The sequence below is a fragment of the Diabrotica undecimpunctata genome, chromosome 8 (assembly GCF_040954645.1).
Source record: "Diabrotica undecimpunctata isolate CICGRU chromosome 8, icDiaUnde3, whole genome shotgun sequence".
In the NCBI taxonomy this organism is placed as follows: domain Eukaryota; kingdom Metazoa; phylum Arthropoda; class Insecta; order Coleoptera; family Chrysomelidae; genus Diabrotica; species Diabrotica undecimpunctata.
In genome coordinates, this window is record NC_092810.1 from 23,640,481 (window position 1) to 23,880,989 (window position 240,509).

The 240,509-nt window shown below is 33.4% G+C and overlaps 9 protein-coding genes across 10 annotated transcripts; 5 read left to right on the plus strand and 4 right to left on the minus strand.

Annotated features, from left to right (window-relative positions):
* Window positions 1-18,191: 18,191 nt before the first annotated feature.
* Window positions 18,192-42,503, minus strand: papi (tudor and KH domain containing protein papi). The gene is made up of 7 exons (XM_072539854.1): window positions 42,361-42,503; window positions 34,961-35,285; window positions 28,264-28,444; window positions 27,433-27,615; window positions 22,358-22,574; window positions 20,006-20,181; window positions 18,192-19,161 (listed from the first exon to the last, which is right to left on the minus strand). Exons 1-7 carry the CDS (start codon window positions 42,363-42,365, stop codon window positions 18,860-18,862), a joined length of 1,389 nt encoding a protein of 462 aa, XP_072395955.1. The 5' UTR covers window positions 42,366-42,503; the 3' UTR covers window positions 18,192-18,859.
* A 548-nt stretch (window positions 42,504-43,051) lies between these two features.
* Window positions 43,052-80,272, plus strand: mts (protein phosphatase 2 catalytic subunit mts). The gene is made up of 5 exons (XM_072539861.1): window positions 43,052-43,334; window positions 54,136-54,350; window positions 62,407-62,653; window positions 72,313-72,605; window positions 75,231-80,272. The coding sequence occupies exons 1-5, from the start codon at window positions 43,233-43,235 to the stop codon at window positions 75,301-75,303; spliced, it is 930 nt and encodes a 309-aa protein (XP_072395962.1). The 5' UTR covers window positions 43,052-43,232; the 3' UTR covers window positions 75,304-80,272.
* On the minus strand, window positions 75,492-97,878 carry Cluap1 (clusterin associated protein 1). Its single transcript, XM_072539858.1, has 7 exons — window positions 97,783-97,878; window positions 90,019-90,215; window positions 86,182-86,367; window positions 84,001-84,096; window positions 83,710-83,927; window positions 81,733-82,016; window positions 75,492-81,317 (listed from the first exon to the last, which is right to left on the minus strand). Exons 1-7 carry the CDS (start codon window positions 97,802-97,804, stop codon window positions 81,058-81,060), a joined length of 1,263 nt encoding a protein of 420 aa, XP_072395959.1. The 5' UTR covers window positions 97,805-97,878; the 3' UTR covers window positions 75,492-81,057.
* On the plus strand, window positions 97,824-143,071 carry LOC140447286 (galactokinase-like). 2 transcript variants are annotated; one of them, XM_072539860.1, is made up of 8 exons: window positions 97,824-97,965; window positions 125,771-125,937; window positions 134,509-134,680; window positions 135,525-135,678; window positions 135,742-135,867; window positions 136,842-137,023; window positions 141,722-141,996; window positions 142,850-143,071. In XM_072539860.1, the coding sequence occupies exons 2-8, from the start codon at window positions 125,776-125,778 to the stop codon at window positions 142,958-142,960; spliced, it is 1,182 nt and encodes a 393-aa protein (XP_072395961.1). In that variant the 5' UTR covers window positions 97,824-97,965; window positions 125,771-125,775; the 3' UTR covers window positions 142,961-143,071. The 2 variants fall into 2 exon arrangements, with proteins under 2 accessions (XP_072395961.1, XP_072395960.1); XM_072539859.1 differs by lacking the exon at window positions 97,824-97,965 and adding an exon at window positions 107,132-107,289.
* On the minus strand, window positions 143,019-213,948 carry hgo (homogentisate 1,2-dioxygenase). The gene is made up of 6 exons (XM_072539857.1): window positions 213,789-213,948; window positions 212,779-213,045; window positions 201,919-202,102; window positions 192,979-193,382; window positions 145,199-145,507; window positions 143,019-143,255 (listed from the first exon to the last, which is right to left on the minus strand). The coding sequence occupies exons 1-6, from the start codon at window positions 213,801-213,803 to the stop codon at window positions 143,124-143,126; spliced, it is 1,311 nt and encodes a 436-aa protein (XP_072395958.1). The 5' UTR covers window positions 213,804-213,948; the 3' UTR covers window positions 143,019-143,123.
* LOC140447282 (protein obstructor-E-like) lies at window positions 167,026-178,277 on the plus strand. Its single transcript, XM_072539856.1, has 2 exons — window positions 167,026-167,431; window positions 172,879-178,277. Exons 1-2 carry the CDS (start codon window positions 167,074-167,076, stop codon window positions 173,376-173,378), a joined length of 858 nt encoding a protein of 285 aa, XP_072395957.1. The 5' UTR covers window positions 167,026-167,073; the 3' UTR covers window positions 173,379-178,277.
* On the plus strand, window positions 205,184-211,627 carry LOC140448331 (uncharacterized). The gene is made up of 4 exons (XM_072541415.1): window positions 205,184-205,617; window positions 205,731-205,953; window positions 210,175-210,605; window positions 211,297-211,627. Exons 1-4 carry the CDS (start codon window positions 205,273-205,275, stop codon window positions 211,549-211,551), a joined length of 1,254 nt encoding a protein of 417 aa, XP_072397516.1. The 5' UTR covers window positions 205,184-205,272; the 3' UTR covers window positions 211,552-211,627.
* An 8,680-nt stretch (window positions 213,949-222,628) lies between the features above and the next one.
* On the minus strand, window positions 222,629-226,273 carry Rack1 (Receptor of activated protein kinase C 1). Its single transcript, XM_072539863.1, has 5 exons — window positions 226,094-226,273; window positions 225,731-225,939; window positions 225,053-225,184; window positions 223,168-223,451; window positions 222,629-222,903 (listed from the first exon to the last, which is right to left on the minus strand). Exons 1-5 carry the CDS (start codon window positions 226,200-226,202, stop codon window positions 222,684-222,686), a joined length of 954 nt encoding a protein of 317 aa, XP_072395964.1. The 5' UTR covers window positions 226,203-226,273; the 3' UTR covers window positions 222,629-222,683.
* Window positions 226,274-227,174: 901 nt separating this feature from the next.
* On the plus strand, window positions 227,175-228,085 carry LOC140447291 (large ribosomal subunit protein eL34-like). Its single transcript, XM_072539874.1, has 3 exons — window positions 227,175-227,263; window positions 227,413-227,483; window positions 227,773-228,085. The coding sequence occupies exons 2-3, from the start codon at window positions 227,419-227,421 to the stop codon at window positions 228,059-228,061; spliced, it is 354 nt and encodes a 117-aa protein (XP_072395975.1). The 5' UTR covers window positions 227,175-227,263; window positions 227,413-227,418; the 3' UTR covers window positions 228,062-228,085.
* Window positions 228,086-240,509: the final 12,424 nt, after the last annotated feature.

Sequence of the window (240,509 nt, forward strand, 5' to 3'; positions counted from 1 at the left end):
TTTCAGTTTGTAGGATAAGAGAACCTGATTCCCGTGACTTGGTTTACCGTATCGTTCATACAGGGTTAGAAATTCAAGAAGTGAAGATATATCTTTCAACGATGTAATTTATTCGATTTATCTCTGTGCCACAATCTATTGTCAGAAAGCTAGAATAGACTAAAAGTATATAGTTTTCGAGTAGGTAATTGAACAGTATGACAATTTTGTTTTGATAAATAGAGGTTTTTGAGACCAGAGGTTAGTCAGGCATTAAACTCAATCAAAACCAATAAATCTGCTGGTCCAGATGAATTACCAAGCGAGCTATTAAAGTTGGTCAACGAGAAAAACCTGGACATAATAGTAGAACTGTTCAACGCTATCTATACTACGGGAATCATCCATAGAGAAATGTTTGCGTGTTTTCCAAAGAGTGCAGTGACTATCGAACCATAAGCTTAATGTCACACCCTGAAAATTCTGTTGAAAAATTATCCACGCCAGAATTCACTCTAAACTGGAGCTGGATATTAGTGACACACAATATGGGTTCCGCAATGGTATGGGTACCAGAGAGGTACTATTCTCCTTCAACGTGCTGACGCAGAGATGTTAACCGTCCTCTTTACGTCTGTTTTATAGACTACAATAAAGCGTTCAATGACTACAATGACCGACTCATGGAAATTCTAAAAAATAAAAACCTAGATGAAAGAGATTTAAGGCTAATAATAAACCTTTATTACAATCAGCGAGCAATAGTACGAAATGAAAAAGAGACATCTGAAAAAATGGAAATAAAGAGAGGAGTCAGGCAAGGCTGCATACTATCACCTCTATTATTTAACGCTTATTCTGAAGAGGTAATTCGAGAAACTCTGGAAGATGAAACAGTCGGCATAAGAGTAAATGAAGTCTTAGTTAACAACATGAGATATGCAGATGATACAGTAATAATAGCCGATAGTTTACAAGACCTGGAAAGACTCATAAGTAAAATAGTAATGTGTAGTAGGGAGTACGGACTCTCGCTCAATATCAAAAAGACGGAGTTTATGAAAATTTGTAAAAACAACCATAACACTAACGAAATCTTGATAGTAGAGGGCCAGCAGATCGAAAGAGTAAAAAAGTACACTTACCTAGGAACACTTATAACAGAAAATAATGACTACACTGCAGAAATTAAAGTCAGAATCGAAAAAGCACGTTCTAACTTTATGAAATCCTATGAGGTCCTATGTGACAAAGATTTAACATTAGCTCTTAAAGTACGCCTAACAAAATGTTACGTATACAGTGTACTATACTATGGAGTGGAATCATGGACGTTAAATCTAGACACAATGGGACGACTTAACGCCTTTGAAATTTGGACTTATAGAAGAATTATTAGAGTTTCCTGGGTAGATAGAGTTACGAACAATGAAGTACTGAGTAGAATAGGTAAAGAGAAGGAAGTTGAACTTACAATTAAATAAAGAAAGCTACAGTATCTCGGACATGTGATGCGGGGCGAGAAGTATGGCATCCTGCGACTCATAATGCAAGGAAAGATAGATGGCAGAAGAAGCATCGGAAGAAGACAAATTTCATGGCTTAAGAACCTGAGAGAATGGTTTGGATGCAGCTCAAAACAACTATTTAAAGCTACTGCCTCAAAAATTAAAATAGCTATGATGATTGCCAACCTCCGTAGCGGAGATGACACCTGAAGAAGAAGTTTTTGAGCTATGTACTTTTAAATTTTAATATCTTTTACCTTAATATTCAATGAAACATAAAATAATAGGCAGGATCATATTTTATTGGGTTTCAACTTTGGCCACATGTTTTCAAAATTTATTTTCAAAAATTGAGTAATTGTAGTGGTATTTTATGCTATCGAGATCGTCAGGACTGTTTGATATTGTAACACCACACAGAACTATATGCTTCTTACATACTATGCTTCTTCGGATGACGTCTCCTTTTAACAGCACACGCATTTGTGTAAAGATTTCTTTACATTACATCTTCTATTGAATAGCGCGACTATTTGTTGTTTCTACTGTGATAACAAAAAGCTAAGAAAATATAACAACTTTTTCATTATAGTATTGTATAACATATTAACCCCTTAATAAGACAACAAGAACATATTTCCCACTTTACTTTGCCGCCAAATTTCAATTGTCGCTGTCAATACACAGAATGTTGAACTTTGTGATATTAAGTATTCGTTTCATGGATACATACACCAACTGTTCTGACAGTTATTCGACGGATCTGATTTTTAGTTGACAATCGACAATTAGATGTTGATAGGTTATGATATTTCTAGCCGCTAAAAATTTGATTTTTATAACAACTTCGCAAATTATTTGGTGAATCGGCTCCAAAAATTCTGGTAAGTACAAAGTAATTGTATATCTTGTCTGGGCAAGCTAAATACATTGTAATTTGTTATAAAAATTGATGAAGAGATAGTGATTTTTGTCTTTGAAGTTAGTGGGAAAATTATTCCCCTTGTTCAATTCAAAAGTCATGCGTCAGAAACATTAAAATTTCTGTTACATTTTAGCATTATGAATTCAAGAAGGGGATTATCAGAACGTGACCGCCTTAGAAGAAAATTGGTCTGATGTTGATCTCGACTTTGATGATGATGATATTTTTATACCAACCCCATCTACTTCTGTTTGCGGGAACTCCGATGGAGATGTTATTGATAGCAGAATTGGACACTTGCTTGATGAAGCTGTTACTTCTACATACGTTGATGTAAATTCCACAACTAAAAGAACATCTGAGAATGACCCACAAGAAAATCAAAGTGTTTTGGAAGAACAGAGTTCAGTGGTTACGCTAACTAATTTGACTGGACAATGGACCTCTGAAACAGATGTTCCAGAAATACCAAAATTTGAGTCTGTTTTACAGTCAAATGTTCACCCATAAAAGCCAACCAATATTTTATTTTGAGAATTTCTTCCCTTGTGATCTAATAGAACAAATTGTTGATCTAGCGCTAGGGCATTGCTAGGTGTTTTTATTTTAATAGGACTGCACCCTTTAGCAGACAAAGATCTATATTGGTCAAGCGATCCTTTTTATAATAAACCTGTTATCTCCAACGCTTTTACAATAACCAGGTTCAAAAAATTTATGGAAAATATCTATCTAAATGCCAATTCAGCAGCTGCAGAGAGAGGTTCACCTAAGTTTGACATACTGTATAAGACAAGATACCATTTATAGATAGACTAAACGAAATTTTCAAAGAACAAGCCAATTCTGGAAGTCGATTTTCTATTGATGAATGTATGGTGAAATTTAAAGGACGTAGTTCTATCAAATAGTATATGCCCAAGAAGACAATTAAGCATGGTTATAAAATTTGAACAAAGTGTGATGCTATTACTGGGTACCAGTTTATTATCTACACTGGAAAAACTAAAGGCATTGAAAATGATGGCTTGGGATACAAGGTTATAACTGTATTATGCCAAGATATACCACACAAACCTTTGGCTGTTTTTGATGACTATTTTACAAGCTGCAATAAAGTGGTTGGGTACCAAAGAATTCATGGTTAGTACAACTGCCAATCAACCACATAAAGTAACCATGATAAAACGTACACAAAGAGATGGCACAAAGAAAGATATAATATGCTCAAAAGTTATTGCAGATTATACACTAAACATGGGAGGTGTTGATCACTTTGACCACTTTAGGGTATCATATCCCATTAAGTAGGAATTCTAGAAAATTGTGGATGAGATTGTTCTTCTCTTTTAGATGCAAGTGTGATTAATGCATATACACTCGCGATCATAAAATCCGGGTCACCTTGAAAATCACCGATATTTCATTTTTAACGAGCTTTATCGTAAATAATAATAACACAAATACAAACTAATGCATGTTTCTGAGAATTGTTGCGGTTTCCTTTGTAACAAAGAATTCCAATAGTGCCAATTTCGCGGTAAAGTGCACACTTCCCAAAATGGACGCTACCTGTAACTCCGCTTGTTTTAAATGTCTCGTTTGTGCTTCGACTTTCTGTTCAAATGCAACGGACAAACGCTTATTATTGCCACCATTAATAGTGTTTATTAGTGCCATTATTAGTGTTTATTTTTTGACAAAAATGCCTTTGACTGTTGAAATGGCACAAATTGTTGCACTTGTGGAAGACGGTCACACTCAACGGCAAGTCGCAAGAACTGTTGGCGTAAGCCTTTCTACGGTTCAACGAGTGCTTCAACGCTTTCAGGAGGCAAGTTTGCTAACCAGGCGACCTGGCTCTAGACGAAGAACAACGACCACGGCACTAGATGACCGTTTCCTTGTTTTCAGTCTTTACGAAACCGGACCTCAACAGCGGTTATGCATCAAAATCGTCTAGAGGAAGTACGAAATCGCAATTAAAATGTTGCAACAGTCAGAAGAAGACTCCGTTCTTCTTGACTATCTTCTTGGGTAATGGCTAGAAGACCGCCACTTCGCCGGGTGCCTCGAGTTGCACGACCAGCTTTTGCTCGACAATACGCGCGTTGGGGAATTAACGATTGTAGCAAAGTGTTATTCTCAGATGAATCCCGTTTCTGCCTAACTGGATCCGATAGACGTGTAAGAGTTTGGAGGAGAACCGGTGAACGATTTTCACAAGCTTGCATTGCTCCTAGAATGCCGTTTGGTGGAGGCTCGGTCATGGCTTGGGGAGGTATATCTTCCGACTTCCACACAGAATTACCCTTCATCGAAAATGGGTCCCTAACTGCACGAAGGTACATTACGGAGATTCCGGAAGAACATGTTATGCCCAACATGGCAGGGCTTGGAGAAAACGCCGTTTTTATGCAGGACAACGTGCGATCGCACGTTGCCAGGATCAGTATGTAATGCTTGGACGAAGTAGGAATTACGAGGGTAGCCTGGCCAGCTAGGTCTCCGGACCTGAATCCCATCGAACATATCTGGGACCATTTGAAAAAACGTATTCAAACCCATACACCTCCTCCTAACAACGCACAGGAGCTTAAGGATCTGTTAGTGAGTGAGTGGAATAACATACCACAACATGTAATCCGGAGAAAAATTGAGAGTATGCCCCGTCGTATGCAAGAGGTTATTAGAGCAAGGGGAGGCAATACACGATATTGGTCATTGAAATTTCACTGATTTTTTACCACGTTCTGTATTTTCCATATTTTTTCGTATGTCTGTTTTATCAATAATTTGATTTGATATTCAATAAAAACAATAAAAAACCATTTTTTTTCTTTCAAAACAAACATTGATGACAAATAAAAAATACATTAGCCAAAAAAAGGTTATTACTGCACCAGAGGCAAAAATATTGAAGAAACTTGAAATTTTCAAGATGACCCGGATTTTATGATCGCGAGTGTATTATGTATACAAGAATTCATGATCACAAAAAAATACTTCCCACGAGGATTTTAAGCTTCGGGTTGGAAGTGTTCTCATAGGTGACTTTACAGTAAAGGCATCTCCACCTGTGATATTTAAAAATAAAAAAAAGGGAAACTTTGGTGTTTGAGACGAAATTCGGCTGAGAAATGTAGGACCATATTTACCAGATGTTCACAAAAAAATGCAAGATGCAGATTTTGTATAAGAAGAAAAACGAACTAACATTACATATATGTAGTTATTGTCAGTAGCTTTATGCCAAAAAAAAATGTTTTAAATCATTTCACACTGCTGTAGTTGAGACCTAAATTAATTTTGTCACCCATATATGCACTTTTGTATTTTTTTGTTAAATAATTTTACAAACTGTACAAGGGTAATTAATTTCCCACCTAAAAACAAGTTTTAAGGAACAACGAGAAAATAGTTCCCACCACTTTTTTTCATAACTTTTTCAAATTATTTTTCATTTCAACAAAATATGTTTTATTTGCCTCCTTTAGATACCAAAAGTATATAAACAAACGAATTAATTCTCCTTATATCCCATGTCTTATTAAGGGTTAAAATCAATGTGTACGTCGATCATGATTTTTTCTGCAAAAATGGGATGTACTTTTGTGTACCTCGTTTTCACTTAAAAACAATTTAACTTATATATCTAAACCCATTTAAATTCAATAAACATCGAATCATTTATCGCAATATACTACATATATACAATTCTTAAGTACAAATAAAAAATCAGCATTGAAACTATTCGATAGAGTTATTGATAGCAGAATTGGACACTTGCTTGATGAAGCTGTTACTTCTACATACGTTGATGTAAATTCCACAACTAAAAGAACATCTGAGAATGACCCACAAGAAAATCAAAGTGTTTTGGAAGAACAGAGTTCAGTGGTTACGCTAACTAATTTGACTGGACAATGGACCTCTGAAACAGATGTTCCAGAAATACCAAAATTTGAGTCTGTTTTACAGTCAAATGTTCACCCATAAAAGCCAACCAATATTTTATTTTGAGAATTTCTTCCCTTGTGATCTAATAGAACAAATTGTTGATCTAGCGCTAGGGCATTGCTAGGTGTTTTTATTTTAATAGGACTGCACCCTTTAGCAGACAAAGATCTATATTGGTCAAGCGATCCTTTTTATAATAAACCTGTTATCTCCAACGCTTTTACAATAACCAGGTTCAAAAAATTTATGGAAAATATCTATCTAAATGCCAATTCAGCAGCTGCAGAGAGAGGTTCACCTAAGTTTGACATACTGTATAAGACAAGATACCATTTATAGATAGACTAAACGAAATTTTCAAAGAACAAGCCAATTCTGGAAGTCGATTTTCTATTGATGAATGTATGGTGAAATTTAAAGGACGTAGTTCTATCAAATAGTATATGCCCAAGAAGACAATTAAGCATGGTTATAAAATTTGAACAAAGTGTGATGCTATTACTGGGTACCAGTTTATTATCTACACTGGAAAAACTAAAGGCATTGAAAATGATGGCTTGGGATACAAGGTTATAACTGTATTATGCCAAGATATACCACACAAACCTTTGGCTGTTTTTGATGACTATTTTACAAGCTGCAATAAAGTGGTTGGGTACCAAAGAATTCATGGTTAGTACAACTGCCAATCAACCACATAAAGTAACCATGATAAAACGTACACAAAGAGATGGCACAAAGAAAGATATAATATGCTCAAAAGTTATTGCAGATTATACACTAAACATGGGAGGTGTTGATCACTTTGACCACTTTAGGGTATCATATCCCATTAAGTAGGAATTCTAGAAAATTGTGGATGAGATTGTTCTTCTCTTTTAGATGCAAGTGTGATTAATGCATATACACTCGCGATCATAAAATCCGGGTCACCTTGAAAATCACCGATATTTCATTTTTAACGAGCTTTATCGTAAATAATAATAACACAAATACAAACTAATGCATGTTTCTGAGAATTGTTGCGGTTTCCTTTGTAACAAAGAATTCCAATAGTGCCAATTTCGCGGTAAAGTGCACACTTCCCAAAATGGACGCTACCTGTAACTCCGCTTGTTTTAAATGTCTCGTTTGTGCTTCGACTTTCTGTTCAAATGCAACGGACAAACGCTTATTATTGCCACCATTAATAGTGTTTATTAGTGCCATTATTAGTGTTTATTTTTTGACAAAAATGCCTTTGACTGTTGAAATGGCACAAATTGTTGCACTTGTGGAAGACGGTCACACTCAACGGCAAGTCGCAAGAACTGTTGGCGTAAGCCTTTCTACGGTTCAACGAGTGCTTCAACGCTTTCAGGAGGCAAGTTTGCTAACCAGGCGACCTGGCTCTAGACGAAGAACAACGACCACGGCACTAGATGACCGTTTCCTTGTTTTCAGTCTTTACGAAACCGGACCTCAACAGCGGTTATGCATCAAAATCGTCTAGAGGAAGTACGAAATCGCAATTAAAATGTTGCAACAGTCAGAAGAAGACTCCGTTCTTCTTGACTATCTTCTTGGGTAATGGCTAGAAGACCGCCACTTCGCCGGGTGCCTCGAGTTGCACGACCAGCTTTTGCTCGACAATACGCGCGTTGGGGAATTAACGATTGTAGCAAAGTGTTATTCTCAGATGAATCCCGTTTCTGCCTAACTGGATCCGATAGACGTGTAAGAGTTTGGAGGAGAACCGGTGAACGATTTTCACAAGCTTGCATTGCTCCTAGAATGCCGTTTGGTGGAGGCTCGGTCATGGCTTGGGGAGGTATATCTTCCGACTTCCACACAGAATTACCCTTCATCGAAAATGGGTCCCTAACTGCACGAAGGTACATTACGGAGATTCCGGAAGAACATGTTATGCCCAACATGGCAGGGCTTGGAGAAAACGCCGTTTTTATGCAGGACAACGTGCGATCGCACGTTGCCAGGATCAGTATGTAATGCTTGGACGAAGTAGGAATTACGAGGGTAGCCTGGCCAGCTAGGTCTCCGGACCTGAATCCCATCGAACATATCTGGGACCATTTGAAAAAACGTATTCAAACCCATACACCTCCTCCTAACAACGCACAGGAGCTTAAGGATCTGTTAGTGAGTGAGTGGAATAACATACCACAACATGTAATCCGGAGAAAAATTGAGAGTATGCCCCGTCGTATGCAAGAGGTTATTAGAGCAAGGGGAGGCAATACACGATATTGGTCATTGAAATTTCACTGATTTTTTACCACGTTCTGTATTTTCCATATTTTTTCGTATGTCTGTTTTATCAATAATTTGATTTGATATTCAATAAAAACAATAAAAAACCATTTTTTTTCTTTCAAAACAAACATTGATGACAAATAAAAAATACATTAGCCAAAAAAAGGTTATTACTGCACCAGAGGCAAAAATATTGAAGAAACTTGAAATTTTCAAGATGACCCGGATTTTATGATCGCGAGTGTATTATGTATACAAGAATTCATGATCACAAAAAAATACTTCCCACGAGGATTTTAAGCTTCGGGTTGGAAGTGTTCTCATAGGTGACTTTACAGTAAAGGCATCTCCACCTGTGATATTTAAAAATAAAAAAAAGGGAAACTTTGGTGTTTGAGACGAAATTCGGCTGAGAAATGTAGGACCATATTTACCAGATGTTCACAAAAAAATGCAAGATGCAGATTTTGTATAAGAAGAAAAACGAACTAACATTACATATATGTAGTTATTGTCAGTAGCTTTATGCCAAAAAAAAATGTTTTAAATCATTTCACACTGCTGTAGTTGAGACCTAAATTAATTTTGTCACCCATATATGCACTTTTGTATTTTTTTGTTAAATAATTTTACAAACTGTACAAGGGTAATTAATTTCCCACCTAAAAACAAGTTTTAAGGAACAACGAGAAAATAGTTCCCACCACTTTTTTTCATAACTTTTTCAAATTATTTTTCATTTCAACAAAATATGTTTTATTTGCCTCCTTTAGATACCAAAAGTATATAAACAAACGAATTAATTCTCCTTATATCCCATGTCTTATTAAGGGTTAAAATCAATGTGTACGTCGATCATGATTTTTTCTGCAAAAATGGGATGTACTTTTGTGTACCTCGTTTTCACTTAAAAACAATTTAACTTATATATCTAAACCCATTTAAATTCAATAAACATCGAATCATTTATCGCAATATACTACATATATACAATTCTTAAGTACAAATAAAAAATCAGCATTGAAACTATTCGATAGATTTGTACAATGTACTAGCTAGAACAGCAAATGTCAATTACGATGAAGTTTCGCCTCCAGTCGCCGTCACTCTCGGATTCCAGCGGCGAAACGATTGAAAGCTCGACATTGATTCAGTAGCATGGTACAATGAATACACAAGGTATGATACATAATGTTCCAAAATCGGTTCGCTTTCGCGCATGACGTAGTCAAGAACGCTTATTCCCGCAACATTTGAATGTAGTTGTATAGGAAAGACTTTTAATTTTAAGTTTTTTTTTTATATAATTTGGGTAATTTAATTATAGTAATTATAAAGAGAAGATAAAATTATGTTAAAACATTTTAATCATAAATAAAATGTTGAAGCTAATTTAAATTTATTGATTGCTGGTACAGTTATTTTGTTAACATAGATATCCTTTATAAAACAAGTTTTAATTATCTTTTATTACACGTAGGGACAGGTTAATTAACTTATACTCCAGAGACGATATTTCAGATGTTTAAAAAGATAGAAAAAACTGGTAATGGAGGAACCCAAAATTTGTACGTATATATACCTACGGAACAAAACACAAAATCAAAATAAATAATGATAAAGTCAACTTTATTTAGATCGGATGAGCTAGCTGGCCATCGAATATGAGTGTAGTAAGGTCACACAATATTGCACAACATTTTAAATGACATCTTTTTTAATATTCAAACATAAAATAATCTTGGTATTGTTTATAATAATGATAACCTTACATATTTTAATAATTATAACATGATTTAACAAAGACAAATATCTTATTTTGGAAGATGCTAAATTGATTTCTTCCGAAACAGTTCTTATTGCAAATTGCATAGGAGGCTGAGGCTAGTTTCTTACTTAAAAAATCGAAATGAAAGAGCCATTTAAGGTTGCTGTCTAAAAAAATAACAACAATTTTACAGTAACATGTTAAAAAGATTTAAACTGATATATTCATATGAATTCTGGGTCTTCGTTAATCTACAAAATGTAAGATATTATAATGGAGTTTTTTCTAGTTGCATAACTAGCACATCACTCAGTTTATCCAAATGTATTTAAAATCACCTATTTTTAACACATAACAAACATTCAAAAATAGCGATGGTTCATGAAGAATAAAAATGAATTAATGCAGAGCTGGATGCATTACTGCAGAGCGCAGATATCGTTACATTAGTAAAGTCACAAAGACTAAACTGGCTTGGTCACTTAAAAAGAATGCCAGATAATCGAGCTGTACAAGTAATCTAGAGATTAAACCCCAAGTAAATAGGACAAGAGGTAGGCCCAATAAAACCCATCAAATTTTTTAAGCCCTTGCGAAATGTATATTTGTATAAAGTAAGCATATATCTAAATTATTTTTCTATTATAAAATAGATGACTCAGTCAGTATTGAGTTACTTTAAAATATATTTATTATCTCATAACTTGCAATTTGCAATAGTCACCATTGATAATCGATATTATTTTTGAACTTTTGTTTTTATACAAGCCTTCTGTCTTGCCGGTGTAAAGTCGTCTGAAGTCGATATTTATCGTGTTTTGCGTTTGAACTTATTTGTGCCTTATTTTAAAATGCCTGTAAATGAGTGACAGTGAAACAAAATAAGCAAATCTTACTATACCTATTCACAATATTTCCTCTGCAGAAAATTTTTAAATTTCAAAGGATTTGCAAACAAAAAGAGTGCTTATATTATTAGTATATGTATGAAAACAAAAATAAATATTTCGCCTGAATCCCTAAGAAAAGTAAAGGTTTTATGCTACTGAAAATATATTTTTTATTCAATTATAACCAAAACAAAACATTAAAAAAAATTAGATCATTTTTTGACCGTAATTTCAAAATTAATGTGTACGTTAAGCTGTAATAATGGGTTCGAGCGGTCTTGACTACGTCACACTCCTGGGCCAGCTGTCAAATGTCATGCGCAATATCATACCTTGTGTATTCATTGTATCATGATTCAGTAGCGTTAGTCGGCATTGATCTGCGACGTGTTAGTCACGTTGGCGTAGCATGAAACTTCACTACGTAATTGGGTTTGCTAACTATGTAACCCATAATTAAAAACAAAATGACAATTATTCAAGTGTAAAAAGGCATAGTTTCAAGTAACCATGCTAAAATCTGTTGATCTTATTCATCTGCTTCATCGAGTATTTTTGGCGCCACCGTCACGTGCACGTGTTTGATACAAAGTTGCGACGTGTTGGGCAGCCACAAGTCGTTAGATCTTTGCACAAACATAAGTGTAAGAATGAGGAAATGCCCATTCAGAGGCTAGAAAATATTTCTTCTCAATATTATAAATATTAGCTTGTAAATACATAAATACTGACTTCAAACAATCAAATACATACTCAAGTAGAGTAAATCGTTTTTCTAGGAAATTCATGAATTCAAGGCACGAAAATATATTAAAATACGAAAAATCCTTTGTCGCTTGTCAGTTACACAACTCGAAATTCATAGTGGGCGAATCAACCCCCCTTTATCGTTTATTTCATGTATTCTGTTTACTTGTGCAAGGATCCAACAAACATAATATCTTAAAAGTAACAAGCAGTCATTAAAACATTTTCCTATCTATGACATATCTTCACACTGAACCATTCTAAACAATTTGGAACTGTGCAATTATTATTATTATTGACACATTTTTTAATATCTCACTATTGTGATAGATCTGTTAAATAAGCGCCAATGCGATAAAATTTGATCAATATTAACAAATTAAAATTGTGATAGAAAATAGTTCAGCAGGTAAACTACGCCTGTCAAGATGGCGGCTCTGGCGTCATACGCCAGCTATCATGTCGTGACAGCTGACATCTAGTCGTTTTCCCAGGTTAAATTTAGAGTTATACAGTAAATAAATGTTTTAAATCTCAAACTTATAAATGCAATAAAAAAAACTTCGAGGCATTTTTTGAATATAATAAATAAGATGTGATTGTCTTTGCGGAATAATAAATATATTAGAACAAACACAATTCTGTATAAAGTGTAGTCCGAATGTTTAAAATATACAAGATTCGACTACCGATTGGAATTGCAGATATTGTTGTTGAGTTACGCAATCAACAAGTTGTACATTACACCGGCAAAATTTGCCGATGACGGCCAAATCCTTAGTATTGAACCGATATACATAAGCCGTACTAGAGAAAGTTATATTATTTCATATTTAATTGAAATACCACCCGTATTGTGATCAATTTATGTTGTGTATTTCGATCCTAGCAAATATGCATAAGAGGATTTTTATTTGAATAACACTGAAATACGATATAACGATGTATATTTTGTTTTACGAATATTTTAAAAAAGAATATTCTTTGTATAACTCACATCAATTTTGTTATTAGACAATGTAGACCAGAATAAGTAAGCAAGAATTTAAAGACTAGGTCTTTTTCAGTAGGTTACTCGGCGTATATAAAATTAGTAACCTGGATAAAATCGTATTTTCGTTTTGGGTTACCGAACTCTTCCGACCGGCTAAATAGTCGTCATTAATTCAGTGGCGCGAATAATAATTGCAAACAGGTGTTATCATGGTTTATCAAAGTACTTAGCTAACAAACGTCTGTCTCAAAAAAATCGTATAAGGCTGTATAGAACACTGATAGTCCCCGTTCTCACATATGGATCAGAGGCATGGACGCTAACGAAAACAGATGAATCCGCTCTATCCATTTTTGAAAGAAAGGTCCTACGCAAGATATTCGGAGCGGTCTGTGAGAACTGAGTATGGAGGCGTAGATATAACTTTGAACTGCAGAATATCTACAAGCATACGTTTGGTGGTAAAGATATTACCACTATAATTAAGCGAAACCGCCTGCAGTGGGCAGGACATGTAGCCCGGGCCCCTGAGTCAAACATGATAAAAAAGATTCTAACAGCGCAACCCGTAGGAATGAGAAGACGGGGTAGACCAAAGCTAAGGTGGATGGACGGGGTAACACAAGATGCCGAGAAGATCGGAGTCGGCAACTGGAAAATGCAAGCGAGGGACAGAATAGAATGGCGTAGAAAGCTTGAGAAGGTCGAGGCCCTCTAGGGCTGTAGCACCAAGATGATGATGATGATAATTCAGTGGCGGATCTGCGAAGTATTTTTATTCTTTTTTGGAAGTCGTCTGAACCGATCGTCGTGAAGCCAATTGGTTTATCGTACATCTTCCATTTATTAACGATATCCATTCCAGAATTCTATATCCTTCTGTCAGCTTGTATAGGTCACGTGGATGAGTATTCTTTGGACTTGGAGTCGTTGGTAATCTTCAAAAAGTAACTGGTTGGCTGTTTCATAGGTTTTCTGCTACAGAGTCTGCAGCATGTCCAGTAAGGAAGCCTCTTGAGTTGATTTCTGCTTGTTTTACGCAGTATTTCAGTCCAATATACATTTTCCTTGTGCCTAACCGTGTTAGTCCAGTCGTCAGAGATTTGACCCTTAAAAATAATACGAACAAGCTGAATTTTGCTAAGAATACCAATTTTGGGACCCTAAAAAAAGATGCAAAAAAGTTAACCACTTTAACCTCCGGGCTTCCCCCTAAAACCCTCCTCGTAGGGGGTAAAAACGCAAAAAAATCGATTTACCAATAATCTGTACGCCCCGTAGAAAAAATGTTTCGAATAAAAAATGTAGCTGAGATCATTTTGAACAAAGTAATAACATAATTTTGATACGCATTTTTTTCGTAGAATAAACCGTTCTCTCAGAAACAACGCTTGAAGCAACCGGCGATTTTGAATGTGAGTTCCGCGCTCAAAATCAATGTTAAATAAAATTTGTATCAACTCAACGGTAAAAAATCGATATGTTTTGATCAGAGTGCCCTATCGACAAAAATCAAAATGCGTTTTAAAGGAAATGCAGCTTTTGTATGCAATTTTTGTATTTTGCCGCAAATGAAGTCAGTTTATATAAAGCTGTTCAATAAATAAACTAAACTTTCTATTGTTGGAACCAAACGTAAACGTGAAAAACGTACTAGCATAATTAACAAAGTGCAGTTTTAAACGTTTTAGATCGTTTGTAATATGAAAGTTTAAATTCAGCGTTTTTTAAGCATATTTCAAATGCCTCTCATTTGTTGCCAAAACTCAAAATTTCATTCTAAAGGTTTTGAAGATTAGGTTTTAGTTATGGAAACTTTATAGTGGCCGGTCAATAAAAGGGATACATTGCATTGATCTCATGAGAATTATAAAAAAATGACAAAAATCGCGCCACGTTTATTTATTTAACACCTTTATAAAAACTGAGTTCATTTTCGGCAAAATCCAAAAAACTGTACGAAAGCTGCACTTTTTACCTTTAACACGTAAAGTGCCGCAATGGAAATCATATTAAACTGTCCATATTGGCCGGCTTAAGTTTTTTAATTTATTTGAAACTTATTTTATTTATAAACTAATATTTTTTAAACAAAAAAATATTTTTTTTTTGTCTGACAGCACTTTTTTTTTCAGAACGTCCGTCGGGGACATCCGTGTCCGACACATGAAGCACGCTCGTTTGACGCGTTTTCGTGTTTAGACTGGTAGTATCGTGGAAACTGCAGTCTGGCGAGGTTATTCGCCAATAACAAATTTTGAATGGGGCAGGGTAACAGGAAATTTTTTGAAAAATATTCCTGTAGCTATAAATGATTCAGGAATCAAGGCAACTGTTTACGAACAATATGAACAGACTCCATATTTTTTTTTACAAAATGATGATAACAGATGAAATTATTCAATTATTTGTTCGGGAAACCAATATCTATGCACATCAACAAAAAGCTAAAAATACCTCTAAACACTCCCGAGTTTGGGAGTGTTTAGAGAACCAAACTTGGAAAGACACCACGGAGAATGAAATGGAAGCATTACTGGGATGCCTTATATGGATGGGATTAGTTCAGCTTCCTTCCCTTTCTGCCTACTGGTCAAAAAAAAGTTTGTATCAAAATTCACTAAAACATGTTTTGTCTAGAAACCGCTTTAAAGTTTTGTTAAAAATGTGGCATTTTACGAACAAAGAACAAGCTAATATGGACGACAGGCTACATAAAATCGGTCCCTTACTATCAAAGTTACAGAAAACTTTTCAAGCTTCCATAGTACCTGGTGAATATATTGTTATAGATGAGATACTTGTTCCTTTCAAAGGAAAGCTAAGGTTTAAGCAATATATCTCGAATAAACGATTTAAATTTGGAATTAACCTTTTTAAACTGTGTTTGGAGGGGGGTTATTTATACGACCCAAAGGTGTACTGTGGAAGAGAAAAAGAGGTTTCAGAAGAGCATTCTGTTTCATCTCAGGTTGTTCCGAACTTAACCAGAGACTTACTAAACAGCGAAAGAACCATTGTAGTGGACAATTATTACACATTAGTAGAATTGGTACATAAATTGCTAGAGAATAATACCCATATAATTAGAACTCTTCGTAGCAACAGAAAATTAAACTCAAAAACTGTTTTGCAAGCCTAATTAAAACGTGGAGAAGTTATTACAGAAGAAAGCAATACTGGCATTTTTGTAAAAAGTCCTTATGCTAAACACAAATTTTTTACCGGAAATGGTGGTGGTCAACAGACGTTCAGGTGAATTATTGAAGCCCAAAAGTGTGCTGGAATACAACAAACATAAGGCCTATATGATTTATCAGGTAACTTTATTATTTAAAAACATTTTTTTTTGTTACTGTAAAATTGTTTTTAGATCAGATGAAATCATATAATTCATCTCTAAGTAGAGGAGTCAAATGGTATAGGAAGTTGACAATCGAGCTTGTTATTGGCGCTGCTATGATGAATTCCTATTTATTACATCAAAAAGTAACCAATAACAAAATGACCATCACAGAATTACGTGAGGAAGTCATAAAGGGTAAAATGTGTATTTAAAAAAAAAAATGATAATATTATAAGTATATATGTACGTTTTAGGACTTGCAAAACTTGATACCTGTCCGACTGTCGACGATTCAAGCCAAACAGATCAACACAAGCTTATAGAAACCGAAAAAAGTGGATCCTGTTCCGTGTGTTACGCAGAACTCTCAATAAAATCGGGAAGAACAGTTGCAAAAACAAACTGTATTGCAATAAGTGTTCGAAATCTTATTGTTTAACTTGTTATTTTAAAAAACATGGATCTACCTCAAAATAAAGATTTCTGAAATGCTAAAATATTTACTTTTTGAATTGTAGAAAATCCTTCTTCAAACTTATCGTAAAATTCTCTGACACTCAAACCAATTAATGGTCCATATTGTCCAATAAATGCTTTCACCGCTTACATATATCTTAAACGGATCTGGCTAACAAACGCAGTGACACGCGGCTAGAAGTGTGAACTGACCTGTCGGACAGCATGTGTCCCCCACGGCCACATGCATGGAAAACAATATATGCAAATGGGGGACAACGTTTGTCCCCCATGGCACTTAACGTGTTAAAACCCATCTTGAATTTTTGTCGATAGGACACTCGGATCAAAAGATATTGAATTTTTAACGTCGACACATTTTATTGAGCATTGATTTCGCGCGCTGACTTTCGCGATAACTGATATTCAAAATTACCGATCGCTTCAATCGTTTTTTCTGAGAGAATGGTTCATTCTACACAAAAAATGCTGATAAACGTTTTTTTTTCAAAATTATCTTCGCTACATATTTTATCTTTATCCCACACCTTCTGTGAGATATTGGTTACTGTTGTTAGTTAACGTTATCTGCTATTCAGAAGAACTTGTGCCCGCCACTATTTTATTGCTACGACTTGCTTAACCAACGCCACTAAAATGAATCGTTTTAAAGCCTACGCAACACAACCTCACTATAATGAAAGTTTGCTACCATCTCTTAAAGCTTTTAAGTTGAATTGGTGGTAGTAAGAACGCATTTATTATTACCAACTGCAACATAACATCAAACTTACGTTTTTGTTTAATTAACAGATCCATCAAATACATAAAAGTTCTTTGTCTCAAATTGATAAAATTCTTCTACCGCGACAATAAACATCAGTCTCATCACAACGATTAAGCTCAACAAAATTCTATCTACATTTGATTGGCACTTAAATCGTTCCTGAAATAATTGAGATGACTTGTATATTTTCATATTAAAACGTTTAAATGCATGTGTTAAAATCCGACACGTAGAAACGAAATGAAAAATCGAAGAAAATATTAACAAAAAGAGAAATCAAACGATTTCTGCCTAGCGAAACCGAATTCAAATTTTTACCACTGTGTTTCCTAAAATTTGCGAAACAAACAGCTGGATAAATTACTCGGCAAGGGAATTTAAAATTCCATTCCACATGCCGTTCATCCTGGTCAAAATTCATAGTGAATTCAGTTTCTTGTACTCCAAACGAAGTAAGTAATAAAACATAATGACAGTATTAGATTTTTGTTTGATACAGGGCAGCGACAACCGCTGATACGTATTTCGACCTCTTTAGGTCTCGTCAGAACGGTCAGAACCGTTCTGACGAGACCTAAAGAGGTCGAAATACGTATCAGCGGTTGTCGCTGCCCTGTATCAAAATACAAATCTAATACCGTCATTATGTGCGAAAATATTAACTTTGATAAAAGTGGATGAAGTGAGATAAGTTATATGAAGAAGTTAAAAATATATGTACATACGAAGAACAATATTTTTTTCCTATATACTATTCTGTATACTTTTTCTTCCTATATACTATTTTAATGACTTCATTTTTACTCCCGCATATATTTTAACGGCGAATCACAACTGTTCATAATTTTTTTTTGTATTTATTGCGGTTTTGGCTAAAATAATTCTTGTATAGATAGAAGAACCGCAAAAAAAATTATGTATTGTGACGTCTTAAAAATTCAACCATCTAAATAAAGTATTAAAATATTATTTTTGTTAATCAGATTGTTCCACTTTCCCATAAATTCAACCAATCTAAGTATAAACAAAAGTTGTAGTCCAGCAATGGCAAAAGTGGAAAAACTTTTAAAGTTTCGAGTTCCAGCTCGGAAAAATTTGAAACCTGTGGTCCGCTCTACACGTGTGTATACCATAAATAAGAAACTGAGCAATCTTTCTTTTGAACGAACCATCTCAAAAATTCCAAGCACGATCAGCCTCATTAAAGAGTTTTCTAATAGTCTATCTACCGCTTCATTTTCGATAGCTATGAGCTACTAGCCACACTAATATTACTATTACTAGTAGCTCTACTACTCGACAGCAAATTCGCATCTTTCTTAAACACCGCGAAGCCGGCTTTGACCAGTTCTTCGGCGATGTCGATGTCGTGTTCTTCGATTTCGTATAGATCCACTCCGGGAACAGGCGATCCCTCGCGTTTAGCTCTCGTTTTTTCCCTGGCGCTGTAACCGTTCATTTTGGCGGAGAGTTTCTTCCATTGGGCGACGTGGGTCCATTCCTCGAAACGATCGACGGCTTCTACTGACCAGGATTCTCCATTTGGCTCTAAACAATCATTTAAAAATCATAAAAAACTACAATTACTGATGCAATATATAATTTTTTTAAAGCTTTGAATGTTAGCTTTGGCGATGAGGGAGGAAAAATCCGAACATAAAACAGATATAACCGTTTTTGTCAGACGGCAATGCAAATCATGAGGGCAATGCCGGTTTGATGGAGGTTAACGGTGTTACAGAAAAGATCTGTGGAATCATTCAAAGTTTATTATGAATATTACATTGGTGATAATACCACTAAAACTTTTAAACAGTGCCTCAAGACCCGCATGCATCAAAGTACAAAAGAAGCTAAGAGTACATACAGTATTTATCTCATTTATAAGTAAGAAAGACAAAATATGAAAAACGCTCTTGAGAAATAGACTACTTCCTTAAGGGAAATCAGACATTACACACTTATACGTTTTTTCCTCTTCTTTCACACTCATTATACCGTATAATAGTGACGCACATTTCATTCATTTGTTGCAATGTTGCAATTTTTATCTTAATTCCGATTTCCTGGATTTGTTTTGACGAATTGAGGAAAGCACATAAAACAAATGCTTCATGGTGAATATCCTTTCCTTTGACTCAAAATAACTGGAATGAGAGGGCTACAGAGTATCGCGGGAATAAAAGGGGAGTAAAAAAGCTTCATGGTTAGACAACAGATAAATAAAAAATACTGAGCAGAATACGACATAATGCTTGCTAGGGTGAGAATGGTATTATAGTTTTATCACGCAAGAATCGTAATAGCTAATAATTTTTGGCTACAATTCAGCTAACTGTTAAATACATAAAAGAATAAAACTGTAACTATAGTTACTTCAATATTTACTTACCGACGCGGGCTAGAAAGCATTCTATTGCTTGAAAATGCAGCCTAAGGAAATCTGTCCTCAGTTCGAACAATTCTTTGCAGGGTAAGATATCGGTATCTCCATAATCAAGGTAGAACAGCTCGGCTTGTTTACCTGCATTAGGATTTTCAGTAATCTTCAAAACTTCTGCTCTATACCTAAAAAGATAACAATATAGTTGGTTACTCCAATGAAAATTGAAATAATAAAACTGGCAGTCGTTCAGTGTGTTTAGGCTAGTAAAAATGCCCCTTGTAAAATAAACTTAGATAATCAGAATAACCGAAAACTAGGAACAATATAAAATAAAAAGGAAGAAAGATAAAGATCACATAACTGAAAGAAGCAGAAAGATAAAATTTGGCGAAAATATGGAGAGATCGACAATCTAAAATTCTTTTATGGAACACACATGATGTAAATCGAATGAAAACACACGGAAACGCTTGACATGATGGAAACACATGACATACATCGAATAAAAAATGAAATCCTTTACACCATCTTCTGTGCTGGTGTTTGTAGCGTTTTAAATTTTTCTTTTAACTACGAAATATTGATATGTTAAAAATTTCTAAAGACGCCCTGTTTTGTCTGTTTGCAACGACGTTAAAATAATCGATAAAAGGCCTATTTTGTTTATCTCGTAGTAAAGAGGTGTTAGCACTTTTTTATTTACATTTAAAATTCCCCATTTCGTACATGTTATTTCTAACCATAATATTTCAACATTTTTTTGTTGTCGAACAACGATTTGTTTACATTCAGGCCCCAAATATCCCGGTTGAGAAGAGGTTCTTAGCAAAAATATTGCAAGTATTGTGCTTTTCCTCTCTGAGACGCATTAACTCCGGAAGAGATTCAAGGTTAATTTTCACAATTTGAAGTCGTAAGGAATTTATGTGAGAAGCGTGGAGGGAGGTATTTTGTGTCTAGTTTAAAAAGACCGGCCGGCGAGGGACAGTTGAGTTAAGGGAGTTGGTGAAGCGAGAGATGTCAGAGTAGAAAGATGTTTCGGTAATTAGGAATCGCGAGTCGATTCAATTTTTTTGTGTTATGTCCTAAGACCGGTTAAGGTGATAGTACTCTTTGCAATATGGCAGTTTAAAACAGAGTAATCACCATAAGATTTGTGCAATACACCGGCACTGATGAAATTTGGAAAATTATTATATAGGATGTCCCCGTCGTCAGCTTGCTTCCTCCACCGAACCTAATTCTACATATTTTGATTGTTCGTTCCTGAGCATAGAAATGGTTGTTTTGTCCCTGTTGGAGAATATGTCCAGATAGATGTTCCATATATGTTAACAAGTTTTTTTTGAAAGTTAAGTGCTAAACAGTGAAATCAAGGTAACATTTAACATATTAATTTTAAAGTAAAGACAGACTTTTTTTGCTAAAAGTAATAATTGCTTTCATTTAAATTTAAGAATTGGCAATAATTAGAATTATTTTGTAAACTAAGTGTGGTTGCTGTCAATCTTTTGTTTATTTTGTCATCAAAATTAAATGTGACATCTGACAGCTAACTCTAATTTGTTTTTGTTGTGACAATTTTTAATTTGCTTGTATAGAAAGATGTTTTATAGAAAAAGTTAAATCTTATATATTTTCATGAACAAGGATATCATTCAATTTTAATTTAGCCATATTAATAAGATAACCTAGGAACCATTTCGAAGAATTTTGTAGCAATCTCCTTTGTTAACAGGCAACACATGTAAGTTTTTTTTTTGTAATTTTGTAATTTGCAACTTTTAATAATTTTTGTGCAATCTGTATGTTTGATAACTGTTTGTATGAGACAAAAATAAACGTTTTGATTTGTTTCTCTGATCCATTTTTTTATTTATTTTAGAAAAATCTCCTAACCTGTTTGTGTTTCTTTATTTAAGGAAGGAAGAAACTTTCTTTATTTAAGGAAGGAAGAAACTTTCTTTCTTCCAGCAGGAAGTTTTCTTCGAAGCGGCGTCCCCATTTAAATAGCTAGAGGTATTTCTTCTTGTCTTTGTTTCGTTTTTGTTCCAGGAGATTTACGTAAGTAACCCCTTTATTCCATTTTTTTTAGCTGCCTAAATCGGAACCCTTGTCGTTCACTTATTCACGACCCCAGCTCTCCAACTAACCCCTGAGTGCCCGTTCGCATAGTAGCGTTTATTTTGCTTGCCCTATCTTGACCCCCATTAGTTTCTTTCCCCAATTTTATAAGTACCCCTATTTTCTTACCCTATGGTAAGCAAAATATTATCGTTACATGTTAACCAACAATCATAATAATGAAAAAAATCTTAGGCTAAGTATATTGAATTTAAATTCTGGTTAGTCTCTTACCATTTACTGTCATACATGAACGTCGCAGCTACTAAATCGCCTTGTTTAACTTCGTCGAGTATATGCATGTTTCTATTTTCGATTTTTCCGTAGTATTCAGTCATTTCTTCAACGAGGCAATCCAATTCTGTCGCTTTTGGACCAACGATCTGCAACCAAAAACGGGAAGGATCCACCATAGCGGAGATGTAGACTTCAAACGGTGCTTCAGGTTGACCTAATAAGAGTAAAACAGAAAATTATACAGGTTTTATACAGGGGATTAGAGGAAGACTCATGCTGAGAACCGTGAAACATTATATGAGATGACAGAAATGACTGAACTATGGAACAAGGCCTCGTTATACCCTGAATAACTGAAGCCACTACTGAAGAGTAGTCAGCAAAAGTGCGATGACGCTCAACAACGACCGAAACAGACTAACAGGCGAGCATGAGCGGCGTAAGAAAGATGTTTGGATGCCTATTGCAGTAAAGATTCACTCAAATAAAAAAAGACTGAATACGAGGTGTTAAAACCTATCCAACAGCCACAAATATTGATGTAACGTGTACACATAAGACCAGTTTACCTACACCTTCTGAAATACATTTTAACCTTGGCTTTTTATTTCAAACAAAAGTTTATTATTTAAATTAAATCACTCTTCTACTTCCCAAGTCTTCTCCTTGGACCATGATCACTCCTAAATTTATCACTCACAATGTGGGTAATGACGTCAGGTAAACTAAAACGTACAAATATATATCAGCAAATTAGTTTGAATCATAAAAACTAAATTCCGTAAGTGTTGAATAGTGGAGAAAGAAAAAGGTTTAGAGAAAAGATTTTTCAGTTAGTATATTGTATGCTTGGTTGCCTATGTATAGGAACTGTTGTTAATGTATGTGAAGGGGGTTTAGATAGGGTAAATTGAAATTCTGAGTGTAAAATACATGTACTCAAATGTGAACAAACCACACAAAGGTCCATATAGGCAGGTGTATCGGAATGTAGTTGGTTAGGTGTAGTCCCATTATAGGTGAATAGTAATGTAAGAATGAAATAAGGAAGGGAGGCTAACGTGGGTCCTTTGGCTAATGGAACATTAGTTTAAATGTGAAGCTCCAATTATTGAAACTGTTATGAATATTTGGGATAGTAGACTGTGTGGACGAGTTAAGAGAGAGTGTGGGTATGTAAATAAATAAATATAGTTAGTGTCTGTACACATGTGTAAATGTATATTAGAAAGAGATGAAAACAAAATTAAATCCCATTTAAATTGATGCCAATACAAAGTAAAACAAGAATAAAAACAGTATGATTTAACAAAAAGAAAGGCTCACATGTGCTATTGTGGCTAAAATCAAGAGTGTTAAATTAAGATGACTGGATCACTGAACCGAAAGTAAAACCCATAAATGGAAAGACCGATGACTTAGATGACAACCACCAACAAAATGACTAGATGGCATAGAGGATGACTTCATTAACTCAACAAAGAGCTCTTCAGTAACTCTACAATAACAAGCTAAACGATGTGTAAAGTAGGTACTGGGTGATTACCATATTTGCAGTTAACGGTTGACAAAATTAAAGAAACACTTTTACTAATAAAGTTATCAGACAAAATATCCCATTAGGATAAATAATAAAGTATGATAAATAAGTCTTCGACGGTACTTCTGCCAAATGAGTTCCAACTAGAGTGAAATGAATGCAGTGTAAACGAAAACACACCTTTGGGAACAAAAGTTAGCTAGTCTTGCTTTCTGTTGACTTATTCAAGATGTCAACATACAGTACTTCTCAAAACTGTTGGATACAAGTTGATTTACAGATAATACATAGGGACCTAAACATATTTTACTATTAGAATAAATATTAAAACAGGTTGATTGACAGAGTTCAATAAGTGCTGCATGCCACGGCGGTCGTATACGACCGATTTGATACGGTCTGTGATATAGTTCCTGTTTTGCTAGAGATCGTGTAGAGAAGCAAAATTATTGCAGTATTCGACCATTGTGCCATACAGTCGTCGTATATACATATCAGTTTTCATTTTGGCTGAATAAGGGAGACTAAAATGATATCGAAATTTTGACATATCTTTATTTCGAGTAAAAAATATAAAACTATAAAAAATATCCATTACAAACTGAAATACATACAAAAGTTAAATAAGAACACAAAAGAAATTAAAAATTATCGGTTATTTGTTATATCGGTTTGTTGAAACAATCTAAACAAATGTGTGGTTGACCTTCACAAGTGTCACAGTAAGTTACTACTTTTTTGACCTGATTTTTTGTTATGTTTCCCCGAATCTTCTCTTTATAACAACCTTTACAGTATTTCTTTATTTTATCATATTATGGTCCTTCTTTTTTCACCAAAGTATGAGTTTGCATCGATCTCCTTGTAGTTCGTATTTGTTGTTGTTCCCTTTCGGAATCATTCTGTGACTCAATGTTGTCTTCATAACTTAAGAGCGACTTTATTACATGCTCTCTAAATTCAGTTATTTTCATCTTTTTATCGGCTAGTTGGTTGAAAATAATGTGAGAATTTACGAGGGATGTACCAAGAAGAAATTCTATAGCGAGCTTCCTGTACCATTTCAGTGACTTTCGTAGAGGTGAATTATAACTTGCCATCTGGTCTGACTGGTCAATTGAGGACTTTTCCTCATTGTATTCCATTACAGCCTGAGGTTTATGAACAACACCACTTCGTCGCTCGAGTTTCGGTAGTGTGTTTAGTAGATAGTAATAAGACATCTCTTTTATCCTTCCACTTCAAAACGCAAATGCCTCTCTCGTTTTCCAACCCAAACGTTTCCCCTTTTTTCAATTTTTTATTTATTACTTCTTTTGGGTTTCCACGACGATTTGCTCTTAGCGTCCCAATATAGTGAGTTTCCTTGTCAAGTAAAATGTTAGCTAACTCTAGGCTTGTATAGTAGTTATCGGCTACTATCTTACGTCCCGAATTCAAAAGGTTTTTTGATAGGTTAATCACTACATGTGTTGGTACAGAAGCGTTACCTTCATTTTTCTCCTTACCTGCATAAATCCTTATATTCCACGTGTAGCCATTGTCACTACAAAGCTTAACTCCATACTTATGCGTCTTTTGCGGTATGTACTGTTTCATTACTAGCCGACCTTGGAAAGGAATAACAGACTCATCAATACAGAATATACGCCCTGGTGTATAAACTGCTTGAAAGTTTTTAATAAGTTTATCTAGCAATGGTTTGACTTTGTGCAGGCGGTCACCATCTGGACACGAGGTATTATCGGATAAGTGCCACATTCTTAGAAGGAGCTGAAATTGGTTTCTAGGCATACTTTTCGGAACCATACAATTTTTGTAGAAATTGTCAGTGCTCCAGTATTTGTCAATAGAAGGCAGCCTCACAAGTCCCTAATAACCTACAAGCCCAATAAATTGTATCAATTCTTTTCTGGTGGTTGGAACCCATCGATGTAGTCTAGATTCGTTACTGATATTATCATATCGCACAAAATCTGGGTGGCATACAAGTTAGTTTGATTAACCATCTCATCTATAATTTCATCGTCTACGAAAATTCGAAAACAATTATAGGGGGACAATTTTTTTATAAGAGCTGCAGCGTAATTTGCCTGTAATCCAGAATAGTTGGAAATTTTGTGATTGCCAATAGGTTTTTTCCATGAGAGTTGTTCGTATCCATCAGCAGAATTTTCCTGACTTTGGTGATCTGCATTTTGCTCAAATGATAATATGTTTTGTTGGTTTTGTTGATCGATTGTAACTTGAAAAAAGTCATCTAATTCTTCCGAGGAAATAGCGCTGTTCAATTCCAATGGCTGTAGTTGGACAATATTTTTTGAATTTTCACCCAAAGAGTGTATTTCTTTGTGAATGTTATCCAGGCTGGAAAGTGACTTAGAACGGCATGGCTCATTACCAATTTCCCCTTTTTTAACAAGAGTGTTTAGCTTTCTACGTTGATTTTTCAAATTTATTTCTTCTTCCGCTTCTGACCCATCGGAGCTATATAGAATTTCTTCATCGCTGGACGGTAAGAACAAAGGGTCTAGGTCAGAATCAAAGGAAAAATCGTTAGGTTCGTCATCTGAAAAAAAAACAAAATTTTTAACCGTGAAACTGTCAAAAAAAACTTAAATTATTTGCAACTTATTTAAATTTTGCAATAAATTGGTTTTGTTTTACTTCATTATTTTTTATTTATATTAACGATTTGTATGATTTTAGTAAATGGTATTAGCTATTGTTAATTTCTGACTCTTTGTAAACTTTTGCTATAAATCTTTCGATATCTATATTGTCTATATAGCTTTCAATGACAATAAAGCATATTTCTATGCTATTCTACTAATAAATAAACGTGTATTTTTCAGAATATTATCTTGCTTATTGTGTAGGTACGTACTTCAAACAGTAATCCTATGCAATGATTTACATCTGAAAATATAATAGGAATATATGATATGAAAATATGAAAATTATATCTTACCTGAACGTTCATTGCTTTCCAAAACCATACCAACCATCATTTTACCCCGACTTAACATTTTATTTCGAGAAGTAATAATTGTTTTTACTATTATCTAACTCTAAAAATAACACGAGCACAATTAACTTACTTGTCTTACTAACAATCAAACCTCTACTGATAAAATATTGGTCAAAACAACCACTCAACAAAATAATACTCGACAAGTCTCATCATGAACAGAACGACGGCCCGACCGACCGCTTGGCACCATGGGAATAAGTATGCCGCCTACGCCCCGGCGGTCGTATTTGACCGCTGACCTATTTTTTTCCAAAATTGGGACTAATAAATGAAATTGGTGAAATATTAGTAATGGAAGTATTTCAGTTGGTTGCCAGATGCACTTTTTTCAACTTGGCACCATGGACTTTTTTAAACATTTTTATGTGGCAGTCAACCTGTTAAGCCTTAAGATTTATCATAATAATTAAAAAATAATGATATAATTGTGATTAAGCTTAACTATAAAACATGATACAATTAAACAGCTATATTATAATATTATTCTAGTAAACGTACCAGGTATTGGAGACATTCTTTCACCTCGGGGACTTTCAATTCGTTTATTAGATTCGGGAGATTTTGGAGGTAGTCGCGGTTCCCTTTTAGCCAAAGACGCCTCTAACCGTTGTTGCTGTTCTAGTACTTGTTCCACTATGTCTTCGACGAGAGATTTGGCTACGTTTATTTGTTCTTTTGTACCTGTTTTAAAAATTAAAAGAAAAATATTTTATTATACAGTGACAGAAAAAAGAGCATCACTTATACTGAATTTATTACTACAATTTTTTGTAAACATGTGTGTCAGGGTTAGGTAAATAATTAATCAAAATTTCAAAAAAATCCAACCGTTGGAAAAATTGTAAAACATTTATAATGGTTACTTGCACCTCGTGCTGAAGTGCCGCTAGAGTCCGTGAAGGATGAGATTAGCAGAGTAATTTTCTTCCCAGTAATGTCCCAGGCATGTTTAAGGGTGAAAGATTGGGAGATCTAGGGATAGAATGCATCAAATGGACTTCACACTCTTAAAAATAAGCCAACGTAATTCTGATTGTACGTGGCCTCGCATTATTACTGCAAAATTGGGTTGGGGAGCGTTCGTATATAAGGAAGAACATGCGTGTCTAAAACCTTCTGGATGTAGCCCCCATACCATACCATAATTCCAATAGTGTCGGAAAGGGCATAGTAATACAAACGTTCTATATGAAAATGTTTAATATTTCTGGTTTCATATACTTAAATATCAGTTTTTTCTCGGAAACTTACAACATCGAAAGTTAATGGGATAATACCCTAAAAGCACAAGCCACTCAGTTAAATAATAAGTGAAAATATGTAGCGTACCTTTCATCGTTACTCTCTTAGTATTCAACGCTTTGTCATCATCGGTTACAGTCACTTTAGCTCCAGAAAGACTTTGTATTTCTCGAATTTTGTCGCCATTTCTTCCAATGACTTTACCTACGGATGCAAAAGGTATCCACATATCATGACTTTCCAAAATTGGCTGGTTGGTGATAAAATCCTAAAAAGAACTTGCATATATATATATATATATATATATATATATATATATATATATATATATATATATATATATTGATTAAATCAAGCAAAGAAATACCAAAAATTCCTATTATTAGAATACAATAGTTCATATTTATATTACCACAATTGGTGCAAAAAATAGTCTGCACATGCCATTTGCTGTAGTAGATGTATGAAAATAATAAAATAATACTTCAGGAAAAGTCTGTTAAAAAGCAATCGAAAAAGTACTTGATAGTTTATTAAATGAAGAATTTGACAGAAACCCAGTTGAACTAATTAACAATAACAGCAATGGTCATCAAAATAACAAATGACGAAGTTGTTCAAAAAATAAAGATAGATAAAGGAGTTGGACCAGATGATATTCATGAGGAAGTGTGGACAGCTTTAGGAGAGACAGGAAAAGTTGGCTAACAGGTTTATTTAATAGAATTCAGCCTACCGACAAATGCCAGACGAACAGAGAAGCAGCATATTAGTACCTGTTTACGAAAACAAGGGAGATATACAACAATGTACAAACTAAGGAGCCTTAAAACTACTTAGTAATACCATGGAAATTTGGTAGACAGTAATTAATAGACAGATATGTGAAAAAACCGAAATATCCGATAATCAGTTTTTCTTTATGCAAGGCAGATCAACAACAGATGCAATTTTCATTATTTATAAGACAGCTGATGGAAAAATATAGGAATATAGAAATACAAATTCAAATGGTATTCATTGATCTTGAGAAGGCCTATGATACGATTTGCCCGAGAGCTTCTGTGATAAGCTATCAATAACAAAGGAGTCGTCAGTGAGTATGTAAATAATGTGAGAAATATTTATACGGGAGTGACAGCCTGACAGCTAGTGTTAGAGGAGATATGGAAGAGACTGATCAATTTCGTGTGAAGGTAGAAGGGCTTGGTTCTTATTTATTCTCATGTTGGATACGATAACTGGGAAACTACAGGGTAACATTCCTTGATGCTTAAGTGTTAGCAGAAAATACTGAAACGGATTTACAACAAAGACTGCAACCGTGAAAGCAAGCTCTTAAATAAGAAGGCTTAAAACTTATTGGGATGAAAATCATAGATGTATGCGGTGGAGTTGCGGATTGGGTTGTGACAAAACAAATAATACTAAGAATGAGCAAGCCTAAAGGTGACACCAATTAATATGAGACACTAGTCACTTATTCCGAAGAATTACTAATTTGCTGGAAGGAGAAAAAGACTAAAGAAGGCTTATGACAGCTGCTTAGACAAGATGTCACATAGACTTAGCAAAAATAGCACGAGATAAATCATCAAACGGTAAATCAAGAAGTCGGAGGAACAATGGAAACGGGATATTTAAATAAAAAGAAGAGGGACAAAGAGACAAAGTGGTCCAAAAGTAAGAAAAGATTTCGTTAAAGCTCGCTATTAGCATTTATTGGTACATTATTTTACTAATAATAGTCACCTGGATGTTAGGCGTCGGTTTAATTCAGTCCTCTCACAAATACTTATTAAAAAAAGATACTTTCATTAATAACCAGTTCATCGGATTATATACTGCTAGTCGAAGAACCAAGTGGTGACACATTGATGATCACGGCTACTGAATGATTGAATGTCAACCCCAGTAAAAAATAACTCTAGAAAGATAAGAACAAGCTTTCTATATTTTATGTTTGAACGGGAGTGACAAAGAATTTCAACTTACCACAAAAAAAAATGTGGGTTCTCGATCACATAACCATATTTTAATTTAGAGTAATATAGACATTTTTATTAGGTACTTGGGAGAAAGAAAGTGCAGCTGCGTCCATAATACACAGTGATTTTTGTGGTAAAAATTACATACTTTTAACACAATCACACCCAGACAAAATTAATGACATGGGAACTCAAGTGCGGTGTACTTACACGTAATAAAAAACAGTCTACGAGATAGCGTAGTCACATTTTGGTACAAACATTTTAAGGGCTAGAAAAATGAGAACCTACCAGTTACCGGTCCGAAATATGGACAATGAAACCGGTCGTTTGGCAAAGAATTAACGACCTGGAGATGTGCGTTTAGAGAAATAAAAAGGAACACTGGCAGAGATTTTCAAAACAGATGGAACACGACTTCTACGGAATACAAAAAGAAATATGGAGAATGATCAGAGGATAAAGAAAAAAAATGAACGAACTCATAAAAACGAAACACATTCAGAAGGAAACATGGGTAGACTAGTTTCGATCCCTATTTGCTAAAGCTGACGATAATGAACCACCAACACCAGAGGTGACGACAAACGAAGACATGAATATTGAGGAGAATAAGGAAGCATTAAGGATATTAAAAAATAGAAAATCACCAGGAGAGGACAGAATACCGAACGAACTCTTAAAGTACTAAGGACCAGATCTGACCAAACAAAAATTAAAACTAATCCAAAAAATAATAGAACAAAATAGAATTCCTCAAGAATGGAGATCAAGCATCCTAAATACCCCTCTTCAAAAAGGGAGATAAATCGAACCCGGAAAATTACAGAGGATTGATTTATTAAACACAACATTAAAATTAACAACCGAAGTGATAACAAATAAACTGAATAAAATTATAACACTAGCAAAAGAACAACAAGGTTTTAGGTCGGGAAGATCATTCAACGACGCTATATTTATAATGAGGCAAGTGCAAGAGACATCATCAGAATACAATAAACCGGCATATCTATGTTTCGTCGACCTTACGAAGGCATTTGACCGGGGCAAATTAAAAGACGTTATCCACTTACTACACGCAAGAGAAGATACCTCTAGGAATAATCAAAACGATCGAAAATATCTACCAAAACAACACAATAAAAGAAAAAGTAGAAGTAGAACTAACCGACCCTATTAAAGCTTGTAATGGGATAATACAGGGAGATTCCCTGACTCCTCTATTGTTCAACCTGATTATGGATGAAATAATAAAAAAAGTAAGAACTAAAAAAGGATAGCAAATGGGAGAAAAACAACTTAAAATAATCTGCTATGCAGACGACGGAATACTACTCTCTCAAAGTGAAGATGATTTACAACGTATGCTGTACCAATTTAATATAACCGCCAGAAAATTTAACATGTTAATTTTCCCAAAAATGACAAAATGCATGGTTACAATAGCAAATTTACCAATTTAAAGTGGAGCTGGAAGGTCAGATAATGGAACAAGTGATGGAGTTTAAATATCTAGACATCACATTATGTAGCTACGGGAAGCTCGAAACTGAAGTGGAAGATAAAGCGAATAGAGCAAACAGAGCCACAGGCTGCCTAAATGAAACAATATAGAGAAATAAAAATATCGGGAAAGAAACGAAAGGCAGAATTTACAAAACAGTCATCAGACCAATAATAACATAAGCGGCAGAAACAAAACCTGACACAGAGAAGACAAAAAGGATGTTAGAAACAGCAGAGATGAAAACACTTAGGAAAATTGATGGTAAGACACTATGGGACAGAGCTAAAAGTACATATATACGACGTAGATGCAAGGTAGAGAACATCAAGAACTGAACGATCTAGAATGGAACGATCATATAAGCCGAATGACAACAAATAGAGTAGTAAAGACGGCAAGAGAAGGTTCACCAATAGGAAGACGATCAGTAGGAAGACCACGAAAACGATGAAACGACAACTTACTGGAGGCACATTGAAAAACAGACAGTCATATCTATATAAAAAGAAGAAGAAGAAGAGATGTGGGCTAGAGGCGAATGCTTCGGATCTTATGGACAGAGCACAGAACAAATCATTCAGACTGGACTCTCGTCTATTTGTCTAGCAGGCGGCTTAAAGCTTTTTGGACAGATTTCAAGAAGTAATTATAATCTTGAGACACTGATAATTTTGGGAAACGTTGAAGATTGCTCACCCACTCGATAGACAGATCAAGTGCAGAAAACACTGGCAAGACATTCTCTGAATTCATGAGAGCAGTCCAGGATAGAAGCCGATGGAAAGAAATACTTGCTAATACATACGAAGGAGAGATAATAAACAGTCTAATGACAAAAAATCACTTAGAAAATCTTGTTTTATTGTTATATTAATAAAATTACACAAAAAATCAATATTTACAATTATATAAATACTAAAGTTATATACTTCACGAACTTACACGAATTCCCCCTGAAACAAAATTATCTTTTAAAATGTTTTAGTTTTCAGTTTTTCAGAGTAAATAAATAAAATCTAATTTCTTCGTATAATCAAATAATACTTCAACATGTCTCTCAGTATTAATAAAACGTCTACCAAAGTTAAAAGAACTCAAATCTAGATGACTAAAGAATTGTACAAGGAATACAAGAAGTGAACTATTCAGTCGATGGAAGGATACAAAAAATTTAATATCACGTAGACAAATGAATGTAAGAAGAAAATGTAAGAGCACACCGAATAAATATGTAATATCTAAAACGTGGAGGTCTCTCGCCACACTTATCCCTTTCATAGGCAGTGGGAAGTATAATTCCCACCATATAATATCACATCTACAGGCAGTGTACATCGATTTTCCCACCGTTTAAGGCTGCTGCCATCTAGTAGTGATATCAGTAAACCTATAAAAAATTACTTTAAAGCTAAGGTACAGATATTTAGATTACCATTCATTACCATAAAAACAACGATAATAAAACGTATTTGACGTATGCTTAATCTATATTTGTAAGTGGATTATATCCTTCCCACCGCCCATCCTCGTTGTCCATTTTTATTATTTTATTTTAGAAATGGGGGATCTAGATAACCCCAGAGATGCTGAGGCTGCATTAGCTTATTTATATTCTTTACCTGATAATGAGGAACATTCAGAAGAAGAAGCAGATGAAGGTGCTTTCGAAGAAATTAAAAATATGGAAGACAACTATTCATATGCTTCTGGTTTGAATACAGCCTGTTTGGAATCTTCACATGCTCAATATTCACGTAATTTTTCTCTCCCTACATCTCCGTTACATTTTCAACCATCTGTATCAGAAGATAGTGAAGATGAAGAAAATGATAAGAAATGGGATCAAAACAAAGATTTCTTTGAAAACCTGATTTTTCCAAAGATGCTCTTGGAAAATTAAGTAGTGATGCTGGATACATCTCCCGATATGGAGTGAGCATTTCGCAACAATCGTAATGGCAATTCGTCTAAAAGGAACAGTCGAAGCCTAATACAGATCGATAGATTGCATGCTGAGGAACCGCGTGATATTCACAATGTTAGTTGAAGATACAATGGCGGCACAGTTAGCCAGAGGTTCTCCGCTTAGCTAATCTCTTGCAGAATCTTTTTATGGACGGGTGAATAGCTGGACAGCAACAACAGATATCATGTGCTGGACTATACGGATAATCTTAGTCCACGGCAAATTTACTAGCAAGGGCAGACATACACTGCAATAGGTTCTGGGTGTAGTTACAGAATGGACTCCAAATATAGATCTTAACGGAAGCCGAAAATCACCACAATTACTTGAAGTAAAACTTTGGAGGGATTAGATCCTCAACCGGCTTGCCCAATCGATTTTCTATCTTGCACTTCAAAATTAAAGATTGTACTTTTTCATTCTTGATTGATAACTCAACATTACATCATAACCAGGGTCATTTCGATAGCGTAAACAAGAGACAGTGTCTAAACTACGAACAATAATAATATGGTAAAACCAAAAGTGTTTTTTACAATCAATTTATTAATGTTTGTAGTGTGAGAACGATTTTCGAAGTGGAAATTGAAACGTCAATAAACTTATTTTAACCTGCAATTGTGGCTTATTCCCATTAAAACCACAAGAAAATAACTTCAGAACAATATTATGACATATAGAAACCTGACCCAGAAACACGTGTTAGGGAGTGGTAAGAAACTCAAATTAAATCGAAACGCAACCATTTTCGTATATTTATCGTCCTTACTCGACGCAATGAGTACAAGAAAGATGGTAATTTATATGGGTAAATTGTTGATGCATAGTGGAATATAAATATTCCCAGCATCGCTCTTAATGGCTTGATTAAGCGTGAGTATACAATTTACTTTAATTGCTATCGACACATTTAACTTCATCTTTCATCACTAGATGTCTCTAATAGCAGACTCTGGTAATTATTTTTTCTATAATTGCCAGAGTAGTCGGTGCGTTTTGGTTTGGTTTGAGTTTTCTTACAAACTCTCTCTGATGACGGGTAGACCCAGAAACACGTGTTAGGGCGTGGTAAGAAGCTCAAATTAAATCGAAACGCAACCATTTTCGTATATTATGACATATAATTTCTGCTGACTCTACAGGGTTGCGCAAGAGATTTTTCTACTGGCAACTCACGTATTATTTATTTGAAACTAAACTGAATCACGCATTGTTTTTGGCTATACGATATTATTCTTATATAACTTATATTGTAATAATTAAATGTAATTAAAAAAAAATCCGTGTGGGATATTGAACAAGATAATTAAAATGTCTAACCTGAATTAAATTTTCAGCAATATGACAAGCCTCTACAGATCCTCTGATGATACAAATCTTATCGTCACTGCCCTGTGCTTCTCTAAAATTAATTCTAGTGCTTGATTGTTCTTGAATTTTCTTAATATTACTGCCATTTCTGCCTATCAAAGAGCTGACCACGTCCTTAGGAACTTTAATTTCGTGCGTTTTAAATTTTGAAGCTTTGGCAAAGGTATCTGTATAATCATCGTCTTCATCTTTACGAAGAAGAAGATATAAAAAATACCCAGACAGTCCACAAGCTGTTAGACCAAGGACCACTGTCAGCGACTTGGTGACAACACTGGAATAAAAAAATGTAAGGATTAAAACTATAGATTTTCTAATACAGTAAAACCTCTATAAGCGACCACTCCTATAAAGTGACCATCTGCGTATAACGATTTTAAATTCCCGATCATTAATAATGGAAATCCCCGTTCTTTTATACCTCTATACCGAACATTTTCTTAAACGACCACAGGCACCTATCTGTCAGTGATAAAAACAATCTAAATAAAAGGAAATAAAATTCGACTATTTCTTTTTGTCTACATTTTATTTACAATCTGTTCTTAACATACGAAAAATAAGAAATTTTTTGACGAATATTGTTTAGGACATTTCTTCAAGCGATAAAATATCTTTAAATTAGTTTACAATACTATTATTAAACATTATAACGTTGTAAGGTTGTAGCATCTTATGCAATTTTTTGCATAAACATGCAAAATCCCCAGATATTTGTAAAATATGCAATATAGGAATTTTACATATTTGCTTAAGTCTATTTATAATATTCTAAAGTCGCGGTTTACTAGGGTACTCCGTCAGCGGAAACCTAAAGCAACCATTTTCGGAATCGCACCTTAAAGGTACACTCACGGGCAAATTTCGACGGAAACCGACATACTCTATTTTAAAAATTACCACAAAGAGTTCGTGCTTACGTTTAAAATTCAACAGAGATTAGTAAAAAATGTTCATGTGTCCAAAATGAGCTGTTAATTGACTTGGTCAAAAGGTATTCTGCGATGTAAAGCATTACTTTGTAACTGCAATTTTCTGTGATCGGTATATATCAATTTATAACTTAAATTTCGATTTAAAAATTTATCTTATACCTTATAGTTTTTTTTTGTTTTAAATTCCCAACATTTTTCAATATCTATCATTACGAAACATAGTATTAAGAACAATAAGAATCATCATGAAATAGAGCACACCTAAGAGAGCGGCGCACCAATACAAACAAAAATCGGAGTCGAAGGACTAAGTACCGAATCACGAAAACGATAACATCAAAGAAAGCAAAAAAATTTGGGCTCGTTTCTAGATTCCTAATGGGCTTTATTTTGTTTTTTGACGTGACAACGTCTTAAATTAGGTTGTGGCTCGGAGTCATTTAAGAAAAAGTGTAACGCCCGCTCACGTCTGTTACAGTGAGTCGCCGAACGAGAGAGAGGCCCGCCGGACCGGCGAATGCCTTGCGTCTCTCTCCCACTCAAACATGATCGGTCCGCTGCGCACGGCACTAGAGAATTAGGCGCGTTGAATCGCTAAAGTTGAAAATCGTTGAAAGTATCGTCAGCTGTGTCTGTAGTGAAAATGTGGAGTGCTTAGATTCGTCATTTACAACAACTACAACAATAAAGGTAAATAATTGTACACTAATATTTCATTATCGTAAACTATGATTGATTGATTAATTGTTAGATTGACACAAAAGTTGAGAAACTGAGTTTATAGGTTATGTCATACTATTGACAAATGTTGATAGTGTTAAGTAAATTATTAGTTTAAATCACTCTGCAATCAATCGTAATTCAGTCGATTGAGAAGAAACAGCGCGTATTGCTAGTCAAACATTTAAAATAACAAATTATAACTTCTAACCTGTCAAAACAGGGCGACCAAACAAACGAACTAAACCGACCAATCACCACGCGCGGAGTTAGAATTTAACTGTGTTTAGCAAGAATTTCAAATTCCAATTTTAGTAAATGTTTTAATTTTCAACTTTACCATTTACATTTACAAATTTTAATTAATTTCAAATTTATTTAGCAAAAATTTGAACCTTCGATCTGAATAAGTGTTTTGATTTTCAAATTGATTCTTTAAAATTAAAAATATTAAAATATATATAATCAGAAGTGAACGTCACATAACATTATCTGTACTTATTATTATTTAATATGTAGGCAAATACATGTGACCATACTTGGTAGACACAATTGGAAATAGTAATTTTTTATAACTGAAAAAAATAAATATATAAAATACTGGTAGCAAACAATAACTTCAATGATCGATATCTCCGCAACTAATTGATATATCGAAAAAATTTTCAAATAAATTTTGTAGAAAATAATAAGATCAATAATATAATATAAAATAAATAATATATAAAATAATATATAAAAATATAATATATAAAATATAAATAATATATAAAATACCTAATAAATCGGTAATGCTATTCTTATTTTCATTCAATTCCTTGTTCCTATTGTGCAATTTAATAATATTCATATCAATAAATATTCTACCGAGAAAAAGACGTTGTCGCGTAAAATCTTCGCCCGTAAAACCGACTTTACAGGCAACCGATTTTTTTTTTAAACCCTTAAGTTATACAGTTCTTTACATAGAATTCTGTAGTAGGGGTTGGATTTTTTCCAAATATGATATTTCTTGATAAATGGAGCAATTTGAAGGGAATATCATGTTCATTGCTACACACAATGTGTCTGATAATAACTCGAGACTTGTAACGAAATATTTTGCCTACCACATAGGGTATTACTACGGGGGAATGAAAATTGGGGACAGAAATTATTGGAGCAGAGATAGGGCAAGCAAAATAAATCGCAACTTATGCGAACGGCTCTCAGGATTTATTTGGAGTAGCTGGGTCGTGGATAAGAGAATGGCAAGGGGGTTGGATTGGGGCAACTACAAAAATGAAACAAAGGGGTACTTACATGAATCCCCTGGAACAAATGGACAAACAAAACAACAAGAAAGGACCTCTAGCTATTTAAAATAAGGACGCCGCTTCGAGGTGCCAAATTATAACGATTACAACAACTAGTTGTAACTATTGAAATAATTATTAGAAATTAAAAATATATCTTTTTAAATGAAACTCAAAAAAGGGGTTAGAGAGTAAGTTAAGAGAAATAAACAAAATGGTTTAGGAAAAAAAATTAAACATTCATTGTTGTCTCACCACAAACAGTTACAAAAATAGACAATACAAAAATACAATATTAATGGTCACAAAAGTAAATACAAAAATAACAAAGAGAAACAGTTACTACATCCTATCCGTTTACAAACTCTAGGAGTTGGAGGCACTACAAAACTTACTATTGTAATTTATAGCCGAAATAAATTATTACAAATAAAAAATTATCTTTACAAACTCTTATGAAAGCAATTATTAAAAAAAAGTTTATTCTTATTTTTCCTTTAAAATTTAAACACAAAAGTTACCTTGATTTCACTAAATTATTTTTGGGGATGGAAACTAGACTTCACTGGAATTTCTGGGGGCAGAACTGGGCTTACACTTTCTGCCACACGAACAAATTCACCTCCATACTATGAAAAGGTATTCCGAAACGGCTTCTAAGGGACATACACATTTGAGGTTGAAATTGGGCCACTAGATACAAACTTTAAACTGGGCTTCTTAAAAAACAGGAAACTGGAACGTGGATAACTTTCAAAACCTCACTTTAACTGTAACTATTAACTGCCACAATACACTACATATTTTCCATGAAAGGGGACGAAAAACAAGAAAACATTACAAATTTGACGTGAAATTTTGACAGATGCTGAAGCAAACCGCTCTTGACAACGCCTCAGCGAGAGTGTAGCAATTATCTTTCCGGCAAAACCTTCTCAGCGATCTAAATGGATGTTTATTTGAAACGCAGTATCGAGCGGCTTTCGATCAAAGAAAATGTGTGTCCGTGGTATATAAACAAACTATAAAAATGTGTTTATATCAACTCGGCGACGCAAAGAGGAATTGAATGAACATTCTTCGGTGTATACGAGGGGATTTCAATACATACGAAGGAATTTAAAAATGCTAAAGACTAATCATATGTAGGTAATGTTTCACTATTTTTTCTTAATTTAGTCATTCTGTTATAACGAAAAATATCAAATTTGGAAAAATATAGGTATCTTATAAAACTATATAAATGTTTTTTTAAGTCAGAGAATAAGTGAAACCAACCCCCTTGGTACCTAGAGCAACAAAAAATACATTTCGCCTGGTTAGTAAACTGAAGAACACTAGGAAATTTTTGGATTTTGACATCTTTAGTTTATTAAAAAAAAGGAGCATAGAATTGTGCAAATCATAAGTCTCTTATGCCTACAGTAATAATACCGCTACACTGTAAATACAAGGAATATATTAAGCAGCCCGTTTAAAATATATAAAGAATAAAGAATTTGTTGATACTAACTAGGGAAAAAATAAACCTCAAAACCTTAAATATTTATTTATTTATATACGGCATCCATTTACTTACAATTTTTACAAAGTTACATCTTACAATCAATAAATTATTAAAATAACAATCACAAGTTTTACAAAGTTACACCTTAACAACAATAAATTATTAAAATAACAAACACCTCAGAATAATACAAACATATAAGAATAATACAGATGTACAACAAACTTATTGTAAGATACTTTTTAGTTGTTTTTTAAACAAACTAATTTTGGAGTCAAAAATATCCATTTGTCTTGGTAGGCTATTAGCACTCCGGACCAATCGTGTAGTTGGTTCATTGATACCATAATTAGTGTGGTGAAATGGCACTGAAAAGATTGCTGATTGTCTGTTGCTTCTACTAGGAACTTTAAGACCAACAAGCGATAAGAGTTGAGGACAATCTATAAAAGCATTGATAACTTTGTGTAAGAAACATAAATCTAACAATGTCCTCCTTGACTCAAGTGTTGGTAAGTTAAGACTATCTCTTACCCACTGATAGTTGTATTCCTCTCTCCTGTATCCACTCTTATAGGCTGCTACCCTCAGAAATTTATTCTGGACTCTTTCAATCTGTTGAATGTAACAGTGGTATGATGGGGACCATACAACTGATCGAAACTCCAGAATGGGTCTAACGAGACCACAATAAAGTTTTCTAAATGTAAACAAAGACAGGTCCACTGATGTGCGTTGGATAAATCCCAGCACTTTCATATATTTCTTATTCTTTTTATTTATGACTACATCTAAATTAGGACCAATCTGAGAATATGCCTGCAGGTCCTCCAACTTTTTTCATTTTTTTAAAAAAAGACAGCTCAATTTTAGCCCGTCACTCCCCTGCCCTACCCCAAAAAATATCGTTTTTTGTTTTTATTTATTTTTTGTTGGTTGCAGTCAATTTACAAAATAGGATGGCTGCGTTGGATAGGACATGTAGAAAGAATGGAAGAAGGCGAAATACCAAACAAAATATTCAAACAGATGCCAGTAGGAAAAAGAACAAGAGGAAGGCCGAAACTGAGATACTTAGAACAAATAAAAAATGATAACAACCTTAAAAATAAAAAACTGGAGAAAAAAAGCATGAAACAGATCAGAATGGAGAAGAATCCTGGAACAGACCAAGACCCAAAAAGAGTTGTCGAGCCAGTGATGATGATGATGATGAGTCAATTTACAAATTTAAAAAAATTCACATGCATAGTTAAGACTTTTAGAAAACTTATTTTTGATAGGCCTGTAGATTACGTGAAAGTAACCTAAAAATGCATTTTTAAAGACCTCATAACTTTTTTTGGAGATGGCCTTAAGTCCATTTTTTTTTTATTTTGTATACTTGATCAAAAATTCAATCTCTAATTTTTTTCAGATTATTTTATGGAAGGTGCGCCATCTCTAAAAACCTGAAAAACTGTTTTTAGGGGTTTTAGGCGATTTTCTCCATTTATAGACTATAATATAATAGAATATATCAAATCCCAAAAAAAAACATACAGAAAAACCTGAAAACAAAAGATTTTCATCAAACACACAAAATAAAAAAAATCGAACCTGTAGCCACTTCGAAAAAAAAAGTTATAAGCTTTTTTGAAAAAGAAAATGCAATTTTAGGGTAGGTTTTTAGGTACACTCAACCTAAGCATCTATAAAAAAAATAGACAAGTTTAAAAAGGAAAAATTGACGTTTTTGGTGTTAGGGGTAGGTAGTTGGGGGTTTAAAATTACACTGAGCTTATTTTTTAATCACATATAACATACAAAATGAAAAAAAAATGAATTCAACTAGTGAGGGTATTTTGCCTATCTTAAGGGGGTAGGGGTACCTTTTACAATATACAAATAAAAAACAATATTCAAATTTAAAAACTCAAATTTATGTCAACAATTTAGGAAAAAAATTTGAACTACTTACTCCTTTTAACATATTATTTAATTTCCTATATCTCTCATATTACTGAAGCTATCTTCTAAATATATGTTACTTCTAAAATTACTTAAAGTGAATTTTCCTTAAAAATAACAGAAAACCCTAATCTTACAATCTTCTAAGATAATAGTCAAGTCATTAAATGTTAAAAAAATTAAAACCAAAAAGACATCCCAGTAGGGACACATATTTTTGCTATGAAATAGTTCAATGAAAGTAACACTGAATAAATCATTGTTCCAGAATTAAAATAAAATTCAATATAATATATAAACAATTTAACAATAAAGTAAAAGTCTACAACATCCTTGATCTATGGATTAGGTTTTCTTGAGCTTGTTTGTATTACTTTATAATGTAAAAAACTATTACATTTGAACTATTTTTAGGAGGCCTACAAATTTGAACTATATTAATTATAATAGAAAGAACGTTACTGATCTGTGACAATTTCAAACAGGTGTTAATTTATCAAAAAAGCAATATACTGTGTCAAAGCTCTGTTTTCTCAAGTTATATAAAAAGACCTTCACACATCAATAATAGATGATGATCTCATGCAGAACAATTAAAATGTAAGTGTATGGTAAGATTTATAATATAATATATCTTACAAAACAAAAATATTAAACTGATAAACAAATCTGTAATCACTATAAAATATGCCAAATTAAGGAAACACATTTTTTTCAGAATTCCCCAAATTCGTAAATTAATGCTACTTAACTTTAAAAAGGTATAAAATAATTATAGTTAATTACTTCATTATATACCTACTTAACATAATAATTTATATTAACATAAAAATAAAAAAGAATCGAGAGGAAAATTAACAATTACAAAAAGCAGGTATATAGGGTTATGTTTCCCTACATATTTCTTTTATAGTATATTATCCACTAAGATTATATACTCACCCCATAATTGGCAAATATTACTTAATTTATCACAAACAATCAACACTTTCTTCCAAAGAAATTTAAGTAAAATAAAACTTTCTGCACTCCTAAATTCACTACCTTCACCTGTGCTACTATTATTACTACATCAACATCAAATATCAAATGATACCAACCAAGGAAAATGTTCTATGAAAACTGACATATACGTAATATTGGTTGCATATCTTTAAAGTGCATTTTCGCTTTCATAAAATAAGTTAAGAAATTAAACAATTTAAATGTTAGCTACAAATTAAACAACTACAATCATAAAAGTATTATGCTTTACAACATCTAGTAAAACCATCTAGCATTTAAAAAGTAAGTATGAGAAGTTATTTTTTAAATAAATTTTTTTGCATGACGTCACAAAGTTCACGATTAGCTGTTTGCGTAAAATTCCCTCAAAATTTAAAATGCCTTAATTCTGTTATTATAACTGTCAAAATTCCTTTTAGAATTTGAAAAACTAATCAAAATAATAAAACAATGAAAAACACAAATGTGTCTAAACCTGAAAAAATGCCACCTCAAAAAGTATCTACTGCTGCTGAACCGGTGGAGAAAATTGAGAAGAATACGGTAAGAATAAATTAGTATGTTTTATTCGAATTTGGCGCCCGAATGCATGTCACCCCTCTCCAATTCTCAGTTCACCCATTTTATCAGTTCTATGATCTTCTATGCTAAGATATCGCCATTTTGGTGTGTTGTATTTGTGATTAGAGAAAGATTTACCAAATGATAGTGCTAGCGAGGAATATAAATAATTGAGTTGGTGTTCAGTTTGTGCGTTCATCTGTTAGTAATTTAATTATTTTATTTTAAAGATAAAAAACATAGTAATAATGGACGATAAGGCGTCGTGTAAGGAACTGGATGGATGGATAGAACAGCTAAATGATTGCAAGCAATTAACCGAAAATCAAGTTAAAACACTATGTGATAAGGTAAGTAACCTTGTTTTAAACCTCTTTTTTGCTTTTCATGTTTAACAAGAACTGTGGTCATTTTGTCAGGAATAGATTACTCATCAATGTAATTATGAGGTATCCACAACCTAGTTCCTACCGTTGTGTTCCATAATTTTAGATTATAGATTATTTTTAGATCAATTTTTATCCGGCTTCCAATTTTATTGTGGTTTTTGCATGTTTTAAGAAAGATATTATGATTAAATAACACAAACAACGTGTTTTTTTTTGAGTGGGCAGCTCCTACAGGGGTGTTTCCTTGTTTTGAATATTAACCAGTATTACTTTTACTTTCCATAACGATTAATGTTTTAAAATAAAAACGCTTTAAAGTCAAGTAACACAAGTTGAAATTGTAATAACGGATTGTATTGGGTGTTCCAAAAATACGTAACATCTATCTTTAATTACCGTTTTTAATCATGCATCCTATTAGTTTAATGGACCTTTGAAGTCAAAAAACGCGTAAATATGTTTCAAAAGAAATATATAAATAGAATACCATAAATCTCACGTGTTTTGTTTTCATTTTTATATAACCCTTACCATAAATAAATAATAATTGGTAGTGAAATTGTGTTTTATGAAAGCAATAAACTATAATACAATAAATATGTAGTTAACATATATTTGTTATTTCGGAGTAGGTTTTTAGAAGAATTATATTTAATTTTTCTAGGGTATTGCATACTGATCAATAGTTCAATATTGCTTAATATTTAAGAATTCCAATACATTTTAGTAATTGTTAATTTAATGTGTATGAAAGATACAGTCAGATGAGCTAAAATTTTTGATTGCATTGCTTTTAGTGCTTAGTACTCAAGTCATTTTTAGTTGTCATCAAGGGGTTGTGTGGCCAAATTTTGATGTGATAGAATTTTTTTTTTTTCGAACAAAACAGAATCTCATTTATGGATAGGACAAACTAGTACATAATATAATAAAAATTACAAAAATAGGAACAATAAGATAACTATAACCTTCCATTAGTGTCCAAATTCCATACATATTTTGGTATTTTTATATGATGCTTGTCACACAAGGACAATGCACATGTACACTTGTAAAAGTTAGTAGATTCCATGTGTTTCTTTACCGTGGGGCATAAACTGCAGAAGCTTGTCTCCCTTTCCCTTGGGAACCACAGCAGTCTTCTGCAACAGGTGCTAAATGTAAGAGTATGGAGATACTTTCATTTAGACTTCTGTTATGTGATTATTCTGTCATCATTAAGAGTTTGAATGTAGGCACTGATAAAAGTGATTCGAAATCATAAGCATGGGTGTTCGCTATGGAAACTGTCATAATGCACATTGCTACTGGCATATACTGGAGGAATAAGCTTTTGATGAACTGTCAAACTATTTAGTGAAAGTCAACAGTCAACTCAATAAATCGTTTCATGGCAAAAACAAAAGTTTTCATTTCTGATGTAATATGCTAGTATACTTGCTGCAGCAGACTAGGATTCCCTGTTTTATATGTACTGGGAACAATGTTATTTATACTTACTACATATTTAGATTATTTACATAAACATCCAGACATAGTCAAACTGTTTTGAAAAGTGAACATATACCTGTGTATCTTGAAGAGTCAGCGATACATTGGGCCTTGCTGACAATAGTTGTTGGTGTGCTCGATTTTTGATATGTAGCTAAAAATATGTAATTCTTCTGACCAGTTATATTGTATTATTATTATTATATAATATTACATTTTGGCAGTAAATTTACTGGTGTAAAATAACTAAGGATTGTTGCTGTCTTCTTCATGGCCTTCACTCTGTCTTAACCCTCTTATAACACCATTCTCACATTCTGTACATTTTTCTTGATTTTTTAGTTTTTTTTAGCCTTTTTCCAAATTTCGTTGGCTTTTTTTTTGTGCACAGTTGGCAGCTCAGTATGAGAGCTTTTATAGACCAAGAACAGCTGATGATTCAAATCTCCCTCTTTTGATGACATTATAGTATGAATTCACTTTACCAACACTGACCACAAAAATGCGTTTCTATGTATTACATGTTTAAAACACTAAGTAATACTAACAATCAAAACAAAATACAATATAGTCAAGGAATTCCCTTAGGCATTGTTTAAACCCTCGCCTACCCCTGTAAAGCACCAAATGTTTAATAAGGCCCCTCCCACTCCCAAATTGTGTACCTAATACTTGAACACCCATAAAACTGATTAGAATAAGCAAGTCATTGTCAAGTGTATCAAATAATGACAATGACATACCATGTAGAAGATCTATAAGTTAATAAAGTTTGATGTATTTATCACAATTCAGAGATTAAGACTACCTAAACATTTAACTACCTAACAGATATTTTAACTTAAAAATAGTTGTTTTGAATATTTGGGAAAATACAAATTTATTTAAATATACACAAAAATACCCAGTTGAATAATTCTTTAATTTCCAATAATATTGCAAGCAGTTAATTAATATATCAATCTTTTACTACCATCAATACTAGCCTTGAGAGAAAATAACTTTCATTTGTGTTTGTGGTGATTAATTTTTAGATTGCAAAACAAGATCTAATTATTTCCACACTGGGAAAATTAAAGTAAACACATGTGATTAAGGAATAGTGTAATTAGATGCTAACAACATTTTTAGTTAAAACTGGTTCAATGTAAACAAACAGTAAAAAAGGGAATTTAATTTACATTGTAAATACTTTGTGAAACATTTGACTAGTTTTTGTATTTGTCTGAATTAGATAATTGATAAAGTGCTGGTATGATGCTATTATAGCAAGCTGCAGCTCTTTAGTTCCATATGTAAGTATTATTTATTTTATCAAAAATAAAACATTTAAAAAGAATTATATAATGAGGATTAGGCACCAATTTGATCTCTCAACGACTTACTTATACTTGCTTCTTCTTCATAATGAAGTGAGATGGCTTTCCAAAGCTAAGGTGTTGAAACATTTTGCTTTGTGCTTGAATGAAATAGATACATTCCTAAATGAAAAAGGCATTAATCAAACTGAATTACGAAAATGACAAATGATTGCAAAAAATTTACTTTATGGTGGATATTGCAGCAATATTAAATCAGATGAATTTAAAACTGCAAGGAAAGGGAAACCCAGCCTATGTTCTAGTAGAAGAATTGGTTTGTTTTGAAGAAATATTAATTCGCTATAAAACCAGTGAAGCATATTAAACTTGATTAAATTTTAAATGAAAAACTGAAACTTCATTGACCAACTACCCAAATTTCAGCTCTTAAAGTTTAAAAATAATTTAGGGCTGTTGCTGTAGATTAGAAAAAATTCTCCAGTTCTATGGGTCTACAAATTTCTTGTTTTTTTCTTACCATGTGTTTTTTCGTAATCTTTCAGATGCTGTATTTTGTTTTTTTTTTTGAAAATTTGTGTGAAAACTTCAGGCCTTATTTCTGTTCCTGAAACCTATTCCTCAGAAAAGGCGATGTTGTCCTCATTCCGATATATCTGTTTCAATGAACAAAAAAAAAGCATTGGCAGTTTGCGATTCCATTTTACAACAGATTAGGGCTCGATTTACTCGATTTTTACAGGACATCTGGTGCTACTGCATTATTTATGAAAGAACATTTTAACGAATATCAAAAAACTAGAGACAAATTGCTCTCTGATACTGTTGACATATATCCATTTCTAGAAAAAAAAAATGTTTAAAAACAGAACTGCAAGTACGAATGAAAGAAAAGAACTGCAAACTATTTCTGAAGCTGTTCCTCTTTTATCATTACTTTCAAAGGAAGAAATGATGTTTACTTTCCAAGAAACTGTTCAGCCACTGGAAATTTTAGTGACTATGCCTATGTGAACATCTGCAGATGCTTCTCTATGTTGAAGAGGATAAAAATTTTGTTACGCAACTTGATGAAGGAAGAAAGACTAAATGCATTGGGAATGTTATCAGCTGAAAAGGTGTTTCTCAACAACATTGAAGACTTTAATAAACGAGTTATTGACTGTTTTGCTAGTCACTAGAACAGAATGAAGAGTAGATTTCAAATATGTTTCACCAGTGTAAATTTTTATTTTAATAAAAACTTTTGAGGTACCGTAGATTACTGCTTGATGCGAATTCTGGTTAGGTTTAATTATTCTTTATGATTTAAAAATACTGAGTGCGCATGTTCCCTTAAAATTTTTAATAGTTTGTTAGTGTTGTTCTTGTTGGTTTGTTATGACATAATATCGTTATTTCTTGCCTTATTTTCATAATTCTTTATCCATGCGGTCATATAATTATACATAAATGTTAATTTTAATGAAAGTGTGCTCAGTTGCCAGTAAATTTAACTACTTATGCACCACCTCCTTTAGTAGTCACTAGCCGCCATTGCCTTTAAAGCAGCACCTGTACAGCCAATTGAAAATGACCTTTTTTTATCAAATGGGATAAACAAATACAATTCTTTAAAAACTAATCAGCCAATCAGACCCATCTTAATCATATAGTAACTACATAAAAACGCACTTTGTGAAATATGTTTTCAATATTTTTATTGTATATTTTAATAATAATTATAAAGAATTGAAAATAATAATAATATAATAAAGGTCTTTATTTTTCCTTCAAATTCATACAATACACAAAATATATAAATTGTATATGCATAAAATACAATAAGAAAGAAAAAATGCCGAAGATCAGTTGGTGCTGATTTCAAGAAATCAGTACCACTGCTTTTCATCTTAAGCAAGAGAAAAAAAATATGTAATATATTTTTTTGCATGTTCTGTAACAATCAATTAAAAACCATAACCAATAGAGACATTCTCAATTAAATATTGTCTAAAAACTATCACACAGTTTATACATACTTCATAACAGGTCATCAAATAGTTGCACATGTGTTACTCACTTAGCAATTTAGATTTAAGAGATTTCTTAAAAGATATCGATTTTAATTTTAATTCTTTAGCTAATCCATTATATACTTTTGATATTTGATATGTAAATCAATTTTTGAATTGTTCTGTACGATGTGACGGAGCTGTAATTGTATTTTTGTATCTTGTATTGACATTATGTATGTCAGTTCTGTATATAATTTTTTTAAAAAGATATGCTGGTAGAGAGTTTTTGATAATTTTGTGGAAAAGACAAGCAGCATGTAGAAATCTTCTCTTTTCTATGCTCAACCATTTTACATGTTTTAATTTGTGAGAAATAGGCTGGTGTCTTCTTACACCACAGATCAGACGCAGACACGAATTTTGAACCACCTGAATTCTTCTCCTGCCATCTGAACTAATACAAGGCCCATACACAACATCTCCATAGTTAAATTTTGATAATACTAAACTTTCCCACAATATTCTTTTACTTCATATGACAGACAGCAGCGATTATAATAAATTGTTCTTAGACTGAGAAATGCTTTACTCACACAGCTTATTTTCGGGTTTAATTTGCAATAAATTTTTTGTTTATAAACTTTTTTAATTTAGAAAATTTATTTTTAAAGAGCAAGTATTTTCAAGAAAGTCATCTGTTAAACGTTTTCATCTACAATGCATAGTTTTGTCACAATATTGAAATTAATGAAAAAAGTCACTTTTTTTACTTAAATATTAATAAAAACACCATGACACAGTAAAACTTTCAATACCCACGAGACTTCCCAGAGTAGGTTTTCGATTTTTAAATGCTTTGTTTCCTGAGGTATATTGTTCCTACTTAAAAACTATAACTTTAACTAAGGATAATAGAACTAAACCAACATTTACTGATTAGGTGAATATTACTTTGTTATTAGTGTTATGCAGATAACATAATTTGACTTACTATTCTTAGCTCAAAGTTAACAATATCATGTTAGAATTTATCTCTAGTGTACATAGATGATTCATTGTTATCTTACATCACTTACTGTATGTATATATTTTTTGTCTGTATCTAAAAATGAAATAACTATTAATTCTTAAAGCTACACATTAATGAGACTTTGTTGTGTTCATAATAATTAGTAAAGTTGACGATAACAACAAGGCAAAAAATGACAATGAATCAAGAAACAAACAAGCTAGAAACGTTTTGAAAGAGCATTACATATGTGAAGTTTGAAATGTCGAAAAACAGAAGTCTTACATTAAAACAAAGATTTTTCTACAGTGAAAACATAAATTCATCTACAAAAATGATTTATTTCTTTAAAGATTGCTTTGGCGTTCCTTATTTGTGGCTATTTCTGTTAAATGTACCAATAAAGCTTTAAATATCAATACTCAATACTGTTTATTCATGTTAAACATAGAGAATCTTACACACAAACAAAAACTTTAATGATTTTTTAGAATTTAATGATTTGTTGTAGGCATATCTGTGATGATATCAACCATCATATGGGAATGTATTGCATAAAAAGTGCATTATTTAACTTTTCGCGTTAACTTTAGCATGGGTCGATAGAATAAGACGAAATTTTTGGCCGATATCTCGTTTTTTCCGGGGGTGTCTTTTGAGCTAGTGGATGATGGGTTAGTTTTTGGGATTGGTTAATATACCAATCAACATAGGGCCCATGTTGCTGACAGACTGCTAGTCTTTCTCTTGGTGTATTTTCGATCTTTCTCAATAATAAATTCATTAAATTGAAATGATCTCATACAAAATACACGTAAAAATTTTCTTCGTCATCAACTAGGTGCATGAATAAAGTCCAGTATTCTCCTTCGACTCTTCCTTTTTTTAAAGCGGCGGGAACCCAGTAACGTCGCGTTCGACTGATATTATTGTTTTATCTTTCTTCTTCGTCTAAAACAGTGGTTATCATTCATAGTTGTGCCCTGGGACAGGTACAGGAAATTATTTTAACAAAAATATTCACCCGCTTTTCCTGACGTCTGTCTCACGCGAAAACACAAGTAGAAAGAGCTACTATAACTGAGAGAACGAGAACCATACAGATATGTTACGCGGATGCCACGGTCAGTATATCTATTATAGATGGGTATTATATGCTGTGTATACGTTCTAGTATCTAGAACTAAAAAGTCATCATCATCATAAGTGACTCGACAATCCGTTGTGGATTTTGGCCTGCTTACAAAGAAGTCGCCACTCCTGTCGATTCCTGGCAACTTCCCTCCATCTTCTGACCCTTAGAAACTGTAGGTCTTCTTCCACTTCATCAATCCATCTCATTCGTGGTCGTCCTCAGCTTCTTGTGCCCTCTGGTTTTGAAAATGTTAATCTCTTCGTGTATTCGTGATCTGACATCCTAGCAATGTGTCCAGCCCATCTAAGTCTCTGCACTTTAACGAATTTCACAATATCTGGATCGGTGTATAACTGATATAGTTCAAAGTTGTATCTTCGACGCCGTAGCCCATTTTCATTTACGGCCCCAAAAGTCTTTCATCATTTTGAGATAAGGTCCACGTTTCAGCCCCATATATCAAAACCGGTCTTATTAAGGTCTTCTATTGAGCTTTACTGCACGTTTTATATTTTTATTTTTTAAATGTTACTGGAAACCGTGACCATCTTTTTATTTCCTCGCTTGTCGTGTTTGTTGCGTTTACTAGCGATCCAAGATATGTGAATTCTTTGACTTGCTTAAAGGTATGGTTGTTAATTTGAATTCTCTCTTGTATATTTCGGGGGTTTTTAGAAACCAACATATATTTGGTTTTTTTCCTCGTTTACCACAAGTCCTAATTCACTTGCCGCGTCCGCAAGCCTTGTAAAACACTGCACCATGTCTCTCATACTTGTGCCCCCTATAAATATATCGTCAGTGAATGCGAGAATTTTGCGTCGATCTATTAAAAATAGTTCCATTCATTCTAATATTTAATTGTCTGATTACCTTTTCCAAGGCAATATTAAAGAGGAGACACGCCAGCGCTTCCCCTGTCTTAGACCATTATTAATGTCAAAGAACGTAGAATTTTCTCCTTCAATTCTAACGCATGAGCTTACGTTTTGCATTGTTAGTTGGGTCAACTAAACTAACCTACGTGGGTTCCCAAAGTCTTTCATTGCATTATATAATGCAGTTCTTTTCACACTGTCATAGGCTGCTTTGAAGTCAACGTACAGATGGTGTGTATCATATGTTATATTCTAGGACTTTTCTAGAATATGCCTATGTGCTTGAATTTGATGTGTAGTTGATTTTCCAGCAGTAAATCAGTATTAATATTGACCAACAATATCCTTTGTAAAATGTTTAAGTCTTTCAAAAAATACATTGCCGAAGATTTTATACGCAGATGCTAACAGAGTAATGCCTCTATAGTTCTTACACTCCAGTTGATCACCCTTTTATGCAACGGACATATTATTCCCTTTAGCCACTCTTCTGGTACCAATTCATTCTGCCATATAAATACTATTAGTTTATGGATTGCTGCAAAAAGTTGATCACCACCTTTTTTATACATTTCCGAACAGATTTGATCGATTCCTGGGGCTTTATTGTCTTTGAGTTTTAGGATGGCATTTGACACACTTCTTTTCTTGTTGAGTCTTCACTGTGTAGTTGACGTTGTAGATTTTGGTGATTGTCTATGTTGGAACCTCCTTCAATATCTTTTATATTTAGACGTTCGCTGAAATGTGCCCATCTGTTAAGAACTGAGCTTTTATCATGTAGAATTTTACCATTAGTGTCTTTACAAATTTTTAATCGTGATTTAAATTCTCGACGGTTATTATTTAAGGATTTGTAATATTTCCTCGTTTCATTTTTATCGGATAAACTTTCTATCGAACTAAAAAGTATCTAGTACTAAAAATCAAGATATTTTTTCGTTAAAATGTTAGGCTAAGTACCTAGGTAGGTCATCTAGTGCTGTTTGAGCAGAATTCTCTAGCACCAATTTTGCAATAAAATGATTATTGTATTAATATGTGTAAAGAGTAGACAATAATGGACCCACACATTTTGTACTACTCTCAAATGCGTAAACAGTGAACTTGGGTATTTGGATATTTAAATACCTATTTAAAATTCAAAATACTTATTTCATTTATGATAAGTTAGTTTTATTTTGAGAAATACGTGAAAAATTTTGCTTCATTGATAAAATTAGATGCGGGCCGCCCGCGTGCGATGCACTTTCTGCACACCTGCTAGGATCGGCTCTGTGTTTTGCATTCATCCCTGTTATGCTTTGTTTATTATCTTAGTAAACAAAACAATATATAAAATAACATAAATTGTTCATAATAAACAAAAATTAATAATTTTTTGTTCATAAATCTAATTAGCGAAACGTTATCTTAATTATTAGATAAATGATTTAAACGGTCGGTAAATATTTATTTAAATGACAATCATAGATATATAAACAAATATTGCAATCTGGATATTTAAACCGGTCTAGATAAACAGTAGGAATAAGTTTTAGTGCATCGTAGATATATAATCAAATATTTCCCTTAATTATTTAGGGTCAGCCAATAGATCGAGAATTCGTAAATAAGCTTTCTTCTTACTCAAAAAATTATCCTAATAAATATCATCATCATCATCAACCTGTATGCATCTACTGCTGGACATAGATCTCCCTCAGTTCTTTCCATCTGTCTCTGCCTTGTGCAGGTCGTCAGTTCATCTAGTTGGTGGGTGTCCTCTGCTCCGTATTGCTTCTTGTCTTGATCTCCACTCGACAAGTCGACAATACGTTTTGTCCATGCAAAGTGGTATTGCTTGGCCTGTCGTTCGCCAGACATACTTGGCTTGTGGTGTTGGCGTGAGTTGAGTCTTCCAAATCTCTCGTGGGCTTCCTTCAGTTATATTTGCTTCTGGGTGAACGTCGTGTTTCACCTTACCACAAAAATCGTCCTAGTACAAACCTCCTCGTTGGATCAGAAATACGGGCACTTTTTAGAGCACATACTCTGATTTGGCGAATAGTGATTGCTGATTATGCAGGGTGTACCTGATTGGAAGTGTATGCCATATTCGAGCATTTGTTCCTAACTTCGGAACTCTTGAGTCGTACACTAGTGCAGTTACTATCCTTTCAGGTTTCGAACTCTTACAAGACTGTACACATTTCCAGTTTCCTGGGAGCTTAGCTTTTAGAATTAGCGTAAATCCCAAAATTTCAAAGTGGTGAGTAAATTATTGTTTCCGACTCATCAAGCTAATTCCACTACGATCAAACGAGATGGTCATCTGCGTCTGTGGTACTAACTTCGCCACGCAAGCCGGTATACCTTACCAACCGGTTACGGCTCGTTACGTAGCCCTCGGCATCAGTAAAATATTGTTTTCGAATATACTGAACGGAAACGTTAAGTGTCTGAAACGCTATGTTCCGGACAGTGTGCGTTGTTCATATTTAAAACCATTTAAATTATATTTTTCGGAAACGCTATGTGCTGGAAACGCATCGTGCACGATAATATGCCACGACCTTAATTATAAATTCATAAAATACGTTTGATGATAGTGATGCTGAGTAAATTAGTAACCAATTTGAATTAACTGTTTCATACTCAATTTTTAAAGTAGGTATAAGTAATACCTACGCCACTGTTCAGAGTAATAATTCATTTGTTGTTTGTAACATTGTTGACAAATTGGTTAGTATCTCGACTAATATATCTTTAGAAAAGACAGACAGTGAAAACCAAAAACAGATAACAGATTTATTGATATAAATCTTTTGGCAATCTCAACTGTGGATTTAGAAATAAAATTGAAAAGAACTTTTTGTTGTTAATAACTTTATTCTGATATATTAACAATATCCTATTAACACAGTTTTTACATAATATTAACTTTGTTACAGGCTAAAGAAATATTGTCAAAAGAATCAAATGTACAAGAAGTGAAATGCCCAGTAACAGTATGTGGAGATGTCCATGGACAATTCCACGATCTGATGGAACTGTTTAGGATAGGAGGTAGGAGCCCAGATACTAATTACCTGTTCATGGGAGATTATGTAGATCGTGGATACTATTCTGTTGAGACTGTCACCTTACTGGTAGCCCTGAAAGTCAGGTATGTACATAAGTTGTTTTCATTATGTTTTTTTGTCATTACATAAGAATTATAATATGAAAAAAGTGATAACTACAAACTCCAGAAACAATATAAAATTGTTAGTCTTTATTATATCACGGATATGTTAAACTAAGCAGTCAAATTATCTAACTTGTGGTACTTATTTGTTGGTCCTGAAGACTCACTGAACAAAACACTTACGCTAAAGGCAGACAGAAACTACCTTAGCAGTTCTGAAGAATGGAAAGCAGTTATTGGGTAGACCAGGATATACAGAGGGCTATGGAGCCAGAAAAGGAGAAGAAGATAGAAGCACAATTACAGATGCGTTTGATAATGACACGTAGCAATAACGCATACACTGTTGTAATTAGAGAAGTTGGGCCGTGCCCAAGAAAACATGTCACTTCAATCTCTTCTGTTGATTGTTGATGAAGTTGACTGTCGAGAATTTTGGAGTTAGCCTGTTTTGGTTTATTGTTTTTTTTGTGTCCTTCCAAGACACTTAGCCCCTGTGTGTAATATATCATTCGGAACATGGGTGATTTCTCTTTAACATTTTAGATATAAATATTTAGATTCTCATGACCGTTTTTATTATTGCTTGATATATGTATACCTAGCATATCTATAGATAATAGTTTTTGTCCAGCATCCAGTACAGTTTTTTGTAAATAAAACGAAATTGTAGTGTCATTGTTAATATATGTTTGGGCTGTCTTAATCTTTTATAGAAAAGAATCGAATAGAAATATGCTTTATTGTCACTGAAAATTGTACAATTCTATGGAAAAGCTTACGAAAAGTCAAAAAATAACAACAATTAAAATTTACTAAAATTACATAAAACGTCAATATCACAAAATAAAACGTAATAAAATATACAATCCATTGCAAAATTTCACTAAATTGCAAATTGCATAATAAAATCTTATGAACTAGTTTACGAATAAGTAAACTGCTGCTGCATGTGATACTCAAATTTATATAAAAATACTTCGTTCGTTAAGAAACTCGTCCACTGAATAATACGGTCTTTCAGATAGATAGGCCTTTGTCAATTTACGGAACCAGGGAACGATGGTTTTTCATTTAATTTAATCTTTTATTTTATTTCGATTCGACTCGATTCAATATTTGGTTCGATTCAATTCGATCCGAATCGATTTTATTTTACAGGTGGATCATTTATTGAGCTGTCAAGGTCGCTGTAGAATGTCTCGATTGATTTTGTTGTTTGGGTTTTGATATTTCGAAGTTGTTATTTTTTTATGAATATTATGTTCCTCTTTTTCTTTGTCTTATAGGAGAATAACAACTATACTAATACTGGCGATGATTTACTTAACTGTTTTATTTATTTTCGCCTTTTCTGTACACGATCTTGTACGAAATGTTACGCATATGCCAAAAGTCTGTATTTTGATTATTAATTGGACATATTTTATTACTAGGCACTACATCTAATGCTGACAAATTTTGAGATAACCTCAATCCAACGAAAAGTCCTAAAAAATTAGGAACTATATAATAAGTTTATTATGTATATTGTTGTGCAGATAAAAAATAATTATCTCGAAATTTAAATAAAAACGTCCAATTATAAATAAGTTCATGAATAAGATACTGAATTTCAAAAACAAACAACGCAAATTGGATATAAATGTATATAAGTAGTAACATTTTGATAAAGGTGTTTCAACCAGTAACCTCTTACCAGAATTATGAAACAAAAAAAAAATTAAGTACATACTACGATTAATAGATCAGTTAAAATGTAAACACTTTAAAACAGTTACTATTGTATAGTATTGTTTATCGCTAATATGTTTATGTTTCCTCATCCTTATGAAATGAAGAAATGATAAGAACTACTGCGATCAAAAAACCGATACGCAACCGAAACAGAAAAATAATAACAGAAACACAACAGATGATTAAGGATAGAAGCTACATGGTTCGAAATCCATTAGAATATAAGAAACTTAATAAGAGAAAAAGAATTCCCATGCGTGTTTACATATTTGAGATTTATCAAAAATGAACATGATAAGGTGCTTTATACCGATGCATCCCGAAACGCGGATGGACTTGGCTGTTCTGTCACTATAGTTGATACAGTATTAGGACAATACCGAATATCCAACGCGTGTAGCGTGTTTTCAGGAGAACTCTTCAGCTCTCGAGTTCCCCTTTGACAATCATCAAAGTTTAACAATTCCGTGTAGTGTGCACCGATTCCTTATCCGCAATTCATTCGTTAGAAAATATTTTCAATCAACATCACCTAGTGCAAAAAGTACCAGAATCGATCTATGTCCACACTTCTCGAGGGACTTCAATACCAATATTATGGATGCCTTCTCATATCGACATCCAAGGAAATTAGATGGCTGACAGCGCTGCAAAGAAACATCTACATCCAACTTACCCATCTGCAACATACGGCTTCAAGAAGATATAAAATCAAAGTTCAAAAGGAATATCCAAGGCAAGTGGCAGGAATTTTTTATCACCAAAGCCACGAAGCTCAGGGCACACACGGCCATCTTATGTCCTTTACAGACCAACAATTATGCTCCCACTGCAACGATATTCCTATTACCGTCAAGTACATCCTCACAGAATGTCAACACTACCAGGCCACTCGCATTTCCCACAATGTTAACAATATAACCCACAGCTTAAAAGAACTTCTGAACTGTAGACTTCTTAAAGACTAAACACACAGTTGTTTAACAAAATATAATCTGTGACAGCCGTAGCTCAGTGGATATGTTACTGGCTTACTCTTGTAACGGGCGCTTGTCCATTAGTCATAACTACGTGCGCTTGTCCATTAGTCATAACTACGTGCGCGGTGTATTCTGTACACCAACGACTAAAAACGCAAATAAAAGCCACAACTAAGTATTTTCAATACATAAATTGTACAAAATAAATGTAGGTACATATTTAAAAAATTGTGTTGACGTAAAAAATAGTACATAACAAAAATATAAAGATTAGCAACAAATGCAATAACAAAAATTCAAGCACTTCTTATTCTCTACAAATAACCTCGAGATTCTTGTATATTAGCTTAACATTAAAAACTAATATATAAAACTAAGGAGTAAACATCCATTCATGAGACATATTTGAGAATAGCTTTCCTATTCACTTTCGTTTTCTTCCTCGTTTGTGTCTACTAAATTACAATTTGCACAAATTGTAACAGAATGCTCTTTACAAATCATTCTATTACATTTGCAACAATATATTGTAACTCTATTTTTTTTCCTTTCACAACAATGGCAGTTCCCCCGTTTTTTTTGCTGGTGGTTTTTCATCGTGGTCGTCTTGTACGGTTTTGTATTTCTTCAAGAATATTTTTAAATCTACAGGTAAACTCTGTATTTCAGCAAAGTCTTGTAAATGCCAATGATTCTTTGAGAAAATGTTTTCTATATTTTTGAGGATTGTGTTTAAATTACACCCTCGCAGATTGTACACTTGGACTTCACCACAACACAATGAAAACAGAGTAATCCGTAACCAAATAGATTACATATTGGTCAACAAAAGATATCACAATGCAATCATCAGTGCAAAAACATATCCTGGAACTGACATCAATTCCGATCATAATCCTGTTGTTGCAAAAGTTCGCGCAAGATGGAAACTAATAAAGAAACAAAAACCTCAACACCAACTATTAGACATCCAATTATTGAAAAACGACACCATATATCAGACAGTAAATAAAAAATTAAACAAAAACTTAGGAAATATCGACCACAATAGAATTAGCGAGTACGATGACATAAACGTTCTGTGGAAAACTATTAAAGAACAAATGAACAATGTAACGGAAAAACATCTAAAAGTAACACCTAGAAATAACAAACAGGAATGGATGACAGAAGAGATTTTACAATTAATGAACAAACGAAGAGAATCCAAAGGAAAAAATGACAAGGACGGAGAATACAAAAGACTAAATAGAATAATTCGAAAAAAAATAACCGAAGCAAAAGAGAAATGGCTGGAAACAAAGTGCGTGGAAATAGAAGAACTACAACAAAGGCACGATTTTTTTAATTTACATAAAAAGGTAAAAGAGTTTACATCGACTACCAAGAGAACGACTTTTCACACCATGCTGAACACGGATGGCAAACTGCTAGAATCAACGGAAGACAAACTGAAAGAATGGGAAAACTATATTAAAATTCTTTTTCACGACATACGAGAAGAACCAAGATTGGAAAATAACAACGAAGGGCCAACAATTCTGAAATCTGAAATCATAAATGCAATTAATCATCTTAAAACAAATAAAAGCCCAGGTCCAGACGGAATATACCCAGAAACGTTAAAATTAATCAGCGAAGAAAATATCGAAATATTTGTCCTTTTATTCAATCGCATTTATGATACAGGTAAAATACCCCAAGATTGGCTGGAGTCAATATTCATCCCACTACCAAAAAAGCCAAACCCACAACACTGCAATGAGTTCCGTCTGATAAGCCTTATGAGTCATGCAGTAAAAGTCCTACTAAAAATCGTACATAATCGTATCTATAGAAAGTGCGAAACAATCATCGGAGACGATCAGTTTGGATTCAGAGCCGGCATGGGAACGAGAGAAGCCCTGTTCAGTTTACTAGTTCTCGCACAAAAATGCTACGACCAACAGAAAGATATATTTATATGCTTTATAGACTTCGAAAAAGCATTTGATAGAGTAAGACACGACCTACTATTAGAACGTTTGCAAGAAGTCGGTTTAGATGGAAAAGACATCAAATTCTTAAAAAACTTGTACTGGAACCAAAACGCCAGAGTTAGGATCGAAGGTTCCACATCCGCAGAAGTAGAAATTAGGAGGGGAGTTAGACAAGGATGTGTTCTGTCGCCTCTGCTGTTTAATCTTTACTCCGAGTTTCTATTTAAAGAAGCATTGGAGGATTCCAAGGATGGAGTCAATGTGAATGGCGTAAATATCAACAGTATCAGATACGCCGATGATACAGTGTTAATTGCGGATTTTGACTTAGGTCTACAACGACTCATCGACAAGACCAACTCGACCTGTGAGCAATTTGGTATGAAAATAAACATTAAAAAAACCAAAGTGATGTCAATCCGAAAAAATCAAAACGTACCTCAACCTTGCACAATAAATGGGCACATTTTAGAACAGGTCAATAGATTTAAGTACCTGGGATGTTGGATCGATAGCAGCCTAAATCCTGATCTAGAAATAAGATCGAGAATAGAACAGGCCAGAAAATCTTTCGAAAAAATAAAAAAACTGCTTTGTGATTCTCGAATAAAACTCGAAATTCGACTACGTTTATCAAAATGCTACGTCTGGTCGACTCTTCTATATGCAGTTGAAACGTGGACCCTAAAAACATCAACCGTAAATAAATTGGAGGCCTTTGAAATGTGGATCTACCGGAGAATGCTCAAAATTTCATGGACATCGCATACCTCAAACGAAGAAGTGCTGCATAGAATAGGCAAGGAAAGAGAACTTTTTAACACAGTAAAAGTTAGAAAAACATCATACCTAGGCCACATACTGAGAAATAATAAGTACCAATATGCCCAACTTATAGTGAAAGGAAAAATCGAGGGAAAGAGAGGCCTAGGAAGGAAAAGACTATCGTGGCTCAGAAACATCCGACAATGGACAGGGCTAAATTTTGAACAGCTAATAAGAACAGCTGAAGATAGAGAAGATTTTAAAATTGTAGTAGCCAACCTCCATTGAGGAGAGGGCACTTTAAGAAGAAGAAGAGGATTGTGAATGTTTCCATCATTGTATAGGATCTGGCTGATGATTTTGGCAATGTTCAGGAGTTGAAAAAGCAATTACATAACTTGGTACTTGGGGTACTACATACACCACTGGTAAAACTTCTTATGAATTTTTCCAACCGTCAGTCTATCTTTGCAGTAATCAATTTACAACCTGTCGAAGCTTCTAGCTGACACATCAGAGATAAGTTAGGTAGAGGGGTGCGTGCGCAAGCATGACTTATCAGACATAGCGGCCAATATAGTGCGACTGGTGTACTGAATACACCGTAGCCTATAGTTAAAGGTTAACAACCTAGATGGCCCGGGTTCGAATCCCAGCACTGACAAAATTTTCAATTTCTAATTTAACTGAGCTGCCACCGTGCTTCGGATTGCACGTAAAGCCGTCGGTCCCGGCTACGAAAGTAGTCGTTAAGTCATGTTAGAGGCGCTTGCGCGACTTAAGAACCCTAACACTAGACCTTAGTCAGAAGGTTACACGCACTTTACTTTTTTTTTACAAAATATAATTTACATAATATTGTTATTATTTACTATTGTAAACTCTATGTCATAACTATGTACATACTATTGTAAACCTTTGCTCCCATGTCAATGACCAAAGATGTCGAAGACACGTTAATTCGAAATAAAAAAAAATGAACATAAGGTTCAATGGAACGATTCAAGTATTGTCCTCAAAGAAACAGATGGTAAAAAGAGAAAAATTAAAGTGGCTCTACTTATGCAAAATGAGACCAATTGCATCGCAAATTCGTCGGCAGAATGCAGTAGGATCTGGTTACCCATATTAAAAGAGGAAATCAATAAAAAGAAAATACCACTATTAGTAAGTCAATAGCACATCGAAGATAGATCATTTATGCTTTTAAATAACACATAATATATAAAATCAGAGTTTTATGTTTATTGAGAGGAAACTAAATGTAAGACCAAATATTTACTATTTTTCTGCCAGGAGATTATCTTCCTATAATCTTCAAAAAACCACTCTCACAAAATTCCATGTAAATATCACGAGAGACAAGTAAAATTTAATTTTGTCTCTCTTAATTTAAATTTTTTTTGCCCCCTTATTTGTGGACACCAAGCGGACAACAGTCAACTGTAAAAAAATCGGATTTACTTATATTCCTCGAGTTCTAATCTAGTTTATTATTACTACATCTATGGTTCTGAGCATCACTCGTAATGCAAAACGTTACCTGAGCGTAGCAGCAGTCCTAAGTCCCTAGCGTTTATATACGACTCGCTTACTGAGGGTCCGAAAAAAAATTGCGAATATACCAGGCTAACTTGCGCAATAAAAAGGTCAAACGAAGTTTAAAAAGCACGTGTCGTCTATTTGAAAGTGTACGATTTTTTTTATTGCTATGGATTTAAGTTACTACGTTGTGGACACGCTCTATGCAGACTGGAGAATACACACAGAGAATCGAGCATAGTCACAAAAACAAAGTGATTTCAAATAAAATTGATCTTTTGTTCTTTCTGCTTTACATACTCTGTGGTAATAGAAACCTGTTAAATTATATAAGAATCAAGATTTTATTTTGTTAGAGCTTACCATGAATCCGCTCTGAGGACGCCAAAAAGCAGAAATATGCATATCAGGGAAAGGTGAAACGCTGTAATTAAATCAAACCTCAACTGTCATATTTTAATTTTGTTTTACATTTTGCTCTAGTACGGAGTATTAGGAAATCGTTTTCATGGAGGGTTTTCTGTCTAGACGAAGTGGTATGACGTGGATACAAATTATAAGTCTCCATTGCCATTGCAGAGCATTTAGATGCATTCGTCGTCTGTTTTGTTTTACGTTTTGAAAACACAGATTTGGGCCGTACATTGATTCGATTTCCGATTTATATTCTCGATATTATAAGAGTCGTAAAATAATTTGACTTGTTCTACCATCGTTCCTCCATTATTGTTAGTACAAACTGTTCGGAAACGATTCAAAGAACATTTATGTTGATTCAAGCCACTGCCAGTGCAAGGAAACATACATTACACCTTTATATAATGCTGCTTGGTTAAAGTCATTTTGGTCTTATAGGAGACTTATTTTAAACTTACCGCTATGTTTAACTACTTATAAATGGAAATAATATAACGCCAAAAAATCTTTTGCTTCAATTGAAAGAAGAAAGTGAGTAATTACTCGTCGTTCTAGATTTTGGTACTATTTATTTTTTGGCGGACACCTTGTTAACATTTTATTTATTTGTTTCAGGTACAAAGAGAGAATTACAATTTTGAGAGGCAACCACGAATCAAGACAAATCACACAAGTTTACGGATTTTACGATGAATGTCTAAGGAAATACGGTAACGCAAATGTTTGGAAATTCTTCACCGATCTGTTCGATTATTTGCCCTTAACAGCACTCGTCGATAGTCAAATTTTCTGCCTGCACGGTGGATTGAGTCCTAGCATTGATACCTTGGATCACATTAGGGCACTAGATCGTTTACAAGAGGTAAGTTTGAAGTTTGGTATTATTGATTACTGTACAGGTTGTTGCAACGTTTAATGTACGGAATGTCTGACTTTTCGGAAAAAGAAGTTACTGAATTTTCGCAGAACAGTTTACGAATGAAATTTGCCGAGATTCTTTAATACTGTATGTACCGGGCAACCGGCTAGATGTTTAGATCGTACATGAGAGTATCTTATGAAAAACTGTTTTACTTTTTAAATACAAAATCATTAGTTTATTGTTAAATCCGAAGCGAATTTATAAATCTGAACAAATAGATCAATGCAACTTGAAAACATACATTGTTTCCACAGATGCCTATAAAAAGCTGCAAATTTACAAAAATATCAATAACATTTTGTTTATTAAATAAATTTTATAGAATTGGAAAAATCGATCTTTGTTTTGGTGATGTGGCAGCGCTTCGATACGCTTTTCCAAACAAGCTAGCTATTTTATACAGAACTAACCTTTCCAGGGTTTATTTTTAGCTATAAAATAACTTCCTCATTAAAATAAACCATTAGAGGCGAAAATACTGCCACATCCAAGGACTATATCTCATGCGTGCAACGTGGAGGAAACTACAGCATTATGCCATTTTCTCTACAGTATTCTATAGCTTAGGCAGACGTGTGGCTTAAATGACCGTCAAGCAATAATAGAACCTGATTGTCAATTGAACACTGTGTAAGTGAAAATGCTTTAAGAACATATTGAAAGTGTCAGATTTCATGGATCCAGATTCGTTGTAAAAGTGTTCGATATGGAGCGCCTTGAAATAATAATTTATTCCTTCTTTTGCGAGGGAGTATTATTGCTGGAAGAATTAATTGAAACGCAGCATTTACACAGAAAACAACCGATACATTTTGTCCCCTTTCTGCGATTGTTAGGAAACCAACCCGTTTCCCCCCATATTTGCTAAAATTTTAGGCATCTGGCTGAGGACCGTCTGGATACCAGACTTATCCATATTATATATTCTCACAGGATTGATGTTATTTTTATTTTGATAGATGTTATTTCATCTAAAAGGGAAAAAAGAGTGATTCCCTTTTTATTAAAGCCTCTCGCTGTGACAGTTAAAGTAGCCTCAGGAGTTCTAAAAGATGTTCTATGGATGTCTCTTTAGAAAATCTCTAAACCAAGTTGTTCCAGCCAAATTATTGTTTTTAGAAAACTTGTGTTTATTACTTTTCTGTTTCTATCCGCAAGCTCGTAGGCCATTTCACATATTATGTTTTGTTCGTCATGTCTTCCATCTCTAAAATATACTCCTTTCAGTAAGGCTCCAATTTTTTGGGCAATGTTATAGTGAATCTAGTAAGGCTTTTCGAATAACCTGTGGCCTTAAAGAAAGTACTGATAATTTTCTGACATCTTTTACGAATAAAGCAAACTACTTTTAGTTCACTTACAAATACCTTTTGATTTGTGGCTCTTCTTTTTAAAGTACTCAAGGGCAGCTTATAAAGCCTAGCAACTCTTTTAAAAAGCATGTCATGAGACATATTTTTCAGGGCAAGTCTCATTGAATTTGAATCCCATTGCTGTTTTGTCGTCTTCTAAATATAAGTACATACTAACGATTATTTCTCTAAAGATGATATACCTTGCATTTGATTGTTAGAAAAAATATTCCGCTACAACTGTAAACTTTATGTGATACGCAAGCAAAGGTAAAATTGTCCCCGGTATAATTTTGCCTTAACGTGGAGGGACCATTTTACCTCAAAATCTAATCAAATTTACAAATTAAAAATTCAAAAGAGTGGCTTCTGATAATTAGAAAAATTACAACAGATATGAAATAAACGGAAAAAAATATCTTTTTCCATAAAAAAATGTACTTACTTTAATTAAAACGCCTATAAACACAACTTTTGTGGGCACGAAATTATTTAGCAATATGTGTTTTTATGGGTTATAAAGTAGCCTATTATGCTTCGCACATCTTCACAGTTTTAGCAAAATTATAAAAAATATGTAGGGGACCATTTTACCGGATTTGTCCCTAAGTATTCAACTAGTTTTGACCAAAAAGTGGAAATGCCGGATTTTGTGACATCTATGATTAGACCCCTCACATGAAAACCCCCCGTATGTAAACTGTTTCTGAAAAGTTTTAACATGGACACTATTATTCACAGATCACGTCACAGATCGCGACGTTATACTGATGTATTGCTTTGAAGCTTAAAAATATAATAAACTTTTCAAGACTAATCATAAAAAAAAAGAAAAAAAAATAGTTGATGTTTATTATCATTTATTAAATTTATAGTATTCATTAGCAGTCGGTGTGTAAAGGTTATACATATTAGAATTCGACTACCGATGACAAAAATTATTATTGTAAACATTTTACACAATTTGTGATAATCACACTGATTCTAATAATACAAAGTATTGTTCCTCGTGTTTTTGTTCTATTTGACAAAAGATAAATCATATATTTATTCGAATGATTCATTAGAAATGACGCACCTTTCATTAAAGAGGTTTCGTGGTGATATCGTTATCTCGCACGAAATCAAACAACTTGATTCTAGTTTTTTTTTATGCTAAAGGTCAGTCGATTTCCAGTAATTACGACTTATTTCGGGAAAGCCTTTGAAAATTCTGTCGGCAAATTGAATACACGAGCTTTAAAAACAAACATCCGATTTTTCCGAATATAAATATTTTTTGATGGAAATGTAAATATTCTCAAATTTAAAAATATGTGATGGTTGTCAGAAACACGTGGTTCCGATTATTGTATATTTTAATATTATCGCTACAAACACAAATGGATTTATGCATAAAACTATATGTACAGGGTGTTTCAATTTTTTTATTCTGCAAATGAAGAACTACTACTCTGCTATAGTACATTTGAAAATGATTGATAGCACAAATTTTATAGCAAAGGTCTAAATACAGGGTTGATCAATGCAGAAAAAACGTAATAATTGAATTATCGTCACAAGTATTTCTGGAACTCTTCAATTAGGCTCTCCAAATGGTTTGATATTTGGATTTTCAAACTTGATCCTTCATAAATGTCCTTATTTCTTTTGAGATTGACTCTACTTTAGGGAAACTCGAATAATTGCAGAGGTATGAGTAACGTCTCCACCTTGCAGTTTTAGGTTAAGGCTGTTCAACGAGACAAAGATGTCTGACAAATAAGACAATATTATTTGGGTACAATGTTTTTTGAAGGCCATGCTTAGTTCATTTTGCTTTTGCTGATCCAAGAAGGTGATAATTTCATCTCAACAAAGAGTTTTAAATAGTCGAGTATTCAACGCACTGTTTTTTTATGTAATTCACTACTTTACTACACATCTATAAAACAGCATTCAGTTCGTTTGAAAGAGTTTTTGCTGCCAAGGCTTGTCGATTTTTTTCAAGGCTTTTCTCTCTTACTAATTGTACAAATCCTGAGCGAGAACCAAGTATTGAAGGCGCGCCATCCGTACATACACCGATCAGTTTTTTCCAAGAGAGTTCATGGTTGTCAAAAAAGTCTGAGACTACTTTCATATCATCAATAGCTTTTGTCGTGGTCTCCAACTCTGTAGAAAAGATTAGCTCGTCTTTCATTCTTTCGTTTTCAATATACCGAACATAAACAATTAACTGAAAGCATTGTGCTATGTCTGTACTCTCGTTTTGTATGTCTTCGGTCATATCATCAATGCGACGTTTCACAGTATTGTCAGAAAGAGGTATTTGAGATAACTTTTGCTAACTTTGCGTTCCAAGAATAATATCAGCTGCCTTTAACAAACACGGTGTAACAAGCGTCTTTCCAATAATATGGCTCTTCTTTTCTTTAGAAATCAGAAGTGATAGCTCATATGAAGCTTCAAGCACTATTTCAGAAGACTGAGCCGCAAAACCAGTACTATTCAACTTAATGCGTTTTCAATTTTCAGATTTGGTAGCAAAAAATTCCTTTGGTTTGTCCTTAAAAGAGCTATGTTTGGATGACAAATAGCAAATTACACACTGAGGATGTTCGACATTATCTTTACGCATACAAATAAACCCATATTTGATATAATCATCATTATACTTTCGTCTCTCTGCTGAGCTCAGCTTGACTACAATAACTTCTCTCACTCAAATGAACGAAATCAATGAAAGTAAATTACGACAATTAAAATTTCACAACACGTACGCTTTTATAATGCAAAAATACCTGCAGGCTAGGCCTAGGTATCTCAAACACTTGAATCACAATTGATAAGCTGCGGTTAGCTGGCCTGCGTCTGGTGGTGGGACGGAAGGAGGGAAGCAGTGCTTGGAAACGCTCGGTTGTCAAATGCGCGCTATTGCCACATTGTACGGCTCACATTCCATTCTTTCAAGCATTCAATTTCAAATTTATGTGTAAAGTCAGATGTTACAGTGGTTTGTTTTAATTTGCTAAATACCATGGTTAATTTAGAATTTTAGAAATAATACCTAAATTTAATTTATTTTTCGAATTGTCTCCCCCCCCCCGGCATGTCCTCACGCCTCTCAGTTTGGGAACCTCTGGTTTAGGACATTTCCTTACAATTTAGTAATAAATATATTTCGGGTACTAGCGTCATATAAACGTATAATTAATAATATAAATATATAATTACATACCTAAACACATAAGTTGTCTTCTTCCAAAAAGGAGACATCATCATCATCATTAGTTTCTTTATTTCCCAAAGAAATATTGATATTGACCTATTGACATATCGAGTTTCCAGAATGTTTCTTCCTGTGCTATGACACGTCTTAGCGAGAGCGCCCACCAAACTGGCGTGACATGTAACATGGCCGTGACATATCACGGCACTAGCATGGCAGGTAGCGCACACTAAAGTAGCATGACATTAAAAAGGCCAGTTAAATTCAAAATATCGCCCTCTGAAGAAAACTCGTCCGCAACGTCTGTTTTGGGTACACCCTTATTGGAAAGAGATGCAAGGGCATAGTAAATTTAGTGTATTTAAAGAATTAAAAAATTCCGGACTTGTGTTGTCATAGATACCTGGAAATTTCTCAATTAATGAGACAAAAACAAATATTAAATTCTAGACTGTATTCCATATTTAAATTTTTTAACGACGTGTCATAGCAAGCTGCATGACGCCACTGTCACTGTCATTTTGGTGTGCGCTGAATCATTCGTTTGCATTGGTTACATTTTAAGTAACATACTAGACGCGCGCTACTTACTACTTGCCAGTTTGGTGGTGTTCTCCCTTAAGGCTTTTTGCCAATTGTCTGATGAAATTTTTGACATGGAGTCAGATAATAGTTGACGAACATCTTGAAGTTTAAATGTTCTATTCTTTCTCGCGACATATACCTTCATTTGAGCCCAGATTAGTTCTATGGATGTAAATTCACAATAATAAGGTGGTAATCGCAACACTTTAACTCCACGTTCATTTGCTATTTCATCTACACTATACTTAAATTTTGTTGAATATTGTTTGCCTAGCTGCAATAACTCTTTTTTGAGTAAAACTTCTGCTGGCATTACTATTTCTTTGGTTATTAGCCAATCCAAGAGTTCTTGCATTCTTTAATATGCAGTTCAATGTACATTCGCAAATTTTATTGACAATGAGCCTCTAAAATTCTCCACAATTTTTCCCCCAAAAAATCCATCCATTTCAGCTTATAAAAATTCCCCCAGACGCTTTCAAATTTCCCCAAAAATGAAGGAGGGGAAATACCCCAATCTGGCAACTCTGCATTTCCAGCGCCTAGAAATTAAAAATTCAACACATGCAATTTTTGTATAAATTTCGACTGAACTATCTTCGTCAGCTTTTCTATCTTCTATGTTTATTATAAAAAAAATAAATGTTTTTGTTAACTATAGAAATATATGCTTTATTTTAATTATTGCATTAATGCAAACATCATTAAAAACTATTATCAGACTATAAATAAATATCTTGGATCATTTACAATGTACAATAAGATTATTGTTTTATTTTGATTCATGGATGACCGAATGTATATAATAAAGAAATATCAATTTAAAACATTTGGTTGTTGCTGTAACCCGAAGATTATTTTCATTAGATAAATTCGAGAAAATGACAAATGCATACGTGCAGCGTTAATTATTTAAAAATATTTTCTTTATTTTTTACCATACAACGCATTCGGTGACCATTAGTTAAAACACTTTCAGACTTAATTTTTTTTCTGCCAAAAAATTGTTTTACTTAATTGTTTCCAACTTCCTGTAATAATTGTCCGGAAGTCATGACATGCGCCACCAGCATACATAATACAAGTTCAAAAATCGTTTCTAATTCTCGAAAACATTTATGTTTCGTGACATATTTTAAAACAAGTTTAAAATTCACTTAAACAAAGTAAGACCTGGGATTTTTCACACTTACTTTTTGAACTTTTTGTATAACTGTTTAGAATTGTCTAGAACTTAAAATTAACGATTGGAGTCTGCCTCGTTTTGGAATATTTATAGGACACCCAGAACACGCCAAACTGTCTGCATGGTAAAGTGCAGTGAATCTATATGGGATTGTTGACTTTTCTGAACGATATCACGTCAATATTCTTACCTCGAAAAGTCAATTTTTGTAATCGAATGAAGGTGCAATTAAAAAATTGGTTTCACTCAACCCATGGACACTTATCTTTCTCTGTCGTTGCCCCATTTCTGTGGATCGTGATTTTCCCTAATACATTCAACTAGATGGTTACATTGGTTCGTATCTTCAACTGTTTTTAAGTGTTTCGTAGAATGAGCGGCCTGTTTAATGCCAGATTTAATCAGTACACCGAGTCGGTGATTGCCCCCTTGCTCTCCTTCCTAGAATGTTTCCAGCGGTTGTTCTAAATTATTTTTGTTTTTGCTTACGAATTTCCAAAAAAAAAACAGGTTATAAAAGACAGGTTATAGTTGCTTTAATATGCACATATAATTGATGGGCGTTTAACCAGTACACAGTTTCTTTGTTCTAACTCATTTTCTGGGTCTATTCCAAAAAAGTTGTCATACCAATGAACAGAAATGATTTTATTGTCACTAGTGACGAACGAGTCACAGATACAATGACGGGTTTTTTGTAACTCACGTTTCAGCTTCAGTGGACACTCTTTGAGTCTGATATTTTAGTTGGATCCAGAAAAATACCGCGTTTTAGAAGTTACCGCAGTAGTAATAGCTGCATAACGTAGTTATCTCAAAATAGTTACTGTGTTGATCAACAAATAGATCATTAATCCATTGGAACTGCATATTTTCCTGAATATTACTAGGAAGGGAAGAGTAGTTTAGCCTTTATACACAATGGAGGGATATATAATGCAAAAAACACGACAAAGCATAAATATTTTTTCTTTGCAAAACACATTGAAACCAAAATAGGAGACTATCAGCAGCGATTTAAGGAGCGAAGCTCAACAATAGATGCAATACACATAATCACACAGTTAATTGAGAAAAAGTATGAACATGATATTGACTTACACATCCTCTTCATAGATTTCAAGCAAGCATTTGGCAGCCTAATAAGACCATACCTAATAGAAGAAAAATCTTAGAGATCCCAATGAAACTTTTAAAGCTTATTAAAATGACAATGGAGGGATCGACAGCAGTAATCAAATCGTGACCTTCACTTGTGTGTCTCCAGAATCTCTCCATCTCATTTCTGTTGTTCACATGACTTAAATATCCATTCTCGTCATCTCCTGTATTCCATTGTTGATTTTTCCTGCTTTGTATAAGGTGCAGATTTTATATTCTTTCTGCATTTTAATTTATTATCTTTTGGTGAACTTAAAACTGTCCTCCTGGGAGAACTGATCGGAAGACTTACTCCGGAATTGGTTGTAGTATTGAGCATTGCCGTGATAGATTGACTAGGGCGTAACGCTGTGGATCTTTTGTGGGATATTTGCGCTACTTGTGCTTCTCATCCTTAATCGTTTGACCGAATCTGTGGTTTATTCACCTTCGGGATCGATTTCTCAACCCCAGGACAAACGGGTGCGCTACCTCTTACCAACTCATCTGTCCGAAGCTGTTGGCCATTCGTTAGTAGTAGGATTGTGGGCGTGGGTAGAAGCGTAAGGTAGATTTAAAGCAACAATTTCCGGAGTTATGCATCCAAGCCTTAACGAAGCACCCAAGGGGGTTTGGCAAAAAATCAAAATAAACTTAAACAAAATACCTAATATGCTCCAGGAAAAATTTAGTTAATGGAACTAATGACAGAAGCATGGTAATCAGGGAACGAATTCTGGCAGGAAACAGATACAATATATTTCTAAAAAGAAAGAAGCTTACTCAGAATACTAAACTAAAATTTTACAGGGCAGCAATTGCAACAGTAATCGCATTTGTGCCGGGCACAGAAAGATGAAAAAAGATTAAGGATACTCTAGAGAAAACTAATTCGGACAATCGCAGGCCCACTAAACTTAGATAAATTTAGAAAATTGATGAACCACGAAATTAGATAATGTTTGAAAGGAGAAGACGTCGTTAGATTTATCAATACACAAAGACACATGAATGGTGTATCTAGAAAGGAGAGATGCAGATGCGATTATCAAGAAAATCTTAAACAGGAAACCAGTAATAGAGGATCTTAGGAAGATAAGTTAGAAAATAAAAATCCATACGCAGAAAGAATGGAAAAAAAAAATCGGTTGCCTGTAAAGTCGGTTTTACGGGCGAAGATTTTACGTGACAACGTCTTTTTCTCGGTAGAATATTTATTGATATAAATATTATTAAATTGCACAATAGGAACAAGGAATTGAATAAAAATAAGAATTGCACAAATTTTAACTATAGAAATATATTTTGTTTACTAAAACATTGTACATGTAAACTTAAACTTAACTAATTTCTATTTGAGTGATTTTGTTGAGGATAGGACGATGATAGGAGAAATAGCATCGCACCAGCGGACCGATCATGTTTGAGTGGGAGAGAGACGCAAGGCATTCGCCGGTCCGGCGGGCCTCTCTCTCGTTCGGTGACTCATCGTAACAGACGTGAGCGGGCGTTACACTTTTTCATGAGTGACTCCGAGCCACAACCTAATTTAAGACGTTGTCACGTCAATATCATGGAGTAAGCCAGTCACACAACCTATTGTAAACCAAAAAAAGTAATCCGGACTGATCCTCTGCGACAAATGAATCAAAAGAGTGTAGATGCCATTATGTTGATGGTATTGTTGTACCACAAGGTGACCTTTGAACTGAATTATTGATTCTTCAGTACATAAATTTTCTTTCAGTTGTAATTACGCACACCGATTTTTAAAGGAACTGACTATAGGACGTAATTTCCAAAGGTTATCATTGTTATCATGCTCGCCATTTACATTAATAATATGAAGGTTATTTCTAAGACATTCAAGTCTATTTATTAGCAGTTCAATGTCATTTACAAATTTTATTTTTTTAAGCAGGTGTCCAATAAATTCTCAATCTCAGCAAACTAACCATTACGATCTGTACTACATCTTATGGCGACTATATTTTAGTTGTACTGTCAGTATATCATCAACATGTATGGTACATTTTAGCAACTAACTTGTATTGTAACATTTTACGGATATGAAAACTTTTTGCCGATATAAATAGCATTGTACTTTACGATAACTTCATTCCAGGTACCTCATGAAGGTCCAATGTGCGATCTTCTATGGTCTGACCCGGACGACCGCGGAGGCTGGGGCATCTCTCCCCGTGGAGCCGGCTACACCTTCGGACAGGACATTTCAGAAACGTTCAACCATACCAACGGTCTGTCTTTAGTATCTAGAGCGCATCAGCTCGTCATGGAGGGTTACAATTGGTGTCACGAAAGAAACGTAGTGACTATTTTCAGCGCCCCCAATTATTGCTACCGATGCGGTAACCAGGCGGCCATTATGGAATTAGATGATGCCCTTAAATATTCATTGTAAGTATAGTTTTATCTTATGTATATTTTTGTAAATATTTGGATTGACAGAGCTCTAATCGAACCACTCTATATAATATTATGTGAAAATGTAAATTTCGGTCATTTCTGTAAGCCGAGATAAAAGTTTCAACATCCACGAAGAGATTTGAAAGCTTTGTAAAAAAATTCTGAAGTTACACATTATACGTTGACAATCTGCAGAAAACAACAAAATAATCGAGAAAGTTTCGCAGTTTAAATAATTAGGTCTTACTACAAATGAGACTGTGACAGTGGGATTAAAATATTTGGATCGGTATGGTCAAAACGTTTGCTAAAAGTGAAATTCTGCAACAAAACATGTGCTTCATCTTCAATAAAAATCAGATCAGTAAGATCTTCCATTTGTTTAACTGCTAATACGATTAGCAAACCTCCGCTATGACTATGAGGGAATTTAATGAAGATTCCATAAATCTTTTACCTATTCTTTTGCACACGCTTGCCATCTGGAAATACTTACAAAGAATACAAAATTTATTGTTTAGTTAATTCCTTTCGCTTTAAACGTGTTTGAGACTGAACAAAAATATTAATTAAAATCAAATAAGAAGAATGAAGTATGTTGTTTATAAACAAGATTTTGCCACAGTAAGATACTGTAAATGTAAACGTTTTGCCACTGGATATTTAAGCAGCCCAGAAAAACCATAACACGATTTTCGTTACAATAATAATCATTTATAACTAAGAATAAGGTAACATGCGATACAGTGTGCTAATGATTGGAAAACTTTGGACCAGACAAAATAGAAGTATATGTAATAAAACTAATAGATGATAACAACATAAAACTACACATAAAAACACATCTCTTTAACAACATCTATGATGTAATGCCAAATGGTGTAATACCAACTATGAAAGTTGCAAGATTTTGCATTTATAATCAAACGTCGGGCTACATACAGTGGCATCTGTCTTGCATATCTCTGCAATTTCTGCCATTTTATTGTATAACTTCTTTGCACGTCTTTTATGTACAGATAATGCCGCAACGGCCACGCGCTTCGCTGTCTCGTTTAAAAGTGAACTACTCTTAATTTTTATTGCTAACTGTTCACATTCACAGCAAGTGTCTACCTGTGGACGTCAAATGATAGAGAAAAATGTTCCTGGAAAATCTTTAAATAAAATTCATATTTCACTGAATTATTATTATCAGGAAATTTGGCACAAAATAGGTCATACATAATTCGCACATTCATTTTTTTTTTGTCTAAGTAATGCTTCCCTTTCCCCGTGTAATGTGAAATCTTAGTGGGAAAACTCCCAATATGAGTCTTAATCTGTTCTATTAAATTTTCAGACTTAGCATTTCCTAAAATATTTTTTCCACGTTTATCTATTATAGTGGTGCTTTTCCTTGTACAAGAAACTTAGAAATTCTTCGAATTCTTTCATGGCTCACAGTCTGAATTCCCATGAAAGCTTTTTTGCAAACAATAATTTTGCTCCCGAGCCTGTCACGGAGTAACTAATGTTATATCTTCTATTATTTGGATTTTCATTTCGAGGTCGTCTCTTTTTGACTTTAACTTTTCCATAAGCCCTTATAAGTATGAATCTTGTACATTCTTGGTAAGCATGCTTCTGAATTTGGCAAGTATTTCAGCCCTTACATCGGCATTAACTTTTTCAAAGCACTTCAACTGACAACTACAAAAACTATGTAATAATTTTATGTTTTAAAACTATCTTAACTTTAAAACTCACCAACAGTCTCCTCTTGGTTTTCTTTCAGGTACAATATTACTTTTATAATTATCATATTCTTCGCCACACAGTCTCGCTTTCTTAATAATTTCTGACTTATAATTGTCTTTTTACCTCATTTTACTTTTTTCCAAATTCAGATCATTATCGTGCCATTTATTGCAGCCATCTTGATCGTTTTGTTTACAAATGACAATTCCGCGCCGAAACAAAATCGGTCGATGACTCATGTGGTTTTCGAATCGAGACTGATGTCGTTTCTGATTAGAATGGTGAAAAGACCGATTAAAATACTACATTTGGTATTTTACAGCTACAGGAACTTAGGTTCCTTGTGGACATTGGTCAGTCCTTCTGTATGGAGTTGAAGCCTGGACATTAAAATTAAATATCATGAGATAGGTAGCTAAAAGCTACTGAAATACGGCTTTATGGCAGAATGTTTGGAATATTATGGACAGAACATATAACGAACAGTAATACAAACTATAAACTTTTAACAACGATTAAGAAAAACAAGACTTCGTACCTGGGCCAAAAAATGACAAATGCCAAACGGCTACGAATAATAATTGAAGGGAAGTTATGAGGCCAACGTGGAGTAGGTAGAAGAACAGTGTCATGACTTCGCAATATCAGAGCTTGAACGATCAACAATTACTAAGAACGACGCAGAATATAGAAGATTTTGATGTAGTGATTGCAAACTCCTAATAATGGAGTGTTCTGAAGGTTAATTTGGGTTGTTTTCTTACGTAAATCATTTTAAAAACTGAATTATTATAATTTGTTTTAAATTTTATTTTTTTTTTTTTATTTTTTATAAAAATTCTTTTTAAAATCCTCACCTTATTCTTTTGTTTTCAGCTTACAGTTTGATCCAGCACCAAGACGTGGCGAACCTCATGTTACGCGTAGAACTCCAGACTATTTCCTTTAAACATTCTTATTGATACGTTTTTTTTTTCAACTGCAATATATCATACAAAAAAATACAAAGAAGAAAGCTTAGTATAAATAATTGTATTTGTAAAACAAAATATCATATAGTCTATTGCGATGACGCGGGCGAACACCACATCCCATTCTATACTAGTACGATTATTATTATTCTTAATATTTTTATTATATTGATTCCTTTTTGATAACGATAAATAAATTGTAAGTATGTTATTGGTGTACTATTTAATTCTCGAGACTCGTCTAGCTGTGTAATTACAATTATTTACCCTTTAGAATTACGTAGGGCCCCCTTTCGATCGTTATCAAGAGGGTTTTCATTGAGACAATGGGTATGTTGCGTCGATCGCTGCGATTCTGGTTTATTTTTTTCATTTTTCATCCCCCAGTACTACTAGATTTGTATAAAAGACCAAGGGAAATGCATCCAAAACGTATTTTGCTTGTATTTGTATATATTGAAAGAATACGTGGACTGTCTACACTCCTAATTTTGCATTTAGAAATACTTTTTGTCTAACAAGCTAGAAATATATTATTCAAGCGGTAAGGGCAAATTATCAAAGGTACTTTTGAGGTCTAGACTTCTGAAACACTAGCGGCCTATTATTTGATACTGAGGATGTTATATGTGAAACACGATGCAATTATAGCAAAAACTATTATGGTTTCTTTTGTTTTTCATGATCCACATATTTGGAAGAGTTAATCAAGTTTCCGATTGTTAAATCAGTAGGTTTTAAACAACTATTTAATCCACTTAATTTAATGTATGTTTTTGATCCTTACCCCATTCTACGGCACTGTTATATCCATTACCCTATCATCAGGACTTTAGAACACCATAGTTGCAATGTTACTTAATTTCCATATCTGAAATTGCCATCCAAATGATGTTTGCCCATATAGTGGTAGACCGCCACTATGCTGCAATCAAATGCCAATGCAAGTTGCTTGTCGCAAACGAGTACTTCAATCTTTTCCTCGGTTCACCGCTCATGCCCGCTCGCTGCACGATTTTCGGTTCTTGTTGAGTTTCATCGAGGTTTTTTGACTACTTTTTCAACGTTTTAAACTCATCTTCGGAATTATGGTCTTTAACGGATAGTTAAGTCTCTAACTATGACAACTACCATAGTTACCGGATGTCAGAGATTAAATTTTTATGAGAGAAGGCAACCAGTTTAACATAGCAACCAAGAGTCGTTCATGCTGGTTGTCGAATGTACAGAGATCCTTATTCATCTCTTATCATACTGATCACATATGCTACACCAGTTTCTTATGTCTCTTAACCATGAATGTTGCTTTAACCCTGGAGCTCTTTAACCTTAACTGTACCCGTCAGAATGATGTTTAGATTATATTTGTTATTTCGTAAAATATGCCGTAAGTATGAAATCTTTCGCTGCTTAAAGAGATCTATAATTATCTTTGGACATTAGCTCTTAGGACTTTATCATTTGTTACATGGTCCGCTCATGTAATTCTAAGCAGCCTTCTGAGACACCGCATTTCGAAAGCCTCCACACGATTTAAATATCTCACTTCCGTACTTTAGGAGTGGTCATATCTAGCATTTCAAGACCCGGATTCTAAGAGTGAAGGGAAACTTCACGGCGAAGGAGGTATTTCAAATTCAATAACTGAGCTTCCATATGGGATTGTCTGCTGATTTTCATATATTTGGTTTTTGTTATACATGTTGTTCCAAGCCTGAAACAGTTCTCCAGTTACTACAGAATTTACCTGTACACAACACTTGGTAAGGTGACCTGTTCAGAAACCTTGGTCTCCATCCAAACCACTATTGACTTAGAACTATGCACTTGCCGATTATGCAAGGTTAAGAGATTTATAGGGATTACAGCTGTAAAAAGATTTAAAATCGAAAGACATAAAGCAGTATATCTGGACTTGCACTATACCTTTCCAGATACAAGTTTTCACCACACAGTGCAGAATCTTATTCAGCGCTGTGTTGTCACGTTGACTCTTTTATAAACATTGCTGATGACAAAAAAAAGTGTTGGTCGTCATACTTGACAGAAAATGGCAAATTAAGCACTAGATTAAATCAAATATTTAGTTTAGCATTCAGTAAAATCAGTTAAGCAATTTTTTAATTAATGCCGCTTCTTCAAACTGGAACTGAGTGTACTTGGATTCTTTTTATTAATAGAATCAGTTCCTGACTCGAGAAACCTCTATTAAACAAACTGGAAACAGAGAAGAACAACTTTCTATTTAAAAGGGGCTCCAAAAATAAATTTCAGCAGTTCTCTGAATGTTTTTTCTCATTCTATAGTATACTATTCCATAGAGTTGCCTTCTATTTCTTAGAAACAGGAAAATTTCCATATCGCGTAAGTCTAAAGAAGAATTACATTTTTATTTCTGTATCACCAACTATGACAGCAAAGTCACTGTGTATTAGCTACAAAAATTCGCTGTTCGTTCATTTTCATAGTTTCCTGTCCTTCATGTGTAATGAGGACATTATAATTTTCAATATAATCTGTTGACTCTAGTAATGAATACAAAATTAGGAGCAGTAGCAGAAAAACTATTTCAACTGACTCAATTTATTTTAATAATAAATCCTGGTATTTATTACGTTTGAAAACTGAACATTTTGGATGCTTTTTATCTTCGATCTTTGTAAAGAAAACGTGGAATAAAGTAAAACAATGTTAAATATTACCTAGGTATTTTAATGCATTAAATTATATACTCAATGCTTGAAGGATAATATAAAGAAGCATTTGTTTTTTTTTAATATTTTTTCTCTTCAAACTCTTTTGTGTGCGGCACATTTTTGTAGGTATCTTCGTTTGGTGGAAAAATAGAGGTGGAAATTAATAATAGGTCTATAACTCAAAGTACACTTTTTATTATAATTATTTCGTTTTTTAGTATTTAATCATATTTATCTATTTAACAGCTCTAATATTTTAATAAGGTTTTTTTATCAAATGAAGGTATCAAGTTGTAAAAAGAACCTAAAATTGTACAAATATTTCGACATTCTTGGTTGTTTTCCAAAAAAAATGTAGATGTCATTAAGATTTTATTGATCTTTGTTCCCCATATAGTTAAATTCTGGAATAATCACCTCGCCTAATTATTCCGAAAAGCTTATTTTTATTAACGTCACATTTTATTTTAAATTTCCTACTGTAAGTCTAAAACAATTATTTTTCTGTTACAAAAATTTCACAATTACAATAAAATTTAGTGAGTTAACTGCTTTTATTTTTGTAATAGTCAGAACTCGTTTCTTGTAGTTGTCATATTTCAAATATGTCAAGTGTCATTTGTCAAATGTCAGTGTGTAGGTAGTAGCAATATGAAAAACATTAATATGAATAAGGAGTGAAAGGTTAAAATAGTAATATAAAAGTATATGGGGCTTATAATATTCTAGTTATTTGCATAGTATATTCCCAACTATAGACAAAAGCACACGAAGCAATGAAACAATTGCCGACGCAAATCTGCCTGAACTTCAGATAATAAAAACTTTTCGCAGATACGCCGCTGAGTGAATGCCGCGCTTGTAACCGTTTTGCCGGAGTATATTTATGAATAGTGGAGCATACTGTGTAGGTAAAGAACAAATAAATATGATGACTGAAATCGAACTGATAAAAATAAGTAAATACATGGCTGAGTAATGGATCAGAATAGTAGAAGATGCGTGCAAGAAATATATCAACTTGCATGTGTTTCTTAAAGTTACATTTTAGTATAAGGAAATACATTTTATCATTATTACACTCATTGTCCATTTTATACGTATATCATAACCATATTTTATCGTGTATTTACGATAAATCAAAGTTGATCAGAAGAAAATTGGTACCGTTTGTATTATTTTTAATATTTTCATGCAAATTAATAAAAATTGTTACTTTTTTTACGAGAAAAAATTAAGAATGTCGATGTTGTTTTTCGTGTTGCCATTGTTTAAGTACTCGGTGTCCCTAATATTTTGTGGTATATTGTAAAACTTGTTATTAAGACACCTAATACAACGGGATAATGATAACGTTCCAATTTGTGCCAAGAGCGCTGAAATTCAAAATAAAAATTTAAACATCCTTATAACAATTTTCTGTGGCAAAAAGATTCTTTATCGAATGCCACTTACTAATTTGATACAGATCAGTAAACGATAATTTTGATTTTATTGAGTAACAATTTTTTTTCTACCTGATAAGTTAATAAATTTCTACGTCTTCGATTACGTATATAAAATTCTCAAAATATAGTGAAATATGATAAACATTTAATCATAGTATCAGATAATGGCAACGGCGCCTTTTAAAATGCGTTCTTGGCACAAATTGTGACGTTATTAATATAACAAATTGGTATGTGCGTGCAATGACAGTTGGACTTGAAAGCGAAAAGCAGCGTTGTCGGTACTTGCGGGAGTTCTTGGATTGAAAGACTTTTACACATTTTTACAGTTTCAATTCCAGCTGTCACTGTATTCACATTTATTTCTAACGTACGCTATGAGAATTATTTAAACGTATGTCGTGTATGTTTTTTACGGATTATTTCCACATCAAACTGGAGGTTAGTTGTCGGTATTTGAGTGTCAGTGTATAGCGACATTGATGGTTCTGACAAAGGAAGCAAAGGAAGAAAATTAACTTGAGACAATAGCGATTGGTGACTTTAATGTAGCTGACGTAGCTTGTTAATAAAAGACAAAAAAAACAGTTAATGCCGCTATATGGAGAGTGTAGGTGTAATCTGCATTATTTGTAAATTGTAGTCATTTGTAAAGGAGAGGGGATGTTTCAGTTGACTCTCAAAAATTGACAAACCGTTACTGGCAGAGTTGACGTCGTAGACATGCAATCTCTTTCATTTATTTCAAATTTTTTAAAGACTGCTCATTTGGCCGTTCAGTAAATAAAAAGTATTTCTAATTTTGAGAGTTTATTTTTTACACCTTTTCCTTTTCTCCCCACGCATTACCAAAATGCTTGGTTTTCATGAAGATTATAATAGGCAAAACATTAGTACGCATCTTTATGAAGTACAGTTGAACGTGGATTATTGGAAGCTAAAGACACAAAAAAAATGATTTTTCCAAACTACGGACCTCAGGTAAGCCTAATATGAGGATGTTGAATCCAATGGTGCTAAACATTTTTACAGATTATGTTCTAATTTTACATAGAAGATAAACAGGAGTCTCAAAAACTGACATGTCAAAATTGTGGCATGTTTGTTTGTATGTGAAAGTTTAAATTCAGCGTTTTTTAGACATATTTCAAATGCCTCATATTTATTGCCAAAACTCGAAATCGACATTTTTTATTATAGTTTTTGAAGATTATCGTGATTTTGACATAAATCATTTTCTCTTAATCTGTGTTCTTGTTTGTGATATTTTTAAGTTACATTTTATATATATTACATATGTATTTGTGACTTGTTACAAACAATATTTGTTAAATAAAACTCTGAAACTCTAACGCTGAAACAAATGTATGAGTTTTTGGAATGAATATTGCCCAGAAAAATGAAATAAAATATCCCATTTTTAGTATTTTAAAGTAATCGTCTAATACAATCTGATAATATTAATATATTATACATACATATTATGTATTGATACATAACAAACACAATTTGGTTGATAAGATCAATCTAGTACATTAATTGTGCCCTACGGGAACAACATATCGTCAGTTGATAATATTGTCAATTTTTAAAAGTCATCGTCGCTATCCTGTGGTTTGCTACTAGCCAGTCTACCAGAGGGCGCCCTACGCTCACCAGTAGGAGCCAATTCTAAAGCCAAAGACTCGTCGGATTGCATTAACTCTGGTTCATCTTTGTCCAAGAATATATCATCTGATTCTGAGTCAGAACTGAAGTCGAGCGAAGATTGGCTGCCTATTAGAGGAGGTTGCATGCTTCCGTATGCTTTGGTGGATTCTTTATCTTGCGTTGTCTTGTGAGGTCGAGCTAAAAGGAGAAAAGATATTAAAATCCTTTTTAATTTTTTTTAGTGTTAGCTTTTTGGGAATTTCTAGATGAGGTTTAAATGGTAATGGCAATTACTTGAGAAGTAGTAAGTGCCAATATCTTAAATGACAACGAATGAAAGTGTCTATATAGTATGAGTAAAGCAAAGAATAGAAATGTATTGGCGGGCGATGACTAATCAAAAATTCGGGAAACCATCTGCTCGAGTTTATGTCATAGGTACGGTGTTACAATATCAAGTAGGTATTATTATACTATATAAAAATATACAAAATAAAAGCGTAGTAGAAATACAAAATTAGGAATAATAAACTTGCCCAATGGTATAAAAATAAATGAAAGTTAATCAGATATTAAGTTAAATTTTGTTTGAAAGTGAAGAACAAGTACTTACTAGTAGTTGTAGCACGTGGCTGCTTCTCATGTCTGTTACTAGCACCATTTCTCTCCAAGGCAGGATCAGCCTTTTCTAGGAAAATGTCGTCCTCATCCATTTTCTCCAACGGGATTGTTTGTATATGTGGTAGTGACAAGTTGACTTGTTTTTCTATTTGCGCCATTTCGGATTCCGTGAATTGCTTTTCCAACAAATTGAGGCATCGAAGGCGTAGAGAATATTGGATGAAAAGTTCTTCCAGTTCTTTTTCTAATGCAGTAAATTCTTCCAAAAATGCTGGTCTAAAAGAAGAATAGTAAAAATATAAAATAAAGCAGGCTTTATGAATGGAATACATATTTTATGCAGAATATATATTTAATCGAGTAGGTAGTTTTATAATACTCATATAATGGGTAATATTCCACATAATTGGCTTCTCTCCCTCTCGCTCCTTCTCTCTCTCTCTCTATTTATAATGTAGTGCTGGTATCTCTTGCTAATTTTGTAAAATTAACCATAAGTTTTTTGCGTATCCTATATACGAGGATAGATTGATATTAAACTAGCCTTTGATAGATGGCGCTACTTGATACCGAATTGGTTTCGGTGTTGACATTTGCCATTCATGACATGACTTCTGTCAAAATTTTAAGTTTTAAAAACAATTAACCACGCCGGAAATGATCAATAAACTCGATGACATGAATATGGCAGATCGTCGAATTAAGCTCCGCGAGTTAATAGAGGTCCTAAACATTTCCTACGAACGCGTACACATCATTCACCATCATTTGGACATAAAAAAGCTATCCGCGCGATGGGTGCCGCGTTTGCTGACAATCGATCAAATGCAAAAACGTGTGACCACTTCGGAGACGCTTTTGGCGATGATAAGGCGCGATCCGAAGGGTTTTTTTCACCGATTTATCACCGTTGATAAAACCTGGGTGCATTATTACACACCGGAAACCAAAGAACAGTCGAAACAGTGGCGCCAACGCGGCGAAGGGCCGCCGAAGAAGGCAAAGAGTGCACATTCGACCGGCAAAGTGATGGCGACTGTTTTCTGGGATGCGAAGGGCATCATCCACATCGACTACTTGGAGAAAGGAAAAACAATCAATGGTGAGTACTACGCAGCATTATTGGTTGAACATCCACCGTATTCCCCAGATCTTGCCGCCAGCGATTTTTTTCTGTTTCCAAACCTAAAAATATGGCTCGGAGGACGCCGTTTCGCAACAAATGATGAAGTCGTCGCTGAAACTTCGACCTATTTTGAAGAGCTCGAGCAAAAGTACTATTCGGATGGGATAAAAAAATTGGAACATCGTCTTACTAAGTATATCGAGTAAAAACTTGTTTTTTCTATCAAAGGCTAGTTTTATATCAATCTACCCTCGTATATAAATATATATATATATATATATATATATATATATATATATATATATATATATATATATATATATATATATATAGAAAAGAAAAGAAATTTAATCTTTGCAGATTAGTTAAATAGTAAACTCTTAAATATTGGGGAAATCTGCAAGAAATACTCTAATGTGTATCAATTGTTTCGCCGAACGTTTTCGCCAAAGAGAATTAATTTGGCTTCTTCAGGGCTGAAATATATATATATATATATATATATATATATATATATATATATATAATATAATGTGAAGACCACTTGGAATGGATTAAAACTACTTGAGTCCTTTTGTGAATATAAATGCGCGCATTTTAAACATAAATTTAAATGACAGGGAGATTCATACAAGTCTTGCTTAGGCACAAAACACCCTGTATAGTTTAACTATGCCCACGTCATGGGCGCCAATGTGTAACCTTCGAATGACCCTTCAGAAACGGTGGCTGCCAATGGGTAATAACATAAATACCTCTGAAAGTTGGAAACCGATGTATAACAATAAAACTCACAACATTCTTTGAGACACTGAGCTAGACAAACAACAAAGGGTTACCTACCTTACTTTTTTCAAAGCTTGTAGTCTTTTCTCGTATCTTCCGATTTCTACATTTCGTTTCTCAATTTTCGTATCAAGACTGGCTTCTGTAGCAGCAACATTTTCGATGAGCTGCTTCGTGTCCAAAATTTCTTGGTTTATTGATTTTATTGCTTCTTTTATGCCGGCTTCTACCTCTGACAGCTCGAATTGGCGTGCGATGCTTTTATGTCGTGCAATCTGTACAAAAACAAATCATTTTTGTGTATAAAATTTAAAGTTCGACAGAAAAAAATATGGTTTGCGGTTTTACCTTTAAGTCTATTTCCTTTCCTAACAAGTCGTACAAACTGGCTCCAGATGTGGTTATTTCTCCAGCTAGTTGTCTCGAAAATTTAAGTTCACTAATCTTAAACATAAAACTAGTGAATGAACATGAATACTACTGAATAAATTCGTATATTGTATAGTATAACATGCAGTGTAAATATACGAATAATCCGAAAATATGTTAATAAATATTATCTGGACTACTTCTTCGGAAACAACGGTTAACAGCTGGTATGCTGCCTTTAAACCCAGTCGTGCAGACCGAAAAGCTGCTGAATACTTTGGTCGTAAAAATTTGACAGTTTATTGGAATTTTATACTTTGCAACACTGGTTCACAATGTTAGTAGTGATTCCGGGTGTCAACTGTCATCGTAATCTTAATAATGTAGCACATGTTTAGTTTAAATTATTACTGTAGAATAAAATATTTAACTAATTAAATGCAACCTCTTAGTTACAATAACTGGTGAACAAATTTTAACATGTTATGGGTGTGAAATATAAAATAAAATGACTAATGCAATTATTGTGAATGTTCCTCAGCTGACAAATGCTACAAATTTTAACAATTGGAAATTCAGAGTAACGATATCTACTACTGGAAGAAAGGCAATTGTCAGATGTATTGAAGAAAACAAAGCAAGGTAAAAGCATCATAGTGCAATGTTTAACAAACAAACACTTGGATTTAGTTAAGGATGCAAAAACTGCAGAAGAAATGATTAAAACTCTGGAAAATGTATTCGAGAGAAAAAGTCTATTTGCAAAATTAACATTAAAACGTAAATTAACATTGAAGTTGAAAAGAAATGAAAAATTAAAAGATCTCTTTCTGTTTTTCGATAGCCGTATAAGAAATTTATAAAATGCTGGTTCAAAACTAGAAGACAACAGTATGCTATTTATTACTAACATTAGCACCATACCTCAATAGCACCTTTGCAACATTTTTTGCTTTTCTGGCTACATGCATAGTTTTAAGCTGTGCCACAAGAAGCAAAATTAGGATCCATTTTACTCTTTTTTAAAACCTTTTGAAAAAATCCGCACGAGGTATCACTCTTACAGGCATTGTGGATAAAGTGCTGTAAAAGTTCAGGACTATTGGTGAAACATGTGAAACAAGATGAATGCAATTTTAATGACTTACAGTAGATCTTTCAATAATCATAATATAATATGTGTAATAATAATAATTCATCAGTAGGAAAAATTATCCACCAAGAACTAGCTGACAAACTGGGACTTCTCCAAAACCGACCATCTTCCTTATTATCAATACGTCGCTGACAGAATGCTTGAAAACCACAATTACAATCTATACTGGAACCGCACTGTGTTCACAGACCAACCAGTGGCACATAATAGACCGGATCTCATACTAGTTAATAAACTTACTAATCAAACAACACTTATTAATGTGGTGATACCTAACACCAATAATTTGCGTGTTAAATACAACGAAAAGATCGCCAAGTACAGAGATCTAGAAATACAAATTAGGAGACAATGGAGAATGGAAAGTACCCAGACAATACCTATTATTCTATCTACTACTGGTGTTATTCCCAAAAACCTCCTAGAGAACATAAAATAACTGGGTCTAAATGAACATCTCTATAAGACCATGCAGTACTCCTTGCGATGCCCAGATGTGTATGAAAATTTTTGGGAGATACTCCAGCATACCAAGTCACCTAGGGCTCGATAACACGGAAAGAGTCCCATCAGAGCTCAATCTTTTTGTTACCGAAGGTATCTGGGATGAGTGAATTTTCCCCTTAGAGGGAATGTGAGCCGTATGGCTAAATCTGAAATGTATGTGTTAGAATAATTATAGTTAGAAGAACACTATTAAATATCAAAGAAGAGATAAACACTATGAGAATCTGCGGTATAACAGTTGAAGGAAACTCAGAAGAATACATTTCATATGGAATTGACCATATAGCAATTAAAGAATTTATGGAGGTGATCATGGATATGGAGCAATAAATTTGGACAAAAGAAAGAAAAAGACAAAAATAAACACATATTTCTTGTCGTTAAATCTGTTATTGTCCCAATGGCCGTATTACTTAATCAGCAACATAAAACTGAGCTATATATTTCTAAAGTTGTTTTATTTTAATTTTTAAAAATTAAATTATCGTGTTACTTACCTTATCCGATATATCAAAATCTCTTAAATCCAGAGTAATATCGTCAATGTTTTCATCGTCACCTTGTTCCAAGTTACTGAGCAGAGCTTCGTGTAGTATTTTCGTTATTTTGAGAAGTTCCTTAATGGCGTATCCATCGGCTTGGTAGAGTCTTTTAGTATTTAAACGAATATTGCCTTTTACTGCCTAAAACACATCTTTATATATAGCTAGATCGATTAGATGTACAAACATCTCTTGTACAATTTTATCTGTAATTGTATTGCTCTAAAAGTTAAATCTATAAATAACCAAATTAGTTTTTTGAGTTGATAAATTTAACAAAAACCTATAACTTGGCAAAAAATGAAAAATAGAGTGAGAAAAACCAAAATTTTTCAAATACTATACCAGTCTTCTTCTTCTTTAAGTTCCGTCTCTGTTCCGAAGGTTGGCAATCATCAGAGACAATCAGCACTAAGGTATCGTCGACATAATGTAATATTGTTTACGGTTACTCCATTCACAATAATACCTTCCGTCGTCTTCATTAAGGCTTCCTTAAATATGTGCTCTAAATGCAAGTTAAAGAGAAAAGGCGATACTATACAGCCTTGTCTCACTCCTCTTTTTATATTTATTTAATCCGACATTTCTTGTTCAACTTTTATTCTTGCCACGATAGATTTTGCCGGTATAGATTTGTAATTATTCGTAAATCTTTATCGTCCAATCCAGCTGATTGCAATATTTCTAACATTTTGTTAGGTCCGATCTTGTCAAAAGCCTTTTCAAAATCGATTGCACAGATGGATACTATACTTGGGTATTAAACAAGGCTTCGCTCGTACCCAAGCCATTCCTAAAGTCGAATTGAGTATTGCTAATTACATCTTCATCTTCAAAACGTGACTCATCAGACGATATTTCTTTGGTACTGTGATAAATGTCGACTTAAGTCAATTAGTTGGTACTATCCCAGCGTCATCAATTCTATTAAACAGAACACACGCAGCTGTAATTCCATTTTCTCCCAAAACTTTAGTATTTCAACACTCACTTCGTCGGGGCCAAGTGTTTTCCATTTTTTGTCGTTTGTATTTTCCATGCAATCTTACTTTCTGTTATAGATGAACCTGTTATCGTTATATGGCGTTTCACTCTTTTATGTTTAAAGAACTCAGACATGTAGTTTGTCCATTAATTTAAATATTTATTGATATATAATGTTCCGTGTCCCTTTTTGTCCTCTAAACTTTGGGATAGTTGTTTCCGACAACCTCTTTTAATTTTTTGTGCAGCTGAAATATTTATATCGTGTTTCTTTTCATAAATTCTTTTTATTAAATTATTTTCTATGAAACTGTGTTTTTTGTGATGTCTTATCTTCTGTCTGATTATTGCGTGGATCCTCTGGTATTCGTTTTTATCTTTATTTTGATTTCTTCTGTCCATCCGAGAGATATGTCAGTATGGGTATTATGATGCTATTTATTTTGTTTCTATAAGTCTATAATTCTCACTTGGACAGCTACTGCTTTGTGTATAGTGGTCTTTTACATTGTGATTTATTAGGTAAATTACTTCATTTTTCCACTCAGTGAATTTGTTGAGCATTTTATAGATGACTTTCTGATATTTCTGATCTTGTTTTTATACATTACTGCATTAGTGTTTTTTTTTGGATCTACAGTTATTTTACATTGAATGGAATTACTACTATATTCTGCTGCTTCTATTTGACCGCCATGGAGGTGCCATGAGCATAGAGACTGATTAAAGTTGTCTGCTATGTATGTTGTGAGTGTTGTCTGCTATGTATAGGTTGTACAATAGAGATAATAATACGGCTACCTGCGACACTGCTGTCTCCGTGTCACCATGTTCGGATAAGACTTGTCCTATCATAAACCTGAACTTTCTGCCCGCTAGCTACGCGGAAACCGGTCTTTTATGATTCCACTGTATCCGTAGTCTTTCTGAGTATTTGTAGCGCACTTGAGTATTGAGCTCTGAATCCAAATTTAAGCTTCGAGAATTATTTCTAATCTTTTCTTTAGGTATTTCTTCGTAGGAATCTGACTTCTTTAGTAAAATCAGTTTTTTCTAGCTGGTGGTAGAATTCTTTAGGCTGTCATATATTCTGCATGTTGGACCTTGTTCTTCCAATTTATTTACACGATTTTCCTACGAATGTTATCTGTGGTTTTGGAGTTCTTGTTTGAGGGTTGATTTAGTCGATTTGCTCTGTTTTTGTCTTTCTAGTTTCTGGTTGTTCTGTATCTTTTTTGGCTCTTTTTGTTTTTTAATTAGTCTCTTTTATTCCTTGGCCAATTTCTCTAAAGCCACCCTTTTTGATATTGGGTTTTTCTTGTGTTGTGCTGTTTGTTAGAAGTGCATCTTTTGAAGTGATATTCGGGAAGTTATCTACCCCTTCGTTGATTAGCCCTTTGAATGAAAGCCACATAGTCGTCTTCTTTTTATATATTGCACGCTGATCTTCTTTCCAAGTGCCTATTTCTAGGAGTACTAAAATCTAAATTTTTCTAGTTAGATTTGTCTTAATTGTCATTAGAGGTCACTATTTAATTACGTTACAATTAAAATGTATGTCATTGTGGGCCACGCAGAATTTCTATCGTCCATTTTTGGATATAGGCCTCTTCCAACTCCTTGGATGTCATCTACCGATCTTATCCGTGGTCTTTCTCTTGGTTGTCTACCTTTGCCAGGTTCCCAATGTTGTATTGTGGCGTTCCAATGTTTGTCTTTTTGCCAAGGAGTGTGGCCTGCGAAGCAACATTTGAGTTTGGCAATTTTGGTTATGATATTCTAGACTTTTGTTTTTAATCTCATCTAGTTGTTTCTCTTTCTATCCAACAGTTATATTGCTAACATTGCTCTTTCTCTTGTGGCTAGTTTACTCATATATGACTTGGATAGGGTCCAGGTTTCCCATCCATATATCATGTACGCGTTAAGGTCTAGAAAAATCTTTCAGTTACTATAAATAAATGTTTCTCCGAAATTGGTTGACCATTCACACTGATTCTTTCAATTTGCTGTTCCTTTTTAGAGATCATCATACATTTTGTTTTCTTAATGTTGAGTAAAAGTCCATAACTCCTAAAGGGTTTCATAACTGTCAGCGAATACCACCGTGTCATCCGCGTATCTGATGTTAATGATACATTCTCCATTAATTCGAATTCCGGCTTCAATATCTTCTACTGCTTCTTGAAAGATTTCCTCAGAGTATATGTTAAACAGCAAGAGTGACAGTATGCATCCCTGTCGGACCGCATGTTTGATTTTGATATCATCGGATTCTCCTGCCTCTGTACGGATAGACGATGTTTGATTCCAGTAAAGATTGCTAATAATTCTTAGATATATCTCCATCAGCTTGTCGTGTTTTACTGTATCAAATGCTTTTTGATAATCAATTAAGTATGCATAAATATCGCAATTCACATCTTTACATCGTTGAAATAGCACTTGTATGCTAAAGAGAGCCTCGCTCGTACCCACTGCGTTCCGAAAACCAAACTGTGTACGGCTGATTTTTTCTTCGCATAGTCTATATATCCTTTGATGTATGACTTTTAGAAATAACTTTAAAATGTGGCTCATTAAGCTGATGGTCCGGAAATCATTGCAGGATACGGATTTTTTTCTTTGGTTGAGCAATAAACGTTGACTTCAGCCATGATCTTGGTATTACTCCGTTTAAAAATATGTTATTGAATATTTTTGTTAGTCGTTGAGTACTGACATAAGCTACGACATTAAATTTATGGGTTACTTATATAATAAAGTAGTAAAATTGTATCCCATTTGAATTCCAAACATACATACCATAAATTCTGCTACATTCCGTATTAATTTGACTCGGTCTTGTTCATCTTCAATTTCCAGAGGAATTTCTACATCAGGATCAAATCTTTTAGATAGCCACGTTAGAAGATCAGCTACTAATGGGAAATTGGCCGATCTAAAACTTTCCATGGATACTAAATTCGGATAACCCAGTACTCGAAGAGTTTCTATTAGATCTATAAAAATATAATAAATGTTCTGTTTAAATTTGTATATCCAATTTAGTCTAAATTATCCGTTTAAGAAGTTAGCGAAAAGTTGAGATATAACGAGAAACGGGCCATCCAAAAAAGACACAGTCTAAAGGTCGTGGCATATTATCATGCACGTTGCGTTTCCAGCCCGTAGCGTTTAGTTTCCGAAAAATATAATTTAAATGGTTTTAAATATGAACAATTCACACTGTCCGGAACGTATCGTATCAGACACCTAACGTTTCCGTTCAGTATATTCGAAAACAATATTTTACGGATGCCGACGGCTACGGAAGGGGTCGAAACCTGTTGGTACGGATAACGTGAATTAGGGGTCCGTCGTTCTCTCCTTATTGTTTATTTAGGTATTTGTTTGATTTTGATAGAGAATATTATAAGAAATAATTTTCGAGGCATGTTTTGTCATTTATGCATGCGTTTTCATTGCTTTGTGACAATTAATCACGGAAGTGATAAACAATTAGGACTTTTGCACGGAAGTGATACCTCTTTTTTGTTTAAAATACTCTGTGGTTTGATATGTTTGGCTTTGTTAAATGTAGTATTTTGTTTTTAACTAAAGGTGTAATTAAATTTAAAATATATTCAAACTGATTCCTATTCATTCTAAAATATCCATAATATTTTTCTGTCATCAATTAATTCTTTGTATAAAGTCCAGTATTAACCTTCCTTTTTCCTTTCTCTTAGCATTGGATGTACTTAAAACATTCATCGTTAAGTAGAAGAGGAATTGCACATAATTTTTGTCGCGAAAAGCGAGATCATATCAAATCTTCACCGAACCAAACTGAAACGTTCTATGTATGAAAATGGGAACGCGCAGTCCGACTGCTGGACTGGAAACGCTACGTGCCGGAAACTATACGTGCATGATAATATGCCGCGACCTTAAACCCAAACAACGAGTGATTGTATTAAGGGTAGAACTTTCGCGTCAGAGAGAATACTGTACGACAAATGGCGCAATATAACTCTAATGGCACATTACCGTGACGTATATTTTCGTCGTAAATCTTGCCTTATGCAGGATATTATGACGATAAACTATAATCTAACATTCTGATTTTGACATCACGTTACCAAGAATAACAAGTATATAAAGTTATCATTTTAATCATATTTTGAACTTTAGTAGTGGATTCTAGTAGTTTGTCCAGTCTCGAAATATTTGAGACTGGACAAACATGACTGTAGACGAATTATTCCACGTTGCAAAAGACAGAGAAGCTTTTAAAAATGTGGTCGCCAACCTCCGTTAATGGGGACGGCATAGGAAGAAGAAGAAGTGGATTCTAGCACTGCGTTATGCGGTAATATTGACTGACGTTATTTAGTTGTACAGTTGCACTTATCAGTTGCACAATATTATCATATTTTTACTTATTTTGATGATTTTATTATTAATTATTCTAGTTGTATTATTTTTAATATTTTAACCACTTCTTGTATTTATTTTTTTTTAGTAGACATAATTTAGTGCCAAATAACTTTGTGCCAAAGAAAAATCAGCCAGTGAAGGATAGCAATGACAGTAGTGAAGACTCTGATTCGGAATGTATTCATTGCAATGAACCTTATAGTCAGAACAAGAAGGAAGAGGGCTTCATAAAGTGTCAGCAATGCAATAAATGGGTACATGATGTATTTGCTGGTGTGAAATAAGACGAAAATATGTTTCTATGCGAATTTTGTAAATACTAACTCATAGTCCCATTTGTCCCGCACACTGCACCGGACGCCATTTTCACATTCATTTGTAGTTTTTTTTTTAAACGTGTTACTTTCTTTTGTATTTTTTTAAGCATTATAATAAAAAATATTCCAAACCATGGTTAGGGTGTTGTTTTCATTACCTATTAAGGTTTTACAGATGAAAATAAAAAAGTTTTAGGTGGTCCTTTTTGCCCCTGTCGCCCCTACTTTTGAGTAAACATTTATTCGGTATTTTAATAATAACTATTGTCAGACGTTTCCTGATGTACCTACTAGCAGTATAAATATGCTTTGAATATCAAATTGTATTGTTTTTTTACAGTGGCGCCAATAATGGAACTTCAGCTAAACTAAATATGGAAATAAGTTGAAAATTGGGTTCGTCTACTCAACGTTTCTTAAACTGTGTTTTGCGGAACCGCAGGGTTCCGTGAGGATAATTCAGGGTAACTAGTCACTTGCCAATGTGTCTTATAAATAAATTGATTGAAAGTTACTGATAGTGATTTTGTTTATTGATAAACTTTATTGGTTCGAAATTCTTTATTCGAAAGTATGACGAACTTTCAAAAATAAAAACAGTTATGGTTCAAACCACAAAAACGGTGAACGAAAAAGCAACTGAAGCTTCTTTCTTAGTGAGCTATTTGATAGCTAAGCGTGTGAAGCATACTCAATTGCGAAAAATTTTATTAAACCTTCATGTATGGTTAGGTGAAAAATCTTCAAAAGAAATGGCTAAGATTCCACTTCGCCTCAAATCATGCAAATCTTTATTACAAATGGATGAATCATCCGATGTAGCTGGACTCGCAATATTAATTGTAATCGTTAAAAATCAGCACGAAAACGAATTATTGGAAGATCTTCTTTTATGTAAATCTCTACCAACACGTACTGCTGGAGTCGAAATATTTGGTCTTTTAAATTCTTTTCTTGAAGAGAATAAAATACCATGGGAAAACTGTGTTGATATCTGTACCGATGGAGCAAAGGCCATGACTCAAGGACACTAAACCGTTCTTGGCCATGACTGACGTAATTAATGGGGCTGTACAGCTTATTAAAAATATAAATAAAAACTGTTCTAGTAGCCACTGCAAAATCCATAGGCAGGTACTTGCTGCTAAAAAATTATCCCCCCGTTATAAGAGTGCTCTTGATGAGATTATAAAAATTATTAACCTCGGCCGCTAAATAATCGTTTATTTAAAATATGTTGCGAGGAGATTGAAAGTGTACATACATTTCTTTTTTTACACACTGAAGTCAGATGGCTATCTCGAGGAATGATAGTAACCCGTCTTCTTGAGTTAAGGGACGAGGTGCGTGCTTTTTTTAGAACACAATTTTGAACTGAAATGTCGATTATTCGATACTAATTGGTTACTTCAAATTACTTATTTAAGCGACATTTTTGCAAAAATAAATGAACTAATTTAATCCTCCAGGGCAAACAAGTAAATTTATTTATTGCCCACGAAAAATTCTTGCTTTCAAGAAAACAAAATGACTTTTGGACAATATGTATGCGCTCTAACGAGTTCGATTGTTTCCCAACAATAAAATGCTTTTTAGAAGAAGAAGAAGGGGTTGAAATGTCAGAGGCATTTATTGAAGAAATTATTCAACATCTGAAAGGATTGATTTAAGCTTTTGACAAGTATTTTCCAAAAGAACAGCAGATTAAATATCAAACTGAATTGTGGATAAAAAAACCATTTTTATTTTTAATGCACGACCTTCCACCATGTCGACAGGAGAATACGACACTTTTATTGAAATGACATCTGATTCATCATTGCAAAATAAATTTAAATTATGCCATTAACGGAATTGTGGTGCAGTATAAAAGATGAATATCCTCAATTATCGCAAAAGGCAGTGTTGGTGCTTTTACCATTTGTAACCACATTTTGTGCGAAACGGGATTTTCAGTTTATTTGTCAACAAAAACTACATACCGGAAGAGACTTGATGCCGAACCTGACATGAGAATGCAACTTTCATCAATTAAGCCTAATATTAAGTATATTTGTGGTAATAAAAAGCAATATCACTCATCCCATTAAAATTAAATTTTAAAATTTAATTTAAGTGGGATTTAAGTTAAGTTCTTTTAAGAAATTTTATGTAAATTAATTACTTTTTGAAGAATCACTTTTAATTACTTTTTTTGTCATTTTTGTTGAAAATAATTAATCTAGAGATGAGGTTGATCAACTGCTTAATATTCCCAATACTGACCTACGGATGAGAATCCTGGACCTTGAGACAAACGTAAAGAAGAAAGATAGACGCCCCTGAAATGTTCGGTGGGAGACGAATATTAGGAACTCCTTGGATTGGACCGACCGTAGAACAAATAATTTAATTTTAAGAGAGCTAAAAGTTAGCCAACGACTTTCCAGTAAAGTACATCTCCAACAATTAAAGTACTTTGTACATGTTTGAGAGCAAACACAGAAAACATGGAAGGACTCATTATACAAGGAAAGGTAGAAAGCCGAAGATCACGAGGAAGATCCTCAACTAGATGGATGCAAAAGACACTACGCATGAGTTAAAAGAAATGACCAGAGACAGAGATCTTTGGAGACGGACAATACACGACATCACGTCAACCACTACACTCCCTCCGGGAGATCAGGATTGGATTGAAGAGAGAGATTGAGACAAACCAGGGGTTCCACAATAAAAGTCACTACTAAAAAAGGTTCCATTTATCAAAAAGATTAAGAAATCCTGGTCTAATCTATAGAATCAACAATACATGTCTACGAAAACAGACAAACAGTCGCAGGAACTTTTGACGATGATACCGTCATATTAAATAAACATTAATGATGCCAACGTCCGACTTAACTTCACTCTGTGATTTAATGAGAATCCTAAAGAGAAATAAATAGAATTTAAAAGAGACATTACCAGTGGTTGGCTGTATACCAAAAGCCATGGTAATGCCAAAGTTGGCAAAGGACAAAGTGGAAATTTAGTGGGATCCTTTGGTCTAGGGGAACGAAATGAACGCGGAGACCGTTTGATTGAATTTGCAACTGAAGAACAGCTCGTAGTGACAAACACCTTTTATGATCTTCCTCCAAGACGACTATATACGTGGAAATCTCCCCAGGATACTCCAGATCACACAGTACGAAATCAAATAGACTATATTCTTATTAACAAGCGATTTAGAAACTCTATAACATCTGTTAAAGCGTACCCGGGATCCGACATAAATTCGGACCACAGTCCACTTATCGCCAAAATGAAACTTAGTTTAAAGAAAGTTCAAAGACCAAAAATTATGAAGTACGATATTAACCAACTGAAAAATAAAACAGTAAAGGAAAAGGTACAAAAACGCCTAAAAGAAAAAACGTGGGCTCGTACAGAAAAACCATGGGCCCGTACAGAAACAGATAACACAGATGTAGAACTAGAAAATTTGCACAAAGTAAGTCAAGAAATAACAGAGAAATACTTAAAACCTGAAAGAACAAATAAAAAGGAATGGATGACGGAGGAGATTCTATGTATGATGGAAGACAGAAGAAACGCTAAAGATAATAAGAATTACTACAACAACATAAATAACGAAATAAAAAGGGCTATTAAAATAGCAAAAGAAAATTGGTTTAGCTCGAAGTGTATAGAGATTGAGTCATTACAACAAAAACATGATTCATTTAACCTCCATAAAAAGATTAAAGAAGCGGCAGGCTTATATAAACACAAGAACACTGGATTCCTCACAGATAATCAGGGAAACATAGTACTGGAAATAGAGCATAAAAGAGATATTTGGATTAAATACGTAGAAAAAACTTTTTAAGATATACGAAGTAACACTGGTATTACAACAAACACCAATTGCGAATCTGGACCACCATTTACAGTCGAAGAAGTAAAATATGCCATCAAAAGCACCAAAGATGGTAAAGCAGTAGGCCCTGATAATTTTCACTCAGAATTCTTAAAACTTATGGACTATGATGGCATAAAATGGTTGACAAATATATTTAACAGTATATATGATACGGGCGTGGTTCCCCAAGAGTGGTTAGTGTCAACTTTTATAAATCTTCCAAAAAAACCCAATTCGAGAAAGTGCGAAGACTATAGAATTATAAGCCTTATGAGCCATTTACTTAAAACATTTCTAAAGGTCATTCACAAAAGAATATATACAAAATGTGAGGAACAACTAACAAGAACACAATTCGGATTTCGTGATGCTCTGGGAACACGGGAGGCCCTTTTTGCTGTACAGGTGCTATTTCAGAGATGCAGGGATGTGAATTGTGACATATACGTATGCTTTATAGATTACCAGAAGGCATTTGACAGAGTAAAACATGACAAATTAATGACTCTAATGCAAGAAATTGGAATTGACAACAAAGATCTTAGAATTATCAGAAACATTTACTACAATCAAACGGCCAAAATCAAAATAGAAGACCAGTTAACTGATAAAATTGTAATAGAACGTGGAGTACGACAGGGCTGTATTTTGTCTCCATTGTTGTTCAACATTTATTCTGAATGGGTATTTAAGGAAGCTTTAGACGGTTGTGCGAAAGGAATACTAATAAACGGTGAATGGTTGAATAACATTAGATATGCAGATGACACTATAGTTTTTGCCGATAATCTGAATGACTTACAGATATTAACAAATCGCATAACAGAAGTCAGCAACAGATACGGACTAGATCTTAACATAAAGAAAACCAAATTTATGACAATTAGTAAAAAACCAATACTAAACGCTCAACTTACAATCAACCAACAGAATATCGAAAGAGTCGAGCAATATACATATCTAGGCACCAATTTAAATAGCCAATGGGACCACTCAACAGAAATTAAACAGCGAATAATAAAAGCAAAAGCAGCATTCGTTAGAATGAGAACCATTTTCAACAGTCGAGACATATCATTAAAAACAAAATGCCGTCTATTGAACTGCTACATATTCACAGTTCTGCTCTACGGAATGGAAGCATGGACACTGACTGTTGCATCTATGAATCGGCTCGAAGCTTTCGAAATGTGGTGTTATAGGCGCATCTTACGTATATCCTGGGTTGACAGAGTTACTAATGTGGAGGTCCTGCGTAGAATGGGGAAAGAATGTGAAATTCTCATGACCGTCAAAACTAAAAAGTTGGAATATCTAGGACATGTAATGAGAAATCAAGAACGTTACGGCCTTCTCCAGCTGATTCTCCAAGGGAAAGTAAATGGTAAGAGAGGACCGGGAAGAAGACGCATTTCCTGGCTTCAAAATTTACGAAAGTGGTATAACACGACTACCACTGAACTGTTCCGCGCTGCAATAAATAAAGTAAAGATAGCCGTGATGATCGCCAACATCCGGAACGGATAGGCAAGAAGAAGAAGGCTGTATACCATAGTTCAAAAAAACATTACAATAAAGTAAAAACTTCTCTTGTATAATGATATAAAAATTTTTTTTATAAAATTATCCAAAATGGATTTAAAACATTTTCAGAATGTTTTCAATCCTATCAGATTATCCTCAGTGAAAAACATCTATATTATGGTATTTAAAACTAGCCACGTGATGAGACCAGATGACTCTAAATTACATAATTTGAGTAACTAACATTGTAATTAATAAGACACTAGGCGACTAGGTCGATGATAATCACCTTAATAAAGCCGACTTAAATGGAATAAAAATGTGTGAACTACGCCTATGGTAAAGGTTCATTAAAATTAATTGAAACCCACTAAAACCTTATGATAACAATTTAAAGAACGCTATTTAATGAAAACTTACTGCGAATATCTCGGAACGACATTTTTATTGTTTATAAGTGTAAAATAACCCAAACCACAATGTGAGACGTGTCACTTGCAATGTATTTACTGTTTCAAAGATAGTTTACATACAAACATTGGTTGCTCAGCAACGTTCCCAGTTGACAGTGTCGCATTTGGATAATTCAAAACACATAAATTTGTAAGTTTTCTTTTGCTTATATACGTTTATTGAGCAAGGCTCAAATTTTGTAAAACTTGCTCTTTAAAAATACAACTTAAAGTAATATTAAGGGAATAGAATTGCCGATTGATAGAATAGAACTTAAACTTAGTGAAGTAATTTGTCTTAGAACGTTAGAAGTTCTACTGCTTTTCGTAGTTCGCATACTGAGCTGTATCATATTTCACAAATTTGTTCCTGGAATTGTTCAAATCCTGCTTGAATAATCTGTTGTATTTGTTTTAAATATGACTTCGTTATTTTGGGGCAAATAATTACATCAATACCAGGTTAATTGTCAAAATATTGATATTCAGTTAACTATTTTTTATCTTCTATTATATATTACTATATAATGCAGTTTTAAATCTGTTTTTAATATGAATAAAAACTAACATTGTATTGTAGAACATATGCATTGTACCTAGAGCAGCCATGACTTAAAATATTTTTCTTGGTAGGGGAAGGGTGGGCATAGTGGCCACTGCAAGCATAATGGTCACTGGTTGTTACTGCATTGCACGTCAACTCTTTCATTTGAACGTCATCTTAGTCTGTTCATTTGTTTAAAAGTTATTGAAAATGTTCGTGTTTTTCAACATCCTGATATAAGGTAAGTGTATTTAATTAATTATTACAACCAAACTTTCATTCATATTACAGGCAAATGATAGTAACGTCTTAAAAGAGGTGTATTTAGGCTACAAAACGATGTGTCTGTGCAACGACTTGCTCGATTCGTTTAGCCGGTAGTGTGGCATTTATATAATGGCGGCGAAAAGGGCAAACTGTGGCCACTATGCCCTACATAAAGTAAAATATATTTTCATTGAAAAATAATAATATTGTATGTTGTTTACAAAACTATTGTATTATAGACTAGTCATTATATTCCAAGATCACTTATTGTACTAACATTACTGTATTCGATTACTGTAGCTTTATTTAAGGTGAAAACGCCGTGTTACTTTCATATTTTAATGCAATTTAACATGTAATCAGTTGCATGTATCAAACGGCTGCTAAAACTTACAATGTGCCTAGGAACACACTAAAAATCAAGACGCCACTGACAATAAAAAAGTATTAGGCCAATTTCGAGCTGTTTTCAACGAAGAACAAGAACAGCAGTTGGTAAATTATCTATTGGAGATGGAGGTATGGAGGTCTTTTTTAAAATTACTGTAGCTGCATTGCGCAGCCTTGTTTACCAAGTGGCTGAACGGAATAACATCCCCCATGGTTTCAATGTGCTGAGAGGCGAAAGATATGAATTACTTCAAGTTATACTGGAAGGAAAAGTACAGGGCAAAAGATCAGTAGGAAGACGCCAGAACTCGTGGCTGAAAGACCTGAGGAGATGGTTCGACCGCTCATCCGCAGAGATCTTTCGCGCAGCAGTTTCCAAAACTACAATTGCCATTTGGATCGCCAACCTTCGAAAGGAGACGGCGCAATGAGAAGAAGAAGATGGTTTCAATAAAGAAACGAAATTAGCAGGAAAAGATTGAGGCGAGGAAAAGAAAACCTGAGGCGACTTCAGCAGCAAGGGTGCAAGCATTTACCAAAACGAATGTAACCAAGTTTTTTGACATTTTGGATGATGTTCAAAAACATCACTTGTATCCTTCTCATAGGGTTTACAATGTTGATGAAACTGGACTTATGACGGTTTTTTTTGGTCTAAAAGGGCGACGGCAAGTTGGATCTCATATTTGATTCCACCCATACAAAAAATCTAGATTTCATTGAAAGGGCTAGAGAAAATCACACAACTGTAGTTTGCATCCCCCCCCCTGTAGTCATAAGCTGCAGCCACTCGACGTTTCTTTCATGGGGCCCTTCAATACTTATTATGTCCAAGCGATCGAGAGATTTTTGCGTAATAATCCTGGTAGATTAGTGACACAGTATCAGGTATCTAAACTTCTTGGAGAGGCATTTCCATTTGCAGCTACTCCAACTATTGCGGTAAAGTGGTTTGGAAAATGTGGCATAGTTCCTATAAACAGACAGAAGCGGAAAATTAATAACTGGGTGTTGAATACCAAGAGGAAACTTCTGCTGTGGTGCCAGGAAAAAATTTGGTAGATTCGCAACAAGATATTCCTCGACGTCAAGAGACACCACTTGCAAGTAAAGAGAATCGGTCTTCTGGAGAGATAGATTTCCAACCAGCAACCTCTGCATCCAACGCTTCAGTTCCTATGTTTTTCAATGACCACAGACAAAAGACTAAAGACTCGCCAAAGCCAAGTACTTCAACATTTCAGCCCGGTCCACTGCCTTATTTTAGTACTTTATGTGATTTAATCAGCAACTCCAAGGGTAAGGGGCACTATACTTTTGCTGTAAGCCCACATAATATTGTTCCAATCCCTAAAGCAAATATTATCAAACGAGAAAATAAGCGAAAAAAAGGAACAGCTGCAGTTTTGACCTCAAGCTCTTTCAAGATGGAACTAGTAGCCGTAAAAGCAGAAAAAAAGAAAAGGAAAGGCTTAAGAAAATAAAGCTGGAACTGAAAAAAGGAAAACAGAGTAACAAGAGGAATGAAGGAAGCAAAGAAAAATTTAAAGGAAAGCAGAAAACGAAATCAAAATCAGCGAAGTGTGCTTTATTTAATGACTCGAACAGTGACGTGAGTGATACTGATTGCCTTTTCTGCGGGGACTTATATTCCAAGTCAAGGGAAAATGAAGGATGGATTAAGTGTTCGGGCTGTTAACGATGGGCACATGAAGCTTGTGCTGGTGAGAAGAAGAAGACAATGACTTTATTTGTGACGTTTGTAAAGAAACTCGGTGTGAAACTTTCTTTTTCTACGATGGCAATAATGTTTTTATTTTAAAAATACACTTTCATTTAGTATACATATTCAGTTTAAATTTTGTATTTTAGATCGGACAAAGTGGCCACCTCATGGCCATTTCTACCTCCGGTCATTGTTTTTCCTCGTAAAAAGTTTAACACGATTATGCTAAATGGTGCTCCGCCAGGACCATTATGACTAGCTAATCCAAGTGGATGGATGACCGCCGAATTATTCAGGCAAATATTAGATCATTTTATTAAGCTTACTGATGCTAGAAAAGAAAACCCATGTTTATTAATATATGACAATCACGAATCCCATGTTTATGTATCTGGAAATAGCAGAAAAAGCAAAAGCTAATGGGATAATAATTTTAACCTTACCCCAAAATACAAGCCATAAGATACAGCCTTTGAACAAATCAGTTTTTTTTTTTCGTTCAAAAACTATTACAATAGTACGATTGATTCATGGCTTTTTAACCACCAAATGGCACCAAATGTACCAAATGCTGGTATTGTCTACTCAAAATCAATGAGACCTCAAAATATCATGAATGACTTTAAATCCACAGGTATCTACCCTTTTAGTAAACATATTTTTAATAAAACTGATTTTCTATTATTGTCGGTTACTGATAGACAGATTGATGATTTTGAAAACTATAACGGACACAAAGCTATGGTTGTACTAAGATATTCTACCAATCACGAAGAAAATGTATCTGTATCTTCATCTTCAGTTAATATAGCTTCTACTTCATCTAATATAACCCAAGAATCTGAACCGAACTCCACTCTTGAAATACCTTCGACATCAAAAAGTCCTTTTATTACCCCATTCGACATACGCAGTTTTCCTAAGGCTGCACCCAGAAAAAATTCAAATCGTAGACGGAAATCAAGGAAAAGTGTCATTTTAACTAGTACACCAGAAATGAAAGATCTTTCTTATAAAACGGAAGATAAGAAAACCCCCACAACTAAGAGTAGGTGTAAGAAATATTTGTAAAGCTTTAAGTACAAAAGGCTGTAAAAAGGACCCTCCCAGAAAAAAGACCAAGCCAGGTGAAAGTGTTTCAGAGACGGATACCGGAAGTTTAGAGTTAGCAGACTCTTCAGATAATGAATTAAGTTCTCCTATGATGCAGAAACAAAAGGATGACAGAATCTTACGCAATTGCTGAAAATACTGATATTTTAAAAGACTCTTTTGTGTTAGTGAAATTTGAGTAGAACATCCATTACCAATCCGTTTCCAATTCATTTTACTTTCCAGATGTTCCTGATATTCATATGGGTTGGAAATCTGTTTTTGTTATGTTATTGCCAGCACCTATATATATACAGAAAACAAGCGACTATCTTGCGATTTGGTTTGAAGTTTAACAATTTTATTGTACGATAACTTGAAGAAATAATAAATATTATTTGTATTTAATCCTTGTTTTTAATACGTTTCATTGTGTAGTACTAAAACAAATTCAGTATTGCATATTTTTGAAAATTTTTAAGTTACTATTTTTACTTTACTCATACTACCAGTGGCGCACCTATAATTTTCCAGTGGGTGGGCTTTTGGTTGGGCACCGAATTTTTTTTATTCTACCTACCTCCATTTTGAGTGCTTAAAATTTGTGAGTAACAGTGTCGGAATGGTACCCTAGGGAGGGGGGTTTAACCCCCAAACCCCCCGAGTGCGCCACTGTTACTTACTATCAAATTTTATAGACAAAAGCATTTCCTAAAAAATGTGTCATTGTGTACGAGTCTTCCCTACTTACCTCTTATCTCTCCACAAAACAATACCAACTTAATTCCTTTTGGTCTAATATAAAACTAATTTATACAACTCCGTTTTTGTTTATTTTAGTTTTATATATTTTGTAGTCAAATTTTCCAGTTGTTTTAATATAATATATTTCTTATAAAATTATCTAGACATTCCTTAGAGCAGTTTTATTCATTTTGATCGCGGAACAACAAGAAATTGATCAGCGGAGGAGATATGTCGCAGCCAGATGGTTAAATTAGCCGTTCGATAGAACAGCTAGCCCTTTGTTTGAACAACGCCATTCAATCACATGTCTGAATGTCGATTAGCCGAGTGGCTGACGACCACGAAGATAACGTTTAACGACAGGTCAGCTCGACGATGGTCAGTCGTTTAAGCAAATAGCTAATTTAAATAATCATCTAGTTGCACATCTAACCCTTTCATTTAATTGAACAACGGTTATAATGTCTTACTTATGAAATAATGTTATACTTACTTCACAGATGAGGTTATTAATTGTTTGTAAATATATTGGAGTATCTAAAATTTCATCATCACAGCTTTCCGTTGATGAGTGTAATTCTTGTCTCACAAACCAATTTTTAATAGTTCCTGTTTTTGTGCCGATTCCATAAACTCCATTTCTAAAATCCACAATTTTTCCTTTGATATTTTTGGTGTCCAAAGGTTCACGATCAACTTTCGGTAGATTTATCGGGACACTACTGCCATTAAGTAGAGGTGTCAGTTTTTTTGCTGTGTTCTCAAACATTTTTTCAGCTGCACGTTTTAAACTTTTGTGGGTCTCATTTCTCTGAAATAGTATGTTTTCTTCCATTTTGCATCTAAAACGCAGTACTGTGGAACCAAAACCTATCTCTCCTACTACAAACAACCTACATGTGACATGAACAGGATTATTGCAAGACTTACAGCTATGGGTACTAGTGGTAGGATTCTGACATGTAACACAAATTAGTTCAATCTACTTTAACTGACTAGATTTTTCATCAATGTTATTAGCATCAACATTTGTAGAGTAATTGTCACCTAGATTTGAGGAACTACTAGCTTCCTATCAGTCTTAAATACTTCACAATTCTCAGGATTTTCAGGTTGTTCGACTAATGTCTCTGTGATTTGAGTTTCATCATTCTATGCTACGTTCGATCTCTCGGTGTTAAACTCTGATGCTGTATCTCAGTACTATCGTCACATTTCCCATTTTTTTATTTTTGTAACTGTTCTTCTGTTTCAATGTTCATCAAGAATTGGGAGGGTATATTAGTACCTTTTAAACTAGCTTTAGGATTACTACCAAACAATGCTTTATAAGGAGACCTCCCGATGATTCGATGAAATGAAGAATTTTTTTGATAAACTCATAAAACGGTCGTAAACCATAGGCGTTCCTGAGGTGTTTATTCGATAAATAATAATATAATATTTTTTTTATACTGTTATATATATATATATATATATATATATATATATATATATATATATATATATATAATATTAATAATATTTTAATACTAATATATTTAGCAAAAAAACAATTAAAACTTTTACGGCTAATGTTATGTAATTATATTATATTAATAAAAATAAGAATTTAACCATTAACAATTTTGTAAATAAGAATACCTTATCTCTTTGGATATTTCAATACTAATCTTCGCGCTTAATCACTTTACTAGAAAACCTGGAATTCATATCCGAAGGTACTATTCGTTGCAAGATAATTAGGATGGAATTCCCCAGATTTTTAATAATATAATGGGTATGCTTTGGCCACGTGCCTCGTTTGTTCAGTTTATATTTGAAACTTAACTTAAAAGGGTGAAGTTATTACGAACGAAAACAATTTTTTTGTTTAGTACGTTTTTGATCGCATGTAATTTACGGCTCGTCGGTGTGTCCGCGTCTACGGCAGTAATTAGCGTCTCGAATATTTCTTTTGCGAATTATATGCAGTGCGTGAGTGATTTTTTATTCCATATACCTACGAACATATACGTACCTTTCGCTCGTGCTTGTTTTGTTGGATTGTTTGTGATGGCTTCATCATCAACATCATCAAGTTTTACACCGGTACTGTTGCGTACAGTCAGTAAGTCTGTCTATTTACCAAGAGAGAAGACTATTGTCCTGAATGTTCACGATGCTCTGGTTTCTCAGAATCCCACAAACACTGTTCGCAACATAGTCGAAAGTTGTGCCAACATGACTGGCGTAGGAGAGTCAACTATATATAGGTTCCTATCAGAAAGAAAAAAACACGGTATAGCTAACCCAAACACAAACGAACACTTAAAGAGAGGGAAAAAGCCTATTGAAATTGATGAATTTGCCAAAAATGGTATTCGAAGGAAAATTCATGGATTTTTTTTCAAAAAAGAAATACCAAACCTAAACAAAATTTTACAAGAAGTTAGAGACGACCCGGATTTGCCTCATATCGGACGAACTAAATTGTGGCAAGTTTTAAAAGAATTAAATTTCCGGTGGGAGAAATCAGACCGAAAATCACTTTTGATTGACCGGGAGGAGATAATATGTTGGAGAAGAAATTATCTAAGATCCATACGAAAATTCCGGGCTGAAGGAAGGCCCATATTCTACCAGGGATGAAACGTGGGTAAACTCAGGTCATACTCTAAAAAAAATTTGGTCAGATAAAAATATATTAAACTCCAGGCAAGCCTTTATGGAAGGTTGGTCTACTGGTATCCCCCCACCTTCTGGTAAAGGCAGTAGATTAATAATATCTCACATTGGCAGTGAAAAAGGATTTGTTAAGCATGGTTTGTTGGAATTTCAGTCCAAAAGCACAAAAGACTATCACGAGGAGATGACAGCTGATGTTTTCGAAGGGTATTTTGAGCAGATGATTGAACACATACCACCAAATTCAATTATAGTATTAGATAATGCACCTTATCATTCACGACTAGTAGAAAGACTTCCAACGACTGCGTGGAAGAAACAGGATATTCTTGACTGGCTGCGGAATAAGTATCTGCGTTACGAAGATGGAATGGTAAAAGCAGAACTTCTAAAAATTGCCTGGCAACACAAATCTAAGATCAAGGAATACGTAGTTGACAAAATGGCGGAAAGGCGAAACATTACAGTCCTTAGACTTCCACCCTACCACTGCGAAATAAATCCAATTGAACTCATTTGGGCACAAATGAAAAGTTATGTGGCTAGAAAAAATACGTCATATAAAATACTTGTTATACGAGTCTTTACAACATATTACAGAACAAAACTGGAAAGATGCAGTAAGGCATGTAATAGAAGAAGAACAAAAAATGTGGGATCTTGATAACATAATTGATGCGACCGTAGAGACACAACCGCTAATTATTAACCCTCAAGATGACTCGGATTCCGAAGTTGATCCTATTTATTTTGAATTTGAATAGTTTTCTAATCGTAATTATATAAGGTAAGTAATAATAGTTGTAATCGTAAGGTATTAAAGGGGAAAGGCGCAAAATGTCGCCTGTCAAAATGTTCAATGTGTTTTAAATGTATCCATTTTTTTTTCAAATCCTGAGAAAACTAAACAGCATTTTTGAAAAATTTAAAGGCAGAATGAAATATTTATTAGAATAAATAAAAAGTTTCTTTTGCATGCAATATTTTCAATTAAAAATTATACTATATTTTCTCTTTTATTTTCACCCCTGTTACATAACATATTAAAATAAATATTGTAGAAGTTTTCAGGGACTTTCTGCCCTCAGTAATAATGTAATCTTTCATTCTGCGTTTAAATTTTTCAAAAATATTTATTAGTTTTCTACGGATTCCAAAAATAATGGATACATTTAAAACACATTGGAAATTATGCCAGGCGACATTTGGCGCCTTTCCCCTTAATTAAATAAATGTATCTTTTACAAATGGCAAGAAACTTTTTATTTTTGAATAAAATAAAGAAGTTTTATTAAAAAATACAATTTACATAAGTACAATTTAAAAAATATATTTATTTAGTTCAAAACAATGTTTCAATCATATACTCTACGACACTGGTGTAACACATCTGTAACCATTCAAAATACCCTCGTAATAGGATTATAAGGTATTGTATTCCTTCAGATACAAGGTGGGTTAGTCGAAAACATCTTAAACTGTCAGTTTCAAGTTGATTTTTACTATTATATCGTATTACCTATCCTCTCTGTATTTCAGTTTTCTAATTAGCGTTAAACTTGTAGTGAGCTATCGACAAATTGTGAACCGGGTATAGTCGTGTGATTGAATGGCGTTATTCAATAAAAGGGCTAGCTGTTAAATCGGACGGCTAATTTAACCATCTGACTGCGACATTATACATCACCTGAAAAATATTTCGTTACAAAATGATTAATCTGATTATGACGTATTTCAATGAACTCCATTTTCGCGTTTCTAAATTTATTTTCAAAAAAATAACTTTTCATATGTAAACAAAAATTATTGATAATACAACTTGTAAGGTACCTTATCATAATGCTAATTATTTGTATCGTGCAGGTCATGTACTGACATTTCTTATCAATGATAAAAATGCTAGCAGTTATCAGACGCGTTAAACGAATATGAGAACGTGCTGGTTAAAGATATATACATCAGTTAACAAACAGCATCCGCGTTAAATAGATCTTAAGTGGTCTCCGTAAGTCTGTGTGTAGTTTCAAGTGTATGGTATTATTGTAAGTGATTTTTATAATTTGGTATTTATATTAAAAGTTAGAAAAATATCATATTTGCTCAAAATTTATTGCAATAGGATTTTTTTTGTAAAACCGTGTGTATTTTCTGAAGAACTTTTGTTTCAGTGTATTATTTAGCGCTAAAATAATGAAATGATAAAGTTATATAACCTAAAATGATAAAATTCTTTGCCACTCAAGTTTTTCTACAATTATGGTTATTTTTTACACATTTATGCAGGGCCGGACTAGCTAAAAAAGGCGCCAACCTTAACCCTATACGGCAGGCGCTCGGCCCCCCATCCTTATTAGCATTTTAAATCAAACTTTTTTGAAACCCTAATGCATGTAAAGTAAATCAATATTATTGTCGAATTTTTTTAACTTTAATTTTAATTTAAATCCATAAACTTTTATCAGCCAAGGCTAGGATTCCTTTATACTCTCTATATTACCGTAGCCTAAGCGTCGCTACATTTTCTTCGAATTGGTTTCACTTTACAATACTCCAAAATAGTTGTACATTTTTTTTAAAGTGTACGGTGCAAACGTCTTAATTTTTTCACACGTTTCTTCTCCACAAAATACACATTTCCCGCTTACATTACTGATTATTGTAATGCATATAAAACTTGTTGCATTAAATTCACAAAATTGTTTTAAGACACAACGAACAAAAATATGCCACGCCACAAGACGCCGCGTGGGGAATACAGTTCTCGGCAGCTGTACGCTCCACACTTTATTTACTGTTTTAGCGACATCGCCCCATGAAAATCGTCAGATTATATTTTTTTCATAATCCTTAAAGGATTTCCTTCAAAATACAAAAAATTAAACGTGGTTGAGTATTTTAAGATGACGTTTTTTTTTTAAACTTTGTGATTCGTCCATTTCCTTACGCCTCGCTTAAATCGTCAGTTTATTGAATATACACTGTTTTTCATATACTTAACTTAAACTTGTCTTAATCAGACGCGCTCGAGTTTTTCTGAGGATCGATTTTTGTTTACTAATCTGGTGGACTGCCCTGGAAGGTTTCATATATGGTATAGGGGTACATTACAGAATACCACAAGGTTTCTCCCCATATGATTTTCTGACGCGCTCGAGTAACACGCAAAATCCTCGCTTGGGCTCTCCTAATATTGATACCTCCCATACTTTTAAGACACGCGCCAGTTTATACGCTGCAAGCCGACTTTTCACAAGAAGCTCGTAAGCTAGCTTAGTCCCAGTGTACTTAAGGCTATTGATTATGTACTGTAGAAAGGAAATACAACGTTAAAGGGATTTTATTGCTTTATATGGTCAGTGGATCTCCAAATATGAGAAAACCACAGAGTGCCATCATTTAGAGGGGTGCGTTTTTGACAAAAGTGGTGAATTTGTCCCTATGGTGCATTTGGGTAGATTCTATGTCACCTTTTAAAGGTAAAAATTTTTTTTTTTGACAAAAATATTTTAAAAAAACCAAGCAAAAAAACAGGAACACACGTGATTTTTCGTTTATGTTTTTCATTATATTTCGATAGCCCATAAAAGTCGAAAGCTTACAGGATGACTCCACATCCTATTCCAAAAAAGAATAACCGAAAAAAACAGAAACACATATATCACAGAAAGTGATGGTCAAAGAGTCAAAGAAAGCTGGGCAAAAATTAATTCTAATATCTTAGCCTCGGCCAAGGAAATTCTTGGTGAAAGAAATATAAATAAAAATAAATCGTTCCCAAGGCGAAGAACTCCATGGTTTTGTAGAAAAGTGAAGAAAAAATGTAAAGAAAATAAAAAAGCTTACTTGAAATATATTTCAACCAAAACAAAAGAGGCATACCTTAATTACAAAACAATTAGAAACGAAACACATGCACTGGTAAAAAATATAAAAATGATCACTGGAAAAGCTTTTCCAAAGAAATGGAACATGATTCTTACGGTCTGCAAAAGGAAATATGGCGCATTATAAGAGGTCAAAGAATATAGGTAAAGCAACTAATAGAACCAAAACACATAGAAAAGGGTACTTGGATTGACTACCTAAAACAGCTATATGCAGAGAAAGAACAAACGGCTCTAGAACCGGAAACACCAGAGATACCCACAAATGAAGAACTTAATATAAATTTACAATAAGTTCGAAAAATACCTTCGGAAAATTGAAAACCTGAAGAACAAAAAAAGCAGCAGGTAAAGACGAGATACCAAACGAAATACTGAAATATTTTGGAGCAGCAATGACAGGACAATTAACAAAATCAATTAATAAAATTATAAAACACAATAAAATACCGGAAGAATGGAGAACGAGCGAACTAATTCTACTATTAAAAAAAGAAGATAAAAACAGCCAGAAAACTACAGAGGTATAAACATGTTAAATACTACGCTAAAACGCTAAAAGTTACAACTAAAATTTTACACGTGCCAAAAATCAGAGGATAAGTTTAGCAGATGAACAACAGGGTTTTCGTAGTGGAAGATCGTGTACAGATGCAATATTCGTTATGAAACAAATTACGGAGAAATCACTAGAGTATAACAGACCAGCATTTCTGTGTCTGATTGACCTAAAGAATGCGTTTGACAGAGTAAGACTCAAAGATTTAATCCATCTTCTGTATAATAGAGAAGTTCCCATAAATATTGCAAAAACTATCGAAAACATCTAACAAAACAACAAAATGGAAGTCAGAATAGATGGGCAACTTACAGAACCTATAGAAATAGGTAGCGGAATAAGACAAGGGGATTCACTGAGCCCCATGCTCTTCAAATTGATCATGGATGAAATCATCAAAAGCGTTAACGAAGGAGGAGGATACGGAATGGGAAACAAGGAAATAAAAATATTAAATATAGGAAAATAGAAATAAACATAAGAGCAAAAAAATTTAATATGACAATCTCATCTCAGAAAACTAAAAAATAGTAGCCATCAAAGAACCAACCAAGTGTAAAATAGAAATTGATGGCATCAGTATTGAACAAGTAATGGAAATAAAATATCTGGTAATTACACTCTCTAGTTTTAGGTATATTCAATGGTTTAATGGTATAATAAATTAAAAGGAAAAATAATTACCTTTAAAATGGTCTACTGTAGAAGGCTCTAGGACTAATTTTAAGCAAGATATGGTTCTTTAAACTTTTGTACTTTTAACGACTTTTGCTATTTACAGCAAAATGTGGAAGTTGCGTACGAAAGCTGCACTCTTCATCTTTAAAAACCATTTTAATTTTCATCGAGGACACTCTGATCAAAGGCTATCGAATTTTTACCGTCGAGTTATAAATTTTATTTAAACAATTGATTATATATAAAATCGCCGGTCGCTTGAAGCGCTGTTTCTGAGGGAACGGTTCATTCTACAGAAAAAGTGCTAATAAACATTTTTATCCGATATTATCTCAGCTATATTTCTTGTTTTTGTAACATTTTTTTCTACAGAGCACAGATTCTGGTAAATAGATGTCCCCCCCTCCCCAGTTGCAAAACTGTTTTTGGGGTCTCAAAATTGACATTCTTAGCAAAATTCAGCTTATTTGTATAATTTTTAGAAGTTTACTTGTGGTTTCCTGATTGGAGTATTCTTTCCTTGTACATTTAGGTATACAGGTATAGAAAAAAATTATCTGACTATAGGGCATTAAGAAAACGCAGCGAACTGAGAAAAAATATTATATAGACTTTTATATCCGAGAAAATAACATGTAACCACATGTCTGTGTTTGGGGGTCCATCGACCATATGAAACAATAAAACCCCTTTAACGTTGTAACTCCTTTTAGCCCTATTTTTTTGAACATAATCAATAGCCTCTTAATGCATTTGCTCCGTTACCTGCTTATAAAACACTCTGGAAAAAGTTGAACTGCTGGCGACTTTGCACGCCAGTAACCGGCTTTTGAGCGAGCTAGCTTGTAAACTATACATTAGCTTCTGCACAAGTAGCTATAATACTTGGCTACAATCAATATATTCACGATATACCCACCCAATGTATTATATTATATTAGCTTTGTTCTTTAAGTTTTTTTCACACGTCAGGTAGTTGGCTACTAGGCTACTGAGCAAATGCAACATTTTGTGTGTGCAAGACTACTAATAGAGCACTTACCGGCTTTTTACAAGCCGGCATTTACTGTTAATTACAAGCTTATTAGTTTTTTAGCTCGCCTAAGCATTTACTGTAATCGCCGTTTACTAAATTATTATTTGAGGGTCTGCACGTTGGTTATATAGATATCACTTTTCATTATCTTCATGGCAGTACTTCTTTATCTCCGGCGTGGGAAATATTAGCAAATATAACTGAACAACTTAATTATCTAAACACCACAATAAAAACATCAACTGAAACGATGATTTTATGTGCGTTTCTAGTACAACGCGATGATTAGTATTATATACGAAAGACTAAAGTTCAATGAAATAGGTTTTTTTTAAAAACAATATTATTAAATAATCTACTTCAGTCTGCGTGTTTTTATTTAAATAATCAGATAAAATTAGCGAAAACAGATTAGGCGTAAGGAATATTTGATCAAGTTGACAATTGTTTATGAATGTAAAGATTTCAATTATGTACAAAAATGATAAAATGTACTTTATAAAAGTGAATTTGAAAATTATCACAAGAATATTGTATTTTTATGGGACATTGTCTGAATTAATATGAACAGAAACAGATTTATTGACACAAAAAAGAAACACAAACCATACTGGTATATAAATATTTTAGTATTCTCAATAGTAATATAGTAAGGTATGTCCTTTAAGCCTTCTAGGCTTTACAATAAGTAGACAAAATACTCGTATCCAATTCCAAGACGTAATAGTACATGCAGACCTGTCATACAGAAGTGACCATTATTTTCAGAAGGCAAAAATAATAACGTCAATAACTAGGAAACAATGGAAAACATAAGTACCTGACAAATAATACAGCACAAAAGAGCTGGCCGACAAAATAAAATTTAAAGAAGCCTAGAGTCAGGAGATACAAGAATTCAATCGTTTAAAGAGACACTTCACGACAGATGAAATCAAAATGCTATTAAAAACTCTAAAGATAATAAGACAACTGAATTAGACGAAAAAGCTGTAGAACTGTTAAAATTAGTGAAAGAGGATAACTTGGAAGTTTTGGCAGATTGGTATTTTTTAGATATTGCAGATATTTTTCTTCATTTGTATTTCTGTATTTTCGTTTTTCTTCTATAAGCTTTATAATATCTGGTGGCATCCAGTCTTTTTTGGAACTTGGTTCTTTTTTACCCACAAACGTTTCACCAGCGTTAGGTACTGCCTCCTTCATTTCGTTCCAGACACTGTTAATATCTTTTTTTGAAGCTTCTGTGAATTCTGGTGCAATTGCTTCATATATTTGCTGTTGAAACTTTTCTCCCTCAAGTTTTGACAAATTTGGTCTTAATTTGACTTTTTTTTCTGTTGTTTTCTCAGTTTAAAGTTAACGTTGGCAAAAAGTCAATTAGAGTCTACATCAGCACTAGGATATGTTTTCACTCTTTTAAGTCCATTTCTGAATCTTTTGTTAACAAGAATGTAATCGATTTGGCTTCTTATGAGATTATTTTCATTGTCTCCTGGTGCGCTCCATATATAAAGTCTCCTTGGTGGTAATTGATAACAGGTGTTTGTGATGACTAGTTTTTTCTCTTGATAATATTGTCCTAATCGGTCTCCTCTTTCTAATCGTTTCTTATTCCTAGATCATCATTTCCTATAATATCTTCTACTCTCCCTTTACCGACTTGGTTTTAAAGTCGCCCATTATTATGTTGACTTCATGTTTTTTATGTTTCTTTAGATGTTGTAAACCTGAATAGTATAAATCTATGTCATTATCGGTGCTGCTGTATGTTGGGGCATAAATTTGAATTATAAATATGTTTATTGGGTGGATTTTCAACTGTAACATTATTATTCTTTCATTATAGGATATAAAGTTGGAGACATAAGGTTGTAGTGTTTTTTTAATCATGATTCCTGCACCATTTTTGTGCTCATCAGTACTGCCACCCGAGTAATAAAGAACAATGTCGTTATGATAGCATTGTCCAGCACTGGGCCATCTTGCTTCGCTAAGGTCAAGTTCTCTATTTTAAGTCTGCTCATTTCTAGTGCTACCGTTGCGAGTTGTCCAGTTTTATATAATGGTCGTACATTCCACGTTGCAATACGATTTATATTTTTTTTTTTTCCACCCGGAGATTATTCGCACCCCTGCCCCATTTAAGGAACGCCTGGTACTCGGAGCCGTTTTGTTTTTGTTTCTCCATTAGTGATTTTTTTTTAGATATCCTTAGGTATCTTTAATGCAGTGGTTTCTCCTTATCTCCTGCATCCTTATGCCGTTGACCACTCATGGTTCATCCGGGGTTGAGGCCACTTTGTCAATCTCAGGGCAAAAGAGTACCCTTCCACTTAGCAGTTCATTCGCCCAAAGCCGTTGACCAGTAAGCTCCCTCTCTAGTCAGCCCTAACCCTACCTTCCATTAGGGTTGATTACCCAATCTCCAGTAGGGTTGCTCAGGTTACCAGGGTTCACCCGTGTGACCATGATCATACTTCTTGGAGGTGAGGATAGAAATTCGGTAGGAGGGGTTAGAGAAGAAATATAGATATGTAGACGAGTTAGACAGGGATGCGTTTTATCGCCACTTTTGTTTAACTTTTTTCAATTTTCAAAATACTTTCAATAATATTAAAGCGGGAGGTACCATTAACGGACAATTATTCATTAATAACTTACGATGTAAAGATGACAATATGATCATTGCAAGATGCATAGAATTCGAACTAGAAAAGTAGGAAAGAAGGTGTCGACAAAGAGATAAGAGAGAGTGGCCTGGAAGATGACATGTGGAAAAACAGAGAAGAATGGAGATTAGTAATCGCAAGATGTCGGCACAAGTTTGAACGAGATATGTATATATAGATATGTCCTTTATTGGTATTTGATAAAAGCTTAAACTTGTTTTGGCATAGAATTCATTAAGTTTTTTTATAATTTTCTTTAATTGTAATACCTCGAAGCCATATCTGAACAGCAAACTCAATCATCTTAGTTTTTGTTGTACAACCCATTTTCAGTCATCTGGCCTTTCATATAGTCCACACATTTTTCTTCTGAAAGCTGGTTACGGAATGGAAAATCATCACTCCAAGTTGTTCCGATATTATACCTGTCTGGTAATGTATCTCTTGTTATTTTGACCACTTTGGTCACCTTTATTCTGCTTGTTGATTATGGCATGATTTTTTTCTGGTTAGTATCTATTTGTTTATATCCTGTACGTTACATTTTCTTCTAAAGCCTTCACTCCTCTTTTGATCTCTTTCTTACATTAAAAATATTGATCATTTTTTTAATTAAAAATGTATCAATATAAACACAATGCAATTTTCTATCACAGAAAATCTCCTATAGTTGTCATTTACTTTATCAAGACACCTGTTTATCCTAAACGGCATGGTGATATAACCATAGTGATTATATACCATCGAACCGGTTTTAAATAGAAAATCATAGTAGCCAAGAGTGATGCTGTCTACCTGTACCAAAACACACGAAATTTTATTATAGTGCGTCGATTTTGTGTAGATTTTATTTTTAGATATCAAGATAGTCTATGATCGTTGCTGCAAAGTATGTAATTCGTGTCAATAATTCATAAAAATGTAAAAGTGAAACTCGGTATTGTTCAACAGTGTCTTACCTTTTTTTATCATTACTGTTATTAGTACTAATCATGTACTAATAATTATTTACAAAGTGTTTTTTGATGGTAATCTTAATACACAGTGACAGTGAAACCTGACTAATCCCGAACCTGAGGAACGAAGTGAAACCCTCTAAAGGTTTGTATGTATTCATTATCTATCTTATAAATTTGTCTACTGCCTCACTCGAGTCCCTGAACCTCCCTTGAATGCTTCCATAACTCTCTATCTGCACATTTTGTATCCAGTGTGTCTGTATGCTTCGCAAGTCGTGGCTACGTCTTGCTGGAAAACGTCCCTGTTTGAAAAAGCGTATCCACTTAATAATTCCATTTTATAGCAGTTGTGATGGTTTGCTCTTTTCACAGCGTCTTCTACACTGGTTCTTCTTCGGATTTTTGTATTTGGAATCCGATCTTTTAAATGTAGACATAACTTTGATCGTTCCATTGAAAACTGTGTGGTTGGTTTTTTGTTAGGAGTAGGATTTCCGGAAAACAGCCAGAACACACTGATTGAAGAATTTCAATATGTTGGCAAAAGTAGAGACAAGTACTCATAATAAAAATTAATTTTTTATCGCTGATAAAAAGAGTGATACTTGTTTCGAGATTCACATTAAATACTTTATCATCAAGCCCAGTGGTAGAGACTTTACAGGTTAAGATGATAACTATATCAATGATTGTGTAAGTTAATAAGTAAAGAAATTTATTTTTTAATTATTATTTTATACAATCACTCATATATATCTTTATATATAAAAACATTTTAAACAAAGAAGAAAAGAAACTTATGTCATATAAAAACTTTCAAAATTGGCGTTTTCTAAATGTTTATATCCTTATTTGTTGCTTAGGAAGTTGCAAAATAAGTAAAAAATTTCGGTTTTTTATAAATGGTAATACCTTTTTTGAAAATAAACTTATAATATTTATGCTGTGTCTTATAGTGTTTTTCTTATAGTGTCTTATAGTGTATATCTGCGAGTTTTTCTGTCAAAATAGCAGCGTCATCTATATACATAATGTTGTTAATTGCTGTTCCATTGACCTTCATTCCAACAGTTTCCCCCTCAAGAGTCCGTCTCAAAATTTTTTCAGAGTAGGTATGCATTGAAGAAAAGTGGTGACAGCCCACAGCCTTGTCTCACCTCTCTTTTAAGTTCGATTTTTTAGGATATGTTTTTATTAAAGGGTACTATTGCTCTTTGTTTATAATATATTTTTTCTGATCTGAACGTCATGTTAGTATATTTGTTTTGATTTCAAGACTTTCATAAGCTGCTTGTACCACTTGTACTTCACTTAATCAAACGCTTTATTATAATCTATGAAACAGACGTCCATATCTTGGTTAACGTCCAAGCATCTCTGAATTAATACACCGTATGCAGTCTTAACAATATTGAAAAATCTATATTTTTAGTTACATGTTGAATGTAGTGATGTTGACCTTGACTCTCTTCTTGAGCTACTGATCCTTTTGTTATCCTCTGACTATTGTTGACTAACCCTTTGACTTCTTAGATTTAGAATTATGTGTATAAGGAAAGAAAGAAACGGTAAGTTCTGTTCTATAGATCATGCAGATTGCTGCTAAACCTTCTAATCATTGTAGATGACTGCTTTTACTTCTTGTACACCTAGAGCTAACCTGTGTTACCTTCCTGCCATCAAAATCAGAGCACTGGATGGCATGTTTATTAGAGTATTCCAGGACCATGCATGCTTGTTCTGCTACTTTTACCTGTTCCTAATTTTAGAAGCTATTGTCAATACTGATAAGTTTCATAGTCTTTAAATATCCTTACAATCTTTTCCATGAGTTAATTCATCCTAGAACATTGAATTGATTTATTTAGAAGCGCGGCCAATAAAATTAAGATAGCGATGATGATTTCCAACCTCCGATAGGAGAAGAAACCTGAAAAAGAAGAAGAACATTGACAACTAACTGCCTTATCTTGACTTTATGTACCGATGTTCGAAAGATGTTTCTGCTAACGACATCGGACTGACTGCTTCACTACGTTTGCCTTCAATGTTGCTTAATATTGTTATAGTATACAATTTTTAAAACATTATCGTATTCAGGTTGTCAAGTGTCAAGTCAGACATTGTTTCGTAATAGAATTGGTCATATCTCGTAAAACATTCGCTGTGAAGTACCATATTTGTACCCCATATTGAGAAAATCTTCAAGAACAGTTCTATCGAAATTCTTAATACTCGTAATATATAGGGCGTTATATTAAAAATAAAGAAGTTTTAGTCAACTTTCAACTAAATTTTCAATAATTATGTCAAGTTCGATCAATTTTACCTCGTTAGAGGGCGCTCTTAGCGTTTATTGGTGCATTATCTTAATACCTAATAATGGTCACGTGGTATGCGTCGGCTCAATTCAGTCCTTTCACAAAGTCTTCCTGATAAAATTTAAAAATGGAAATTCGTGTAGGAGAATGGTGAGAGGCTCGAGTTGAATCAAAACGCAACCATCTATATTTATTATGACAAGTTCCTCTAAAACGTTCAATTATTGGAACTCCCAAAGATTTACTCTGTATAATAGCTTTTCTTCCTCTATATTAGCTAATTTCGTGTTGATGTATTTAGTTTTTTTCTTGAAATTATTATAATCTTTTCTCTCTTTTTTTGTAAGTATCGTGGACGTATATAAACTGACGATCAAAGACCGATTTAATTTCACTTCTTAAAAGACACAGACAGATTAAAAACCAACGCAGTTTATTGCTATTATAAAGACGTAGGTAAAACGATGAGTCGCTTTGGTGCAATAATTCGAAATTCTGTAAATATTTTCTTTTATTTTTTTAGACCTAACGCTGACGAATTTATGATACTATTATATTTTATATTATCATAATATACGATAATAAAGGTCAAAGGTTTTCGCATCTACTTTGTAAGAATGACTTTTAGTTTTGCGTCTTTTTGCGTTCCAGGTACTTTGTATAGGTTCAAAAATTTTTATCACTTCACATTTTAAACATTTTTTCCTTGTAAAATTGTGTCTATGGTTTTCAGTAATAACAACTATATATTGGGACAAATTAAAATATACAGGGTGGCGCACCGAAAACGAAACAGATGCATTTACTGGCAGATGATTCCTTTAAAAAAAAAACGCTTGGACCCGTCGATTTTGTTATCGAGGGGGAAACAAAATTGGCATAAAATCACATTAACATTTGCAGCCCCCTAAGCGGGGGTGGCACCATCCCTAAAATCTTAAATGGAAAGGGGGGTCGAATGATCCATCATTTAAAAGGTCTTTCAACTCCCTTTACAATGATGTAAAATTCATGTACTTCAATTTAGTAGTTTTGGAGATTTATTGATTTAAAGTTTAAATACATGATCGTAAGAGGAGATCAATACACAGCAGCAAAGTTGTTAAAAAATAAAGAATGAACTGACCTGTCAGCCGAGTAAATGTTGAAAATGACCACCATTACTTTCCATGCAATAATAAAGATTTTGCTGAAAACGTTGCCGGACATTTTGCAATATTTGAGGAGTAATTTGATGGCACTCATTCACAATTCTTTGTCGTAAATCTTCTAAGGATGTTGGCTGAGTAGCATAGATTTTGCTTTTTAAGTAACCCCACAAAAAGAAATCCAAAGGTGATAAATCTGGCGATCTTGGGGGCCATTCAACGGCACCTCTTCTACCAATCCATTGACCTGTAAAGGTCTGATCTAAATAATGCCGAACTCTTAATGCGTAATGTGGTGGGGCACCATCCTGTTGGACCATCAACATATTCTCAACGTATCGACCATCATTTTGATTTTCAATTATATCTGTAAGCGCAGGATCTATGGCATTTTGCAGTAATTCCAAATCCATTTCACCAGTTAAATTTCCAGGTAAGAAAAAAGGACCAACCAAATGATCGCCAAAAATCCCAGCCCAAACATTTAATTTTTGTGGCTGCTGTGTGTGTACCTCATGGTAAATTCTGGGATTAGAGTCCGACCAATATCGACAATTATGGCGATTTACTTCGCCATTTAAAAAAAAGGAACATTCGTCGGAAAAGCAAATGTTAAATAAAAATTGTTCATCGTTTGTAATTCGTTCACTCATAACTTCACAAAATTCTACTCGCTTATCAAAATCGTCTTCATTAAGTTCTTGTACAAGGTGAATTTTATACGGATGAAAATTATGGGCCTTTAGAATCCGTTGGATAGTACGTCGACTAACACCACACGAAGTTTGCAATTTGCGGGTACTTAATGTAGGATCTACAATAACTTGCCCTAAAACCCCCACTTCTGTTGCTTCGTTCCTTATAGGATTTTTAATATTACGTTTTTTATTGGCGACTGATCCAGTTTCCCGAAATTTAGCTACAAGTTCTAGAACATATTTTCGGTGCACATTATTGTTCTCATGTCGTCATTAAAAATTTGTGCTGTTCTATTAGCGCACTGATTATTTCCGAAAAATATTTCAATAATTTCAACCTTTTCTGCCGTGGAATATACCATGGTTAATTTATGTATTAAGCAATAAATGATATTTTAACAACAAAGATTGGTCAAATGAATCGCACACTAATGTACTATTTCCTATTTAAAATAAGTACGTGGCATTCTCTACTTATCTTTCTTCAAGAAACAACTTTTTTTGTCACAAAGGACACTTCAATTGCTATTTTTATTATTAATAAACCATGGGCGTAGTAAATAAAAGCATTTACTTATCAAGAAAATGCTTTTACTCAAATTTCTTCTGAAAGAAGTACAAACTAATTTGATGTACCTATTAAAGTCTACTTTAAACTTTAAATCAATAAATCTAAAAAACTACTGAATTGAATACATGAATTTTACATCATTATAAAGGGAGTTGAAAGACCTTTCAAATAATGGATCATTCGACCCCCCTTTTCATTTAAAATTTTAGGGATGATGCCACCCCCGCTTAAGGGGCTGCAAATGTTAAAGTGATTTTATGCCAATTTTGTGTCCCCCTCGAAAACAAAATCGACGGGTCCGAGCGTTTTTTCAAAAAAGGAATTATCTGCCAGTAAATGCCTCTGTTTCGTTTTCGGTGCGCCACACTGTATAACAACTTCAGGTGTTTGACTTTAATTTAAATTCCTTAAGAATCATCCAAATATGTTAAAAGACAACTAAAAATGAACTACTTAAGTCTGACGTCACAATGGGCGGGGCTTAGAAAATATTTCCGAACATTTGTATTTTGTGTGTATTTGTCCCATAAGAAGTTGGAAATATTGGCTTTTTTGGTTGTTTGAAGAATAAATAATTACTTTTGGTTATGAACATTCATTCTGTGCGATTGGTATTATTTGTTGTTCGTGAATTTGTGAGGTAAGTAAGGAATTGTTAACTGTTGTTCGTGAATTTGTGAGGTAAGAATATCAAATTATTAAGATATTTACTCTTAATATTCATGTTTTAAGGTTACGTTATTGTTTGTTTAAAACTTTAATTATTTTTTTACTGTATTTTAAGGTATTTTGTTGTTGTTTTTACCAGAGTTATGTTAAAATAGATCAATAAATCATTGAATTTATTTGCGAAGTTGAATAATACTTAAATAAATTTTTCCTATAATTGTTTTTTTTTCCTATAATTGCCATAGTAGTCGATGCGTTTTGATTTGGTTTGAATCTTCTTACAAACTCTCTCTGATGACGGGTAGACAAAGAAACACGTGTTAGAGAATGGTAAGAGACTCAAGTTAAATCGAAACACAACCGTCTACATATATTTATTTTGTTATCGTCCATACTCGACGAAATGAGTACAAAAATGATGGCAATTTATATGAGTAAATTGTTGATGCATAGTGGAATATAAATATTCCCAGCATCGCTCTGAATGGCTTGATTAAGCTTGGTTAATCAAGCCATTCACTTCAAGTAATTCACACTAATTACGTTTACTTGTAATTGCTATCGACATTTAACTTCATCTTTCCTCACTAGAGGTCTCTAGTAGCAGACTCTGGTAATTATTTTTCCTATAATTGCTATAGTAGTCGGTGCGTTTTGATTTGGTTTGAGTCTTCTTACAAACTCTCTCTGATGACGGGTAGACCCAGAAACACGTGTTAGAGAATGGTAAGAGACTCAAATTAAATCGAAACGCAACCGTCTACGTGTATTTATTTTGTATCGTCTACCGTCTACGTATCTAATGTTTTATACTTTTTTCGTTGCCAGTGATTTTATCCTGTAAAAGACTAAATATATTCGTTTCCTCGTAGTGTAAGTTGTAATATAACATTCTTTGGAAACCTTTCTATCGAAATGCCATAAGGATTGTTTAAACAAATGTTTTTTGAATGTTGTAATAGTTTTTGAGTTTATTATTTTTTAGATCTGGGCATACAATGGCTAGTAAGCATGTATTGAAGATATCCGGTATAACTAAATTTTTCAGTCATGACAACAATTATTAATCTTTTAGGGGATAAAATCACTAGCACTTAAAAAAGAATAAAACATTAATTTAAATATTTTTTAACTTTGTAAATAAATTCAATGATTTATGGATTCATTTTGAAATACGCGATAAAAACAACAACAAAATATCTTGAAATACAGTAAAAAATAATTAAAGTTTTAATCAAAAATAACCTTAAAGCATAAACATTGATGATAAATATCTTAATATTTTGATATTCTTACCTCACAAATTCACGAACAACAAATAATACCAATCGCATAGAATAAAGGTTCATAATCAAAAGTTCTTATTTATTCTTCAAACAATTAAAAAAACCAATATCTCCGACTTATTATGGGACAAATACACACGAATTAGAAATGTTTGAAAGGTTTTTAAAGTTCCCGCCCATTGTGTAATCAGAGCTTAGGTAGTCCATAATGAGACAGTATGAAGTAACTGCTAAAAAGCCAAAAAAGATAAGACAATGAGGCTGCGAAAACAATGTAGTCAGTCACTTATGTCACTATATTCTACAGTTTATTTGTTATCAAATTGAGTGAATAGCTGTATTATTTCGATAAAATGATGCATGGTATCTCTACAAATTCAAAAATTAATGCCGCAATCAAACAATCCGATCAACTTAATATTCTTAAAACTACCTACAGTTGAGAATATAATTAAGCATTGTGAGGAAACATGAAGTACCTTAGGTAAAAAAGGTAAAAGTCCGGGTAAACCAAAACTAGTTTCTGGTCTGCAATAAAGGTCGAAGAAATACTCTTAAGGCAGTTCCTCGCGATTCTGGGCATAGCTAAATTCCAATGTAAAAGTTTATATCAAATAACGCAAAAACTATGGCAGATATTGAGATGATTCTTTTTTTATATGAAAGGTCTGAAAAAGTTCTAGTGCACTATTTGGTTGTAAATTAATTAATTGTTTAAATAATATTTTTTTTCAAATATTTTTGGTTAAAATAAACGTAAAAATTTTTTTTTGAAATAGGGCACTACAGAATTGGACCCACTTTCCGAATATGTTTTTATTTTTAACATAAAGTGTAACACAAAGCAGTTATTTGATATAAACTTTTTAAAAAAGTTCTGCTAAATGTTACTCTCTCTCGGTCAGTACAGGCTGTCTTTGTCGATAGCTTCTGGATTTTCTCCGACAGGTAGGTAAGAAATTTACACTCTCTCATAAATAATGTTGAATAACATTATTAGGGCTTATTAAACAGTAATACCCAAATATTTTGCAGTATTTGAATATGGAATTTGATTATTTATATTTATTGGACAATACCCAAATATTTTGCAGTATTTGAATATGGAATTTTGATTATTTGTAGTTATTGGAATATTTATTTTAAACGTTTTTGTTAGTAAAGTTTACATAATTTATGAAGTTTGTTTCGTCACTTGCTTGTCCAGTCATATTAGTCCAGGGTTTTAGGGATTTTCTCGTGACACTCAATAATCCAGGTAGCTGACAACTTTTTTAGTTTTTGTAGACCTATAAGAAGAAAACCTATCTGTTTCCTGCCTAAAGTTCGGAGCCGTTTTTTAATGATTAACAATTTAATGCAACAAACGCGATTTTTTCTATTTTTTGCACTCCATTAGAAAGCTAAATAATTGACATAAAATTACAAAATTTTATTTTTTAGAATATTGACAAAGCTTCAAAATGTCGATTTTTGAAAGTTGAAAAGTCAATTTGTTGCTTCGCAAACTGCAAAATAAGTGACAATTGATATTTGTTAAAAACTTTTAGTAAACTTAAACTTTAAACTTTAGAGTTCCACCCAAAGTTGGGTATTGGGGTACTTAACAAACCCTCAAAATTTGGGACCGATATATTAATTAGTTTAAAAGTTATTGTATATTTGTTTATCTCAGAGACCTTTTTTTTACAATAACAACAGAGATAGAAAATAATAAAGATATGGTAATTCTGTGGGTGGCAAATGAAAGCAAAAGACTTATACTATCAATATGAATTAAAAAAAATAAAAGAATAACTTATTATAGTCAAAAATCCTGATGTAAAATTTTTGAAATTATGTAGTTTATAAACATTTAGAATAACTTTAAAAAGTCTTTTACATTCGAAAAGCTAGTATTTTCACCCGAATTTTCAAATAAAAAAATTTGGCCTAGGTTAATTTGGGCCAAAGTTGGCCATGTTTTTTTGTTAATTCACAGCTAATTTGATTATAATAATGAAGGAACCTTTGTTAAAGAATGGGATTTGTATTTTTTGTTAAAAAATTTGCACAAACATTGTACCTTTACAGGACCCTCTACGAATTTTCAAAAATGTAGTTCAAATAGTGACTAGGAAGAACCCACAAATCCATGCCGTTTAAATACCGAACAAACAATTTTAAACTAATAAAATTTTCTATATCTCCGGATCTACTCAATGGATTTTGATTACTCTTTTTTTTAATTTGTATGTAATTTCTACGTACATTACAAATATGTAATTTGTTTATATATTAATTAATTAATAAATGGTCTAGTTTGTTTAAACAATTCGTGAAAAAATAATTTTCTTCCAAAAATCTATTTTTTTAATACCTAGTATCATTAATAATCATAGAAAAAATCGCGTTTTTTTGCATTAAATTGTTAATAATTAAAAAACGGCTCCAAATTCAAGGCAGGAAACAAGTACGTTTTCTTCCTATAAGGTCTACAATAACTAAAAAAGTTGTCAACGACCTGGATTATTGAGTGTCACGAACATGGTCTATTTTTTGCTTATTTCCCTGGAGTATATATTTGATTAATATCTGTGTAATTTTTCTGTAGCTTCCTCGCTGGTTTTGCATATTGCTATGATAGCAGTATCATCGGTAAATGTTGCAATTTTCTAGAACAATAATATAACACGTATACAAAAGGTAAAGACACTTCTTTGTGGCAGCCCTGCTGTAATTTCTTTCAATTCCGTGTATGTATCTTTCTGTTTAATTCTGAAATATCTTTGGTAAATATAGTCTTAGTTTATAGTTATTATTTCATTTAGCCACTTTTCTGGTACCAATCCATCCTGCCATATAAGTACTAGGTATTAGTTTATGGATTACTGCAAAAAGTTGATCACCACCTTTTCATACATTTCCCAACAGATTTAATCGATTCTTGTGGCTTTATTGTCTTTGAGTTTTAGGACGGCATTTGACACTTCTATTATTGTTGGGCCTTCACTGTGTAGTTGACAATGTAGATTTTGTTGATTTTCTATGTTGTAGCCTTCTTCAATATCGTGTATATAATATATTATATAAATATATATAATATGATATAATAATAATGTACCTATAATATGATATAATCCGTATAAAACGTCTTGCGACATCAATTTTTCATTCAATTCGTTTGTTCCATTCTTCTTTAAGTTCTTTCGAGCTCATTGAGTTTTTTATTCCTTCCATCCGTGTTTTCTACGGTAGTCCTTTCTTCTGGATTCCTGTAGTTGTTCATACAGGTACTTGTTTCGGGAGTCTACTGTCTTTCATTCATTGGACATGTCCGTACCATTTGAGCACCACTAATAGACGTAAATCCTTTAATTTTAATTTCATGAATGTTTTTATTCGTCACATCTCAACATTTTCCATTTCAGAATATTTATCATCAAACTGTAATCTACGTTAAAAACCAATTTGTCAGTAAAAAAAAAGTAACAAAAATAAACAAAAGAAAATATAAGACATAAAAAAATATCTTGTTATACATTATTTTGTAATAAAATTTTATAAAAGTTTGTCTTCGATTTGATTGTTATGAATCATTTACAGGACGATTATTTGTTACCTGTATGTACCCTTGCTAAGTTGTGAATTAACTATTTAATAAATAATATTACTTTGGTATACTCGTATTATTCTAATTACACCATAACCGCATTGAATAGAAGACCGCCCGATCGCTTTATTGTATAGGCCCAAGACTTTTCACCACAGGGGGTTTTAAGTAGGTATAAATATAAAATCTAGTACAAGGGATGACGTTTAGAATATTCTTCGTGAATGGATTTGGTTTATGTAAAGAAAGATATTTTTGAAATAGATATCTCACTGAATTTTACCGTTAGGATTTTCGAGGATAAGCCTTAAGGCAAATTAAGGGAATGCTGTCGCAAGCGGATAAGTCATTCAATGTTTGTTTTTATTCCGTTTATCAGTTATAACCTCACATGAATATTTTTCTGCATTGTTTGTTTCGTTTTCTTGATCTTTTTTTTTTTTTTTTTAGTGGCTATGGCAACTAAGTTTGTACCCGTCGAGCAGCTGGTAGTGGAAGCAAAAAAAATTTTCAAAGAACAATTTGGCGAAGAAGCAAATATCGCAGTATTTGCTCCCGGTAGAGTGAACTTGATCGGTGAACATACCGACTATAACGATGGATTTGTTATGCCTATGGTAAGTTCCAGTAATCAATGTAATACAAAAATAAAATTTAAAAATTTTAATAGATAGATTCATGTAAATCATGTGCATACTTTCTCGTTTTTTGTATTTTTTCCAACTAAGGCAGGGTTTTCATCTTGTTCTTCTATCGTCCTTCTAAGTCCACATTTAGGTTTGTTTTATGAGTCGAGTACTATTTGGACTTAACGACCTGGTTCTTTTAACAGACAGGTACGAAAATTGAGGGAACTGATAGATATGTCATATGTGGACGGCAAGGTAGGTTATTTCATCTAATTATTCACACCAGTATTCTGGGTTTTCTTTCAAACCTATTTTTTAATCGTTGAGGAACGCAGCAATGTCTTAATATTAAACATATAAAAATATAATGTGTCGTGCACTAAGTTCTATATTTCAAAATAAATTCAGTCTTACATACGAGTGAATTGTCATAAAATTTTTTAACAACAAGCCTAGTTACAAAAAGAACGAAACTAGTGATATACAGAACTCTTATCAAGCCCATCCTCACCTACGCGTCGGAAACATGGACGATGACAAAGAGCGATGAAGAACGTTTAAGATGCTTTGAACATAAAATCCTCCGGCATATTTATGGAGGAGTACAGGAGGGAGGATTATGGCGTAGGCACTATAATTTCCAACTTTACCGCCTGTATGGCAAACCTGATATTATTAGGTCCATCAAAATAAACTGACTGCGGTGGTTAGGTCACATAGAGAGAATGAATGAGATGGAGCCGCCAAAACATATTTATAACCAAAGAATAGACGGAGTGAGAAGGAGAGGCAGACTCAGAGAACGATTGAAGGATCAGGTGGAGGAAGACTTGAGAATGTTGGGAGTACGAAACTGGAAGGCCAAGGCGAAGAATAGGAGAGAATGGAGACTTATCCTTGAGCAGGCCAAGACCCACCATGGGTTATGGAGCCAATGATGATGATGATGAATTGTCATAAGGTTATGTTTTTATAGCAACAGTGACGATATGCTACGCTCTCTACTATAGTTTATTTTTATGAACGAGAGAGTAATTAGCATAATTTTAACTGGTAGCTCCGACCACTCCATGGGCGTGCTCAAGATTAATTGAAAAATTACTTTGAATAATTGTAAAAAATAAATGAATTATTTCAGTGTTATAAAGTGTTATGTGTATGTAAACAAAAGTGACCTCTTTTATCACACACTATATTAGAACTGACTGGCCTACATTAAAAAGGGTTTTAAAAAATTCACATTTTTTTTAATTTTTAAAAATTACAAAAGAGAAAAAAAAAGTTTTTAAAACCGTCTAAGGTATGTTAAATAGATGAATAAAAATATTAATATAAAACTTACAGCTACTTGTTACAAATCCAAATCAGATTCAAAAGATGAACTTTCAGAACCAAGATTTATAATAACTGGCTCGATCATTTTATCAGTAATATTGTCCAGCTTCCACATTTTTTCCTCTTCTTTAATAGTGTGATTTACTGCCTTTTCCCAGTTTTCAGGTTTTACATTATTTACGGCCTCCAAAAACAACTGTTTAACATCATGAATTTTAAAAGTGGTATTTTTTCTTGAAACTTCACTCTTTATCTGTGCCCATACCAGTTCAATCGGGTTTAATTCACAATGATATGGTGGGGATCTAAGTACTGTCATTCCACGATTTTTGGCAATTTCATCAATTTCGTATTTTTTAAATTTTTCTTTATGAAGGGCACACAACGAATAAAGTTCCTTTCTTATAGATCCGGGATGGTACGTAATATTTTTTGAACTCAGCCAATTCTGCAAGTCTTTTTTTAACCACTTGGTTGTGGGCAGTCCTTCTATAAGTCTGGAGTGATAACTTGCATTATCCATTACTATTACACAGTTCTTAGGAAGAAGATCTATCATTTGTTCGAACCATTCTTGAAAGACATCAGCGTTCATGTCTTCATGGTAGTCACCGGTACGAGTTGATTCAAAAGTTAATAAACCACCTTCAACAAAACCGTCTGAACTGCCAATGTGTACTATTATCAGCCTGCGTCCCTTTCCTGATGGTGGGTTTAAACCAGTAGATAAGTTATTTACAAAAGCGTGCCTTTGACTTGTAACAGTTTCATCCTGCCAAAATTTATTTGGTGTATGACCCTCGTTGATCCATGTTTCATCAAGATAAAATATTTTTCATTTTTGGTTTCTCATTTCCTTTATGGTTCTTAGAAAATGTCTTCTCCATATGACAATATCGCTTCTTTCTAATAAAATAGACTTTCTGGGATTCTTTTTCCAGCGGAAGCCTATTTCTTTTAAAAGTTTCCATAACGTACTTCGACTCATTTCTGGGTAATCCTTATCATCTCGAACTGAGAGAAGAACTTTATCCAATGTTGGAAATTCTTGTCTAAAGAAGAATTCATGCACTTTCCGTCGAAGTCCTTCTTTAAAATGATATTCTATTTGAAATTTTGGTTTCCCTGGAGCATTACGTGGCATTTGAAAACTACCACATTTCTCTTCTTTAATAACTCTGTAAATCGTAGATTTCCCAACACCAAGTGTACTGCTAACTAACTCAACGGTCTCATCAACACTTTCACATAAACGTTTGTCTGTAAATGATTTAAAACAATTAAATATTAATGTTTTTTCATTAACTGTTAGAGGACCAATTTTTCGGCGTTTACACGGCACTTCCAAATTTTCCATAACACTAGTATACACAATAAACTGCACCTTGCAACTGAAGTACCTACTTTTAGTGAACTGTTAAGAATTTTGAATACGCCACTTGGACCTTCCTATATACAAAATGGAAAAACCCACTATCACATTTTCTGTGGAATAAGTTTAGAAGGTAATTATCTAGTCAATTACTGTCGTAGATTCCTGGAATTAAAGAATTAAATGTTTGATTGTTGAAACCCTTACTTCGTGGAATGCACTAATTTCAGATAAAATAAAACGTTTTATTTTATCTAAAGAATTAAACTTTATTTTGCAAATAGGTAGGTACTTATTAAACTTTTATTGGTTATATATAACCAATAAAATAAACATCTTACATTTCTTGCAAATTCATTAGTACCTGTTAACCTCCATCACTCCGACACTGGCAACCTTATTTAGGGATTAGTAACCCTCACAACTATTGTATTCTATTCTGCTTCAACCTTTATACCTGGTGGTCATACTCAATTTAAAATTGTTTTCCTATATACTTCTGTAAACTTGTTGACAAATATCTGTTTTTCATTGAGTCACCCCTATCAACAGTTTAGGGATTTGCATACATAATTTATTGTTTTATTACTCTCTCATACATAAAAATACACTATAAAAATATAAGATTTAGGTTAAAAATTTTAATTTAAGAATCTAGTGAGCATTCTAACTTTTGAACTTTTTTGGGTATATATGAAGTTTTTATATCTAGTCTCTTTAATTTTGGAACAAATCGTATTTATTCTCAACCTATACAACTATATTATAATGATTCGTAAGCCTTGAAAGTTGTATGATATAATGCAGATAAGATTGCACTTACATATATCACTATAAATGTCGAATATCACGGGTGGATAAACATTGATACAAAAATAAACTAAAAATTTACGGGTCGCCGAGAAACTAACGTGATAAGGTTATTTATAAACTATCTGCAATAATATTATGATGCGTTCAAAAAGTAAGTTTAGTTGGTAAATTATTAATCGATGTATATGAGACACTGTAGATATAGAGTCTACTCCAGTCAAAAAATGGTTTATTTTGCTAGAATATTTACAAAATATAAATGTTCGAGATGTTTAAAAATAATCTTTTATGAAAAATGTACAAAATAACAAAAACAGAACATGTACTCGTGTGTAAACTTCATCGGTACTGGATAGTAGTGTTATTAATAATGTTATAAAAATGTGAGATAAAAACGATTAAAATTAGAAAACTTCAATATTTGGTTCATATATGCGACTTCTACCGAGGGTTGGTGACCATCAAGCGATAGGTTTCTCTGTTTTTTGCCGCATGTATTATGTTTACAGCTTCTGGTATTTAGAACCATTCTCTTAAGTTTCTCAGCAAGGACTTTTCCTTTCTGCCCAAACGTCTTTTACCTTCCATCTTGCCCTCCACTATAAGCTGTAGCAGACTGTACAGACGTTATGAAACAAATGGCCCACATTTGACTCTTTTCTTCTTTCAATAGTTATTAATAATTCAATCTGTTTACCCATTCGCCTCAATACTTCTGTATTGTTCACTCTGTCTTTTCAAGGTATTCCGAGTATGAACCTACATAGCAACATTTCTGAAACCTCTTACTTTGTTTATAGTGGTTACTGTTAACGTCCATGCTTCTACTTCGTAAAGTAGCGTAGGGAATACGTAACATTTCGTAGCGCACCATCGGATGCTAACGGTTAAGTTGCGGTTGCTTAATCTTAATCTCTATCGTGTATCCCAGATATTTGAAATGGTGTACTCTTTCAATATGTTCGCTTTCAACATGCAGTAAGCCGATTGATATTTTGAATGTTCTTTTTACTTATTACAATCACCATAAATTTAGATGTCTTTCTGTTGATCTTAAGTCCAAATTGTTTACCTGTAGTACTTACTCGATTGAGCATCATCTGTTAATCTTTGATATTATCGGTCAGTATAACAGTATCTTGTTTACAAGCATTAAGAAAAACGAAAAATAATAAAGCCCGAGCAGGGGATTGAATTGTAATAGAAGCTATCGTAAATAGAGGGGATATGCTATTAAATAAATTAAGGAAACTATTTAATCTATGTTTGCAATAAAGAGAGGGGCTCAAAAAATGGAACAATGCTATAACCATCTTTTTGCATAAAAAAGGAGATAGAAAAATAGACCTATTAGCCTGTTGAACCCATATGTACAAGCTGTTCACTAGGTTAGTGACATTAAGATTAGAGAAAAAATTAGATTTCTACCAACCGAGAGAGCAGGCAGGATTCCGTTCAAATTATGGTACCAATGGTCACCTCCATACAGTAAAGACACTCATTAAAATATCTATAGAATACAACAAACCTCTTACTATTTAAATGGGAATAAGCCACAATTAAAGGTTAAAGTACGTTTTTTGTTTAAATTTTTAGCCGTATAGTATGGTCCAATCATCATATGCATTTGTTTTGTTCCTATATGACACAAATTTCTATGTACATCTTTTAAAAACTGGCCATAATCTTCGGTTAGAATGATTTTTTCGTTTTCTCTTACTTTTTTGTAATAAACATTTTAATTTACTAGTTTATTATTATATTTTAGATCTTTATTTTTTTTTTGGTCTTTCAATATAGCTTTAAGAGTTATCAAATTTATAACTTTCAACTGCTCCTCCATATTTTCATATATAACGTATTATGCCAGGTGTTTGGACAGTTTTTCTTTTTCGGATACCTGTGAACGATACCTATTAGTTTATACATATAATTAAAATATAATAGTACATTATACAGCTGTTGTCCAGCGCCAAGTCATGCGGGCCGACGCGGCATGACGTCACAGTGGGCTTATGACCTTATAAGGAGCGTGTTGATGTCAGAGTGGAAGTGGAGAGGGGTGTCCAAATCGCCTTCTATTTAATAAACGTACTTTAACCTTTAATTGTGGCTTATTCCCATTTAAATAGTAATTACTTTAAAATACCACAAGAAAATAGCTTCAGAACAAACCTCTTGTCCTTACTTTCATAGATTTTTACAAAGCGTTCGGCATGATCGAAATAGACAGCCTTATAGAAGCATTGAATGACAGCAGGATTGACCATAGGTATAGTGAACTTATTTACAATATTTACAATGTCACTATGACTGTTAAGATACACGATAAAATCCGACCATTAAAAACAAAACGTGTGATAAGACAAGGAGATACATTTGCACCGAAATTATTCATAACGACATTAGAGTATGCCTTTAAGATGGTCAATTGGAACCACAGAGGAATAACAATAGAAGACGAAAAGCTTAACATCTTCGTTTTGTAGATGACATTGTCCTTATCACAGATAATTTAGGAGAAGCCACAGATATGGTAAATGAATTGGACTTTGCATGTTCGAAGGTGGGCCTCAGAATGAACTTGGCCAAAACTAAGTTTATGACAAATATGGTTTCCAATAACCATTTAACTATTCAAGACAAAGTGGTAGAACTGCTGGAGAAATATACCTATTTGGGTCATGAAATAAGAATCAGCAGGGATAACCAAACATTCAAAATCCAAAGACGAATTACTTTAGCGTGGGCAGTATTTGGAAAACTGAGAGACTCACTTGGGGCCAACATACCAATTAGCCTCAAAAAAAAAAGTATTTGACCAATGCGTATTACCGGTCATGACCTATGATCTAATCCGAACTGATCAACCTGATTTAATTTAAACTATTTTACATATTATGTATTTAGTGCAGTAAAGTGCAAAGTTTTTTTTTTAAATAGGATATGTCCCTTAACTTTTTATTGTTTGTTTTTGTATTCCGTAATGACGTTTTGTTTTTTTTTTGTGTACAACCTAAAAGTTTATATGTTTAGTAATACTTCTTGTTCAGTTAATTTATAGGTATTTTTTAATAGGTCTTCTTCTTCAAGTGCCATCTTCGTTCCGAAGGTTGGCGATCATCAGGGCTATACGTATTTTCGAAACTGCTGACCGAAACAATTCGTTGCTGCTACAGCTATACCATTCCCGTAGATTCTTTAGCCAGGAGTTTCGTCTTCTTCCTATGGACCTTTTTCCTGCTATTTTCCCTTGCATAATTATTCGAAGCAGTTCATATCTTTCGCCTCTTGTAATGTGTCCCAAGTATTGCAGTTTTCGTTTTTTGATCGTAAATATGACTTCCTTTTCTTTATTCATTCTTCTCAAGACCTCGACATTTGTGACTCTCTCGGTCCATGATATTCTCAGGATTCTGCGATACATCCACAGTTCAAATGCCTCTAATTTTTTGGTATCAATATTTTTCAACGTCCATGACTCCATTCCGTAGAACAGCACAGAAAGTACGTAACATCTCATCAGGCGAAGTTTCATTTCAAGGCTCAAATCTCTTCCGCAGAACACTCTCTTCATTTTAGTGAATATGGATCTGGCTTTTTCTATTCTTATTTTGATTTCTGTTGAGCTATCGTTGTCTTCATTTATAAAAGTGCCTAAATATTTGTATTTGCTAACTCGATCGATAATTTCATTGTGTAAATATAAATTTTGGACATTTTGTGTTGATTTCGATATTACCATAAATTTAGTTTTCCTTATGTTCAAAGATAGTCCATATTCTTCGTTGCAGTCTGCTATCTTATTCACCAATGTCTGTAGCTCTTCAAGTGTTTCTGCGATCAGAACGGTGTCGTCGGCAAATCTCAGATTGTTTAATCTAACACCATTTATTTTAATACCTACGGATTGCTCAGAGAGTGTTCTATTCATTACGTTTTCGGAATAGAGATTAAACAGGGTTGGTGACAGTATACACCCTTGTCTCACACCTCGCTTTATTTCGATTTCTTCAGTGGTATTATTCTCTACTCTCACTACTGCTTTCTGATTGTAGTACATATTTGCTATTAGTCGGATGTCTCGTTTATCTAAATTCTTTTCTGTCAGGAGTCTGATTAGGTGATCATACCGCACTTTATCAAAGGCCTTGTTGTAATCTATGAAACACATGAATACATCTTGATTTATGTCAAGACATCTTTGAGACATAACGTTCAGTGCAAACAACGCCTCTCTTGTTCCAAGTCCATTTCGGAATCCAAACTGGGTATTATTGATGTCCATTTCCAGTTTTCTGTGTACTCTAGAGTGTATAATTTTCAGAAATATTTCCAGTACATGGCTCATCAGACTGATTGTACGGTAATCACTGCATTGTTTGGCATTTATCTTTTTTGGTATAGTAACAAAGGTGGATAAAAGCCATTCTTGTGGTATTTTTCCTTAATAGGTAGTAAATGTTAATGCCGACATTATAATGATAATGTGCTATAGCTGAAGTAATGTCTAAGAAGTTTTGATAAATTTTACTATTTGAATTCATCTTACAGCTTTCCCCAGTTATGAAGGTATTCCATCTATTTTTAAGAGGATTTGTTTAACATCTGTCTAAATTTACATTTTTGTTTTTTTCGCTATCTGTTTTTTTATTTATGTTTACTTTGCTAATGTGTTGACAATCCGTAATACTTTTATCTGGCTGAAGTTTTAAATAATAAAAATTGTTAATTGTAGCCATTTTTTTTGTTTTTAATGCTCTCCTATAATCTTTTTTCTTTACATACAAAGTACGTGTGTTTGCTTCTTTTATCTTTTTTTATCTTTTTTAAACCAATCTCCCTATAGGTCAAGTGTCGAGTTTTCCTCGTCCCTCAACAAAGAACTAGGTGGTGCCTTTTATTTTTTACCCTTTCTTTTAGCCAAATTCTGTCCTTTTCATTAGTTCATTTCAATTCCCAATTTCAACCCACCACTTCCCATCCAGACAAGTTACGTTACAATAAAGTTTTAAAAATAATGTGATTTTTTTTTTCAGGCACTTCCGTTGGTGACTGTAATGGTCGGCAAAAAAGTTGATGGATCTGAAGTAACACTATATACAACTAGTAAATTTTGCGACCAAAAAACAACATTTGATCTGCCTAGTCCATGTGCTCCAATCAGAGCCATATCTCCCGTGGGACCAAAATGGGTGATGTACATAAAAGGTAAATAATTGCAACATAAATCCAGAATCTATAGATTTAGGAACCTGTTTGTCAAAGAATATTACAGATGTCATATGTTGTATAACATAACATGCCTGAGTACGCTAGCAGCGACCTCTATATGTAGCAACGAGAAGTTAGGCGACTTCTCTTCGATGATGGTAAATTAGTTAAACTGCATATCCAAGGGTATTGCAACTGCAAATCCAACCATTTTCAAGGGTTGACTGTAGATGTGTTGTCGGAATAAAAGATTATTCTTAATATCGTCCAATAGCTTCCAGTAAACTTGAATTTTCATTTCACCTAATTCGCCATCGAAGAGAAGTCACCTGACTTCTCGTTGCTACATATAGAGGTCGCTGCTAGCGTATTCATGCTTGTTATGTTACTATAACGGCCCCAAATAATGGGAGCATTTTATTTTTGTTCAAAGCTAGCACAAATTTAACGTTAGGAGCTCGATCTCTTTCGCTTGGCGGTCGGAGAATAAATGATTAATGTAATCATGTAAAATTTGGTCAACTTGCAATTAGCCACTTCTCTTTTTTTGTACTATGTAAATAATTTAAATCAACAATTAAAAAAAGACACTAAAAAAATATTTTTAAAATATATTTCATTCCGTTTAAAACATTCTGATTGTACCGATTGTATTTTTCAGCAAGGTTTCTTCAGTGGTTCATTTAAATAGCTCTCAGTAATATAAGGAAATTATTTTGTTCTGCGCATCCGACCGACCGAGCCAGATTGAAGGAGCTGTACTTTTATATACTTGTTAATTTTACTATTTGAATATTTAAATTGCTGCACTTAATGTTTACAACATATTGTATCATTTTAGGAGTGATTGTAAACTATATAGGCGACATTCCCCCTGCTTTTAACGCTGTTGTACACACTAATGTACCAATAGGTGGCGGCCTTTCAAGCAGCGCATCCTTGGAAGTCGCTACTTATGTATTTTTAGACCAATTAACTGGAACCAAAGCAATAGGGTAATTACTTTGTTTGTTTGTCATCGTAGGTTGTGCAATAAACGTATTTTTTTGTATTTTTAGACTCACTGATAAGGCTTTGGCTTGTCAAAAAGCAGAACACGACTACGCTGGTATGCCTTGTGGTATTATGGATCAATTTATATCGTTCATGGGTAAACAAGACCATGCTCTATTAATAGACTGCAGGTAATTATAATATTTAACTTTTACAATAATTTATTTAAAAAATGAAAGTTGTATTAGCTCTCTTACAAATTGTTTCCTTACTGATTCTAGCGACAATGCAACTAGGACAAATCACCATGGTCATGGTGTTGATATTATGATAAATGAATCGATAAACAAATATGTGAAACATTTTATGCTATCTTCTCGTATAGGGGCATTCGCCCCGGAGCTAACTGCGTTTTTTGCAAAAGAGAAAAATCAAAACTCGTTATCACAACAAAAAGAATCTAAAAATCTATAATACTTAGTAAACGCTTTAGTTTAAACCATAAAGGCAGGTTTACACATATCCAGTTACTGGCGCTAGTCGCACTGGCACAACAGCACTGGCATAGTAGTGGCAACTTTTTTGCGCCAGTCCATCACTGTTTCGAATATATAGCTGGTCTATTTTTCGTAACAGTGGCCCTCGTCCGCGTCCTCTCAAACACCGCACTAGCGGTTGTAGAAACTTGTAAACACATTGTTTTAATCTCTGGCATACCTGTGAAGAGTACAACAAACGACTGACTTCCCCAAGTAGAAACTGTCCGTGCTTGTCCAGCGCTTTATAGTCAAGAACTGACTTGTGACAGTGTAAACCTGGCTTAAAACTGTACTCGAAAATGACAACATTTAGCGAATTTATATCGAGGCGGAATGAGGAGTGTCTACTGCTCCCATAAAAAGAAGTGTCTATTGTAAAAATTAATTCGGGCAGAATTCGATAATAATAACATTTTTAAGAAATTGAAATTAAATTTAACAACCAATTAAGCATGTTACATTGATTGCAACATGAGTAACAAGTATTTTCCCTTATAATAAATAATAAATCAGTATGGATATACATTTCTTTCAAACATTTTCAATTAAAACAAAAAACGCCAGGCCTGTTAATGTTTGTCAAAATATTTCATTGTGATATTTAGTATTTACTAAATGTTTTTTAGGCATTTAACATCTCATTTGATCCCATTAACAGAGCAAAATGTATTAGTCCTTATCACAAATTCAAACGTAAAACACGAACTTACTGGCAGTGAATATCCTACTAGGAGAAAACAATGCGAGGAAGCGGCTCTCTTACTTAAAAAAGTTAGCTTAAGGGATGCCAATTTGGATGATATTAAATGTAAGTATATATCATATAAATATAGTCATTTCAAACTAGGAATTATTTCAAAGCACAGTTTTAACAACGAACGTAGAAAATATGTGGTGCTACCATTGATATAAATTTGTTCGATGAACTTTTGCTTAAGCTCGCGTTTTGTAAAGACTCGACTATAAAGCTTTTTCGAAAATTTAAATCTTTACTTTGCACTATTTTTAACTAACAATTGAAAATTATTTGGATTTTTGCTCGTTTTCACCTTTTTTGCTACAAAGAACAAAAAATCGCCACTTCCATACGAATATTTGAGCAAAGTTTCAAACGCAAATAGACCTCTGTGTGTGCCAGAAATGGTACACAGTAAGTTTTACCCATGAGCTATGTGAATCATGAATATGTCGAATATCCACTTTTTTGATGCCAAAAACATTGATTTTGAAATTTGAGTGCGTATTCTTGGGACCAATTTTTTTTTATTTATTACTTAAAACTGAAAAAAATAGTGCCGCCACCCGTAACGAGAATAATCATGTCTTTTTTGCAAAATTTCAAAAATTCAATACCTTAGCGAAATAATAGTTATTTTGGAGTGTAAAAATGTCGCGACATAAAATCAGTGCAGAATCTGTTCAAAAACACCTACAAACCTTTTTAAAAAACAAAAATAAACGTAGTTTTTATACATTCAAAACAAAGCTTTTTTTCATTTTTAATGTACAGGTTGAGTTTTAAGTACCTATGGAATGCCTTAATTTTCTCGGAAACAGCTTGCATGAGTTTTATAAAATTATTATTAAGAATCTTGTATTGTGGTGGTATTTACATTGTTGTCAGATCTTCCGTCTTCCTGAAAATTTAATAAACTTTCTTATTTCAAATGTATCACTCTGTATATCTTTTCCCTTTTGAAGTTCTTAAGAAATACCTACTGAGTATTTTTCATGTAATGTTCTATATGCCCTAATGCCGTAATTTCTTTAAAGCCGTCAATTCGCGTAAAATAAAGTAACTGCAAGTAATTTACATGATAAATAAGGAAATAATATAGTCAATGAACAAGACAGATTAGAGAGGTGGAAAGAATATATTGAGGAGCTGTTTGATGATGATAGAAGAGAAATTCAAATCGAAAATATATCGACTGCTCCAAACATAACACTCGATGAAATGGAAAGAGCTATAAAGCTATCAAAGAATAAAAAAACAACCGGTCCAGATGAAATTACAAACGAAATAATCAAACTACTCGACAAAAAGGGTAAACATTCTCTTCTAAGACTATTTAATAAAATATACGAGACAGGACATATACCAACAGACTGGCTACTGTCAACATTTGTTATGATAAATAAATAAAATATAAAATAAATATTAAATAAATTTTCCCTAAGAATACTGCATTCGAGAATTTACAACAAAATAGAAGTACAACTAAACGAAACACAATTTGGGTTCAGAAACAACCTTGGAACCAAAGAAGCACACTTCAGTTTGCATGTCATGTGTTCAATCACAAATTAATCCCTTAATTTGTAATCTCACATTATTCTTAACTTCTTAATATTTTATAGTTTCACCGTGTATAATTGAAACATTGTGAAAACATATCGTCTAATATTTTAATAATTAGTTCATTTACCTACAACGTAATAAATTGCCGTAATAAATAATATATTTTCCAATTGAACTTCCTAACTTTTATATTACTGAGAAGAGGAGAATTGGCAGTAACATAATATCGAAGTGTGTTTATATATTGAAAGAAAAAACCTGCTCTAGCAGGCGTCTCAACGGAAAAACGAACGAGGCAAAAAAACTTGTTTTACTTGAGCTGAGATATATCAAAAATAAATAGAATATATTTTCGTGTTTAATTAATAATTGTAACAAAAATAATGAGGAATTACTGGTGATATGTTAAGGCATTCAATTTTTAAAATTTTTGTTGATTTTCTCTGTAGTCATCCTCTGCATTCTAGGATAGCTTTAATTCTATGTTTTTGCTTAAGATCCAGGTCCCGCTAGCGTAAAGCACCGTTGGTCGGATAACCGTTGTATTTCTTCTTCTTTTAGCTCCTCTGGATATTTTATTTGATCTCAGCATCTTATTTAGAGTTCCAGCACTTTTACTACCTTTAGCCACTGTCCTAAATGTCCATTATTTCCTCTCATCTCCATATACTTTGTTTTCACTTCATTTACTTCCAACCCATACTCCCTGGCTGTTCTCTCGAGTTTTTTTTAAATTTCTCTTAATTCGGTTGGCAGTCTTGTTATTAGGGCAAGGTCGTCCGGGTATGCTAGGCATTGATGTCTATAGTGGTCGACTGAGCCTTTAGTGTGTATATGACTTTCCCATAGAATTCTTTCAAGTATTAGATTAAAAAATACAGTAAACAGGGAGTCACCTTGTCGCAGGCTTCTAGTGATAATAAAGCTGTCAGAGACATGACCTTCTATCATAACTTTACTTTTGGTTTCATTCAGAAGGGATTTAGTTAATCGTGTTATTTAATTCGAAAAGTCAAAATATTTTAATGTTTCGATCAATTTATGTCTGTTTATTGTGTCATATGCTTGTCAAAAATCAATGAACAATATGTTTAGTGAAAAATTGAATTCATATGAACTAGCCAGGATTTGTTTAATTGTAAAAGATTGGTATATTACAGATCTATTTGCTCTACACAACATACAGAGCGAGATCATAAAACTCCTATGCGAAACGGATGACCACTTCCTCGATTTTCTGGCAGGCCTTTTTAACACCTTTTACGACAAAGGGGAGATTCCAGAGGAATGGCTTCGATCGACCTTTGTAGCCATACCTAAAACACCAAGTGCAAAACACTGTGATCAACACCGCTTAATAAGCTTGATAAATCACATTACCAAAGTTTTCACCAAAATCATACACAATAGTATATATAACAAATGCGAAGCAAATATATCGGAGTCACAGTTCGGATTCCGAAGCGCATTGGGCACAAGAGAGGCGATCTTCAGTCTGCAAGTTTTAATTCAAAGATGCAGAGACATGCACAAGGACGTCCACTTGTGCTTCATCGACTTCTCCAAGGCGTTTGACAAGGTCAAACATGATAAACTCATAGAAATGCTCAGGAAGATGCATATTGATGGCAAGGATCTGCGCATAATAACCAGTCTCTATTGGAACCAAAGTGCTGAGATAAAGATGGGCAACTTACACAGTGGGAAGATAGATATTAAAAAGGGTGTACGACAGGGATGCGTCCTCTCGCCGCTCCTGTTCAATATATACTCTGAACAAATCTTCAGAGAAGCACTGGGAGAAATTTTGGAGGGTATCAAAGTAAACGGAGAGGTAATCAATAATATTAGATATGCTGACGACACAGTTATTATCGCAAATGACTGCAACGAGCTTCAAAGACTCATGCAAAGCATACACACAGCAAGTCAAGAATATGGTTTAGAACTCAATACAACCAAAACTAAATGCATGCTCATCAGCAGAACACAACAACCTCCGATGCAATTGACATTAAACAACCGAAAAATAGAACAAGTGGAGACATACACAACCTTGGAACCACAGTCAACACAAAATGGGACCAGTCAACAGAAATAAGATCACGAATTGAAAAAGCGCGAAACGCATTCAACAATATGAAAAAGTGGTTCACAAGCAAAATCTCAATGGAACTAAAATTAAGACTGGTCAAGTGTTATGTCTTCCCGGTCTTGTCCTATGGAGCAGAGGCATGGACCACAACGGAAGCCACCCTGAAGAAACTAGAATCCTTTGAGCTGTGGATATATCGCCGTATTCTTCGGATATCCTGGACAGACCACATCACTAACGTGGAAGTAATGCAGAGAATAGGCAAAAGCAAAGAAATAATCTTCACCGTAAAGAAACGGAAGCTTGAGTACTTCGGACATGTCATGAGGCATACTAAGTACCGGCTGCTACAGTTAATAGTCCAAGGAAGAATCGACAGTAGGAGGGGACCGGGAAGAAAACGACACTCATGGATGCATAACCTGCGACAATGGTTCGGACTAACATCGACCGAACTGTTCAGAGGTGCCGTAAACAAAGTCAAAATAGCCTTGTTAATAGCCAACGTCCGAAACGGATAGGGCAAAAGAAGAAGAAGATTTGCTCTACAACCCGTTTAATATTCACCCAGATTTTCTTCAATGTTGGCATTAACTCTATTTCTGATCGACATAGCTAGAACTTTATACGTTGTTTCTTGTAATGCTATACTTGGTGCTTTATTATTTTTTAAACTCTATTATGTCTATTATTTCTCTTCTTGTTTGTATTTCATCATTGTTATTCCGGTTTATTGTTTCTTCTAGTGGCTCCTGTATTTGAAGATATTGTTCTTCATCGGGGTACAGTTTTATAGTTTAGTTACAGTTTTATACAGGAAATAAATCCCTCCCATTAGAAAGAGATACAGGGACTGCTTTGCATCATTTTTGTCTATCACACTTGGGGAACGGGTCTAGGTATTATATGCACTTAGTCTAGGTATTATATGTCTATATTAGACACATAACCTAACTTAACCTAAAACTTAGAAAATGGACTGTATTCTATAAAATAATTGTAGGATTAAAATGCTTATCAGATATAATTTACCGAAATAAGTCATTTGATATTTAAATACATTACAAAACAATTCTTCTTTACTTAATTCATACAATAATAAATTTCAGATTTAGAATCAATAAATACAAACAAAGAAATCGTTGCGAGGGCGAGGCATGTAATCACAGAAATTAAAAGAACATCCGATGCTGCTGAGATGTTAAAACAGAAAAATTTCCTAAAATTCGGCGAACTGATGAATCAAAGTCACATCTCGCTTAGAGACGACTACCAAGTGTCTTGCCCAGAATTAGACAGTCTTGTAGAGCTAGCCCTAGAGGTCGACGGAGTTATAGGAAGTAGAATGACGGGAGGTGGATTTGGTGGATGCACCGTCACCTTGGTAAGAATAAATAAATATTTAATTTACATTTGTATATTGAAACAGAATATATTTAACAATGGCCTTCATCTATCACTTAATTATTACTTGATAAAGAAAATACTTAATCACATTCAGATGAGGATATTCGAAAATTGTAAATATCATCGTTGAATCGTACTGAGAATCTCCATGTTTTCTTTGTTACTTTTTCTTTTATCATTGATGTGTGAATGTTCATATTCTTCATATTTTTTTATGTGATCTTTAAGTTGATCTTTCTCATTTTTTTCTTATTATATTGTTTTTGTTGAACTCAGACTCAGTTCATACTTGAGCTGTTTTAGACTGAGCAACGTCCAGTGAGCTTATCTGTGATTAGTCTAAGTAGAATTTTCTGAAGATCTGAGGTTTTTTCGTAGCGAGCAGAAAGCTTGTAATAATCTCTTTGATCGACTTTAGTCTGGAATATTTTTCCAGTTGGTTGCACTGGTAATTCTTCATTTTCGGACAGTTTTCACTATGAAACGTTTTGGTGGACCGTATAATGGTTTTGGACCGATAAAATGAATATTAGCTTCTTCATTATCAAGACCATTGCATTACATGCAATTCCATTTGACGTTATCCATGGTTGTGCTTCTTTAGTTGCTTCAGATACTGTTGCAGAACATACTTTTAAGAGAAATAATTATTTTAAATTTAAGAAGGGTGTGAAAACATGAAAACAACCAAATTCTAGAGACAACTTGAAACATGTTTTTTATTACAAAAACAGACAGTTCTATGGGTACCTATTAAATGAGTATTTTGCTCCATTTTGTTTGCAAAAAAATTTCTTTATCTTTCTAAACATATATGTTTTTATTTTTAGGTTTACTCCCATGCTATTGAGAAAGTTATAGAAAACATACAGAAGAAATACCAAGGCAACGCCACCTTCTACGTGTGTAAACCAAGTGCTGGTGCCTCAGTGATATCCTGATCATATATTACTTACTATGTTAGTTTAAATATGATAAAGGACAAATAAAAAACATTCCTTTTTTACTTAAAACGATTTTAATTGTACAAAATATTTTTGTTACAAATAAAAGAGATATTTGTTAAAAGTGTTTTATAAACCAGTAGAAGATTTGAAGTGCATTTTACTTTTTGGGGCCTGTAAAGTGCTTTTGAAGACTCTGCCAGCATTTGTAATAGTCAGGGTTGATCTTCTCGCATGTTTTAGCTCCCCATTTCGTGAGGGCTAATCCCATGCAACTTTCAAACATAAAAGCCTGAAAAAAAAAAGAAAAATTTAATAAAGAAACATTTCCTCATAGTTAATTTAGTACAAAGAGTGACAATAAAGATTGTCATAATAACATAACACATTACGATTATAAAGCCGGAGTTTCACCGGCCAACGTGGGAACGACAAATTGCGATGCGCCGTGCAAGCTTGAACAAGAACAAACATTATTCGCTGGTTGTCGGTATATCAAAGAAAATTGCGCATTCCAACCAAAGACCATTTTTACTGATTATTGTCTTTCACTCCTATTTCTGCGATGAGTTCTAAGATGTATCATGAAGTTGAAAAAATAATTAAAGCATACACAGACAAACCAGACGACATGCGATAACATTTTTGAAGCTATCCAGTAACTAAATCACTTAGAAGAATATTTCCACTATAAACTTCTCTATTTTTAAATACTGGTGTAACCCAATAATGCCGTTTCTTCCGTTTTCGTTTTTCTAGGATAAAAATGGTTAATAATAATAACATCAGCACTAGCTAATTTTGTTTCCATCTGAAATAAAAACTGCAACTTATTTGCTCCTACACGAACTAAACACGCAAACATGGACCGCTCTGTATGCAGAAGAATCCGAAGCAGTCGATTTCATGTCGCTCACTAGAACTCGGTCTGCACAAACTTGTGTCCGCACCCGTAAAAAATTCAACTCAACCAGGAGGTGAAGGTAAATGACCATATGGAACGAGGTGAATGATAGGGCCCATTTTTTGTTCAACTGTTACGCCAACAAACAGAATTATCGAATTTGGGTCGATAACAATCCAGATAAGATTCAAGAGTGAATTGCATCCCGAAAAAGTCAAGGTTCGTTGTGGATTTTGATAATATGGACACCAACGACATATGGTTTCAATAGAACGGTTCTACGTGCCACACGGCAGTGCCGCATTGGACATTTTGTACGAGCTATTTGAAGCCATGGTCATCTCACGTGAAGGTGATGTGAAATGGCTACTAAGATCGTGCGATTTGTTTTAGTGAGACTCTTTCTTGTGAGATTTTTAGGGCAGTCTATGCGAATAAACACCAGTTTCCTACATAACTCACGCCATAGGTTAAATTGTTTCCAAAGAAGATAACAGAAAGAAATAAAATGTGCAAAAGCTGATAGACGCAACAATTGCAGAACGGTATTCGGAAAACATCACCAACAGGCTAAGGGATCAAAATGTAAACGGAAAAGGTCAAAAAGATATAGACTCCTACTGGACCAGAATAAAGGAAGATATTGAAGCAGAAATAGATGAGATAGGAAGAGAAAATTGTGCCCGTAAAAATCATTAGTTTGACGATGAATGCAAGGATGCAACAAAAGAGAAAAATAAAGCCTAAAGAAAGATGCTTAGCCTACGAACTAGAACAACTGTAGAGAATTACCAGAAAATAGAAGAGAAGAAAAGAGGATACACAAAAAAAAAAACGAATTACAAGCAGTAGAAATGAAAATAAAAAGTACAAACACAAGCGATAACAGTAGCTAGGGTATCAGAAGTTCTCCGGGATGTAATATGGGAAACAAACATATGAGCATCGAAGGCAAAACAAAAAATTACAAGACGTGTAAGATCTATTATAACCTCGCCACTGAGATACCACGTTGATAGAATTGATGATAATAGACTTGCAAAGATTATAAAGGAAGAGAAATACAACACTAGCAGACCACCCGGAAGACCCTCCAAACACTGGTATGAAAACTGGACTTCGGAATCCCAATTTAGGCTATACGTTTAAAAAAACAAGATATTTTCTTAAAATACTAATAATAAGAGGACATGTATTGTGCAAGTATATCATGGAGATGATATACTTACAGTAGATGAGATATCTAAGATAATGGTTTGCTTGAAACTTAGCTGTGGTGCATATATAATTATCTTTTTGGCATCACCAAAATAAAACCAACTAATACCAACCTGAGTCCCCTCTGCAACTCTCGTAGGTTTCAAATGTTCGTTAGAAGCATTTTCAAAGCAATTTCTGTCAGGACCGTGAGGTGTCATGATGCTGTGCAAAGTAGCACCGCCAGGTGCCAGACCTCCCCGTTTGGCTTCGTATTCTCCAAGAATGAGTCCCATGAACTCCGACATGCAGTTTCTGTGGTAATACGGCGGTCTGAAGGTATTTTCTTGAACGGACCATCTCGGTGGGAAAATTACGAAGTCCGCAATGGCTGTGCCTTTCTTTTCGGATTGACAAGTTAGGACCGTAAATATGGAGGGATCCTAGAAAAGAATTATAATTTATTATTAATTGGTGTGAAACTATTGGTACCAAATAGGGACTTATCAAGCTAAAAAAGGTTGTTGCCAAATGTTTAAACTGACAAACCATTCAACAATCGCACTGAGACAACTCTGCTCCATACCGAGGTATAACACCACCGTGCCCATGGGATGCATGGTGCAGGGGGAAAATGTTGTTTAAGCGATGCCCCAGAGAGCTGGCTGACTCTCGTATAATGTTGTCACGGTATGGGAGCAATTCGATCCAAATATTGGTGAATATCATGGCAGTTTTGACTTTGTCTACAGCTGCTCGAAACAGACATTTGGTCAAAATATTAAACCAACTTCTTAGGTTATGAAGCCAGGAAACACGTTGTCTTTCCGGACTTCTCTTATGAAACACTTTTCTGTCAATAACCAATTGACATATTATATAAGTGAAAGTGTAATTCGTAACTCGATCAAGCGTGCATTCCGTAAAGCAAAACCACTACGACTAACATTTAACGATATTTCGGACAAATGATTCTTAAACCTTTTAAATTCGGCATAATTTAATTCATGCGTAAAATCATCATCATCATCAGCCTCTCTTAATCCACCGCTGGACATAGGCCTCCCCTGTTTGTCTCCAAAGTGTTCTATCTTGTGCTTGCTGTATCCAGTTTTTTGTTATCTTTCGTAAGTCGTCTTGCCATCGTGTTGGTGGTTCTTTTTCTGCTACGTTTATCGGCTCTTGGTCTCCATTCAACTAGTTTGCGAGTCCATCTTCCGTCCTTCATTCTGGCAACGTGTCCAGCTCATTTCCATTTTAAGTTACAGCTTCTTTTAATGACGTCTATGACTTTGGTCTTAGCTCGTAGATCTTCGTTTCTAATCCTGTCTCGCAGAGTGGCTCTTATCATCGATAGCTCCATTCTTCTCTGCGCTACTCTTAGTTTTTGTGCGTTTTTCTATGTGAGCGATAATGTTTCTGCACCATAGGTTATCACCGGTAGCACGCATTGGTCGAAAACTTTTTTCTTCATATTAGTTGGGATGTCACTCTTAAAAACGTTCCTAGAGCTCCGTATGCTGCCCATCCTTGTATTATTCTTCTGGATACTTCGGTTGTTTGATTGTCCTTACTTATCTTAATTTCGTGACCCAGATATATATATATATATATGTATATATATATATATATATATATATATATATATATATATATATATATATATATATATTTGTCTACCAGTTCTATTTCTTCATTTTGTATTTCAAGGTTTTAACTTGGTACTAAGTTCGTCATATATTTTGTTTTTGTTATATTCATTTTTAAACCTATTACATGACAGGCTGTAGTAAGTTCTTCCAACATTTTCTTTATTTGTCCCAAATCGTCTGCAATCAGGACTATATCGTCTGCGTAGTTTAGGTGGTGTAGCATCTCTCCGTCCTCATTTATTCCTTTGTCACCCCATTCGAGGGTTTTGATCGCTTTTTCTAGAGCCGATACAAAAAGTTTAGGTGATAACGTGTCACCTTGTTGGATACCTCTTTGGATTTTTATTCGGTTGCTGTTAGCGTGTAGTTGTATCGAGCTTGTCGCATTTTTATATATATTACATATTAGCCTCGAATATCGGCTATCAATGCGGCTCTCGTTTAGTGCTTCTATAACACTGTCAAGTTCAACTGAGTCGAATGCTTTGTGGAAATCTACGAATTTTAAAACTAAGGGCTCGATATATTCTATAGATTTTTCGATGAGTTGTTTTATTGTTTGGAGGTGATCGTTGGTTCCAAAGTTTGCTCTGAATCCAGTTTGTTCTCTACTTTGATATAGGTCTAATTTCTTGTCTAATCTTGAGTGATTACTCTCGTGAAAAGTTTATAAAGATGGTAAACCATCTTTATGCGTAAAATATTATACATCTATTTCTTAAGGTTGAGAACATACTAATGTTTTCTGAGAAATGTCAACATTTTATCCATATACGTCTTATTATATTGACGAAGATGGTGTACCAACCATGAACTGGCCATCCTGCAGCCCTGATCTAAATGTCATAGAGAATTTGTGGGGTATTATTGATCGTCAACGCAGTAGTCAACAACCTCCACTTGTCTGGCAGAGAAGTTATGGGGAGAGAAGTTTGGAATGCAACTGATCAAGACCAAACACGAAGCTTGATTTTCAGTATGCCTTATGCTATGATGAAGTTATTAGAAATAAAGGCGGAAATACAAGATATTAAGTGTTTTTGAGACAGAGAACTTCTTAAGGATTATTTAGGTTAGGCTTTTTTAAATTATAGATATTTTAAACGTCAATAAAGTTTATGTAAGTACGTAAGTAGTGTTTTTATTGTTTTGATTTGCTTTAAATGACCATAAAAACATGTTACATTTAAAGTTTTGTCTAATATTTGATAGGTGAGATATCGACATGATTTTTTTACGAAAATGTTGAGAAAATATAAAACTATCTCGCAATATTAATGAGATGTAACGTTTGCTTATAATAAATTCCACAGGGTATTACAAAATAAGATGAAAAAAACTTTATTTTTACACCTCGTATATGGGTAAATCGTTGACATTTCTCAGAAAACATTAATGTTATTCCTTTGAAATAGACCTATAATTTGAAAAAAAAAATCATCGAAATCCATTTAACTGTTTAGAAGAAAAATAGCTTCAAACTTGCTGATGATACATTTAAGGTGGTACGTTCATTTTAGAGAGTAGTTAACTACATTTAACGCAAATAAATCACTAGACTTCGGCAAATATGCATATTGCATATTTTGCATATTGTGCATATTTTATGCAAATATTTCATATTTTGGCATATTTGTATAAAAGTTTGCATAAAGTGCATAAAAGTTCAGATTTTTATACTGTATTTGAAAATTTTTAAACATACCAATTTATTTCAATTCTTGTATAAAATTTTGTAGTCATTTTAATCAAGAAATGATCTAAGTACGTAATCTCTACAGGTACAAAACATTTACAATTTCAAAGAAGATCAATTTAAGTAGCCCTCAACATTCTTAGAAAGTCTCGGTCACTGAGGCATTCAGTTATTGGATAATCGCTAAGGGTTCGCTCATTTGCATTTTATGATCTAATCCCCAAATCTATCTACAATTTATTGTATCTTAACAGCAGGTAAACGGCTAATAGTTTTGTTCCTAATTTAGGGATTTTCCAAAATCTCCCAGTTTATTGAATTAGGTACCTAAACATTTCTAATTTGATGCTCAGATTTGTAAATCATTTTCGTTTTGATATTCAAAGCGTAAACACTCGTTGTGCGTAACAAAAAGGAAGATTGTGATTTTATAATGCCTAAAACAACCAGTGCTTCAACTTGGATTAAACCTTATAAAGAGCTGTCTATGGATATGGGAAAAATCTACTGTTCAGTCTGTGGCAAAATTGTAAGTATCTAATATTTTCTATTAAATATCTAATATTTCATACATACAGGGTGTTTCCAAATGACACTTACAACGTTTGACTGTAGATACTTCTCGAAAAATTGAACAAAACGATATAGTTAATGAGGGGTCAAACTTATTTACTTTTTTAGATACAGGGTGTTAAAATTAAAAAAAATTAAATTCTTTTAGTTAATAACAACAATAACTTTAAAACCAATAAACGTATTTACTTGAAATTTAGTACTCGTAGGTTGTTTTTAAATGAAAAATAGCTTCCTTTAGTGAGAAAAAATTGTCCATGGTACAATACAATGGTGTGTATTTAGAAAAAATTTTCACCTTTACTTTTTTTTATGAAGTCAGCTATTCTAAAACACAATTATTTTTATTGTAATTGAATTAACAAAAAAAAAACTTTTGTTGAATTTTAAAATAAGTTATATGATGTACTAATGGTTAGTAACAAAAACTAATTTGTGGATTAATACTGCATTTAAAACACTTAGCGAATGTTTTTTTTTTCCAAACCAGTTATTTGATTAACCAAAAACACCTTGTATATTTTTATATTTTAAAGGTTGGGTTAAAATAAAGGTTTTTATTTTTATTTATAGATAGCATGTGAGAAGAAATTTCAGATAGACCAACATGTGAGAACTGCTTCACACATTGCAAAAAAAGGAAAAATAGGAGGAAAACATCAAACTTCAATGGCTAAATGTTTCCAATCTACTTCAAAAAAATTAGATGAGCAAGAAACTTTTAATGAAGACTTGTGTCGCGCATTAGTGTCTGCAAACATACCGCTTTCAAAATTAGCAAATGTAAATTTTAGTTCGTTTCTAAAAAAATATTGCAAACTTAATGTTCCAAGTGATCGGTCTCTAAGAAGAAATAATGTGAACGGGCTATACTCGTCGGTGTTAATTAATATTAAGGAAGAAATTGCAGATAATTATTTTTACATATCTGTAGACGAAACCACTGATTCCTCAGGAAAGTATATTGCTCATTTATTGATTGGTGTTCTTAAAGAAGATACCTTACCAAAATCTCATCTTATTTCATGCCAGCAACTTGAGAAAACAAATGCTTTAACAATTTCGCGTTTTATACAAGAAACATTAGCAACTTTTTTTCTTCCGACAACTATTCTTTCTAATAAATTACTGCTTATTTTATCGGATGCTGCTCCTTATATGGTAAAAGCAGGACAAAATTTAAAAATATTTTTCCCAGATTTAATACATGTTACTTGTGTAGCGCATGGATTAAACAGAGTTGCAGAGGAAATACGAAAAAAGTTTCCTCTTGTAAATACCATGATATCCAGTGTCAAAAAAGTATTTCTTAAATCTCCTATAAGAATTCAACTTTATAAAGAAATGCTACCTAACATTCCTCTTCCACCACAACCTATTTTAACGCGATGGGGAACATGGTTAGAAGCAGCTAATTTTTATGCAGATCATTTTGTTAAAATAAAGAACATAATTGATACGTTAACAGATGAAAGTTCCCAATCTCTTTTGGATTCTAAACAAACTTTTCAGAGTAACTTGCTTCAACAAGAACTTTCATTTATAAAATCAAATTTTAGTTTTGTTCAAAAAACAATTACTCAGTTAGAATCACCAAAACTGTCATTGTTCGAAAGTACAGCATTAATAAAAGAATTTGCGTCATGTTGTCGGAACGTTAGAGGTAATATTGGAAAAGATATTTTAAAAAAATTTGAAGCTACTATGGAAAAAAATAAAGGTTACCATATTCTTTCTGAAGTAGTCAGTGTTCTAGCTGGAAATATTTCGGAAACAATTAATTTAGAACCAAATGTTTTGGTTAGTTTGAAAAATGCTCCCGTTACATCAGTTGATGTTGAACGAAGTTTTTCCATATATAAATATATGTACTCAGACAGAAGCCACAAGTTTTTGTTAGAAAATTTTGAACACCACTTGGTCATTTATTGTTACCATAATTCTAAATAAGTTTATTCATACTTAAAAATGATGTAGTTACTTAAAATAAATGTAAATCTTAATGAATAGTAGGAAATATTTAGTTATGTACACTTTTTTTTTTAAATAAAATTGTTACTATTTTACGATTTTTTTATTTATTTGTATGCATATTTTGTAAAATATTTGCATCTTTTCGGGTAAACACGTGCATATTTATGCGCATATTTTCTACATTTTTATTTGCATATTTGCCGAAGTCTATAAATCACAAATCAACTTCAAATGACAGAATTCGGCAGTCCACAGAAAGATTATTCTCTGGTCCAAAGGATTAAAAAGAGTTTAAAACGCAGTTTTGAAATTCTCGAAGATAAAAGAGATTTTCATCTTTAGTATTAAATAATACTGAAAGTGCTTTTTACCGAAGACTAGACCACATGATACTTAAGGCTTCTCAATTTGTGAAGTGTATTAATTTATTTTTACTTTTTTTATAAGGTCTAAAAGTCGATCGGATAGCCAAGCGGGCTGGGCGGCTGGCTTCTCCTTCGCTTCACTGCGAGAGATGTCAGTTCGATCCCCAGCTCGGTGACAGAAAACAAAAAGGCTAACGCAGCAGTTTAAAAATTCTAAAATGAATCTGCGGCTTAGTCTAGAATATGCTGGTATCTGATCGGCCTATGGTGGAGCAGTACGGCAAGAGATAAGGTATATATATATAAGGTCTAAAAACACCTCTAATAAAAATTCAAGTAAAATATTTGGTAATACACCATAGATTACCTACTATACGCCATGGATTTCCCAGCAACAATAGGTATATTGGCGGATGATACTGTAATATTAGCAGCACCTCAAAATTCAGACACTGCTACAAAAAAACCTACAAAATTGTCTCAACAAGATCGAACTTTGGCGAATGGTATACAGCTTCAACAACAAAATGTCAAGACAAAAACACAACAGCCAAGAAATAAAATATGATAATATCAGCAGAAAAAACCAAATGTATGACAACATCTAAATACCCACTGCAATTTAAAATCGAAATTGATAAGAAAATAATAAATTAGGAAGCAAGGTTTAGATATCTGGGAATAGAGATAACTAGTTACGGAGATGTTGAAGAAGAAGTAGTACAAAGCTTAAAAGCAAGTAAAGCGGCGGGATCTCTTAATGACATAATCTGGAAGAACAAACACGTAAGACAAGATACAAAAACAAGAATCCATAAAGCAGCAATTAGACCTATATTAACATACACGGCGGAGACAAGACCCGACGCATCTAAAACGAGATGACTACTAGAAACAACAGAGATGAAAATACTCCTCCAATGTAGAATTCACGCATGCAGAAGAGCATGCTATATAGAAGACATAAATGGATGGGTGACAAAACGGAAACAGTAGTGGAACGAACACATTAGTAGAATGGCAGAGGATAGGATAGTACGAATAGCACGAAATAAGTCACTAAATGGACGAAGAAGTATTGGCAAGAACAACAAAAAAATTACGTAAAGGACCTTGATATGCATCTAGATCGTCGTATGATGTGGAGAACACACATTTTCACAAAACGTAAACAATCTGGTTTAAAACTGCACCAAATGCACTGACTGATTGGCAGGAAATTCAGTCTAAAAAATCAATCCTAAAGCCGGTATGGACATACGGAATATAACTCCGGAGTAACTCAAACCTTGAAATCCTCCAAAGATTTCAAAATAAGACCCTCCCATAATAACAGATGCCCTGTTGTACGTGTCCAATCATCTAATCGAGCGAGACTTAAAAATATCATCCGTAAAAACATAAATAACACCCGTGAGCCAGTGCGAAAATGAGCCAATAAGCCAGTGATCTTTACTATTATCGTGCATGAGCTACACACAATCACAGGTGAAGTGAGCCGCTTAAAACTATTCAAACCAACGGACTTAAGTTAGTTAGATAATAATAATAATAAATGTTTCAATAGCAGTATAGTAAATTAATATTAAAGGTATCTTCTCTCTGGAGAAAATTCCTACACGTCCCTTAACAATATTTGTCAAAAACTTTTACTTATTGTTCCTATGCTAAGAACAGATTGTAAATAAAATGTAGACAAAAAAATTGTACGTAAAAAGCCTCAACGTTTATTAAATGTAGTAATTTACGTTAATCAATAATTTTGTGAAATTCAAATAATAATTAGTAAAGCATCATAAATATGACGTTGATCTTCACAAAAGCAAATACAAGAGATAATATTTATTTGCTCTTTCTATTTGGTTACATCAGAATGAATAAGTTCTCTGACGTAAAGTGGATAGATAACAAACAGAAAAAAAAACTTTCATCTCATTGAAATTCTTCAATTTTATGATTACGTCAGAATTTACTACTTCTGCTTCCGGTGAAAATTTACATTGATTGTTTTTAGAGGAAAGTCTAGAAGTTATCTGTTACTTAAAATATTCTGTCAGGTATAAGTCCCCTTAGCTCAGCTTGGGAATATTTCGACAGATTCATTGTCGGAAAAGTACAAAACAAAAATTCCTACCTGTCACTATTAATAGCTCAAATAAACTTGTTACCATAGATGTAATAATAAACTATAATAGACATAGACCTGGAGATCAATTAGTAAAGCCGATTTTTAGGATCTAGGACAATTGCCCGAAAACAGTTCCCCTAATGGACATTTACGTCAATTCCCCGAATGTACAATTCTCGAAAGACGAATGGACAAATGCCCGAATAGACAATTGCCCGAAAAGAGAATTGACCAAAAAATATATTTAAATAGTTATTGCTTTACATGTATTTCCTATATACTAATACGGTAACTTACGTGCTATTTAAATAGTTATTACTGTTTAGATTGTGTTCGACCTAGCTATCTCGTTAATTAATTTATTATATATACTAATACGATAAATTATGTGCTATTTTTGCAAGAATTGAGGGCGATAATCCCTTGCTAATTGCAGTTTAATGTTTCCTTTACAAAGTGATTAAACTGCTAACGAGCTGTCTAAATATTCTATTATTTGTTTCCTGTTGTTTTTGATAATAAAATCCCACTCTTAAATTCTTTATAAGTACACCACATTAACAGAGATTACAATATGTGCCATTAGTCTTAATACTAACCAAAACAACTAAATTTCATATAAATACTTGAACGAAAGTTTTCTATTGCGTTATTGTCAAAATTCCGAGCTAGGGTCACGACGCAAAATGGCTTTGGAGTGTGTACTTAGTGAAAAGGGTAATCATTACCAGAAAGATAAAGATAAGCAAAACATTTATTGGAAGTGTGATTACTACAAGACATTCAAGTGTAAAGCTCGTGTTATAACCTTAGAAGATGCAGTAGTAAAAAGAAGTGGGACACACAATCACATAGCGGATACAAGGCAAGTGGAAAAAACAACATTTTTCAATGGAATACGTGAAAACGTTACACAAACCCAAGATGGGCTACATCATATAATATCCACTGCATCTGTTCAGCTTAGTCAAGCTACAGCTGCTTCTAAAAGTGATCAGCATTAAAAGAACAATAAAGCGTGTACGAAGTAATCAGCAAGCCGCTCCGGCTTTACCTCTTTATAGAAGTGACATTGTTTTTCCAGAAGAGTACAAACTAACACAAAATGGAGAACAATTTTTACTATTTGATTCAGGCCCACACGATGATCGGTTGTTAATTTTTTCAACACGACAAAATCTGCCTCATCTGGCAAGGTCACAACACTGGTTTGTCGACGGAACCGTCAAAACTGTACCTCACCTTTTTTTATCAACTATATACAATCTACGCATTAGAGAAGAATACTGCGATTCCTTTAGTATAAGCACTACTACCTAACAAAACAGAAGAAACTTATGTTCGGCTACTTTCAAAATTAAAAGAAATTTTGCCTGAAGCTTTACCTGCAACCATATTAACAGATTTTGAAAGCGGTATGATAAGTGATACTTTTTCTATTTCACTCCATGTCTCTTTAGAATAATCCAGTCAGACGGTTTAAAAAAAAATATGAAACTGATTCAGATTTTGCTTTAAAGCTCCTATTATTGGCGGCCTTAGAACTCGTTCCTACTGCAGACGTAGTGGAGGCATTAGAAACTATTTGCGAGCAAGATGTGTTGCAAGCAGAAGCCCAGTCAGTAATTGATTATTTTGAAGATACCTGGATCGAGCGTCCGCAGATTATCCAAACGTTTGGAGATTTATTAAAGACATTCAGCTGGAGCAAAACTTACATGAACTTGAAATTGAACAGTATATAGGAGGCTTGGAAGGCCCTCCTACACGTAAAAAATATAGAGATTGTGCAGAGCGGACTGCAAGTCTGGTAAACAATTTCGACCCTGCGAACATTTACGAATTCTTACGGGGAATAGCACATAATTTATCATATTAGTATATAGGAAATACATATAAAAATCATATGCATAAATAAATTTAAAATATTAATAAAAAATAATCTAAAAAAAATCAAAAAAACTAAAAATCTCAAAAAATGACAAATTGGATGTTTATTCCAAGTTCTCAACACGCCAGCGGTACGCTGCCAGTCCTAAGCCTGAGTAAAGTGTGAAGGGAACATGGAATAAAAAATATATATTATAATAATAAATTAAATAACGAGATAACTAGATTGAACACAATCTAAGCAGTTATAACTATTTAAATAGCACGTAAGTTACCGGATTAGTATATAGGAAATAAATATAAAGCAATAAATATTTAAATATATTTTTCGGTCAATTCTCTTTTCGGGCAATTGTTTATCTACCAATTGTCTATTCGGGCAATAATTGTCAATTCGGGGAATTGTCCATTCGAAAAATTGTCCATTCGGGTAATTGCTTTCGTGAAATTGTCTTTCGCAAAACTGTTTTCGAGTAATTGTCCGGGACCTCGATTTTTAAAGTTTAATAGGTGGACAAATGTTTAACATCAAAGATGTAATTTAAAATTAATTCAACTCCATTTAAAGTGTTCTTACCCACATATTTAGTGGCTTCAAACATTTACATCCAGATAGCACTGATGATGGAATAGTTATTCTGAAATCACTTTGTGATGTAGCCTGGTAGAGTTTTTATATTAAAGTACCTTTTCCGTCGACCATCCATTTATGATCAATTTTAACACCCTCAAAATCATTGATTAATGACCCCTATTAATGAATGATTTTCTATTAATGAACGATTTTATTATAGGCAACACAACATACATTGCTTGCATAAATTAATTTAACCACATTTAACGCTCTGTGATTGGCAGCTCTGTGGTGTAGGCAACCAAACATACCTATTTATATTCCCACTAACAAATTATTTAAAATGAAGTAGCCGCTGTAAGTACTGTCTGTCATTGTATGTCATTATTTATCGTTAAGTAAATAAAAATTTAAACTAAGATATTTTTATTTCTGAAAAGTATGGTCGACGGAAAAGTTTTGTAACGAACTCGTGAATTAAAATGGCGATTAACAATCTCGAACATTAACGCACTCGCTTCGCTCGCGCGTTAATATATCTCAATTGTTAATCGCCCTTATTAATACACTTGTTGGTTAAATAACTATTTATAAAGGAATTTTTTTTAATAAAAACTTTCATTATTTGTTAATTTGATATGTTTAACCACGGAATTTTGCCAATATTAATTTTTGTGTGAACAATAAACATGTTTACTTTTAAAATATTGCATTTTTATTTCTTAGATGCGTTTCAAAAAAAAATTATTTTCAAAAAGCTTTAGGTGTCCAGTATAGGGCAAGTCTTCCCTATGTATTTACTATGTACTAGCGGACCAACTCGACATCGACCGGAAGTAAAAATATTTTTATCAATAACTCAAAAACTATAAATGATAATTTCGTGAACTTACATTTTTGAACTCTACGTTGAATTCTCTATTGATTTGACTAATAAAAACGAAACCGGAAGTTGACCTCAAAACCGGAATGCAATTTTTAGTTCATCAAATGTCGACATGGATATCATTTAGCAGTTAATTTTGCATGCTGATCACGAATCCGGTGTCAGATTTGCTCTATCTTGACGTTTTATGCGCGTTTCGGGTCACTTCCGGTGTCGGATCGCAACCGGAAGTACATATTTAGATTCGTCTCGACGAGACCTTTCGATCCATATATACATTGTGGGGTCTAAAACTTAAAGTAAATTTTAACTTCCGGTCATCTCAAAACCGGAAGTGAATTTTTGTACCAAAAGTATATCTTGACAATCTCATACGTAATACTAATAATATTCCGAAAAAATATTTTAATTATCTAATATGGTTTTTGAGTAAAGTGGTGGACAAGAAAAGGGCTTAGCGTTTTAGTATATAAGATTGTACTTATAGACCTGAGAGTCTGTTAATTCCGTTGCTAAAGTATTTCGTGGAAAGAATATGGGATAAAGTCCACAGATGAAATCATACTAGGTAGACTTAGTACAACACAGTAAATAACGCATGAACACCGTTTAAAAAAAGAGCTTCGAGTGAGTATTACTCTTGCGTTAGCCCAAAAACTGTAAATCATATTATTATAGACTGTCTTCTGTCTTTGGTCGAAAGATTAGATAGTTTAGAACATATTTACGTGATGTAGTTGACCCCAAAAATTTTGGAAAACATAAATTTTTTTAACTGACTAAATTGTAAAAAAAAATCTATTTTTTATCCTTCCATATAACTTTTAATAAAGCACCCTGTAAATAATTTGGTAAAAACGAATAAAGATCAAAACACTTTTATTTATAAAACAGTGAGCGAAACCAATTCAGTTTTTTATTTTTTTTTTTGAAATTCACAACAATTTCAGCATCATTAACCATTTCCAACTGATTTTTATCAACAAAAATTTTACCTGATTTTTATCCAAAAAACGACAATCTTGGTAAATTTTGTTTTATTTCTTGTCTTATAATTAGTCTAGAAGGTAAAAAAGTTCCCTGTTGGGGACTTTGACTCGACCAGGTATCTAACAAGTTTTTTGAGTTTTATGGATCACCATAATCAAAACCTCTATGATTCCTGCAGTAGACTCGGTGGACTTTTTAAATTATTAGCAATGTAAGGCCAAAAATGCACCATTTTAACAACTTTTATCTACCAGTAAAAAGCAAATCATTTTGAACGGATTTGGAGGTAATTAATGTTGATTTACTAATTTGTTGTTTAGAAAATTTAAAAAAAACCTAAGAATTCTTAATTTTCAATAAATGTTAATAACTATTGTAAAAAATAAACATACAAACTACTACAAGGATGAACCTTTTTTTAAAAATGTTGTTAAAATTTCTGTAAGATTCATCAATTGGTTATTCAATAATTATTCAATTTGTTTATCCCAAACAACTTTTTTTCTGAAATAACATAAGTCAGAAAAAAATGAACTTGCAATAATTCTACGGGTGGCATAAGAGATAGTTATTCAAAAATCAATCTATCAAAAGAATTGAAAAAAAATTCAAGAAAAAAGAAAAAATTCATTTGCAACATTGCAAAACTTAATTGCAAAAACATTGCAAAGTTTTGGTTATAAACAATATTTTTTGCTATTTCCCGGGGAAAAATGAATTATTCTGAGTTTGTTATTGGTAGATAATTTTATAAACCACTTTCCGTTTTCATTTTGAACATTCTAGCTATACCTCTGTTTGATTATGAGTACCTATTAGGTGATTGTGGGTATTACCATTTTATAGTGGATCTTTTTAGTGTTAATGGTTGGGACTACCCCTGCATGACAAGTGCGTCAACGAGTTCATATTGTAACCAGGCATTATTGTTATAATAAAAATGTTTGTATATGAATCGCTTAAGGCGGGTTGACACGATCCAAGAATGCTCGGATTTCAATTTAAACCAAGTGGACTTGAACAAGTGTACTTGTACCAAGTTGGTTGCCACCTTAGACAAGGAAAGAGAGAGGACAGGTAACGCTCATTTAATAAATCTTCGAAAAGTGAAACCAATTTCGATGTAATCGTTATGTTTTGGTGCCCGTACGTTGCTCATTACTACCTCCAGGGTTACCAGGTCTACTGATTTTTCAGTAGATCTACTGATTTCAATTTCAATCTACTGATTTACTGAAACACTATATCGATCTACTAAAAATATGTAATGATAAAATCATGTTCAAAAAGTGATCATTATGTCAGTGTTCAATTATAAATTTTGAAAAAATCTATTTATTGATATATATATATATATATATATATATATATATATATATATATATATATATATATATATATATATATATATATATATATATATATATTTAAGAGAAGTAATGAGCAGAACAAAAGAATATGATCTACCACTGGCGCTAGCATTCATAGACTTCGAGAGGGCATTTGACTCCGTGTACCCAAGAGCAGTCATAGAAGCTCTTGTCGACCAAGGAATAGATAAACCATATGTCGAAACGCTAGCAAATATATATACAAAGAGGCCACAGCTAGAGTAAGCATATATGAAAATACCCCAGAATTTCCCACTCAGAAAGGAGTCCGACAAGGAGACACCATATCCCCTAAGCTCTTCACTGCAACCTTAGAAAATATCTTCCGGAAATTAGACTGGAACAACCAAGGTCTATGTATAGATGGAGAATACCTAAACCATCTTAGATTCGCTGATGACATCATTCTAATTGCTAGAAGTCCTGAAGAATTACAACTACAAATTAATGACCTTAATACAGCCAGTAATGAGGTAGGCCTAAAAATGAATCTAGCAAAGACTCAAATAATGTGCAATGATCTGATCGCCAACGTGGAAATAAAAATTAATGAAACCTCGCCAGAAGTAGTAGACGAATACATATACCTGGGACAGCTCATACATAAATCGGGATCACTACTTCCCGAAATCAACAGACGAATAAAACAAGCGTGGTCCGCATTCGGACGAAATTCCATAGTCTTCAAGTCCAAAATGCCACTATACCTCAAGAAGAGAGTATTTGATCAATGCATATTACCCGTCTTGACATATGGATGTGAAACTTAGATATTAAAGAGAGAAATAACGTCGAAACTCCAAGTAACTTAAAGAGCAATGGAAAGATGTATGCTAGGGATAACAAAGAGGGATCGTAAAAGAATTGAATGGATACGGAGGCAAACCCAGGTGACTGATGTAATCCAAAGAATAAAGTCCCTGAAATGGCAATGGGCAGGACATATAGCAAGAAGAACAGACAACAGATGGACCACTAGAACAACTATGTGGTACCCCAGAAACGCTAAGAGACCAAAGAGGCGCCCGAATCTCAGATGGGATTATGATATAAGAAAATTAACAGGAACAACGTGGTCTCGAATAGCACAAGATAGAAAAATATGGGCGCAAATGAGCGCAAATTATAAGAACAACGAATAACTAAGACATCGTTGAATAATAATAAGAACATATAATAACATTGAAATAAGGGAGGCTGCACCGTAATTGGAAACGGTTGATAAAGCTGAACATGATGATGCTGCACTTCTAGCATCCTTATGTTTATATTCCTTTATCCGTACATTCCATAATGCTTCCTCAGCTTCCTCAGCTTCGCATAACTCCATAAATCTAACACTCTCCCTCTCACTTTCAGACTATTTTCTTTTTGTGTTTACTTCTCGTTTGCGATTTTTCGACACCGACGCCAGTTTAATTTTACAATACCACACTACTTGGATCCAAGGAAGTTGGTCAGCGTCCTACTTAACTTGGATAGAACCTGTTGATACAAGTGTACTTGGATTAACAGGTGACACGATCAAAGTAGATTCCAAGTATTGCGCGCGCAACGTCAAGTATACTTTAACCAAGTACACTTGGATCGTCTCAATCCGCCTTAATTTGAGAAATCCCACAATATGACATTTCGACTTTTTTAGTCTCATATAGACGCATAGTTTATAGAGAAATCATACATGGTTAACCTACATAACACTTTCAACGCTAGTTAAAAATATATATTTATTTGAGAAACCAACAAGTCCTGGACATGTGGTGTTTCTCGAATAAACGCTTTCTAACGTCTACGTGATAAGTGACATGTGTTGAACATGTTTATGTTTAAATGATTAAATGCTTAGTTTTTACAATTTCGTCGTCCGATGAGGATCGATCTGTGGAAGTTATTGCCAAAAAAACGAAAAAAGGGACTGAAACAAATTATTTATAAAAATGAAGTAATTAGAAGTGCACGAGTAAAGGGCAAAGAATATCTGAATTACAGAGGCACCAAAGTAAATCAACGGACAATGAGTGAACCATGCCGGTAAGATAAATAATTTTGTTTTTGTTGATCAACATATCACTTAGGTAAACTTTTTACTTTTAGTTGTAGGTCATGCTGTTTTCTTGAAATTTCCGAATGAGGTCGGCAAGAGATTTTTAATAAATTTTATGCTCTAGAGACGAAAAATTAACAAGATTCATATATTCAGCCTTTAATTGAGTGTTCAGAAATTGCAAGGAAACGACCTGTAGATCAAAATAATTCAAAACCAAAAAGCCAGTCATACAAATACTCTGTGTCCTCTAGTTCGGGCAGGTATAGCGTCTGTGAAACCACTTTTCTTAGTATTCATGGGACCACTGTAGAACATGTTCGGCACTTGGCTAACTTATTGTTGTTGGGAAAATCACCTAACGATAGATAAGATAAAAATACGCCAGGGAATGCCAAACCTGGAGGGGTGGTCGTTCAAGTGGAGCAACATATTTGTTAATTTCCAGTAAAAAATTCACATTATGGTAGTCGTGAATTTCACTACCTTAGTGAAAATTCTACATTAACAAAATGCATGAACTATCTCTTACAAAAAATCCCTAAGTACATCTTTTGGTAGACCACAGGTCAACACCTGCTGCATATGTGAGGAACTTTCCAACAAAATTAAGTTCAAAGACCCAAACGACGTTGCTAAAAGTGTAGCTGTGGCGGAGGAAATTGTTCACCAAAGAAGAGCCAAAAAGTCGATTTAAGAGTTATGCCAAACAAATGCCACGGAAGCAGCAATTTGCATGGACTACACGCAAAATCTTGCCCTCTATCTAATTCCAGTTCAAGACACCTTTTACCTTCATCAACTAACTGTAAATGTTTTTAATATCCACGACCTAAAAACTGGCAAAACCATGTGTTATGTATATCACGAAGGTATGAGCAAATAAGAACCAAATGAGGTTTGCTCCTTTATTGAGGATTTTATAAACAGAGAAATTCCACCAAACATTAAACATTTCCATATTTTTTCTGATGGATGTGGTGGTCAAACAATTTTTTTTAAATTTATTAATGTTTGTATTTTAAGAACAATTTCCGAAATGGAAATTAAAACAATAAACTTATTTTAAACTTCAGTTGTGGCTTATTCCCACTAAAATTGTAATTAGATGAAATTTTGATTGACGAAATATTTTGAACATTATCCAGCACAAATTACAGATAACAGCAGTGAAAAGGTGTTGGTTAAGGCAATGGTTAAGACTGGCGGTTGGTGGAAATGGCCATCTATAAAAGATCAAATTTGGTACGACAACCATGAAGCCGTTAAGAAGATCAAACCGCCCATAGAAATGAATAAAAGAGGGTTTTTTTTTCTATCAAAGAATTAGAAAAGTACAATAATAATCATTGATTAAAAACTACACATGTATAGTAATTTTTAATCAATGATAATATGTTATAAATCATCTGTCCTATTTTGTAGTAAACTTCTATTAAATAAGTGAATTTATTTATTGTCGAAATGTTACTCAAATGTCTCATTTAGCGTCAGTGTCAAAATTAGGGTCACTGACATGTCTGACTTTGGAACAAACCGCACTCTTAAGGTCGGAATAAGGTGATTTTTACATGGTTATAATAAATATAAAAATAAAATTAAATTATCGAATGTTACTGACCATCAATGTTACTCCATAAGCATTAATTCTATTAAATAAAATGAAACGTGAAAGTCTGAATGTGTCTGGATTGGAGCCACCGATCTTAATTCAAATAATTATTTTTAAACTTTTTTTTATTGTTAAGTGGCATAGATCTGACAATTTTCCATTCATAAATTTGATATTAGAAGATACAGTGATAATCATTTAATTTCTATATAAATACCATTTTACAGTATGATTGATTTCACACTTTAACTTTCGGATAAGGATCATTAGAATAATAATCAAGTTAAATGATACCCAGAACTCATACATGAAATGACGTCCTAAATTCTATGATCTAACTTAATGATAACACTGATGACACGATAAACTGGCAATTAAAATGAATAAAAGAGCGCTAAGTCTTAACTACAAATAAATGGTTTAACTACTTCAACAATCAAGAAATCCCTGACAAACCCAAATATCACAACAGAGACCATTGTCATCTGGAAGGTCATTCGACAAGAACAAGAGAAAGTACTGAACATAGAGGTGGAGTACTAATAATTGATAACAAACAGTTACCTTGCAACTCGTTTTGAATACAGTACTTCTTCTATTAGATGTTTTCCAGAAATAGTTGCAAATTTTTGTATCTAGAGATTTTTGTAACTAAGATATAAAATTTTATAAAAAATGAATGTCAAAAAGGGGATATTACCCTAATAATTGTATGCAAGTAGGTCTAGGTACATGAGAAGCATATAGTGTTTTTTCTTTCTGCTAACCTTCTTATGAATTTTTAGTGATAATTGTATACATAAATTAAAAAAACGCATATTTTATATCATTAGGTTAGAATTCTTGCCATGGTCAAGAATACTATATCAAAAATAAAGTGGAATCACTATTTTTTATATTATCGAGCCCTAGATAACCTGGGACGCTGGAGATATATCCTAAGAGATTCTTTAGAATAGCATCAGTACGTGATAAGATTATAGTAATCGTGCAGATCTCCATTCTTCATTATCACTCTATTTGTATTTTTAAGATGTCTTTAGTTGGATATGGACTCATATTCAATACACAGATTATGATTAGGTATCGCCACATCAATTGTTTGTTGAGTTAGTGTATTAGCTAGTTATGAGATCGAGCCTATTATATGTCATTGGTTGATTGGTTGATATATGAGCAATATTTTCATTTGATATGGACCTGGTAGTCTTTGATATATATTGATATATCTGAATACATTTCAGCTAGTTTTTAGTTAGAATTACCTTGTCCTGATTGGCAACCAAGAAACCCTCTGTTTCGGGAAACATCTTTTCTTTTCCAACAAAAAGTATCACAAATAATTTTTTCCCTTAACTTAACTAGTTGTACTTGTATTTTCTCCTTTGTTTCTTATCCTTTTTCTATTATTTCATTGGATTCTTTTATTGCGAGTTTTTTTGTATGTTAATATTTTTTTAGCATATCTAAAGAGTTAATTTACTTGGTCAAAAGCCTGTTTAAAATGTATAAAAACTATATGAAAATTAACCTTATATTCGTATCTTTTTAGAATATTTGCTTTAATTATATATTGAATCAATGATGGATCGATCTTCTTTGCTGGAATAAAATTTGATCATCGCTCATTATAATTTCTGCCTGTCCTTAAAGTATTTCTGTCGATATAGTAGCTAGTATCTTAAAAAGCACATTAATCTGGGAATCCGGGACCCTTAGAAAACTGACAAGAGAGCCATTATACTTTCTAGTGACAAATTGAGATCTCCTTGAATATATTATGGAAGAAAGCTAAAACTCAAGTGTTCATACAAAAATTCTTCAGAAGGTGCAGCGATCACATAGTTCTAACGATTAGCACGCTAATACTAGAAAGCTTAAGAATTATCCCTACCCTACCCAATAATACGGGTGAAGACTCCAACGACGGTGACAGCCATAGAAGAAGATATTCGATTCGGCGTCAATGGCAGAAGTACTAGTACCATCTTTTAGGCATAGTTAAGATTCACAGTAGTGTTTAACTCAAAGTGGGTTGCTGCAAACAGGGTCAGTATTCTGTCTCAGGAGCTGATGACACAAAAAACGAGCGCTTAATACATACTGAACGCTTACCATCATCTAGACTTTACTGGAATGCAACTGTACTGTTTTGCAACAACTACTCAACTACAAGTATTTGAATCTATGACCTGCAATAGATGAAAAATTATAAAGAAACACCTTCATTTTAGTGATAATAGTTACTCCGTTCCTGTTGGTAATCCAGGCCATGATAAACTGTTTAAAATTCGACCTCTATTAGACAAGATTAAACAACGCCTTTTACTGGTTCCCAAGGAGGAACATCTAGCTGTTGATGAACAAATTATCCCTACGAAATGCCGGCACCATCTTAAACAATACAATCCGGCAAAACGTCACAAGAGGGGATACAAAAATTAAGTACTTAGTGGTGTATCAGTTTTAGTTATATTTTTCCTGGTGAACAAAGCAATACTTTTTCAAATGGAGAGCCTGATTTAGGAGTCAGTGGAAATGTTGTCACTAGACTGACAGAGACAGTGCTGAAGAACGTTAATCATAAAACATTTTTCGATAACTGGTTTAATAGTCCAAAATTACAGATATATCTTGCAAAAAATGGATTGTTACCTTTAGGAACGGTTGGATTAAACCGTGTTCCAAATTCAGGAATGCCATCCGAAAAAGAACTAAAGAAGCAAGAGCGTGGTTTCATTGTAGAAAAAGTTACCCTTGTTGAAGACGTAAACATAGGTCTAATAACTTGGTTCGATACTAAGCCAGTAAATCTGTTATCAACTTACGTTGGTAGTGAACCTAGAACCACAAAACGTATGTACTTCCGAACAGAAAAAAAACGTATAAAGAGATTCCATGCCCTCAAGCTGTTAAAGTTTATAATCAGCTGATTGAAGGAGTGGACTCATTAGACTCGATGCTGGAGCTTTACAGAATCCATCTAGAAATCTAGATGGACTCTAGATGGATCTAGAAAGATCAAGAAAATTGTATAAACGAATTTTTTTTCATATGTTGGATCTATGAGTTGTGAACGCATGGATACTTTGGCGTGGAAAAATGAGCAAAATTGCTATACGCCATTATTTGACTTCAAACAAGTCGTTTCTGAACATTTATGTAAATCTGTTAAGTCACTACCAAGACAGACAGGTCGTCCAGTAGGACAAAATGGGACTCAAACGTCTAGTCATCAAGTAACTCCAACGTCTAGTCGTCAAGGAATTCCACCTCTATAACCAATGGAACAACCTCAACACCAACAAAAAGAACAAGAAAAACTCCTGCAAGACATCAAGAGATACCGGTAAGTTCTGTGAGTACGGACAACATTGGACACATCACATAATGGCAAAAATATCGCCAACAATATATTCGTATAATGCATGAGAAACTACATATGGATTTTCAAAAAATCTTCCAATTTGTAGTTATTTCATATGAAACTATATATGGGTTTACAAAAAACTTCTATATATAGAACTAAACAGTTATTTTAAATGTACTAATGCCTTTTATATGCCTTAATAAAAATCACAATACATAAAAATACTTTTTATTTTATGTTGCAATAATTCATGCAGTAGAGGGTTAACATCAACATACCATATACATGAACCTAGAGCATACAAACCAGATCGAGAAGTTAAAGAAGTTTACGAACAACTGCAAGAAGTGCTTCAATCACTTAAATCACAGGAGATACCTATAACAATAGGTGATTTCAGCGCAAAAGTAGGACGGGGAAAAGCAACATAAGGTAACAATACTTATGTTGCTTCTTTAATAAGAACTAACCATACTAATAAGTATAAGTTTATTTACTCAGTGGAAGATGAAGAATACCTTACAATTAGATAAACTGTTGAAGATGATTGAATAATTCAAATTAATCACAGTTAATACCAAGAATAGTTTCCTACATACTAATTAAACTAAATACTCAATAATAAAGAGAATAATTTTAGAAGAGGATCTAAAATAAGACATATTTGGTAGTTCTTTTAGCTATATCCTACTATTAGACTGAATAACGAGTCAATAAGTGTTTAATTTTGACTCTGCAGTTGTCAATCAGTGCTTTTGTAACGTTCCAAAGTGAGGCATCTAATATCCACCTCTAATCCTCACCTGGGCATATAAGTTTCAAACTTCTTTTACCACACCAGTCCAGCAAGTCGTACCGACAACCATGTCAGCAAATAGCATTACCTGGACTTTCGTTTTCATCGCGATTTTAGCCTTAGGGGTAAGTGGGGCGCGTAATCGAAATAAGAGGCCCCAACAAGAGCCCGTTGATGTTGATGACAGTGCCGAAATTTCAGATCAGTGTCCGGAACCAGATGGGTACTTCGCGGATGCGGAACAGTGCGACAAGTACTACCATTGTCAGAATGGGAGAATAACGGAGAAATTGTGTCCAGATGGACAAGTTTTTAATGACTACAGTTCGGAGTATGAAAAGTGTGACTTGCCGTTCAATATTGATTGCAGCTCAAGGCCCAAATTGCAGGAACCTCAGCCGAGTGAGAACTGCCCCAGAAAACACGGTTAGTCTGTTTTAATTTTCTTTTGTTTCTTCGCACAGCTACACAGCTGGAAATATCAAACATATGCAATATATTTTCTGTGCGGTTCTATTATAGGGAGGCAAAAATTTATTTTAATATTGGTTCTGAAAATTGTTTATTTTATTTGTGATGTTTGTTCTTTGTATCATCCTTTGTTTCTTTTTAATTTCTCAAAACATAACCATGTGTCATTGCATTTATTCGATGTGTTTTTCTTTGTTTCTTTTTTCTAAACTGACAAATATGATTTACGCCACCACAACATGTGAACTATTCTGATATTTTTATAAACTTAGTAGTGTTTTAATATTTTTTCCTAAAATCAGTAATAAAAATATTTTTAGTGGTTTCCTAAAATCAGTAAAGGTCAAGATTTTGTTTTAAAATAAATAAACAGATATTTTCTCGGAAATTTTAAAAATAATTTAATATAAATTGGTGAAGGTCATCTCGTATAAATCGATTTATATATTTAACATTTACTTTCATTTATTTGAAACACTTTTGTACAGTAATTGATATTGTAATTCTCAATTGAAGAGGTGGATTCCAAAAGGATTTAAGTCAAAAAAGTAAATTTTTCATGAACGAATTTTTTATATGTTTAAGAATATAATTAAATGTTACTTTGAAAGAGAATCAGTCATGAAATTTGCAAGTACAAATTCCTGTTTCAAGACAATTGAAAGTAAGATTTGAACACAAAATCATGGCTTTTAAGAAGTTAAACATTTGTTTTTTTTTTAAACGAGCTTAAGTCAGTGACTTAAGCACTTTTGGAAAATTCATGTGGAAGACAACTTCATATTATTATTCATTTGTAAGTTTATTGATAATCAGAGCTTGTCTGTAAGATATCAGAAGGTTTAATAACTATCTAAGTCCATAATTAAAAATTAATTTTTATTCATCAAAATCAATTATTCACATTTTTGTCAAAATTTGAAAAGTAAAGTTGAAAAATCTTTCAAATAAAAGGCTCTAGTATATCATACACTACAATATTATTATCGGTGGAACCATTTTGCACATTGGTAAGTGCAGTATTATAAAAGTCTTTTGAACTTTCAGACAATGAAATTAATTTGAGAAGGTTTTCCACATCTTTTTTCTTCTTTTCACTTACATCACTCACTAATAGCATAGACTTCACTGTACTGTACACTCCTAGCAAATTGCATCCTTTTTTATAACTTTAAACGTACTAGAATCACCACAGAAGGTATTTTTAGCTTTAATATCTTTATTACTTTTATTTGAAAATGAAAAGACTCGTTGTTCACGCATAAAAAAAGGGAGCTTCTTCAATAAAAGTCGTTTTGCAGCATCCATGAAATCAAAACGTTCCCAGTCTTTTCCTAAAACTTTAAATGTAGCTAAAGATGCAAACATTTTGTAGTACTCCTCTGGTTCAACTATTGTTTCTTTTCTTCTAAATATTTTTTCAAAACATCCAAATACTCTATCAGGAGGCATATAGCTATGTCCCCTGAATGGAAATCAATGCTGAATATCACTACACGCTCTGGAAGTCTGCACATAACTAAGTAGGAAACCCAAAACATTTTGATTTTTATTTTGTCCACTGCAAGCATCAGAAAACAGTTGAAATGTCAATGAATTCGCTGGAACATTTTTAAACTTGTCTTCCAAAATTCCCAAAAAGATATACAGAACTGAAACTACTTCATTGGAGTCTCGCCCACTCTGGTTTTCAGTCCATGTGTACACAAAAGTATTAGTAGAATCTTGTGTATCTTCCATCAATCAAGGTTATAAACCCAAATTTGTCGAGAATAAAATACCTCACCAACTCTTAGTTTTGGAAGAGGCTGGTTTTGTTCCATGTCAAAAGATACCTTAACTACATTAGTTTCTGTTCTTTTAAGCAGTTCATAAAATTTCTTAGCCCGTAAGTTGTGCAATCTGTACTTAGTAGTAAGGGAAGCTTTCTCTTGAAGATCTTTGCATAAATTTATTTCACTTTTTGTTAGATCACAAAATAAACAAACGTCTGTCTTTGGACTGCCAAAACTTAGATTGAATTTCGTCTGGAAGATCTTGAAGAACTTTGAGTAAAATGCAAGTGACTTCTTCTGTTCTTTTTGAGTCTGTTTCCAAATACGAAACGATTTTTTAATAGATAACTCAGAGCTAAGGTAACCGCGGACGCTCTTACCATGACCATAATGACTTTCACAGCACTGCAATGATTGTATGAAATCAATAATTGACTTGAATCTTTGGGTTTGATCCTAGCTCCACCTCGCTTTTCACGAGTATATTATCTTCTTTGAGCTCTTGTAATCAAATATTTATACTAGCAATCCACACGGGAGCCACCGTACAAAAGGTTCGAATGTACTATTTGCAGGTACATTCTTCTTTTATGATTACCTTCCCGCCTATATTAGGCCTAATTTTCATAATGACCGCTGTTCTGCGTTCAGCTGACTGGACTACATTTATTAAGTGTTTGGTAAATCGTAGACCTCTATCAAGGTGTATGCCTAGATATTCAGTACAATTGGTTGGTACTATCGTCTTACTTGGAAATTAAAAAGTCAGGTTGGATATCGCTGGGGGTTCTTTTAGTATAATTCTCTCTGTTTTATTAGAAGCCAGCTCTAAGTAGTTAGTTATCATCCACCTGTTAACTTTGTTCCAACATATATTTACTTTATTTATTACATCTGTCTTTGTGTCACCTTCTATTAGTATTCATCACTCCATTATGCAAGACGTTCCATAACGTTGGACCTAATACAGATCCATGCGGTACTCCAGCCGACAGTTTTGTTTTTTGCTTAGTTGTCACTTGAATATATCTGTTTTCCAGCGGTTTCCAGTTCCCTCATGATGTAGGCCCAATTGGTAGAATTGAAAGCATTTTTTACATCAAACATAATCAAGGATTAACCATGTATTTCTTGTTCTTTTCACTGTGTCAGATATAAATTTTTCGGCCTCTGTAGATGATCTAGTTTTCCTAAAACGGAATTGCTGGTTAGAAATGGTTCTTGTGTTTAAGAGCTCGTGTTCAAGATAGCGTATTATGTGGCTTTTATAAAATTTCCCAATACAATCTAATAAACATATAGGCCTCTATAACTATCCCTGTCCGGTGGGTTCACTAAGACTAAATTTGCAATCTTCCGTTGATCTGGGCATTCTTGCTTGGGATTTCTGGCTCTGATTTATTAGCACATGTAAAGTTTTAGCGTAGTATTTATCAAGTTTATACCTCTTTATTATATATAGTTTTCTGGCTGTTTTTATCTCATTTTTTGAATAGTAGAATTATTTCGCGCGTTTTCCATTCTTCGGGTATTTTATTGTGTTATATAATTTTATTAATAAATGTTGTTAATTGTTCTACCATTGCTGCTTTACAATATTTCAGTAATTCGTTTGGTATTCCGTCTTTACCTGCTGCTTTTCTGTTCTTCAGCTTTTCAAATATTAGATTATTAAATTAGTATAGGAGATTCGTTGTTATAACCATGCATTTTGTCTTTTTTGAGCAAATTAACATGTTAAATTTTCTGGTGGTTATATTAAATTGGTGCAGCATACGTTGTAAATCATCTTTACTTTGAGATATTAGTATTGCGTCGTCTGCATAGCAGATTATTTTAAGTTGTTTTTCTTCCATTTGGTATCCATTTTTCGTTCTTACTTTTTTTTGTTATTTAACCCATGGTTAGGTTGAACAATAGAGGACTTAGGGGATCCCCTTGTCGTATCCTATTGTCAGCTTCAATTGGTCAGTTAGCCCTTCTTCTACTTTTACTTTTATTGAGTTGTTCTGGTAGATATATTCAATAGTTTTGATTATTCCAACAGGTATCTCTCTTGAGTACAATAAGTAGATAACGTTCTTGAATTTAACCCTATAAAATGCTTTCTTAAGGTCCACATGTCAGTTAATTCCAGTTATTCTCTTGCACTTTCCTCATTATAAATATAGCGTCTTTCCGACCTAAAACCTTGTTGTTCTTCTGTTAGTATTATAATTTTATTCGCCACAAGGAAACTATGTTCCAGTAGCTGGCTGTATACCATGTATCACAAAAAAATTATTTAAAATCCTTTATAAAAGGTATATAATTAAAACACCCAATCGGGCTACATCACAAAACGTTTGCGAAATCTATATTCCATCATCAGTGTGTCTAGGTGTACTACTACTGAATAGTTTTATCAGTTTATTTGTTATCTCCCTTTTTGAAGAGAGGTATTAGGATGCTTGATTCCATTCTGTCCTCCCTTGAGACCTACGATATGAGACCTGAGATATAAAAAGAAGTTAATATTACCATTATTATATCATGGCATAGTTAGTGTAAGGGTTTAAGATATATTGGGCTTATAGTCTAGTGAATACGTTCGAAGAAGCTATTCGTAACTATATTAGCCAATAAATTTAATATTAGTCATCATCTTTATCTTTCCTTTTATCTATATGCGAGTTCGATAAGATTCTATCTCGTGTCAACATTACTCGTCTTTAAAGACATATCTTGTTTGACAGTCTCCCACCAGATTTCCTTTGGTTTTCTTCTCCTACTCCTTCTAGGAACTTGAAACTCAGTGTTTCTGTGTAATATGTGGTTATCTCTTCGACATTGAACGGACACTAGCGTTATTAACAAAAGCTGTCTCATCTTCGTCTGAATTGATGCCACATCTGGACTTCCACAACTATTCATCTTTTTTTGTTGCCCTCATCATCCATTTGAGCACTCTCACTCTCCATTGTTCTTCTTTCGCATATCATAGATGGACTTAGGTAGTCTTATGGCATCTGATTTTCACATTTTATTGGAATGCTTTTATTTTACAATGAAAATATTCACTACAAACTAGAAAACATTCATGGACGACAGTTGAATCATCAATTTCCTTATATTTTTGAATGAAATTCTAACAATTCTAACACGAGTTAATAGTTTTAACACAACTTGCATTTGATCAAAAATATTACTATCATATTTAAATCTAATAAATATAACTATATTCCAGTCATCAGCGTAGAAAATGCCACTGAACCTCTGAACAAGTTGATTTTTGCTAATAATGTCAATTTTAGGATCACAAAAAAGATGCAAAAAAGTTTACCACTCCTACCCCAGGCCTAAAACTCCCCTGGTAGGGGAAGAAGCGGAAAAATTGATTTACAAAGAATCTGTACACACATTTTTATCCATTCCTTAAAAGAAATATTTCAGTAAGGTGGTACCAAAAATAATAAAAATAATTTTGTGGCACATGACTCAAAAAGGTTGAGAGCCAATGGCATAGATTACAAAATACTTCACTATCGACAACTGTACAGATGTGTCAATATTGTTAGCTGTTTTAGTTACAATAAAATTTTAATATTCATCAATAAATTTTTTTTTTAACTTTTACTCTTTTTTTAGGTTACTTTGCCCACAACCAGAAAAATATCTGCGACAAATTCTACTTTTGCGTTGACGGCAAATTCAATGCAATCACATGCCCCAACGGTCTAGTCTACAACCTCAAAGCCGGAATCTGTTCCTGGCCTGACGAAGCTAAAAGAAGCGGTTGTACTTCCGAAGAAGTTTTCGAGTTCCAGTGCCCTAAGGTAACCGAAGATGTTGCTATCACCCACCCACGGTATGCCGATCCAGAGGACTGTCAATATTTCTACGTTTGCATCAACGGAAATTCACCCAGAAGAAACGGCTGCAAACTCGGCCAAGTGTTCGATGATGTTACCAAACGTTGCGACTGGGCGAGAAACGTACCAGAATGCGCCGACTGGTACAAAGGACGATTGACAGAGCAAGAATTGGAAAAATTGGAAAATCCTCCAACGCCAAGACCCAGAGCCACTAAAGTGAGTAAGAGGAAACAGCGGCCACGTGAGAGAACAGTAGCACAAGACGATGAATAACGTATGGTTGAGTCTTAGATGGGAGTTTTAAAAGATAAAAATTTAGTTGAAAAGAAAATTATTTAACAAATAAAACTAAGAGAAAGTATAAAACTGTGTGTACTTGTTTGGTTTTCTCTTTAGATATTGCTCAATATTATTAGTTATTTATAATTTTATTTGAACAAGGCGTTATTATTCACTGGAATTTTATTTTCTACACTTTTAAAACACTGCTACAAATTGCACTTTTAAACAAATTTTAATATATTAATGAAATAATTGTCCTTCCTACGCAATTATAATGATCATATTTGTAATATTTATTAACGGAACACATTAACGGCTAGTCAAAAATTAGAGGTATTGTTCTTCTTCTTAAAGTGCCTATCCGTTCCGGATGTTGGCGATCATCACGGCTATCTTTACTTTATTTATTGCAGCGCGGAACAGTTCAGTGGTATTGTTACTACATAGTATTCAAATAAAATCTATTTTCAAACATGAATGCAAAATAATTCTTTGTTTAGCAATACAAAACATTTTTTTCAATAGTGTGCCCTTCAAAAGCTTTAGTAACGGCTCAGCAACACATTTGCTAACTTTTCACTAAATTGTTCGGACGTGTACGAACTCATCACTATATAGCCCCCCATAAAATTATTAGACCCTCGGAGATATAGTAAACTGATCACCGGCATCCTTTGGAGATTGGTAAACTCATCACCGCAGATAGGTAAACTCATCACCGGGATTTTTGCCTGGTTTTTAATGCGAAAGATTGCCTCTTACCTGTTATACTTCTCGTTTATGTGATAATTTAATAAATTCAGAAATTATTTTAAGCAAGTTGCTTTAAAATGTAACTGAGATATTAATATGTCTCACGGTGTGGCCTATTACACGGATCTGCCAATCTAAATGGTTTTAAGATCTAAAAATTTAGTTACATAGGATGTCGATAATGAACTTTAAAATGAAAATATTTGTCAACATGTGCTATTTTTGTTTATATCGGAAGTATGATTTTCATTGCATTTTTATATTTCTCATTGAATTCTCGAGATAATTTGTTAAGCATACATTCGGTCTAAGTCTTACTGTTTTGGCGTTATTTGACTATCTTGAAAATAATAGACGATTTTGGACAAGAAGTAAATATAAAATGTCTAAAAAATAGGAAAAGCTAAAAACTTGAGGGTGCTATTAGTGCATTGAAGTCTAAGGATACTTAATTTTTTACACGTGCAAAGCTTTACATTTTATATCATCATTGGCGGAAATTTTTAAATTTGAAGTAATCATCAATGCATTTATTGTGACAGAATGCATCAAAATGCTTAAGTACGGTTTCCTGTACTTTAATAACCTTCAATGACTTGTACAAAGCTCCCACAATTAGAGTGCTTTTAAAAGCAATTTTTTTACATTTTTTGGTTAGTTTTCGTCATTATTTGTAGTCAGATGAGTTGTTCATTTCATTTTATAAACATCATGACAACTAATCTGAATTAGTGCAAGATGAAAAATAATTTTTATTCTGTAATTTGTACTAATTTTGTTTATTGTAGCACCCTGATGATGCAAATAAACATCTGCTAAAGTTTGGTAGACTAAAAAGAGTACTTCTTTGTCCTATCTTCAGCTGCACACCCAAATAGTTGTGTTTTGTAGTCTAACTGATCAGCGTTGACTACAAGCGTTTATCGCTTTTATACTGTATATAGATATATATATATATATATATATATATATATATATATATATATATATATATATATAAGGAGTCCAATTAAGTCGGTACCATATGGAAAATTTTTTATTTTTAGTTTTATGAAAAAAAATTTATTCTCTTGTTCTGAATGATGTAGAACTTCAATCATCAGAATCAGATATTAGTATTCTTCAGTCATTTACGCGGTTTGTTAGACAACATGAATTTTATTAAGACTTGAGAATATCCACAATTCATTTTTTTGACAAACCGCGTATACAACTAAAAAATTTAATATCTGATCATTGTATTCTAGGTTTTAGATCATTCAAAACTTTTTATGTAACATAATTATTTTATATAACAAAATTTATAAAACTAAAAATAAAAAGGTTTCACATATGGTGCCGAATTAATTGGATACCCTGTATATATACATATATATATATATATATATATATATATATATATATATATATAACAATGTGACTTTAACAAAGTAATATTATGCCTTGCCTACAAAAAACATCTTATACAGTTAACTTAAAGAACTTAATTACGCTGATTTTTTTCTGTTTGATCAGGATGATTCGCGAAAACCAGTGCGAAACAACTAAACAAAAACGGTATAAAATTTCTACTCACTAGTTGTATGACATTTAGCCTTACACCCTTTCGTCGCACAAGTCCACCAAAGGCAATTTGATTTTTTTAGAGTCTTTCGCAATTGAAATTTGAAATTATTGATAACCATTATTTTTTGTCCGCGTTGGCTCAGGACATAATCAATTAGCAGTTCACTATCCATGTTGAAGAAACAAGGGCAAATGAAGAGAAATTTTTCTTTTTCTTTTCGCATGATTTTAGGTAGCTATCAACAGAATTTTGAGGAATTCTCAAATAAAAACTAATAAATTGTAGTTGCATTTAATACATCTGGATTTAGATTATTCTATGAAATTACCAAAAGCTAGCCGTTTGCTGGGATTTTCTGGTCTATACCTGATCCGGGGTGCAGGTAGGCCAGTGATCAGTTTACCAATCTCTTAGGGTCTATTTTGAAAACTCTACTTTTATGGCGGTGATGAGTTTGTACTATGTTCGAGGGTATTTATGGTAATTGGTGATGAGTTTACGTGTACCCAATTGTTCAGTACATCTTGGCTGACTTGCATCCGAAGTTGATACCGTAGGTACCTTAACTGCTTAGGGGAATTGGTTGTAGTTTGTGTAGGTACATCTAATGCATGTTCAATGAAGTTAATATCGAGATATCAGTTTAATGACATATGACAGATGGCTTCCAGAAAAAAGCTTTAACTCAAGTGGTTGAACGGTTCCAGTTGCATCATAGTTAAGGAAAAAATATTTTTGATCGGTAGAAACCTAATAATTTTGAATAAAATTTTTGTTGACTTCTCTATACATGATGCTATAAGTCTCTGCTCCGTGAAAACTAATTTTACACCACATTGTGTCGATACCGTTTCGAAATAAACCATATCCTTGATAGATCGACGGTTCTTAGACATTGAAGGGCTTGTCTAAAGACGTTCACGTTCACTACCAGAATGCTTCTAAAAAGAGACTCGTGTGAACAGTATTGACTTTCATTCGTCTTTCCCATTTCGACGTTCCAGAGTCCAAGCCACTCTTTTCTGCTTGTGTTCTATTGTAACTTAAATCAATATTAATGATGTCTTGACATAAAATTGATCTCTGAAAGCCTTTGTCATAAAGCTGCTACTGAAATCGCAATTCTTGTTGCATTAAAAAATTTCCCGTTCATGATTTTACAGCTATCTATGTCACGCTTCGCATGACATTGTTCAGAGCTTCTGTAAAAAATCTTCGCCTGCCAATTTAAACCATTCTGTAATATTTCCAGTTTCGTTGTAATGACTAACTAGAGATTTTGCGATGCATTAAAAGGTTGCTGTACTAAACTTGCATGGGACCACTGTGTCAATTAATATCGATAGGTATTCGCTCCGTGCGTAACTATGTAACTATGGTAGGGATACCTTGAAACGTTGCCAGCGTAATAATAGCAAAATAAGTGAGTGTAGTTTTTATAGGATTCCAAAGATTACATTATAAATTAGAGAAAAGAAGAAGATGGATTCGTGCTATTAATATAAAAAAGTAAAAAAGGATCACATAACCTCATTTTTTTATCTTCATTATTGACATGGTAAATTAAACCAGCAATGTGTTTGCATATTTCGCGTTTGTTATAAACACATGTACAACACGTCTTAACCACTAGGTGGGTCACTTTTACTATTATTGTTTTTAATTACATGCTCTTCCAAATGGCGAATGTGATTTGACAGTACTAGATTTTTCCCTTTCTTTTCCGTTTGGGGTTGAAAAGATAAATTATGATGAATTTTTAGAAACCTATTTCTTAATACTACATCTATTTCAAACATAAACTGGAAAAATATAATTAAAAAACTAATTATTAATAATTGTCAATTTCGTATGTATTTATCATAATGTTAAACCTCAAATTGGGACGTCCAAAACTGTCAGATGAAGGCGGTAGGTGTCGCGTCAGTCACGCGCGGAGCGAATAATGGTCTCTACAAGAATTAACTTTTTTTCCTAACGTTCTTAATTAGAAAAAATTCTAAATGATAAAAAAAGTGGTACAGTAGGTGGTACTGTAGACCAGCGAGAAGCTTCATACTCTGTTTTCTGTATTTTTAAATTTGAAATAATATTTTAAAATTGTATAAAGTAATTTTATTATTTTTTTTTAATTTACGATTTTTTTTACTACTTAATATCCTTTTTATAGATTTTAATACAATTAAAAAAGTTTACAGGTTGTATAACGGATTCTCCTCCTTGCGTAAATGGACTCTTCTAACTATTTCGTGTCCCTAATTTCGTGAGATGATAACATTTACATGATAAAATTTAGGAACTGACAATATAAAAAGATACTGATATTTTTTGTGAATAAAAAATATTTATTCGGTTTGTTTACTTTTAATTGAACTGAAAATAAATGAGTTTAATCCGTTTGTATACATAGTTTTCTACATTTTCTTAAAAAAATTAGATTTTGAAAATATTAGTATTTATTATATTAAATACTAGAATCTGTTCTTAAGGAACAAAATATATTTTTCAATTATTTGAAAATGTAGTTTTTGATTTTTTTGTACGAGCGATAGTTATTAAATTCTTTTTTTTTTAATATTTAAGTGGTTTCTTTTTCCTTTCCCTTAGAATAAATACAGTTGAAAAGAAAATATAGATCTTAAAAAACTGATTTTAACACATTAGCTGTCACGAAAAGCATACTTGGCATTACAAATTTTTCATACTGGCCGCGTGAAGCCACTTAAGCAACTCAAGACTTCTCATCACTTTTAAGCCCCGTGAAACTGCATTGGATATTCTAAAACGGGGCATTCACATTACGATATTTAGTCCGACTTGTGGTCCAACCTCCGAAGTTGGATCCGATATCGGACCGTAAGTGGGCTTCCTGAATTGTTGGAAATCTATTGGTACGAGTCGGAACATTTAGAGGGACGATGCGAAGGTCGAACTTCCGACTGGCGACTGAGTGGGAGCGTGAATGGAGGAGTCGGAAGTCGGATCAAAACTTTTCTCAGTCAGCGCTTGATCTTGGGTAACTACCTTCCGTAATGAACAGTGAAGGAATTTCTGAATTTATTGATGTTTACAGAAATAGTCTCTGTTTGTGGGATACTAATGTTCTACACTCAAACCAAAATGCGCGAAAACAGGCCAACAACACCTGATGAATGTAATGTTGAAGTACGAAAACACTGCCAACATAGCGTTTTGCGGTAGTTTCTGTAATCCTTCTCATCAATGACATTGAGCACCTTCGTGTCACAATAATTCACACGAATAACGAAGAATTTCTTCCTACTTCCAAATGGTGAGGTTAACAAGCACAATGCTGCTGCCACTTTCCTCCTCTTAATTATACTTTGCGTAGACTTTACTCCATACATTTTTTGGCTAAGCGATATACACCACCGTGAAAATAGACTAGGACTAAAGTTGGAACGCTATAGAAAATGTCACACCGAGAGTGCAGTACGGCTAATATAGGAATGCACAATTGCCGGGTTTCACGCCTTGTGCTTGGCGATACAAACAGGTCCAAGTGGTAGTCACAGAACCGTACCCAGATCTCTACGCCGGGCTCTGTTATTTATTATAAAATAATATATTGATAAAATAATTGCCTTCAAGTAGCCAAATAAGAGGCATGAATTTTAATAAAAAGACCTTAAGTTTTTAGCGAGAATTTTATTATAAAACTGTATACTTTATTAAACTAACAAATGTATTTTAAATTACATTTCTTGATAGCTATAAATATACCTGGTGGAACCTCCGGTAACTCGATTTCCGTGCACCCAGCCCAATATCCAAGAAAAACTTTTCTTTTGTAAATATGTGAAAAATTATCAGGAACGGGAATATCGAAAAAGCTTTGCACATTTTTTAATCCCGGCGATGTTATTAAAAAAACAAGTTGCGCACTTGAATCACTGCGAAATTTTAACACCTACTATGAAATTTTTTTTTGTGGAAATCTGAAGTGCAGTTTTTGTCCTTGTTAAAACATAATGCAGTCTCGCATTTTTTACACACAACATAAGTTTACCTAGTTCCTTGGCATAGCAACCTGGTAGTTTTCAGCGAAACCTTGTGTTCTTCCATATGGGATAATGGTATAACACTCCTCGAAAAAAATGTCTTTTTCCACTAGCCATTCCTTGATTGCAGCTTTATTCCAGTAATTGTTAGGGAATCTCTCTTTACGGGAGTGGTACGATGCATTGTCCATTACAATGACATTCCTGCGACCATTATTTGGTAAATTTGATATTAATGTCTCCTTAAACCACGACTCAAAATATGCGGCATCCATTTCATCGTGATAGTCGCATCATTTTTCTTTGCCAGAAAAACACGCTGTGTGCCAGGAAGGAAACCTCCTGAAAAACCTGCATGCAATAAAACATATCGTGGACCTCGTTTAGTAGGTGCTTTTAAGCCAGTACTTAAATCTTTGAGAAAAGCATCACGACTGTTTTGTATCGTAGTATCGCACCATTCGTAATTTATAGATTGGCCAACATTAACCCACGATTCGTCCAAATATATGATATTGCAATGGTCTTTTCGCAAACGTCGTATAGTTCTCAAATAATTATGGCGCCAATGAATAATATCCTCTCGCTCCACCATGATGCTTCTTCGGCCACGTTTCTTATAAACAAATCCAATATCTTTCAGAAGTCTGTATAAAGTAGAAAGAGAAAACGGCCGTATATTCTCATTACCTTGTATGAAGTTATGTAGATGCTTTAAGAATGGCGGCAAATTTTTCATGAAAAATTCACAATGAACAATTCTCCGTAGAATACTTCTTACACCCTCGTCATATGTGAATATTCTAGAATTTGATTGACACACTCGTTTTTTTGGCGATTTCAACGTTCCACTCTGTTCTTTTTCTTTTTTGAAATTGTAAATGCTTCTTTCGCTAACACCAGTCATCAACGAAGTACGTCTTACAGCAGCACTTACATTAAGTTGTTCCGTATTTTGTAAAAAACACAACACATTTAACACTACGAGTTTAGCGCAACCGTTAAATAATTCACCGGATTTAAACTTATGGGACTCCATGCTCTCTGTTGAAACTCGGACTAAATTTTGAAGTGTAGTTTCGTTTTCCAAAAGCACTTTCACCCCCTACCCATCCTTAGGATGGGTAGGGGGTGAAATAGGGAAAGCTTGGAGTTTATCAAATACTAATTATGACAAACAAGTTTATGGCCATATTTAGGTGATTATGTTAATGATGGTAATTTGTAGCAGAAGTTTTACAAAAGAAATGAAGACCTATTTATAGAAACAACATAACTGTATTTTTAATATTTTACATACAATAGAAAAAATCTAATTTCTATGAAAGAATTGGAAATTTGATTATTATATATAATATCTATAAATAATATCATTTCCAAGTTTCCAAATTCTTTCCTAGAAATTATGTAGGTTTTTTCTATTTTATCTAAAACATTAAAACTACAGTTATTGTATGTTGTTCTTGTAAAGAGGTGTTCAAATGTTACTCTTATGAATATGATTCAATTGTATATCTCATGTTGACGTTTTATATGCAAAATTCATAGTTTTCGTTGTCAATAACTCATCAATGCCTTTTTATTCTACTGTATACGTATACATGATATAAATTATTTTACTCGTACTGCCGGCAGATGCATTTTATCCAAGCCGGTCCTGTGAGACAATGAGCAATCAACAGTTGGAGAAAACCGACAACCCTGCGCGTCTATTCTCCATAAGAAAAGCATTGCCGTATCTTACACGTACTGCACTCTCAGTGTGACATTTTCTATAGTTTGATAGCAAGTCGGGGCGTGAGTGGTGTTGACTATCCAACTAGTAGTCCTACTAAGTGGGACTTCAAATCGGAACGTGAATGCTTCGCTTAAGCCACATATTTCATATGATCAGATTCTAGTATGGCTGTATGAGTGGAAAAACACGCTTGGCTTAGGGTCAAGTGGGGCAATTGTGCGACATTATTTAAATCTTTTTATTTTTGGTGCCAGACAATACAATTAAAAGCATGAAACATGTTTATGTGCAGAAATATATACAGAACCTTTTTATATGGTCAATTTGTCAATACAGTATCAACTTCTTTAAAAATATGACATTTATATGTCTCATTTTTTACCCCTCATAAGGTACAATTATGAGACAACCTCTGGGCAAATTTGAGACATGTTTAAAAGTTGTATTTAAGTCAAAAACATTGGGTTTGGGAGAAAGTAAAACGGTATGGTACAAAAATGATACACACAAGCTATATTAGAAAATACTTTTTTTATATAAAAGAAAGAAATTAAAAGGTAGGTACAATAAACGAAACAGTACAATTAATCTTGGACGTTTTGATAAAAGTTTATGGTTTCAACAGGATGGTGTGCCTCCGCATTGCTTTAGATGTTCGAAGGTACCTAAACGAAATTTTTCCGAACAGGTGGATTGGAAGACGTGGACATATTGAATGGCCATCGAGGTCGCCAGACCTCAATCCTTTAGATTATGTGGGGTCATTTAAATAATGTTGTTTATAAAACGAAGCCTGCAAATATTGGAGACTTAAAAACAAGAATTCGTAAAGAAATAAACAATATTTCTCAAGAAAGCATAAACAAGGTTCTACAAGAATTTGTACAACGTTTGGGTTACTGTCAAATACAACAAGGGCTACAATTCGAACATTTAAGATTAAGTCATGTATTAATTACTGGATCACTTTCAAGTTATTTATTATAATTTATTTATAATTTATTAATATTATAAATCAATAAAAATTCATTTTCTAAGCGCATATCTTTCAAATTATATCTGTTAGACCCCCAGTATTATACTTGTTTGGAATCAACTCATTTTTATCGATCTAAAAATATCCTAAAATACAGGGTGTTACATTTAAAAAAGGAGCCGATGACGTCATCACTGTAATGTGTATCACCTTGTATAATGAAATTTTATTGTAAGATATAGAACATTAAATTTAAAAAATGACATGTTTAAGATTTTTTTAAAAAGGCTTTTCATTTAGGAAATATCGAATTTATTCCATTCTTTACGGACACACTGTATAACAGAGACACAAAAAGGTATTTATACTTGTCTTAAGTGCCTGATATGTATGTACATGGCTTATATCGTTTATTGAATAACCTTATATGTACAATCGCGATATCTCAGGAATAATAATTCTTATGAAAAAAATCATAAAGACTATTTTTATAGAGAATTTTAAGATCTACAACTTTGGTTTGAATAACTTTTGTAACACGCATACGATCGATGGGATTTTTATAACTTTATTTGTAATGGTAAACCCAGCTCTCCATCATTATTTGGTTTTCGGAAATTTGTGTTGTTTGACCACTATTTTTATATCAAATTGACCGGATTATCACCTGTAGTAATAATTTTTCCAAATATTTCTCTTAACCGTAAAATAAATCTAACCTGTAAACTATCAAACATTTTTAAACGGTTTTAATCGTTTCTTCTTTAAGAAGAAAGTTTCTTCACTGTAATTATTGATAATTACCAAAGTACAAAAACATCGCCACTTTCTTGCTTTTTGTTAACGATCAGGTATTATTTAATAAAAATTTCTAAATAATTCTTGTAGGTGGTTTGTAAGAATGCAGACTGCTTTTCAGTATTTTGAAAGAGAAATTATTTATAGCTAACTAGTGACTCCATAGTAATTAAAGATTCAATAGGTACATACAGTTATTGCGAGAACGGAATTTCAAGGTTTTCTTTGTACTATGATGCTGTCAAGAAATTCTTGTTTTTGATTAATTTAGATTTAGTTACAATATGATTAAAAAACCGAACGCATTTAAGACACTAAGTACTTGTAAAACATTACTTTGAAAAATGAAATGTTAGTATGTAATAATAAATAAACAATAATAACGTATGGTCCTAAAGTTTTGGGAAAAATTTCAAAAGCATATAACTCTGACCACAATAATCTTATATTTTTATTAAATTATTCAACAATTTAACTTAACTATCCTTATTATAAATCAAAATTCAAATGACAGACAAGGGACCATTCCCTATATAAAACATATAAAACCCATCGTTACCCTTCATCTCAGATTTGGAAAGTAAAATATTTTTCATTGTCCATCACGATCAACTTGTTGACGAAATGCACTCGCCTTAACGCGCAGCAACATCTCAGAATTCTCTCTAATTGATCCTCTGTGTATTTTGGAGCTTTCCTTCTTTTCCGGTAGATAATATTGTTACTCGATAGGGTCCTGTATACTGTAGTCTTTCCAACATGAAATCTTCTGGCCAGTTTTCGCTATGAGACCCCAATTTTGTTCTTAGCTGCTTCAATCAGTCTTGCCTCTCTTATATGGTTCAAAATCCGCGGTCGGCCACTTTTACGCAAGTTAACACATGGTATCCCTTCTTCACATTCTCTGATTGTGCGATAAATTGTCGATTTGCTTATGTTTTGATCTCGATAAATATTAACAATATCTTGTTTCGACATTTGCTCAACCATATTATAAACACCTCGACGAATATCAATTTTATAAGATATTTTGCAGAGCACAAACCAAAATATTCTGCTTTGTTTATTAAATGTCAATAACTGATGACATTTCAATTCCATGGCCTTCTTTGTTAAATGCATTTTGCTTCTCAATCAGACCAGGTAAAACTTTAGGAACATACGTTATAGGAAGTATAATTCCTTATGTAAACAAAAAATTACTGCAAATGACTGATTATATCCATAGTGTTTAATGATGAGAGCATCGAGTTAGATTCCAACTCGATGCTCTCTAAGTTAGAGAGAGACCACCAATACGATAATACAGTACAACAAGCAAAAAGTGGCTGGTAATTTAAATACAAATTATATGATATATAGTTGAGTCCATGGTTGTTTACCCGTGCGACATCATTTAAAGCATACGAAATAGGTCGCAAATTTACTCGAGTACTTTTCTAATTCAAAGTACAGTTTATCAAATCTAGGAACAAGTTTGAAAATCTGAGCACCTAATGCGCACTAAAATTATCGGAAATATATCAGTAGAAGTAAACAACTGGACGTGTAACCGGTAAGTGTACAGTCTGCACCAGAGTTTTCTTAAAGAAATTAGCGAATGTTATGAATTTTATACAACAAGAAGCAAGAGACAACGTACCTCTAATAGATTTAAAACAAGTGCAAAACGTGTTGTTATAGCAACAGGTGTAAGTTTAAGCACCATACAAACAATTTCGAGGGAAATGAAGTGTATCGAAGAAGGTACGGCATCATTTAGTAGTTCAAATAAAAAAAGAAATAGATCAGCTTTAAAATCTAAGTGGGATAATTGCCACAAAGGCATGCTTCGTCGATTTATAATTAATTTTTGTACTACCGCAAAAAATGTTCCAACTTTACGACGAATACATAGAAAATTTGTCACTGAATACAACTACAATCGATCGCATGAATCTTTGAGAAAAGCAATGAGTGATATAGGGTTTCGTTGCAGAAATCCAAAAAATAATAGAAAACTTTTAATGGAGAAACCGGAAATCCAACAATTGAAAAGAAACTTTCTTCGAGATATTAGAACAAAAGAGAAGAGAACCGACCTATATGTATGTATTTTTCTGTTTGTGTACAGCAAAGTTATCAAGTTCGCTAATTGTTTATGAAATCCAATTAAAATCAATTTATTTGTTAAAACATCTAGGTCAACGTTATCAAATGCCCCTGCAATATCGTTGAAATCTGCTATAGTCATGAGGTTACCAGTAAATCCAGCTAAAGTATCTATTACAATTACTGTTTATGCTTCCAACGTTGATCTAGATTTTCTGAAACCATATTGTGTGTCAGGTAAAATATGTTCTTTCTTCCACCAATATGTTCGTTCTTTCTTTAAAAAAAAAAACAAAATTTGTTTAATTTACTAATGTTTGTATTTTGAGAACGATATCCGAAGTGGAAATTGAAACGTCAATAAACTTACTTTAACTTTTAATTGTGGCTTATTCCCATTTAAATAGTAATTACTTTAACATGCCACAAGAAAATAGCTTCAGAACAATATTTATAAACTGTGTAATAAAACAGTATCCAAAGGAGGTAGTAGAGGAAGATTTAATGAACAAGTTTCATAGTTTGTCAATGCATTAAATTTTAGTCTATTAAAGCTAGCATATTATATTAATATCTTACAGTAATAATTTATAATTAAATCAGGTTCGGCAAGTATGTAAATTTTAAAGGCAAGGAAATAAGTAATTTAATAGATTCGTTAATCGAGATAAAATGTCAGCGTGCAGAGCGGTAATTAGGTGATTAAAAGGACAAGAAAACTGTAACTTTAATAGAAACTATAATCGGGTTACTACAAAGTTTTTTGTAGTTAAAATATTATATAATAAAACTGTAACTTAATATTAAGAAATATTAAGAACTAGGAACAAATAAACGAAAGGCTAATAAAAGTTTAGATGAAGCTAAAAGGACGTGACATAGTGGTAGTGGGCGCATATGCACCTTCTGAAGATGAAAAGGACGAGGTAAAGGATAAATTTTACGACGAATTGACGGACCTGGTAGAGAGTATTGGAACTAGGAAGGAAGTAATTCTACTAGGTGACTTATATGCTAGAACCGGAAGAAAAGTAAATAGCAAAGTGGTCGGTCCATTTGGAGAAGAAAAAATAAATAAAAACGGTGAGAGATTAATAAGTTTCTGCGATCATATGAATTTAAAGATAATGAATGGATATTATCAGCACAAGGATATTCATAAATTCACGTGGATTCAGCCGAGGAATTTGAAATCAATAATCGATTACTGTATATGCAAAGAAAACTCCACAATAAAGGTTAATAACGTTAGAGTCCATCGAGGAGCAGAATGTGGATCTGATCACCACTTGCTTAAAGCATCACTACTACATATTTACATTTAAAGGAAGCCAACGACAAAATGAAAACGAAAGTTCAATGATACTTCAAGACATTTCAACAAAGAGATATAATCTACAAGGTTTTGAAAATGAGTCTACCCAGTTTCTGTATCAAATGAGGTTGAATCTGAAATTGCACGATGTTTGTTACTCCTCACCAATTAATACGTACAACGAAATTATGAAAGCTCTTGACGAAGCTGCAATGGAAGCTATTGGAGAAGTGGATAGCATAAAAAATAGAAATGAATGGTGGAATAAAGAAATAGAAGATCTTGTGGGGAAGAAGAAGAATATGTATAACAAATGGCTAGCAACAAAGGACCCTTACGATCGGTACGAACAGTACAACAGCTTAAACAAAAGAAGTAAAAAAAGAGGTAAATAAAGCCAAAAATGGGATGTGGAATAAAGCCTGCGATAACGTAGAAAATTTTATGGGTACAGCAAGAAGTAAAGAAGCCTGGAAAACAATTAGAGGTAGTAGAACAGATAGAAAAGAATGCAGTAGGTTAACTCTAATAGCCCCAGAATTATGGGTCGAATATTATGAACAAATGCTGACAGAAGATCGAACAGAATTCCAAGATATTGGCTACCAAAAATATGATATTTCCTACCGCGAAGAAACTGAAATAACACCAGAAGAAATTAAAAAACACGCCAACGCTATGAAAAATGGAAAGGCTCCAGGACCGGGGGGAGTACCCATTGAACTGATTAAATATGGCCCTGACAAACTATTTCAGCTATTGGCCTATACTTTTAATTTATTCTTGAGAGGAGAAGAGCTACCCCCAGAATGGAAAACTGCATATATCAGCAATCTATACAAAAATAAAGGCGACAGAAAAGATTGTAAGAACTACCGACGGCTTAGTGTAACTAACTCAATCTGTAGAGTCTAGGGGAAGATAATTAAAAGCCGAATTGAAGATTGTTGGGAAGACGCTGAAGATCAGAGTGGCTTTCGTACTGGTCGTTCTTGTATAGACAATGTGTTCTGCCTAAAACAAACAATAGAAAAGCAATTTTGATCTTTGATCTTCAAAAAGCGTATGATAGTGTCCCATTAGCCAAGCTATGGCAGGTGCTAGAAGACAAGAATATTCCACCGATTTACATTAATGCTGTAAGGGAGTTGTACGATGATATGACGAATGTAATAAAGATTGGACAAAAAGTGACAAAAAAGATAAAAGTGACCAAAGGACTTCGCCAAGGCTGCTGCATTGCAACTACACTCTTTAAGATTTATTTGGAGGGGGTTTTGGATATTTGGAAAAGAAAATGTGAACCTATGGGTGTTAAAATTGGAGACCATACACTGTACAGCTTGCATTTTGCTGATGACCAAGTAATACTTGCAGAAGATCAAGATGATATCCACTACATGTTACGAAAAATAGATGAAGAATATACTAAGTGGGGCTTATCAATTAATCCATCAAAAACAGAGTACGTAGTAGTGGGAGGTGAAGGAAAGCCCTTAGAACTAGGAAGCAAACAAATTCAAAATACTGATAGCTATAAATATCTCGGTGTAAACATTACAAACAATGGTCGGAATACAAAAGAAATAGCTACTAGAATTGGTCAAGGAAATTCAGCAATACGTCAATTGAATAGTATACTTTGGAACAAGTATCATAGAAAGCATTGCTACATATGGTTCAGAGCTTTGGGTAATAAATAAAAATGACGCATCCAAAATAAAAGCAATGGAAATGAATTATTGGAGAAGATGTTGCCAACTCACTAGATGAGATAGAGTAAGGAATACTGAAATCAGAGAGCGTATGGGCATAGACATTGACGTCCTGGAAACTATAGAATGCAAAAGGCTGAAATGGTATGGTCATGTAGAAAGGATGAATGATAAACGATGGCCAAAGAGAATGTTACAGTGGATCCCCACCAACCGCAGGAAACAGGGAAGACCAAGAAGATCGTGGAGACAAGAAGTAAAAGGTGCGATGGAAGATAGGGGTCTACAAGTAGATGACTGGATCGATCGCAAGCGTTGGAAGCTAGGTTGCGAGAAACGGCGGCAGCTGTAATAAACTCGTTATATATATATATATATATATATATATATATATATATATATATATATATATATATACATATATATATATATATATTTATATATATATATATTTATATATATATATATATATTTATATATATATATATATATATATATTTATATATATATATATATATATATATATATATATATATATATATAGTGTAAATTGTATATGTAGGTGTGAATATATTACAAGCATATGCACCTACACAAGATTATGAAGAAGAAGAAATTGAAAAATTCTATCATAATTTAGAAAAAGATATTAGTATCTACAAAGAAACACGAGCTCAATATTATCATGGGGGATGTGCAGTAAAAACAAGAAGATAAGGGTGGATAACAGAAGAGACACTGAGGCTCATGGACCAAAGAAGAGAACTCAGAAATAAAGATAAAAACGAATTCAAGAGGATTCACGCAATAATCAGGCAGAAGATAAAACATGCGAAAACACAATTTCATGGTAAAGAATGTAATCAAATGAAACATTATGAAAAGATACACGATACATTTCATCTGCACAATTTTAGGGTCACAAAATGGATGTTCTTCGCAAAATTCAGCTGGTTATTATATTATATTATAAATTAGAATCGCTCCTTGTATTTTAAAACACGTTACACTATAGTAACAAATTGCAAAACCCTTCGCATGTTTTAAATTTAACATTTTTGTAGATTAACTATTTACCTGCTATGTAATTCCAACCTTCTTCTTTTTTTAGTGCCGTCTTCACTAATGAAGGTTGGCTATAACCATTGCAAATTCGTCTCTATCTTCTGCTTTTCATAAGAGCGTCTGTGTGTTTAACGAGGTCAAGTCGCGAATGTTTTTCAGCCAGGATATTTGTCGTCTACCAGGACCCCTTTTTCCTTCGATTTTACCCTTCATAATCAGCTGCAACAACTCGTACTTATCATTTCTAAGTATGTGCCCCAAATATGCTGCCTTTCGCCTTTTAATGGTGGTCAAAAAATCTCTGTCACTTCCCATTTTGTGCAACACCATTTCGTTCGAAATATGATCGGTCCATGATATCTTCAAAATTCTCCTAAATTTCCAGCCACATCTCAAAAGCTTCCAGTTTTCTCATTAAGTCAACATTAACAGTCCAGGCTTCGACACCATAAAAAAGAATAGACTGGATATAATATTTTACCATCCGATATCGGATTTGAGTCTTTGGTTACTCAGAAATTTCCTCATCTTCAAAAAGGCTGCCCTTGAATGCTCTATTCTTGCGCGAATTTTTGATTTCGGATTCGAAGCTTCCGTAATCCAGACTCCTAAGTATTTCATTTTGTCCACTTGCTCAATATCTTCATGTTTTATCCGGATCATTGTAATGACTTTGCCCCTCTTACTGATAACCATGGTTTTTGTTTTCTTTATATTTATTGTTAAACCAAACTGTTCCCCACTATCACAAATTGTGTTTAGTAACGTCTGCAGGTCTGTCTCAATTTCAGCGATAATGACTGTATCGTCAGCATAACGGATGTTATTTATATTTTCACCATTTATCTTGATCCCTTCTGTTCAGTTTTCAAATGCTTGCGTAAATAACTCTTCGGAATATATATATATATATATTAAATAGTAATGGTGAAAGTACACAGCCCTGTCTCACTCCTCTACTTATCTGTTGCGCATCCGTGCTATTTCCATCTAATTTTACCACAGCCTGTTGGTTCCAATAGAGATTTCTCACTATGTTAATGTCATTTTTGTAGTGTAGTCCTTTTCTCTTTAGACATTCCATGAGAATGTTATGTTTAACTTTGTCGAAAGCTTTCTCATAGTCCATAAACGCAACGAAAAGATATTTTTGTTGGTCTCGACACTTTTGGGCAAGAGTTGTGAAACTATACAGAGCTTTTACTGTTCCGAAGCCGTTACGATAGCCAAACTGTCTATTACTCATATCCGCCTCGCACTTTCTGAATATTCTTGCATGTATAATCTTTAAAAATGTTTTTAATAATTCCAACCAAGATATTAAATAGTAAACGATCATTTAATTTTTATCCATCAACAAAAATGTAATATGATGACAAGTATGAATTCGATGGTAACACGATCTTCGCTGATGTCGCCGTCGTTATCAACAAGGAAATATGATATATAGATAACATAAATCATCTTTGAATGATATGTGTGGATTTAAGAAATTAATTCAACTAAAAGTTTTAATTGTTAGAAGTCAATATAATATTAGGGAGTCAATATTTTACCTACATATCCATAATAGCAAGGCAAGACCTAGGTAATTACGAAATTCACAGAACGACAAAGGTACGTGTACATACAGATCACGATGGAATTAGTTGTTAATAAAATAATTCAATTCTAAAAAAAATTAAATACCGAGGCTGCTGGAACTGTAGAATTTCCCAACAGTTGACAATTTTAAAATAAGTTCTTACCAGTGAATCACCATCTCTAATAAAATGTTGGACTATAGTGTATATAATCGTAGTTATGTGGACGTTTCTTTGACCATAACATAGTTGAACTGCCAGCATTTTTACTAACTTTAGTTAGCCATTTTTTTCATAAGTTCTTGGTTATCTTAATCACTAATTGTTGTTTTCACCAAAGTGAAAAGTTTTCACCAGAGTGTTGTTGAAAACCAAAGTTTTCACCATAATCATACACAATAGAATATATAACAAATGCGAAGCAAATATATCGGAGTCACAGTTCGGATTCCGAAGCGCATTGGGCACAAGAGAGGCGATCTTCAGTCTACAAGTTTTAATTCAAAGATGCAGACATGCACAAGGACGTCCACTTGTGCTTCATCGACTTCTCCAAGGCGTTTGACAAGGTCAAACATGATAAACTCATGGAAATGCTCAGGAAGATGCATATTGATGGCAAGGATCTGCGCATAATAACCAGTCTCTATTGAAACCAAAGTGCTGAGATAAAGATGGGCAACTTACACAGTGGGAAGATAGATATTAAAAAGGGTGTACGACAGGGATGCGTCCTCTCGCCGCTCCTGTTCAATATATACTCTGAACAAATCTTCAGAGAAGCACTGGGAGAAGTTTCGGAGGGTATCAAAGTAAACGGAGAGGTAATCAATAATATTAGATATGCTGACGACACAGTTATTATCGCAAATGACTGCAACGAGCTTCAAAGACTCATGCAAAGCATACACACAGCAAGTCAAGAATATGGTTTAGACCTCAATACAACCAAAACTAAATGCATGCTCATCAGCAGAACACAACAACCTCCGATGCAATTGACATTAAACAACCGAAAAATAGAACAAGTGGAGACATACATATACCTTGGAACCACAGTCAACACAAAATGGGACCAGTCAACAGAAATAAGATCACGAATTGAAAAAGCGCGAAACGCGTTCAACAATATGAAAAAGTGGTTCACAAGCAAAATCTCAATGGAATTAAAATTAAGACTGGTCAAGTGTTATGTCTTCCCGGTCTTGTTCTATGGAGCAGAGGCATGGACAACAACGGAAGCCACCCTGAAGAAACTAGAATCCTTTGAGCTGTCGATATATCGCCGTATTCTTCGGATATCCTGGACAGACCACATCACTAACGTGGAAGTAATGCAGAGAATAGGCAAAAGCAAAGAAATAATCTTCACCGTAAAGAAACGGAAGCTTGAGTACTTCGGACATGTCATGAGGTATACTAAGTACCGGCTGCTACAGTTAATAGTCCAAGGAAGAATCGACAGTAGGAGGGGACCGGGAAGAAGACGACACTCATGGATGCATAACCTGCGACAATGGTTCGGACTAACATCGACCGAACTGTTCAGAGGTGCCGTAAACAAAGTCAAAATAGCCTTGTTAATAGCCAACGTCCGAAACGGATAGGGCAAAGGAAGAAGAAGAAGAATTGTTGTTGATTTTCTGTCACATTTACATTTAATTCATTTGCATTAGATTTGGTAGCATTTTCAACATGGTTTTTTTGGATGTTTATCGAGAATGCATAGTTTTGAGAAAACATATTTTTGGTTTGCCGAAGTTAAAACAAATTATTTCCGCATTTATTTTAATTAACATCTAACATTATTTAAAAAACCCTAATTCTAGCTGATACGAAATTAAAACCAATAGGAGAATCCATAAATAGAACATTATTAATACTATTAATAATACGTTAATAGGTCATTAGTAAATTATTGATCCCATTCTAAATTCACAAATAATAAAATCTACAGCATTTACTTACGCAGTGATCGAAGGACACAGAATTGATAACCATAAATTTGCTGAGATCATATTTATAAGGCACATAGTTTCCATGCCAAGCCACGACGTCGAAAGGGCTGTGACCTTGCTCACACACAAACAATTTTCCTTGATATTTAGAAACAACTTCATAATTTTCCTCTACATCTTCGTACCAAGCTGTAGGATGTAAAAAGTCTCTAGGATTAGCCAATCCGTTCGCGCCGATTGGGCCCAGATCTGGTAATTCGAAGTGGCGGCCGAAAACTTCCAAGATATAACCTCGAGAAGAGGTTTCTACTTCTACTTGAAACCGAATTCCTTGTTGGATAACGACTATTTCGTTAGGAATGGCTTTGATTTTACCAAATTCTGTTTTTATATGTAAATTTCCAGTTTGGGGTACTGCAAAAATAAACAAACAAATAATGAAAATTTCAATTCAAATTATACTATATATTATTAAATTCATCGAATCTAGGATACAGACAGTTGAAATTTGGTGAGTTGATGGGAAAGTGCTCAAATAAGAAAAGTTGTATAAAGCCGATATGTGCTTCCGTCCTAGGGGTGGTTGCCACCCCTTCTCGCGGGTGGACATTCTTTTGCTCAAAAATAATCACGGGAATCGATAGAAAATTGAAAATTCTAAGCAACTTTTGTTCTATAGAGCTTTTTTCAGAAATTCAGTACCGTTTAAGCTATTTCTGGTAGAAAACAGCGAATTTTCATTGAAAGAAGTCATCTTTTTGAAGGTTTTTCATGAATAACTCAAAAAATATTCCTTTTATCGAAAATGTATGCAAAACAAAAATAAAGCTTATAAAAGAAGAACAAGATTCATTTTTTACAAGATATTCTAGCTACAATACAAAGTGTGATATAGTTGGTGAAGGGACATTTTTTGCGAATATTTGGATAAATGTATTCAACGTTATATTGTAAGAAAAGGGTTGATTTCTCGGGGGTAATTATATTTTATAATTTATGTTTTTCGTAGTTCACGAAAATACCTTTAAAATGAGCACTACAAGAAGTCATTTGCATGTAAAATGAGAAAGTTACAGTTCGTTAAAGATGGACTCTTCGAATATTTTAAAGAAAAAGGTCATTATAATTACTTAGTTATAAGCATTACTATGCGTAGTTATTACTTAGCATAAGCAGTTTGACAATTGAAATGTGTTGTATGAGATATTACAAAAAGTCACTCATCAGGAATTCATAAATTTTTTAGTGGAACTATTTTTAAATAAACATCAAAATTTCAAACTCATTATTTTACTCATAACTTAGAGATTTGACCTTAACAAACAACTTTTTCAGAAAAAAAGATACAAAAAATGATATGATGCTAAATTAAAAAAATTAAAATCGAATGATAAACAAAAAAGTTATTGAAAAATGAACTAAAAAATAGCGGTTTTTAAATATTGTTAATAACTTTTTTAATATTTATTTAAATGTGTTTAAATGTTTATTGTACTCGATGGCCTTTCTGGCAAAGGGTTTCGATCGCATCCAAGTCGAAGACACATCTACTGTATAAAAGAAACATGCCAATCAATATTATACAAACTATTGAAACCATCTACTTCCATAATCCAAGTCGTTAAACCCACTTCTCTTTAATATAATAATGGACGAAATAATACAAACAGTACGTAAAGGTCATGGTTGCAGAATGGGGAACAAAGAAATATTATGTTATGCAGACGACGCGGTAGTTACGGAAATATTGAAGAAGAAGTTCACAATAAAGGTTAAAAGCAAGTAAAGCGACGGGATCTCTTAATGACACAATCTGGAAGAACAAACACCTAAGACAAGACACAAAAATAAGAATCTATAAAGCAGCAATTAGACCTATATTAACATACACGGCGGAGACAAGACCTGACATCTAAAACGGGACGACTACTAGAAACAGCAGAGATGAAAATACTTCGACGAATATGAAGGAAAAGTCTGTTTGATAGGGAAGAAGCGAAACAATAAGAAAGCATGTACTATAGAAGACTTAAATGGATGGGTGACAAAACGGAAACAGGGGTGGAACGAACACATTAGTAGAATGGCAAAGGATAGGGTAGTAAGAATAGCACGAGATAAGTTACCAAATGGACGAAGAAGTATTGGCAGACCAAGAAAAAGATGGTGCGATAATTTAAACCATTTAGTAGGCTAAAATTGAAGAAGAAACAGGATTTAAAGCCTATATACAAGAAGGAAGAAGAAGAAGAAGTGTTTAAATGTACCTGAACTTGAGGGTCTTATTGTGTTTGAATTGTGTGCAAAAGATGGGCCAGATAGGTTGAATAGTTTTAGACGTGACAACGTCTTAAATTAGGTTGTGGCTCGGAGTCATTCATGAAAAAGTGTAACGCCCGCTCACGTCTGTTACGATGAGTCACCGAACGAGAGAGAGGCCCGCCGGACCGGCGAATGCTTTGCGTCTCTCTCCCACTCAAACATGATCGGTCCGCTGCGCGCGCAGCACTAGAGAATTAGGCGCGTTGAATCAGTGCGTGATTGTGTCTCTGTCTTTCTCGAGCGTTCTTGGCGTTGGAAAACCGAGAAAGCGTCATAATACAAGTTCACACGTGTGGTTAAAGTATCGTCAGCTGTGTCTGTCGTGAAAATGTGGAGTGCTTAGATTCGTCATTTACAACAACTACAACAATAAAGGTAAATAATTGTACACTAATATTTCATTATCGTAAACTATGATTGATTGATTAATTGTTAGATTGACACAAAAGTTGAGAAACTGAGTTTATAGGTTATGTCATACTATTGACAAATGTTGATAGTGTTAAGTAAATTATTAGTTTAAATCACTCTGCAATCAATCGTAATTCAGTCGATTGAGAAGAAACAGCGCGTTTCAACTGCAAACAACTATTGTGCAATTTAATAATATTCATATCAATAAATATTTTGCCGAGAAAAAGACGTTGTCACGTAAAGTCTTCGCCCGTAAAACCGACTTTACAGGCAACCGATTTTTGCTAAATTTAATTTGTTTATAAGATTTTTTGAAAAATGAGCTAATCTCTAAGGCTGGTCCAGATAATTTGACTAAATGGATCTTAATAATCCAAAGCTTATTTTCTTCGATATGACACAAAATGATTTACAACATAACTTTTAAAACAAAAAAAATGTTCTAGGACTCTTAGGAGCCAAGATAAGTCACTTTTTTAAAAATATCCTTACAATGTATTTTTGTAATATCTCTCGTACTACATATTTTAACTGTCAAACCCTTACACAGTTGTACCTAATTGGCCTAAGCATATTTTCATTTTGTTCCCATATTTATTATTACTTTGCTGTTTGTGTAGTATAATGTGTAGAATTTTTTCCGTATTTGCAGTACTGTTAATTCTATAACCTTTTTATCTATATTAAAGCTATGAAGTTTTTATTGTAGATGTTTGTTTATGGTAATACACTTTTTAAAAAGTCAAGGTTTTAAGATTCACCTGCCATCTATTCACAATAAATCTAACAACAATAAGCTGCTATTATATTCAGTATAGGGCACTAAAATGTCTCCTATAAACAAAGTTGATATACATAGACAGTGAAACAATTTTTTGGTCTCCTGTAAATTACTTGAATATTAGTTCTATGTTTTTGAACTAGAGTAACGAAATATCAATCGACAGTTATATTAAACCGACACATTTTTCGATCTGTTTGGTACTAATACCACATAAACTTTAGTGTCTTTGGGTGGGTACTGATGACATGGCACATAGTAGACCATAGTTGTATTGTACACTGGAAAATCGACACAAATTTCATAAGAGATTGCAATGAGTCATTAAAGTCATACCCACCTATTTTATGAAAATATTTTTTATCTTAATTTTAAAATATCATATTATGTTACTATTTTTTGTCAAGCTATCATTTTTTTAATTCTTTAATATACAAATATCTTTATACTCTTTAATAAACACTGCCGAAAATTGAGTAACCTAATAGAGATTTGGATGGAATAGATAGAAGGTATGAAGATTATAATAAATGGACAATCATCATTCATCATCAATCAGCCCTGAGTTGTCCATTGTTGAACATAGGCCTCCTCTAGACTTTTCCATCTGCTTCTGTTCTGCGCCTCTGCTATCCAATTGGTCACGATTCTTCATCGCGTTGGGGGTCTTCCTCGGCTTCGCTTGTCAGCCCGTGGTCTCCACTCAAGCAATTTTTTTGTCCAACTGTCGTCTTTCATTCTTGCAACATGTCCTGCCCATCTCCATTTTTGCCTTGTAATATGTTCGATAATGTCTTCCACTCCGGTTCGTCTACGAACTTCCTAGTTTCTTATTCTATTTCTTAAGCTTATTCCAAGCATTGATCTCACCATCTTTCGTTGTGTCCTTCTCAATTTTTCGGCTGATGTTTTTGTGAGAGTTAAGGTTTCTGCTCCGTATGTGAGGACTGGTAGAACGCACTGGTTAAAAGCTTTTCTTTTTAAATGGATCGGTATATTTGTTTTAAATACGTCTCTCATTTTTCCGAATGCAGCCCAACCCAGACTTATTCTTCTGAGTAGCTCGCATGTTTGGTTATCTCGCGTTAACCTTATTTCGTGACCCAAATACACATATTTTTCCACAAGTTCTATGGGCGACTTTTCGATTTCTATTAGCTCATTGGGGATGAGATTGGTCATCATTTTTGTTTTTCCATAGTTTATTTTTAAACCGACTTTCTGGGTTACTTGCTGTAGTTGTTGTAGCATAACTCTGGCTTCTCCTAAGTTGTCTGTTATGAGAACAATATCATCGGCATATCTGAGATGATTGAATATCTTTCCATCGATGCTAATACCCTTTGATTCCCAATCTAGCCGTTTAAATGCGTACTCCATAACTGTTATAAATAGTTTTGGCGACAAGGTATCTCCCTGCCGCACCTCTCTGCCAATTTTTATCTTCTCAGTCATGCAATGGAGGTTAACGGTTGTTGTCGCATAAATGGACAAAAGAGCAAGATAATGATCATGTTACTGAGAAGACACGAAATAAAAATAACAGCTACGAAAATGAAATATCTTAAAAGGATTGTTAGAAACATCAAAATGAATAAATACACAAATGAAAAATTTAGACAGAGTATCTATTCAAATTATCAAGAACTTGTACTAAAAAATATAGAGACAACAGTTGGGCTGGTACGGATTAAGGATTAAAGATCAAATGAGGAAAAATCATAACAACTTAACTGTAGTACAACTGGTTCCTAATAAAACTGATACGACTCTTAGTAGATCAGTTATATAGTTGATCATTTTGAGCAGTATATTTGATTGGTCTGACATTATATTATATTTATTATGACAGACAAAGAATAAAATAAACAAAAAAACAACAAACAATTTGATTACATAAGTTAATTCATAAACTGTAAGAATTATTAAGGTCTAAATTTTGATATTTTGAATTCCTTCATTTTATAAAGAGTATATAAATGATAGTTTTTACATAAAATAGGGTTGTTGTTATTATTTTTACTATTATTAAGAAATAAAACAAACGACTTAACTCGACAATATATTAAAGCAAGAATTGTAACAAAATTAAAAGATAATTGGGCACTTTCAGAGACAGCAAAACACTTTAACATAAGCAGAACCACAGTTTCTCTATTAATAAAAAATGGAGGGAACAAGAAACTCTCGAAAGAAAGCGAGGGTCTGGAAGACGAAAACTATACTAAATTTATGTATGTAAAAATAAAATTAATATTTTGTAATATCTCCATCAGCATTGATAACAGATTGTAGTCTTCGGTCCATCTGATGAAAGGAGCTATGAAATTGTCTTCTTCAAAGAGCTCACTGCTTCTATATTACGTGTTCTCAAGGTTTCATAATTATTCATTTTTAAGTAAATTTTAAAATCATTTTTACTTAAACCCTAGCAGAATCAAATTCTGAGATAGTTTTCTCGTTCTATTCTTGAGAGTACTCAAATATTTTAAATCTAAATATCATAAAATTTCAATATTAAATATGGTAATATATTTTTTTTATTTCTAGACAGTATTTCGATTATGATATTTCGCAGATATTCATTTTTGTTTTTTTTTTTTTTAATAATAAGGTTTCTAACTTTGTTACTTGAAATAATTTTTGGACAAGTATGTAACGAATTTTCCACAGTGTTCAGTTACTTTGAAGTTATCAAATACATAATTATTATTTTTTTTATATATATATACGTATTTTTTTATTGCATACCATATATTCATTTTACCCCTTAAAATGCCATTTATATTATTATCTCTTTCAGGTATTACTTGTTCTTTGATTTTATTAATTTATCTTTATATATTATGTATATATGTCGTATTTTTAGTGTTTACCACGGGATATAATTACTCTTCCCTACCCTTTTTGTTCCCAACTAGTAACCATCTGTATTTTTCTCGTATTGTTTTTGTCTTATTTTCTTTCCATTCTCGTCACTTTATATCTTTTCCGTTATTGCTTTTATCTAATTTTTTATCCATTCTCATACTTACTAGGCTTAACTGTTTCTTCAAAAATAAAATAAGGTAAATAGTATTTACCTTACTCGAGAATCTCTTGTAGTCTAGCTGTGTCGAAACCCGACCCAAACACCTCTACCAGACTGAATCCCATACCGTCGTATCCTTATTTGTGTTGGCAATGATCAGAGCATTTTTCATCTTCTATTAGGCACACCATAGATAAGAGGGTTAGGTTAGGTTAGGTTAGATTAGGTTAGGTTAGGTTAGGTTAGGTTAGGTTATGTACACTTCTCCCAACACACGCCCAACAGTGGCATTTATTACGCTACACTTTTATTCAGTGTGTATTCTTGTGTTGCTAGGTTTGATTCAATGTGCTTCCTACATTTCTTATACTCACGCAGTAAGTGAATTTAGTGTAGGGGAGACCTGGGAGATTTTGGACAAAAGGATAGAATGGGCATGTTTAAATTTCCCGGGAAAAATATGATTAGCGACTTCACTGAAGTGACATTACTGGATGTGTTTTCTCCAGTTTTTGGTCCCAGTTTATTTCGTTGCGTCATGAGCAAAAACCGTTTTGAGTTTTTGTTGAGAGTGCTCCGCTTCGATTCTAAGATCACGAGGGAACAACGAAGGAGAACAAATAAATTTGCTCCATTCAGAGAATTTTGGAGTTTATTCGAGAGTAATTGCAGAAAAAATTACACTCCATCGGAGTATATAACCGTGGATGAGACTTTGTTAAGCTTTAGGGGAAGATGCCCGTTTAAAATGTATATACCAAGTAAACCAGATAAGTATGAACTCAAAATTATTTCTCTTTGTGATGCAATAACATTCTATTTCTATGGAGGAATTCCTTACGTTGGCAAAGAGAACAGACCACAAAGTGACCTGCTGTTACCAACTCAATATGTTCTCAAGCTGGTAGAACCCATCAAGAACTCAAACAGAAACGTTACCACCGACAACTGGTTTTCGTCTTGTCAACTGTCTGAGGAACTTAGGAAGAATAATCTAACTTTAGTAGGCACCCTTCGAAAAAATAAGAGGGAGATTCACAAATCCTTTATTGACACAAAAGGGATTCCTACTGAGTCATGACGATTTTTGTACAGTCCAGATAAAATGTTGGTATCCTATGTACCTAAGAAAAATAAAAATGTAGTTCTGATCTCGTCAATGCATTCTACTGGAGACGTAAATCAGATTTCCAATAAACCGGATATAATAGAATTCTACAATATGACGAAGGGGGGAGTCGACGTCTTTGATCAGCTCTGTCATTCAAGATCTCTGTCAAGACCACCAAAAGAAAATCCAACCGATGGCCTATGAGGTACTTTTTGGAGTTCTTGACGCTGCTGCTGTGAATGCTTTTGTAATTTACAAACTGACTGAAAATTCAAAATCCGACAATTCCAGTTGCTCTAAAGACGCAAATATCTATATTGCTGGATAAAGATGTCCCTTCTGCTACAAATATAGCTGCTGACGCTCAACAAGGAAGCTCAAAAAGACCAGAATTGTGTGCCTTCTGTGATCGGGGAAAGAGAAGGAGAGGAAATTACAGTTGTGGCCATTGTTTATTACATTACATGTAATAAAAGTGTTTGTGGTGAGCACAAACGAATTGTTTGCCCCCAGCATTATAATTAATTAATAAAAATTTTGTAATTTTTTATTTTGTTTAACCGTTTGTTGTTTCTTTTTTGTTCCATTTTATAACTTGGAATATTAAGAATTGTATTACTTTTGTTTAATCGTTTATGTACTTCTAATGTATTTTATAAATTTTATTATATATGAAATAAACGTATTTTTCACTAATATCTATTATGAGTTCGGTTATTTAGTTTACAATTGTCTGTTTTGTACATTAAAGTAAGTTTTCGATATAAAATAGCGGTAAAATTAGAATGATGTATCCGACGTCATGGTACTAGATATGTCCCAATCATCACCGTATGGTTCTAGGGTTAAATATCCGGAAGAGCACTAAGCACTAAGGCCGCTTGGCAAAATTACGTCAAGAGCTCAAAATTAATTGGAATGGAACAAATGAACCAGATTTTCATAAATCACGAATTTTAACAAAGTATATATATATATATATATATATATATATATATATATATATATATATATATATATATATAAATTATATCCCATTCGAAATTCTGCCCGAAGAAAGTTTGTGGAATTAGAAGATTTTTAATAAAGATCGTTTAAATAAAGAGGGTAAATTGGAATACAAAATGTGTTTACAAACAGAAGAAGTATTGCTTACTGAATATTTTATTAGTCTGTTATGAAAAGTTAAATAACGAAAACAAAAAGAATAAATATTAAATATTCGTCGCAATATATTTTATATTATTAATCTATTTTTATATTTTATTAAATTATCAATTTTTTTACTTGCCTATGAGAAAATCACCATCACTATTATAGAAAGCTTTGTTCTTCATTGACGTGTTGCAGGAATATACATGTATAGCAAGGCCACTTTTGCATTTCGAATCACCAGCTCCTGCTACAGTATGTAATCCCTCTACGAAGTCTACTTTTTTGGAGTTTGGAGGCATTTCGAAAGGATCCCACAGCAACTGAAAAAAATATTTTTGTATTTTTATTCGTAATTTTACATAAGACATAGAGTTATATGTATGTATATATATATACATATAAATGTTCAAAACGAATGATCATCTGCAGGTAACTTAGACTTCCACTCTTTAAATGAACAAAAACCTTTAGATTCCTTAGCCAAATGTAGAATCAACCCTAGATACTTAGCAACAACCAAATATACCTACGAGAACGCAAACATCAAACGTCAAAATGCCAAAAAAACGAATAGACAAAGAATTTTGACATAGACAGAAGGATAACTCAGGGTGATACATTCTTCCCAAAAATATTTATGGCCCTTTAAGATACTGTCGTACGGTCGGTTCATCCTCCGATGTATTCGGAGATTAATGATTAGTTCCGGCCGCCGCTCTGGAGGAGCTTACCGGAGGCTCTGTGGTCAGCAAGGTGCCGCCAGCAATGCAGAATACTTTAACAAAAAAGTTTCTTACGTGAATCGTATGTATATATATATATATATTTATCTTACATGAATAATTGTCTAGTATTCTGAGCACGGTGGATCTCAAGTCCCGTAGGGACTTTTATTTATCTCTGACGAATGGTTTGGCGACGAAGTGCTGCTTCAGCTCGGCCACCGAGCTTTTATTTACTCCTAACCGTCGTCGGTGGTCTAGTGGAACGCTGTGTCAGTTCGACACGATCTGAAATAGCTTTAAGACAACCTGTCTTTCCCTATTTTAAAGATCGATGTCTATCTAGTCAGGGAGCGTTCTCTCCGAGCTGTTAGATGGCTTTCGCGAGGTAATTGTAACTCCGTTGCCAGATTTTTCTTTCCGGCTACACAAGATAGCCTAATAGTCAACAACGCCGATTCATATACCTCTTGTTAGCTTGAATAATATTGTAGCCGCAAGGCTTCGTGTTTATTCAAATACTAAAGAGCGGTTGGAATCGTCTTCGAAGCGAAGTCTTCCTAAATCGTCGAAATGTTCACTCAGGTAATAATAAAACGCAGAATAGTTGAAAAAGGCTACTCGGCCAACGAAGTCTAGCTGAGGTCAATATGTAGACCAGCTTGATCCCGATCGGAAGATGCGCTGTCTTTTTATGCATTTCTTGATTGCATCTCCGCAGCGATCTTCCGTCGGAAGGCCAATAAAAACGTAGTTAATAAAACTGTTTTTTATAGGCTGGATAGAGTGACAATCCTCGCTGTGATTGGCAGCTCTGGCGACAATACGCTTGATAGCATATATTGGAAAAGTTGGAAAAATCATCTAAAGAGCTCGGTTTTAAAATAAATATTTCAAAAACCGAAATCTAGTTACTAATGCTCTTCTACAAGTAAATAACATTAACATCATTCAAGTAACTATCTATAAGTATTCGGGGCATAAATAGGCATTAAAAGAGTTAACCAAACACATTAGATTACAAGAAGAATAGGTCTTACATGTGCAACATTCGGAAAATTAAAGTACACATTGAAGTCTGATACTCCAAATATCCAAAAAAAGAAAGTTTCCAATCAATGTGTACTCCCTGTTTTAACTTATGGTGCTGAAACACTCACTACTAGAAAAAATTATATACAAAAAATACATATAATGCAAAGATGGAAAGATTGACGTTAAAAATCAAAAAGTCGAAAGGACCGAGTTCCAAATTAAGCGACAGATAAGAAAGATAGTGGAATAGATACAGAAGTAGAAGCAGACCACCCAGCAGATGGACAGACGATATAAAGATAATTACTGAAAACTGATTGCTTCTGCTTAAGGTCAGTCCCGGAGCCTTCGTCCACCGGCGACCAGCCACTCACCCCTTTTCACAAATTCCCTGCTGCAAAGATAAATAAAGTTAGGGTCGTCAAGTGTTCTTCTAATTCGAAGTGTGAAGGAAAACCCTACATTTCATCGAATTTTATTTAAAAACTCAGCTAATATTTGTAAATTATCTATAATCAGAACAGAGAAAAACTGGATTAAAAAGAGAGAGTAAATTGTTCTCCCCTTTGAAAACACCTTTCAGATAAAGTAAACAAAACCTCGTAGTGGTTTAAGCCACTATTTTAAAACGCAAAAAGATATAAACTCTATCAACTTTTGTGACCAACCTTGTGAAATAGAAAATGCTACAGTATTATAAAGTTTTTCTAGGCGGAATACTAAGGGTACGGACATATCGAAGATAGATGGATGTGTGCGGTGGAGGTAGCGGTCGTGTTCGATACATTGATGTCAAAACAAACTTTCATTTTCAACTATCAAGGATGTATCACCCGTTCACCCTCGCGACCTATCATCGCGGTTTACAGCGATGTCGTTGGCAGAGTAAAATAGTTTATTTTACATCACGATCGAGCTGTTGATCCCGTAGTAAATTACAAGTTTATTGGCGGTTTTCAAACCACGTGACATTTGCCGGAGATACGGATGGTACCTATAATAAATATACTGAAATGTATCCAGACATATGTATCCATTATTCTCATATAAGCATACGATCTGTCTGAGTGATGTTTCATAAGCTATTTAAATAGCTGATGGTATTCTCCTAGATACTGCCTTTTTTGATTTATAGAATGAGCCGAAAACTGACGAAGAACACTGAAAGGAAAGTATCTTCGGTATGTTCTGCCCGTCATCGATGTAAACCTGACCGAGACCTCGACCTTTACCTTAAAAAAAAACTCCATTTCTTGAACTTCTTTCCTATTATTGTTATTTTTTAAACAATAAACGTTAAAATTTCAACTTGCTAGTCAAATACTATGTAAAGTTAAAAATCGAAACTTTTATCTTTTATAATTCTTTTGTATTATAGCAGCAATATATCTGTAGTTATAGCCGAAAATTTGGGGCAAAAAGCAAAAACTTTTGATTTTTATTTCATATTTTGTTAATTAAAAAGTAAGCACAAGGTTTGCGACTGGGGCATATCGTAAGTATTGATACAAGGTACATTCTGAAGTGATTCCGGCAAAAAATAGACCTTTTCGATAGATCTCGCCTGGACTAAATAACCCTGAATTAAATATACGATACTTGTTTCCATAGTAACGTCAACAGCTCGCTATATTCCTAGGCTACGATATAAATATTACATCGTACATATACGTCAATATTATTTTCACAAAATTAAATAGTTATTTTCGTTATTAAAGATATTTCATACAAAAATGCCGTCTTTCACGCCACGATCTGTCCTGGCGGATGTCGAAATGGACGAAGACTTCGTCGAAGCAGTCGAAAGATTCAAAGATACACAACTGAACCCCGAACAAATGGCATTAAAAATCCAAGCGGACAGAGTCATTTACATTCTAAATAGATGTCTAGCAAAGCTCAATACAGTGGCGCATTTCCCATTTTTACTACAAAATGACGCTGAGTTGTTGAGGAAGTATTTAAGTCCTAACGAGGCGTTTTTCGTTCTGGAAGCGTTGTCAGAATGGCGCTTCGACTTCGATATTTCAGATATCCAACCTACTGAATTTATTAGTGAATATTTGAAGATCGGTAATGTATGTATCAATTTTAGCAATAATTCTCTCCTTGTTAATATTTTAAAATCTATCGCATGACGAAAGACATGCATACGCAGCTTGTGATCTTTTAATGAACATTGTTTTTTTAGATTAATAGATCCACAACAAAAAAACAGCAACCCACAGCAGTTTTACCAGAGGATTTCCCAAATCCAACAGTCTACCAGATCGTAGATATAATTTTTTATAACAAATGTTTGCAATCTATTATTCGCTCAGCGGAGAAGCCAAAAATCGACTGGCACGTAATGAATCTTATAAAACTTATGCAAGATTTAAAGAATATCGCAAAAACCAAGCTTTATACAACAGGTACCAATTGAACAAAATTATTATAATTGGAATAATGGTGCTCTTGTCTTTATGGGCTTTATCATATAGTGATTAGATGATTTCGTTCTTGAATAGTTATGTTGTGATTTGTGATTTTAATAGTTATGTCTGAAGGCTAATATGGTCCATCACCTAGAAGCGCTTGAGATGTGGTTGCGTAGAAGAATGCTGCGATTACCCTGGAAAGGGATGCAGGCCAACGAAGCTGTGTTAAATGGAACAAATGCCGTTCGTGGGTTATTTCTTTCTTCTTTACGTGCCATCTCCGCGATGAAGGTTGGCAATCATCCCTGCTATTCTAACTTTTGACACTACAGTCCGAAAGAGTTGAGCTGCATCCAAACCATTCTCTGAGGTTTCTCAGGCATGACATTCTTCTACCTATGCTACGCTTTCCTTAAATCATTCCCTGCATTATTAGTTTTAGGAATTCATATCTGTCACCACGTGTTATGTGACCCAGATGTTGTAGTTTTCTTATTTTGATGGAATCCAGTATCTCCCTGTTGTTCTCTATTCTTCTTAGTACTTCTTCATTGGTTATTCTGTCTGTCCAGGAGATCCTCAGCGTTCTTCGATATGTCCACATTTCAAATGCTTCCAATTTATTGAGACATTGTTTATTTAAAGTCCATGTCTCCACACCATACAAAAGAACAGAAAATACATAACACTTTGGTACTCGTTTTCTAAGATTTAGGCTGAGGTCTCTACAACATAATATTTGTTTCATATTATTGAATGAACTTCTAGCATTTTCTATTCTAATTCTAATTTCTTTGGTATAATCGTTTTTTTCATTAATGTTTGCCCCTAAATAGTTATAATTCTGAACTCGTTCTATCGTCTTATTATTTAAGTGTAATTGATGTATCTAATATTTTTCTTTGATATAACCATGAATTTTGTTTTCTTTATGTTTAGTGACAGAACTAATTCTTCACTCGCTGCAACAACCGTATCTAAAATTCTTTGTAGATATGTAATATTTTTCACGTATGTCACGTATTTCAGTAATAAATAATTTCACGTATGGGTAGGCCATTTATTTTTATGCCTGCTACTTCATCTTCTAATGCTTTTTTGAGTATTTCCTCTGAGTATGCATTAAACAGTGATGACGACAAGACACAGCCCTGTGTACCACTTCTTTTTTTTTTTTTATTTACAAAAAAAAAATAGTCGCTTCAACCACTTGGGTCATTAGCGACATTAGTTTTTACATTAGATTAAATTATATAAAGATGTATCTTTAAGAAAATTAATTAAGTCTTTGATGTTTAAATGTTCACCTAATACTGTTTTTAAATTGTTGGAAATATTGTTATTTTGTCTGTTGACTGTATATTTTCCACATTCTGTTAGGAGGTGTTTAACAGTAATGTTGATTTGACAGTATTCACACACTGGAATGTCTTCCTTATTCATTAGGTACTTATGTGTAATGTTGGTATGACCTAATCGAAGTCGAGAGATTTTGACTTGATCAGCTCTTTTTAAGTTCACTAGGCGCCACGGACTCACTGTCGATTTAATTTCTTTTAGTTTAGATTCCGATAAATTCCACTCATTTTGCCACGCACTGATCACTTTTTCTTTGACGAACTGTTTTATATCACTGGAAATAGTCTTTGACCCTATTGTAGCATGATCGTTTTTGTAAGCTTCCCTTGCTTGGAGGTCTGCTTTTTCATTACCTTGTATTCCCATGTGAGATGGAACCCATATAAATTTGACTTCGGAACCAGTTTCTTGTAAGGCTGCAAGTTCTTTCTTGATAAGTAAGGCTATAGGGTTCTTAGTGAATAGTTGATCAATTGTTGTTAACGAGTCTAGAGAATCTGAGATAATGACGGAGGAAGACTGTTTTGTACTTTTGATATGAATGAGGGCTTGTAATATTGCATATAACTCTGCTGAGTATATAGAGGTGGCCGACTTTAATTTAAATTGGAAGGATGCATGTGGAGTGACAAATGCTGCTCCTACGTCGTTTGCAGATTTGGAGGCATCTGTATAAATGCAAAAACTTTCCCCGCAAGTCTCGAGTTCTTTTAAAAATGACTGTCTGATTACATTTGGTGATGTCTCTGATTTGTGATATTGGAGTAGTGTCGTATTGATCTCGGGAATCATGATTAACCAGGGAGGGGGAGTTTTTAGATTTGAAGGATAGAGGTCAGGAATTTGCAGTTGCAGATCTTTTAAATTTCTTCGGACTCTTTCATAGAAAGGTGGATCGAACTTACTCTTTTTATAAGCCTCTAGATACCGGTCCGTAAATGTATTTCGAAACACTGGGTGGAATTTGTTACTGGCAACTGAAGATGCATACGAAAGGCTTAGATACTTCCTTCGTAGGGTAAGAGGTGGTTCTCCTGTAAGACATTGGAGATTCTTAACGGGTGTGGTTCTAAATGCACCTGTGGCACCACTTCTTTTAATTTTTATTTTATTAGTTTTTAAATTTTTTATTCTTATGACAGCTTCTTGTTCATAATACAGATTATTTATTATTCTTATATCCCGTGCGTCGATGTTCTTTGTTATCAGTAGTTTTATTAACGGATTCTGTTTCAATGTATCGAATGCCTTATTATAATCTAGGAAGCAGACATAGATGTCCTGGTTCACATCTAGACATCTCTGTATTAACACTTTTACTGCATATAATGCTTCTCTTCTAACTTTTTTTTCTTTTTTCTAACTAACTTCTTGTTCTAACTTTTTGTATATTCTACGATGAATAATCTTTAGGAATACTTTTAGTATGTTGCACATTAGACTGATGGTACGGTGATCGCAACATTGTCTGGCGTTTTTCTTTTTCGGTATAATCACGAATGTTGATAGAATCCATTCTTTAGGTAATATACCTGTTCTGTATATGATATTAAATAATTCGACAAAAACATGTATATTGCAGTCGGCGATAAGTCACTTTCTGTTATTTTTGGCCCAGTCTCTTTAACGAAATATTGGTTATCTATTTATGTCTATTTATGTCTATCTATTTATGTCTCGTTTGTCGTTAAACAGATATTCTATATAGTTTGCCTATACCATCAATTTGTTTTCTGTATCCATTACTGTGTCTCCCTTTTCATCAACTAGTATATTTTGTTTGTATTCTGGTCTTCTAGGTAATTCTTTTATTTTCCTATGTAAATTAAAACTTTCATGTTTATTTTGTACCATTTCTATTTCATCACATTTTTCTTTTAACCAATTTTCTTTTGCTATTTGAATTTGTTGCCGTATTTCGTTTTGTGTTTGCTGGTATAATCATTTATTTTTGTCCTTATATACTCTTCTTTTGTTCATCAAGTTTAGTATTTCGTCCGCCATCCAATTTTTTTTCTGGATCTGATTTCTGGATCTCTTAGTGCATTTATATCAGTTTTTTCTTCTTTTGCTGTCTTCTCTATTTTTTTCATTGTAATTTTCATATGTGCTACTAAGAAATTATGGTTCGATGCTATATCTGCTCCAGGTTGTGTTTTGACTGCAGTAATACTATTTCGATATCTTTCTTTGATCATTACGTAATCTATTTGATTTCTCATTATCTCATGTTCATTATCTCTTGGCGATTTCCATGTGTATAAACGTCTATTAGGTAATTCAAAGAACGTGTTTGTAGCAATCATATTATTATCTTGGCAGAATTGTATCAACCTATCTCCTCTTTGATTTCTATTACCTAATCCAAAATTTCCCACTACGTTGCTTGTGATACCCTTTCCAATTTTGGCGTTCAGGTCACCCATTATTATTGTGATGTCACGTGCTTTGGTAGTTCTCAATGCCTCTTGAATTTGTTCATAGAACGATTCCACCACTTCGTCATCTTTTTCGGCCGTTGGGGCATAGACTTGATTATGTCTATTTTTCTGTCTTTCGTTTTTAGTCGTAGTAGCATAACTCTTTCTTTCGTTGGTTATTGAAAAATATTAAAATAAGAAAAAAGTCATATTATGGCATGTCAATAGAGGAGATTTTTACGTGAAATCGACGATTTTTTCACAGATAGACTGGGGTAATTTCACCACAAATATACGAACTCCAACAAAAATACTTAATTGTATCAATATTTTCAATCGTAAACTGTATAGTTGTCTTTTATTTATTATCGTCATGAAGAGTAACAAAAAAATATAACTGAATTATACAACGTCATGTATGATTTTTTGTTTAAAGGAGATGAACAAAATGCAATGGAAAAAGAACTTCGAAGGACTTACAAGTCCAACGTAATACTAACATCCGCTATCGAGGATTTGAAGCAACAACTAGAAAAACAAAGGAAAGAACTAGGCGATCAGCTAAACAAAAAGCTAAAAGTGTTCGAGATGTATAACGAAAAAATGGAAAAAGTCAAAGAAAACTTCGAAATCGAAATGAGAAAAACTCAACGTGATTCGGAAAAGACGATGATGCAGAAAACGTTGGAGAGCGAACAAACGCAAACATTTTTAGCAGATGAAGCCGAGAGAGTTGTTAAAAGATATCAGGATCTACTTCAAACAAATCTGCAAGCAGAAGGTAGCGCGAGAGCTAAAAGATCCAAAATTGAGACGCAGTTGCAGAATTGGATCAATACGTTCGATCAAGATATTGGAGAAAAACAGGTAAATATAGCAATCAAAGAGGCGTGTGAGAGAAAAGATCAAATGAGATTTGTTGTTTTGTGATATTGAATTACAATAGTTAACCAAATATCCATTCTCGTTCATAATTGAATAATTTTAAAAATACTCGACAGATCTCGACTCGACTTGAGATGGTAATCGAAACCTGGAGTTGGATTTCTTACTAATATTTTAAATGGCAAACAATTATTTCAAAATTTCATCTCCCACTCACACACTTCTTTAATTAATTATTGAATTAGTTTTAGATAACATTTAGTTTTTAGATAACTAGTTTTAGTACAATTAAACCTAGAGCTAAGATTAATAATATTACAAAAATGAATATTAAACTCAACAGTCTTCCGGGTTGTACCGCGTTGATTCTCATTGCGTCGAGCTTTCGACATTCTCTCTGATGTCTTCTTCAGGGCTTCCAAGGTCTCAGTCTCCCGAGCCCCCAGACACTAGTACACTGATCACTAATGAGAGCGTTACTTACTTTGGTTACTTTAGGGACTTGTTCCAAGCAGTATGTTATCCTAATACTCATGTTATAGATAACCATTAAGCGGATCACTGTCTTGTATTAGTTTTTATTTGCTTTCTTAAGATTATTACTCAGCTTCTATTGTTCTATTGTTTTTGTATGATAATTTTTTCACGATCTCAAACAAAATCTATCTTTTAGGCTCAATTTGACCAATTACAAGAAGAATACGACCAAAAAAAGGCAGAAATAGATGAAGCTCAAAAAGTTATAGACGAGCAGGAAGAAGAGTACAATCGACTAATGGCTGAGAAGGCCGAAGAGGAAGAACGGTTGTATAACGAAATGGCGTACCAATTCTTTCTCGACAGATCTGCAAGGAAAATTCAAAGATATTGGAGAGCATATGTGGAGAAAAAGACGACAAAGAAGAAGAGGGGTAAAAAGAAGAAATAAATATATATAAATAATGTAATTTTATAATAGGGTAATTTGTAAATCAATTAATATGAACAATATAGTTATAAATATTACATTACGTACGAGAATTCTTCTTCACTATGTATGTTTGACACAGTCAAATGCTTTAGTGTAATCTGTGAAGCATAGATGTACTTCTTTCTGCTGATCTCTGCACTTTCGCAGTAGAAATAGAACCGGTACGATCTGAGTAACTCGCAACCAAAATCAGAATCAGAGTAAAAGATCTCTTAACCCTCAATCCCCAACGACACGCAGGTTCCCGGTAAGATTTTCCAAATCGGCTATTTAATTTCGCTTAGCGGTAGTTGTCATTGTAAATCAACAATTGGATTTTATTCTCTTCGAAGATGCCAAGAAGTAATTCTTAAATTATTTCTCTTTCGAAGATTTTTAATATTAATAACTTTTAGGACTTTTTTATAATATACACTACAGCGTAAACCAAAGGAACTGCAGAATTATATACTAATTATACAAAAATCATTGATTATATCAAGATATTAATATACGCTAATAAATAAAAAAAATTCACATTTAATTTTCAGGTAATTGGTATTGTTCTGGAGCTATTCAAATTATTCTAAAGTACAAATCAAATCACAATATCAATATTAAAAAGAGAATCATTAAATCCTTCTTATACGATAGAGCCAAAATTACTTGTTCTAACAAAAATTCGTTCTTAGATGAAAAACAGTTGTTAATATCTGTTTTATTAAAAAATAATTATTGATTGTCGTTTATAAATAAGGAATTTTCAAAATTGACCCAATGGACAGAACAACCTAGAACAAAATCCTACAAAATCCACAAGGAATAATACGAGGAAAATAACAATATCATACATAAAAGGATTATCAGAAAAACTTAAAAGGATAGGAAAAAATTAAACATTTCAACAACATTCAAACAACAAACACATTGAGATCTATTTTATCTAAAACTAAACCTAACAATGAACAAGAAAAAAAAAAGAATTGTATTTATAAAATAGCGATAAAATGCGATAATTTTTATTTAGGTGCAATATAAAGACCATTAAATGTTAGAATACGTAAACATCAATCTTATATTAAAAATAAAGGAATAACACCCTTATTTTTATTTTGTACATCAGTAATCTCGATACTAATTCCAAGAATTACTAACCAATATTAAAATCTTCCAAAAAAAATTAAAACTATTAGACACTCTACTCACCTGATTTGGATTCGGTTCCTCTTCATTCCAATTATGACTCACATCGCCACTCTTGATAGATTCAAATGGTTTATGTAACACAGACGGTCTAATTCTATAGAACCAAGTTCTCTTATTTTCTGATCTAGGAGCAGTAAAGGCTGTACCCGATAATTGCTCAGCGTACAAACCATACGGGCATTTTTGTGGACTGTTTTGGTCTTGTGGCAAGGAGCCCGGGCATCTTGGATCTTCAGATTGTAATTCTGAGCCAAAGCCACTCATGTACTAAACGAAAAGAATAACAAAATGTAAAAAAAATAATTAAAACATAAGGTAATCTGGATTCTAGGTGTGGCACCAATTGATGTCAAAATGAGAGAGCATAGGTTAAGATGGTTAGGACGTGTTTAACGTTGAGAGGTTTAGGACGACCCAGGACGAAGAATTGCTGATCTGCGGGTTCCTGGAAGGATCAGGAGAGGAAGGCCAAAGGAGAGCTGGGGAGAGGCGCTTAGGCAGGACATGTCGATAAAGGGGACTGATATTGATATGATCAAAGAGAATGATGATGATTTTTCTATTTTTGCTGGTTCTAAAACTTGGATAAATGAGAACAACGAATAAAGTAGAGAAATAAGAACACGCATTAAAATTTTGAGGCAAGCTTTTGTTAAGATGAAAAAGATTCTTATAATCGTGATCTTAATTTAAAATTAAGAATAAGATTAAGAATACTTTATTGTATGGGATAGAAAGCTGGACATTAAAGATAAAATAAATAAAGAAGTTAGAAGCATTAGAGATGTGGTAATATAGACGGATGCTCAAAATATCGTGGATTCAAAGAGTTATTATTGCCGAAGTACCGAGATCGTTACAAAAAGAATGCGAAGTAATTAAAACAAAGTGAGAAAACTGGACTACATATTACTAGGAGTAATAAGAAGAAAAAATATGAACGATTAAGACTTATTATGCGAGAAAAGATCAAAGGTAAAAAAATGATTCCTTAAACATAAAGTACTTACTTTTAATTCAGCCATTGTTCGCGTTTGGTTGTTTATTCACAACTATTTTAGTTTTGGGTTCTCTGTTCATTTTAATTATCATTCATTACCAAGCAAACAACGTTATCTTGCGTTAAGAAATATAAATGAAATATTAAGGCAATCCAAAATATCTTTTATTGCACCATTTCTTGATTAAACATTTTTATAATAGCCTTAACAACAAGTCCAAGCCGGTGTATCTACCTACTTGATAAGGATATCTTTGTTTATGAGAAATGTGAAAAATGCATCATACATATTAGTGGTATAACGGATCCTACATAAATATCTTAAATATATTTGCCTGTAAAAAACAAATATTTCATATTGACACGTCTTAATTCATTCTTTATGAATTCGATTCCAAAATGTTCGGTGCTGACAGGCAGTATAAAACAAAATAACCTCTTATTGAATTTGCGTGATCGAATAAGCTGAATTTTTGTAAGGGACAAAACTTTTGCATTAGCATCTTCTGGAGTTTCGTTACTAGAATTTGTTTCCCTATTCCTTGTTTTATAATCTGTAACATAATCAAGGCAAATAATTCTAATAAAGATATATAGGTACAGGAGTCATCCAAACATGGTTATGGCTATGGGTCTATTAGGTATTCTTCTTCCTTAGAGGGATGTGATCTATCCTCAATGGTTTGAATTTCATCGCTGTTTGAATATCTATAGTCGCGTTGGGGTTTTAAATCCACATATTGGCGGGAGATTGACCCAAAATTTTTGTTCTAGAACATCGAGTTGTAATTTTGGTTGATTCAGGGAATATTAATATATAATGGGCTTCTGATAATCTTTGGATGATGATGTCGCGAGTTTGGACAGTGTATTGGCAAGAAGCTTCTTTGTATTGGTACATACGGTATCTATGATACCGTCATAGGTTTTCGTTGCTCCTATATAGTATGTTTCCTTCTCCGCAAATATATCTTGTGTCGATTCGGGTACACGGTTCTTCTAAATATTGAAAGGATATTTCATTTAGGAGGAGATATGGTTATAAGGGATAATCGTAGTAGAATTTGCGGTAGGTATCGGAAATACTTAAATGATAATAAGTAAAGGAATTAGGGCGTAGGACGAAAAAATGATGAATAAATATAATAGTATGGTTTAAATAATAGACATCTACTTCGATGATGTCTTAGTATTTTAGGATGTCTTCGTCTTATGGTGTACATAAACGGTTCTTCCTTATGGTGTTCTAGCATTTTATTGATGACCCATTTTATTTCTTCTTTCTTGATCACACTGTTATGAAGAGTATTTACAAGAGAAAATGTAATGGATTCTTCTAGGTCATTTATTTGCTAAAGGATAATTTAAAGAGTTAAATTTAATTGGCCCAGGACATTCCTTGCTTATAAATAATAATTGAAGTCAAAAATTAATTTATTGAGGTTTGCGTTGATATTATGTATTTACTTCTTCAGTTATTATTTTTTGGTTGTGTGTTAGTAATACGAGTTTCGTTAAACTCTTTTATAAGCGTCTTCTTCAGGCTTATGTGACGATTAAGATGGATTATAAGGATTTTCTTATTTGCCTGTAATAATGTTTTTATAGCATTGTTGTATTTTTCTGCATCATATTGATCTAAATTGCAAGAAATGGCTTTGATAATGCTTCCTAATCCATGTATTAGCCCCCTTCTTGTTCTACTTTAAAGTTAAATTGTTGAGAAGTTCTGTTGAGCTGATTTTAATTGGTATTTTAGAGCTTGGTCAAAGTTATGTCGATATCGATATGTCCGTTTAATATTTCAATAGATCTTAACTTCGTTGCTGAATGTATGGAAATATTGTACCCAATTATAGCATATAGCAACTGCTCTTTTATCGATACCTTTGCTTTTTTACCTCATTTTTGAATTGTGTACCATTATCGGTTACTATCATTGTTGGGAGTCCATGATATGTTATGATATATATGTTAATAACAAAAATTAATAGAGCGTTGAGTACATTGATAGCATTTCCTCCATTTTCTTCTTGATGTGTCTATCCGTTAATAATGTTGGCGATCATCATGGCAGTCTTTATCTTATCTGCAGCAGCGCGGAAAAGCTGCACATATGTTGTATTGAACCAGATTCTGAGGTTCTTTAACCAAGATGTTCTTCTTCTTCCTGGACCTCGTTTTCCAAATATTTTTCCTTGTAGGATGGCTTGAAGGAGAGCATATCTGGAATTATTTCGTATAATATGTCCGAAGAACTGTAACTTTCGAGATTTGATGGTGGTCAGTACCTCTCGGTTCTTATTCATTCTTCTGAGGACCTCCTCATTTGTGACTCGGTCAGTCTACGGGATCTTAAGTATTCTCCGATATAGCCATATCTCAAATACTTCCAGTTTTCTGCACATATCTTCGTTCACGGTCCACGATTCAACACCATAAAAAAGGACAGAGAATACGTAGCCTCGCAGCATTCTTACTTTTGTATCCAGAGAGAGGTTGTGACTCTTGAAGAAGGCCCCCATCCGATTAAAGGTGGATCTTTTCCGATGCGTGCTCTAATCTCCTGGTTGTTGGTCAATTCTTCATTTATTATGGTGCCGAGGTAGTTGTAGATCGTCATTCTTTCTACAGGGGATTGGTTGACGTAGAGTTGACCTTCTGTTATCCTTTTCTTGCTAATTATCATAAGCTTTGTCTTCTTAACGTTTATATTGAGTCCATATTGTTGACTGTAATACGTGATTTTGTTGATAAGAACTTGCAGGTCTTCTAAGTAGTCCGCAAATACTATGGTGTCATCTGCATATCTGATATTGTTTAGCCGGTAACCATTTAGTAGAATACCTTTTTCAGTTTCGTGCAAAGTTTCGATAAATATTCTTTCAGAGTACAGATTGAAGATTAGAGGAGACAAAATACAGCCTTGCCTCACTCCACGCATGATTTTCACATGGTCGGTGTGTTCACCTTCAACTCTGAGATTTGCTGTCTGATTTACTCCATATATATAGGGTAAACTTGTCCATACTTCGAAAATAGGTCTACTGGTTAGAAACTTCTATAGATTGGCTTGTAATAAATCGATGTGAACTATTTCCAGTGGTTTAGTAGTACCTATAACCATAAATTTCGGCTTGAGAGGAAGTCTGTCATATTTATTTTCTTGGCATATATCGCAGAAATTTATGATATCTTCTATGTCGTTCTTCATATTAGGCTAGTAATATCATTTTTTTATTTGGTCTTCTATTTTAGCTATTCCTCTAGGTTATTTTTTGGTCCCTCATGCTAGTTCTTTATAAGTACATTTTGTTTTTCTTTTAAATTAACATATTTCAATAAAAGATTACACATTTTACCAAGTCGTATGTGTTGTTTTCAAATGTTTTCCTGATAAATGTCTTCTACTTCACATAGAATTGCATACTTCTTTTTCGGGTTGAGGTGCCCATTGAAAAATCTTATAGCATCGACTTGTAACTGGTCTTTCGATAGCTGAATATGATAACGCTTTTTATTAGGAAATGTTTGAGAAATTGCTGGAGGTCGTGACTCTGAATTAAATTCTGAAAATGAAGGAATTTCAGTACAATATTTTTGGAATAATTTTGAAAAATCGATGTAAGTACGAAAGGTTCATGTTTTATGTAATTCGCAAAATATGAAGAAGCTATGTCTGGATTAAGAAAGGATTTTGTGAATTCCTAGGGTAGCTCCTTCTTATCGGAAAATGAATATGGAGTTCTATTACGTTTCGGCTGCTTCGCTTGGGTCATCTGTAACATTTTCGTCTTCTTCGTATTCTGGTTGTTGATTTTCGTGTGCATCTTGTGGAAATTTTCATAATCGGATTCGTAGTAATGGTAGTTGGCATTCTCTTCTTCTCATCTCCTTGGCATTCTACTATGTAATATGTGTCGGTCTAGGCTGCTGTGATTTTCCCGGTTTGGGTACATACATTTGACTGGTTCTAGAATCTGAATGGTGGACAGTTTGAATTTTGTCTAAATTCTTTGAAGTTTTGCTGCCGAAAGGAATGGCTGTTGAAACTGAGGCTAGAACGGATTCTGTGGGTAGAATTATCTAATATGTAGCTGCCATTGCGGAGTTGCAAAGTGTGGTATGAAGTATACTTGTCTTGTAATGTGTTAAATGGACAATGAAATTCTAAGAATATGTACGAGGCATGTTTTTTAAGTAAGTACCGTTTTGCGATTCCGCCGCCGCAGCGCTACGGTCGGCGTTCCGCGCATGAGCGCTGGTTACCTACATCTCTTGTCTACGCACTGACGCCATTACAGTCTGATTCTTCATTGTATACTTGTTTACTCCAGTGTTTAAGATGCCTCCAACAATCGTGAGTCACGCTGATTGTGAAGTACGGGCTGTTATACGATTTCTTAGTGCTAAAGGCGTAAAACCGATCGATATTCATCGTGAGATCGTTGAAGTTTACGGACAAAACATTATGAGTGATGGAATGGTAAGGAAATGGATGAGAGCATTTAAAGATGGCCGCACAAATGTGCATGATGAAGAACGGAGTGGGCGTCCTTCGGTCGTTAATGAAAATTTGGTGCAGAAAGTGGACGAAAAGGTGAGAGAAAACAGACGCTTTACAATTTCATCATTGTCCGACTGCTTTCCTCAGTATTCTCGTAGTGTTTTGTATCGCATTGTTACCGAGAACTTGAATTACCGGAAATTGTGTTCACGTTGGGTTCCAAAAATGTTGACGGATTTGCACAAAACCCAACGTTTAGGCAGTGCATTGACTTTCCTTGAGCGATACCACAGTGAAGGTGAAGATTTTTTAGACCAAATCGTTACTGGTGACGAAACGTGGGTGGCCTACGTCACACCAGAATCGAAACAACAATCCATGGAATGGCGACATTCATCATCGCCCAAAAGAGTGAAGTTTAAGCAAACAATTTCTGCCCGAAAAATCATGTGCACAGTTTTTTGGGACAGAAAAGGAGTATTGCTAGTGGAGTTTCTGCCTCGTAATAAGACAATCAATGCAGCGTCATATTGTGTGACATTGAAAAATCTGCGTCGTGCAATCCAGAACAAAAGACGTAGCAAGTTGAGTAAGGATATCGTTTTGCTGCATGACAATGCCCGTCCACATGTGGCTAATTAGACCAAAGATCTCATCAAATCATTTAAATGGGAAACTCTAGATCATCCTCCATACAGCCCTGATCTGGCGCCCAGCGACTACCATTTGTTCCAGCACTTGAAGAAACACCTGGGCGGTCAGCGTCTTCAAGACGATAACGAAGTCAAAACATTTGTGATGCAGTGGTTAATAAGTCAGGCGGCAGAATTTTATCAGGAGGGTATTCAAAAACTGGTGCCACGTTATGACAAGTGCCTCAATATTCACGGAAATTATGTAGAAAAGTAGATTAAGGTACAGGCTTTCATGTAAAAATAAAATTATTGCCATATCTTTGCACGTCTTTTTTTAATTCCAAAACAGTACTTACTTAAAAAACACGCCTCGTATAACTATTGTCTTAAGCTTGTAGTTTTTGAGATACAAGGCGTTAAAATAAAAAAAAATAGTTGGACAGTTTTAAGAAACCATGTTTTAAGTTTTAACAGCAGAATCAAAAATATTATTATTAAATACTACTTACGGTTTGACATAAAGTTTATTCATAATCTGTATTTAAGTTAGCATTTTTATAATCAAAGCAAATTAAACAATCGTAACAAAAATTAAATGATAAACAAAAAATTTTAATTTTAAGGGGATGTGATGTGATGATTAGAATTTTTTCTAAGATATAATGGAGCGATGTAGGAGATCTGTTTTAACGGTACTGTAAATAACCAAACTGTCGATACCTACTTGATACCAACAAATCCTCACTGGATGAAGGAAGCGCTTACTCAATTATCGCAAAATAATTTTTTATAAGTTTAATGCTTGTGCAGGAATTATTTGTTTGCAATAAAATTATCAGCCCAATTTTTGTAGACAGAAATCTCACTGGTGCAAAATATTTAGATGTGTTGAGACAGCAATTAATACCAGAAATAATCGCGCTATTCTCAAATAATAACGCGAACATCCCAGATGAAGCTTTGAACAAGACAAAGCTACTCCCCATTATGATACGACCGTTTCTTTATTATTTTAAAAAATATTTACAAATCACTCTATTGGTAGAAGGAACTCCATAGAACAGCCGCTGGATTTGTTTTTGTGGGAATATCTTCTAGTGGTGAGGTAAACTGTGATTCTGCAATCACATGTATAACTGTGATCGTGATTTTTTATTCATTGTGATTTACCAGAGCAACGAAATAATAGTATGTGTTAAACTCTGAATAAAAAGTGTTGCCAATATGGACCATCATAAAATTCTACAGGTGTTATTATTTGGGTATATCCGATATAGTTGGATGTTTATCTTGAATTAGATGTGCTCGTTTTATACGACAACTTTGCCTTAAAAATATTGCATGACACATAATTATTATTCACTTCTATAAAAAAGTTCCATAAGCTACTAATTTTTTTTTATTTGGCACTGTTGGCATTTTTAAAATGTATTAATAAACTAAAACTCTAAATACCCTTTTCATTTTCTTCAACTAATATTTGTTTACCTACTAATATTACACTAAACTATGGATGTTCATATTCCTCCCAAGATGATATATTATATTTGTCTTTGCATTCCTCATTAGAAAGAGACTTCACAATACCGCCGGTTACCTAGTTTATTGTTATCCTGTTACACGTCTCTTATTTCACACCTTTGCGACTGAGACGAGAACGTGAAATATAATTGGCGACCAAGAACTACAGACACAGAAAACCGAAATCAGTCACAGTATATTTTGTTGTTATTCACAGGTCGTGATTGTTATTTTCTAATCACAGCTGTTAAATCACAGGATAGTGATATTTAGCCCACCTCTAATATCTTCTCCAGGTGCCCTATCCGCTGCAAATGTTGATCTTGCTTAGGGCAGTTCTAAATAGTTCGACCAATGCGAGCCTGAACCACTTCTGGCCCTCGCTTGTTTATTTTCCCCTGGATAATAAATTAAACAGTGATTATCATGCCTCAATATTCATTTTTTTTTGTTCTGCTCACGAATTCTTTTTCTTTTTAAAAATATAAGTTTTTGTCAAAAACTAATTACTGATAATTAAAAATATCTGCGGCCACTTTTTGAATGGCATCCTATTAACCCATACACTGCCCAGAACTCGCCAGGCGTGTTCACCTTACGTGACCTTACTAAAACTTCAGTGCCCACGACACGCGTAGCGGGTACTGATATAACATAGACTTAAAGAACGATTACTAATCGGGCATTTAAGATAACACTATATAAAAGTGCGGGGCACATAGTGAATACTTTGAAATTACTTTATCACGTGGCGGTTTCATGATTACCAGTTGTTAGCTCGAAGTGGAAGGTGTTTGTTGCGAGTATAACGTTTAGTGTCTTATACAATTTTGAAAGGTTTTTAGGTAAGTTTTAAGTAACATTTAATCAACTTTGAATTAAAAGTACAAACGAAAATATTGTTTAAATTTTTTTAATTGGTTTCGTGGTAAATGTTATTTTGAGGTTATGTTTACTTTATTTTTCAAAAAATGTGTGGATTAGCTTTAATATCAGTTTTGTATGAGAATATAATTAGAAGAAAGGAAAACCATTGCATTACTAGTATTATTTGGCAGTGTTTTTACAAGATACAGCTATTTGATGATAAATCGATTTTGCTTGTAGTTATCCCTGATTTTCTTTGTTTTAGATTAAGCGCATAGAAGGTGCTTTTGAGAAATGGCAGCAAATACAAATCAACCGTCGACGTCAAGCAAAAAAAGGAAGTACGATAATAAGCGTATTTTGACAGAAGATGAATCGTTACAGTTGTTAGAGCAGTCTGACGATGATTTTGCTGGTTTTGACAAGGCTTATAAGTGATGATGAGAGTGATAATGATGTCGAGAGAGATGATAACGAAACTGTTACAAATAATAGAATTACATTTTCACAAAATGAGATATTGCTACCTGCAAATGGGGCTGAACGAGCAGAAAACACAAAATGGTTTGACAATCGTCCAAATGTCAACAAAATACCCTTTACTGGAATTTCTGGCTTAAGAGTAGCGGTAGATAGTAACGAACCCATCAATTATTTTAATTTGCTCTTTCTTTAATTAATTTTCGGGTAATTAAATAAAAAAGTTTTCTTATGTCCATTTTAATATGTATAGTCACAAATAAAACTAAAATTTTCAACTGGTTGAATTCAAAAGTGTTGGGGCACCTGACATACCGTTACAAATGTAACTGGCAGTGAATAGGTTAATGTGTTCAAATTTTAAATGTATATAAAAATGTGAGTTTGAATAACTATGTTATGAAGGTAGCGATCCTGCAGTGTGATCTTGGGCTGTTAGCAAGTGGCATTTCATTGGAAAACTATGAGGAAGAAACAGTGACATGCCAAATTTTGGAAATGACATCTGAAGAGCCATGAATGATCAAAATCTAGCCGTTAAGTAATGAGAATAGGATGCGTTTGACAAAATGTTTGGAATATGACAAAACACTATAATTAAATTCATGTTTTTTACAATGTAAATGACAAAAGTATTTCCAGATTGATCTGCAACTCCCATTACAATATTTGAGACTTAAGTAAAAAAATAAACATGATGATCACAAACATCAAGACCACATGACACCATAAGATTTCATTATGACATGAAATTATTGTAATAAAAAACCAATTATATACAAAACATTTTATTATCACAGAATTTAAATCTAGGTACCATAAATAAAATAAAAAACAATATCTTTTTCCAGTCTTTTTATTGTAAAAAAACTGTCCTTATCTACAACTTAACACCTTAATGAGCAGACACACTAACTTGCCATACTCTGATTGTGTTGTCAGAATATCCAGCAAACAGTGTCTGTCCATCTGTGGACCAAGCCAAAGAAAGACATTGGGGAGGTTCAGCTTTTGTATTTTGTGAAACAACTTCTGGTTTAAGTTCTTCAACCATTTCCTTGCTTTCCAAGTCCCAGATTTTGATTGAGGGTCCAAAGGCAGCACACAGCCAGTACCTGTAACAAATATGGGTAATGTTTAGAAATCAATTTTACAGAAAAAGTTTATTGAATTTGTTTTTTTTTGGTAATCAGTCCCATATCCGCTTAACCTCTCATAAATTTATCAAGGGGTTAGAGTTTTATGCATCATGTAAAAGTCTGTAATTGATGTAGGATTATGTGATTCATATTTAAATCACTAGATAAATCATTTACAGAGATAGAATAAAGTGGAAACTTTAAATTGTAAGACTGAAATATTACACCAAAAGGTCTTACCTATTTGGTGAGAAGCACAAAGCAGTGATGATGTCATTATGGTCCAAGGTATGTAAGTGCTTTCCATCATTAAGGTCCCACAACATAGCTTTGCAGTCTTTGCCTCCACTGGCGCACAAGCTACCATCAGGAGAGACAGTAACTGTGTTTAAGTATCCAGTGTGTCCAGAGTGGTTGATCTTTAGACGGCAGTTAGTCAAGTTCCATACTTTCACCATACGATCCCATCCAGCTGATACAATGATTGGGTTGGCATGATTGGGTGAGAATCTTACACAGGATACCTAAAAAAAAACAGTTTATCAACATCATATACATGAAGTAGATGATATTTTTGGAAATAATGAGTGGATTGTCTTAACTCAGATTGAGGAGCTTCAAAAATGTTATTTTGGGCTCACACCCTTGAACTAAAATTAATATTCTTCCTGGCAACAACCAATAATGTCTGTTGTTAACAAAACTGGTGCTTTTAAGGAAGGGTAGTACATATAACAAAAAAAAACTGGAATTGCCTAAAGATAGGTGAAGTTTACAGCACAAATGTTCTTTAACCAATTAATGCATTATCCCGTGTCTGATACATAGCAGCTTGTCGGTAAATAAGGAGCTTACTCGTATCTCATATGTTCGACTTTTCAAACATTCTATAACCATTTCTGACGAATTTATTTATTTTATTTTTCCAAGAAATAGAATTACTATTTTTTGTTTACATTGAGTTTTAGATGTAACTGTACTTAGTCTATTTTCACTTCCATCAGGTAGTATTGTTTAGTTTATTTTCATTATTCAAATGATAAATGACCTTTTCTGACCCATTTTTTGGAAAAAAAATTATTTATACCCTTATATTAACATTTTTTATTAAAAAGGCATATAAATAACTGCAGTGGCAATTTCAGAAAACCATCCTCACAATAGAAGAGTTTACAATAAACACTCAAAAGAAAGTAACTTGAAAGAGAAAAAAGATGGATGAACCATGATATACAAAAAAAATATGAAAAAGGAGAACATTCCAATAATAAATGCACAAATTATTTGATTATATAGGCATATATCATTTAGGTAAAAGTCATAAGAAATAGCAAAGGCTAAATATTAAAGATATAGATGTATCAGATGGAAAAAGGTATAACATTATTAATGACCATAGGCCATAGTCTTTGATTCAACTTCAATACTAAAAAAGGACGATTTTCACATTTGGTCCCATTGAAGATAGCTACAAAGGAGCTGTGAATTAAATTCACAAAACAAATTTTTGACGTTTGACTGTGTTGTCATGTCTTTATAATGTATATGTTGTAGGCTTCAATTACAAATACAGAAGCTTTCAAAAATACATTTTTATTATATTATTATATGAATTATGCATTTTTTTTATATACAACACAAACGAATAAATACTCGTTTCTTCTCATATAAATTGCAGTTATTATTACATTTTTTTAGCATTTGCCTTTGATAATAAGCTAATAGATTTGGCAATCCTCAAACCGCTAGTTGCCAGATTGTTACAGATGGTCCCCAGATATCTGTGGAAAGTACCTGAATACTATTCTTATTATTTTTTGAAAGAATTTCTTTTTTACTGTTAGTTTGTTAACATTCTATTGGATTTTTATTAATTATAAATCTCATGCTATTTCCTGATTTATTAAAAAAACATGGCAACACAGTCAAGAACCAACATTTCGTTCTATGAACTTTAATTGACAGCTCAATTATAGCTATCTTCAATGGGACCAAATGTGAAAATCGTCCCTAAAAAATTATATATTAAATATATAAGTATTATGGGAAGTTTTTGCTTTATCGGTTTTTTTTTTAGTTTAAAAACTAGATGTACATGTAAAGTATTAGAATAAAAAATATTTACCCAATCAGAATGTCCATCATCTTGAATTGTGTATTTACATTCAGCCAAGGTGTTCCAAAGTTTGATGGTCTTGTCACGGGATCCAGACACAATTTGTCTATTGTCAACAGAGAAGGCTACGCTCAAAACATCCTATAACGTAGGTTATTATAGTTAGAATATAGTAATAAACAAATTAGACCTAGAGGTGTATCTGACTATTTTAAACAAAAACAACAAAAAATTGTCCTAAATCCTATTGAGGAACAAAAGTTGGCATACATTTTGTCCGCACCCAGGAATAGTATTGATATATTCCTTCTTGACAACCAATCTTGCTGGATTATACAAGCTTGGTGCTTTTGAGGAAATATCTTAGGAGTACACCTCTAGGTTAAATTATACAAAATATACAGATACATCACCCATGCTGTGTAGTACTTACATTTTATTCCTTCGGCAATCTTCAGACGATGTACGACGTAAAAAAAAATTAAACAAAAAATCTTCTTGCTGTCATTATTCGGGGATGATTAGTATCTTTTTTACAAATGATTTTACATACAACCCCATGAGAAAAATTAAAATTCATTTGCGAAAAACAACGTGCAAAAATATACTCTTGGAATGAATGAGAACATTCAACAAATGAGTATTTAAATTTTCTTTTAGGGTTCAAGAAACATAATTCTATCAAACCTTAGTGTGATCTTCAAATCTTCTTGTGGTTTTTCCTGCAGCCAAATCCCACAGACGAAGAGTCTTATCCCATGATCCAGAAAGAGCGTAATTTCCGTCACTGGAAAGAACTACATCTGATATAAAGTGAGAGTGTCCATACAAACGTTTTTGGGGTACACCATATTGGGTATCTTCACGTGTCAATTTCCATACAATCAAGGTTTTGTCTAAAACCAAGAAAATATGTAGCTCAATGTGATACTATACCTATGAATAAACATAAAATACAACAAAACTTTGAATATATTTGACGATGTGAAAAATTCGAACAGATTACTATAACCTTGAAAATTATAAAAAAAATTAAAAAATATAATTTACCTCTGGATGAAGACAAAATCATATCAGGGTATTTTGGGTTGGTGGCAATTTGTGTTACCCATCCATTGTGACCCAAAAGGGTGCCTTTTAATTGCAACGTTTCAGTCATCTTTATATTTTTTCTTAGCAGCTACACATACACGACTACCTCTCACAGCAACCGCACAAAAAAGAAACACGTTTATGAAAAATTAGACGAATAGGAGGGAGTAAGACAGGATGTGTCAAAATCATTCCTACCAACTATTGCTAAAAACATTTACTCTTTTACTCTGTAGTTATTAAGCTACTTTAGGTGTTTGATTTTTTTATTGACAAAAAATACATGAAATGGAAAATAGAGTTGTATTTTTTTCTATAATTAAAAATTTTTATACCTTTTCTATAAATAAAACTACAAAGTTATTACATATATGTAGAAATGAACGAAAATCTATTGTGATCACATTTCCATTTAAAATAAAATATTGTTTTAATTGAATTATATATTTCTCAATTATTGAACAAAATCTAGCAAGAGAACAGAAAAGGATAATAAAATTAAAAAAGGGTTTAATATTTTCTTTATAAATTTTTATTATGAAAGTAGGTATCTTATTATTAACACTGATAATAGATTGTACATACTTAAAAATTACCTTTATCTTCCCGGTCCTCGAAAATTTTTTGTTGTAAAGTATGAGTTGGATTTTTAAAATGATAAGCTTTTAGAGGAAAAGAACGGCATTCATGGTTTCTGTTGTATATACATACTTCAAAATTGTTATGAAATATAAAAATAACTGATTCACAAAATAAATGCTTTAAAGTAATTATTAAATATATGTAAATACTATTTTGTACTAAATTACAGTAAAATAGTGTCAAATATACTTCTAATTTTTTCAATCACAGAATTGTTCCTTATTTGGTTAGATAATAGAAATGCCTTTGTACATAACTGTCCAAAGATTAAGGAATTTTAGAATATAAAATAACCATAAGAAATCTTTTTGTAATTAAAAATACGTAAAACAGTAAAAGTTAAATGAAAGAATGTCAGAATTGATATTTTTTATATTTTTGTTTTCCTGATGGTAAACCTGTATTTCGATTTGTCTGTCATTGTCATGCTGTCAAAATATACGCATGCGTTAAAGCCATCTCTTTTCCATTTTCTAGCTCGAAGAGGTTAGTATTTGTGAAAAATGTTTCTTAAATCATCGGGATAAGTATTTATTTATTTCAAGTTCGACATTGTTAAATTAAATATAAAGTAGTAATACTTTATGCTATTGACCTTATTTAGATAGGATTAAGGAATAATTTAATTGTTTTAGGGCAAAATGGTCCAACGATTAGTCTTTAGAAGACGGTTGTCTTACAATACAAAATCCAACAGGAGGCGAATGTAAGTTCAAAATTTTGTTTCATGTGAGAGTATTTATGAAAAGTTAAAGTAACATTATTAAACTACTGTTTGGAATTGTAAATTTAACATATTTAATATTTGGAGGTTATGTTTTTGTTATAAACCAAATTTTTATATTAATAAATTGATTTTATGATGAAATTTGGCTAGAGTCCTGAAATATTTATTGACGAAAATGCTTATCGTTCGTTCTTTTCTGACATTCATACCCAAAATACTTGAAATATTAAAGTCTGAAACCATTTGTTTAGCATTATTTTTGTTCCAGTGTCCGCACTCCTGGTGGTAAACTCGTATATCAATACCTGAAAAAACCCAAGAAGATCCCCAGATGTGGTCAGTGCAAAGACAAACTTAGAGGTATTCTCCCTGCCAGACCTCAAGAAAGGTCCAGATTGTGCAGAAGGAAGAAGACAGTTAAGAGGGCATACGGTGGTGTCCTATGCCACAAATGTGTTAAAGAAAAGATTGTTCGTGCTTTCTTGATTGAAGAACAGAAGATCGTAGTTAAAGTTCTTAAAGCCCAACAAGCTGTAGTTAAACCATCTAAGAAATAGAGCTTAATAAATGTTTAATTTTTATATTTGGTTTGATTTTAAACCTATTCCTCAACAGAATCAAGGTAAACATGCTTAGTTGACTAATGTGCTATCAAACTATTTTAAATGTAGTTCTCTATTTACACAGTAACACTAATTTCGGACGATTTTCACATTTGGTCCCATTGAAGATAGCTACAAAGGAGCTGTGAATTAAATTCACAAAACAAATTTTTGACGTTTGACTGTGTTGTCATGTCTTTATAATGTATATGTTGTAGGCTTCAATTACAAATAGAGAAGCTTTCAAAAATACATTTTTATTATATTATTGTATGAATTATGCAATTTTTTTATTTTTTTATACACAACACGAACGAATAAATACTTGTTTCTTCTCATATTAATTGAAGTTAATTATTACAACATTTTTTTGGCATTTGTCTTTGATAATAAGCTAATAGATTTGGCAATCCTCAAACCACCAGTTGCCAGATTGTTACAGATGGTCACTAGATGTCTGTGGAAAGTACCTGAATACTATTCTTATTATTTTTTGAAAGAATTTCTTTTTTACTGTTAGTTTGTTAGCGTTCTATTGGATTTTTATTAATTATAAATCACATGCTATTTCCCGATTTATTAAAAAAACATGGCAACACAGTCAAGCGCCAACATTTCGTTCTATGAACTTTAATTGACAGTCAATTGTAGCTATCTTCAATGGGACCAAATGTGAAAATCGTCCCTAATTTCATAGTAAAATATACAATTTGCTTATTTTCTGTAGTGTAAATTAGATTTCTTTTTATTTTAGTCAAGTTAGGTTATTCGTAAACTACATTTTTGAGAGCAGATCATTAAATTGTCCTTAGTATGTTCCTTTACAACACATACCAGCATTTTTGTGTAAATGTTTTCCAGCTTATAGGCCCTATTGAATTCTTATTTGTTTTAGGCCCTAGCATGTTTTATAATGTATTTCTACTTTTTTCTATTATTTCATAGACTGGTTGCTTGTTAATTTAATTTCTTTTCTCCTTATATTTCTTTAATATGAATGTTAATTGCTATTTGACAGTGCAATATCACTGTAGCACACTTTTTTAATATATCTGTAGTAATATCTTTTCCAAAAAATTAAGATAAATGATTTTCTTAAAAATTTGGAATCCATGTGTATTTTCTAATATCAAGAATTTTTTGTAATTGGCAGCAAATTTGATATTACATATTGCATACTCTGTTTATCATTTACATTCTGTTTTGTTATTGGTAATTCTACCGAGTTTAGATCCCATCAAAATTATTTTTTGCTTTATATTCATGTCTTACTAATAATAGTGTTATATGTTAATTTAGATATCTGTTTTTTCTATGGATTTGCAATGCATATTACATTTCATCACCACCCTAAGTGGCTCAATAATCTGTTGTGGATCTTGGCCTGCTCACAAAGAAGTTGCCACTCTTGTCGTTTCCTGGCAACTTCCCTCCATCTTCTAACCCTTAGAATCTGTAGGTCTTCTTCCACATCATTAATCCATCTCATCCGTTGTCTTCTTGTGCGTATTAAATTTGAACTCCTTTAATAAGGCAACCACACCAATCATGGCAGTAAAATTCTCTCATGAATTCCATTGCAAATTCTGAAGAAAAACCAGGAAAAATGATCTCAACATTGTATTTAGTTTTACGTTTAGCTATCTTCTTAGTCAGTAGCTTCTTTTTATGTGTCATGATTTCATGAAAGCTCTTGTACTGTCTGTTTCGACTTGTCTTGATCTTCTGCTATTTTTATTGATTGTGGTAGAGTCTTACCTATTAGTTTCATAATAAGATCTATATCTGGTTGGTGATCTTCATTGATAGCTCAGGGAAATAAGCTTTTTTTGTAACACTTGTCCGGCCAGGTAACTGACAGTTGTTTTGACTAGTATGGACCTCTATAACAAGAACCTATGTTTCCTTCAGTCGATATTTTGGACTTAATTAATTATTAAGAAATGAATGTCAAAAACGGTAAATTTTCGCTTTTTTCATCTATCAGCAAAAATGAAAGCGTTTGAAACAAATTTGAGAAGGGAAGGAAAATTTACCGTTGTTTGACCTTATTTTGTTAATAATTAATTAAGTCCAAAAAATCGACTGCAGGAAACATAGATTTTTGTTACAGATATCCATACTACTTAAAACAACTGTCGTTTGCCTGGCCAGTTCAGTGTCACAAACAGGGAACTTTTTTGCTTATTTCCCTGGTCTATGACTTCTTTTCCCATGGGCCATATCCCCCACTGTAAGTCTTTCCAAACCATTTCTTCTAATAATGTGGGGCCAAAGAACTTGGCAATATTTTCAGCTACTATGGTACATAGTCTTTTCTTTATTTGGATCTGTTGGAGGATTGATAAATAGTTCTTTTTTCAATCCCAAGATACTCTTAACATCCAATGCCAGTAATACATCTTTAAGGCATCTGTAATGTTATTATTAATCTAATTTATTGTTTTTATTTATTATTAAAGGTTCTATTGACAACACTTACAAATTTATTAAAGTCTATTACTAATTTATTTCACAATATTTATTTATCGCGTACAATTATATTTTCGGACTCAAACTAACTGTTCTTCAAAAACTTTTGTGTTTATTTATAAAATACAGTTTTTTTCGAAGCGGCATTTGACCTTCCAGAACTCCTCCCATCGTCGTGGAGCCAAACAGGTCTTTTACCCGTAGGGGACTAGACATTTCTGCCGGCAGGTATATGATCTGGAAAATACTTGAATGAGAAAGGATATTAGTAATAAATATGTTTACAGTTTTGAGTCATATGACACGTAATTATCTATTATAACACATCTATTTTCTTTTTGTCTGTTTGTTTTAATGCCTAACATTCATATGCATATAGGGAATTTTTCCAGGCTTTTAACTATTTATACTTTACTTTTAAGCATTATACAATGACATTTCCTAATCTTTGTAAGTTTTGTCATGGCTTGCTTTGCCAGTCCAATTCTTTTAATTTCTTTACTGCTTCTCCATTTTTATCGTTTTTGAAATTTAGGTGTCTTGCATCTTTTCCACAGAGATATTTGCTAGAACACATCTACCTGCAGTGTTCCTGTGTCTGTCAATGATTCCAGATTTTATGAGTTTACATAAAAACATATGTTGAGCATGTCTGAATGTAATTTTCAACTAGTCGGATAAGATCAATGAAGAATTTATTGATCTCAAGTCTTAATTCACTTATTGAGTGTATCAGCTTTTTCTTCTATGTAACCATAGATCTGCCTTTGAAGTCTCTTGTTATGTATCTTATTTTTCAACTCAGGTCTCTTGGCTGGTTATCATGACCATGGCTCTCCTTGTGTATATTGTGATAATATGATTGTTCTTCGGCCTTCCATTTTCATTTAATTTCTTTGTTGATGTTTCTCTCATTAGGTTTTTTGCTTTCTGTGTTCACACTAGTTTATCTTTTATTCTGAATGATTTAAAATATCTTGTCTGTTATCTTTCATAGAATTAGACCTCCTTATGTCTGGGTTCTTTGTCTCTTCGTGTTTATTGTATGCTTTAAGTTAAACTTTTATTTTAGCCATGAAAAGAATATGATCTTATCCCCATATATGTGGAGAATTATGATTAGCACATTTTGCTGTTTTAACTAAAAGAAAAACAAGTACTAAATGAACAATAGGTTTTATTAATAATTATAACATATTGAATTACAAAATAACTATTTGAAAAAGTGTTTAACAGTAGAAGTACTAGTAAAATAATTCATTAGTCTTTTAATTTAGAGCTGAAAATATTAAAAATGTTCAACGCGGCTTAATAAAACAATATACTACTTTTAAATATATGTGAGCATTCACCTAGAAAAAATTATTGCTAGAACAGTTTGTTTTATGATAAGATATCAAAAGTAGTACATACTTTACAGTTTTTCTAAACTTGTGTGTTGAATATCTAATTTTTATCCCCATATCTCAAATAGGTACTTTAAAATTCTACAAAATTTTAATAAGGAGGATAAGAAATATAATAAATAAAGAACACAAAAATCAAAGCGAGATGTTCGAGATTGTTAATCGCCATTTTAATTCACGAGTTCGTTACAAAACTTTTCCGTCGACCGTACTTTTCAGAAATAAAGATATCTCAGTTTAAATATTTATTTACTTAACGATAAACAACAATTTTTTCAGCTTTCATTGACTTTATTCAAAGTTTCCTTAGTGGTAGTTTTATTATAGTAAACATTAATATTCGAAATGGTGCAATTACTGAAATTAAAGGAAGATATTGATAAATAATTATCTGCTGTATAGCATTTTGACAAATTTATATTTAGGACTTCTTGGACCCCTGTAAATTCTGTGATAGAAGAAGTTAAATTCTGGTGGAGTTAAATTAAACTCTTCGTCAATATCCATCCTTTGATTTTTCAAATACACATAATTTTAAACAATTAAGTAAATAATGACATACAATGACAGATAGTACTAACAGCGGCTACTTCATTTTAAATTAATTTTTTAGTGGGAATATAAATATGTTTGGTTGCCTACACCACAGGTCACTGCCAATCACAGAGCGTTTAATTAATTTATGCAAGCAATGTATGTTGTGTTGCCTACAATAAAATCGTTCATTAATAGAAAATCATTCATTAATAGGGGTCATTAATCAATGATTTTGAGGGTGTTAAAATTGATCATAAATGGACGGTCAACGGAAAATATATTTAAAACTAAAATATAATTTAATTGGCAATTGTGATGCTAATAAAAATAAAGCAGTAGAAAATACCTTAGCATACAAAACACATGAAAACTATACCGGTATTTAAGAAATTTGCTTCAATTAACTGTTTTATAAAATTTTTAAAAGCTTACAAATTTTTTTTGGTGGGTCTAAACCACCATATACAATAAGAAGGATTTTGTTATACTATTTGACAATTTTGTTTACCCGAATCATCTTTATAGCCAAAATTATCTTATTCTTTAAAAAAAAAAAAAAAAGAGCCATATTAAAAATAAACTAATTTTAGCTAACTAAACTAAACTACCTAACTCTGAAAAATACAAAATTTAGTTAATCAAATTCAAAAGCCATTCAAACAAGAGTGAAATTTAAAAAATGGTTTAAAAAAGAGTATCCTTTCTTTATGATAATTATAATATTTTGTATATTTTAGTCATATTTTAGTATATAAATGTGAATCCCCCTTCCCTTTAATAAAATTTAATGTAACATAAAAATATGGTGAATTGACTTTGAATTAAATATTTTCCTAATTGGCTTTAAATTTTTTCCACATCCATAGCTTTTGAGCAAGGTTTGTTGAACTGAATCAAGGATTTAGTTCTTTCATGACTAGATCAACATAATCAAAAGATTTAGAATACCTATATACTCTTTTAGAGCCTTTTTCCAAGTAGGTGCGGCTTGCACAGTTTTGAATATTAGCAAACCAGAACCAAGACAGTGCTTTATTCTACGCGTGGTTCCGTTTTACTCTTTCTAAAACTATTGCTGAACAATTTGGAAATACTTAATTAATTTTCTTGCTGAAAGAATAAAAAAATGTATGTTTTTGCTAGTTCGACAACAATTTCCTTACAAACAATAGAGAAAGGCAACCTGTAGTTTTTATTTTGTAGAAGATATACATCCAAAGAAAAATATATTTGGGATGCTATATATTGTCTATTTTTAACACCCGTAGGTTAGTTTATTCTAAAAATACATTTAAATTATCAATTTATTGGAAACTGTAAACTGCTTACGTTTTTATTGTGGACTAAGAAATCTTCAAACTGCAATACTGGTTGCCTATCTTTAACAGAATATTCTTCACATTAACAAAATTTACCTAAAAGTTCAATAGGAAATTAGTCTAAAAATAATTATACATTTTTTGCTAGTTTAAAGAAATTAAAAGTATTTTACACTATAAAATAACTACACTTTTCAATTTCTAGATATATTGAATTTTACAAGTTCAAGTATGAACTACCATTTCAAAATAAGGTTTTATTTATATAATTAAATAAAAGCTTTCAATAAAAAAATTATTGAATTGGGACTTGACAAATAGTAAACTTTAGTCTTTAAAATATATTATATTTTAAATAGATTGTACTGTCTACAAACTTACCATTTATTAGTAAAACCTTGATATTAACTACAAAAAATAAGTTTTTAAGATTATTTTTGTATTGACTGAAAACTTTTATGTACGAAACAAAACGTTAATTGAATTTTTTCTTAAAGCATTTCTATTTTCTATTTTACATCTTCATCGTAGGTCTGTCTATAAAATACTCTTAATGTACCTTTTGTTATAGCTGTCGAATATTAAAATGGTCGATTTTATTTTCCAGTCTTTATCATACCAACGAATTTCTTATTTGTACCAAAAACCTTAAGTTATTCTATATAGAAAAAATAGGTTAGCCAAAAATATATATTATAGTCTAACGAGATGTCTAAGAGAGTCATGAATATTCAGCTCAGCGGGGTGCTATTGTTAGAGGTGTGAAATTCCATAAACAAGGGATCTACCTGTTTTATAAAATCATCCATTGTTTATGTAATTTCACACCTCTAACAGTAGCACCACGCTGAGCTGAATATTAATGAGTCTCTTAGATGTCTTGTTTGACTTTACCATTATTACCTGTTATTTCGGTTATTTACTGTTTATCAGTGGTGGCTGGTGATAATTTTATTCAGGGGGCGTTGATTCGAGAATATATAAAAGTAAATAGGTACTTACCAATTACCAAAAGCCTAATTCTTAAAATAAAACTAATTCCTCCTGTTTTTATCGGAGATGAATCTTTCCAATAACTTTTTCGTTGAAGTTAGAAATTGGTTTCAGTCTCTATCGTTGTCGTTGGTACCTTTATAAAAATAGTACCTTTATAATAATCAAAACTTTCCTTATTTCACAAAATGTTGAATCCAAATCATTGATACTATTACATTTAAAGTACGTAGCAACCGATTACATTTTCGTTTTTTGTGTTATTTCAGATCGCGGTTAAAATATTGTCAATTCAAACTGCAGGGTATATTTTCGAACCATTGGAAATGCATTTTAAAACATCCATGTGTTCTAAAGGTAGTTTCTTTCTGTAATCTTCGCATGTTTCTCTTTACAACAACTTTTTAGTATTTCCGGACTCAACATTTTCAAAGCATTCCATTCCAGACTCGATTTTCAAATACAGTTTAATTGTTTTAGACTAAAAATTGCATCGTGTTTACGATGGCTTTTCGATTTGTTTGTTAATTATTTGCTTTAAGGTCGATTCAAACACATCAGTCACGTCTCGTCACAGTCCCGGCGCCGAACCGAACAATCCGTCATACAAAATATTCTTTATTAGAAATATGCCGCCGGCATTCACATTCATCAGTTGACGAACAGTTTCCCAGCAGTCAGGTTTCAACACGTCTATCGCCCGGCCGATTTTATAATCTCAGCGACGAATTTTTTGGTTTTGCCGGGAACATGACGGGCGGTACAAGTGAACAAAATAAAATTATTGACGAACAATTAATAGAATGTGTGAGAAAATATAATGTTTTATATGATTTTTCGCATGCAAAATACATGGACATTAATTTTAAAAGTAATATTTGGCAGGAAATAATAATAATAATTGCTAATTCTTCATCCGAGAAACTTTCCATCTTTTCAACAGATTGGTCGCCGAAGACTGATGCATTTCGGGTGTGTGCGAATAGACGAACGAATAGTTCTGTGACCAGACGGGACCGGTTCGGGGCCGGGACTGTGACGGGACTGATGTGTTTGAATCGACCTTTACGCTGTTGTTCTGTCGGAGATTTACAGGGGCGGACTAAGGTATAGGCAACCTAGGCACGTGCCTAGGGTCCGTAATTTTTAGGGCCCGAAAATTAGATTTTTAATTTTTATAACTTTCTTACATTTTTATTTTTATTTAACAGAAAAACGTGATATTCATAATTCTTGCTGAAACATTCAAATTATGCCGATTCGTTGATTGCCTTTACTACTGGAGATGGCAAAAAATTGTTTATCAATATTACTGTGCCCACTTATAAAATAATAAACGAAATAAAGATGGAAAGGAACTTAATACTTATTATAAACATACATTATACAACATAATTTGAAGTGGATATTGATCTCTACAAGGACTGCTGAGACATAGTATTTTATAGTATGTAATATATTCTGGATTATATTACATACGTGTCAATATGCTGTAGTAATATCGATATCGCCCTGTGTGGGCGATATCGATATATTTAATGTATAGATACAAAAAAAACATCGTTGCCATCCCTATATACTATGCATGTACTATTTAACGTGTGGTACCGACAATCAAATTTATTTCTTCATACTCTTTAGCGTTTCGTAATACAAAAAAAGTGTTTTAAGTGCAAATAATGGTAATTATATAGGTGCTTAGGAATATTTATCGAGTTCGATCAAACTGCAACATTATATTATTATATTGAAAGATTTACAACTCATAATAGGGAACAAAATAACGGAAGCCAAATTTTATTCTGTGGTAGTATAAAAAAAAAGATTTTTGGGATTTCTACCTATATTTTTACATACCGGTGAAAACTTGTAGTTATTTTAGAATGTTTACATACATACACATACATAATCGTTCCTCTTCTGCCGGTAGGTGTCGCGGGAGGTGATTTTAGCTTTTGATCAATTTTCTCCATGCTTGTCTGTTTTCGCCAGTTGTGTTGCTTCTTGCTTAGAATTTTTAAATAATTGAGATTTAGACATCTGCAATGCATGTTACATAGGATGGGAATGGAAATGGGACAAAGGATGTTACATAATGCGGAAACTTTGTAATACAATTTGGAGATGCGGAAAGTGGCCCAGAGAATGGCGCACATCATTGTGCATACCAATCCATAAAAAAGGAACAACTACAAAGTGTAGTAATTATCGTACCATCTCACTGATTTCTCATCCAAGCAAAATATTACTAAGAATCATTAAACGCCGTTTGCAACAATACTTAGACAAACAAATTCCCCAAGAACAAGCAGGCTTTGTCAAAGGGAAGGGTACGAGAGAGCAAATCCTTAATATGCGGCAGCTCATAGAAAAGGCCCGCGAATTTAAAATTCCAATAATAATCTGTTTTCTAGACTACCAAAAGGCATTTGATTGTGTGAAGTGGGAAGTTCTCTGGACAGTTCTTCATGAGATGGGAGTTCCAGATCATTTGGCAATATTAATTAAAAACTTATACGAAGATAACTCAGTTAAAATAAGAATTGAAAACCAGCAATCTGATACCTTCAAAACCAGCAGAGGTGTACGACAAGGGTGCATACTATCTCCAGACCTGTTCAATTTATATGGAGAATACATAATGAGGGACGCACTCGATGGATGGAGAGGCGGCATCTCCATTGCAGGAAAAAAGATCTCAAACTTAAGATTCGCAGACGATACAACACTGATAGCAACGTCTGAAGAGGAGATGTCGAGACTGATAAAGAGAGTAGAAACCGAAAGCAACAAGTGTGGGCTCAAGATTAATAATCAGAAAACAAAAATCATGATTGTGGACCACGCGAATATCCTCCAAACAACAGGCGCCCTAAATCAATTCGAGAAAGTAGACGAGTTCACGTATCTAGGATCTTCCTTAAGCAATGCAGCCTCCTCCCATACGGAAATTCGCAGAAGAATAGGGATGGCCAAGAACGCGATGAGTCGACTGTCAAAAATATGGAAGGACCGCTCTTTATCTAAAAAACTCAAAATGAGACTGGTACGAACACTCATTTTTTCAATCTTCAGTTACGGTGCCGAAACATGGACAATACAATCAGAGGATAGGAAAAGGATTGACGTATTCGAAATGTGGTGCTGGAGACGAATGCTACGCGTCTCGTGGACGGAGCACAGATCCAATCAGTCGATTCTCGAAGAGCTAAACATTCAGACCAGACTCTCCTCTCAGTGTCTTGCAAATGTTTTAAAGTTTTTTGGCCACATTGCGAGAAGAGACAATGACAACTTAGAAAGACTAATTGTGTGCGGAAACGTAGAAGGACGTAGAGGCAGAGGACGCTCACCTATCCGATGGTCAGATCAAGTACAGAAAGCCACTGGAGAGACGTTTTCCGAGTCCATGAGAGCAGCCCAAAATCGCAAGAGATGGAGGGTATTGACAGCCCACATTGTAGGAAATCACGATCCTCAGCAATGAGGAAACGACAAGAGAGAGAGAATGCATTACCAATAAAAACCCATTTGGGACACCAGGTGCTGTGAAATCGTTAAAGAAAAATTATGATGAAATTAAACATTGTTTACGTCATTTTTCTTCAAGCAAAGATGAAAAACCAATAATAAGGTCCGAAGCTACCGGTTTACATAAAAACTTGATACATTTGAGAATGTACTGTTACTTACTAAATGGGAAAAGATTTTAGAGAGAATAAATGTTTCAAACAACACTCTTCAACAAAAAGATGAATCCCTAAATACAGCAGTTTTAATCTATGATTCATTGATAGATTTCATACAAAGAGATGATTTTGACAATTTAGAAAAAGAAGTAGAAAAGGTTTTACATAAACTAATGATAAAAAACGGCAGAAAATATGAATACTATTTTATAATGAAATTTCAGAACATGAAATAAGATTCAGTGGGAAAGAACATTTTAAAGTTAATATATATATTTGGTGTATGCGATTTTTTAATTAAAAATAGATTTAAGGGATATTAAACGAATAAATTCAAAATTTATCGATCATTTTTGACAGCGCATAACGGGTTTTTTGATACCATTCCGTTGGTTAAACTGGAAGCTTACAATATTGTTCGTATGCTTGAAAGACTTTTCCTGCTCTTTTTGTCATTTCGCCCAGACCTTTAAAATCGCGTACACTTTCTTGTGCCCAGTTATCTTTCCCACCAAATAACAAACAAACAAAACAAAACAACGCATTTTTTTACATCTACAAACCATAACGTTTTGTCTTAGATACATGAGTCAAACTTCCGCGTAAAACTCGCTTGATATTTATGACCAGGTTGCACTTGTCTTAAATTCAACACCGGCATAGGTCGTTCATTTTTTTAATGTTTATCTTGTCGAAGTAATGTTTAACCAATCGAATGGTAAGTTTCTGTATGCTCATATCATAGCCTTAACTCTGTGTCAGTAGAGTGATGTGCTTAGAAGAGATTAAAGTACTGCGTGTCGTTTCCATCGTAATCGCATGCCTTTATCAAGTGTTATGAAATCAGCCCCGAATATAGTGGGTACGCTTAATACAAATGTAATTATTGTAAAAATTAGTTCGGTTAGGTAAATATATTTTAATGGAATGCAGTTTGAACAGAAAAGTGAATTAAGAAAATTGGTTTCCTCACTACCACCTTCTTCGGTACAATTTTATAAAATATTCATACTACTGTAATGCTTTGTTACAGATTTTTTACATGCTGACGAATTTCTACCCCCTGACATATAATTTTAATTTTAGTAGATTTGTGTTGATGTAATGGAGAAGTATTCTTGACTTGTGAGACCTTTTACGAAGAATTGTGGCGGCCGTAGCTCAGCCGACAATGAATGATGAATGAGTTTTTATTTAACTACTTTCCAAATACAAATATTGTTTGCAGCAAGTCAAAAATAAATAGTATATAAAAAAGGAATATAAAACATACCTAGCTTAAAAACATCACAAATAAGAACACTGATTAACAGAAAATAATTTATGGCATTGTCACAGTAAGCAGTTCAGTGGATGTTCTGTAATGAGTAATGAGATATATTTTTCTGAGCAGTAAAAGCAATGTTTCAGCAGATATTTTTTATAACTTTTTCGAAACTATCACAGCTTAGTTGTTTAATATTTTTTGGTAAAATGTTTTAATAGTTATAGTTAAGTCAATTTTTATCTGAAAGACGCAATATGCAGCGATTTGTTCGTAAGTAGTGACAGTTATTGTGAACGTGAATATCAGACTGCTTTATTAAATGGGGCCGTTTTCTGTAAATTTAAGTCAGAACTTGAAATATCAACAGAGCAGGTAGCGGCATACTCTTGAATTTGATAAACAAAGGTCTGCAATGTTGCAGATAACTAATCCCTGCTAAAATCCTGATAGCTTTGTTTTACATTCTAAAAATTTGAAGTGCATTTGTTGATTTGCCGTATATGATTAATCCGTACCTTAGGTGTGAGTAAAATAAAGAAAAATATGTCATTTTTATTGCTTCAAAGTTGAAAACCCTTGCTAGTTGGCGAATAATAAATAATTAGTTGTGAGACATGAGCCGACCAGTTCAATCGATTATCTATGGTTATTCCCAATAGTTTAACTTTGTTTTTTTGCGTTTTATCGGAGTTAAGTTTCAGTTTGTTTGCAGCAAATCAT

Bases quoted from the DNA above. Each gene is read 5' to 3' on its own strand.
- papi (XM_072539854.1), bottom strand. The intron at 27,616-28,263 runs GTACGCTACATA...TTTTTAAAACAG, and splicing joins TAAGAGAGTAACGATGAAAG to GTACAAAAGAACAAATAAAC. The intron at 20,182-22,357 runs GTAAGAGACTAA...TTATCTTTTTAG, and splicing joins TTCATGTATGACAGTAAATG to GTATAGAGCAGAAGTTTTGA.
- mts (XM_072539861.1), top strand. From the start codon at position 43,233: ATGGACGATAAGGCGTCGTGTAAGGAACTGGATGGATGGATAGAACAG. The intron at 54,351-62,406 runs GTATGTACATAA...TATTTGTTTCAG, and splicing joins CTGGTAGCCCTGAAAGTCAG to GTACAAAGAGAGAATTACAA. The intron at 72,606-75,230 runs GTAAGTATAGTT...TTTTGTTTTCAG, and splicing joins GATGCCCTTAAATATTCATT to CTTACAGTTTGATCCAGCAC.
- Cluap1 (XM_072539858.1), bottom strand. From the start codon at position 97,804: ATGTCGTTCCGAGATATTCGCA. The intron at 84,097-86,181 runs GTAAGTAACACG...TTTATGTTTAAG, and splicing joins ATTTTGATATATCGGATAAG to ATTAGTGAACTTAAATTTTC. The intron at 81,318-81,732 runs GTAAGTACTTGT...TTCTCCTTTTAG, and splicing joins GCCACGTGCTACAACTACTA to CTCGACCTCACAAGACAACG.
- LOC140447286 (XM_072539860.1), top strand. From the start codon at position 125,776: ATGGCAACTAAGTTTGTACCCGTCGAGCAGCTGGTAGTGGAAGCAAAA. The intron at 135,679-135,741 runs GTAATTACTTTG...TTGTATTTTTAG, and splicing joins ACTGGAACCAAAGCAATAGG to ACTCACTGATAAGGCTTTGG. The intron at 141,997-142,849 runs GTAAGAATAAAT...TTTTATTTTTAG, and splicing joins GTGGATGCACCGTCACCTTG to GTTTACTCCCATGCTATTGA.
- LOC140447282 (XM_072539856.1), top strand. From the start codon at position 167,074: ATGTCAGCAAATAGCATTACCTGGACTTTCGTTTTCATCGCGATTTTA. The intron at 167,432-172,878 runs GTTAGTCTGTTT...CTCTTTTTTTAG, and splicing joins GAACTGCCCCAGAAAACACG to GTTACTTTGCCCACAACCAG.
- LOC140448331 (XM_072541415.1), top strand. From the start codon at position 205,273: ATGCCGTCTTTCACGCCACGATCTGTCCTGGCGGATGTCGAAATGGAC. The intron at 205,618-205,730 runs GTATGTATCAAT...TTGTTTTTTTAG, and splicing joins AATATTTGAAGATCGGTAAT to ATTAATAGATCCACAACAAA. The intron at 210,606-211,296 runs GTAAATATAGCA...TCTATCTTTTAG, and splicing joins AAGATATTGGAGAAAAACAG to GCTCAATTTGACCAATTACA.
- hgo (XM_072539857.1), bottom strand. The intron at 202,103-212,778 runs GTGAGTAGAGTG...TATTTTTTTCAG, and splicing joins AGGAACCGAATCCAAATCAG to TTGCTGTGGGATCCTTTCGA. The intron at 145,508-192,978 runs GTAAGTAAATGC...ATTCTTTTCTAG, and splicing joins CTGTGTCCTTCGATCACTGC to GATCCCTCCATATTTACGGT.
- Rack1 (XM_072539863.1), bottom strand. From the start codon at position 226,202: ATGACTGAAACGTTGCAATTAAAAGGCACCCTTTTGGGTCACAATGGA. The intron at 223,452-225,052 runs GTAAATATTTTT...GTTTTTTTTTAG, and splicing joins ATGATGGACATTCTGATTGG to GTATCCTGTGTAAGATTCTC. The intron at 222,904-223,167 runs GTAAGACCTTTT...TATTTGTTACAG, and splicing joins TTGTGCTTCTCACCAAATAG to GTACTGGCTGTGTGCTGCCT.
- LOC140447291 (XM_072539874.1), top strand. From the start codon at position 227,419: ATGGTCCAACGATTAGTCTTTAGAAGACGGTTGTCTTACAATACAAAA. The intron at 227,484-227,772 runs GTAAGTTCAAAA...TTTTTGTTCCAG, and splicing joins AAATCCAACAGGAGGCGAAT to TGTCCGCACTCCTGGTGGTA.